The 255863-nt window shown below is 40.3% G+C and overlaps 4 protein-coding genes, 1 non-coding gene and 1 pseudogene across 9 annotated transcripts; 4 read left to right on the top strand and 2 right to left on the bottom strand.

Moving 5' to 3' along the window:
* Positions 1–38883: 38883 nt before the first annotated feature.
* LEO1 (LEO1 component of Paf1/RNA polymerase II complex) lies at positions 38884–73545 on the top strand. Its single transcript, XM_055436492.2, has 12 exons — positions 38884–39016; positions 47726–48490; positions 50406–50510; positions 53238–53332; positions 54334–54479; positions 55209–55293; positions 59165–59259; positions 59811–59945; positions 61182–61317; positions 62502–62688; positions 66997–67094; positions 73283–73545. Exons 1-12 carry the CDS (start codon positions 38959–38961, stop codon positions 73385–73387), a joined length of 2010 nt encoding a protein of 669 aa, XP_055292467.1. The 5' UTR covers positions 38884–38958; the 3' UTR covers positions 73388–73545.
* Positions 73546–78753: 5208 nt separating this feature from the next.
* On the top strand, positions 78754–86959 carry LOC129563550 (RNA polymerase-associated protein LEO1-like). The gene is made up of 10 exons (XM_088839611.1): positions 78754–78849; positions 79458–79603; positions 80482–80566; positions 81797–81891; positions 83404–83538; positions 84018–84153; positions 85087–85231; positions 85791–85888; positions 86115–86117; positions 86903–86959. The coding sequence occupies exons 1-10, from the start codon at positions 78766–78768 to the stop codon at positions 86957–86959; spliced, it is 984 nt and encodes a 327-aa protein (XP_088695737.1). The 5' UTR covers positions 78754–78765.
* Positions 84902–181457, bottom strand: TMOD3 (tropomodulin 3). Of its 5 annotated transcripts, XM_055437378.2 has the most exons (12): positions 181299–181457; positions 138986–139181; positions 132282–132438; positions 110448–110570; positions 109105–109194; positions 107016–107146; positions 105198–105305; positions 100837–100980; positions 99143–99287; positions 94054–94084; positions 90947–91013; positions 86286–90486 (listed from the first exon to the last, which is right to left on the bottom strand). In XM_055437378.2, exons 2-12 carry the CDS (start codon positions 139109–139111, stop codon positions 90472–90474), a joined length of 1137 nt encoding a protein of 378 aa, XP_055293353.1. In that variant the 5' UTR covers positions 139112–139181; positions 181299–181457; the 3' UTR covers positions 86286–90471. The 5 variants fall into 5 exon arrangements, with proteins under 5 accessions (XP_088695734.1, XP_055293353.1, XP_055293352.1 ...); XM_088839608.1 differs by lacking the exons at positions 86286–90486; positions 90947–91013 and adding an exon at positions 84902–84986; XM_055437377.2 differs by having other exon boundaries at positions 86286–91013.
* TRNAR-ACG (transfer RNA arginine (anticodon ACG)) lies at positions 128451–128522 on the top strand. The gene has a single exon. It is a non-coding gene; the product is annotated as a tRNA-Arg (tRNA).
* An 8648-nt stretch (positions 181458–190105) lies between the features above and the next one.
* TMOD2 (tropomodulin 2) lies at positions 190106–251699 on the bottom strand. The gene is made up of 10 exons (XM_055436449.2): positions 251573–251699; positions 235126–235320; positions 233470–233626; positions 229539–229661; positions 226764–226850; positions 220110–220240; positions 218011–218118; positions 211163–211306; positions 204805–204949; positions 190106–197888 (listed from the first exon to the last, which is right to left on the bottom strand). Exons 2-10 carry the CDS (start codon positions 235249–235251, stop codon positions 197854–197856), a joined length of 1056 nt encoding a protein of 351 aa, XP_055292424.2. The 5' UTR covers positions 235252–235320; positions 251573–251699; the 3' UTR covers positions 190106–197853.
* LOC148776443 (uncharacterized) lies at positions 243194–251918 on the top strand (annotated as a pseudogene).
* The last annotated feature ends 3945 nt before the right edge of the window (positions 251919–255863 follow it).

Raw genomic sequence — 255863 nt, 5'->3', positions numbered from 1 at the left:
AGGGGGTGGCGGCTGTTCCTGCGGAGGGAACAGAATGAGCAGTGACATGGAGGAGGGGAGCACCTGGCTTGTTGCAGGAACTGGGACTAAGCCAGTCTGAGGGAAGCGTAGAATTTGGACAAGAGTGTACGGTGAGATAAGTGGGAAATGTAGATTGGTACCTTCTTGGGCCCACTAGGACAAAAAAAGCAAGCTTATTTATTTATTTAAGTGTGGCTGATTGAATCCAGGAAGCCTTCCAGTATTTATGTGAAATGTAGTAGGTATTTATTAGAGACGCAAGTCAGCATATTTTTTCAGTGACCGAATCACCATTCCTGGTGAGAACCAAACGTTTGGCAACCCTTTATCCATTATTATGCGCATCCTCAAGCTTCAAGCTGGAGGCAAAGACCACTTCAAAGCTCACGTACTAGCTTGAAGTTAAGTGAGTGGGATGGAGTTTGAATGGTTTATATTTTTTTATATTTAAAATAATACCATCTGAATAGAAGGGGTGAAGAGGACACAGTGAGGAGATAAAACCAAGAAAAAGGAAAGGGTTGTCCTAACCACAGGATTTCTTATTTGTGAATGCCCCTTTTCTGCAACAAGAGCTCCTCTTTGACCACTGTACATCCCTGCTATGCCTGCCTGAGCTTCCCTGAAATTCATAAGACACCTTTCCCCCACCATCCATCAGTGTTTGAACACCAGGAGGAGAGGGTTCAGTTCAGTTCAGTTCAGTCGCTCAGTCGTGTCCGACATTTTGCGACCCCATGAACCGCAGCACGCCAGGCCACCCTGTCCATCACCAGCTCCCGGAGTCCACCCAAACCCATGTCCATTGTGGCGGTAATGGCATCCAACCATCTCATCCTACCATCTCATCCTCTGTCATCCCCTTCTCCTCCTGCCCTCAATCTTTCCCAGCATCAGGGTCTTTTCAAATGAGTCAGCTCTCCGCATCAGGTGGCCAAAGTATTGGAGTTTTAGCTTTAGCATCAGTCCTTCCAATGAACACCCAGGACTGATCTCCTTTAGGATGGACTGGTTGGATCTCCTTGCAGTCCAAGGGGCTCTCAAGAGTCTTCTCCAGCACCACAGTTCAAAAGCATCAATTCTTCGACGCTCAGCTTTCTTTATAGTCCCAACTCTCACATCCATACATGACTACTGGAAAACCACAGCCTTCACTAGACGGACCTTGGTTGGCAAAGTTATGTCTCTGATTTTTAATATGCTGTCTAGGTTGGTCATAACTTTCCTTCCAAGGAGTAAGCGTCTTTTAATTTCATGGCTGCAATCACCATCCTCAGTGATGAGGAAAGGGTAGAGAATAAGTAAGAAGCACTGTGCTTTCAAAGACGCTTGCTCCTTGGAAGGAAAGTTATGACCAACCTTGATAGTATATTAAAAAGCAGAGACATTACTTTGCCAACCAAGGTCCGTCTAGTCAAGGCAATGGTTTTTCCCATGGTCATGTATGGATGTGAGAGTTGGACTGTGAAGAAAGCTGATCGCCGAAGAATCGATGCTTTTGAACTGTGGTGTTGGAGAAGACTCTTAAGAGTCCCTTATACTGCAAGGAGATCCAACCAGTCCATTCTAAAGGAGATCAATCCTGGGTGTTCATTGGAGGGACTGATGCTAAAGCTGAAACTGCAATACTTTGGCCACCCCATGCGACGAGTTGACTCACTAGAAAAGACTCTGATGCTGGGAAAGGTTGGGGGCGGGAGGAGAAGGGGACGAGAGAGAATGAGATGGCTGGATGGCATCACCGACTCTGTGGACATGAGTTTGAGTGAACTCCGGGAGTTGGTGATGGACAGGGAGGCCTGGCGTGCTGTGATTCATGGGGTCGCGGAGAGTCGGACACGACTGAGAGACTGAACTGAACTGAACTGTGCTTTCCCTTAGGGAGCTTATAATGTGTCAGAGACCACCGAAATAACCTGTTGATCAAGCAAAGCCAAATTTGTTGACAGATTTAGTAGCATCTTAGAGAAGGAGGTCAAGGGTAGCGGCTTCAGAGAATTAGAGTTAAAAACAGGTCTTTCAATGAAAGCATGTTTGAGATAGGATTAAATTTTGTGATATAATATTTGAACTATAAGAAGATCAAACCAGTTAATCCTAAAGGAAATCAACTCTGAATATTCATTGGAAGGACTAAGGCTAAAGCTGAAACTCCAATACTTTGGTCACCTGATTTGAAGAACTGACTCATTAGAAAAGACCCTGATGCTGGGAAACATTGAAGGCAGGAGGAGAAGGGGACGACAGAGGATGATATGGTTGGATGGCATCACCAACTCAGTGGACATGAATTTGAGCAAACTCCCAGAGATGCTGAAGGACAGGGAAATCTGGCATGCTGCAGTCCGTGGGTTTGCAAAGAGTCAGACAAGACTGAGTGACTGAACAACAAACCACAAATCTTTGGATTAGTAAACCTAGGGAAAAGTTTTGAAGCAAACCTTAAAAAGTCAACAGTTATTTGATAAACCCAAGAGTAATCTTATGGAGGAGTGGCTGTTTACCTTGATGAGGGCTAGGTCTTTTTGTTGTTCAGTTAAATGGACTTTGAGGAAGGTCTTGAAACTGCAATAGTGTTTGCAACTTCATCTTTTTGGGCAGAAATTTCTTGAAATTAAAATAATGTTTAAGCATATGTTGGGGTTGTAGAGTCATTAATGTAGTCAGTTTTAGTTCTTAACTCTACTGTATGACTGTAAAGAGTTTAAGTTCTCAGTAGTTTTTCAAACTGCCATACATAGTGAAGTCATTTTGATGGATTAAGATCTGCATTTTTTTCTTAATGAAATAGAAAAAAACTAGAGAGCATAGCCTATAGCAAAGGGTAAAAACATTGTTTTGTGAAACTTGTGTTTTGGTTATGTATCTTATTCCAACAAATCTAAAATGTCATCAATTAGGATGGAGGTTCATGACATTGTACAGGAGACGGGGATCAGGACCATCCCCATGGAAAAGAAATGCAAAAGAGCGAAATGGCTGTCTGAGGAGGCCTTACAAATAGCTGGGAAAATAAGAGAAGCGAAAAGCAAAGGAGAAAAGGAAAGATATTCCCATCTGAATGCAGAGTTCCAAAAAATAGCAAGGAGAGATAAGAAAGCCTTCCTCAACGATCAATGCAAAGAAATAGAGGAAAACAACAGAATGGGAAAGAAAGACTAGAGATCTCTTCAAGAAAATTAGAGATACCAAGGGAACATTTCATGCAAAGATGGGCTTGATAAAGGACAGAAATGGTATGGACCTAACAGAAGCAGAAGATATTAAGAAGAGGTGGCAAGAATACACGGAAGAACTGTACAAAAAAGATCTTCACTACCTAGATAATCACGATGGTGTGATCACCTAGAGCCAGACATCCTGGAATGGGAAGTCAAGTGGGCCTTAGAAAACATCACTACGAACAAAGCTAGTGGAGGTGATGGAATTCCAGTTGAGCTATTTCAAATCCTGAAAGATGATGCTGTGAAAGTGCTGCACTCAATATGCCAGCAGATTTGGAACACTCAGCAGTAGCCACAGGACTGGAAATGATCAGTCTTTGTTCCAATCTCAAAGAAAGGCAATGCCAAAGAATGCTCAAACTACCGCACAATTGCACTCATCTCACACGCTAGTAAAGTCATACTCAAAATTCTCCAAGCCAGGCTTCAGCAATACGTGAACTGTGAACTTCCAGATGTTCAAGCTGGTTTTAGAAGAGGCAGAGGAATCAGAGATCAAATTGCCAACATGCACTGGATCATGGAAAAAGCAAGAGAGTTCCAGAAAAACATCTATTTCTGCTTCATTGACTATGCCAAAGCCTTTGACTGTGTGGATCACAATAAACTGTGGAAAATTCTGAAAGAGATAGGAATACCAGAACACCTGACTTGCCTCTTGAGAAACCTGTATGCAGGTCAGGAAGCAACAGTTAGAATTGGACATGGAACAACAGACTGGTTCCAAATAGGAAAAGGAGTACGTCAAGGCTGTATATTGTCACCTTGCTTATTTAACTTATATGCAGAGTACATCATGAGGAATGCTGGGCTGGAAGAAGCACAAGCTGGAATCAAGATTACTGGGAGAAATATCAATAACCTCAGATATGCAGATGACACCACCCTTATGGCAGAAAGTGAATAGGAACTCAAAAGCCTCTTGATGAAAGTGAAAGAGGAAAGTGAAAAGGTTGGCTTGAAGCTCAACATTCAGAAAACTAAGATCATGGCATCTGGTCCCATCACTTCATGGGAAATAGATGGAGAGACAGTGGAAACAGTGTCAGACTATTTTTTTGGGCTCCAAAATCACTGCAGATGCTGATTGCAGCCATGAAATTAAAAGACGCTTACTCCTTGGAAGGAAAATTATGACCAACCTAGATAGCATATTAAAAAGCAGAGACATTACTTTGCCAACAAAGGTCCATCTAGGGAGGACCTGGCCTGTTGCAGTTCATGGGGTCGCAAAGAGTCAGATATGACTAAGCGACTGAACTGATGACACCAATATTTTATGTAGTATTAAGAAAGCAAAAACTATCCAAATAATGATACCCTATTGCTACATCCTAATCGCAGAGATGTTAAAATAGAGGAAGTACTTCTTAGTATTGATGAACTAATTGTAGGGTATCTATAAAAATGCTAATTGGATCACAGTAGCACTTCCCTGGTGGTTCAGCTGGTGAAGAATCTACCTGCAATGTGGGAGACCTAGGTTCGATCCCTAGGTTGGGAAGATCACCTGGAGAAGGCAACGGCTGCCCACTCCAGTATTCTGGCCTGGAGAAGTCCATGGACTATATAGTCCATGGGGTCCCAAAGAATCAGACACAACTGAGTGAATTACATTTAGCACTACTTATTGCTCATTATTACTTTGAGCTGTGTTATTGCTATGAGTTTGAAAGCCACTGTTGTAGTGGAAGAATGTAGGAAAGAAGCAGGTAAGTCCACCATAAAGCAGCTTGAAATGAGCACCTCCTGAGCAGAAATGCAAAGTACCTGCTATTACTGGAAGGAACAAGTGATGAGGTCTGGAGATACTAGGAAAGATTTTAATACCCCACTTACATCTATGGATAGATCAACTAAACAGAAAATTAACAAGGAAACACAAACTTTAAATGATACAATAGACCAGTTAGACCTAATAGATATCTACAGGACATTTCACCCCAAAACAATGAATTTCACCTTTTTCTCAAGCGCACACGGAACCTTTTCCAGGATAGATCACATCCTGGACCATAAATCTAGCCTTGGAAAATTCAAAAAAGTTGAAATCATTCCATGCATCTTTTCTGACCACAATGCAGTAAGATTAGATCTCAATTACAAGAGAAAAACTATTAAAAATGCCAACATATGGAGGCTGAACAACACGCTGCTGAATAATGAACAAATCATAGAAGAAATCAAAAGAGACATCAAAATATGCATAGAAATGAATGAAAATGAAAACACAACAACCCAAAACCTCTGGGACACTGTAAAAGCAGTGCTAAGGGGGAAGTTCATAGCAATACAGGCACACATCAAGAAACAAGAAAAAAGTCAACTAAATAACCTAACTCTACATCTAAAGCAACTAGAAAAGGAAGAAATGAAGAACCCCAGGGTCAGTAGAAGGAAAGAAATTGTAAAAATTAGGGCAGAGATAAATGCAAAAGAAACAAAAGAGACCATAGCAAAAATCAACAAAGCCAAAAGCTGGTTCTTTGAGAAAGTAAATAAAATTGACAAACCGCTAGCCAGACTTATCAAGAAACAAAGGGAGAAGAACCAAATCAATAAAATTAGAAATGAAAATGGAGAGATCACAACTGACAACACAGAAATACAAAGGATTATTAGAGAATACTATCAGCAATTATATGGCAATAAAATGAATAACCTGGAAGAAATGGACAAATTCCTAGAAAAGTACAACTTTCCAAAACTGAACCAGGAAGAAATAGAAAATCTGAACAGACCCATCACAAGCATGGAACTAGAGGCTGTAATCAGGAATCTTCCAGCAAACAAAAGCCCAGGTCCAGACGGCTTCACAGCCGAATTCTACCAAAAATTTAGAGAAGAGCTAACACCTATTCTACTCAAACTCTTCCAGAAAATTGCTGAGGAAGGGAAACTTCCAAACTCATTCTATGAGGCCACCATCACCCTAATCCCAAAACCTGGTAAAGACCCCACAAAAAAAGAAAACTACAGGCCAATATCACTGATGAACATAGATGCAAAAATCCTTAACAAAATTCTAGCAATCAGAATCCAACAACATATTAAGAAGATCATACATCATGACCAAGTGGGCTTTATCCCAGGAATGCAAGGATTCTTCAATATCCGCAAATCAATCAACGTAATACACCACATTAACAAACTGAAAAATAAAAATCATATGATTATCTCAATAGATGCAGAGAAAGCCTTTGACAAAATTCAACATCCATTTATGATAAAAATTCTCCAGAAAGTGGGAATAGAAGGGACATACCTCAACATAATAAAAGCTATATATGACAAACCCACAGCAAACATTATCCTCAATGGTGAAAAACTGAAAGCATTTCCCCTAAAGTCAGGAACAAGACAAGGGTGCCCACTCTCACCACTACTATTCAACATAGTTCTGGAAGTTTTGGCCACAGCAATCAGAGCAGAAAAAGACATAAAAGGAATCCAAATTGGAAAAGAAGAAGTAAAACTTTCACTGTTCGCTGATGACATGATCCTCTACACAGAAAACCCTAGAGACTCTACCAGAAAACTACTAGAGCTAATCAATGATTACAGTAATGTTGCAGGATATAAAATCAACACACAGAAATCCCTTGCATTCCTATACACTAATAATGAGAAAATAGAGAAATTAAGGAAACTATTCCATTCACTGTTGCAACGAAAAGAATTAAATACTTAGGAATATATCTACCTAAGGAAACAAAAGACTTGTACATAGAAAACTATAAAACACTATTGAAAGCAATCAAAGAGGACACTAATAGATGGCGAAATATACCATGCTCATGGATTGGAAGAATAAATATTGTAAAAATGAGTATACTACCCAAAGTAATTTATACATTCAATGCAATCCCTATCAAGCTACCAACAATATTTTTCACAGAACTAGAACAAATAATCTCACAATTTGTATGGAAATACAAAAAACCTCGAATAGCCAAAGCAATCTTGAGGAAGAAAAATGGAACTGGGGGAATTAACCTGCCGGACTTCAGGCTCTACTACAAAGCCACAGTCATCAAGACAGTATGGTACTGGCATAAAGACAGAAATATAGATCAATGGAACCAAATAGAAAGCCCAGAGATAAATCCACGCACCTATGGACACCTCATCTTTGACAAAGGAGGCAAGAATATAAAATGGAGAAAAGACAGTCTCTTTAACAAGTGGTGCTGGGAAAACTGGTCAGCCACTTGTAAAAGAATGAAACTAGAACACTTCCTAACACCATACACAAAAATAAACTCAAAATGGATTAGAGAGCTAAATGTAAGACCAGAAACTATAAAACTCCTAGAGGAGAACGTAGGCAAAACACTCTCCGACATAAATCACAGCAGGATCCTCCATGACCCACCTCCCAGAATATTGGAAATAAAAAAAAAAAAAAGAAAGTTTCAACCCAAAGAGCGTTTGAGCTGGGCTTGATTCCATCAGCAATGTATGAGGAAAAAGACATGTCAAGATGAGAGGGCAGAATGTACAAAAGCATGAATGTGCTGGACACGCTTTGGAAAAAAGTCTGACAGGACTGGGGAAATGAAGGCAAGTTAGTACCCAATTGAGAAGGCCTTGCTTGGATGCCAGAACTTTTGGATTTATGCTAAAGGCAGAAGGAGAGGAATTTAGATGATTCAACTAATATTTAAGAACACTAATTCTGGAATGAATGGAAAGGGTAGATTAGGTGAACAAGAAGTTGGCAACAGGAAGAAGGCAGAAGAATTCATCTACATTGTTGTTTTCTGCTATGCATCCAGTCTATCTTAACTCTGGTGACAATACTCTGATGTCCTTTAAAGAGCCACCCAGAATTCTTTTTGTTACAGTGACAGAAAACCCAGTTCAAATTGTGTTTTAAGCATGAGAGAAGGAGGGCGGAGATGGAAGAGAAAGGAAATGTGTTTCTATTGGGCATAGAAAGGGGAAGTTAATACAAGTGATATTTGAAGCCAAATCAGCTGGCCTTGTTGAGTCACCCAGGTCTGGGTCCCATTTTTCCTGTTTGAGTTTAGATTCCCTCATTCGGCTACTTGTTTGATCTTTTTCCAATTCACTTACTATCTTCCTATGAAAATACACTGTCAGTATCTTGATTTTAAAGATGGAGGGTAAGGCAGATTTTAGACATATAGACCACTAAGCTTGATGCCAATTCCTGGAAATTTTCTAATGTAAATCATTAAACATATGTTTGGGGAAATGTAACAGTTAATAGGAGTCACCATAGATTCTTTTCAAGTAAATAATGACAAATACCACTTCCTTTCTTGATAGGATTATCACATTACTAAACAATGGGTAGTGTAGTCTTGGTCATCTCAAAAAGTCAAAGCATTTTTGTGGATAAGATTGAGAAATATGGGTTTAGATAATTGTAGAGACTGAACTGAATTGTAGAGAAAGTTTGATTCAAAGAGTGCCAATTACTGGAGAGACATTAATCTTGAGGCTTCCAGTCTCAAGAAAAGCGATACAGGTTTGTCCTCCTTTGTCAAGACTTGGGCAATATTTTTATCAATGTTTTGAGTTAAGATTTAAGGAAAATACAGAACTCAGATCAGAATATGCTGACAGAATAGTTACTCAAAATCATTTTTTTTTAAAAAAGATGACATCTGGTTGCAGTAAATACAAAGCATAGTATCTTTGTTCAAGAAATCATTTGAAAGGGGCCAGGATTTGGGAGACTTGACCAGATAGTGTGACTATAAGTTGAAGATATGCATACAGTGTGAGCTGCTACCAAAAAAAACTAACAAAATGTAGACTGTATTAATGCAAAACAGTGTTCAAGTCACAGGGGCACTAGACCTATGCTATTCAGTTCAGAATTTCTGAACTCATGTGTTCAAATATAGATACAACGTTAAAAGAGCTCCTTGCATAACAAATCAGAATTCTTTAGAAGGAGATACCCAGGTAGAGTATGGAAACCATTTTTTCTCTAAAGAAAAGATGAGGGAATTGGGTCTGTGATTCATGGGGTCGTGGAGAGTCGGACATGACTGAGCGACTGAACTGAACTGAACTGAATCTGCAGAAAAACAATTTGCTAAAGGGTTGTTATGCAGAGAGTAGATTTATTCCATATTGCACTGAGTTCAGATATAAGACCATCAGGAGGGCTATTATGGAGAGGAAGATTTGGGCTCAGCATAAGAAAGGACAGTTTTGGATACTGGAATTGAGCCCGGTGGTCAGGACCTCCTGGTGAAGTGAGTTCTACATCACTGGAAGCATTCAATCAGAAAACAATGGCCACCTGTCAGGGATGCTATTAAAGGAATTTCGGAGGGTGGGGGGGTGGGGAGGGGCCTATAGAGAGGTGATAACATCCAAGGTCTTTAATTGGAAGCTTCCATGTGTCAGTATTTATACTATTAATTTAAAATGATTGCTTTTCTAGACATGGTTTCTAAAAGAATATGTTGTAATTTTCTTTGTAAATAAAACGACTTTCCACTGAAGAAATTCATTGCCAAGTCCAGCTGATTCTTGTTCTTTGTGGTAGTTATGTTCTGTAAGGTTGCTTTGAACACTGAACTAGTGACTGCTGAACCATTGCTTTTAAGGGGAATACAGGATTAATTTCCTTTATTTATTATTTATTGTTATTTTCCTGGTAATAGCCTTTATCAAGTAACCCCTTTCAGATAAACACTTTATAAACATTATTTCATTCTCTTAGGCTATGATAAATAGGATTCTGGAGAAAAGCTGCAATGCCATAAGCTACTTACATTTTTTAGACAAAACCTAGCTTTCTTTGCAACAAAATCTCAATCTGTACACTTTTTGAATAATGGTTATGTAACTAACCACTTAAATATACTAGGAAATACCTATTCAGATAATTTTACAAGAACAACAAATAATCAAAGGATCCTCCCTGTGATTTATCTGCCTTGGAAGTCAGTATTTTCTGGAAGTGGGATAAATTTGCAGAAATGGTGGAATTAAATGACAAATACGATAGTGTAGCTCCTGTGGCAACATACGCACACCCACCCTTTTTAAGAGGGAGCAAAGCTATGGTGACACTCTTGGCTTTAGAGAAATCTGGTCTGAGGATTTTCTTGTTTACACTGTCCATCCTCTTCCTATCTTGAGAGCCCTGTTAGCCTGAGGAGAAGAGATGCTCCTGAGTTCTGGAGATAGTCCACATTTTTGAAATGAGCTCTTGAGACCACAAAGTCTTCTATAGCCATCCTCAGTTTCTGAGAACAATCTGGGCCTCCAGCACATGATCAATGCAAATTAAAGTAAGATTCAACAAACTGTTCCTTAGCCCATGCACTGAGTGATAAATATTTTGAATTGTGGGGACAAAGCAGCTTTCAGTACACAAGGTCAGTCCCCTCTTTTTTGCACTCCAAATTGTTGAGCTATCTGCCATTTGGGGAAGAAGGTAATCACTGTGTGTAACTCTAAGGAAACATGCTGAAGATGTGTTTACATTGGTCATTCTGAGTGCTCAAGTTATCAACTGGTATATAATATTGTTCAGTAGGTCTACCTGCCACAGTCCCATCTCCTATTTGACATATTTTGCCAGCTGTCAGTTACCACCGTTGGAACAACCTTCCCTGAAGATGTCATCCCCAGAGGCCAGTACCCATCTCTGAGACCTGACTGAAGCCTTCACTGTTTCCAGTGAAGAGTACCCTAGAAGTGGTATTCTGAAAGGAAATGGCCAGACCCTCAGGAGGCTTAAAAGATCCATCTGCCCATCCTGGGAAGCTCTATCCTGTGAATTCCCACCCCAGGCTATCTTCCCATCTTTGACCCTCACCCCATATCCAGGGCATTACATAGGACCCAAGCTCAGAAAGACCCCATGATTGGTTTAATACTCTCCTCTCACCATCTTGAAATCCCTAGTAAGTTTATCTTTGAACTCATGTTTTATAGGGCAGTTGGATGGAACAATTGAGCATCCATGTGAGCAGGAGAGACAAAGCAAGGAAGTACAAGGTGTGACACATTTACAAATGAATAAGTGGGGGTGCCGACAGCTCTGAGAGGCCATGTTTCCGTTGGAACCAGAACTTGCTTCAAATGCAGAAAGAAGACATACTAGGAAACACAAAAGATCAAGGAACCCTATCATGTCCTTTCTTGTGTTGCTGCTGCTGCTAAGTCACGTCAGTCGTGTCCGACTCTGTGTGACCCCATAGACAGCAGCCCACCAGGCTCCCCTGTCCCTGGGATTCTCCAGGCAAGAACACTGGAGTGGCTTGCCATTTCCTTCCAGTCTGAAAATATTTTTTTCCTTTCAGCCATTTCTTATACCTCAGTAAGTCAAAGGTAGAGAGTGTTGGTCAAATGTGTGTATCAAGAAGTGAAAAAATAATGGTTAAGTTAGTTTTTTACTGCTAATGGTTAGTTGTTTTCCACTGTTCTGGTGAGATCAAAACACATGCTCATAAGAGCTGCAACACAGAAATTGGGTCATTTTAGTGATTTCACATAGGATGTAAACACTCATATTTGTATTTCAAACTATATTTGCATCTTACAATAAAAAGTATAAATTTCATGCAGACTTGTTTTTAATTTTTCCTTACTTAGAATATTTGTTATAATTATTGACTGTCTAAATTAAACACTGTAAGTCAAGAGAGACCAGAAAGAAAGGGGAAAAGGTTTATATACCTTTCTTTTTTCCTACTCTTTGAATAAGAGGCCTCAGAAATTATGTAGCCAACTTTGAACCCCCTAGCCCACAGAAGAGTCCCAATAGCCTTACTCTGGAGAAAGTGGGTCTGGAAAAGACACTACACCTGCCTGCATCCTGTTCATTGACGACGGGGTTAAGGCAGGAGAGGTGAGAGAGTACCTCTGCTCTGTGGATCAGGCGTCCAAGGCTGCTGCAGCACCCAGCTGCCCACTCTCAGGAGCTGCATGTCCTGTAGTAAACACAGTGGCTTCTACTCATGGAGGTGGGAAGTGGGGGTGGAAGGAAGTCCTTGTCCCGCTGTAGAGCACATTTTCCCATGGAAACAATGTTGTAGGTCACAGTTCTCATCCTCTTGTAGTCCAGCTGCTTGCAGGCTAAATGGGATTCTAAGAGTTGGCTTGAGAACCTAACCAATATTTGTCACATTCTCTGGGAAAAATGCATTTTCAGTTTCAAACAACTAAATTAGAAATCGAAGTTTGGGAACATAACTTTCATTCAGGGACTATCTGTATTTTGCGAACTCAGAAGAAATGCTGAGATCTTAGAGAAGGATGGTGTGTGTAAGACCCAGATAAACAACTAAACATTAATGAGAAAGGTTATTAATTGTAATAACTTCACTGTATCCTCCACATGGTATGAAGAGTCCAGTCCTTCAGACTTGCTGCTTGAAGAACTTGTGTGCAAGTTCACCACGGTTGATTGGTCTCTGGCAACCAACACATACCAACCAAACCCAAGAGATTTCACTGTAAACTCGATGCCAATTCGTAAAGAACACAAGAAAAGCTGTGCTGAGTTGGACTAAAGATTCATCCAGCCTGTTATTCTCTGACAATGATTGTGAACGTCTACATTTTATTCACTCTAAACGCTAGTGCAGGGCATAGTATCTGAATATAGTGTCCTCTCAATAAAATGTTTGTTGAAAATGAAATGTTTTTGAATATCACAATTGCCCCCATGACGTTAACTTCAAAAGGTAAATAAGAATTTCCTCCAAATATCCACTTATTTACTCCTAGTTTTAAAGCAACTGTCTTCTTTGGAAATCTTTGATTGTTTTAGTTGCTCTTTTCTCTGACCTGGTATATAGACTAGGCTCTTTTTTAAGGTTTTGAGGCAGAATTAGATGCTTTACACTAGGTTTAGCCTCATTACCATTTTGTCAAATGTAGAACAAAAGAGTGCTCTCAGTTTTGTTTTCCACATTCTTAGCAAAGAGGCTAAGAACTTGGAAATTATTGTTATATGACTTTAGGAAACAGCAATAACTCATGGTTATTGAGTTAATTAATAACTTTCTTGAAATAAAATGGAATTCCAAGCTCGTCTTCTTACAAGTGTCTTTCAGACTAACCACCTAAAAGGATTATCAAAAATCAGTACATGATGAAATTCATTTGCCATACTTCTATCCACTCACATGCTGCTGCTGCTGCTAAGTCACTTCAGTCGTGTCCGACTCTGTGTGACCCCATAGACAGAAGCCCACCAGGCTCCCCCGTCCCTGGGATTCTCCAGGCAAGAACACTGGAGTGTGTTGCCATTTCCTTCTCCAATGTGTGAAAATGAAAAGTGAAAGTGAAGTCGCTCAGTCGTGTCCGACCCTTAGCGACCCCACGGACTACAGCCTGCCAGGCTGCTCCATCCATGGGATTTTTTAGGCAAGAGTACTGGAGTGGCTTGCCATTGCCTTCTCCAATCCACTCACATAGCTTTGTGCAATTTATCTTTACTTCAATTTAGATTGGTCTGCTTGTGTTCACTACTCTGGAGAGTTTAAGGACATCTCAGTCTAGTGAATTTTTTTGTATGAGCCCACTTTCTAACAGTCTATGAAATTTTTTAAGTTAGTCCCCTAGTAATCCTTGAGGAGTCCACCCTGAAATCAGAAAAATCCATCCAATATTCTGGCACCAACAGTAGTCAGCAGACCTTGGTAATGGCCCCAGTTCCGCCACTTAATAGTTGTTAGAGTCCAGACATTTAATCTTATCGTTAAAATGCCTCACTCCCTTGCAGGCTTGTTCCAAGGATCTCAGGAGATAAATGTGTGTGAAAGCACTCCGAAAATGCTAAACGACTATATAAATAAGGGGTGCTATTAATATCTCCACCCAGAAGCTTGCCTGTTTAAACCATGGTTTCCTGAAGTTAAGCCAGCTCTCTCTCCTCTCACTCAATTCATTTCACAGATATTCCTTTTAAGTGCCTGCTTTACCCAAGGTAGAACTTTCTCCCTATTTTTTGAGTTACTTAGCTGGGTAGGGCTTTTCTTCAACGTTTAATGTGTAAATTGGTTAAAAAAAAAAAGTTTTGAAGAATGTAGCTTTCACTGCTTCCATGCTTATTTATCCCTCAAAGAATTGTGATCAAATAGTAAAGAATGAGACATGCTGGAGCATGCTGCAAAGATAGAAGGCCAGAAGACTCTGCCTGCATCTCCCACAGAAAACAGGAGTGTTTTCTCTGCAGCCCAGGAGAGACAAAGGAAAGTTCAGACAGGTACAGCTGATGGCACAGTGAGAGGGGATGAAGAGAAACTGTAAAATCTCTATAGGCCCCAACAGTCAGAATTAGCAGAAAAAAAGTTTTACTTACATGAAAGCAACTTACAGAAGCCTTTAATTTAGCTGGTGGTCCATTCAGCAAAGAAAATTTTCTTCCAGTTTTAGAAGCTTCTGAGGGTTTATAAATACTGTTTCCAAAGGAAAAATAAAAGGCAAATGATTCTTGGGGAAGAGGGAAAAAGATTTTTAAAAATGATTTAGCTGTACAGCAGATTATGAAGGAGGGAAGAGATTAAAATGATTCTTTCCCTCCTCGCTCTGTGACTCAGAGATTAATTTTAAAAATAATCTTCATCCCAGTATGAGAAGCTGAGCAAAGACATGCATCTTCACATTTCAAGTTCCGTGATGGGCTTGGAGAGGAAAGGAACAAAAGAAAGAGGGAGATAAGAAACAGTAACCATAAACAATAATCTGAAAAAGATTTCACCTACTCAGAAGAGGTGAGGTGAAATTAAAGGCAGGTCTAGTTGTGATCAAATAGGCACTTCCTGTTATTATCCTATTCTGAAGTATGTTGTATCAGCAAGGATGAAGCCTCAACTTGCCTTTTCAGTCTTACCTCCCACTGACTTTTCTGGTGATCCATATTTTACTCATTCAAACGAGTTTTCATCTTTCAACACCATTCTTCTTTCTTTGTATCGGCAACAGAAGGCTCTTCTAGGTGTTTCCATAGTCACATTTAATTTATGTTAGCATGTTCATATTTTTTGTTTTGAATTGAAAGTATTCAAGCTTACAAAAAAAGTTGCACACGTAGAATAATTAACTTTTTTCTTTTTTAGAATAATTAACTTTTTTTTAACCTGAATAGTTCGAGAGTAGGTTGCTGGCATGACACCTGTGGAGGACATTCAGATGCATTGACCAGATGCCCGTCAAGGAAGGATCTTTTGCCCAGTCATGAGGACTGTGGTTGACACGCATCTGTCAGTGGTCATTTCCTTCAGGTTTGGACTCACCTTCAAAGAGCCACCTTGCCCAAGGAGATGCCCCTTTCCCAAGTGGCCCAAATCCAAGGACTGATCAAGGGAAGGATAGAGAAGCCTGGCTATATTGGCCCTGTGCAGGACAACTGCAATGGGCCATTTCTGCTAAAGACCTCCCAGTGGGGTTAGTTGAGCTTACCCAGTCTGCATCTCAGATCAGTATCTCTGTCTGCCCAGTCTTGTTTCCTTCCCCTCCAATCCATAGATACTGATCCCAAGAGCCCTTCTTCATCATTATCCTGAACACTAAAGCCTGTCTTAGTCTGCTTCCTGGAAAACCCAAACTGGCACAGCTGGAGCAAGGAGAGACCTGAGAAAGCAGATGATAAGATGGGAATTTGGAGTTGGATCACCACCTGACTTGTAGGAGGACCTCATCACTGGTGATGAATGGAGCACAGGTAGCCCCTGGCATCACGTAGCAGTCTTGTTACTTACACTTCCACCAGTGGTGAATTGGAACAGCATACTCGTGAAAGAGAATGTATGAATTAGTTGGTGCAATATATGGAGAGAGTAGTAACTATAAGGACAGTGGAATTGTATGGTTATTGCTTAGCTCTTCTGAAGCTCTAGGAGAAGAAAACAAAAAGCTAATCGAGTGGATAGCAGGCAGTTGGAAGCCAACTGTGAAAGCCAGGGTCTCTTTGGCAAAGAGACTTTAATAACCAGCAGAGGGAGCACAGAGAAAGATAAGGACCAGACAACACTAACTCATCAATGTGGCCAAGCTCCAAAGAAGGTTAAACTACTAACTAGACTAGGTCTCCCAGTCCAAGGACAGGGCTTTTGTTGGGGAAGGAGACCCTGACACATACATTCCCAGGTTTCTTTTCATCCTCTGAGCCTGAAAAAGTGAGCCACCCTTTTCTATCAAGAGTCATCCACTCCCCTTGCTTGAGACAATGCCAAGGACTCTTCCTACAGTACAAAATGTGTCTCCTCAGGATCTTCCCCCTTTACCCTTCTGTCCACAAAGTCTATACACAGGGTTAAGTGGCAGCATAACTCAGCTGGGGACATGCTAGGTCTGATAAGGAAGGAGAGAAACCGTATCCCAAGGGAGTAACAAGATTTAACTGACATGGATTGAAGTGAATTTGACCAGATGTGTACACTGAAAACTTCAAAACTTTGTTGAAGAAAGTTAAAGAAGACCTAAATTAATGGAAAGATAGTCCACGTTCATTTATCGGAAGACATAATATTGTTAAGATGGCAATATGCTCCAAATTGATCAATAGATTGAATGTAATCCCTATCAAAATCTCACTTGGTTCTTCTGCAGAACTTAACAAACTGATCCTAAAATTCATATGGAAATGTAGGGGACCCCAACTAGCCAAAACATTCTTGAAAAAGAGCAAAGCTGAAAGATTCAATTCCCAGTTTCAAAACTTACTACAAAGCTATTGTAGTACTGGCATAAGGATAGACATGTAGATCAAGGAAAAAAAGTTGAGAGTCCAGAAATAAACCTTCACATTTATGGGGCAGTGGATTTTCAAGAATACCAAAAAAATATTCTGTGAAGAAAGAATAGTTTTTTTTTTTTTTTCAATAAATGGTGCTATCCACATCCAAAAGAAAGAATTTGGGCCCTTATCTCACAAAAATACACAAAACTTAAGTCAGAATGAATCATAGTGTTAAATGTAAGAGCTAACACTATAAATCTCTTAGGAAAAAAGTATAAATTTTAGTGACTTTGTATTAGGCAATGGTTTCTTAGACATGATACAAAACAGAGTCAACCAAAGTTTAGACAATCAAAATTAAAATCTTTTCTTTTAATTAAAATCTTTTTTGCTTCAGGGAACACTACCAAGAAAGTCAAAAGACAGCCTACAGAATAGGGGAAAATATTTGCAAATCATATATCTGATATCAGTCTAATATCCAGAATGTGTATATAGAGGAGCCTGGCAGGCTACAGTCCATAGGGTCACACAAAGTCAGACACGACTGAAGTGACTTTATATATATATATATATATATGAACTTAACTCAATAGAAATAAGACAAATAACCCAATTTTAAAATAGACCAAATATTTGAATAGACATTTCAATAAGAAAGATATACAAATGGATAAAAAAGCATATGAAAATATGTTCAATATCAGTGATTTTTACAGAAATATAAATCAAAACCACAATAAGATACCACTTCACACCAATAGAGTGACTATAATAAAAAGAAAGAGGGCTTCCCTGGTGGCTAAGTGATAATCTGCCTGTCATTGCAGGAGACACGGGTTCGATCCCTAATCTGGGAAGATCCCACATGCTTCAGAGCAACTAAACCTGTGTGCCACAACTATTGAGCCTGTGCTCTAGAGCCTGGGAGTTGCAACTACTGAGCTCATGTGATGCAATTACTGAAGCCCGCAAGCCCTAGAGCCTGTGCTCTGTAACAAGAGAAGCCTACGCAATGAGAAGCCAGCACACTGCAACTAGAGAATAACTTCTGCTCGCTGAAACTAGAGAAAAGCTCACGCAGCAACAAAGAACCAGCACAACTGAAAATAAATAAATAAAAGTATAATTTAAACAATAAGAAAATGAAGTGTTGGTGAGGTTGTGGGAAAATTGGAACCCTCATACACTGCTGGTGGGAATGTAAAATGGTGCAGCCAGTTTGAAAAACAGTGTGATAACTGCTAAAAACATTAAACATAAAATTACCATTTGACCCAGCAATTCCACTTCTACATGTATTCTCAAGAGAACTGAAAACATAATGTCCACACAAAAATTTGTACACAAATATTTATAGTAGTATGATTCATAATAGCCCAAAAGGGAAAACAACTCAAATGTTCATCAAACGATGACTGGATAAATGAAATTTGCTCTATCCATAAAGTGGAATACTATTCAGTTGTAAGAAGGAATGAGAGGAGTCTGATATATGCTATGATATGGGTGAACCTTGAAAACATTAAGCTAAGTGAAAGAAAGCAGGCATAAAAGGCTACATATTGTGTGCATCCACTTAATGACATGTCCAGAGTAGGCAAATTCTAAGAGACAAAAAGTAAATTAGTGGTTGCCAGGAGCTGTCAGGGAGAATAGGGAGTGAACTGCTAACTGGCACAGGGTTACATTTTAGGGTGATGAAATTACTCTAAAATACAGTGTGGTGATGGTTGCCCAACCTTGTGAACATACTGAAAAACACTGAGCTGTACACTTCAAAATGGTGAATTTTATGTATAATGTTATCTCTGCTTTAAAAAAGACTCAGGGACGTGAGCATGCTGGTATCTATATGCTATGAAAGACCAGAAACCCCACCAGATGACTGTCCCATGGGAGGACGGGGAGGATACACCACCTACAAAAGCGATAAAGTAGGCGTTGGTGAAAACGTACCAGCCTGGCTATGAAGTTCAGTGGCGACTCTTTTGCAGGCTGGACTGATGGTAAGCTATGTTGTTGTAAAACTGACTTCCTTATTAGCAATGGACTTAACACAATCCAGAAATAATTAAACCAGATGGCATCACACAAGTGTCAGAAACCATGAGGGTACAATTATGATAATAAGCGGTAAAATCAGAGTGGCAACCAGGGGGACTTGACCAGCTGAGAGTTATGGAGATAATTAATGAAACCTGGTGTCACTTGCTAAAAAAATAGATGGGTAGCCAATAAGGTTACTACTCAGTTTGTACAAGCAAAAGAAAGTAAAAAGGGTGTAGGGCAGGGGGCCCCAACCTCCAAGGTCTAATAGCCTGATGATCTGAGATGGAGCTGATGTAATAATAATAGAAATAAAGTGCACAATAAATGCAATGCGCTTGAACCAATCTGAAACCAACACCTCCCTGCCAGTCCCTGGGAAAACTGTCTTCCATGAAACTGGTCCCTGGTGCCAAAAAGGTTGGGGAACACTGCTGTAGGGAATGGAATTATTTGAGAGCAAAGTTTTTGAATACTATTGAAATTAAATTGGTACTGACTGGAACAACATTGCTATACATTAAGGTATTAATCATAATCCCCAGGGCAACCACTAAGAAAATAACTCAAATATATACAACAAGGGAATTAAAAATGTTACGTTGGAAAATATTCTTTAACACGAAGGATGGCAAAATAGGAATAGAGGAGTAAAAAAGCCATGGCACATGGAAAAGGCAAAATGGCAGCTGTAAATCCTTTAATATAAAATGACTCAGCCAGTTGACTCCACCTTTGGACTCCACCTGTGGACTCCACTGACCACACCATTGCTGGTGCAATGGATACTTGAATAAAGTGGCCATGCAGCAGAGATTGAGGCTATTTTGGCCCATAAGTATGGGTTCCCGCTTATTAAAGCTGATCTAGTTATTGCCACTGCCAAATGTCCAATTTGACAGCAAAAGAGGTCAATGCTGAGCTCCTGATATGGCACTGTTCCTCAAGGTCAACCAACCAGTTGGTGGCAAGTCGATTTCTTTGAGACTCTTCTACCCTGAAAGGTAGACTGTTTCATTCTGACAGGAATGGACATATATTCTAGGTTTAAAAGTCTTACCTTCAGGCCTCACTCTGGACTTAATGTTTGATCCACCAGCAGGAGCTTCATATAACTTTGTAACAAACTGGGGAACCCAATTTACCCCAAAAAATACGTGAGAGTGGACCCATGACAATGGTATCAGCTGGTATATTGCTTACTGAAACACTGTGAAGCTCCTGGCCTGACAGAGCATCGGCGTGCCATGCTGAAGGCACAGCTGAAGTATTAGCTGAAATGCAGCACTCTGAGAGCCATCCCCCTGGAAGCATTAAACACATTGAACCGAAGATCTTTATATGGTTCTGTGTCCCCAACATGAAGAATACATGAGTCTGAGAAGCAAACTATGGAAGTAGGAATAGACCTGCTTATCATTACTCCCAATGACCCCTTGGGGAATTTATGCTTCCTGTTCTTTCAATTCAGAACTCTGCAGGGTCAGAGGATCTCATTTCTAAAAGGGGAATATTTCCCACCAGAGGATACAGCAGAAGTCCCTTTGACTTACTAGCTAAAACTTCTGCTGGGCACTTTGGGCTCCTAGTATTGAGGGATGAGTGGGAAGGAAGTAGAGGAACCATCTTAGGGGTTTTAACCCTAATCTTCAGAAGGATTTAGGTCTGTTGTTATACAGTAAGGGTAGAGAAGAATGTTTCAGCACCCAGACAATCTGCTTGGGTGCTTCTTGTTATGCCTTGCCCAGGTGAAATAGTCAATGTATAGAGCACTAAGGATATGGTGACCAGGAACCTCTCTGGGATGTAAATATAGATCATGCTCCCAGGTAAGTCACTGAGGCCAAGAGAAGCGTTAGCTGAGAATGAGAAAATTTAGAAAAGATGGTTGAGAAAGGAGGCTGTAAGTTTCAGTGTCAGCCCCAAGACCAGCGGCAGCAGAGACCTGTCATTTGTCCTACAAGCCTTCCTCCTCTAAGTTTCCGTACCAGGAGAGGCTCATCAGAAACCCGAAGAAGCTATTTCTCAACACATATGAAGAAGTAGAGCCAGGAGCATCACAGGGATGAAGGTGGAGATGACCCACCAGGATTTCCCCTTTGCAGAGGGACTTCTTGTCCCAGCTAGTCTGTCAGCAGACAGTCTTTAGGCTTTAGGCAGCAGAGAGATGACTTATCAGAGCTCATACCCCTTTGGAGACAACTTACATCCATTAGGGATTCCCTTGTGGCTCAGCTGATAAAGAATCCTCCTGCAATGTAGGAGACCCTGGTATGATTCTTGGGTTGGGAAGATTCCCTGGAGAAGGGATAGGCTACCCACTGCAGTATTCTGGCCTGGAGAATTCCCTGGACTGTATGGCCCATGGGGTCACAAAGAGTCGGACACTACTGAGCGACTTTCACTTTACATCCATTAACTAATCAAGGCATGGTTTTAAAGCTTAGTCATTTCAGCCTGGTTTGGGACAACACTAAATGGCTGTTCCATCTCCAAAGCTCTGCGTGGGGTTAGTTCAGGCTACTGGGCTTTCCTCATATGCAGCTTGCTTTTCCTTCCAGCTAAGCCTGCTTCCTTCTCTTCCCTTCCACAGGTGTCGATCCCAAAGGCACTCCAGATAAACATCCTGAACATTAAACTCTGACTCAGCCTTCTTCCTGCAGAGTCTGAACTGTAAAAATGCCCCATCATCACAAATACTTTAGTATATTATTTTTTACTAGTGAATATTCATCTAGATAACCCCAGTACACTATCAAAATCAGGAACTTAACTTTGATATGTTACTATCTAATCCTCAGACCTCATTCACATTTTGTCAGTGGTCCCAGTAATGTCCTTGTACAGTAAAAGGATCCTGCTCAGAAATTATGCATTGTATTTGGTTGTCTTTTCTGCCTTCTTCAATCTTGAATGGTTCCCTAATCTTTGCTTTACTTTCGTGACCTTGATACTCTTTAAGATTGGTTGTCATGCATGCCCAGTCATGTCTGACTCTTAGCAACCCCATGGACTCCTATGCAGCCAGGAGTAGCCCACCAGGCTCCTCTGTCCTTGGGATTTCCCAGGCAAGAATACTGGATTGGGTTGCCATTTCCTCCTCCAGGGGATCTTCCCGACTCAGGGATCAAACTCACCTCTCCGTCTCCTGCATTGGCAGGCGGATTCCACTGAGCCAGCGGGGAAGCCCACTCTTCAAGATTATGGACCACTTATTTATTAAAAAACCTCTTGATGAAAGTGAAAGAGGAGAGTGAAAAGGTTGGCTTGAAGCTCAACATTCAGAAAACAAAGATCATGGCATCTGGTCCCATCACTTCATGGGAAATAGATGGAAAAACAGTGGAAACAGTGTCAGACTTTATTTTTTGGGGCTCCAAAATCACTGCGGATGCTGATTGCAGCCATGAAATCAAAAGACGCTTACTCCTTGGAAGGAAAGTTATGACCAACCTTGATATTTTATTAAAAAGCAGAGACATTACTTTGCCAACAAAGGTCCGTCTAGTCAAGGCTATGGTTTTTCCAGTGGTCATGTATGGATGTGAGAGTTGGACTGTGAAGAAAGCTGAGCACCGAAGAATTGATGCTTTTGAACTGTGGTGCTGGAGAAGACTCTTGAGAGTCCCTTGGACTGCAAGGAGATCCAACCAGTCCATTCTAAAGGAGATCAATTCTGGGTGTTCATTGGAAGGACTGATGCTAAAGCTGAAACTGCAATACTTTGGCCACCTCATGCGACGAGTTGACTCACTGGAAAAGACTCTGATGCTGGGAAGGATTGGGGGCGGGAGGAGAAGGGGACGACCAAGAATGAGATGGCTGGATGGCATCACTGACTCTGTGGACATGGGTTTGAGTGAACTCTGGGAGTTGGTGATGGACAGGGAGGCCTGTGCTGTGATTCATGGGGTTGCGGAGAGTCAGACACGACTGAGCGACTGAACTGAACTGAACTGATTTATGCAGAATGTCCCTCCATCAGAGTTTGTGAGAGGGTTTGTCATGATTAAATACAGGTTATGCATCTTCGGTGGAACGGTTAGAGAAGTGGCGCCACGTTCTCACTGCATCCTGCCAGGTGGCACATGACTTCAACCTGTCACCTTAATCAAGTTAGTATCTGCCTTGTAACTAAGTATTTTGTGAGGAATTAGTTTAAGGCTATGCAGATATCCCATTCTTCATCAAATTTCCTATTTATTATTTTTAAAATTTATATCCATATTGGCCAAGGAATTCCTACTTTATTCAATGGACTATGATCCATTACTGTCATTATTTCAACACCCAGACTGTTCCACATTTGGTGAGTGGAAGCTCAAGTTGGCTTCTTTATCCTTTGAACAAATCTCCATCATTCTTTTGCACTCCCTTGCTTGCTGCACATGATTGTCCAAGTTTATTTTGTACTTTTCCTGCCCCAACTCTGGAATCAGCCATTTCTCCAAGGAGCTCTCGTTCCTTTTGATGGAGAATGGCATTCAGAAACTAAGATCCCAGTGCTAAGCATGCTCATTGCTATTGAGGTGTCACCATTCTTAAGCCTTTCAGTGGACAGATCTAGGGACTATATGAAATAAATATGTGTATATTTATTTATGTATATAAATTTACATTTATGTTTACCACATTTTACTGCTATATTTCTATATATGTTCAAAATCATGAGTTCACGCTGATACCTACAATTTCAATCCAACATCAACTAGTTCATTCTAGTTTTTTCACTATTCATATATATAATTACCATCTCTACCAGTGACAAATGTAACTCCCATTATCCTTAGTATGACTATCATATTTCATCACTCTTTCTGTGTGTAAACAATCTCCTATGATTGACCCTCCCCACCACCTCGTGTGGACATCTCCCTACACTGCACTGGACGGCTGCTCTGCCCATATACCTTCTGTATCTCCGTGCCCTGCACAGTCACCTTCCTCGCCTTGGTCTGACTGACACCCTGTGCCAGCTGGCCTTCCTTCAATGGATGGCCTCCTCACCCAGTTTGATCTCTGCACCCATACTCAGCCTCCTTTCCTCCTCTCCGCCCTGCCCCGCCCATGTTGATAGTGATCTTACCTTCATTGGGTTCCAACACCTGGCAACCACAGGTTGTCCCTCTGCAGGGACACCAATCTCACTCTGCTCAGGGTACCACGCTAGTATCCTCTCCTGGGGGAAGGGGGAGGGACACCCTCTTCCTCTCAGTCAGGCCACCGTCTACCAGATACTCTTCTCACTGGTCTTGGGCTTTGACATCTGCACCTGCCTGACCCCTTACCCCGATGCCCTCTTCATACATCTCAGCCACCGCAGTCCCACAACCTCACCATGGACATCCACCTTGCTTGGGCTCCATGTATTGGCTTTTGATTTGTACAGAAAAGCAAAAGAAGAGTATGGGAAGATAGAGGAGGAAGTAGCAGACCATTAATTCATTCTTTACAATTCATTTTTAATTTTTAGCCATACTGCACAGCTTGTGAGATTTTAATTCCCTGACCGGGGATTGAACCCATGCCCCCAGCAGTGAAACTTCAGAGTCCTAACCATGCCAGGGAATTCCCTAAAGTTCATTTTTAATAGAATCATTTTTCTGAGATTCACTTCCATTTTGCTTTATGGTAGATCTAGTTCTTTTTTTTTTTTTTTTACTAGATTTATTTCTGATATCATGTCTGTTATATTTATTTTTTGCCAAAAAAGTCCAAGCTGCCTGTCAGCCCATTCCTTATCTGTGATGGCCACCATCTCCTCTATCAGAACCAGATGGTTCACATAGGTCAGTAGACAACAGGTTGCTCAACTAAAAAGTTCCCCTGTCACCATTCTTTTCAGTAGGGTTTTTAGGATAATATGGATATGGGTGTGCGTATTTAGAAAAAGTGCATCTTGCTTTAACACTTCCAATTTCTTTTCTCTGTTTCCTTTTCTCTTCCTATCAGAAGTTTGTTAATCTTGCTAGGTTAGTTGAAATAGGATCTCAGTTGCCTCTAACTTTCTGCTAGACATTTTCCCATAGTAAGATACTTCAAAGGTATCCTCAGATCCCAATAAGAATGGATTATTCCCTACTCTTCTCCAAGCTGTTCTATGTGTCTTTATTCATGCTGGTACCTCTGCCTGGTCTGTCCTCTCACTGATTCTCCAGAGATCAAAGCCTTACATCCTGAAAAGTACACTTTGCATGCTACCTCCCACCAAAGTCTACAAATATCCCCAGCTATGAACCTCAATAGAACTCTGTATGTACTTATGACATAAATCCTGTTCTTATGGTATCATTGCTGCTGCTGCTAAGTCACTTCAGTCGTGTCCGACTCTGTGTGACCCCATAGACGGAAGCCCACCAGGCTCCCCCGTCCCTGGGATTCTCCAGGCACGAACACTGGAGTGGGTTGCCATTTCCTTCTCCAATGTGTGAAAGTGAAAAGTGAAGTCGCTCAGTCGTGTCTGACCCTTAGCGACCCCACGAGACAGGAAACTAGTTCCTTGGTTATATGTACCATTTCTTTTCTCCCTGGAGGCCTTGCACATAGCAGAGACTCTATACATTTGCTGAACTGACACATAATAAAGGTTTCTATCTTTTATATTAATTTTTCTTTTTACATAGTATACTCTTCAAAACAGTTACACTTCCAAGTTTGTTTTTTTTCTGGCAAGAGAGAGACCTACATTTTCTCCCTCATAGAAGAGAAAGATGTTTATTTTTATCATCTAAAGGAAAAGAAAGTGAATATATTTATCTGTGTTCAACTAGATGCAATAGGTTGTCTTAGTATACCAAGAAGCAAAATCTAATCTCAAAGTAAATTCATATTTGCCTAGGCAAGCCTATATTTTTATCCTGCCCAAATGGCATACTATTTTGACTTTTGAAGTTATTAAATGTTGACATTGTCCCAGAACATATGCATTACTTTGCATAGTGAACAAAATCATATTTTCACCTGCAGAGAGATGGCCCCAATTCCTCACTCCCCATAGGAATTATGTAACTACAGTAGGAGACCGACCTGCTTCTTTTGTGTTGGTCTTAGCCTGGATTCTCATAATCTGTTCCCAAGTAGGGCATTATCAAAAACCTAGGCTGCTTTGCCATGTTTTTTTCTCCATTTAACTGTTTATTGCAAGGGCAATCATTAGGTTGTAAACTCTTTGACTCGTGAGTGTCTTCCAAGTCTTTTGTATCCTTCTTTTGTAGCTGATAATAGCACACTGTAGATGCATGATGAATGATTTTACCAAATTAGTCTTAGAGCACTTCACTTCCCTGGGCTCTCACTACTAAACTTTCTGTGTTCAGAAGCCAAAATTAAGGATGTTTAGTGTTCTCCTGCAGGCTTTTACTGTTTTTGGACCTCTCTTTATGCCTAGTGGCCTGATAGCTATTGCATCAAATTTTAGACTTAGCAGTTTAAAGAATTTTATCTTTTTTGTTTGTTTTGGCTGTGCCTCAAGCCTTGCAGGATCTTGCAGGGATTCAACTTGAGCCCTCACCCTTGGCAGTGGAAACACGGAGTCCTGACTGCTGGCCTGCCCAGTAATTCCATTAAGCTTCTTTCTATGCCACTCCTTGAAATTGGAAGAACTGGTAGAGAAAGAAATGTTGGGCACCATAAAGAGATTTCCCATTTAGTAATAGAATTCCTTCTGACAGGTATCTGTAGTAGGCTGTTATGGCTCCCCCAAAATGTCCATATCTTAATCCCTGGACCCTGTGGATATTACTTTGTATGGTAAAAAGGAAAAAAAGACTTTGTAGGTATGATTCAGAATTGTAAGATGGGGAGATGATTCTGGATTATCAGTTCAGTTCAGTCGCTCCGTCCTGTCCAACTCTTTGTGATCCCATGGAGTGCAGCATGCCAGGCCTCCCTGTCCATCACCAACTCCCAGAACTTATTCAATCTCATGTCCATTGAGTTGGTGATGCCATCCAACCATCTCATCCTCTGTCGTCCCCTTCTCCCATCTTCAATCTGTCCCAGCATTCTTTACAAATGAGTCAGTTCTTCGCATCAGGTGGCCAATGTATTGGAGTTTCAGCTTCAATATCAGTCCTTTCAATGAATATTCAGAACTGATTTCCTTTAGGATGGACTGGTTGGATCTTCTTGCAGTCCAAGAGACTCTCAAGAGTCTTCTCCAACACCATAGTTCAAAGGCATTAATTCTTTACCATTCAGTTTTCTTTATGGTCCAACTCTCACATCCATACATGACTACTGGAAAAACTGTAGCTTTGACCAGATGGACCTTTGTTGGCAAAGTAATGTCTCTGCTTTTTAATATGCTGTGTAGGTTGGTCATAACTTTTCTTCCAAGGAGCAAGCATCTTTTAATTTCATGGCTGCAGTCACCATCTGCAGTGATTTTGGAGCCCCCCAAAATAGTCTGTCACTATTTTCATTGTTTTGTCATCTATTTGCCATGAAGTGATGGGACCAGATGCCATGATCTTAGTTTTCTGAATGTTGAGCTTCAAGCCAACTTTTTCACTCTCCTCTTTCACTTTCATCAAGAGACTCTTTAGTTCTTCTTCACTTTTGCCATAAGGGTGGTGTCATCTGCATATCTGAGGTTATTGATATTTCTCCCCGCAATCTTGATTGCAGCTGTGCTTCATCCAGCTTAGCATTTCTCATGATGTACTCTGCATATAAGTTAAATAAGCAGGGTGACAATATACAGTCTTGACGTACTCCTTTTCCTATTTATAACCAGTCTGCTGTTCCACGTACAGTTCTAACTGTTGCTTCTTGACCTGCATACAGGTTTCTCAGCAGGCAGGTCAGGTGGTCTGGTATTCCCATCTCTTGAAGAATTTTCCACAGTTTGTTGTGATCCACACAGTCAAAGGCTCAGTCATAGTCAATAAAGCAGAAGTAGATGTTTTTCTGGAACTATCTCACTTTTTTGACAATACAACAGATGTTGGCAATTTGATCTCCGGTTCCTCTGCCTTTTCTAAATCCAGCTTGAACATGTGGAAGTTCGTGGTTCACATACTGTTGAAGCCTGGCTTGGAGAATTTTGAGTATTACTTTGCTAGTGTGTGAGATGAGTGCAATTGTGCAGTAGTTAGATCATTCTTTGGCATTGCCTTTCTTTGGGATTGGAATGAAAATTGACCTTTTCCAGTCCTGTGGCCACTGCTGAGTTTTCCAAATTTGCTGGCATGTTGACTGCAGCACTTTCACAGCATCATCTTTCAGGATTTGAAATAGCTCACTGGAATTCCATCACCTCCATAGCTTTGTTCATAGTGATGCTTCTTAAGGCCCACTTGACTTCACATTCCAGGATGTCTGGCTCTAGGTGAGTGATCACACTATCATGATTATGTGGGTCATGAAGATATTTTTTGTATAGTTCTTCTGTGTATTCTTGCCCCCTCTTCTTAATATCTTCTGCTTCTGTTAGGTCCGTAATATTTCTGTCCTTGCAACCTAAATGCAATTTCGTGCATCCTTAGACTAGGAAGATAGTGGAGATTTGACACATAGAAGAGAAGCCAATATGACTATAAAGGCAGAGATTGGAGTGATGTGGCCACAGGCCGAGTGTCAACAGCCACTAGAAGCTGAAATAGGGAAGAAACAGATTGTTCTACTATCTCTGGAGGGAGCAGAGCCCTGCTGACACCTTTACTCAGCCCAGTGAGGCTGATGAACTGCTGGTCTCCAGGAATGTTTTCTGTTGTTTTAAGCCATCAACTGTGTGGTAATATGTTATAGCAGCCAAGGGAAACTAATACAGTATTTTATATTCCAAATGTTTCTATACTTTCTTTTTACTGTTCCCCTTCTTTAGCCTGGGGACTTTTCAGGTGGCTCAGATGGTAAAGAATCTGCCTGCAATGCAGGAGACCCACGTTCAACCTCTGGTGGGGAAGATTCCCTGGAGAAGGGAAGGACTACCCACTCCAGTAATCTTTCCTGGAGAATCCTATGGATAGAGGAGCCTGGCGGGCTATATAATCCGTGGGGTTGCAAAGAGTTGGACACGATTGAGTGACTTACACTTCACTTTTTTTTAGCCTATGTATATATATATATATACTTTCTTTTTTAAACTCCCATTTATTCTTTTTTTCCTAATAGATTTTTCCTGTGGGTGTCCCTAAGAAAACAACTTTTCATATCTTTTTCAGTACTTAGATGTTGGGTTTCAAAACAATTTAAGAAACATTTGGAGAACAGTCACTGAACCTCTAGCATTGTTTAGAAACTCTGGGGGGACAGAAAGGATAAACATAAATTCCATCCTTAAGTATCTCCATCCTTAATTAATTAATAAAGTTTATATAATGTTATGACACAACATGTGATAAAGTGCAAAGATAAACACCAAAGACAGGAAGTGCTGTAGAAATTCAGAAAAGTGAGTAGTCTGCGAGAGGTATAGAGTAAATTGGGTGGGTTTTATTGAACAGGTGGATTTTGAAGTCAGGCATTTGGACAAAAGAAGAGTTAAGATTTCATCCTCTGGGCAGTGATTTTTCATCAAGAATTTCATCCTCACTGTTATTTCTTTTTACAGTATGAAAGTAGTCTAGACTTTTAAAAATATATTTTAGAGATACAAAAATCAGAATGTAAAAATTTCCACATAATTCCACTACTCCTGGAGAAATGCTTTGCTATCAACTTGACATATATTCATCCAGATTTTTTTCTGTACATAATATAATGCTGCTTATATACTTATTACAGAAATGGATTATGCTGTAACTATCTGTTTGCCACCTGCCATTAAAGACAAGCAAAGGAAAAGGAGAATCATATTGTAGGATGCTTAATCTTTTGGCAACATATATGTAGATCTCTTGCATGTACATTTCCTGCATCTGTTCTAATTACAGTACAGACTGCACTTAGGGGAGAAATGGAAACAAAGGGGAGACACTATGCCTGATAAAACAATCTGGGCAAAAATATTAGGGCAATGGCTATGGCACTAACTGACAAAGTAAGAGATTGGGGAATTTTTCTATTAAGAGTTAGGAAATATGTTTACATATTTATAGATCTAGGGCCACATAAATAAAAACTAACTTCTCCTTTTAGCTTTGAGAGAGGAAAAAAGATGAAAGATTCCATTTATCCACATTTTAAGTTAGTCATATGCTCTGATTGTAGTAATAGCAGCCCCATAGGGAAGAAATTGCTTTGTAAGCAGTGACAGCAGGGTTAAGTATTTCATGTATAATGATGTCTTTTCTGATTATGAAAGCATTACATAATTACAAAAGCATTTGTAGAAAACATGGAAAATACTGAAAGGTAAAACAAAAAATAAAATCATCCAGAATCCCATCACTCGGCTATAAGCACTATGTATGTTTTGTCATATCTCCTCTCAGACATTTTCCCGTGCAAAGGAATGCACATAAATGAAACTGAGATAAGAAGATACTTCAAGACATACAATTTTTACTTGACAATGTGTCATAAGCATCCTCCCATGTATTTAAATATTTTTAAAAAAATCTTTGTTTTGTTAAATTGGCGTTTTTATTCTTTTGGTGGATTACAACAGTGGTGAAATTTTGTTGTAAAAAAATGGAAATGAATACAGAAGTATACAGGTAAGACATGAAAGTCTCATAATCTCACCTCCAAGAGGTACAGAGACCTCTGTACAGTGTGCTGGAGTCTGCTCACACTGGCTCGTTGAGCTAATTGTGTGCATCTTTCTGTGACTGATTTCACTTGCATAATACCCTCAAGTTTCATCCATGTTGTTTGTAGCAGGATTTCCTTCTTTTTATGGCTAAATAATATCCCACTGTGTATTTTTACCATATTTTCTTTATCCATTCATCCACTGATGAATACTTAGGCTGTTTCCACGTCTTGACTATTGTAAATAATCTTGCAATGAATATGAGGGTCCAGATATCTCTTTGAAATGGTGATTTCACTTCCTTCCCCAGAAGTGGAATTGCTGGATCATATAGTAGTCTAATTTTAATTTTTTTGAGGCACCTCCATACTGTATAAAATATCCACTTTTTCTAGCTGGCTTTGGCAGCCCAACAATATATTATGCTCCTCTACTTCAATATACATTCATCAACCTAATCCTTGCTTCTTAGCATTTTACTCCGTGACTGCACTATAATTTATTCGAACAATTCTACATTGATGGGTACTTTCATTGGTTCCAGTTTCTGGCTATCATATACAAAGTTTCAATGACTATTTTGTACGTATATATCTGCATGTGTTCTTCCCAGGATGCCTACAGCTGAAAAATATTTCCTTAATGTTTGCTAGTCTTAAATGTACTGCTTTTTAAAATTTGGGATAAAGAAAACAAGTGGACAAATATTTCTAAGTTTTTAAATGTGTTTTTAATGTTGATTACTATGTAAAGTTAGTTTTTCAAATCTCTCCTTCACATCCCACTGCCCATTTCCCCCAGTCAATTTTTTGCTAAATGAAAAACTGGTGAAGGGGATGGGTATGGGTGGTGTGTGTGTGCATGTCATTTTGCGGAAGACGGAGGTATGCGTGTCTCATTTTGCAAAAGATGGAGGTGTGTGCGTGTCATTTTGCAGAAGACTCAGGGTTTCTTCAGGGTATACCATCACCATCTTGTGGCCTTTTGCCATATTACTGTTAATTAACACCATAATGCTTTTCTTTTCTTTTTTGTGCAATTGCAAGCATGAAATACAGTGTATCTTCTTCTGGTAATCCTTCTCTGGATTAGATGAAATAAACTGAGGGCCAGAAACTGCCTGCATGCAGAGTTTCCACCCTATGGTGAAATGGTATCTCTGCATTTATGTTGTATTCTCACATGATGCTGAAACAACCGGCTGAATAAGGAAATCCAATGAAGAGATGTAGTTTTACTGTAAACTGAAATGTTGTTATCTTTTGTATCTTGTGTGTGCCAAATCTGTTTTAATGATTCCTTCTGATCTGTAAAAATATTGGTTGTCATGGGAACCTATAAATCTTTCCCCTCTCTCTGGTTATACTGCCAGAGTATTTTCTCATTTTTGTTTCAGTATTCCCCCACTTTAGTACTATTTTATTATTATTTAAAATTTTTTTCATCCTTTTCTCTTGCAGATGCTGCTTCTATTCTTTTTGTCTCGTTAATATATTTTCCCTTCTTTTCTCTCCTTCCTCATCCTCACTTTCAGTTTCTTTGGTATCCCTGTAGCAGATCGCTTGACTTATTCTGTGGCTTGTACTAACATCTGCACCCATGGTGTCCCCACCCTCTGTTCTGTATCCTTTCTTTGTTCCTTCTAACTCCTTCCCCCAGTAGCTGATGTTCCAGCTTTTCTAGTGTGGAGAGCACTGACCTCATCTGATCTGCGGTTTAGGTCTTTTAAGGACACAGCTTCCTGGTAACCCTTAAACTCACAGGAAGAATATAAATCCTACCTCTTCAAGGAAGCCACTCCCTAAATTTAACCCTAGATTCAAGAGAAAAGGTTTCAAAAAGACAATCTTAGCTCAGTTCTAAGAAATAACTGATTCGTTATCTTACTTCTGTTCTTTTTTAACAACACAAGTCAAGTTTTCAGAGGAAGTGTACCAGGATGTTTTCCAAACTCATATTTGCATGTCCAAACTCTCGTTTGCATAGGGAACAATTATTTACTAGTGCTTTGGAGTTGACATTTGTCTTGGAAAAGTGAGTTAATGATAGAAGGAAAAGATTTGGCCAAAGGACTTGCTGTCATTTTGGAAAACAGCTGAAACTGTATTGTGAGATGTATATTTCTGTCTTTTCTTGTCTCATCTTGTCTCAAAATGCTAGCTTCTAAGAACAGACACTTGTTCTATTTTGCTCTGTTGTATCTCCAGTGCCTAGAATAGTTTCTGGCACAGAGAAGGCACTTAAATCCTTACTGGATGAATGTATCAGGTATTTTATTAGTTTTGTTTCCTTCACAGTCTGTTCATCCTGCCCTCTCACGGAGCATTCTGTCCTCTTGTTCCAGTCTGGACCAGCATCCTTCTAGGCCTGCAGGCCTAACTTTAATCTCTGCCTCGGTGCAGTCTTAAGTTTCCTGCTTCTCAAGTTTTTCTCTTCCTTGGTTTAGTCCATCTTTTTTGGTGGGCCACATTCATCAACGGTACAGTTTTTAAGTAACTCTTTCAATTGCTATTGTTGTGTGACAGACCACTTCAATATTTAGTGGCCTCATGTCACAACATTCACTTATTATCTCCTGGTTTCTGTGAGACAGATATGCAAGAAAGGCTCAACTAAGCACTGGTGGCCTAAAGACTGGAGCTGGAACTGCAGTGGGTGCTCGGAAGCTGAGGGCTTGCCATACATTTCTATGGAGTTCCTCTGCGTGGGCCAGTTGGGTTTCTTCACAGCATGGCAGTCTCAGGACTGCTGACATATAGGCTGGTTTCCACTAAATCTTACTGTTCTTCCCGTGCACCAAATGTTAGTTTGTCAAGTATAAAAGTCTAGAATGGATTATTTTCCTTCAGGACTTCAAAAGCAATTCTCCATTGTTTCATAACTTTCAGAATTGTTGAACAGTTTAGTGTTATTTCAATTCCAAGATACTTTGAAGGTCAGCTGATTTTTCTCTCTAGAAGTTTTTAGAATAATCCCTTTATCCTCAGTGTGCCAGAACTTCATGAAAATCAAGGAATAGATTTGATAAACTAACTGAAGTTTTGCTTGATTGAATTTAAGTTCCACTCAATTTTATATCCTGATAACCGGGTTTCCTCCCATTTCTCCCTTATTCTAGCTTGAATCATCCTGTCTGTCTTAAGTCTGTTCTCATTATTATAACAAGATACCACAGACTGGGCAGCTTATATATAAATAACAGAAATTTATTTCTCACAGCTCTAGAGCTGCGAGGTCCAAGGTCAAATTGCCAACATGGTTGCATTCTGGTAAGAGCAGTCTTCATGGTACATAGAAAAAGACTTCTCACTGTGTCCTGACGTGGTAGAAAGGGCTAATGAATTCCATTCTGTGGGGTCTTTTAAAAATAAGAGTACTAATCCTTTTAAAACGACCTAATCACCTCCTCAAGGCCCTACCTTCTAACATCATCACTTAAGCACTATGATTTCAACATGAACTTTGTGGGGACACAAACATTCAGACCACTGTACTAAGAAACTTTTTTCAACTAACTCTTAGGGATATTAATAATTTTCTGGCTCCCCATTCTTCAGCACTTGAATATAATGTCAACTACACTGACTGCACTAAACCCTTTGACTGTGTGGATCATAACGAACTGTGGAAAATTCTTAGAGCAATAGGAATACCAGACCACTTTACCTGCCTCCTGAGAAACATGTGTGTGGGTCAAGAAGCAACAGTTAGAACCAGACACGTAACAACGGACTGGCTCAAAATTGGGAAAGAAGTAGCACAGGCTGTATATGCTGGGAAAGGTTGGGGGCGGGAGGAGAAGGGGACGACTGAGAATGAGATGGCTGGATGGCATCACTGACTCTGTGGACATGAGTTTGAGTGTACTCCGGGAGTTGGTGATGGACAGGGAGGCCTGGCGTGCTGTGATTCATGGGGTCGCGGAGAGTCGGACACGACTGAGCGACTGAACTGAACTGAACTGAACTTCTACGCAGAGTACATCATACGAAATGGTGGGCTGGAATCAAGATTGCTGGGAGAAATATCAACAACTTCGGATATGCAGATGATACCACTCTAATGGCAGAAATGAAGAGGAACTAAAGAGCCTCTTGATAAGAGTGAAAGAGGAGAATGAAAAAGCTGGTTTAAAACTCAACATTCAAAAAACTGAGATCCTGGCGTTCAGTCCCATCATGGCATGGCAAATAGAAGAGGTAAAAGTGGAAACAGTGACAGGTTTTATTTTCTTGGGGTCCAAAATCACTGGAAGGCTTCCCTGGAGTCTCAGCAGTAAATAATCAGCCTGCTATGCAGGAGATGCAGAAGACACCCATTTGATTCCTGGGTCAGCAAGATCCCCTGGAGGATGGCATGGCAACCAACTTTGGTATTCCTGCCAGGAAAATCCTGTGGACAGATGAGCCTGACAGGCTATGGCCCATGGGGTCACAGAGTCAGACATGACTGAACAACTGAGCACATAAGATCACCACTGATGGTAACTGCAGCCATGAATTTAAAAGACACTCCTTGGAAGGAAAGCTTTGACAAACCTAGACGAGATATTAAAAAGCAGAGGCATCACTTTGCCGACAAAGGTCCATATAGTAAAAGCTATGGTTTTTCCACTAGTCATGTACGAATGTGACAGCTGGACTATATATAAGACTGAGTGTTGAGGAACTGATGCTTTCAAACTGGGGTGTTGGAGAAGACTCCTGAGAGTCCCTTGGACTGCAAGGAGAACAAATCAGTCAATCTTAAAGGAAATCAATATTGGTTTCCTTTAAGAAATCAAAGTTGAACTGGAATGGTCATTGGAAGAACTGATGCTAAAGCTGAAGCTCCAATATTTTGGCCATCTGATGGGAAGAGCCAACTCATTGGAAAAGACCCTAATGCTGGGAAAGATCGAAGGCTAAAGGACAAGGGGGTGGCAGAGGATGACATGGTTAGACAGCATTACTGACTGAATGGACAAGTATTTGTGCACCCTCCAGGATATGGATGTGGAAGACAGAGGAGCCTGGTGTGCTACAGTCCGTAGGGTCACAAAGAATCAGACATGACTCAGTAACTGAACAACAAACTGGCACTTGCCACTTACTTCTACAAAAATTAAATTATGTGCTGCTGCAACTGCTGAATTTCAACACTCCCTGAAAGGAGCTCAGGATGCAGAGCAGAAATGAGGCACCCTGTGCTGGGAGTAGGGGAACTGGCAAAACATGTTTTCAGATAACAAGATATTTTCAGGAGTCAATTTATGAGTGCAATTCTTGTATCACTTCATATCTAGAAAAGCACCAAAATCCTTCATGGTGGTGATTCTCTTTCATGCATAGCAGAAGCTTCTGGAAAAATATGTGCTTGACTACATGTACTCTCCCTTCACCAAAATCACATAGACTGTTCTTCCCCCTCTACCTCTTCAGAGCAGTTTTTCAGAGCTATCTGAGGCTCTGTCTCCTAGGCTGCAGTCTTCATTTTGCCCCAAATAAAGCTTAACTTGCAACTCTCATGTTGTGTGTTTTTTTTAAGTTGACAGTAGTTCAAAGCGCTTCTATATATATGAAAAACTCATCTTTGCTCTTATTTTCACATCTGCATAGCACCCGTTGCAGGGACTCAATTCAGTAAGAAATCTAATATAGGCAGATGATAAGTGAATGCTCTGTGTTTTCCAAGAAATGAGCTGCCCCATTGTTCATTCGGGGCTTCCCAGGTGGCACAGTGGTATAGAATCCATCTGCCAATGCAGGAGACTCAAAAGAAGTGGGTGCGGTTCCTGAGTAGGGAAAATTCCCTGGAGTAGAAAATGGCAATTCACTCCAGTATTTTGCCTGGAAAATTCCACGGACAGAGGAGGCTGACGGGCTACAGTCCATGGGGTCGTAGGACTGATCACAAGCACAAGCACACACTGTTCATTTACTGCTGGAGAGACTTTGGAAATTCCCCTTCTCTTTAGTTCAGATCAATCTGTGCTTTCTAAAGGCTAACTCCATTCACAAAGTACTCAGAAATGAGCCACATGATCCTCCCATGGGGTGGCAGTTTACCATAAATAGAGTGAATTTGCAGTAAATATAATGTTTAATCAAACTGTCGCTTTCCCGCTAAGTCTTTCAGATGTTATACAAACTTTATAACACATATTTCTGTTTTGCAACTTGATGCAAGCATAGGTTTTTATCAATTTTAAAGATAGACACCTTATAGAAGTATTTGCAATGATACACGAATTGTGTCATGTTATTTGTGTTGTGTTCGCCAACCTAGTTTAATCTTTATTCTTTGAGTAGGGGGTATTGGTTACTATTTTGAGGATCTTATGAAGGCAGAACATGGGAAAAAGACTCATGGGAAAATTTTTTTCAGTTTCTCAAAAACTGAAAAAAAATGATAAAGCTATCCTGGAGACGTTTTATCCAGTTACTCACCTAACATATGAAATTCTCCATTGCTGGAGCAAAAGAAGAGATTATCTTCATACCCAAAGTTAAATTAGTAAAACACAAACCCAATAGGATAAACCTGTTCAGCTCTGCTAGTAAATGAAAAGGTTATTTGAACACTGTAAATATCAATGATAGTGATTTGGGTGTAACTTCAGGCAAGCACTATCTGTGACTGATTAAGCTGAAATCTAATTAAATGTATTAGATCCTGTTTGAAGAAAGACAACTTGAATAGAAGAGCAATGATCAGCACAAAGTATAGCAAAAACAAACAAAAAACAAATCAAGGAACCAGAAGTTATTTATTTTGCACTATTCATATGAGATAAACACATTAATTCTGCTAGTCAAGGTAGGTAGGGTGATTCAGCAGGCCTCAGTGTAATTCAATTTAAGATTTAATCAATGCTCTTTTCAAGGATAGTATTCCAAATGAAAATGAAACTGACTCACAATCACATAGAATACTTGTTTTTCCAGCATTCCAGAAAGTTTTAAAGTGATCTCATCTACTTACTCTTATATTATCTATTTTATACACAATAGCTCTAGGATAACATACTCAGTCCCACTTCCTGTCCATTTTAACCCTATCAGGCACTCCTATTTACAACAAAAATATACCTCATAAATCTACTGTTGCCTGTCCAAGATCAAAGCCCCCATATTGGGCTAATCAAATAATATCTTAACACTGGATGTACATTTCTGAAAATTCAAAATTCCTAGAAAGGACCTAGTTGTTTAACATATCCAAGTCACTTCATTTTTTGAGCTTCTGTAAAGCAAAAGGGTTTATCTAGCACTGACCTATTAAAAAATTCTATTACTGCCTGATTTTATAATGTGCAATTATTTAGCCACATTCCCCAGCAAAATTTTTTCCTGAAAAAATAAGTCAATGGAATCGGAATAGTGTTTTTCTAGCTGCAGGCTGCAAGCCATTATATAAATCACGAAATCAATAGTAGATCCACTGCCTGTCAGCATAAAACAAAACAAGCTTAAACAGAATAAAAGAGAATAGGAAATCTCAGGTTGCATCTTAGTAGTCAGTACTATTTTGTGATTATTTGTTTCAATTTTATATAAAAGTGTGTACCGGGTTAGGATGGCACATTTTTGATGTCTGACATACACTACTCTAAAGTTGTGGGTCAGACTGGTCCGAAGATGACCCTTTTAGGGGTATGAGATCCTTCCTCTGCCAATCACACACACATGTGTGTGTGAGGACAGATTTTCTTCACAAGCTTCAACCAAAACCTTTCTCAAGATTGAATGCAGAAGCAGGTTTGAGAATGCGGAAGCTGTTTTCATTTGAGGCAGATACCAAAGACGCTTTCAAAACTGTAAATAATTCTATTCTTCAATTTTCAGAAATGAGTCACTTAAAATCTTAAAATGCTATTTTATGTTAACTTGTTTATTATTGTACAACGAATTTTTAAAATTTCTGCCTTAATTACTATTACAGTAAATATCAATACATACAAGCCACATAAATAAAAGCATTTTTGAGTCCGCAACAATTTGAGAACGGCTGATCCGTATAAAACAAAAGGACTGCAGGCCTGACTCCAGGCAGGTTTAACACGGTCACCGGCCCTTCCTGGGAGCCCCCAAATACCACCCCCTCCACTGACACTCAGACCTGATGTACCCAGGTGCGAATCCTCGCGAATAAGAACAGATATTGACGAAGGGCGGGGCTCCTGGACGTAAGAGCGTGGGCAAGTGCCGGTTCAAAGTGCAGGCGACAACAAGCTTCCAGTAGAAAAGGAGACTTTTTAGCAAATCTTTGCGACACTGTCGCGTTTCGTTGGTTCCGTGCCGTAAACGCAGTCGGGGAGCCGCTCCCGGTTAAGACCGCGGCGGACGTGCGCTGCAATGGCGGATATGGAGGACCTGTTCGGGAGCGACGCCGACAGCGATCCTGAGCGTAAAGGTGGGGTCCGCAGGGCTTCGGTGGAGGCGAGAGTGGCGGGCCTTCTCCGGCGGGAGCCCTACAGCGACCCGATTCCGGGTCTGCGAACGCTCTGGTGCCGCTGGCGGATGGTGCTTCCTCTACTCCTGCCTCAGCGCCCCCTGCCCTCCCAGCAGTGCCAGCCTTTTCCCGAGGGAGGGGATAAAGGGACAGATGCAGAGTGTGTGCCTCGAGGTTCTTGGTGTCCATCGAGCAAGCCGAGCCTAGGAGCACGGGGAGCGAAGGGGCGCGGGGCAGGAATGGAGGCCGGTGAGCCGGCGCAGCGAGAGGAGGAAGCCTAGAGTCCTGCTCTGTCCTGCCTTGCACATGGACTGTTGTGAATGAATGGAAGTTACGGGTTCAGGAACATGGGTATGGGCTGGACGAATTTGCAGAGGGGCTCTGATTGTCCTTTTGAATGAAACCAGAACGTGGCGTGATGGAAAGTTTAAAATGCCTGGGTGAGAAGACTGGGAAGGTTACCGGGGTAGGGCTGCATATAGGTGTTACGCGCTGGAGATAATATGTCCTCCGAGAACCTGTGCAAACACTCTAGATCTTGAGTCGGTGGTATTAGATTGGGAAGCATATGAAGTCTGTGTTTGGAGAGAAGGGATGAAGGATTTGGTGATGCAATGAATTAATAAATGTTATGTTCATGATGCAGGGGAGCACCAAGTGGAATCTAGTGTGAGGGCTCTACCAGGATGGATGTCCTGAAGGTTCTGGTCAGGATAGGTCTGGCAGTATATAGTCCTCATACTAACTCTTGTTCCACTTACTTTGCTAGTGTTTTCATTACCCCATCATCTGTATTTGTCCTTATCCCATTCACCCTTCAAGGAACTAGAGCCATGTGAATCCTCGCATCACTCACTTCCATGAAGTTCATTCATTCATCATTTATAGATCCCCTATCATGTTATAGCTACTTTGCTAAGTGTAGGGGTTATAATGATGCAAAGATCATCACCCTCCCTCAGTTAAGTTCATTGCTTAATACATAAATAATTGAATAGGTGGAAGCAATAATGAGTGTTTGAAGGTCTCCTGCTGAGGTGAGGGTTGGAAGTGGCCTGCCGCAGGGACTGGGGCACTGGCTGGTGCAGTCCTGGGAGGCGTGTGTTGACATAAGTCCTTTTGGGAGGTCTCCGCTAGCCCTAACATAGAGCCTGTAGAGTCCAAGACTGGGTTGCCTCAGTTATTAGTGTTAGTCGCTCCGTCGTGTCCAGCTGTTTGTGACTCTATGAACTGTAGCCCGCCAGGCTCCTCTGTCCGTGCAATTCTCCAGGCAAGAATACTGGAGTGGGTTGCCATTCCCTTCTCCAGGGGATCCTTCTGACCCAGGGATTGAACCCAGGTCACCTGCATAGACTTCCCTGGTGGCTCAGCTGGCAAAGAATCCGCCTGCAATGTAGGAGACCTGGGTTTGATCCCTGGGTCAGGAAGATCCCCTGGAGAAGAAAATGACAACCCATTCCAGTACTCTTGCCTGGAAAATCCCGTGGACAGAAGAGCCTGGTGGGCTACAGTTCATGGGGTTGCAGAGAGTTGGACACGACTGAGCAACTTCACTTCACCTGCATTGCTACATTCTTAACCATCTGAGAGTTGTTAGGCCAAACAACTAACAGGAGGGAGAACAGCCCAACCCATTAGCAGACAATTGGATTAAAGATTTACTGAGCAAAGCCCTGAGGTCCCTGAGCAGGACCCAGTTTTCCCCACAGCCAGTCCCTCCCATCAGGAAACTTACACAGTCCTCTTATCCTCATCCATTAGACAGCAGACAGAAGCAAGAACTTAATAATCCCACAGCTTTCAGAAAGAAAACCAGGATCACAGAAATCTAACCAAAATGATCACATATGAAACTATGAGCCATGCCGTGCAGGGCCACTCAGAATGGTCAGGTCATGGTGGAGAGTTCTGACAAAACGTGTGTGGCCTGTGGTATCTTAGTTCCCCAATCAGGGGTTGAACTTGGGCCATGGCAGTGAAAGCTCTGAGTTCTAACTACTAGACCAAAAAAGAATTCCCAAGATTTTCTTCTTTTTTATGGTTGAATAATATTCCTTTGTATATATGCCATATTTATAGTGGCATGGATAATATTTTGTTGTTTATATGCACCAGATTCTGTTTGTCCATAGATGGACATTTAGGTTGTTTCCATATTTTGATAATGCTGCAGTGAACTTAGGTGTGCATATATTTTTTCAACTTAATGTTTTTGTGTCCTTTGGATAAATACCCAGAAGTGGACTAGCTGGATCATATAGTAGTTCTGTTCTTTTTCTGAAACATTTCCATACTGTTTTCCATAGTGACTGAACCTCTACAATCCTACCATTGGTGTACAAATGTTCCCTTTTCTCCATATTCTCTCCAACACTTGTTATTTTTTATCTTTTTGATAATAGTCATTCCAACTGTGGTTTTGATTTTCATTTCTCTTTCGATTAGTGATGTTGAGCATCTTTTCATGTACCTGTTGGAATGTCTTTTTTGGAAAAATGTCTATTGAGGTCTTCTCCCCATTTATGTATATATGAACTCTTTATATATTTTTGGTATTAATCCTTTATCAGATATATGATTTGTGAATATTTTATCCTATTCAATAGATTACCTTTTCATTTTGTTGATGGTTTCCTTTGCTGTGTAGAAGTGTTTAGTTTGATATGTCACACTTGTTTATTTTTGCTTTAATTGTCATTGCTTTTGGTGTCAAATCCAAAAAATGATAACCAAGGCCAATGTCAAGGAGCTTACTGCCTATGTTTTCTTCCAGAAATTTTATGGTTTCAGGTCTAATCCATTTAGAGTTAAATTTTGTGTATGGTGTAATAAGATAGTGGCCCAGTTTCATTCTTTTACATATTGCTATCCAGCTTTCTCAACACCATTTATTGTTCTTTCCTCATTGTGTATTCTTGGCACGCTCCTTTGTTGTAAATTAATTGACCATAATATATGTGTGGCTTTATTTCTGAGTTTTTTATTCTGTTGCATTGATTTATGTGTCTGTATTGCAGTTTGAAATCAAGGGCATGATGCCTCCAGCTTTATTCATTTTTTCTCAAGATTGCTTTGGCTGTATGGGTTTGTGTGTATGTGTGGTTTCACACAAATTTTAGAGTTCTTTGTCCTATTTCTATAAAAAATGCCATTAGAATTTTGATAGGGATTGTGTTCAAAATGTAGATTACTTTGGTTAGTGTGGATATTTTAACAATATCTATTCTTCCAATCCATGTGCGATCTTTCCATTTATTTGTGTGTTCAGTTCTTTCACTGTACAGGTCTTTTACCTTTTTTGGTGAAATTTATTCCTAAGTATTTTATTCTTTTTGTTGCAGTTATAAGCGGGATTATTTTCTTAATTTCTCTGTTAGCTTATTATTTATGTATAGAAACACAAATGTGTATTGATTTTATATTCTGCAACTTTACTAAATTTATTTATTAGTCCTAACAGTTTTCTGGTGGAGTCTGTAGGATTTTCTATATATAAAATGTCGTCTGCAAATAGTGACAGTTTTGGTTCTTTTCAGTTTGGTTGCTGAATATGCCATTTGTATTCACTCTATGTATATATCCCAGTTTGTTTATCTGTTTAGCCACTGTTGAACATTGGGTTGTTTCCATCTTTTGGCTATTTAAATAGTGATGCTGTGAACATTTATTTACAAGTATTTGTGTAAGTGCTTGTTTTCAGTTCTCTTGAGGTGGAATTGTATATATATATATGTAGGGGTGGAACTGCTGAGTCATATGATTCTTTGTTTTACTTTCTGAGGCGCAACCAAACCATTTTTGGACCAGCAAACCATTTTTGTAACCATTTTACATTAGCACCAGCAATGTTTTGAGGGTTCTATTTCTTCACATCTTTGCCAATACCTATTTTACGTATTTTTTAACCCCTTTTTAAAATATAGCCATCACTGTTGGTGTGAAGTGATATTTCATTGTGGTTTCGATTTGTATTTCCTAATGGTCGGGAAGATCCCCTGGAGAAGGAAATGGTAACCCACTCCAGTATTCTTACCTGGAGGATCCCATGGACGGAGAAGTCTGGTAGGCTACAGTCCACGGGGTCGCAAAGAGTCGGACACGACTGAGCGACTGAACGGAATGGTCAATGATGTTGAACATCTTTTCATGTACTTGTTTCATGTTTGTGTAACCGTGGAGAAATGTATATTCAAGTTAAATGTCCATTTTTAAAACGGGTATTTTTTGTTGTTGTTGTAAACATTCTTTATATATTCCAGATTGTTGTGGTTCAGTTGCTCAGTCCCGTTCAACTCTTTGTGACCCCGTGGACTGCAGCATGCCAGGCTTCAGTGTCCTTCATCATCTCCTGGAGCTTGCTCAAACTCCTGTCCATTGAGTCAGTGATGCCATCCAATCATCTCATCCTCTGTCATCCCCTTCTTCTGTCTTCAATCTTTCCCAGCCTTGGGGTCTTTTCTAATGATTCAGCTCTGAGCATCAGGTGGCCAAAGTATTGGAGCTTCAGCTTCAGCATCAGTCCTTCCAACGAACATTTAGGGTTGATTTCCTTTAGGATTGATTGGTTTGATCTTGCAGTCCAAGGGACTCTCCAGGCTTTTCCAACACCACAGTTCAAAAGCATCAGTTCTTCAGTGCTCAGCTTTCTTATGGTTCAGCTCTCACATCCGTATATGACTACTGGAAAAATCATAGCTTTGACTAGACGGACCTTTGTCAGCAAAGTATTGTCTCTGCTTTTTAATAAGTTGTCTAGATTTGTCATAACTTTTCTTCCAAGGAGCAAGCGTCTTTAAATTCCATGGCTGCAGTCACCATCTGGAGAAGGCAATGGCAAGCCACTCCAGTACTATTGCCTAGAAAATCCCATGGATGGAGGAGCCTGGTAGGCTGCAGTCCATGGGGTCGCTAAGGGTCGGACATGACTGAGCGACTTCACTTGCACTTTTCACTTTCACACATTGGAGAAGGAAATGGCAACCCACTCCAGTGTTCTTGCCTGGAGAATCCCAGGGACGGGGGAGCCTGGTGGGCTTCCGTCTATGGGGTCACACAGAGTCGGATACGACTGAAGTGACTTAGCAGCAGCAGCAGTCACCATCTGCAGTGATTTTGGAGCCCAAGAAAATAAAGTCTGTCACTGTTTCCATTACATATGTGTCAGATATATGGTTTGCAGATATTTTCTCCCATTCTATAAGTTGTTTTTTCACTTTCTCGATAATATCCTTTCTTGCACAAAAGCTTTTCATTTTGAGGAAGTCCAGTTTATCTTTTGTTGTTGTTTATAATTCTTTCATTTTTGAAGAATAGTTTTTGCTGAATATAGAGTTCTTGATTGACTGTTTCAGTACTTTGAATATTTCAACCCATTGCCTCCTGGTTTTTATGGTTTCTGATGAGAAATCAGCAGTTATCCTTATCGATGATCTCTTTGTATGGGATAAGTTGTTTCTTTTTTGCTGCTTTTAGGATTTTTGTCTTAGACGGTTTGATAATGATGCGCTTGGGTGCTGTCTCTTTAACTTTATCCTTCTTGGTATTTGTTAAACAGCTTCGATGTGTATGTTCATGTCTTTCATCAGATTTGGGAAGTTTTTGGCTGTTCTGTCTTCAAATGTATTTCCTGTCCCTTTCTCTTTTTTCTCTTCTTCTGGAAGCCCCATTATGCATAGATTGGTACACTTGCTGTGTTCTTACAAGTATTTTAGACTCTTCATTTTCTTGATGCTTTTCTCTTTTTGTTCACCAGACTGGATAATCTCAGTTATGTATCTTAAAAGTTTCCTGATTCTTTGTTCTTCTCACTCACGTCTGTTGTTTACCTCTTTAATGAATTTTTCATTTCAGTTATTATACTTTTCAACTCCAGATTTTCTGTTCAGTTTTTTGAAAAATAATATGTCTTTTTGTAGATATTCTGTATTTGATAAGATATCATTTTCATTGTCTGGGCTTCTTTAGGGACACACTGTAACTTTTGTTTCACATGTATGGGCCATATTTCATTGTTTCTTTGCAGGCTTTATAATTTTTTGTTGATAATTGGACACTTTGAAGTTATATGGTGGCAACTCAGGACAGTACACTCCCTTCCCCACCCCCACCCCCATCCCCACCCCCAGCATTTATTGTTACTATTTGCTGTAGTAGTTATTGTTGATTCTTTTGAACTAATTTTGTGAAGTCTGCAATTTTTGTTGTATGTGACCACTAAAGTTTCTGCTCCATTAGCTTAGTGGTTAGCTAGTGATTGGACAGATGTTTCCTTATATGCAAAAAAGAAACAACAGCAATCATGGTAAAACTTCCAGACTTCACAGGTTGTCTCTCTGTGTGTGTTGAGGCATGCTTTCAGCACTCCACTAAGTGGTTTACACCCTGTCTTTGCTTTCATTTCTTGCTTTCACGGAGCCTGGAGGTCAGCCAGAAGTAGGTCTTAGGGCCCTCTTGGTTCTTTCTTGGGCATGCACACAGCCCTGGGGAAGTGCATGGCTTTCCAGATTGCTAAGAATATATGGGAGGGTTTTATTTGTTTGTTTGTTTCATTTATGGTGGTAGGTTTTTTTTTTCTCTATGACAAACTTTTGATTTTGTATTATGATATAGCCCATTAACAATGTTGTGTTTGTTTCAGGAGAACAGTGAAGGGACTCAGCCATGCATATACATGTATTCATTCTTCCCCAAACCCCTCTCTCATCCAGGCTGCCAAATAAAGTTGAGCAGAGTTCCATGTGCTATACAGTCGGTCTTTGTTGGTTATCTATTTTGAATATTGCAGCATGTACATGATCTTCCCAAAGTCCTTAACTATCCCTTCCCCCCAGCAACTATAAGTTTGTTTTCTAAGTCTATGAGTCTCTTTCTGTTTTGTAAGTAAGTTCATTTGTACTGTTCCTTTTTAGATTCCACATATAAGGGATGTTATACAATGTTTCTCTTTCTCTGTCTGACTTAAATTTCACTCAGTATGACACTCCTCTCGGTCCATCCATATTGCTGCAAATGGCATTATTTCATTATTTTGTAATGGCCGAGTAATATTCCATTGTATATATGTACCACGTCTTAATCCATTCCTCTCTGGACATTTAGGTTGCTTCCTTGTCTTGACTATTGTAAACAGTGCTGCAATGAGCATTGGGGTGCGTGTATCCTTTCAGATCATGTTTCTCTCTGGATGTATGCCCAGGAGTGGGATTGCAGGGTCATATGGTAGCTCTATTTTTAGTTTTGTAAGGAGCCTCCATACTGTTCTCCATAGTGGCTGTACCAACTGACATTCCCACCCACAGTGTTGGAGGCTTCCCTTCTCTCTACACCTTCTCCAGCATTTGTTGTTTGCGGATTTTTTGATGATAACCATTTTGACCTGTGTGAGGTGGTACCTCACTGTAGTTTTGACTTGCGTTTCTCTAATGATTAGCTATGTCACACATCTCTTCATGTGTTTGTTGGTCATCTGTAACATGTCCCCTTTGGAGAAACATCTATTTGGATCTTCTGTCCGTTTTTTGAGTGGGTTATTGGTTTTGATGCTGTTAAGTGTCATAAGCTGTTTGTAAATTTTGGAGACTAATCCCTTATTGGTCATATCATTTGTAAATGTTTTCTCCCAGTCTGTGGATTGTCTTTTCATTTTGCTTATTGTTTCCTTTGTTATACAAAAGCTTTTGAGTTTAAATAGGTACCATTGTTTCGGAGGAGCCTGGTAGGCTGCAGTCCATGGGGTTGCTGAGAGTTGGACACGACTGAGTGACTTCCCTTTCACCTTTCACTTTCACGCACTGGAGAAGGAAATGGCAACCCACTCTAGTACTTTTGCCTGGAGAATCCCAGGGACGGCGGAGCCTGATGGGCTTACGTCTGTGAGGTCGCGCAGAGTCGGACACGACTGAAGTGACTTAGCAGCAGCAGCAGCAGCTTAGCAGCAGCATTGTTTATTTGGGAAATGGATTGAAAGAAATGGATTGAAAGAGCTCTTGCTGTGATTTATGTGAGAGTGTTCTGCCTGTGTTTTCCTCTAGAAGTTTTATCATCCTTTTAAAGTCCTTACTCCCCATATTATGTCATTCCTCAGCCTTTTCAACCAAGCTTTTTAGTTAGTCTGTTGTTTGCCCTAACTGTTATTCATTGTCCCAAGCAGACACAACTAATATATCTACCTTTAAAATGTTTTGAGTAGCCACCTTAGCAACAAGAGAGTTCCAGGTTAGGTGAAATAAAGTCAAGTCCTTTGAGCCAGTCCCTTCAGTGATCCACCAGACAGATCAGAACTAACAACCATGATTCTTTGCAAATGAGGTGCCGTCTGCTCCCTCCATTAGTGGCACATGCGCCAGAAATTCAGGGTATTATATTATCTTCAAGGCACTATTAGTCAAGGGGTGGGTTGGGGGCAGTGGGGGTTGGGGGTGGGGACCAGAGTATGTTAGAAGATCCCTAAGTTCTGTTTTTTTTTTTTACTGAGATTCAGCTTTTTTGGGGGGCGCATTAAACATTCCCCTGGTTGATGCAACTTTTAGTTTCCATAATCTGAGAAGATCGATTCTAACAGCTTTTAAGAAGTTTTTTCCTTGCTTTTATGTTGGGATGGACTTCTAGTGTTCCTTATTCTGCTTTTTTTTTTTTTTGCTTACATCACCCTGTGTTTATATGATCCCATAGATTCTGACTCTGGATCGGGCTCGGATTCTGATCAAGAGAATGTTGCTTCTGGCAGTAACGCCTCTGGGAGTGAAAGTGATCAAGATGAAAGAGATGACGCAGGAAAACCAAGTAATAAGGAACTGTTTGGAGATGACAGTGAGGATGAGGGAGCCTCTCATCATAGCGGGAGTGATAATCACTCTGAAGGATCAGATAATAGATCAGAAGCTTCTGAGCATTCTGACCATGAAGAAGACAATGATCCCTCAGATGTAGATCAGCACAGTGGATCAGAAACCCGAAATGATAATGATGATGAAGATGAGGGTCATAGATCAGATGGAGGGAGTCATCACTCGGAAGCAGAAGGTTCTGAAAAAGCACACTCAGATGATGAAAAATGGGGCAGGGAAGATAAAAGTGATCAGTCAGATGATGAAAAGATACAAAATTCTGATGATGAGGAGAGGGCACAAGGGTCTGATGAAGATAAACTGCAGAATTCTGATGATGATGAAAAAATGCAGAACACAGATGATGAGGAGAGGCCCCAGCTTTCAGAGGATGAGCGACAACAGCTGTCTGAGGAGGAGAAGGCTAATTCTGATGATGAACGGCCAGCAGCTTCTGATAATGATGATGAGAAACAGAACTCGGATGATGAAGAGCGGCCACAGATATCTGATGAAGAGAAAATGCAAAATTCTGATGATGAAAGGCCACAGCCCTCGGATGAAGAACACAGGCATTCAGATGATGAAGAGGAACAGGACCATAAATCAGGTAATACACTTATGAGAACCAAAGTGGTTTTGTAGAAGCACTGAGGTACAGCGGGGGCTCATTGATTGTTTTTACAGTACTTTAGTACTCTGGGTTTTCTCTTCTGTTCCTCTATTTCAACCTTTTCTAACTCTATACATTTTACTTGTAAACATTTTCCTAATCCGTGTATTATTTCTGTCTATTCCCCTTCCATTTCATTGATGATAGATCAGGAAGAAAAAAATTTGAAGAGGAAAGTCTTAGAGCAAGGTGTATAGTGCTAAAGTAGCTAAATACCGAATAGAGTTAGTTCCATTTTTGTGGGTAACTGAAGAGCATGCCCCAGATGAGAATAGATGTGCCTGGGAGGAAAAAACCCCAGTGCCATTGAAATGCCCAGTTTCGAGTTCAGTTTATTAGAGATCCAAAATTTCATCCTCCAGAGGTAATCAGGCTTCAAGGAGTTTACTCAGACTAACCACAGGAAGTTATAAAAATTCAATTGCAGAATTGTTTCAAGAGCAGCAGTTATTTTTCTCTTATCACTGTATCCTTTGGGGGGGAAATCTGCATTGGATACCAAATTGTAACAGTCAGGAGGTTGCCTGAGGAGCATAATATCCAGAATGACTACACAGGCTGGATGATCTCAGTGAGTTACAATAGCCCGACACATGCATCCTCATCCTGGGGAGATATGCTTGGATCAGAACATTCATTCCCTGAAGACAGCAGGAAATATAGAGTGGAACTTTGGCTTTTGGATCCCCTTTCATAGTAGCCACCTACACTGTTTTCTTGAAGTTAACACGTTCTTCATATAGAGTATTAAAACAGTTAACCATCTGATTTCTTTGTGTTATATAAAAGTCACTTTGATTAAATTGGAAGTCTTCCTGTAGTGATATCTGGGTTGCTTCATTTTTATAAGTAATTGATTATAATTATATATTGGTTCTGTTTTCTTAGAGAGCTGCAGTATGGGGAGTGGGAGGTCTTTTCTCCTGAAATACATACCTCAGGATAGCTTTCGAGATAGCATTTTAACATTATTTAGGAGAGGAGGTCAAAAAGTTTCCAGAGATGGATATAGGTCTGTATAGACTATAGGACTGCAGTAAGTATTCAATTAACTAATTCTGGGTAGAGTTATTTGTACTGGGAATACCCAGAATCATTCAGGCTTATGCACTACTTCCCAAATACTAGCAGACTAACATAAAACTAAGAGTAGGAGTCTTGTCACTGGTCATCCTGCTTAACTAGTTCTACAGTGGTTGGGTTTGAAGTTTAAAATTACGTGAACAGTTGTACCATCCAGAAATGATATATTTGTGTCTTCCATTACAGTATATTTACTTCTGTTTTGTCTTCTGTATTGAATGATATATAAATTTAAAGTTTCAGAACTGCTTTTCTCATTCTCCCAAGTTTTTCTGCTTACGAAAACCAGTATTCCTTAATTTTATTTCAAAATTAACCACAGTAAGTTGATTTTTGTGTGTGTTTGTAGAGTTCTCTTAACATTAATGCATGTATAGATTTTTGTAGCCATCACCACAGTCATGATACAGACTGGTTCTCTCAGCCCTAAAAAACTCCCTCACACTGTCTCTTTTGTAGTCACATACTTCCCCCCCGGGACCCTCACCAACTCCTGCTCTGTTCTGTCACTGTAGTTTTGTCTTTTTGAGAATTTTATAAATGAAATCAGACAGTAGCGCTGCCTTTTTTCTTTCACTTACTGTAATGCATTTGAGATTCATCCAAATCGTTACTTGTATCAGTAGTTCGTTCTTAGTTATTACTGAGTAATTTTCCATTGTATGGGTGGTCCATAGTTTGTTTATCTCCAGTGTTGTTTTTCAAACACAAAAAATCAAAGTGATGATATGACTATGATTATGCGGAACTTCTGATTCTACTCTTACAGAATCTGCAAGAGGCAGTGATAGTGAGGATGAAGTTTTACGAATGAAACGCAAGAATGCAATTGCATCGGATTCAGAAGCAGAGAGTGACACAGAGGTACCAAAAGGTACTCTACTTACTTCTTTTATATAGCTCTATTTCCATTCCTCTCCCTGCGTTTAACTATGGTACATTCGCAACCCTGGGCGTTTACCCCAGACTGCAGGACTCACAGAAAAGATTGTGGATACATTTAGTGTACCCAGGGAAGTTGTACAGATATGAGAAACTGCTCACACTTAAGTAGTTGAAGAACCTGCTTCATTTGTAGTCTGAGTGAGTTTGCTGTTAGGGGCCCGAGGCTCTGTTGAGGAGGACGTGGCATTGCCTCTTCTTCAGGTTGAATAGTGACAGTTCCAGGACAGCTTGTTAGCTTGTTCTTAGGTTCTTAATAGGTTAATATTAGATGAAGAAGCTGATTCTTCAAGCTATTTTAGATGAAGAGTTCGTAAAAACCCAGTGTTAGATAAGGTAGATTTTTTGTAAGGATATAAGATCTACCTGGACTTCCCTGGTAGCTCAGCTGGTAAAGAATCTGCCTGCAGTATGAGAGACCTGGGTTTGATCCCTGGGTTGGAAAGAGCCCCTGGAGAAGAGAATGGCTACATACTCCAGTAGAATAGTATGGAGAATTCCATGGACAGAAGAACTTGGTGGCTATAGTCCATGGGGTTGCAAAGAGTCAGACATGACTGAGTGACTTTGAGGGGGTTCCCTGAAGCTCAGACGGTAAAGAATCTGCCTTTGATGCAGGAGACCAGGGTTCGATCCCTGGATTGGGAAGTTCCTCTGGAGAAGGGAATGGCAATCCACTCCAGAATTCTTGCCTGGAGAATTCCATGGACAGAGAAGCCTGGAGGGCTACACTCTGTGGGGTCGCAAAGAGTCAGACACGACTGAGCAACTAACACACACACACACACACACAAGATCTACCTGTTTATCTCTGTGTATGACTTCACTTCAAATGGCAAATTGCTATACGATAAAGATGTTAGTATAAAAGTTACAGTAAACATAATTTTGATAATTTGCACAGCCATTTTTGTGCTGAATGGTGAAAGTGAAGTGAAGTTGCTCAGTCGTGTCCGACTCTTTGCAACCCCATGGACTGTAGCCTACCAGGCTCCTCAGTCTGTGGGATTTTCCAGGCAAGAATACTGGAGTGGGTTGCCATTTCCTTCTCCAGGGGATCTTCCCGACCCAGGGATTGAACCCAGGTCTTCCGCATTGTAGGCAGATGCTTAATAGTTTATATAAATTATCACAAGTAACAGTATAACTAAAGCAAACATTTAGCAGGTCAACTAGAGAGAAAAGAGACAGCTGGACAGAACACAAGTTCTGGGATTTACTTAAAGATCTTTGGGTCTATAACTCCTAGTTATGTACATGGACTTTGGAATCATATAACCCAAGTTAGAATCTTTGTAGTTCTACTTTCCAACTGTATGATTTTGGTCAAATTAATTACTTACTAAATTTCAGTTTCTGATCTGTAAGAGAGAGATGATGCTATCACCTTGTAGTGTTGTGAGAATCAGATATATGAATTACTTTATTTTGTTCACATTTATTGAGAATCTGCTTTGTACTAGTACTGTTCTGTGCACTCGGAATGTAGCAGTAATCAAAGACATCTCCCTGTAGAACCCACATTCTGTTGGGGTCAGGGTAGGGTAGAGAGACTGATGATAACACAGTAAGTAAATGAAATATATAGCGTGTTAGACAGTGATGAAACCTAAGAAGAAAATAATCAGGTGGGCACATGAACATAGTCTGGAACCAAACCTGAGATATCTCCAAGGTATTCCTGTATTCCATGGTCTGGATATATCAGTTTATCCATTTACGAACTGAAAGACATCTTGGTTGCTTCTAAATTTCGGCAATAATGAGTAAAGCTATAGACATTTGTGTGCAGGTTTTTATGTTGATACAAGTGTGTAGATCCTTTGGGTAAATACCAAGGAGCACAATTTCTGGGGCATCTAGTAAGAATATGTTTAGTTTGGTAAGAAACTGCCAGACTGTCTTCCAAAGTGGGTATGCCGTTTTGCATTCCTACCTGAATCAGTGAATTAGAGTTCCTGTTACTCCACGTTTTTGCCAGCATTTGATGTTGTCAGGATTCTGAATTTTGACCATGTTAGTAGGTTTCCTTCTCTTTTTCAGGGGTCTGTCCTTTACCGTGTCTTAGTGACTCGCTGTCATGATTTTACTCTAGACCATGTCGTTACCGAAATTGTAACTCTTCTATAATTTCAGTTTCAAGCAGTCTACCTTTTGACCACCCTTCTATCTTCCTGTCATCTCTTTTACTACTCCACTTTGGTTTATTACAGATTATAGTTGATATTGTTGTTTTGCCTGTACTTGGGTGAAGTTCTTCCTGAGAGGAAGGGAGCCTGGGTAGACATGACCTGTAATTTTAAAACTTGAAGGATAACGTGGAGAATAGGCCTGTGTGGTGTACTTAAGCCCCAAAATTGAGTATCTGGACTATAGGAGGATATTTGGGCTCCTGAGGAATAAAGGAAAGTGGAAAAACAAGGATGCAGTAAGTAAAGGAGGAAAGAAGTGCCTCCTGTGCCCTGTGCCTTTCACTGGACTTGCCCTCTTCCCTCTGCACAGACACTCTAGTTAGATCTGTGAGTGCCAGGCTCAGAGTTGTGTTTGGGTGGTTTCCAGGTGCCAGGTCTAGGAACTTTAGGAATATGTTGAAGTGATAGCTTTGAAGAATCGTTGTTACAGGTATTAAACACTGTGCCTTTTTCCTCTTGCATTGAAGATAATAGTGGAACCATGGATCTCTTTGGAGGTGCAGATGATATATCTTCAGGGAGTGATGGGGAAGATAAACCACCCACTCCAGGACAGCCTGTTGTAAGTAAATTTACCAATGAGAACTGGAAGAGAGAACTAGGTGTCTCTTTTATGCCAGGAAGAGGAAGTTCGGTAACTGAATTGCAGTATGGAAATACAGTGAACATGTGGCTTCCTCATTTATGTAGAGAACTCCTGGTTATAAGGAGGAGTAGAAAAAACTGTCTTGAAACGTTCTTCCGTGGAATACCACTGGGCAATAAAAAGGATTTATAGTTGGAGCAACTTGGATAAAGTTTACTGATACATGAAATTTACTGATATATTCAGCAACTTGGATGAAGTTCCAGGGAAATATGCTGAGTGAGAAACAGCCAGTCCGAAAAGGTTAAGACTGTGTAAGTCCACTCCTATAACAGTCTTGAAATGACCGAATTATAGAAATGGAGACAAGATTAATGTAAATTACAGCAGAGGGATGAGGGCAATGGACACTGGCTGTAAAAGGGCAGCGTGAATCCTTGTGGCAATGGGAATGTCCTATATCTGCCTGGGTCAGGTCAGTCTCCTGGTTGTGATATTGTACTGTAGGTTTTGCAAGATGTTGTCACTGCGGGAAAGAAGATAGAAAGAAAGAACTGCCCAGTGTGAGGTGGGCCCACACCTTTAGAGACTAGACTGCATGGACCTGTGAATTGAATAACATTTATTTGAAGGTTTTTCTTGTTCATGTCAGCAAGTGTGTTTTGTTGATAATTTTCTCTAATTTTAATTGATAAAGTGACTTCATATTCAAGTGTCTGTTAATTTCACATTTTTGTTGCTGAGTATGTGGAAGATAGATTTTTCATAAAAGAGATGTTTTCTTACTTTGATGCTTCTAAACCAATCTTGTTTTTCTGTGAGGGTTTTGGGGGGTTGGTTGGTAGGTATGGATAATAGCCCTGAAGTCATGTCTCATTATATACTTCTTACGTGCCTAAACAATACAAGTGTGGAAATGGAGTTGGACCATCTCTAAAGTCCCATCAAGCTCTAAAAATCTGTGACTCTTTTACTAGGATGAAAATGGATTGCCTCAAGATCAACAGGAGGAGGAGCCAATTCCTGAGACCAGAATAGAAGTAGAAATACCCAAAGTAAACACTGATTTAGGAAATGACTTATATTTTGTTAAGCTGCCCAACTTTCTCAGTGTAGAACCCAGGTAAGGGGATCAGTTGATGGTTTTTTAATGTTGGATAGGATTATATAGAATGTTGATATTTGTCTCACTTTGTATGAATTGACTAGTCACAAAATGGAAAACTGGTTATGTATCGCTGAAAAACTAAAAACCAAATGTGTCCTTTTATGGAAAAAGTATGGACTATTGGTAAAGGAGATTTATAATGCTTGTAATTGTTTTTAGCAGTCTGTTACTTTCTTATGAATTAACAGGTGTCACTAGTCTTGGAAGTTTCTCACTAATGAAGCCCTGAAGAAACTGAAATTGAGAGTAGTGAAATTTGCTAGAGAAACTGCAGGTGTCCTCTACAGCAGCCATTGTGGGTCCAGAAAAACTAATGGTTTGGACTGTGGAACAGCATTGATGGAAATTATTCACTACGTGACATGCATGCTCTTTGTGCTATTTAAAAATTTTTTCCTAAGCAAAATGTGGAAAACTAGGGTATACGTGGCCTACTTGTTCAGAGACTTACATAAGAATTAAGAGTACTTGAATATTTAGCCTTGGTTGTTCTTTATTTCAAGCTATATGTGTTAATACCAAATTTCAAGAAGCTGCAGTAATTTGAATACATCCTTATAGTTGAACATGAAGATATTTGACTATTATGATTTTTAGTAATTATGATTTTTTAAAGTTGCTTTACATAGCAGGAATATTTCTTACAAAATATGACTAATAGTTTATTTTAAAAACAATTTGTAGACCATTTGATCCTCAGTATTATGAAGATGAATTTGAAGATGAAGAAATGCTGGATGAAGAAGGTCGAACCAGGTTAAAATTAAAGGTACCATTCTGTGCTTTACCCTTTTCTTTTTTTCTTTTATAAAGTTAAACTTGGGGTTACTAACTTGAGACTTAAGCTTTTGAAAATGATCTTGTTTGTTTCCTGTGTCATCAACAAATGAATTGTCTACCTTTTCAGAATAGTTTTTAGAAAGAAAATAGCATAGCTTTTTTCTGTAAAGGCGTCACTTTTTTTTTTTTTTTGCTATATTACATCTTTTGGTGCTTTAAAAAAATTATTAGCTACTTTCTTCAGAATAAGTTGTACTGTGGTTTGTGTTTAGAACAGCTCCCTCCATATTTGTTGTGGGTTAAGTTCTAGCAACTTCCTGCAAGGGGAAATTATCTTCAGGCTCTTTGATCTATAAATGAACAAATCATATACAGAAGAATAATTTATTACTGGTACCTAACACCTCACCACATGGCTGTCTTTGTATTTTTCCAGTTGTTTGGGTTCACTATTAGGAGAGATTTTCATTGTGCTAAATTCCTATTAATGCTTTTCTTTGAGATCTTGTACTGTCTGGTTACTCTGTCCACGGAGGTCCTCTAATCTTCCTTTAATCAAGGAGGTTGTACGTTTAAGTAAATGGTTTAGAGCTGAGTTGTAGCACAGTAACAAGAAACTCATGATACTGACACTAGTGCTATGCGTTTTAAATTCTTAAATCTGAAGATTTCCTGTAAATACTTTTTTTTTCCAGTAGATATTGTACATGGTATTAAAATATTAAGACGTGAGAGTCCCGCCTTCTTAGAATTCAGGGGCTGAACTTTTAGAATAATGAGTTTAATGGATCCATAAGTACCTAAAGAACCTTGATATAAAATAGTTTCTCTAAAATGCGTGAGCTTCCAAAGCTTTTCAGTGAAATTTCATTACTCCTCCCACTTAATGGAAATGTAAATCAGATGAGAAAATGGAGATAAACAGGCACCATTAACTTGGTCAAGGTCACACCATCAATATATAGTACTTAGGCTTTTTTTTGCTCTTTTTCTTACTTCCCCTCCATGTTAGGTTCTCTCTCAGTGTTTCCCTTGGAACATGTGTATATCTGTTATAGATTTAAGGTTAGCACTGTTAATTTTTTATGACTGTTTAGAACCTCTGGAGTTAACTCTGTTGCTTATATTTCTCATCATTTATATAAATTAATGTGATAGTTCCTTATTCACTTATTTTTACTGATTTTTACCTTTTCCTTTTATCTTCTATCATGGTATATCGACTAGTGTCAATGTGTCTATGTTTTAAGGTCACATAATACCAGACTCTTAATATCAGCATTAATGTCTAGAAATAAATGTTTTACTCTGAAACCTTAGTGTGTAGACTAACAAAATGTCAGTGTATAGCAGACTGTTGTTTTTTAAAACCTTGATGGGTGATGGAAAATAACCTTGGATCCTTGACTTTTTTGAATGATGCTCTTGAGATAAGTCCTACCATTCTTAAAGAATCAGTTGGTGGTATGATTAATTCTTTAATGAACAAAGAACCAGGTACAGTTTATGTACCTCTCTGAGGTTCTGTGTTTTTAGAAGTACTTTAATGTGTCTTTCATCCCAATAGGGTAAGACCTAGCAGAGTAGTCTACCATAGCATCATTATTATTTGAATCACCTTATATAATAGGAAGCATTTTTCAAAGTGGCTTCACAGTTAATAATGGCCCATGTGTTTTCATATTTGTACGTGGCTAACCAATGTTTTATGCTTCCCTTGTGGCTCAGCTTGTAAAAAGCCTGCCTGCAATGTGGGAGACCTCTGTTTGATCCCCGGGTTGGGAAGATCCCCTGGAGAAGGGAATGGCTACCCACTCCAGTATTCTGGCCTGGAGAATTCCATGGACTGTATAGTCCATGGGCTTGCAAAGAGTCAGACATGACTGAGTCACTTTCACTCACTCACTTAACCTATTTTATAGGGCTTCTCTGGTGACTCAGTGGTAAAGAGCCTACCTGCTAGTGCAGGAGACATGGGTTCTATCCCTGGTTTGGGATGTTTCCCCTGGAGAAGGAAATGGCAGCCCACTCCAGTATTCTTGCCTAGAGAACCCCATGAACAGAGGAGCTTGGTGTACTACAGTCCATGGGGTTGTAAAGAGTTAGATACAACTTAGCGACTGAACAACAATAACAACAAACCTATTTTATTTGAGAGGGAAGGCAGGGATAATGACAGATCATTTTGTTTAGCTTCTTTTATTAAGAAAAATTTCAAACATAAACAGAAATAGCAAGAAAAGTATAGTAAACTCTCACGTACCCATCATTCATTTAAGTGGTTGTCAGGTTGGACATCTTATTTCATCTGTATTCCTCACCCTATCTTACCCAGACTGTTTGGAAACAAATCTCAGATATGACATCATATTTAATATTGAAAGTGAAAGTCGCTCAGTCATGTCCGACTCTTTGTTACTCCATGAACTATATATAGTCCATGGAATTCTCTAGGCCAGAATCCTGGGGTGGGTAGCCTTCCCCTTCTTCAGGGGATCTTCCCAACCCAGGGATCGAACCCAGGTCTCCCACACTGCAGGCAGGTGCTTTACTGTCTGAGCCACAAGGGAAGCCCAAGAATACTGGAGTGGGTAGCCTGTCCCTTCTCCAGTGGATCTTGCCAACCCGGGAATTGAACTGGAACCTCCTGCATTGCAGGCGGATTCTTTACCAACTGAGCTATTGCACTCTTAACCAGGCAGCTTCATGCAAAGAGTTGACTCACTGGAGAAGACACTGATGCTGGGAGGGATTGGGGGCAGGAGGAGAAGGGGACGACAGAGAATGAGATGGTTGGATGGCATCACCGACTCTGTGGACATAAGTTTGAGTGAACTCCGGGAGTTGGTAATGGACAGGGAGGCCTGGCGTGCTGTGATTTGTGGGGTCGCAAAGAGTCGGACACGACTGAGCAACTGAACTGAACTGAAGTGAAAGAAGGACAGGGGGAAACTAGAAAGAAATCATTAGGACGAAGTTGTAAAGGCAGTTAGTTAACAGAGGAGATCCAGAAAATCTAGCTGGGAGTGGCTACTGTTAGGTAGATGGTAGGGGCTGAGGCAGGGGTTGCTTAGGCTTCAGTCTGTTGGTTTTCAAAATGCTGGCTTTTCTTTGATGCCATCTTAGTTCACATTCTCTTTCTCCTTGTGAGTGTATTCTTTTTCAATTCTTTACTGTCATTTTAGTGAATTTCCAGGATGTGGCATGGATAAACTACATGCATTTAGTGTGCTATATTTTCCTGGAAATCCCATTGAATTTTTAATTTCAATAACAGTGGTTTTCATTTTAGGAAGGCTTTGAATATTTTGCAAATCTGCCTGTTATTCCCCTTCCCCATAAAGTTAGACTCTAAACCTGCTCAAACTTGGGGTTTTTATTTTCATAAGGTGCTGTTTTTTCCTTACCTATATGTGGGGGTTTCCTTATCTTCCTAAGCCAGTAGGCAGAGTTTTTTAGTCCCACATTTATTGGGTTTTTAGTTCTATGAGAAAACCTGCTTTATATAGGAGTCTCAATCCTAAATTGCTATTTCATATGGCCTCAAACCTTATTTCTTGTCTTGCTAGCTCTTCTTGTGTCTTATAACTTCTGGAGGTTACTACAGATTTAGCACCTGTTCAGATGCTATCTGGCACTGAGCTCTCTCTGTAGTTTCAGCATGGGAGTAGAAATTCACATAGGCATATTTTCTTTCCTGTTGTTATTTTATCTAATGTCTCTCGGTGATTAAAACAAGAAGGTTTCAATGACCTCTTTTCTGTCACTGTCTGTCCATTCTTATTCTGTTATTATGTGTCTCTTGAGGAGAGAAGACGCAAAAATGACAGTGTTTTAAGGCACTTGTGTTTTTAAAACAGGTAGAAAATACCATAAGGTGGAGGATACGCCGGGATGAAGAAGGAAATGAAATTAAAGAAAGCAATGCTCGAATAGTCAAGTGGTCCGATGGGAGGTGAGCACAGATGCCTGAAGAGTGTGGAAACATACAGAATGTGGCTGGGAGGGATGACGTTTTGGAATAAGACCTTATTTGGGGTATACCTCTTATTAAAGGATTTCTGTTATTTAGTCTCTGGCATTGTATAGAAAACCTCAGAAATAAGTAAGCAGTTGAGGGTCATACAGACTGGTGGGAGGCTTGTTAAAAGTATTCTTGGAAATGTGATCATCCTCTGGCTATAGCACCGTAGTCAGGAAAATTAGACCAGCTCCCCTGCCCGTTGCGTCCTACTCCCTAGAAGTTGACACTTTAGTAAAGCTGCCCTTCACTGGGAAGGTGGTAGGGGCTGAGTGAATGTCACAGCATGTTTTGCTTCCTAAACATGAACACACAGTGTTCTTTACTTCTGTGTAAGTCTTTTTTCACATCATGCCTTTTTATTCTTCCCTTGCTTCTGAATTCTGTGTTAGGAGAGAAAACGGTCATTGAATCACATTCAAAGTAAAGTAAAATGAGCGAGTGAAAGCTTTCTGACTAACATGTGACGTGTTCCTTCTTTTCAGCATGTCCCTGCACTTAGGCAATGAGGTATTTGATGTTTACAAGGCTCCACTGCAGGGCGATCACAACCATCTTTTTATAAGACAAGGTACCGGTCTACAGGGACAAGCCGTCTTTAAAACCAAACTCACGTTCAGGTAATTCCTGTCATCAACGTTCAGTTCAGTTCAGTTCAGTCGCTCAGTCGTGTCCAACTCATCAACGTACTATTTGTTAAACAGTAAAAGTTAAACAGGTGTTGTTCAAAGTGCCTGACTCCTGATTGGCATAACCTCACAGTATAGTTCCCCAAGGACCAAGATTTGGTTCTCAGCTCTGAAGGTTCAAAGGCTCTTTTGTCAAGTGCTCTGAAAGTTGCTGCTTCACAGGGAGCCAGGTCATGCTAACCAGAGCTCCAGGAGACTGTATGTAAACCAGAACGTCAATGTATTAATTCTAGAGATTACTATAGCTACCAGGAGGCCTGAGAGTACTAATTGGGCAGTGTGTCTTTCTTTTTAGTAAAATTTACCTGTGAGACTGATAGTTAGAGGTTCTTAGTGGGCATGCAATCAGAGGAAAGGCAGTGAGTTGGTGGGTATGAAGGCCAAGGTCATCTGTTTAGGCCCCTGCATCCATTACCTCTTCCAGCAGTCCTGCACACTTGGGTCAGCTGGCAAGCACATTCCCCTTGTCGAGACAGGACAGGCAGTACAGTGAAATGTTCATGTTTTTCTTTCCTTGATTCTAAGCAGATCATCCTCCTTGGGTAATGCTTACCTTTAGAGACGGCACAGTATTCTTGGTTGTGAATTACATTTTCACAATCGTAATGGTCAAAATTATAGGCTTTGGAATCAAATAGACCTGTATCTGAGTCTCACTTCCACATACATGACCTTGTGCAACTTTTCTCAATTTTTCCTTGCCTCAGTTTCCTAATATATAAAATGTAATAATTATCTCATAGAGGAGCTATGACAGTGAATTCATGTAATATATAAAACACAAGAGTACAGTACTTCGCACTCAGTATTCAATGAATGCTTCTTAGTTTTTGTTTTTTCTTTTTTTGTTTGTTTTCTTTTTTTCTGTTTTTATTTTTTAATGAATGCTGCGTGAGCCCATCAATTTACTGCTTCTAGAGGGTGATCATGCTATGGAAGCCTTTTTTACTCAAGCTTTCCGTATTTTACTTCACTTGTGGAGGTGAGAATGGTTTAGTAAGCTGCAGAATGAAGAAAAGTTAGAATCCCTATCTAGTATATCGTTTTGTGTCTCTGCCTATTTTTTCTTGAGAATGGGAAAAGCTCACTGACCTCCTCTGATGTTGGTATGGCTGGCTCACAAATGTATTTGCAAAATAGTGAGGTATTTTTATTCATTTCCTGCAGACCTCACTCTACAGACAGTGCCACACATAGAAAGATGACCCTGTCACTTGCAGATAGATGTTCAAAGACACAGAAGATTAGAATCTTACCAATGGCTGGTCGTGATCCTGAGTGCCAGCGCACAGAGATGATCAAGGTATGTTGGCTGACCTTTATCCTAGAATTTTGATATAGTAAGAAAAGCATTTCCCAAAGTGTTGTTCATCATCTCTTATTGACCCACCTTTCATCCTTCCAGCTGGCATGAACAGGGAGCTGGTTTCCATTTCCTAAACATTTGGCAAATAAGGGTGATGTGGTGAGGGTCCTAAAACAGACCCTGGCTTGGTTTCTCTCCCACCAAGAGCAACCTATTGACTAAAAGAATCTGAACCTTCACAGAGAATTTCAAGGATGATTAACTAAGTCATCCGTGGCTGATTTGGCATCCATGTTAAAAATCAGTGGAAATGCTCGAGAATTAGTCTAGATAGAATATAAAGTTTCCGCCCTTTTCCGCTAAAGGTAGCGGGGCTGAAGGACCTGCAGACTCCAGGACCACGTTGAGAGATGCCCAAGCCCTCTTTTACTTCCCCAACTTCTGTGGAAATGCACAAGGAATCCGCTAGATTGTTTTTAATCCCTGTTCTGTTGACAGTGATTTTTATAGGATTTGAGTTGTATGCAGTAATAAAGCAATTAAACAAGGAATCAAGGGAATGCCAGAACATCCCTGACCTCTCATAGCCTGGCCCTGCCTGGTGAACCCCAAGATGTGGAAGCCAGGCGGATAGAAGAGAATGAAGGGTCTATTTTGGGGCTCAGGGCCTCTCTCCACCAGCACCCCCTCATCCTGCTGTTAGCTGTGGGGAGTGCCCTGTGTTGAGGGGCCCAGGCAGGAATATCTGGGCGCCATGGTAGTTTGGTGGAGCCTGGGCAACTCAGGTATGTTTCTCAGGGTGAAGAGAACCTGCCTCCCTCAGGCATCCGCTGGGCATGGACGAGGTTCCTCAGGCTGGTCGTGCCCTCTGGACTGTTTCTGGCAGCAGAGGGGACGCTGCAGCTCCCAAGGCCAAGGCCGTGCCCGTGCCAGTTGCGATGGGGCGGTTGGTGTGAGGGAGCCTTCTGCTTCACCCTGTGGTGTCTTCACACCTTAGAACGGAACACGACGATGACCGTGTGAGGTAGCAGAGATGTGAAATGGAGAGAACTCACCCTGAGGACGTAGGAGCTGGTGTTGTCCCGGGCAAGGCATTTTCATGTTTTTTAGAGTGAAGTGGTTTCAAGTGGGCGTTAAGTGAGTTCATCTATTTTAAAGTTCACTAATTTGCTTCTTTACAGAAAGAAGAAGAACGTTTGAGGGCTTCTATTCGTAGGGAGTCTCAGCAGCGCCGCATGAGGGAGAAACAGCACCAGCGGGGACTGAGTGCTAGTTATCTAGAACCTGATCGATACGACGAGGAGGAGGAAGGCGAGGAGTCCATCAGCTTGGCTGCCATTAAAAACCGATACAAAGGGGGCATTCGAGGTGAGTATGAGCAGAAATGAAATTTCGTCATTTCAGGGTCCTGGAATTCATCTTAGCATTCAGTATACTGTGAATGCCAAGTCATTGGGCATTTTATTTTTAAGGAATAAAATGAGCGAGACGTTTCAAGGTCTCAAGAGCTGGTCACTGTGAAATTCTTTTGGGTCAGCCTAAAAGAGTAGAAGCCGCTTCTACTCCTCGTCTCTTGAGCTTCTGCTCTCTGGTTTGAAAGTCTGCCAACTGTGTATCTTGGAACTTTTCTCAACTTTTAAAATTACTAATTAGGAATCAGGAAGTTCAGTTTTTCAGAGAATACATGTGTTTTCTTTCAAACTTCTCCATTGTATATTCTATTCTCTCACAAGTACCAGTAATTTATAATGGTCATTCAGCACATACTGAGTTCCAGGCAGACACTCAAACATGGATCCTGTTTGGTCCTCATAACAATGTTATGACCTGGTTACTATTATTGTCTTGTTCTTTTTTTGATTTTTTTTAAATTGACTATTACACTAATTGCATTAGTTTCAGGGGTACAGTCTAACGATTCGATACTTGTATGTATTGTGAAATGATCACTAAAATAAGTCTAGTTAATAACTTCTGCCACCAAAGACAGTTGTAGAATTCTTTTTCCTGTGATGGGAACTTTTAATATCTGCTCTCAGCAACTTTAAAATATGCAGGGCATTATTATTAACTTTAGTCACCACGCTGTACATTATATCTCCAGGATTTATTTATCTTACAACTGGAATTTGTACCATTTGACTCCCTTTGCCCCCACCCTCCACACCACGCCTCAGGCGGCCGCTAACCTGGCTTCTGTGTCTGTGAGCTTGGTTCTTTGTTTTCCGTCTTCTTCACATCCCACATACAAGTGAGACCATACGGTGGTTCTCTTTCCCTGTGTGACTTATTTCACTTAGGATAATGCCTCAGGGTCCATTTTTGTCTCACCTTTATTGAGGAAACTGAGACTTTGAGAGGTTGAGTGGCTTGCACAGAGACGTACATAGCTGGTACACAAAGAGTTCGAGACTCAGGCGGCCTGACTTCTGAGGCATCTGTCTCAGCCACAGTACTGCCTCCAGAAGTTTCCCCACAGCCAGCAAGTGAGATGTCGTGCTGAAAAGTAAACTGAACCCGAAGGTGGAAGACCAGGCTGGACACCCTGATTCTGCCTGCTCTGATCTTAGCCCTGCCACTTTTTAGCTGGATGACTTTTGGAAAGTTACAGTACCTCTTTTCTGAAGTTACAGTACCTCTTTTCTGTGACCTTATCAAGAAAAAAGCTGCTTATTAGTAAGTGTTTACACCATGGTTGTTTTGAAAATTGATTGACATGCTGCATATTAAATACTGTATCCAGTGCCCGGCATATAACAAGTACTAAATAAATGTCACACAAAACTATCATCGTTGTACTTACCACTCATCAGCTTCAGATATGTCCACATCTCTGAATATACCACATTCCCCATCGGTAAAATGAGGATCTAATCTTCTCCAGGTGAGCTTTAATAGAGCTTTGGGAATCACTGTACAAAACCTTGGGTCACCGTGTTAATGGTTTTGCTCTGTTAGAATGATAAATTTTAAGAACACCCAAATTTCACTTTTTCTGACCATCCCATGACATGCCTTGCTCCTTTTTTTTTTTTTTTTTAACAGCAACTGCATTTGTTCTGGTGGACTTTTTATACCCTTCCTACCTGCCTATTATTATTTTGGGGGACTACAGTATAAAGACCTTTTATTTTTTTGTTAGTGCTAATTTCCTCCAGAAAAGATTAATTGTAGAAATACATGCCATATAAACTAAATAAAAACACAAAAAATTGAGGATGTCTTTAGGAGAGAGTTATATAATATTCAGCTCCCCAGTGATTACAGTCCTAACAGGCAAGTTTATTAGCAGTCAGTTCTGTCCGGTAGGCAGGGGGTAGGGAGAAAGGGAGGGCTTTGGGCTATGAAGTGAGGCGGTTGGTCTAATATCAGCTGTTCTTATTTCACCCGTGCTTCACCTGAGCTGGGGCATCAGCACAGACTTATTCGTTTGCATCTCCCTTTGAAATGTCTGCCTGGCAATAGGTGGTCTTTACAGGTCCTGGAAACCACCTCCTGTTTTATCTCCAAAGCTTGAGTTAACTGTTACCTCTATGAAAGAATGACTCAGGCTATTTTGGAAGAATAGTGATATCTGTCTCTTTAATCATCTTGTACACAAACCTTAAAAAAAATTTTTTTTAATCAGTCTCATATTTGAGAGGACAAGTACTTTGTTTCAACAGATCTCAATTTACATTTATGTTTAAATTTTAAAAGTATTTATTTTTTAATTTTTGGCTGTGCTGGATCTCCATTGTTGCATGCAGGCTTTCTCTAGTCGGAGCAAGCAGGGGCTGCTCTGTTGTGCACAGACGTCATTGCAGTGGCTTCTCCTGTTGTGGAGCATGGGCTCTAGAAGCACAGGCTTCAGTACTTGTGGCACATGGGCTTAGTTGTGGCATGTGGAATTTCTCCTGGACCAGGGATTGGATCTGTATCCCCTCCATTGGCAGGTGGATGCTTATCCACTGTACCACCAGGGAAATCTGAAATTTTAAAAGTTTTTACAAGTGGCTGACCAGTTTTCCCAGCACCACTTGTTAAAGAGACTGTCTTTTGTCCATTTTATATTCTTGCCTCCTTTGTCAAAGATAAGGTGTCCATAGGTGCGTGGGTTTATCTCTGGGCTTTCTATTTTGTTCCATTGATCTATATTTCTGTCTTTATGCCAGTACCATACTGTCTTGATGACTGTGGCTTTGTAGTAGAGCCTGAAGTCTGGCAGGTTAATTCCTCCAGTTCCATTTTTCTTCTTCAAGATTGCTTTGGCTCTTCGAGGTTTTTTGTATTTCCATACAAATTGTGAGATTATTTGTTCTAGTTCTGTGAAAAATATCGTTGGTAGCTTGATAGGGATTGCATTGAATGTATAAATTACTTTGGGTAGTATACTCATTTTCACAATATTTATTCTTCCAGTCCACGAACACGGTATATTTCTCCCATCTATTAGTGTCCTCTTTGATTACTTTCACTAGTGTTTTATAGTTTTCTATGTACAAGTCTTTTGTTTCCTTAGGTAGATATATTCCTAAGTATTTAATTCTTTTCGTTGCAACAGTGAATGGAATAGTTTCCTTAATTTCTCTTTCTATTTTCTCATTATTAGTGTATAGGAATGCAAGGGATTTCTGTGTGTTGATTTTATATCCTGCAACTTTACTGTATTCATTGATTAGCTCTAGTAGTTTTCTGGTAGAGTCTTTAGGGTTTTCTGTGTAGAGGATCATGTCATCAGCGAACATCTGCAGATGAATGGATAAGAAAGCTTTGGTACATGTACACAATGGAGTATTTTTCAGCCATCAAAAAGAATGCATTTGAATCAGTTTTAATGAGGTGGATGAAATTGGAGCCAATTATACAGAGTGAAGTAAGCCAGAAAGAAAAACATCAATACAGTATACTAACACATATATATGGAATTTAGAAAGATGGTAACCTGAACCCTGTATGCTACTGCTGCTAAGTCACTCCAGTCGTGTCCGACTCTGTGTGACCCCTTAGACGGAAGCCCACCAGGCTCCCCCGTCCCTGGGATTCTCCAGGCAAGAACACTGGAGTGGGTTGCCATTTCCTTCTCCAATGTGTGAAAGTGAAAGTGAAGTCGGTCAGTCGTGTCCGACCTTTAGCGACCCCACGGACTGCAGCCTACCAGGCTCCTCCATCCATGGGATTTTCTAGGCAAGAGTACTGGAGTGGCTTGCCATTGCCTTCTCCGAACCCTGTATACGAGACTGCAAAAGAGACATAGGCATATAGAACAGTCTTTGGGACTCTGTGGGAGAGGGTGAAGGTGGGATGATTGGGGAGAACGGCATTGTAGCATGTATATTATCATAAGTGACCAGTCCAGGTTCGACGCATGATACAGGATGCTTGGGGCTGGTGCACGGGGATGACATGGAGGGAGGATATGGGGAGGAGGGAGGTGGGAGGGGGGTTCGGGAGGGAGAGCACATGTACACCCGGGGCGGATTCATGTTAATGTATGGCAAAACCAACCAATATATTAATGTAAGGTAATTTGCCTCCAATAAAATAAATTAAAAAAAAATGAGAAAAAAAAAAGTTTTAAATTATTTGCTTCTCTGTAAACCATATACAGAAGGAACTGAAGGTATACATCAGAAGAAAGATCCAGGAATGGATTATCTTTGAAAGTCACTCACAAATCTTACTCTTCGCTTTCAGAGGAACGAGCTAGAATCTATTCGTCAGACAGTGATGAGGGATCAGAAGAAGATAAGGCTCAAAGGTTACTCAAAGCGAAGAAACTCACCAGTGATGAGGTAAAACGAAATTTATTCAATACTAGAGGTTTATGCTGTACCCACATGTTAATGCCTGGAATGAGGAGGAGCTCACAGCCTAGGAGCACAGACATATGTCTACACACTTCACTGAAGCTCAGTGAGATAAATCCAGAAACAGGCTGGAAGTGGCCCAGAGAGCATCTGATACCTCTGCTTAGAGAAGGACACCTCTTGATATGTTGAAGGAAGAATGCTAGCACAGGGCACACCAGCCAGGATGGGCATGCCAGGTAGATGGAGAAGCCTGGGGGAAGACATGCCCTGAGATAGCCAGGCTTTACTGGAGAACTATTTTAGGAATCATTTAGTGTGGGTAGACAGTGTGTGCATCTCTTCTTTCTTTTGCTCTTTTTTTAAAATTTTCAATGTGTTTTTAAAATTACAGAAATAATTCTTATGGTAGAAAAATCTGTTTTCTTTTTATGTAGATGAACTAGTATTTGAAATAGTGTTGAGTAATTCAATAAAATAAATTTCCATGTGTTACTGAAATAATAAAATTTCAAAGGAATTTTAACTTATATTTTTAACAGTATCCTTTTCAAATTATGAGAATTCAGGTACTGAGAAATTTTAAGTCTTTTTTTCAAGATATATGTAACTTGATACCTGATATATGACATGTAACTTTATATAACATTATATTCAGGTATACAACATAATGATTTGATTGATACATGTATATATTGCAAAGTGATTACCACGGTAAGTCTAGTTAACACCCATCACCACAATAGTTATGTATGTTTTTTTCTTGTGATGAGAACTTTTAAAACTTAGCAACTTTAAGTTGTACAGTAGAGTATTATTAGCTACAGTCACTATGCTGTGCATCACATACCCAGGACTTACTTATTTCATTTAAGTCTTTATAGAGTATTGTTATTTTTAACTGTTATCAACAGTTCTTGAACTGTTCTGTGGTATCCTACTTTGAATTTCTTTTAATTTCTCTGATTGGGATCTGTCAGACTTTCTAAATTTATAGATTGATATCTTTCACTGGTTCTGAAAATTTCTCAGCCATTGATTCTTCAGATATTACTTCGTACCATTCTTTTTCCTGTCTTCATGAAACTCTGATTAGATGCATGTTATTCCTTCTCACTTTATCCTCCGTGACTCTCAAGCTGTCCTTCATATTTTCCATGTCTTTTTCTCTTTGCATTCTTGGACAGCTTCTTCTAGTTCACTGTTTCTTTCCTTAGCTGTCTAACACATTGTTGATCTCTTTTACTCAGTTTTTTATTGTTTCAGTTTTTTGATCTGTAGAGGTTTAGGTTTTCAAGTTGGTCATTTAAAAAAATCCTGCTCCTAATTTGTATTTTTCAGTTTCTCCTTTATGTCTTTAAGTATTTTAAACCTACCGGTATGGTCTTTTATATCTGATAATTCTGAAGTCTTTACATACGTGGTTTTACTTCTTATTATTTCTGAAAACTGTTTCATGATGACTTATTTCTCCATGTGTTCTGTGATTAAATGATTGATTTACTCAGATTAGTGGACATTTTTATAGCCTAGATTGATGGATTCCTCTGAAGATGATATATATTTGCTTCTGCCGGGTACCTTGGGACTACTTTAAATTATATTCTTGGAACAGATCATTTTAGTTTTATTGGACATATGCGTTCTGACTTGTTGTTATGAATTTTCCTAGAAATATTTAAATTTTTTCTTAATCCCCTCTGAATTAGTTCAAATGTTAGAGACTGGAAATTACCCTTGCAGGCATTTGAAAGAGGGGTTGGCAAACTACATCCCGCTGACTAATCTAGCCTGCCACCTGTTTTTTTTCAAATAAACTTTTTTCAGAATCTACCCATATTTAGTCATTTATGTATTGTCTCTGGATGTTTTCCTTCTGTGGTGACAGAGTTGATTAGTTGCAATAGAAACCGTATGTCTTGTAAAGCCCAAGACATTTAGCCTCAGTCCTTTTACCGGAATGATTTGCTGACCCCTGCCTCAGAGAAAGGGGCCTGGGCTTATCTCTAGTTCACCTGAACAGTAAAGATACAGTCCCTTGGGATCTGTTGTTAATCTGCTGCACTTGTCCTTTCTGTCCTGTCCTCAGCACCCTGCAAGGCATAAAAGCAAAGCTTGTGTTCATACAGTTTGGTAACTGTCTTCGAGGAGAAAGCCTGTGTTAGTGCTCTGCTTGTCTCTGTGGGTTCTTGGTTTTGTTTCATTTTTGGCCTGTGATTATACCTTATTTTCTTGCCATCACTTGGGTTTGTTTATAGTTTTTCATCATTGTTATTTTCAGAGAGAGGGTTATTCAAAGGACTGTTCTGCCGTATTGTGAGAACATTGTTGTGTTCCTGTTATACATGATTTTAATGTACTTTGATCATTTTGGCCTTCTGTGAACTGTGAACTTGCATGAGCTCTTTTCTCATGTGAAACGGAATTTTGTCCTTGTGTTATTGTTTGTTAATCACAACATTTAGTATTTCCGAGTCTTCCTTGGAAGTGGTATGCTATGGAAGATAAATAGACAAAATTGTTAAATTATTCTGCTACATATTTGTTTTAAATTAGATAGGAGATGTCTTAATGATGCATTTACAGTGTGTTGAACTGTTGGCAAACAGCAGCCATCATCTAAGCAGATGCCATTTTATTTATTGGCAAGCATAAACTGAATAAAAATTGAAAAGTGTCATGGGACTTCTCTTTATTCCTAGAATTCTCAGAAATGAGATTTCTACATGTGATCCATCAGATAGCCTTCTTTGAGGCCGGGCAATTACAAACTTGTAACTCGTGACTTAAAAATATCTCTTGCGAGTGCCTCCTGGCTGTCTGTTACAGGAGCTGCCCGCTACCTCCCTCACCCGAATACTCGCTGTTAAGTCTTCCTGTCCCCCCCGCCCCCACCCCCCTGCTTCTCCTTTCCTGACAACAGAGACTTTGCTTTTACCTGGACCTCCCAACCTCCTCACTACCCCAGTTCAAGTCCTGGAATGGGTTACAGTGGGAGAGCGGGGAAAGGGGAACCTACTCTAGGCCTCTCTCCTTATTTGCACACTAAGCTCCACCCACACGCTATGAATCTAGGTATTCCTCTGAGATTAAGCCAGTTTTCAAACCTTAAGTTCCTGCACCAGAGAATGACCATTGTCACGAGAGCATTCCTTGATATGGAGAAAAGGACAGGGCTCTGGATTGCTGAATCTTGGGGCTAGCCTCTACCTCTTGTATTGGCTTGAGCAAGTCATCTCAAATTTCCAAGTCTGTTTCCTTACCTGTTCTATGGGACTTATGCTGTCTGGCTTATAAAGTTGTATTCTAGTTAATAACAGATATGAAAGTAGGTGTCACAGTGAATGTTCATTACCCTTCCCCAATAGCGACTAAGTTTCAAAAAAGAAAAACAGAGCTTTTTATCCTCCCTTATTTTTGTAAGCAGAGAAAATTTTAGAAAACCTAAATTACTACCAAAGTGAAAGGTTGGTAGTAGTAGAAGAAACTGTGGAAAAGGGAAAGATCCCCGTGGAAAGGAACATGCAGACAATGGGAAGAAGGGGTGGCATGTTTAGGCCTCAGCTTTCTTGAGTGAAAGAGGCGACCTGCTGAGACTGCCTCGAATGTGGTGCTGGGGGTCTGCTTCCTCTGTGTCTCTCTCCTCCCCCAGCTCTGCCTCATAGAACCTCCATGCCCCCCTTGGCAGCTTTGCCTTTTCTGTTAGAGGCCCCTGTTTTTCTGGAGCCGTCAGCAACTTGGAACAACTGTAGCTCCAGCTTCCCCTCCAGTGTGAGGCTTTCCCAAGGTCGAGGTTCAGAGTATGTTTCCCTGGAAGCCTGGGCTCTCTAGTTGTTGGTTTCTTGTACTTTAAGATACCTTAATTGGTATATATTCTTCGGTATATTTTGGGTTAAGTAAACGAAGACAGTTCCTGTATAATTGTGGGTTGCCTGTTCCTTTGTCTTTAGGGACCTGCATTCATGACTATGATGCTTCCCAGGTGGTGCTAGTGGTAAAGAACCCACCTGCCAGTTCAGAAGACGTAAAAGGCTTGGGTTCGATCCTTGGGTCGGGAAGATCCCCTGGAGGAGGGCACGGCAACCTACTCTGGTATTCTTGCCTGGAGAATCCCATGGACAAAGGAGTCTGGCAGGCTACAGTCCATAGGGTTGCAGAGAGCCAGACATGACTGAAGCGACTTAGCATGCAGAAACTCATTCATGACTATATTAGGGAGCTTTGTGTTCATCTAATGTATTTTTGTCATGTGTTGTATTTACATGGCACAGGGGTTTATTCCAGCTCAGTTTGAGGCAGAATCCCACACTCCTAATTTCTCAAAATGAGATCTCCTGAAGGGTGCCACTAACTTTCTAAATCCTGAGAGTAGCAGGCCTGCATGCCTTTGCTGGACTTCACTGTGCTTCTCTTGTAGCTTCTCTGACCAGGGCAGTCAGTCCTGGAAGGGTTTTCGGAGCTGAATTCTGGCGCATCTTACCCCAGATAGAGGATTAGAACTAGTGCTGGTTAGACCTCTTTGGGAGAGCTTTGACCTGGCTCCTGCCCTCCCAGCTTATGGGCATTATCTAAGACCCTTCAGGACAGTTGCTCCCACCTTTTAGAAAGCTGTGTTTTTATTCATCCAAACCCATTAAAAATTTTTAGAGCTGAAGAGATCATACACACTGAAATTTACTTGGGCAAGGTTGCCACAGACTTCCATGTAAAGTGTTTAAGATAAGATTCATCAGCTGAAAATAAATGAAAAATAGTGGTAGTATTCAGTGTTCTCCTTGCTTTTGCCCATGTGGGGTTGGGAGAGAAGTGTCTGGGTTTGCCCGAGGCCGGGAAGGAGACAGGAGGCTAGTCAGAGCCTGGGGGCAGGATCCATCTTCCAGGCTTGCTGTTGGGGTAACTTTACTGCCTCCTGCTGGGAAGTAAGTGCAGGGGGACCTCTGGATCTCTTCCTGTGGATTCATAACTGTCCTGTTTGAATTATATGACTTCAGATCTGTGGGGATGCATTTGGGATAATAAGGCAGGAAACAAGTATGAGGTACGATCATGCTTCTCAGAGGCCAGGCATGGGGACCATCAGAAAAAATGGCCATGCCTGCTTGGATGCTACATCTAGAAGCAGTCCTTTGGACAGGGTAGTAAGAGACCTGGCCTTCCCCAGCTTCAGCCTTAAACTGTTCACCTTATTTTTGTTGAAGAGTTTCATTAAGGTAATTCTGGAGTATCATATTTAGTATCATTTCATTTTAATCAATATTTGATATTATTCAGTGTTGATCTGTTTGAATTCTATCTGTAAAAATTGTTTTAACTTCCTGAGTTTTTGTTTCTTGTTAGAACACTGTGCAGCATGATTTTTAAGCTTTGGAAACTTGTGTATGAAGGCCTTTAATTTCTTCAAAAATTGTTTAAAAATTAAAAAAAAAACATACTTGGCTGCGTCAGATTTTTGTTGCATCATATGGGATCTTTCATTGCGGCACACAGGCTTGCTAGTTGTGGCAAGCCGGTTTAGTTGCTTTGTGGTATGTGGCATCTTAGTTCCCAGATCAGGGACCGAACCCACGTTCCCCGCATTGCCAGGCGGGCTCCTAAACAGGACCACCAGGGAACTCCTTCAAATATTTTTTTTTTTAAATCTTTATGAGTTTTTAGTACATCCAAAACAAGAAATTATTTTTTAAAATTGACAGTCTTTAAAATTTTTTTTACATAGTGAAGAGTTGGAGTCTGAGGAAGTGGAGAAAAAGAGTTTAAGTAAAATATTCAGCAGGACAAGTGGTTAATAGGCTAACCTCTTTGGGAGAGTGCTAGCCCTTCCCAGGACAAAGCCCGTTTCCACTTTCCTGCAGCCCTTCTCCATGTACAACAGCTTCTTCCCTCTGTGAGACTGGGTCACGACTGCTTATCACTTCACCCTTGTGGTCCTGAAGTTGGGTTTTAGGATTAGTTTTGTAATTACTCTGGAGTCATTTTGAACACCTCTAGTACTTGTAGATTTGGAAACTACCACGACCTAAACCACTGGTTTTACAGCTGGTAAACATTCTTATTAAAACAGTTATGTTATTTTGGATTTTCCAAGGGTTATTCGGCTCAGAGCTACTTTTGATAAACCTTTCTAGAAATATTCTCTGTGAACTTTTAGACTTTAAAGATTTTTATCTGTTTAGGAGGGTGAGCCTTCTGGAAAAAGAAAAGCAGAAGATGATGATAAAGTGAACAAAAAGCACAAGAAGTATGTGATCAGTGATGAAGAGGAAGAAGATGATGATTGAAGCACAAAATGTGAAAACTTATATATTTTACTGTACAGTTTGTTTTATAAATATGATGTAAACATGAGTTATTTTGATCGAAAGAAATCAATTTGCTTTTGACTAATTTTAATTGTAATAAAAAATTTAAGAAAACAAGTCTCTGTTCAAGAAATGGACTTCTTCCGTAGCAGGTTGATTTTGTTCATGCTTTATACTAAATCTTAGGTTTTAGGGCATTCCTCCCAGGCCCTACAAAGAACCTGGCCAAGGCCCAGTGAAGCAAGTCAGGCGTTTTTCTGGGGTGCAGAGTTTTTAAAAATTGGCACAGAAAGCTTCCATAATTGTATTCGTTTGCTAGGGCTGCTATAACAAAGTACCACAAACTGGGAGACTTCAAACCATAGAAACATATCCTCTCATAGTTCTGAAGCCTAAAGTCCTAAATCAAGGTGTCAGCAGAGCCCTGCGCCCTCTGAAGGCTCTAGGGAAGACTCCTCCCCTGCGTTGTCTTAGCTTCTGGAGGCTTCCAGTGTTCCTTGGCTTGTAGCAGCGTAATTCTGATCTCCCCTCTATCTTCACATGGCTTGTTTTGCTGTGTGTCTGCTCTGTGTTGCCAGATCCCACTCTCCTTTAAGGACATGCATTGGTAGGTTTAGGGTCAGCCCTAGTCCTGTGTCCACTCATCTTAATAATTATATCTGCAAATATCCTATTGCTAAATAAAATTACATTCTGAGGTTCTGGTTGGATATGAATTTGGAAGGGTCCCTATTCAGCCCACTACAGTAATCAAGTTAAATAATACTGTGATACAGCATTTTTAAAAATTAAAATTAATGCAAAAATATGATGGACAAAATGTCAAAAATTCACATAAAGATGATCTAGCAGGTCTGGGATTAGGGTAAGGCAAGTGATGGGAGTTGTACAAGTACAGAAATCCATGGATCATCTCTATATAAAATTTTGATGTTTTGTTCAATGGGATTTTTGTGGTTTAAAATTTATTGCAATATTATTTATCTTGATCACTGAGATTTTGGCACCCCTTGTAGTGAGTGTCTCATTTGTTGTATCCTAGGCATGGCCCTGCTTTCTCACAGATGGTGATAGGCTTCAACAGTGAGCACCTCAAGAGAGCTGTTTCACCTTTTCTTGAGAGTACCTTTTATGGCTAGCACTGAAAGTCACATCAGAATCTACCACATTCTGTTCATTGGCAGTGAATCACTAATGTGAGTCCATATTCAGAGGGAGGGAAATTTGACTCCCCTTGATAGTAGAAATGGCTGAGTTAGCAGATATATTTTAAATCTGTAAGACACATATTTGTATTTTCTACAGTGCTCTTCTACACAGACTAATCTTTCCATTATGGACTAGGGCTGTTAATACAATCCAGGAATGGTGGCTATCTGTGAGAGGCTCTCCCTGAAGCCTGGTTATAGAGAAGTGACACTGAAAGAGAAGAAGGCCCTAACTCACCTTTGTGTCACTTTCCTAACTCACAAACCTGTAGCCCCTTTGCTGTTGGCTTATCAAGTTGAAACTGATGTCTGGCCCTTGAGAGCCTTCATTTTTGACTCTGTCCTTTCTAGGACAACATAGTTACTGTTTTTTTACTAGTAGACACTATGTGACAGTGACTGAGCTCTTGGAGTCTCTCATTTCCACACCTGCCCCTTCTATGCAGAGTTTGGCGGTGAAGGGTCAAGCCTCTGCAAGCACATGTCTGCTTTGCCAGCTGCCCCCTGTTAGGGGGCGCTGGAGAAGACTGGGAGCCTGGATAACAAAGAATAGATTGCTCCTTCCTGTTTGCTTATAGAACTTTGTGGGGGCTTCCTGTTGAAGGGAGCCAACCAGGACTTGTTCACTTCAGCTGAGGCAGTTTATTCCCACAGCTGCTCAGTCCAGTTTGCAGTTTTACGAAGACTTGAAGAGCCAACTTCATTGTACTCCTGAGAGACATCAGTACCAGCTGGACACTTCTCTTCCTCAGGTATGAGTTTCAGCTCCAAGGGACTCTGTTATAAGTTTTTAAGTTTTAGGAATAATCCTCCATTTTCCCTTTGTTCCCTTATCTCTAGGGTTGGAAGTGGCTCTCTGAATTTGCTACTTTTGTCATCCCTTAGGAATTCTCTTTGTATTTCTTATAACCAAAATCAACAACCTAATTGTGATTTTTAAAAAATACTAAAATGTATCTGTGTAAACAACTGGTATGTTTTCTGTGGCCCAACTTGGACCTGAGTGGTAGTCCAGGAAGCAAATCCTCGAAGATGAGGTGCACAGGTTGGTTTGGGTTTGAATGCAGGTCTGAGTTCCTCACCAAAGGGAAATGGTGATACCTTGGCATCATGATGAATCCGATTATCCCCTGTGGTTGAGGGCGCAAGTGGCTGCTACACATGGTAGGGAGTCCTGATGACTAAGGACTGGAATGGGATGGGATGCATACCTCTGCGTGCCCCGGAGCACTTAGAGAAAGTTTCCAAGCTTAGGTTGGCTTTTTTTTTTAACTGAAGAATTGATTTACAGTGTTAATTTCTTTTGTATGGCAAAGTATTTCAGTTATACGTATATGTTCTTTTTTATATTCTTATTCATTATGATTTGTCACAGGATGGGAATACCTGTTTGGATTCAGACAAAGTGGAAAAACTGCCTGTGAGAAGTAGTTTGCCTCCCTAGGTCTGAGGAAACTATTAATAGTTTTTTTTTTTTAATATACATAGTTGATTTAGTTTCAGGTGTACAAAAATAGTGATTCGAATATTTTTTATAGATTATACTCCATTTAAAGTTATGAAATATTGGCTATGTTTTGTGTGCTGTACACTGTATCCTTGTAATCTATTATTTTATACATAGTAGTTTGTACCTCTTAATTCCCTACACCTATTATGTCCCTCCCGGCTTCCCTCTCCCACTGGTAACCACTAGTTTGTTTTCTGTATCTGTGAGTCTGTTTTGTTATAGTCACTGGTTTATTTTTCAGATTCCACATATAAGTGATAACATACTGTATCTGTCATTATCTGACTTATTTCACTAATAAGCATAGTACCCTCTAGGTCCATCAATGTTGTTGCAAGTGACAGAATTTCATTCCTTTTTAATGGCTGAGTAATATTTCATTATATATATTCACACCATATCTTTTTTTTAAAATCCATTTATCTGTTGATGGACTGGTTGCTTTGATATCTTGGCTATTGTAAATATTGCTGCTATGAACATTGAGGTACATGTATCTTTTTAAATTAGAGTTTCTGTTTTTTTCAGATATAAACCAAGGAGTAAAATTACAAGATGGTAGTTTTATTTTTAGTTTTTTTAAAAAATTACTTATTTTTGGCTGTGCTGGGTCTTCATTGCCATGTGGGCTTTTTTCTCTAGTTGAGGTGAGTAGGGGCTGCTCTCCATTGTGGTGCATGGGCTTCTCAGTGTGGTAGCTTCTCTTCTTGTACAGCACGGGCTCTAGGGTGTGTGGGCTCAGTAGTTGCAACTTGTGGGCTCCAGAGCACAGGCTCAGTATTTGTGGCACATGGGCTTGGTTGCTCTGCAGCCTGTAGCATCTTCCTGGATCAGGAATTGAAACCATGTCTCCTGCATTGGCAGGCAGATTCATCACCACTGAGCCACCAGGGATGCCCCACTTTTAGTTTTTTGAGCAACCGCCATACTATTTTTCATAGTGACTGCACCAGTTTACATTCCCCACAACAGCATACAAAGGTCTCTTTTTCTCCACATTCTCACTGATACTTGCTATCTATAGACTTTTTGATGGTAGCTATTCAGTGAGGTGATATCTTACTGTGGTTTTGATTTCTATTTCTTTAAATGATTAGCAATGTTGAGCATCTTTTCATGTGCCCATTGAACATCTCTATGTCTTCTTTGCAAAAATGTCTACTAAGAATGAGATGGCTGGATGGCATCACCGACTCTGTGGGCATGAGTTTGAGTGAACTCCGGGAGTTGGTGATGGACAGGGAGGCCTGGCTTGCTGTGATTCATGGGGTCGCGGAGAGTTGGACACGACTGAGCAACTGAACTGAACTGAACTGAATGTCTTCTGCCCATTAATCAGATTTTTTAAATATTGAGTTGGATGACCTGTTTATATATTTTGGATATTAACCTTTTATTGGTCATATCATTTGCAAATATTTTCTCCCATTCTAGGTTGTGAAACTAGTCTTCTTGCTTGAAAATCCTGTAATAACATCACTTGGGTCAGTTTTCATTCTCCTCAAGAACCACTCAGCTGAGTGCTGTCTTACCCAATTTTTACCAATAGATACATCACTAGGATCTTATACACTGGCAAAGAAAGTGTAAACTTCAACTGAAGAAGAAATAGCTTATACATCAAAACAATTGCAAGGTTTTGCTAATATATATGGGCAAAAGCCTGGGGAATATGTGGGAAAGTGGATTCTAAGAATGTGAGATGAAGGAAAAACACTTGACTACCTTGGGCCGAATTTAGTGATATGGGTGCACTTATCATATATTCTGGACATGGCTCTGTACTTGATTGGTTAACAAAAAACACCCAGTGGTGGCCTACATTTAATGAAGTTGAGATACCAAAGCTTCCCTGGCATTGTGCAGAGGGAATCCAAAAACAGGGAGACATGTCGAAGTAGACATGTCTTGTATGACCTGCACACCACCCCTCACCTTCCCCAGCTACATTCCCTGAGAAGGCCAGCTTAAAATAACAAACATTTCATATATCTCACAGTCCTAAGGGTCAGGAGTGGTGTCGCCCTGGCCCAGGGTCTCTCACAAGGCTTTAGTCAGGATGTTGGCTCATCCAGGATTGCGTCAGGATGTTACCTCAGGCTGAAGGATCTGTTTCCAGGATGGCTTGCTCTCGTGGTGCTTGGGCGGGGGGCTGTTTCTCACATGAGCCTCTCCATGGCGGTTTATGTGTCTTCACACTGTGGTAGCTGGCTTCCTCTGGAGCAAGTGACCCAAGGGAGAAGGAGTGAGGCAGAAAGGCCCTGATGTCATGCTGAGCCTCGGAAGTGAAGCTGTATTCTGTTGATCACATAAACCAACCATGATGCCTGTTGGAGGGGACTGCACAAGGGCAAGAATACCAGAGGCAGGAATCCCTGGGCCCCACCTCGAAAGCTGGCCATCACAGCAACTTGACTTCCACCAACTAACTGCCATTTTCCTTCTCTGTAGTCACTCTTGCTTGTTAGGCTTCTGAGGCCCAGGCTGAGGGAGCCAGCCAGTTTTAGGATGGCTAGAGATTTGGTTTATGAATCTTGGAAATACAGTGAAATGATAGGCCGAGAACTATGTGAAGAACTTCAGTCAAGAGAAATTAATACTATGCATTCTTTCCCAACACTGAAGATTATAGTGGGACAATGGATCTGTTTGGAGACATACATGACATTTCTTCAGACAGTGATGGGGATAATCAACCACCCATTCAAAGACAGCCTGTTACAGTAAGTACAAATCTCAGCTGAGCCCACTGTTCAAAGCTAAGAAAAAAGTTTCAGAGACTGATGGGCCTGACTCTCTCATATAGAGAGAGTCTGGAACATCTGATGAATAGGTGACTTTCTTAGCTATGTTGGGAATTTCTGGATATTAAAGGGCATAGAAGGAATTGCTCAGGATGAATTTGATGCCAAACTTTAGGGGCTAGACTATGAGGACTCATAATTTGAAAACCTTTGATTCAAAAGGTTTTCTTACTCAAACTTGTGCCGAGAAGTGTGTATTATTTGACATTTTTCTCTGATTTTACTTAGTATTGAAGGGTTGTATAATATCACACTTGTGTTGCTAAATATCTTATGAAAACTAAGTATGTCAACATTTTTTTCTGGTAATGCAAGCTGACAGGTCTGGTTTTGCATGGTGGTTTTTGGGGAGTAGGATAGAAAGAGGATGAAATTTTGAGATGAGGCTGGAGGGGCTGCTGACTACTTTATCTCTAAAGTGGTTTCTAAATTTATTTCCTGTCAAACCTGCATCTGCCTGTTGCGGAAGGACAGCTAGAGCATTTCTAATGTCACCTCAAGCTCTCACATTCTGATTCCTTTTTTAGGATGGATGTGGAGTGCCTCAGAACCAGCAGGAGGAAGAGCCAATTTCTGAAGCCAAAATAGAAGTAGAAATTCCTAACATCAACTCTGATTTAGGAAATGAATTGTACTTTGTTAAACTACCCAAATTTCTCAGCATAGAATCCAAGTAAGAGGACTGATTTAAAGTTTTATTTTTCCTGCAAGATATTGAGTAAAAGTATGTGGACTGTAAATGTTGTTTGTCATGCGTTGGCTAATCACAAAGGTGGGAGATTTTTCATGTAATTCTGAAAAAATAAATTTAGGGTGTGCTATGGTAGAAAATGGAGAAGGCAATGGCAACCCACTCCAGTGTTCTTGCCTGGAGAATCCCAAGGACGGGGGAGCCTGGTGGGCTGCCGTCTATGGGGTCGCACAGAGTCGGACACGACTGAAGCGATTTAGCAGCAGCAGCATGGTAGAAAATGATGAATTTACTGGTGTGAGAAAGCTTTACTGCTAATTCTTTTAGCATTTTGGCACTTTCTTATCAATGAGCAGATATCATATCTGATGAAGATGTTTTTTATTTTCATAAAGCTGAAAAATTGGAAAACGAAGGTGAGAAAGTTTGCTGGAAAAATCACAAAAGTTCAATGCAAAAGCCATTGTGAATCTAGAAAAGATGATATTTGAAAACAAAATAGTGTGGATGGTTATCATGATGGTTCACAAGTGCAAGCTCTTGTGCAATTAAACACCTTTCTTAAAAAATATGAAAAGGTAGATCATGTGTCACCTATACTTTAGAAGACTATTTCACCAAACAAGAAAACAATTTAAAATTTTTGAATTATTAGTCACATTTGGATTTTTTTCAGGCAAAAAAAAAAATTAAATAAAATTTTAAGAAAAAACAGTAATTTGCATACTTTGAAGTTTTACTTGAAGTTATTTGTCTACTGTGATTTTTTTTAACATATTGGTACATGTTCTAAAGACTTATTTTATAGTATTATATTCATACTAAAGATGGCTAATACAACATTAAAAAACAATTTTTAGGCCTTTTGAGCCTCAGTATTATGAAGATGAATTTGAAAATAAGAAAATGCTTGATGAAGAAGAGAGAACCAGGTTAAAATTAAAGGTACCATTCCATACTTTATTCCTTTTTTTTTTTTTAAGCTTTTTATAAAATAAAACACAGGGATAACAGTTTGAGATGAACTTACAAATGATCTTTATGTTTATTTTTTGATCAATAAATACCTGTTTAGAATGAGGAATTAAATGTCTTTTCAGAATATTTTTAGGAGAGAAGGTACATATCCTTTTTTAAAAATTGTAGAATTATCGCTTTTCTAACCTTTCTTTGGCAGTTGTAATTTTTTGACAGCAGTCAAGATAAGAATTCTTGAAAATTGTTAGTTACTTCCTTCAGGATAAATAATAATATAGCTAGATGTACAGAACTGCCCCTCCAATTTTTATCATGGATAGATCTGAGCTGCTTCCTATAGTAAAAATATCTCAGACTCTTTAAGGAAATTCAGCTTATGCACAGAGAAAAGGTCTTGTCATTAGGGGGTCCCCCTTGAGAAGACCCGGAAAGCAAAACCCTACCATTGCTCTCATAGGAATGGCATTGTCTTTAACTGCGTATGGAATGAGCGTCTGCCAGAGGCCATGGTGGTAGCAGTGGCAGGAACCATTCTTATCCTCCTTTTGTAATTTGGAGTTCCTCACCATATGGGTAGAGTAAAGCAAAAGTCTCAGGTTTTAATTTACTATTACTTAATTACATTTTTAAAAAAATTAATGCTCAGAGCTTTCTTTCCTACTGGGCCCTTCTTTAGTCCTTTCACTGGGTTCCTAACCCTTCAAGTCGGGCTGCAATAGAAATCTCAGTTATAACCTCCTACCTCATATGGGCCCTAAGTTTTTGCTTCCACTGCCATGAGGTGAAGCTCAGAAAAGATTAAAACAGAACGTCTGGTGAGTTTAACTAGTGTCTCTAGGTATCTGTAGTAGGAGGGCTTCCGTGTTGCCTAATCATCTATTTTTCAGTGAACTTATGTTCTCACCACCAATTCTTGGCATGTGATTATAAATCACTTGAGAAGAAAAGAACATGCAGTCAGTAACACTGGTTTTGTATGTGAAAGTGTTAGTTGATCAATCATGTCTCTTTGTGATCCCATGAACTGTAACCCACCAGGCTCCTCTGTCCATGGGATTCTCCAGGCAAGAATACTGGAGTGGGTTGCCACACCCTTCTCCAGGGTATCTTCCCGACCCAAGCATCGAATCCAGGTCTCCTGCACAGCAGGCAGGTTCTTTACCAACTGGTTTTGTATACTTTTGTGTTTTAAATCAGATAGAAAATACTATACGATGGAGGATGCACCGGGATAAAGATGGAAATAAAATTAAAGAAAGCAATGCTCGGATAGTCAAGTGGTCGGATGGAAGGTGAGCACAGACCTGAGGAGTATGGAAACACCCAGAGGGAGGCCTGGGATGAATGAAGTTTTCTGTGCAGGACCATATTTGGGGATCTTTATTTCATTACAGAATTAACAAAATCTAGGCCTCTTCCGTTCCGTTCCGTCGCTCAGTCGTGTCCAACTCTTTGCGACCCCATGGACTGTAGCCTACCAGGCTTCTCCGTCCATGGGATTCTCCAGGCAAGAATACTGGAGTGGGTTACCGTTTCCTTCTCCAGGGGATCTTCCCGACCCGGGGATTGAACCCGGGTCTCCCACATTGGAGGCAGACTCTTTAACCTCTGAGCCACCAGGGAAGCCTCTAGGCCTCTTAGACCGCATATTAAAAAGCAGAGATATTACTTTGCCAACAAAGATCCGTCTAGTCAAACCTTTGCTTTTTCCAGTAGTCATATATGGATGTGAGAGTTGAACTATAAAGAAAACTAAGTGCCAAAGAATTGATGCTTTTGAACTGTGGTGTTGGAGAAGACTCTTGAGAGTCCCTTGGATAGCAAGGAGATCCAACCAGTCCACCCTAAAGGGAATCAGTCCTGAATATTCATTGGAAGGATTGATGCTGAAGCTGAACCTCCAATACTTTAGCCACCTGATGCGAAGAACTGACTTATTTGAAAAGACCCTGATGTTGGGAAAGACTGAAGGTGGGAGGAGAAGGGGACGACAGAGGATGAGATGGTTGGATGGCATCACCGACTCAATGGGCATGAGTGTGAATAAGTTCCAGGAGCTGGTGATGGACAGGGAGGTGTGGCGTGCTGCAGTCCATGGGGTCGCAAAATTGGACACGACTGAGTGACTGAACTGAACTGAGGCTCCTGGTATTATCTGGGAAACCTGGGAGAAATAAACAGGGTTGAGGTCACAGTGCTGTGCTGGGAGACTCTAGACATAGACCCAAGAAGTAATCAAATTCACAGTATCTACCTTATTGAGATGAAAACCTAATGTCAGCGCCCATATGTGACCATTAGACATTATAGATTGGTATGTTTGAAAAAACGATTTGTTTTGCTAATGAAGTTGTAGAGATTGGGAAATGATAAAACAATTAGATTTCAAGTTGAAAGGAAAATGGATTTTACCACTTTTACTTTGAAAGGAGGTAGGTTAGTTGTTTTTAGTATCTTTTGTCTGTCTTAAATCTTCAGTATGGGACAGGATCCTGCAGTTCCACAGCATTTTAAGAATTGCTAACAGGGTAGAGGAGACTTCCCTGGTAGGTCATGATAAAGAACCCACCTGCCAATGCAGGAGATGCAGGTTTGATCCCTGGGTTGGGAAGATCCCCTTTAGAAGGGAATGGCAACCCACTCCAGTATTCTTGCCTGGAGAATCCCATGGACAAAGGAGACTGGCAGGCTACAGTCCATGGGGTTGCAAAGAGTCAAACACAACTTAGTGGCAAAACAACATGACAGAATGGAAGCTATAGGATTTGGTAACTATCCATCCTAATAACTATTTCTGTTTCCAGCCTGTCCCTACATTTAGGCAACGAGGTGTTTGATGTCTACAAGGCCCCAATGCAGGCCAATCACAACCACCTATTCATCAGGGAAGACACTGGTCTGCAGGGACAAGCCGTCTTTAAGTCCAAACTCACCTTCAGGTAACTATTCATAATGAGCTATTGCTGCTTGGCAGTTTGAGCAACAGGTTAGAGGCTGAATGTGCAAAGAGCCTGACCGACGTGATGTTGAGGTGCAGCTCCCCAAGGCCCATGGTCTGGCTCCAATGCCATTTTTCACCTTTGCAACAAGTTCCTGTCTCTCAGGGAGCCAGTTCATTTCTTGGAAACCAACACAAGGCTGCTGTCTAAACCAGAAGACCAGTTATTAACTCACATTGATCAGTACACCTGGTAAGAGGCCTGAACTGTCTGTGCCACTCTGCTGGTCAGCATGTCCCTTCTCTTCAGGGACTTTCACCTGGGAAGCTGGCTGATTGCAAGCATGCTCTTGGTGTGTGCATGAGCCAGAGGAAAGGGCTGCGGGTGCTGATGTTACTGTCCGCTGCTGTTTGCTGTTGGTGTGATTGCCTGCAAATGTTCTTAGTAAACAGTGAGTCATTTTTGTCTGTTTCCTGCAGACCTCATGCTACGGACTATGCCACACATAAAAAGGTGACCCTGCCACTTGCTAGCAGATGCTCAAGGTTGCAGACGATTAGAATCTTACCAGTGGCGGGTCCTGATCCTGAATGCCAGCGTGTAGGGTTGATTAAGGTATGTTGGCTGAGCTTTATCCTAGGATTGTTTGGGGGGCATTAAGAGCTGTGCTTTTCAGAATATTAAATCATCTTAATTGTTACAGTCATTTTATTTCTTGTAGTTATCAGGGAGCCAGCTTAAGCTTCCAAGTGTGTGGTTAACCATAGAAATGGTCATAGTCAATGGGTCAGTGGTGAGACACAGCAATCCAGACACTCAGGTGTTCTCTCTCCAATCTATGAGCTCTCAGTTTCCCAGAGGGAAACTGACAGTTTTTAAAAAAACGTAACCTTTGACACATACCATTAAACTGTGTTAGCCAGAGGGGAGGTGATGTAGGAAGGTCAGAAGGACAGTCCTAAAAAATAAAAGGACATTCCTGACTCAGTCAACACTGGCTCTACCCATGGAACCCAACATGTGGAAGCCAGGTGGATGGAAGGGAACAAGGGCTCTACTTTGGGACTCAGGGACCCTCCCCACCAGCACCCCCTTCATCCTGCCATCAGCAGCTGTGGGGAGTGCCCTGGGTTGAGGGCCCCAGGCAGGAATATCTGGGCGCCATGGTAGTTTGGTGGAGCCTGGGCAAATCAGGTGAAGAGAACCTGCCTCCCTCAGGCATCCGCTGGGCATGGACGAGGTTCCTCAGGCTGGTCGTGCCCTCTGGACTGTTCCTGGCAGCAGAGGGGACGCTGCAGCTCCCAAGGCCGTGCCCATGCCAGTTGCGATGGGGCGGCTGGTGTGAGGGAGCCTTCTGCTTCTTCACCCTGTGGTGTCTTCACGCCTGAGAACGGAACACGACGATGACCGTGTGTGGTAGCAGAGACGTGAAATGGAGAGAACTCACCCTGAGGACATAGGAGCTGGTGTTATCCCGGGCAAGGCATTTGCATGTTCTTTAGTTTCAAGCCGGCACTAAGTGAATTCGTTTTTTTAAAATCTTTACAGAAAGAAGAAGCACGTTTGAGGGCTTCTGCTCACCAGGAGACAATCCGTCTGCAGAACCAGGGGAGGCCAAGTGCCCCCTACCAGGACCCCGACAGTGACAAGGAGGGTGAGGCCGTCAAAAACCACGACCAAGGGGAACGCGGAGGTGAGTCTGGTGAGGAGGTCGCACTTCTATCACCTCAGGGCCATGGGGCCACTTATGCTCTGGTGACCACTGGGTGTCTGTCCTGCTGTTATTCACTGAGGACAATAAAAGGCCTTTTCTTCTGTTTTTGTTAGGACCACTTTCTCACATGAAAAGTTGGCTGGGAAAATAAGGCACCCCCATAATTAAGAAAATCAACTAAATAATTTATGTCCTTATGGTAAAAAATATGTAATAGGCAGTTTGCCTGATTGTATAGGTAAGGACCCAGTGTTAAACTTTGTAGTTTTAAAAAATGTATGTGTGCAGCCCTTTGGGTATTTAAAAGTGATCAGTCTCTCTGAGGGGAAAAAAAACTTCTCCAATATAAGTCATTTAAGCATGTTTGAAAGCTGTATGTATCCCTCCATGAAAACTTAAAAAGCTTGGCGTCTCAACAAAGGGAAATGTACAGTGTAAGTAACAACATTCAACAGTAAAAAAAAATTTTTTCAGGAATAAATGGGTCTTCATCTTTGAAGGTTAGTCCCATATCTAAAGTCCCCTAATTTGCTTTCAGAGGAAGAGGCCAGAATCTGTTCTCCAGAGAGTGATGAGGGACCAGATGAAGATGGGGCTCAAAGATCACTGACAGCAAAGAAACTCACCACTGATGAGGTAAAACCAAATTTATTCAATCGGAAGGGGTTTGCTCTGTAGCCACAAGCCGACTCCCGGCATGAGGAGCTCACAGCCCAGGAGCACAGACAGGTGTCTACACACCTCCCTACAACTCAGTGAGGTGAATGCAGTAACAAGCCTAGGCGTGGCCCAGAGGAACGCCTGACACCTGTGTGCAGTGGGAGGCAGCCCAGAATAGTCACCGTCTCGTTGGGTGTTGAAGGAAGTGTTAGGGTGGGTGTGCCAGTGGACAGAAAGGCCTATGAGAAAAGACATGTGGCTGAGACACCAGGGGCCAACTAGAGAACTAGAAGTAGTTCAGTGAAATAATGGATCAAGGGGCCTCTCACGATCACCATGAGCATAATAATAGTGCAGGGTTATTTCATTCCCATGTTATTAAAATTATCTACTTTATTTCCTTTTCCACTTAAAGATCACAAGAAATTTTAAGTCTTAATTACACAAGTGAATCACTCTGTTGTTGCCATTGTACCATATTCATTTATCCAGTGTTTTCTGAACACATAACACACTCCACTATGAGTCTTGAGTTACAGGTCAGAGGAAACATCTCAGTAACAGAAATGGCTCTTACTATGTAAAAGAAGCACTCATTTTTCATGAGAAAAAATCTATTTAAAACTCGGAAACCATACTGAAAAAAGCACATAAAACACAAGCAGTCCTTTAAAAAAATCAACAGGCTTTAAAATAGTGAATTTTAGATAGAGAAAGTGAAGTACTGAGGAAGCAGAGGAACATATTTCAAGTAGTAATGAGGAGAATCCACACCAGAATAGAGTGACATGTCCCTTGGCCCTGACCGCTGGAAGTCCAGCTCCCCTTGCCTGACCTGTAGAGACAGTGTCTGTGGACAAGGTCATTTGCTGGGGGGTCGAGTTCTAACTTGAAGGGCTGGCTCCTCCATCAGCTCAGAACTACTTTAGACAGAATTTCCAGAAACATTCAGTATTGAATTTTATACCTTCTCTCTTATTATGTGTTCAGATGAACCCTCCAGAAAGAAAGCAGGGGGTGAAGAGGAAGAGGATGACTGAAGCATGAAACGTGTACTCACTATAAATATGGTTTTCAGCTGCTTGCTTTAAAACAATGATAAAATGACTTGGGACTGAAGTGAGGAACTGAGTTCCTTTTGCATAATCCTAGTTGTGGTTTTAAAATGTTTGGAAGCAAGTGTGTGACTTTAGAAAATCCATTGTTGCCAGGTGAGACCATTTTGGTAACAGTTTGCGCTGTGTCTTGGGGTTTTTTTGTCAGAGCAGGCTTAGCACGAGAGAGCTCACTGGAGACTCAATGCTTTTAGTTACGTGCTGTATGGGCCTTACCAGTTCTAACCCTCAGAACAACTCAAAGGGCTGCTGCTGTTGTTCTCATATTACAGATGTGGAAGCTAAGTTGGAACTTAAGACTTCTATCCAAAACTTTTTCTTCTCAAGTTAAAAAAAAAACATTTTTGAGACAAGGATCAGGAACTTATCTGCACAGCCATCACACTGCTGAGCAGGTCTATTACTGACCTTAGGGAGAAAGATATTCAAAATACCGGAGAGAAATGGTCACCAGAAGTTTAGAGGAAAAAAAGAGCACTGGGAAACAAAATACTAGATTTGACTTCTAGCTTTTTGACTAGTGCAGTAGCTAGAACATAATAAGTACATAAAAGTTTTTTTTGTTGACTGTACAAACCAATGATGTTACCTTGGGCAAGTTAACTTCTCTGAAGTCAGTTTGCTCAACTTGGTGGGGTTTGGACTTGACCATTGTGAATCTTTCATGATTTAATGTTTATATTCCTCTACTTCTGAGAAGTGAAAAATTAGATATGTTCGGTTTTTTTTAGAGTCTTATTGTTAAATAGAAAATGTCAAAGAAAAATGGCCCACTTACCATGCAGAAAACCTGGATATACATTATAATTCCCTCCCTTTTATATATTTAAAGTGTAATTTCATGTAGTAAACACAGCCATAATTAGCACCAGCTCCAGAAAGGCCATTTAGAGACTCATCTAAAATGCTGAGAGGTACTATCACAGTTCAGTCAAAAGGTTGACTATTCTTTACAATTTTATTGAAGTATAGTTGATTTACAGTGTTATTCTAATTTCTCTGGTACAGCAAAGTGACTCAATTATACACACATAAATATGCTTTTTCATACTTTTCCATTATGGTTTGTCAGAGGATATAGTCCCCTGTGTTACATATAGTAGGACCTTGTTGTTCATCCATCCTGTATATACTAGGATGTCTGTTTTTGTGCCAGGACCACACTGTTTTGGTCACTATAGCCTTGTAGTTTTACCTCAAGTCTGGGAGGGTTATTCCTCCTGCTTTGTTCTTTTCCCTCAAGACTGCTTTGACAGTTCTGGGTCTTTTATAGTTCTATATAAATATTAGGATTATTTGTCTTAGTTCTGTGAAAAATGAAATGTGTTAATTTGATGGGGATCACATTAGATCTATAGGTTAGGTTGGCTATTCTTTATAGAGGTGGCCTTGAGTCTCTGCTACTTTAGCAACAGGCTGGGGCTAAAGCTGGGCTGAGCCTAGAGGCCACCAACCCTTGCAGACATGCTGGAAAGCTTAATATTTGGTACCTAAAGGAGTGAGGTGCCATTGGCTGAGCAAGAAGGCACTCTCCCCACGGCTACAGCTCCTGTCTCCACGGCCACTCAGAGGAGGAGCTGAAGTTATTTGACAACTGAAGCACCCAAGCCTCTGACTCACCAAAGGGGACAGGCATCAAGGCTTCCCACATGTGAACGTAAGCCCAACAGCCATTCTTGGAAAGCCAGCCAGTACTAAAGATTCAAGAGAAATTTCTTTATTCCTTAAGTTTCAAAGTTGAATGATTTGATATTTATCCCTAAAAGTTTCCTCAAATCCATTACACGTTTCACTGATTTTCTCTTTTGGTTGGTGGACTTAGGTGGACTGATAAGCAGTATCTTTACTTTACCTTATAAATAATCTCTAATAGCAGGATTGGCTCCCCTCAGGCCCAGAACGCACTGTATCATAGGCCTCTCTATTTGTCAACTCAGTTTAAAAAAAAAAACAAAACAAAACTCAATTTGATGTTATGGACAGACCAGACTGAGTACTGATGGTATGAGACCGAACCATATGAACTTACTACTTTATGGGTATAAATGGTCAAGTATTGACAGTTTCGGAATAACTCAGGGAAATTAATAAACTTGTTCTTAAAAGGTATGTAAGGAGTGAACTTTAGAACATAGGAATTAAAGGGATTTTCTAAACAGTCTAAGTCTACAGTATATTTTATAGACTTTATTGAAATTATTTGTTCCAATATGAAATGGTAAATTCTAAATGCCTGTAATCCATATTCTTCAAAAGAAAATTCACTGTGCTATTATGAACCAGTATTATTAATATGACTATTCTGTAATAGTTTTTTTAAAATTGAAAAAGTAAGCATTTACAGCATTTTTATATTTTAGCATTAAAAAAGGTATTTAAATGCCCAATTTCATGTGACAAAGAATGCACTGTTACAAAAGTAATTTTCAAGGTTTTAAACGTACCTGAAACCAAATACAATTCATCCAAAAGACTAAAAAAAAATGTGGGCACTTTCTCAAAATTACATTGGTTTTTATATACTCTGCGTGTGTGCATGCACATGTATGCATGCATAATTTTCTTTACAATTTATCCTTTTTACAATTCTTAAGCAGACAAATCTAAAAAGTTTAAACAGCTGAATCAAATTGTTTTCCTTTTGACTTAAGGTGAAATTAAACTAAAAATTTGCTTTACATACCCAGGAACAAGCACCCAGAATTTGTTTTTAAACCTTACTCTCTTACAATATCTGACAGAAAAATTTTAGACCTATTAATTGCTTTGAAGCATTTAAAACATACTGATTGTAGAAAAGGAAGTTAAGCCTTACTCATTTATGTGTACTCTAAGAGAGTTTGATTATCTTAAAAGTGTACGAACTTGAACAATAGTGCTAAATACAAAACATGGCTGGTGGTGTTTCACAGTGTTACAATCTATTATCTAGCTACCAGAGCAGATATCCTAAGTAAAAGTCCTTATATATCAGTGAAGCCTGTCTAAAATGCTTGGTAGGGGTTTAAAGACTGGCTTCTCTGAATGATCAGGCTGCATGTTAGAGTTTAGCATTAACACACTTGTAAATGTTTTATTATAAAAAATTTCCAATGTGTTCAGTTTTTGTAGGGAAAGACATACAGAACTAAATTATAACATACAAGAAATATGACATAAGAAAGAATGACCAAATTAAAATGACATAATATAAATTCTTTGCTGACTGTAAATACAATTTTCTCAGTTTAAAACTTGGTGAAGAGTTCCTTTGAGTGAGAAGTAGCTAGAAACATGAATATTCAGTGAGAAGTGATGGAAAAAAGGGTTCCGTGGATGTTTAGACTGGAGAACTCACGCCCCTTGATAGGAGTTGCTCTGACACATCCAGTGTGTTTGGGTCTTGTGGGTGCTGTGTCTTCAGTTAATGCTATATGAAAGTGGAGTGGCCTTGAGGGCATTATGTTAAGTGAAACAAATCTGAAAGGAAGACAAATACTATATGATCTCATGTATTAGAATCTAAACAGACTAAATCCATTGATACAGCGAACAGACTGGGGGTTGCCAGAGTTGGGGTGTGGAGAGTGGGTGAAATGGATGGAGGTGAGTAAATGGTATAGACTTCCAGTTATAAGAAAAATAAGTCCTAGGAATGTAATGTCAGCATAGTGATGACAGTTAATAATACTGTATTATTACATATTTGAAAGTTACTTAAAAGTTCTCATCACAAGGAAAAACATTTTTAAAAACTATGTGAAGTGATAGATGGTAACTAAACTTACTGTAGTAACCATTTTGCAAGTATGTGCATATATCAAATCATTACGTTTTATACCTTAAACTATGTTATATGTCAACTATCTCAATAAAACTAAAAAAAATTTTAAGTGACGTGACATTGTAATGGAGGAAAACTAGACAGTACTGAACTTACAGAGAATGGAAACTGCTGTAGATTCCAGAAAAACAATGATCCTTTTTTCTGCCAGGAATGGTGATTCCTGATTTTATAAGGAAAAAGTTAGAAGTTCTAGGACAACAGAGCCAAAATTTTACAATTTTATGAAACCTCATGAATTGTTTAATCTTATTTTAATGGTAGCAAGGGTTAAAATAAAGTACAACAGAACATAACTTTTTATCAAAACATGTTTTCTTTTATAATTTTCTTTATACCATGGATTCCCCTTTTTAAATGAAAAAACATCAGATACTGTCAATGGAAAAAAGAATTTACAAAGCTCTATACCTGTTAACTTTTTGAGGGAGTACCTACTGCACAAAGCAAGTATGTGGGTTATTTCATTCAAATCTGCAGTTTAACAATCAAGGTAATTCTCCTTAGAATTTATAACAGTCTAATTTTTTTAAACACAAAATGTTTATTTGGTCTTTTAAATGACAGGCACCCTTAGAGAATGTATTCCACCCATTCTTTAGACTTCTACTAGGCTTTAGCTACAAGTATATAGCACCAAAATCCATTTTAATAATATCATTAATATTGATTTTAATACATATAATTTCATGTAGACAAACTGGAAAAACCAGAACTTCTGACAGATATGAATATAAAATTTTATAAAATGTGAAATTAAAAGCTTTTTAAAAAACAGCAATTTAAAAATGCAAAGAACAGTCTTTGCTTGGATAACGAGATAAGTCTATACTGGTTACACTACAAAAACTTAAATGTCTTAGAAGATCTTTGGTTTAAAAATCAAGACTATTTCACAATTCTATTATAAAATTTTAGCGCAATATAGAAATATTGAAAGTTACTAAAAGGATAAGAGGTGCCAGATTTTTTTGGGGGGGGGGTGTGCCAGATTTTTAAAGATCAAAGTAAATATCCGTTTTCTCCCTTCTGTTACAATTTGTGAAAGATTTTCTGTATTCAGATAGATGAATGTTCACCTTTAGTTATTTATTAACAAATCTTTTCTTCCATTATAAAATGAACTGTTGTAGCTCAGAACTGGAATGGTAAAGCAAAACACTCAACTTCTTCATACTTTGATAAATAATAAATGAAAAGATATTACCCATAAGTATAATACAGAATTCTAGGTGGGGCCCTACCTACCTATATTTAAAAAAAAAAAAAGACTTTTGCAAAGCCAGGGTAACATACTTATCAATTCATTGACTTACAGGACAGGGCAGAAAAGGAAGCCTTGCTAAAAGTGTACTGGCAGTTCTGTACTCTTGTTCATGCCAACTCCCCCCTCTGTTGGAACTGTGCAGTCTCTAAAAGTCAAGTACATTCCCAAAGTCATTTATGAAAAAGGAGAGAGGGAAAGAGCCAGTGAAAGTGAGCCTGACTTGCTAACTTGAAAAAAAAAAAAAAATCTCCAGCACCCTATAACCAAAAGGGAATAGTGGAACAGTGCAGAATCAATCTTTGGCCTCTTTCAAACACTGGATACTGATTCCAAAGAAACTCACACTCAGTCCTTATGAGGAAAGCTTTCACCTGTGCAGAAGGCTTATACCTATAGCATATAGGGAGCCATCTAGCTCAAGACAAACTGACTAGTCCAAGACAAAGGAGCAGACATTTTATAATTTGGTTTCAAGAAGTTTAAAAAAAAAATTAAGAACACATTTCTCCCCTATTCTGGAAAGAGATTCCTCCCTTTAGAAAAATCTCCCTGTAAGTGACACAGCCAGGCCTGAATTGTTCAGATTCCTTTGTGCCCTGTCCTCTGTAGCTGTATGGCCTCTGCCACCTCCTGCTCCCGGGACTGCCCTGGAACCTGGCATGAATACAGGTCCACATTTTCTATCACACTACTTGATCTGGAGTGGCCTGCCCACCACACTACACTGTTCAACCACTCACTTTAATACTTTGAGTGACAGGAAGACATCTTGTTATGAAAAACTACTTATACAATATGGACCAAAAAGTTCAAGATGAAAGGAAACAGTTAATAAAAATTAGATCTATCAAGAACAGTCATTTTCCTTATTGGTTGGAAAATCTGTAGTAAGGGGTGATTGTATACCATCTAGACAACTCTGCACTGCATATAGGAACATCTCACTATCCTGTGTAAACTCAATTTACACGCAGGTCAGCTTCTAATTAACTTTACAGTAGCCATCAATTTAAAGGACCGTTCTGCATGCTCCTGAGACTTAATCTCCAGCATTTAATAAGTCTGATTTCATTGATTTCATTTGTTTAACAACAACTCTTTTTTTTTTTTCCCCTAAATAACAGAGTTAGCTGTATGCCTTTTACAGGGAAGAAAATAGCTTTCCTACTCATTATTTTTTTTTACTATGAACCTTCACAAAAATTTAATAATGCCCACATTATTAAAATGAAATCCTGTAATGAATTTAGACATAACTACTTTTTAAACAAAGTGTGTAACCTAGCCAAGCTGATGAGTTTGTTTAAAAACAGTGTAGGTGCTGAGACACCTCAGACAGGCGCAGTGTGGGGGAGGCACAGGAGACCGCTTCCTCTCGCCTGGAAATCTGCTTTGACTCTTAAGACCGGTGACCAAGTTTTAAGTCATCTATTTTAAGATGTTGGCATTTTGCTTTTTCAAGAAAAAAGTATGTGTGTTCTAGAAAACATGGAAAAGTCTCCATGCCATGGAATGAGGAAAGCTTTGAAGTGCCTTGTACCTAAGAAGTACGACAGCAGTTCTGACATCAGCAATGTCCCTTTTTGACTTAAAAAATTATTGGTCCTTAAAATGCTCATATTATTCTATATAAATGACTTCCTAAACTTTTTTACAACTGTATTTTTTTTAACCCAACTCATCACAAAACATTTAGGCTAAATTAAAATCAATTTTAGCAGAAATAATGCTTTAGTATATAAAATATCACCTACGATTGATTTTACAGTTTGAAACTGGTAACAACCTTAAACTAGAAAAAAGATACATGTAATTAAAAAAAAAAAAAAGATTTCCAGTCTTTTCCCTTCTACCCAGGAAAATTTTACATCTGGTATCACAAGAACCCTCGGTGACCTTTCAATGTCTTCCAAATATGACAGGTTGGCAGACTTACTGGTGGTCTCCTTCAACTCGTCTCTTGCGAACTATGAGAAAAATAAAGAACATTAGAAATCCCTGTTAGTTCGTACAATGTTGATTTGCTTGTGACAAACAAGTTTCTGTGCAATCCAGTTAAGAGTTGTAAAAAAATGGATTGTCCATTTGCAGTTCACACAGCCATTAAAAAACTAGTATCCTTTACTCTGTTCACTTACCTGCTGAGAACTGAGGAGCTAAGCTCCCCTGTGCTTATACAATAGCAACATCAGAAATCTACAGTAGAATGGTCAGCAGTCACCTTCAACTCACTGTGCCTGTCTCATCCGTGTATTAAAAAAATTTATACCTTCATTAAAAATGGTAACTTACCATGTTAAATTTTGAAATAACACACAGGCAGCTGGGATTAGAAAGTATTAAAGGTAATTTGCAAGCCCTTCTGGTTATTTCCTTAGTTTGTGAAAGAACATACCAAAAATACTTTTGAAAGTTTCAAAGGTAAGTGACTTGCTACTACTGCTCTCCAAATTTTCCTTCTCTTATCTCCTACAAAATGAGCCAGTTTGGGGCTCTGAGAATACAACAAATGCAAAGTAATGAAGATCTTAGACCCTAGTAATATGGTGATGTCACCTCTGGCTACCATCAACTCGGAAAGTCAAAGTGGTTGACCCACAGTTAGCAGAGTAAACAGAGGTGCACATTTGAGGATGCCCAGCCTAGGCACGGGCTGGAGACCCTGAACTGTGAGGCTGTGCTTGTTGGCAGCAGGGTGAAGTTTTCAGTCAGGATCTTGCTACTTTCTCTCTCACCTGTCAGCCACCAGAGAACATTTGCTGAGAGACGGCAGCTCAGGGCTCCTCAGCATTGGGCCAGCTCCTATTGCTGATTCCATCAAATCAGCAACAGAATGGGAACCTGCTGCTTATTGTAGTGTGCTCTTTGGCAAGCAAGGCAACCTCTCTGAGCCTCAACTCATCCTCTGTAACAGGAGAATAGTGACACCTGAACCTCATGGCTGTGCAATTCAAGGCTGCTTGAAAGTCACGTCCGACTCTTTGCGACCCCACGGACTGTAGCCCACCAGGCTTCTCCATCCATGGGATTTTCCAGGCAAGAGTACCAGAGTGGGTTGCCATTTCCTTCTCCCGACTCAGGGATCGAACCCAGGTCTCCTGCACTGCAGGCAGATGCTTTACCCTCTGAGCCACCAGGGAAGTCCCAAGGCTGCTTAGTATTGTGTTAATATAGAAAGCATTCAGTGGGGTCGAGGAATGGTCCTGATTGGGGTGAAGAAAGTCAACTTAGCCTTTATAAAGTTAGAGGATCTGCATGTACATATAATTGGTTTTGATACTCTTACCAGTAAGTTAAGTTCCTCTGTTTAAGTTACATGGTTGGTTTGTTAATTTCTATACTCTCTTCTGTGGAAGCAAGCAGGAAGGCACCTGCCTTTGTTCAGCCTGAACTGGCTGTTTTAACAGAGGAATGAAGTGCACAGGCCTCCTGGCCAGGCTACGGGTCTTGCTCTCATGTCATTCTGACTGCTGGCTTCTGTTCACTGGCCTTTAAGAGATGATACTGAACAATCAAGTGATGTGCATAAAAACCTGTCCAGCTATTGGCTGGGTGCTGGCTAGAAAATAAAAACCAGGAGGGCTGCAGTTTCAGGTTCCCATGAACATTTATATACTTAACTGTGTGTACCTCAACTCTAATTTTAGCTCATGTTAATGAAGAACAAGTTTACTGAAATATTAGGGGAAGAAATCACATGGAGAACTGAGTCTGTAAATATAAACTTGCTTCATGTATATAGATATCTGAACCACATGGATATATCTGAAAGGCAAATCATATCATTCTTTAAAGTAGAACATTTCCAAGAAAATTGCAGTAGAGTTTGGATGTTATTGGCAGACCATTTCAGATGTTAAAATGCATGTTATTTTAAAAATGCACATTAAAAACAAGATCGATAGGACAGATAGAACAAAGTATAGAAAACTGATTATGTAGTTAGTGTGTGTCAAGACAGGAACATAAGACAGAGTTCAATCGAATGTTGCACATTCACCATATAACCTCTTTGCTGTTATAGCCGTGATACTTCTTAGCTGGAGAGATGGCGAGTAGGTAGGATTATTTCAGTGAAAAGCTGAGACTAAGAAAACAATAAGAGAGGGAGACATTATCAAAATTGGGACACTAAAGCTAGGATACAGCCCCATTTGCATGGTGAAGGAAAATTATATGCCCCAGAGATGCTGTACAAGTTGTTAAGTCTTGTACTCTGATATCTCTGTCCAGTTACCACATACTAGAATGCTTGTAAGAAAACAGTCTTTAGGCTTGCCATCTTGATCTACAGGCAGAAATCAAAGCGCAGGGTAAAAAGTAAAACCAGCTGAGGGTGGACGGAAGGTAGGTTGCTGTTGCTGTGAGCACAGGACAGCAGAGGAAGACAGGCAGAGAGCCACTTCTGACCCCTGTTCCTCACTGGTGCCCACGTGTTAGCTCAGCAATTCCTCAGTTCAGCCTATGGATGAAAGACTAATAAATTTGGCCCTATTCACAATTCTTTAGCAATTTCTTTCCAAAACCTATTCCACTAACATAAGTTCTCCATACTTCATGATTAGTCAATTGCCAGTAAACCCTAACTGATCTCATTTCTTCTCCATCTCTAGAAGAGTAGTAAGAATCGTGTTTTTGAAGTATCATTTTAATCATGCACTCATTGAGTGCCCTAAAATGGCTCTCAAAATACCTCCACATTAATTCCAAAGAAATCTAAGTTCCTGACCATGTAACTTTAGTGCCTCCTATCAGTATTCCCTCTTAATCTGCTGGGAGCATTTTATTTTCATTCTCTTAGCTTCAAATAGCAAGTACTTGTGCAAAGTTTATTCTGGATGCTACATCCTGTTATGAGAGTCAATTCTCAAAATCTTCAGGCTGTCTTCAGCATACAAATAACTTGCTTAGTCCCAAATCTGAGTTTCTGTCCATGCAATTCCTCACTTCAGGAATGTCCTTATTCTCATTTCATGCTTGAGACCCGTGCCTGAAGCTCTGGTTTGGACCAGAATGAAACAGCGTGGGGAGGGCAGGCGGTTTGCCTAGAGAGCTACCAGCACAAAGCCGTTTGCCCTCAGCTCTGTGTCCGACCACATGGCCTCTTCATCCTCTTACACACGCCTATGCACAACTCCTTAACTTCTCAGTGTTGACAGAAGGCAGCCCAGGAAATTATTTTCATCTGTTCCCTGCATCTTCCATTTGCCAAAAGTCTTTCTTGCTCTGATATCAGGCCTGCCTTTCTGAGAGAGATATGGACAAAGCACCTGCCACAATATGCATGCAGAAGAGCACAACTGCTGAGCCTTGAGAGGCTGGCACCCCTTCCACGTGCAGGGTTTATATGTACAGGCCCTTGCTCTGCTGCTCCTGCCAGATGCTGATGGTACCTTTTCTAGAAGGGACATAGGTGACAGATGGCTAAGGCTACAAGGATGCTGGTGGGATCCCAGGAAAGCTAAGGTGGTTTCAGAGGAGAGGACGAACGGAGATACTCTCTCCATTCTTCCTTTCTGCTCTCTCCCATTCTGGGAAAGTGTCCCAGGAAAGCTGCTTAGTTACGAGAAAATTCAACTTTGAGCAGGATTCAAATTCTACCACTTTTTCACTTAATAAATCTTTATTAAGTACCTACTACTGTCAGACGTGGTTTTAAATAAAGCTGTGGATTCAAAAGATACACATGGCCCTCAAACTTCAAAAGTTTAAAGTCTTAGACAATAGATTATTAGAATGAAGTATAACCTAGTAAGTAAAAAACTTTTTAGAGCCAATAAGGTATATGTTCTTAAAGTTTTCTAACTGTGAAGTTCAGTTAGACCTGAGAAACACTGCCGTAAAAGGCAAAATTTAAATTCCTGAAGTGTAAAAAACAGAAGCTAACTAATGAAGAAATACTAAATAATCAGCATACTTTCCAAACTGCATCTAAAATAAACAACACACAGCAAATTTCCCTTAAAAAAAAAAAGAGGCTAAAATCTGCTATGAGAAACTACAGTCATCAAAGAACAGAAAGTCTGAACTAATATTTTTCACGGTGATCTGGATTAAAGGTTTTTCTGCTCCAGAAATCTTTAAAAATGCAAACAGCAAATATGGCTGAAGCCTAAAAGAACTGCATCACAGTGGAATGTGACTCCCTTTAAATAGACTGCCAGTCAGGTTCTATGCATGAGACAGGGTGCTCAGGGCTGGTGCACTGGGACACTGAGGGATGGGATGGGGAGGGAGGTGGGAGGGGGGTTCAGGATGGGGGACACATGTACACCCATGGCTGATTCATGTGAATGTATGGCAAAAACCAATACAATACTGTAAAGTAATTAGCCTCCAACTAAAATAAATAAATAAAATTTAAAAAAGAAAGTATTTTAATTATCTGCATGCATTTAAAAATATATTTCAATGAGAAGTGTTAGTCGTTTAGTCGTGTCTGATTCTTTGCGACTCCATGGGCCTCTGTTCATGGAATTCTCCAGGAAATAATACTGGAGTGGGTTGCCATTCCCTTCTCCAGGGGATCTTCCCAACCCAGGGATCGAACCTGGGTCTCCCATCTTGTAGCAGATGGTCTGAGCTACCACGGAAGCCCCTTCAATAAGAAACACCAAACTTAAAATTCAAAAACTACAACCATTTTATATATCACCGCATGAAACTGAATTTCTAAAAGGGTGAAACTTTCTGATTTGATCAAAAGGGCAAAATTTTCCTATAATGTTGAAATCTTTGTTTTAATAGCTCCAAGAGCTAACTTATAACTGAGAACAAAATATCTGTTGTGGAAAACTATTTCATATTTCACTAAAAGCTACGAAGTAGGTTCTCACCCACTAACCTAATAATCACTACAACTTCACTTAAACTGAACTCTAATTCAGTCAGTATTAACAGAACTGCAAATTTCAGAAACAAAGGCCAAGTAATATTCCTGTTTAAAAACTTACTAAAAACAAAGTTCCTCCAATACATTAGCTTAACTTGTTCAGAATTTTGATTTCATACTAAGTATGTCTTACCTAAGTCATTGTTTTTTGTTATTGCATTAGCTGCCCTGGTTCGGGGTCCTTGCTGAGTAAACTGATATCCAAATTTAAGGATATTGGTATTTTCCTCAAGCATGTTGGCCATTTCCAATTCTACAGCTGTCCCCAGCTGTTGCCTCTGGAATAATCAGAAATAAAGAATAGTATTAATAAGCTAGTTCAAAATATAAGTCAAGTCTAAGGCATTCATGTACATGCTGATTCTTTAAAAATATTTTCCCAATTCTTACAACATATAAGAGAAAAAAAAATAAGTTTAGTGTATGATCATATAGACATCAAAAAAATGTGGATTATTATAATGCGATACCACTTCATACTCACTAGGATGATTATAATCAAAAAGATGGACAATAATAAGTATTGGCAAGATATATGGAAAAATTCAGAGCCTCAGGCAGGCTGGCAAGAATGTAAAATGGTGCAGCTATTACGAAAAACAAATTGGCTATTCCTCAAAAAGTTAAGTGCAGGGTTACCATGTAACCTAGCAATTATACTCCTAGGTATATACCCATGAGAAATGAAAACATATTCATAAGAATTTGCATCTGAATGTTCATAGTAACATATTTCTACAATCCAAAAAGTGGAAACTATCCAAGTATAATAGATTCTTCAACCATAAAAAAGAATAGATACTGATAACATACTACCACATGAATAAACCTCCAGAACATTTTGCTAAGTGAAAGAAGGCCACTGCGTATTACATAACTCCACTTACATAACTGTCCAAAATAGGCAAATGCATAGAGACAGAAAGTAGATCAGTGGCTACCAGAGGCTGGAGGGAGAGGTGAATAGGAATTGACTGCTAGTGGGTTTGAATCTCTTTTTGGGGTGATGGAAGTGTTCTGGAGTTAGGCAGTGGTGATGGTTATACAACTCTATGAATGTACTAAAAACCATTTCATTGTATACTTTAAACAAGTAAATTATATGGTATGTGAATTAAATCTCAATAAAAGATTAGAAACATTGATTAAATAGCATTCTGGTTAAATTTGAAGATATAATTCTGTCTTCATAATCTACAAAATTTATTTATGTTGAAGAATTGAGGGAGTCATTTACCACATATTTTGAAAAATAACTGAAGTCACTTTTCAAATAAAATAAACTGAAGTATTTCAGTCAAATGTGTATGTTGTTTTATTTTTAGTTAACTACACTCTGGATGGAAACATTTCTAACATGTGTTTCTCTACTTCTCTAAAGAAAAGTGCATATGGCTCTGGGTGATCCAGCAATATCTTAGGGGGTCAGCACCCAGTATGGCTGGACAGGAGCTGTGCCCTCAGGGTACCCTGGATACCGGAGTTTTCTGTTTTTCATGAATTATTCTGTTCACCTCATGTCTGGGACTGACATGTTATAGCCACAAAAAGGTTATACTTTGAGGCTGGACTGGTCACCTTTAAGAATCCTTCTAGTTCAAAACCACTAGCCATCTCAATCCTCTACAGACCAACCAGGGAGAGCTGCTTGTATACCTTTCTATACAATGAGATTCTGGATGCCCCAAAAGTTCTCATCCCTTTTCAGGCCTTTGCCTTCCTAAGGGCTCCCTGGAAAGTCTTTCTTTTGCCTGCCTCCTGAGTCCCCAAGCCCTGCATGGAGTGTGGGCTGCAGCTTCTTCAAAGCTGCTGCTGTAGACCACCGACCTGGTTGTCAATTTTCAGCTCCATCAGGGTTTCGTTCTCTTTCAAAGCATCAATCAGTGCTAGAATCCCAACTCCTGTAATAAAGTTGGATTCCATATTTAAGCTCTTCAAATTTTTGTTCACTCTTAGCATATCTGCAAAAGCCTGGAAATTACAGAAAATAGTTGGAGATTAGTTTGACAGCACCTGGTAAATAAACACTGAACAAGCCTGAAGAAACAGACAAATCAATACAGCTGCCTTAATGTTTCTTATTAGATTGTTTAAGCCTGACAGGCCACCTCACAGATCCCACATGTATCTACTTTCCACATGCACTTGGTCAGAAACTTTAAATTTGTTGTCATGTGTAATTCTCTATTGGTAACACTCTACTGCTATTCATTCATGCTGCTGCTTCTTGCTTCTTTCTCCCATGTTTCTCCGACTTTCTCTCAGTTTCTATGTAGGAATAGCTTCATCAATGTCTCTTTGGAACAAGTTTTCTTACTTGGGTCCTGCTGCAGCTAGGTTACAGTGAAGCCCAAATAAGGGGAAATTATGAACTAATTTCCAAAGCAAGAACCGAAAGGACACAAATATCTAGAACTGCTAGAACACAAGAACTATGGAAAAGAAGGGCCTGACTAAATATTCACCACCTCAGAGAAGAGTGTCTTCCATCGGCTTGCATTACAATTTCTCACGGGATGTGGCAGTGCTAGGCATTTGACCCAGAGCTTAATAAACACTATACTGAATAATTAACAAAGCCCGTAAGTGAGCAGAGGGGAAAGAGACGGGCTGGGGAGGCGGGTAACGGAAGAATATGAATGTGAGTTTATTAATACAGCCCTGCAGAGGGGTCAAAAGAAAGGCCAAACTCCAGAGAACATGGGGTAAGATCAAACTTAAAGCTGCTGAAGGCAACAGGGGCAGCCACACTATAAAGACCTTGGGGCAGGTACCTACACTCCTGAACTTCCTATTGGCAACAACTGGCCATGGGACCTGAGGTAAATTCCTTATCCATCCATCCATACCCACTTTTATTAAAATGTTACCAATGGCCCATTTTTGATAGGCACTGTTCTATAGATTCTGAAGTAAAACACACAAGTCTCTACCTCATGGAACTTACATTTTAGTGGGGGGCCCAGATAATATATAAGAAAGCAGAACATAATGTCAAATGGTAAAAAGGGCTACAGAGGAGGGAAAAAAGGCAAAGCAGGCTAGATGGGGAGTGTTGGGGGAAGAGCTGGCTCGCTATCTTATATTCAGGGCTCAGGAAAGGCTTCCCCTGGAGGGTGACATCTGAACAAGGATTCAAATAATTTAGGTGATGAAGTGAAACTATGTGGAGCATCTTTAGGGAGACAGGAGCAAGGAGGCTGTACAGCTGGAATAAAATGAAAGACACAGCAAGAAAGGAGGTGAATCTCCTCAGCTAAGGCCTTACTAGGCCACTGAAAGAATCTGATTTTTACTTAGTGAGACAGGGATCTGCTGGAGGCTTCTGAGTACAGGAATGAAATCATTTAAGTTTGAAGAGTCAGTTGTGATATTGATTCATGGGGTCGCAAGGAGTCGGACACGACTGAGCGACTGAACTGAACTGTGATGCTGTATGAAGAGCTGGCTTTGGGGTGGGTAAGATGGAAACATGCAGTTAAGTTAGGAGGCCACTGCAATAATCCAGATGAGAGAAGACAGTGGCTTGGACCAGGGTGGTGTTGGTGAAGATGGTGAGAAGTGGCTGGATATAAAGGAAATATCTGAAGACAGAGTGGGATATACATTTAAGGCTGTGAAAAAGGGAAGTCACTCCGTTATTATTATCTTGACTTGAGCAAATGAAAGAATGACGTTTCCATTTAGTGAGACAGGGAAGAGTGTGAGAGAGGCAGGTATGGGATGGAAGTCAGGAGTTTGATTTGGGATTTCGGTCTGAGACATCTGTTAGACATCTAAGTAAAGCTGTTAAGCAGAAGCTGAACATGGGTTTGGAGTTCAGGGGAGAGGTATGAACTGGAGATAAAAATGTTGGGAGTCACTGGAATACATGGATAATATACAGCAGTGAAGCAGAATGAGATCACCCGGCAAGTGAGTGTAGACGAAGAAAAGAACAGGGACTAGGGCCAAGCTCTGAGCCGTTTAGAGGTTCAGACGCTGGGGAGATGAGAAGGAACCAGTTTAGGGACCAGAGGAAGAATGTCCAAGCAGGTAGGAGGAGAATGAAATGGACTGATAACCTCAAAGTCAAGAAGAAAAGGGTTTATATCACGGTCAAATGAGACTCCACCCAGAAATGCAAACTTGATCTAACATACAAAAATTAAGCAATGTAATATATATATATAAACTGAATAAAGGACAAAAACCACATGATCACTTCAGACACATAAAAAGCATCGATAAAAACCCAACACTGTAGATCCATAAATGGAACCCTCTACAGGTTTAAAAGAATGATGTCGAACTTCAAATGCTGATATGAAAAGACCTCTAAGATATATTAAAGTGAAAAATTTAGTTGCAGAACAGCTTACACTGCATGACTCCATTCATGTTTTAAAATTTTCAAAGAAGGGAAATACATGGAAAAAATAAATATAAAAGGATAGTAAATAACGTATTGTCTAATAGTGAGTAATCAGAAATTGAAAGAAAGTATAACAATTTTTTCAAACTGATACTTGCTTTTATTGACTGCTGAACATCATGGTTACTAACAGTAAGTAGCTCTTAGAACACAGAATTTTTTAAACTACACTAAAATTATTTATTTTTAAATTTATTTTTTATTGAAGTATAGCTGAATTTTAAAAAGTACATCTTTTCATAAAACCAGTTTAATCACCTTTGTAACATACCCTGGTATTCAGTTCAGTTCAGTTCAGTCGCTCAGTCGTGTCCGACTCTCCGCGACCCCATGAATCACAGCACGCCAGGCCCCCCTGTCCATCACCAACTCCCGGAGTACACTCAAACTCATGTCCACAGAATCGGTGATGCCATCCAGCCATCTCATTCTCCGTCGTCCCCTTCTCCTCCCGCCCCCAACCTTTCCCAGCATCAGAGTCTTTTCCAGTGAGTCAACTCGTCGCATGAGGTGGCCAAAGTATTGGAGTTTCAGCTTTAGCATCAGTCCCTCCAATGAACATCCAGGATTGATCTCCTTTAGAATGGACTGGTTGGATCTCCTTGCAGTACAAGGGACTCTCAAGAGTCTTCTCCAACACCACAGTTCAAAAGCATCGATTCTTCGGCGATCAGCTTTCTTCACAGTCCAACTCTCACATCCATACATGACCACGGGAAAAACCATTGCCTTGACTAGACGGACCTTGGTCGGCAAAGTAATGTCTCTGCTTTTTAATATACTATCAAGGTTGGTCATAACCTTCCTTCCAAGGAGCAAGCGTCTTTTAATTTCATGGCTGCAATCAGCATCTGCAGTGATTTTGGAGCCCAAAAAAACAAAGTCTGACACTGTTTCCACTGTTTTTCCATCTATTTCCCATGAAGTGATGGGACCAGATGCCATGATCTTTGTTTTCTGAATGTTGAGCTTCAAGCCAACCTTTTCACTCTCCTCTTTCACTTTCATCAAGAGGCTTTTGAGTTCCTCTTCACTTTCTGCCATAAGGGTGGTGTCATCTGCATATCTGAGGTTATTGATATTTCTCCCAGCAATCTTGATTCCAGCTTGTGCTTCTTCCAGCCCAGCGTTCCTCATGATGTACTCTGCATATAAGTTAAATAAGCAAGGTGACAATATACAACCTTGACGTACACCTTTTCCTATTTGGAACCAGTCTGTTGTTCCATGACCGGTTCTAACTGTTGCTTCCTGACCTGCATACAGGTTTCTCAAGAGGCAGGTCAGGTGGTCTGGGATTCCCATCTCTTTCAGAATGTTCCACAGTTTATTGTGATCCACACAGTCAAAGGCTTTGGCATAGTCAATGAAGCAGAAATAGATGTTTTTCTGAAACTCTCTTGCTTTCTCCATGATCCAGCGGATGTTGGCAATTTGATCTCTGGTGCCTCTGCCTTTTCTAAAACCTGCTTGAACATCTGGGAGTTCACGGTTTACATACTGCTGAAGCCTGGCTTGGAGAATTTTGAGCATGACTTTACTAGCGTGTGAGATGAGTGCAATTGTGCGGTAGTTTGAGCATTCTTTGGCATTGCCTTTCTTTGGGATTGGAATGAAGACTGACCTCTTCCAGTCCTGTGGCCACTGCTGAGTTTTCCAAATCTGCTGGCATATTGAGTGCAGCACTTTCACAGCATCATCTTTCAAGACTTGAAATAGCTCAACTGGTATTACACAGTCATAATTTCAATATTATTAGTCACAGCTTACTTACAAGAGCAACAGGGTCATTGCTTCGGGTGGCTGCAAGACTGAAGTATTTCACATGTGTGTTGGTTTCCAAAGCCTTCGCAAAATCTTTTAGGGTTGGAATTGGGATATTCTTGAAAGACAAAAATGTGAAACATTATTACTTTTTAGTTTTCAGTAAATTCAGTCCAATAATCAAAGACATCTCTACTTTCTCTTTCGCTTAAAATGTACTCAGAAATTATGTAACATATAACCCCTGGCCTACAAATGAAAACTAACAACTCAGCCACCTCATTTCTTTGACTTGTCTAGTACAGTATATGTGCACAAACTGTTGGCACAGAGCAAAGCATACATCACTGCTTTTCTAGCACGAGGTTAAAGAAAATTCTCACTATTCTCTTTTTAATTATTTGTATTATGAGTATTTAAAATGGTTCCATTTTTCTACAGAGAGAAAGATGTGGGAATCTACTTATAGTGATTTCTGAGGCAGATGACATACTGTTCTCAGTCACAAGCTATAAAGTGTTAAGAGAGATTAACTTGAAGAAAGAGTTTTAGGAGACATCTGTTTTTCCTCTTAGTATCAACACTTCAACTTCCTGTAGCCTGGTTATTTTCCAATCATTACTATTGATTTAGAGACCAAGATACATGAGAACTAAATTAAAAAAAAAGATTAGTGATCAACTAGGCACATTAGCTTTTTCCAAGGCTTTCTTGCCTCCACTCACAGGAAGGAACACCCACAGAAAGAGCACAGAGGTCTTATTCCCAAGGTTCCTGTAATTTCCAGATGTTCTCTCTGCCTTCAATTCAGATAAATTAACATTTAAAATGAGGAATCTGTAACAAGGCTATTATACAATGGCTAATAATACCTAAGAGATCATCTGCGTTTACTCTTTGGTAATTAATTATCCCTACACTCTCCTAACTCATTTCTTCTTTCTTTACTTCATGCAAGAGTTGCACTTAAAAAACCCCAGTAAGATCCCATAAAGCCCACTTCTGGGTGTGTAATCAAGAGAAATGAAAACATATACTCACACAAAAACCTGTAAGTGAATGTGTATAGTGGTTTTATTTATAATTATCCCAAACTGGAAGCAACTCTAAAGTCTCTTAAGTCTACCAGCTGGTGAATGGAAACACAAACCGTGGCACATCCAAAGAAATACTGCTCAGCAACACAAAACAGCAAACCACTGAGACAGGCAACAGCACGGATGACTGTCACAAGCATTGTGCTAAGTGAAGAAACCAGACTCAATGGCTACACACTATACAACTCCATTTGTACGAAATTCTGGAGAAAGCAAAATGATAATGGAAAGAAAACAGATCCATGGTTGTCAGGGGCTGGAGTTGGTGGCAGGGAATGATGACAAAGGGGTGTGACATGTTCTACATCTGACAGTGGTGGTGGTGGTGCAATTGTATGCATTTGCTTTAACTCATAGAAGTGCACACTAGACAGGGAGAATTTTACAACATCTACATTATATATCAAGGGACCTGATTAAAAAGAAAAAACGGAAGACTAAAATGCTCTTATAAGAGGGCAGTACGTCGGAAGCCCAAGAGATATACTGACATCTGCAGAGTTTACATTTCCATTAATATATGACAGACAGCCTTTAAAAAGTAAATCAGAAAATACTGTTATACCTTAACTTCTAAAATTGAAGAAATCTCTGTTAGCATATTACTAGAAGTAAAAACTTTACCGTTAAGTAGAAGGGATCAGCCTATATCAAAACTACCCAGCTCTCGGCCTAGATTCAACTGAGTCAAAGCAACTCAAAATAGCTTTCTGCCTGCTTATCACGCCTACCTTTATATTATTCAAATTAATTTCAACAAGACAAGCATCATTTTCTTTAATCCTCTTTAAACTTTCTTCAACGTTGGTTGGATTTGGGGGCTCCTCGAATACTGGAAGAATCTTTTCCCCTTTCACCACATCTGCAGTAACAAATGGGAAGAGCAAGCATGTCACTGATTGACACTATTATAGTGAGAGCACATACTAACTTGGAAACACACAGCACAAACACACACACACACTCAGTAGAACTAATTTATAAGTTTCTTTCTCCAAATTTCTAAAAGCTTATTTATGTGCTGACACACAAAGCACTGAAATAAAATTTTATTGAATATAAGTACCAAACATAATTCAACATTTAATTTGTTTGCAATGTATCAGCCTTCAAAAATGAGTATTTTCACTGCCTCTTGCCTCCTGGTGTATTTACAAGATATCTTTATCACAAAAATATATTTGCTGATACAAGCTGACACAAATGGTGATCCTATTTACTTTTAGCAACGTTCAAGACAAAGTTCTAATATGATAAAATCTCATAATTCAAAGTTCTATATGACAAAATCTTAACAACTGTTAAGAAATTAAGAAGAACTAAAAAAAAAAAAAAAAAAAGACAAAAAAATGCAATGTGTGACCCTTCTGGATCCTGATTTGAACAAACCAGCTGTGCAATGACATTTTTGAGAGAATACGGAAAATCTGAACATGGACTGGTTATCAGATGACATGAAAGAATTACTCATAAACTTTAAGTTTGATAATGGCATTGTGGTTATGTTACAAGAAGAGCCTTTGTGAGAGACACATATGGAAATGGGTGAAGTAATATAAACAAACAGGATTTGCTTTAAAATATTTCAGGAACAAAGTAGAACGGATGGGAGTGAGGCAGTCGGTGGATGAAACAGAGCTGGCAAGATGTGAAAAACAGTTGAAGCTGGATAATGGATATGTTATTCCTCTTCTATTATGTATGCTTGAACATTTCCGCAATAAAGAGCAAAAAAAAAAAAACAAACCAGGAGAATGGCCAATTATAGAACATTCATAAAATGGAATGTTATAAAGATGTTTGAATGAGGTAAATCTATATGCACTCACTAGGAAATGTTATATGTTGCTAAGCAATATATAGCATAGATTAAAATCCTCACCACCGAGATCGTGGGATATTAAAGCTAGTTTCATCATTCTAAAACTTCAGCTCCTTCATGGGCAAATTAGAGATGATAATACTTATTTCATAGAATTGTTGTGAGAATTGAGAACAATTTACATTTAAGAGCTGTGCACAGAAGAACATGGCCCATGGTTAGCATTCAAAAAAAAAAATTAGCCAGTAGTATTATTACTGAAAACTTAAGTAACAAAAAATACCTCTTGTATGATCCCATTTTTGTAAAAAAAAAAAAAAAAAAAAAGATTATTTATAACATGTATACATATATAAGTTTATATAAGCATAACACGAAGTCGGGAAGGATACATTCCAAATCATTAATAGTCATGGCTGAGGGCGGGTGGTGGTGCAGGAAGTAGAAGGCAGGATGGCTGTGAATAGAGACATTTACTTCTTGTGCACTTAAGTCACGTTTTAATTTACTACACAATATGCATTATTTTGGTAGTTTTAAAATGTCTTATACATAAATTTTTAAAAAAGCTTTGCTTTAGTCTCTCTAACATTGAGTCAGACAAAAAGGTTTAGGGTCTGAAGAATTCTTTGCTTTCTCCTGAATCTGATCTTATAATATAGTTTCTTTGTCAGCACTGTTGTAGATTTCCTAAAAATTAGGAACACCGAAAACAAAATGTCAATTAAAGCCAAGTTTGACTGGTTTTTATAGCATTTACCATTAGCATTATTTAGTAAGGTGACAGTGGTTCCTATTATGTCTGTTGACACATTAAGCATACAATATTTAATATTCTATTTTCAATGATTTTCTATTGTCAATACCATATAAGTGGAAGCTCAGGATTCTACTACACATACGTAACATCTGGCATGCAAATACTGAAGTTATTACATGAAGGAAACAAAACATAATTAACAAAAAATTAGAATTCACAAAGCATTGTAAGTTCTTACTTGAAAAATGTTCTTGGTCGACACCATTACTACTTCCCACTATGTTGCAGAACTGTGTATTTGTTATCAAATTGTGCATCCCAAGAATAGCTATAAATACAGAAAAAGAACATTATTTTATACCCCCAAATTTCTATCAACAATTTTAATATTCTCTGGACATTTTCATATTCAATTAAACACACATTTTGTAGCCCAAAAAAGGAGACAACATGATTAAAAAAATCTCCTACAATCTCTTTCTTATCAATACCCTTGCACTTTCTCCCCACTTCTGAATTTAGACTCAGCTGGAGCCAGCTTGACCCTAAATGTAAACCTGTGCTTAGCTCCATCTGGTGGCCAAGAGAGAAAATGGTAATTATATACTGCTACCCATCACCCTTCTCACAATGTTTCTCCAAACAGAATGCGATAAAAAACAGATTTTTCAACTTAACCTTGACTCTTATATTAATTTACATTTGTACTTCAGCTGAGAGCAGAGTACTAAAAAGTACAGTTGAATTCTCATATTTAAAGATTAAAATCACATCCCTTAGGACTAGAAATAAATTTGGTTTTGTTTTTGCTGCCCTTTTGTACAAATGAGGCAGAAGTTACTACTGTACTGGCCCATTCCATTCTGATGAATGTACTATTTACAAATTCATTAGTCCTCAGCCCCCCAGGGAATAAGATACCTGCTCCAGGTGTGGTACCACACCCTGACTGTCCTTCTCTTGTTAATTCTTGGGATTATTTGGTACTAAGATCTTCCCATGCATCATATTTTTCTATCTAGGAAAATGGGTGAGGGTGGAGGTAGCTGGGGGCAGACATTGATCCAGATAAGAAATGGGTAATGAAAAATCACAGGGAGGTTTGGAGTTCCATCTAACTTCAGAAAAGTTAGGAAAGTGGGATTATAGCTCAGGACTGACTATTTTATCTAATTTCCAGTTACCCATTTCTGGGTCTTCTGATAAAATGGGATACCAGTTGACCTTGGAGACAGCTTTTAGCTGAGCACCGGCTTTTCAAAGTCTTTTATAAAGACTTTTATTTAAAAAAAAAGTTTTTTATAAAGTCTTTTATAAAGACTTTCAAAGATGGCAAGAAGGGGGAAAAAGAATCCAATAATCAATAAATTCCATTAACATTAAAATTTGATCATTAAGAGAATTTAAAGAAACAAAATCCTTTATGTCAGATTTATAGTGTTAAAAACAAAGCCAAATATATGGTTACATATTCAGGAGCACTTCGCTAGGCAAAGCCAGCATTTGTATAGTGAATACAGGTGTGTGTTGGCATTTTCCATCTCTATTCTCACTCACAAATTAATTTATTTTAGGAGATACCTGCGAGGTCACACAATTCTGTATCAGAAGCACTTGTCAAAGCTTCTTCTAGTTCTGGATCAAGAGATACTTTTTCTTCTGTAAAAGTCTGTACAGGTTTCTGTTTGGGGATAAATATTTTCCCTGTAAAATAAAGCAGTTTGTTAATTTCACTATTACTGCTAGTAACTCATTACCATTTTGTTCTAACAGAAATTATTAGAAGTATGTACAACTGAAGTTGAAATAAAAAATCAAGATTAACATCTACAACATATGTATGTATGGCTGAGTCCCTCTGCTGTTCAACTGAAGCTATTACAGTATTTTTAATTGGTGATACCCCCCAAAATAAATACAATTAATTATTAAGAACTCTTAAAAAAATAAGGAAACAAAAAAAAATAATACCTACAATAATTCTGTTTCATCTTCAGTATGTATTTATAAGTTTACAATACAATATTCTGGCCATAAGAGTCAGAACCAAAAAAAAAAAAGAGAACTGAGAAATCTTCCTATTTGTGAAAGTAAAATAGGCTCTTTTTGGAGTAATAATGAGCTATTCTACAAATATAAAAAAAACTAAATCATAAAAAATCTATAAACAGATTAAGGAAATAAAATAATTCACTTTCTTATTCTTAAGCCAAGAACTGCTACAGTCCCTTGGGGGATGGCAGAGGCAATTCAACTTCCAGAAATTTGGACTTCCCTGGTGCTGCAGTGGTTAAGAATCTGCCTGGAAATGCAGAGAACACGTGTTCAGTGTTGGGGAAGATGCCACGTGGCAGAGAGCAGCTAAGCCTATACACCACAACTACTGAAGCCCTTGAGCCCTAGAGCCTGGGCTCTGCAACAAGAGAAGCCACCGCAACGAGAAGCCTGTGCACCACAAGGAAGAGTAGCCCCACTTGCCCAACTAGGGAAAGCCCTTGCACAGTAACGAAGATCCAATGCAGCCAAAAATAAAATAAATACATTTTTAAAAACTTCCAAAAATTTAAGTTCTAATTGAAAAGAGATTTCTGTATATACTTAGTGGTCATCTGAAACCTTCTGGCACTGTTCTTCTAAGCCTTGATGGACAGTAACAAGGTTACTTAAGAAAACAGTTCTTCTAGAAACCCATAGTTCTTGGTATGTGAAAATTTGATATTTTATTACCGTATGTTCAATGAAAAGCTGAAAATGTGAAGGGAATGGAAAATGATAATGATGTAACTGCAGCACAAGCTGACCAAACAAGATATACTCACACACAGTGGGACCAAGTTACCAAGACTGCCTCTTCTTTACTTCCAGAGAGAGGTAAAAATTGTAACTAAGTAATCTAGGAAGGGAGGAGAAGGGGACGACCGACAATGAGATGGCTGGATGGCATCACTGACTCTGTGGACATGAGTTTGAGTGAACTCCGGGAGTTGGTGATGGACAGGGAGGCCTGGCGTGCTGTGGATCATGGGGTCGTGGAGAGTCGGACACGACTGAGCGACTGAACTGAATTGAACTGAATCTAGGAAGGCCTTCACAGGTGTGTCTTCACAGAAGTTCAATTACTTTCTTTTCTATCAGAAAATTACCAGGAAAATATGAGGCCATGTGGCCTGGTAAATGTATTCAGTGTTCTATCAAAAGAAATGTTTGTGGGCTTAATAATCAGGGCAGTGAGTGCTGTATAATTCTTGTTCAAGGTAAACAGGAATCAGTGTAACTCACAAGGAAACCGCCCACCATGCACACTGCTCCCAGGAATCTGGCTGAAGCTTGTCAGGTAGTTTCAGCTAAGCCCATCTAAAATATCTTAATTTCTGACATTATGTTTCTTATTTTTTAGTATTTCTGTTTCTTATTTTTTTAAAAAACAGAACAGTTTCCATGTTTCTGCTGAAATTTCTCATCTGTTCATACATGCGGCGCACCTTGTCCACCAGATCTGGTATTTCTGTCGCAAAGTTTCTGACTCATAACACCAATATTTGGATCACCTCTGGGTCTTCTATTGACTGTCTTCTTGATTATGGGCCACACGTGTCTTAAGATCTTTGATTTTGTATTGGGTATTTTTGTAGAAAAGTATAGCAGAGACTAAAGGAAATGATATTTGCTCCCAGAAAGGGGCATGCCCCTCAGGTCAAGACTGAAGCTATATGCTTTACAGTTGAGCTGAACTTGGGTTTTTTGTTGCAACTTTAGTTTGATTCATTTCCTCACTTGAGGAAAGATCAGGACTTAATCTTCAGCAAGGCCTGGGATTAGAGCTCTGGTGAGATTTTGAGAGCTCTGAGATGCCTGCTTCTTTCAGCCCTACTCTCGTGTTGTCTGTGCTACACCTTGTGAACGTGGAGGTGGACTGAAAGCGATTTCTCTCAGTTCTCTCTCTTTCTCTCAATCTCCTGAGCTAAAACCATGCCTCAGGAATTTTCTCTCAGCTTTGCTTCACTGCCTTGGTTCTTAGAGTAGGATCCCTAACACTAAATGAAGACCTAAAGGGCAGTGCAGTCTCACTCTGTCTCATGCAACGCACTGTCCAATATGGTAGCCACTGGCCATATGTGACTAGGTTTAAATTAATTAAAATTAAAAATTCAGCTTCTCAGTCACACTAGCTACATGTGGCCAGTAGCTACAGCACTGGTTAGCACAGACACTGAACACTTCCATCATGGCAGAAAGTTCTAGTGGACAGAACTTTATAAACTATTTAGTTACATATACTATAACTTAACTGGTTTATACTCTATCATGTTAGCCCACACACAGCCATTAAAAGTTTAAAAGTTAGGCTGACTTCTCCTTATTCATCTCTTTGGTGGTTTCTGCTTTTTCCCTATATTTCAGTCAGGAAAGAAGGCAGAGGGTCACTTCTCTTACGGAAGACTTACCACTTTCTGGAGTCACTAAGATTTGTGTCTTCAAGCTCTCTGGTATTTTTTTTTTTTAAACTGTGATTATGTAGTTTATATTGGTTGTTTTGGTGAGAATAAGAAGTTTCTTGCAACTTCCTACACCTGAATTAGAAATCTTTTTTAGTTCAGTTAAGTCGCTCAGTCGTGTCCGACTCTTTGCGACCCCATGAATCCCAGCACGCCAGGCCTCCCTGTCCATCACCAACTCCTGGAGTTCACTCAAACTCATGTCCATCAAGTCGGTGATGCCATCCAGCCATCTCATTCTCTGTTGTCCCCGTCTCCTCCCACCCCCAATCCTTCCTAGCATCAGACTCTTTTCCAGTGAGTCAACTTGTCGCATGAGGTGGCCAAAGTATTGGAGTTTCAGCTTTAGCATCAGTCCTTCCAATGAACACCCAGGATTGATCTCCTTTAGAATGGACTGGTTTTAGCAAACTATAATACACTTATATTAGTAAGGAAGCTTTCAACTGCATATAACAGAATACCCAATTCAAAGTGGTTTAAAATGGTGCTTCTCAAGCTTTAAATAGTGATCTTATTAAAGTGCAGACTCATGTAGTAGGTCTGACGCAAGCACTAAGAATCTGTATTTCTAACCAGACTCCCAGATGGCCAATGATCTACAGATCACTCTCAAAGCACCAAGGGTTCGAACAGTAAGTATTTTTATATCATTTAATAACTCCACAGGGAGGTGGCTGAAGGTTTAGTTCAGTAGCTCAATGTTGACATAAAAAATTTAGGTTATATTTTCTCTTTGACTATAACTAGCATGGAGGCCTTTGTTCTCAGGCCATTAGACTCAAGATGATCTTTGTAACACTCACTACTTATCACATTCCCATGACAGGAAGGAAGGGAACTTTCTCAACTGCTAACTTTTGTTAAAGAAAACTGTCTGACAGATTCCTCCTCTGACCAGCACTGGGGCCATGCCCCCCTGCAAGGGTAGCTAGAAAAGCAACATCTGGCCTTTTCAGTCTATTTCAGAGATGGATTCTGCCAGCAAGGAAGAAAGGATTTGTGAATGGTTGTTAAACATTAAACTATCACATTTGTCCCAATACTGAACTAGATGAAGTACTGTGCTCCCTTAATTCCCTGAACATTTCGCTATAGCTACACTTATACATTTGGCATGTTTGTCTGTCCTCTGCGAGCTTTTCAATGTTCTGTTCCATCCCCACATTCTTGCCTTGCTCACAACATGTAATTCAATTTACTGAATAAATAATTTGGTGATTGCCTCCAGCTCAGTTACCTCATTGTATAAACTATAACCTAAATACCCTGGTTCAAAGTTACACAGCAGAGTGAGCACAAGAACACAGGTTCCCCAAACTCTCAACACAGTAACTTTTCCAATAAACTGTGGTTTATCAAACTTAACCCTTTAGCAGTGGACATTTCAACTCAAATCCCTATCTATATGGTAGAACATAATTAATCTTTTTAGCATCAAATTTTGGAATTTTGGTGACTATTAGATAATCTTTTATCATTAGTTCACAGGCAAAGGCAAATCCAAACCATACATCCTGATAATTCCATAATACTTTTCACAGTGGCTGATGTAACAAAGTGGTATGCCTTTAATTGCCATTTCAGGATAACTATATTTTCCTGAGCAAAATCTTATCGGGACTTTCAAATGTCTATCACCATGGCTAATGCTGGCTGCACAGTGGATTCACCTGGACAATTTTGATCAATTCTGATGTCCAAGTCCCAACACCCTACCCCACCCACTGAGATTCTGATTTAATTGGTCTGATGTGCCGTATGGGACATCTGGATTTTCAAAAGCTCTCTAGGAATTCTAACGCATAGCAGCCAATGTCAAGAACCACTGGATTATGGTATTCACTTGGTAAACAGAACTACATAAACTATCAAATAGCTGCCTACATCTTATTCTAGGGACCAATAGAATCTAAAGCGTTACAAAACTCTGTTAATTTTTGTAATCCTTACCTACAGGCCATAAAGGCATTATTCATATCTAATTTTTCTCCCAAAACCTTTGCTGCTGCTGCTGTGTCACTTCAGTTGTTTCAAACTCTGTATGACCCCATAGACGGCAGCCAACCAGGCTCCCCCGTCCCTGGGATTCTCCAGGCAAGAACACTGGAGTGGGCTGCCATTTCCTTCTCCAATGCATGAAAGCGAAAAGTGAAAGTGAAGTCGCTCAGTCGTGTCCTAGTGACCCCATGGATTGCAGCCTACCAGGCTCCTCCATCCATGGGATTTTCCAGGAAATAGTACTGGAGTGGGGTGCCATTGCCTTCTCCAAAAACCTTTGCTAATACTTACAAATACAAAATGAATCTCATCAGAAAAAACAACAAAGCAAAACAAAATTTCCAAGGATTTAGGGAAATTCTGTGACAGAATTTTGCTTAATTTATACAGCTGTGAAATAATTTGATGCCTCCTCTGATACTCCTCTACATAATTCCTCTGCATGTAGAGATTTTTGCTGTAGCAGTCAGTATTTATACAGTTTTTTGCTTTTAACAATACAAAAAATAATCACTTCATATTTTTTCATGATTAGTTTAACATGAATACACTGTAAGAATTATACTTTAATGAATATGTATAAAATCTTATAGAAAACTAAAAGAAAATATTTCTAAAAAAGGATAAAACAGGCAGAACTTAAGTTTAGTATTATGAATACAAAACCTGAGGGGTTCTCCCCAAATTGATTTACAGACTTAAACAATCCTTGAACAAATCTCAGCTATTTGCAGAAAGTGACAAGGTGACACTAAAATTCATGTGGAAATCCAAGGAACCCAGAATAGCAAAATAATCTTGAAAAAGAAGAACAAAGCTGAAGGATTCACACTTCCCAATTGAAAAACTTAATACAGAGTTATTGTAATTAAATAGCGTTTTGATGTACAAGGAAAGACATTTACATCAATGAAACAGGGTTCAGAACCCAGAAATAAATTAGTATATTTATGGTCAATTGAATTTCTATCAATACAAGGATATCAAGACAATTCAATTGAGCAAGAGTTGTCTTTTCAACAAATGGTGCTGGGACAATAGCAAAAGAACAAAGTTGGACCCTTATATCTTATACCTTACAAAAATAATAATTCAAGATCTAAATATCAGAGCTAAAACACTAAAAACAAACAAACATAAGAGTAAATCTCCATGACCTTGAATGAGGCGATGATTTTTTAGATATAACACAAAACTACAAGCAACAGAAGAAAAAATAAATTGGACTATATAAAAATCTAAAACTTTTGCAGGGTAATTGACACCACCAAGAATGCGAAAAGACAAGCTCTGGAATGAGAGAAACCAATTTCAAATCACATATTTGATAAAAAATCTAGAATATACAAAGAATGCTGCTGCTGCTAAGTCACTTCAGTAGTGTCCGACTCTGTGTGACCCCATAGACAGAAGCCCACCAGGCTACCCCATCCCTGGGATTCTCCAGGCAAGAACACTGGAGTGGGTTGCCATTTCCTTCTCCAATACAAAGAATATTTATCAATAATAAATCAAATATATATTGACTGACAGAAATCAGCAATAAAAAGACATCGATTTAAAAATAGGCAAAGGATTTGAAGAAACATTTATCTAAAGAAGATATCAGATGTCTATGAGCACATGAAAAAATGCTCAATACCATTAGTCATTCAGTTCAGTTCAGTTCAGTTCAGTCGTTAGGATAATGCAAATCAAAACCACAATGAGTGTTATCACTTCACAGCTACAAAGACGGCTATAATCAAAAAGACAAGAGTTGACCAGGATGCAGAGAAATTAGAACCCTAATACTGGCTCACTGGAAAAGACTCTGATGCTGGGAAAGGTTGGGGGCGGGAGGAGAAGGGGACGACAGAGAATGAGATGGCTGGATGGCATCACCGACTCTGTGGACATGAGTTTGAGTGAACTCCGGGAGTTGGTGATGGACAGGGAGGCCTGGCGTGCTGTGATTCATGGGGTCACGGAGAGTCGGACACAACTGAGCGACTGAACTGAACTGAACTGGTGGTGGGAATGTAAAATGGCACAGCCACTTTAGAAAACAATTTGGCAGTTCTTCACATTGCTAAAAAACAGTCGCCATATGACCCAGCGATTTCACTAGTAGGTAAAAACAGCAATTTGTACACAGGAGAACAGAAAGCAGGTTGTGTGCTCAGTCGCTCAGATGTGTCCGACTCTGTGACCACATGGTTTTCTCAGCAAGAATACTGGAGTGGATTGTCATTTCCTCCTCCAGGGGATCTTCCCACCCCAGAGATGGAGCCCACAGAATTGGCAGGGGTATTCTTTACCACTGAGCCACCTGGGAATCACAAATGTTCACAGCAGCATCATTCCTAATAGCTAAAAAGTTGAAACAATTCAAACGTTCATCAAGTGATGAACAGATAAACAAAGTGTGTGTTTCCATACAATGAAATATTATTGATCCATATAAAAAGGAATGAATCACTGATACCACTAAAACACAGATGAAATTCCCAACCCAAACATCAGGCTAAGTGAAGGAAATCAGTCGGAAACACATATTGTATGATTGCATTTATTTGAAACGTTCAGAACAGGCAAATTTAGAGAAAAAGTTGATGAGTGGTCTCCTAGGGCTGGAGCGTTTCAGTGAGGAGTACAGATTGGCTGCTCATGGTTTAAGGTATCTTTCAGGGATAATAAAAACGTTCTAAACTTAAGACTGTGCTGATTGTGGCACAACTCTGTGAATGTACTAAAAACCATTGAGTTGTACAGTTTACATGGGTAAATTTTATTATATGGGTTGCATCTTAATAAAGATGTTTTTTGAAAAAACACTAAGGGACTGCAAGGAGATCCAACCAGTCCATCCTAAAGGAGATCAGTCCTGGGTGAACTCCAATACTTTGGCCACCTGATGCGAAGAACTGACTCATTTGAAAAGACCCTGATGCTGGGAAAGATTGAGGGCATGAGGAGAAGGGGACGACAGAGGATGAGATGGTTGGATGGCATCACCGTCTCAATGGACATGGGTTTCAATGGACTCTGGGAGTTGGTGATGGACAGGGAGGCCCTGTGTGCTGCGGTTTATGGGGTTGCAAAGAGTTGGACATGACTGAGCGACTGAACTGAACTGAAGGGGCTGATGTATTAAATAAGGGCTCTTTTTTTTTTTTTGGTCTTTTTTGAGTAAATTATAAAGATTTTTAAAAAAGGTAATTTTCTGAGACACATTCCGCCAGACAGTGTGTGTGTCAAAATCAGCTGTTTTCTGAGAAGTACACAGTTAACAAACTGCTTGATCAATTCCATATTAATAGAAAATGCCTTTGTAAACATGGGTGTTAATTTAGTCTCATATAAATGAGATTTAAGTTACAAATCTTAATTGCTAAGAGATGCTGATAAATAGATCTCCATTATAATAATTAATGTGATATGTGCCCTCAACATCTTACAGGATGAGTGAAATGCTCAGCTTTTATTCGATGTACACTTATTATGTAGGGGTGTAGAGGGTGTGTGTGTGTGTGTGTGTGTGTTTGCAGTGGGTAGGAAAATGCATAATTTGATACTACTTTTATCCAAAACCATCTAACAAACTTCATTAGTGTACTATTTTTATTATGATCATCTTCCTTCTGATGTGTTTTTTCAAATCATGGATTCTCAATCTCAGTCTGATAAAATGATTTAACACATATAAAGCAACTGGTATATAGTAAACACAATAGACCCATGTTAATCCTTTATTCTTATTTTCTCTGGAATTTCTTGCATGTGTATGTGAGAGAGATGGACAGTCCTGGAGTACCGAAAATCATTAAGTCCCAAGTGTCTATATCCATGATTCTTTAATCATGGATATTTTTGAAAATGCTCCCTATATGGTTCTCATTTTTACCTACTCATGTTGATTAAGTGGTAATCCATATGATTACAGCTCTTAAAAGATTAGGATGAGTAACCTGTACTAATTTTACTTTTTCTCTCCTTGAAACATAGTCAGAAAGCCCTGACTTCTAACTTTTAATATTTGTATTTATTTGAAATAGTACAATGTCTAAAAAAATGGCTATTCACTTCTATTCTTCAGTACACAGCATTCTATCTAATGACTTTAATTTCCTTATTTAACAAAGCAATGTCTAAAGCGGATTTTTTTAAAAACTGAAATTAGAGTTCTTTACACTGTAGCAAAATGTGAAAATAAGGAATGATAAGATCATAAAAAATCTTTGGCCACTCCCAAATACAATAAAACAAAAGCAGGGTTATGACTCTTGGTTGCTAAGAATGTTAAAATAGCTCAGTAATGTTTCTGCAACTATAAAATGGCAGTTAAGGAAATAGAAGAAACCAAGATAAAATTTATATAATAGTAGTTGAAATATAGGCATTTATCCAGACTGTGTTTGTGCCAAGAGGAGAAAAGAAAAAAAAAGGAATATTTTGCCAAGACCCTTGTTATTGTTCCAAAAAATCAGTAAAATATTACGAACCATATTAACAATTTTATTGCCAGGACCTTTCTTCAAAAGCCCTCATCTCTTCTGCTCTGATATTAAGTTACAACTACCAGAATGTTAAGTATTGTCTTTGTCATGGTCCTATCCTTGCTCAGTATAAAAAGTACAATAAACAGAAACAGAGTCGTCTCTTAGTTATTTCATTTAAATAGAGAAAGACTCTAGCTAATTTTACTACATGTATGTTTATAAGCTACACTGTTCCAGAAAAGATTTAAGGGAACTCGGCCACTATAATGTCCATAGGGGATTTAGGGACAGTTTTATGATAGGAAGTGTACAAACCTGAAATCAAACAAACCAAAGGACCAGGGGGCAGACTCTGGAGAGGAATTTTTGTTTTGATCCAGTAGCACCCATGACACCTGCTCAATATTATAATATGATCACCAATATATGCCTCGTTTTTTGGTCATTTAAAAAAATTTATTTATTTAATTTCCGGCTGTACTGGGCCCAGTGCACAGACTTCTCATGTGGCAGCTCCTCCTGTTGCAGCGTGCAGGCTCTAGGGCGTGCGGGGTCAGTAGTTGTGCTGCACAGACTTAGCTGCTCGGCAGCGTGAGGGATCTTCCTGGACCAGGGATCAAACTCACGTCCCCTGCACTGGCAGGCAGATTTCCAACCACTGGATCACCAGAAAAGTCCCAATAAATGCCTCTTTATTCAACAAATGCTTAGTGAGCTTGTATAGTCTAGATAATGAGCCAGAAAGACAGCATATGGAAAATAAGAGGTTCTTTTCTTGGAGGAGCTTATACTCCAGTTGAGGAAATCACGCATCTATAGTATGTGATCCTGGAGTCTTCCATTTCTGGCCAACATGGAGGAATCGGGTCAGGATTTACCCGTGATTGCATGCCAAAAAGGGCAAAATATAAGGAAGAGGTTTTGAAGACACTGATCATCAGGCAAAAGAGAACAGTGATCCCTAAGGGGTGAGAAACAGAGTGAGCGCCATGACTGCCCAGGTTACTGTCTGGAGAAGAGAACCCAGGCTGCAGCACAGGGAACAACCCAGGTAGAGCCTGGGGAACTTTCTGAACCAAGGAGACGCAGCTGAAGCCCAGAAAGACAAGGGCAGTCAGTGTTTATAGGACAGAGCATCAGAGAGGGAAGAGTTACACAGAGAGCACACTCTGGAGAACTGCAGAGGGCTGCCTCTAACATTCAGCAGAGTACAGATCAGCACATGCGAATGATGAAACTACCTTGGGAAAGAACCACTGAAAAGATTAGAAATAACAGTGCACAGGCTCGTGCAGGGCTGGGCATAGAACGTTCTCCCACTGACCTGCCTGGAAAACCTCATAATTCACAGGGAACTGGGTTCAGTTCAGTCGCTCAGTCATGTCTGACGCTTTAGGACCCCATGGACTGCAGCATGCCAGGCCTCCCTGTCCATCACCAACTCCTGGAGTTTACGCAAACTCATGTCCGTTGAGTCGATGATGCCAACCAACTATCTCATCCTCTGTCGTCCCCTTCTCTTCCCGCCTTCAATCTTTCCCTGCATCAGGGTCTTTTCAAATGAGTCAGTTCTTCACATCAGGTGGCCAAAGTATTGGAGTTTCAGCTTCAGCATAAGTCCTTCCAATGCATATTCAGGACTGACTTCCTTTAGGACAGACTGGTTGGATCTCTGTGCTGTCCAAGGGACTCTTTAGAGTCTTTTCCAATACCACAGTTCAAAAGTATTATTTCTTCTGCGCAGTGGGTAGGGAACTTAGAAGGGTCTCTCTTGCCTCAGTAGTGGAGAAAAGATGAGCCCTAAACTGAACACAGCTCTAGTCCCACCTAACAAATCTTAAAAAGCAAGACCCCAAAGGATCAAATTGTTTCCAAGTAACCTAGTCATGTTTCAGAATGAAACTCAAGAACTATTTGTAAGTCAAATATCCTGCAGTCAAAAACTTAAAATTCATAATGTCTGGCATTCAAATTACCAGCATGCAAAGTAGGGGAATTCAATCCATAAGGAAGAGAAAAAAAAAATCAATGTATTAAAACTGACTTGGCAATATGTTTCATATGTTCAAAAGGTTATGTAGAGACATTGAAAATATGAAACAAAAAAAAAAAGAGGAAAAGGAACAAAGAACTGACAGGACAAATAGAAAAGGATACACTATGCTAACACTAATCAAAAGAAAGCAATATTGGTTATATTAATATCAGATAAAGTAGATTTCAGAGTGAGAACATTACCAGGGATAAAGAAGGTCACTTAATAATGACAAAATGGGTAATTCATCAAGAGAATATAACAAGCTTAAATCAATTAAAATGAAAAACCTAATATTAGAGCCTCACAGTGCAAGATTCTGGAACAACAAAAATCAAAATTCTGCAGTAAGTAAATTATATACAGACACCTTGGAGAGAAAGGAATATCCAGAGCAGGTATGTTTATTCAGGGAAAGTTTTCCATAAAACATGAACAGTCCATTGGGCTAACTCCTCACTCCAAAGGAGTAGCAAGTGAAATCATTCAAAAGATACAATGACCACTCTGCAAAGGGGATGCCTGCATCTGCATGACTAAGTAGCCCAGTCTACTGGGCTGAGAATACCATTTTCTAGAGGTATATAAATGACATTTACAACTCACGAAATTTGAGCATAAAAATAGGCTCAGTCTTTATTCTGAAGTTAGTGGAAAACAACTGCCCACTGCCAGTTACATAATCCTGCTGATTGATTTAGGCAGTTTATAATTATGATCTTCTGGTTTAACTAAAGAATCAGATCTGCCTTTTCTCCACAAGGAAATCATGTACTCAGCAAGATGACAGAAGCATCTTTCAGAAAAGAGTGACTATAGTCAGTTTTCTGGAAGGCTAAGGTAACTGTGAATAAAGAATCTGAAAAGTTTATGAGAAACCCTTGTTTAAGGCAATCGGTTAAATTCACCTTTAGTAAGTTAAGCAGAGCAGGGCGTAGGAGTCTTGAGAAGAAAACCCAAGGGAATTCCTTTATCAGGAGAGGAAGGGAAAGCACCAGAAAGAAGAGATGTCCACCCTAAGGGCCAACTTAGAGTACAGGTGTGCTCTTCAAGGAGGGGAGGAACCCAAACTGGTGGGCATCAGTGGCTTGAATGGAGGCATTTTTGATGGTGCACTGGAGTGAGCGTACAAGGTACAACAGGCGTCAGTCTATGAAATAAGAGAAAATGAGGGGAAAAAAGTCTTAGGCTAGGTTAGGTAAGGGGGAAGTGTGATATTAGAAGTGGGGAGGAAGACTCCTGGCAAAGCAAAATGAAGTGAGAGTCAGTAAAAAATATTGAAAACTGGGTTCAAATATCCCTCTAAGTGTTAAATCCATGGCCAGGCTCTAAGCCTTATCTATCCTGGAGACAGAATACTCAATGTATATAAAAAGAAGATGAGAAATAACCACCAGTCAAAACTCTGAGTTTCCAACATTCTCAAAAGTGAGAAAAGAGCTGGATGAATATTCTCCTTCGCCCTTGGTCTATGCCTCAGTTACATCTTTTGTGACATTTCAAGGAGAAAGAGGTAAAAAGCTTCCCAACATTTTAACATGTACCGTCAAGTAAAAGGAGCATTATATTACAATTATGCTGTTTTAATTTTCTTAAATATTTAGTTTCTCAACATTCTGAACATAGTAGGCTCATAAGAAAGATATTTCCATTAATCTTTACCAAGATTACTTGATACCATGATACCATTCCTACCTCAAGCTGGTTAGATTTCAATTAGGCAGTTCAGTCACTCAGTAGTGTCCGATCCCATGGACTGCAGCATGTCAGGCCTCCCTGTCCATCACCAACTCCTGGAGCTTGCTCAAACTCATGTTCATCGAGTCGGTGATGCCATCTAACCATCTCATACTCTGTTATCCCCTTCTCCTCCTGCCTCCAATCTCTCCCAGCATTAGGGTCTGTTTCAATGAGTCAGTTCCTTGTATCAGGTGACCAAAGTACTGGAGTTTCAGCATCAGTCCTTCAAATGGATATTCAGGACTGATTTCCTTTAGGATGGACTGGTTGGATCTACTTGCTGTCCAAAGGACGCTCAAGAGTCTTCTCCAATTGCTTCAAAAGCAGCAATTCTTCAGCACTTAGCTTTCTTTATAGTTCAACTCTTACATCCATACATGACTACTGGAAAAACCACAGCCTTGACTAGACGGACCTTTGTTGGCAAAGCAATGTCTCTGCTTTTCAATATGCTGTCTAGGTTGCTTTTCTTCCAAGGGGCAAGCGTCTTTTAATTTCATGGCTGCAGTCACCACCTGCAGTGATTTTGGAGCCCCCAAATATAAAGGCTGTCACTGTTTCCCATCTATTTGCCATGAAAAGTGGTGGGACCAGATGCCATGATCTTAGTTCTCTTAATGTTGAGTTTTCAGCCAACTTTTTCACTTTCCTCTTTCACTTTCATGAAGAGGCTCTTTAGTCCTTTGCTTTCTGCCATAAGGTTGGTGTCATCTGCATATCTGAGGTTTTATATTTTCCCCAGGAATCTTGATTCCAGCTTGTGCTTCGTCCAGTCTCGCATTTTGCATGACGTACTCTGCATATAAGTTAAATTAGCAGGGTGACAATATACAGCCTCGACATACTCCTTTCCCAATTTGGAACCAGTCCATTGTTCCATGTCTGGTTCTAACTGTTGCTTCTTGACCTGCATTCAGATTTCTCAGGAGGCAGGTCAGGTGGTCTGGTATTCCCATCTCTTGAAGAATTTTCCACAGTTTGTTATGATCCACACAGGCTTTGGCATAAGTCAATAAAGCAGATGTTTTTCTGGAACTCTCTAGCTTTTTCTATGATCCAGATGTTGGCAATCTGATTTCTGGTCCTCTGCCTTTCCTAAATCCAGCTTGAAATCTGGAAATTCTCGGTTCATGTACCGTTGAAGCCTAGCTTGGAGAATTTTGAGCATTACTTTGCTAGCATGTAAGATGAGTGCAATTGTGTGGCAGTTTGAACATTCTTTGGCATTGCCTTTCTTTGGGACTGGAATGAAAACTGACCCTTCCCAGTCCTGTGGCCACTGCTGAGTTTTCCAAATTTGCTAGCATATTGAGTGCAGCACTTTCACAGCTTCATCTTTTAGGATTTGAAATAGCTCAACTGGAATTCCATCACCTCCACTAGCTTTGTTTGCAGTGATGCTTCCTAAGGCTCATTTGACTTCGCTTTCCAGGATCAGCACAAGATGGTTAGATTTAGATGACCTTAATATATGTGTATTGTGGATTCTAATGTAAACAATGCACTTAAAAACAATCTTGAATGTATCTTTTGACAGCTGTGCCTTATTGGCTGCCTAATACCTTCTTCTTGCTGTCAAAAAAACTAAAATTATTAAAAGCAGAACATTTATTAGTGTAGGACAAAACATTCTTCAAATGCATTGAAGATATAATGCCTTAAAATTCACCTAATTAGGATTAACTCCTCCTTCTCAGATTTTGACCTATGCTTTTAATTCCATAAAATGTACAACTATAATTATTTCAAAAATCATAAATTGAAATTACTAATTTATTTCCATATAACAGCCCTTAAGTATTCTTACTCTGTAGGTCTTTTCAAGGCATTTTGAGATCATCCAGAAAGATGAAATCTGGCATGAGTATACAGTTTTTGTTCATGGTCAAAAATCATGAAATGTCTAATTTTCAATTTTATGGGGATTCACTTTCGTCACACTAGTTCTGTATAATTTTTGCTCCAGAAAGACAGTGTGCCTTTAAGTGAAAAAGTAACAAGTATAATTAATCATCATCTAGTCTCGGAATATGAAAAAGTAGTTGGATAACTATTCCTTTTAGCAGTTTCCAATTTTTTTCTTTAAAAAAGAATTGAGTCACCTGATTGATCTTTTAAAATAATTTACAATGAAAGATTCCTATGAGATTTTAGAAAGAGCTGGAAGGAGCTCAAGAAACTGAGTGAATTGCTATAACATTCCCTGGCACAGAAAGCTAATTCTGCCAGTGGGGACTGAACTCTGAGACCAGTCATCTTAGTAAGAAAAATGACTTAGAGACTAATGGCACATTTTATGGATTCTTATCTAGTGTGAGCACAGCAAAAAAGTAAGATGTTTTTATTTCTTAATAGGTTTGCAAAATTGTTTTAAGAAGAACCAGGAGACCTCTTCTGTCTAGGAAGACACCTTTCATCTGAAAGTCTATCTCCTGTGAAATAAGGCATTAAGAAACCTGGGACTCAACCCAGGTGTTCAGGTAACAGGTCACTGGAGAGGCAGCTTAAAAAAACAAACTTCTGAATTTCCAGAGCTAAGGAGCGGATTCACATTTAGCTTGATTGAAAGGTATGCTAATGCGATGTAGATAATTTATTCTGAATGTGACCAAGATCTTGGGGATGAGACCCAAAGAAAGAAAGGCAGATTAGTGACTATGGATAACCAAGGCCAACTAACTTAAGGATGAGATCCAGGGTGGCTTTAAAAAGCCTAGAGCCATCTTTTAGCTGTATTTCAAAACAGAGCTCTATAACCAAAGTTCACCAATTGACGAAGATAAACTTGTCCTTTCTTAGGTCTATGACACTTGTAACACGGTTTTTAAGGCTTGGCTCCATCAAGTGTGGGTGGTAGTGTTTTCTTCCATCAGATAGAGTATTGAAACTATTATCTCTGGGTTTCCCTGATGGTCCAATGGTTAAGAATCCACCTTATAATGCATGGGACACCAGTTTGATTCCTAGTTTGGGAAGATGCCACATACTGTGGAGCAATTAAGCCCATGCACTCAAAACTACTGAGTCCGAGCTCTAGAGCCCATACGCTGTAACTACTGAGCCCAGGTGCCTCAGAGCTTATGCTCTGCAACAAAAGAAGTCACTGCAATGAGAAGTCCACTCAACTCAACTAGAGAGGCGCCCCCATTTGCTGCAATCAGAGAAAGCCTGCATCAGCAATGGAAATCCACCACAGCCAAAATATAAAATAAATCAATAAATCTTTAAAAACATAAACACAGACTCTTATGTTTACGGCTCTGAACCACTCCTCCATGACAGAGAATGGAAATCTCTTATTTGGTAACAACTCCATATGATCCTGTACAATGATTACACTATAAAAGATTTTTAACACTGATTTCACTATATTCATGAACAAATTTGATCCTCTCAAAAACTATATGAAGTACGCAGGGCAGATATGCAGGCTATATGATTCCATCTACACAAATGTCACAATAAGCAGAACTAATGACTGTATTAAAAGTTACGATGGTGGTTACCTTTGGGAAGAAGAAAGACAAGTGACTGGGAGGAAGCATGAAGGGACCTTCTGGAGGTGCTGATGTCTTGACCTGGCTGGTGATTACATGGGTGTGCTCACTATATAGTTCATTGATTTGTATCCTCCTTATGTGGGCATATTCTGTAACCATGTTACACTTCAATAAAAAGTTTATTATTTTTTAAAATGATGTGGTGCTAATCACTGCATCATAGCTGCCTGTAAATAGTACTGAATAGACATACATGGTGAAAGAAGCAGTAAAAATACTGAATGTATTATAAAATGAAAACCACTAATTGTGAATGCAAAATTATCTTTTAATTCAGCCAGTTCCATTTATTTCACACCCATTTACAATGCAAAGTTAAAAATAAGAAAAAAGATTATATATAAAAGGAAACAAAAACTATTATAGTTAAGGATATAATATTTTTTTTTATCGTCACCATTCCCCACCTCTATCATTTCTCCCTTTTGATATATTCTTATTTCCCACAATTCTCCCCCTTCTTTCCTATCTCCTCTAACTCTCCAAGATCTTTTTCGAGATAACTGGAGATGATGAAACAAGAACATGCTGGGGAGCTTCCTGGGTCAGCTGAGGACAAATGCAGCTCTTTCACATCTTATTTTCTCTTCTTGTCCTCAAATTCCATATTCTTCCCAGCATATCTTTCTCACATCTCTCCTTTTGTTTCTTACATCTGTTCTTCTTTCTCATTATACACCCTGAGTCCACATGAAAAGCACATAATTGTAAAAAACAGTCTTGTAAAATTATGTTCCTCTATATAAATAGGACTGAAGCTTTAAATAGTGTTACAGGTATGGCTGTACGTATGAAAATATAGGCAGCAGTCTTTTCTTTGACAAATGCAAAGAAATTGATGCTTTTTCTGTCTTTGTGATTTTCCACATTTCAAAACTAGGCATTGGCATTGGTTTTCAATGCCTTTTCTGGCCCTCAAACACCTGAGGAACATGACATATCCAGCACTAACAGCAGTGTGATGGTTAATTTTATATGCCAATTTGGCTGAGCATGGTGCCCAGCTATTGGGTCAAATATTATTCTAGAAGTTTCTGTGAAAGCATTTTTTTGGATGAGATTAACATTGAAACCAGTAGTCTTTGAGAAAGCAATAATGTGGTGGGTCTTACTATCAGTTAATGGCCTTAACAGAACAAAGGCTGATCTTCTCTGAGAGCAAGAAGGAATTTTGACAGAAGACTGCCTTTGGGCTAGAACTGTAACTTTTCCCTGGGTCCAGCCTGCCAGCCTATTTGGCAGATTTTAGACTTACTAAGCCTCCATAGATTTCCCTGGTGGCTCAGACGGTACAGCATCTGCCTACGATGCAGGAGACCCGGGTTCGATTCCTGGGTGGGGAAGATGCCCTGGAGAAGGAAATGGCAACCAACTCCAGTACTCTCGCCTGGAAAATCCCATGGATGGAGGAGCCTGGTGGGATACAGTCCATGGGGTCACAAAGAGTTGGCCATGACTGGGCGACTTAATCACATGAGCTCAATTTCTTATAATAAATCTATTTTCACTGAGGAAGCAACCTCTTATACAGCTGCATCAAAGAATAAAATACTTAGGAACAAACCTGCCTAAGGAGGTAATAGACCTGTACTCAGAAAACTTTAAGACAATGAGGAAAGATACTGAAGACAACACAAACAGCTGGGATGACATACTATGTTCATGAATTCAAATAATTAATATTGTTAAAATGACCATACTCCCCAAGGCTATCGACAGATTCAATACAATCCCTATCAAAATATCAAAGGCATTTTTTCTTTTTTACAGAATTACAACAAATAATTTTAAAATTTATACGGAAACACAAAAGACCCCCTAACAGCTAAAACAATCTTGAGAAAGAAAAATTAAGCTGGAGGAATCAGGCTCCCTTGACCTCAGACTATACTACAAAGCCACAGGCATCAAAACAGTATGGTGTTGGCACAAAAAGAGAAACATAGATCAAATCAAAAGAATAGAGCCCATAAATAAACCCACGCACTTAAGGTCAACTCTTCTGTGATAAAAGAGGCAAGAATATGCAACAGAGAAAAGACAGTCTCTTCAGTAAGTGGTGCTGGGGAAACTAGACAGTTACCTGTAAAATAATGTAATTACAACATTCTCTAATACCATATACAAAAATAAACTCAAAATGGATTAAAGACCTAAATGTATGACTAGAAACCATAAAAATTCCCAGAAGAAAACATACACAGAACACTCTTTGATATAAATCCTAGCAGTCCTTTTTTGGATCTGTCCCCTAAGGCAAAGGAAAAGCAAAAATAAACAAAAGGATGCAATTAAACTTAAAAGCTTTTTGCACAGCAAAGGAAATCACCAACTAGATGAAAAGACAATCTACTGAATGGGAAAAATTATCTGCAAATAATATGACTGATAAAGGGTTACTACCCAAAATACATAAATAGCTCATAAAACACAACATCAAAAAAAAAATTAAAAATGGACAAAAGGCCTAAAGAGACATTTTTCCAAAGAAGACAAACAGATGGCCAACAGGCACATCTCAACATCATTAATCATCAGAGAAATGCAAATTAAAATCATAATGAGATATCACATCACACTTGTCAGAATGACTACCATCAAAAAGAATACAAATAACAAAAGTTGGTGAGGATATAGAGAAAAGGGAACCCTTGGTGAGAATGTAAATTTGGGTAGCCACTGTGGAAAATAGTATGGAGGTTCCTCAAAAAACTGCAAACAGAATTCCACTATATGATCCAGCAATTCCACTCCTGGGTATATATCTGAAAAAAATAAAAACGCTAATCCAAAAAGATATATGCACTCAGTATTCACAGCAGCATTATTTTATAAAACAACAGCCAAGATATGGAAGCAACCTAAGTGTTCATCAACAAATGAACGGAATACTACTCAGCTGAAAAAAAAAAAAGAATGAAATCTTGCCATCTGAAACAAAACGGATAAACTTGGATGGTATTATGCTTAGTGAAAATAAGTCAGACAGACAAAGACAAATACTGTATGTTATCACTTACATGTAGAATCTAAAAAATAGAGAATACACTAGTGAATATAACAAAAAAGAAGCAGACTCACAGATACAGAAGACAAACTAGTAGTTACCAGCAGGAGAAGACAGGGGGAGGGGAAAAATAGGACAGGGTATTAACAGGCATAAACTACTATGTGTGGGCTTCCCAGGTAGCACAGTGGTAAAGAATCTGCCTGCCAATGCAGGAGATTCAAGAGACATGGGTTTGATTCCTGGGTCAGGAAGATCCCCTGGAGCAGGAAATGGCAACCCATTCCGGTATTCTTGCCTGAAAAATTTTATAGACAGAGGAGTCTGGTGTGCTACAATCCATGGGGTTGCAAAGAGGCAGATACAAATGAACACACAGACACACACATTAGGTATAAAATAAACAGGTTACAAGGATATACTGTACAGCACAGGGAATATAGTTAATACTTTTAATAACCAAATGAAGCATCGCCTTTAAAAATGTGAATCAACTGAGGCCTTAAATGTAGTAGACTTTACATAAAAAGGAAAAGCAATGAGTATACAAGTGACAGCCAGTTTAAGAAGTTAGCAAGATAAACAGAATAATCATAAATAAAAGAAAGCACCTAATATATACCAGGTATTAATGCACTAAAAATAAAGATAAAATTGAGTGCATAATGTTTTCCATATCCTGTAGGTAATAAGACTTTGTATTTTTGTTATCTTTCTGTAATGATGTTGTTTTTAAATGCCATGTACTCAGTGAGTGATATAAACACATTGTAAATTTCAGTTTTCAAATAAAATTTACCAAAAAATAGATAAATAAATAAAAATGTGAATCACTGTGTTGTATACCTGAAACTTATATTTCGTATATCAACTATACCTCAATTTTCACAAAAAGGAATGAATGAACAAATGAATAAATAAATTTGTCTCTACACACAGACATACACATCTTTTTGGTTCTCTTTCTCTGTAGAACACTGACAAATATAAGTATATAAGTAATGTACTGATTCTCAACTAGAGATGAGGGAGATGTAAGGTTGATAGAAAGAGCAAAGGAGTTGGGGATAATAGATAATTGTGAAAAGGCCTGATGCAGACTTTGTGAATACTGATTCAAACGCCATTCACAACGTTTATCTATTACAGAGATGAACATGTTAAAATGAATTTTCTACCTTTGCCTGAAGCTAAGAGGTAACCCTGTGACAGAGTTGTGGCCATATTCTTGAGAATGGCTTTCTTCCTGAATAAAAAGCTAAAGCCTCACTAGGCGAAAGCACCATGCTCTAACCATTCTCCCTGCCTGGTCTACTAAGGATTCAGATGTAAAAAAAGTGCCTGGAAGAACTGAAGATCAGCTCTACTGCTGCCACCATTCCCCAGTGTTCCATGTACAGTATTCTCAACACAAGAGCAAACAGAATCTGGCTTCTCAGGCCAACCTGTATTGAAAGCTGAGAAACTTAACCTATTTCATGTTAAATATTATTATATAGAGAGCTTTAAAAAACATAGTTGTACTCGTTCTCCACTGAGGCTAGCTAAGGTCAAAATCTTCAGTGGGAAGGACCTGGTCTTGAAGAATTTCCCAAAAATAATAATTATGAAGCACTGATAATTAAAATTATAATGGTTATGAATCATTGAATTAATAAAGAAGGCTATAGGATCTTAAAAAGAGTCTTTGAAAATATGACCTGAATTTTTTTTAATGGCATTCCACTTTAAACTAAGAGTTAGGATTGAGTGGCACTTTGACATCACTGCATTATATAATGTAGTATTGCATTTAAAATTTTACCTCAGTTAACTTTTAGTATTTGTTACAATTGAGAATTAAAGAGTTCCTCAGAGAACTAAAAATCACTATGTAATAAAACCTCACTAAAAAATCATTAACAAGGAACTTATGGGCCAAGTTATTGAACGTAAGAGAAATGCCCAAATTACCTAATAATTTTTAAAGTCAACAGTATTAATCTTTGAGGCTATCCATGATGCAGCTTTAAAAACATTTTCTCCAATTCTACCTATAAGAAAAAAAATAAATTGCTATTGAATCATGTTTTGTGCTTCAAAGTTTTGTACTTACCTTTTTTTTCTCCAGTGTAGGGCACATAGTCTTCCCTGTCCTTATGCTCCAAAGCTTCCTTCTCCAGATATGAAAGGAGGTGTTCTCGATCAAACGGCCCTGTGGCAGACTTTGATGTCTGGTTCTTCTGCCGGAACCCTGCAGGCAGAAGGGCGTTCTGCCAAAGAGAATGAATCAGCCATTATGACCAGCAAGAACGCTAACGCTGTATGCGTCCAGATGTTACCCATCTAAGAAAGAATTATAGACTAGAATGAGATGTAGGCATTAAAGACTTCATTACAGAGTTTGAGGGCAGCAACATAAAAGTATTCCAAATGAAGCTTTTTAAAATTAGGTAAAATTAACTTACACTATTATTTAAATAGGCACATTCGTCTCTTCTTCAGAGAGTATTCTACTAGTAGGAAACACCCTTTATTTTTTAAGCGTCCTGGGACAGTAATAAAAAATAGTTTGTGATGCTTAATAACAGCTCAACATATATGTACACACAAAAAATATTGTAACATTCATTGCAAAAGAATTATAATGACTACATACATCATAGTCCTTCATAATGTCTATTTCATCGTAAAGATTTTTTTTCATAAGAAAAATATGTATACACACAGTATATCTATATAGGATATCAGGCAATTAACACTTACTTGTGTTTAAACACAATATGTTCAACTTCTATGTGTACGTATGTGTGCATACATTGGCACTAGGATGTACTTGCAGCAACCACTGTCATTGGCTACTCATGCACTAAGACACTCAGAGATTCTTACGGCAAGAGTTATATTCTTAGGTTTCCACATGGGTACAGCCTTTTTGAGTGCACGGAGCAACTGACAGTTGGGGGAGAGGTGGGAGGCGATGAACTAAAGTTGTCTCTTTTAGGTCCTACATTGTATTTTCACTAAGCCCGAGAATAACAAGCAGTGACTAGATAATGTGAGGGACACCCTTCTGCTTGTCAAAAACCAAAGAGGTGATATTACCTTGTCTCACAGTCCTTAAGTATTCTTTGCTTTGAAAATGGGAGGCAGACAAAAAGTCACATAAAAGGGCCAACTCTGTTCCAAAGTACCTCCCAATATCCGTGAGGATGTTTAATCTCCTGGCTGTTATAAGATCATTTTTCATTGGGGTAATTTTATATGGATAATGATAAAAATAAATTTTCATTATATAACTAAAAATATGGTCAGTCAGTCAGTCAGTCAGTTTAGTCGCTCAATCGTGTCCGACTCTTTGCAACCCCATGAATCACAGCACACCAGGTCTCCCTGTCTATCACCAACTCCCGGAGTTCACTCAAACTCATATCCATCAAGTCGGTGATGCCATCCAGCCATCTCATTCTCTGTCGTCCCCGTCTCCTCCCGCCCCTAATCCCTCCCAGGATCAGAATCTATTCCAGTGAGTCAACTCTTCGCATGAGGTGGCCAAAGTATTGCAGTTTCAGCTATTGCAGTTTCAGTATTGCATCAGGCACTTCAACTCTGGCCATTTGCTGAAATCCATAATAATTTTCATAAAATTCATCTTTTGTGTTTTCCTCATGTAATATTGCATGTATTACACAGAAAGTTCGTCTTTCAAGATGAAATACAAAAGAGATCTGTTCCTAAGCACGCACAAAAAATGTTTCTACAACACAAAACTGTCTATAAGAACAAAAAAAAAGAAACACAAGGTTTCTACCCTCTGGCTTTGAAATCAAGGCAAGAGCTTCACATGAGGAATCCATTCCCAACCAACCATCCTACCATTTTTACTTCCTAAAGAACTGTCTAACTTTCCTCCGTCTCTAGCACAATTACTCTGGTCTAAATATCAATAACTTCAGATATGCAGATGATACCACCCTTATGGCAGAAAGTGAAGAGGACCTAAAAAGCCTCTTGATGAAAGTGAAAGAAAAGAGTGAAAAAGTTGGCTTAAAGCTCAACATTCAGAAAACTAAGATCATGGCATCTGGTCCCATCACTTCATGGAAAATAGATGGGGAAACAGTGTCAGACTTCATTTTTTTGGGCTCCAAAATCACTGCGGATGCTGATTGCAGCCATGAAATTAAAAGACGCTTACTCCTTGGAAGGAAAGTTATGACCAACCTAGACAGCATATTAAAAAGCAGAGACATTACTTTGCCAACAAAGGTCCATCTAGTCAAGGCTATGGTTTTTCCCGTGGTCATGTATGGATGTGAGGGTTGGACTGTGAAGAAAGCTGATCGCCGAAGAATTGATGCTTTTGAACTGTGGTGTTGGAGAAGACTCTTGAGAGTCCCTTGGACTGCAAGCAGATCCAACCAGTCCATCCTAAAGGAGATCTGTCCTGGGTGTTCATTGGAAGGACTGATGCTAAAGCTGAAACTCCAATACTTTGGCCACCTCATAAGAAGAGTTGACTCACTGGAAAAGAGTCTGATGCTGGGAAGGATTGGGGGTGGGAGGAGAAGGGGACAACAGAGAATGAGATGGCTGGATGGCATCACCGACTCGATGGACATGAGTTTGGGTAAACTCCGGGAGTTGGTGATGGACAGGGAGGCCTGGCGTGCTGCGATTCATGGGGTCGCAAAGAGTTGGACACGACTGAGCGACTGAACTGAACTGAACACTATGATCCAAGCTGGGATGGAAAATTGCATAGGCCTCTCAACTGGTCTCCCTGGATTCGTTGCCAAATACTCTTCAACCTTCACTCCCACTCCATCCCCCCATCCTAGAGGTTATCCCAGCCTCACCTCACACACCCTACCCTCTCCATTCTAGCTACATCAGCCCTTGTTCCTCCCTTTTACCTGCCATATACTTCCTTCCCTGGGATGCTCTGTCCATCCTTTTCTGTTATTCATTTTTCAGAATGCAGCTTCATCCCTCCACGGAAAGCTTTTCCTAACCTCCCATTATATACTCTTGTATGGCATGATTATTTGATTAATGTCTAATTCCCCCTACTCCTACCAGCCTGTCTTCTGAGGGCAAAGACCACACTTGTTTAGATCACTCTTGCATCCCTAAGCCTAGCATAGTATCTGAGATATATAGGTTGCTTCCCACCCCCAATAATTATTGAATAAAGACTTTAAAAATACATTTATTTTATTTATTCATTTAGCTGTACCAGGTCCCAGTTACAGCACTCAGCATCTTCGTTGCGGCATATGGGATCTTTAGTTGTGGCATGAGGGATATTTAGCTGCCCCATGTGGGACCTAGTTTCCTGACCAGGGATTGAACCTGTGCCCCTTGCATTGAGAGCATGGAGTCTTAGCCACTGGACCACCAGGGAAGTCCCTGAATAAAGATTTGAGAATACTTTTTAAAAAAAGATTGTTTTGATGTTGACCATTTCAAAGTCTTTACTGAATTTGTTACAGCACTGCTTCTGTTTTATATTCTGATTCTTTTGGGCTCAAAGCATGTGGGATCTTACCTATTGGACAAAGTCCCAAGGATATTTTTAAAGAAAAATGCTCATTAAGGCAAATTAATACAAGCTATTTCCCTTCACCATCAATAAGACCCTTATACATATACTGCTATTTCATGGTGGTAGCAATAGAGTTGCAGTGTTCCATCTGCCTATTCAAGCCCGTACAGGTTTTAAATGATATATTAGCTGGAATCCTGGCTCCTTAAATACAGTCTTTGACCACAAAATAAATGAGCACTATCTGGCTTTGGAGGCCAAAAGCTAAAGCTTTATTAGAAGTACACTTTAATCTAGTAAGTTAATAGATCATAATTGCTTAACAGATAAAAATCTATTTTATCTATTAATAAATAGATAAAAATCTCATTAAAATGACATGCTTCTCCCTTACAGTGAAATGCTATTGTAATAATTAATTTCCAGTTTAGAATTGAAAAAATAGCTTTTGCCTAGACTGATTGGCTGTCTTTTGGAGACAGAAGTTTCAAAAAAAACAGATAAGTTAGCAAATAAGTAAACTGAATGTAGCATAAGGAAAGTAAAATAGCCAGCCCTCCAAAATATTTATAATGAGATATTATATTCACATTGCATCAAGCTGTCAATAAACATCACTGTTCTTCTAATCTCAACCAATAGTACCAGGGGTGGGGGAGTCATAACTAGGATTGGGGAGTTTACAAAATACATCCAAAAGTTAGAACTCAAGTCTCTCCATACAAGAAGCAGGCCATGGATTTCCAAATAAGAAAATAAAAGCCATCAGCTTTTAGACCTACAGCATAAGGCACAAATTAAAGGGGACTCACTGGCATTTAACAGAAAGACCACTAGACTCTACCAGGCATCAATCAGATAGTGAAGGATCTAGTCTCAGGTCTTTCCATAATTGTAAAACTGAAGCAAGTCACCTAACTTTTTGTTTTCTATCTGTGAAACAGAGGACAAGAGCTAGATCAATTTTTCTCAACTAAGGGTGTTTTTGTTCCCCAAGGGATGACTGGCAATATCTGGAAATATTTTTGATTGTCACAACTGGTAGGAAAGCATGTTAACCATATTTTAAATTTTCTGTATTTTATGATGCTTTGACATAGTGGGGGCCTTGCTAATCCTGGAAAGACCGCCCTTCGCAGGGCTAAGCAGTTCCTAGGGATAGCAAACAACTCTGTCTGTCATCAGTGTGTCTTTCATACGAAAACCATAGACTATATCCCCAACCACCTCTTTTACCTCTCCCACATGAAGCCAATACTTGCTGTGCCCTAAATTGGCCCAGGACCAGATATCAGATAACTAGAAGCCACTCCTGTAGCCCAGAGACACTGAAATTATTCAAACTGCCCAATCCTAAGCTTGCCCACACTTGCTTACTCTGTCTCACCTGTTTTTTCCCCTGGAAAGCACAATAAAATTCTAGGCCATACTTGCTCCTCATTCCTTCTGACTCCTGGCCAACCCATTGCTTCCCCTGGTGGCCCTGTGCAGCTTGGTGTGCCTCCTGCTGTTGGGAACTGTAAGTAATAAACTCTTCTTTCACGTAAGTTCTTTTTACATGTCATCTTACCAGACCTGATTAAAACAAAATCCCAGGTACATTTTAAAACAGGAGGGTGTGCTATTAGTATGTAGTGAGCAGAGGTCTAGGATGCTGCTAAACATCCCATAATGCCTCAGACAGCCCACAGCAAAGAATTCAGTTCAGTGGCTCAGTCGTGTCCGACTCTCCGTGACCCCATGAATCACAGCACGCCAGGCCTCCCTGTCCATCACCAACTCCCGGAGTTCACTCAAACTCATGTCCACAGAGTCGGTGATGCCATCCAGCCATCTCATTCTCTGTCGTCCCCTTCTCCTCCCGCCCCCAACCTTTCCCAGCATCAGAGTCTTTTCCAGTGAGTCAACTCGTCGCATGAGGTGGCCAAAGTATTGCAGTTTCAAGTGCCAAGGTTGAGAAACTCTGGACTAGATGAAAGCTTATGTTCCTACTGTTTGATTCAAATAGGTCTGACAGGTTGAAATGCCTGGGGAAGATTCTGCTGTGACGTGCAAAAGAGCACTGTTATTCTGAGTTATCCTACAGTCTTGGATGTACTAAAAAATCTTCCTTACAATAACAATTATGGTTAAGGGATCTGATCTGTATGCGACGAGTTGACTCACTGGAAAAGACTCTGATGCTGGGAGGGTTTGGGGGTGGGAGGAGACGGGGACGACAGAGAATGAGATGGCTGGATGGCATCACCGACTCGATGGACAAGAGTTTGAGTGAACTCTGGGAGTTGGTGATGGACAAGGAGGCCTGGCGTGCTGTGATTCATGGGGTTGCAAAGAGTCGGACATGACTGAGCGACTGAACTGAACAGACACATTAACCAAGTGCTGAAGTAATGCTGAGAATAGGAGTGTAAGGTGCAATAAAAATTAAAAAATATTCTAGCAGAAAATAAATGTGTGGTAGTGAAAAGAACACTTTCATAAAACAAACTCTACCACAATCCATAAAAGGCACTAAAAATCAACGTTTTGGCATAATAAAATATGGTAAAGAAAAGAAGCCCAGCAAATAGTCATTACCTTCAGATTAGGGAGCCATAAACTCAGTGTTCTCCCCTCACTGCCACTTACCTTCACCCCCCCAACAGCTGCTGCCCCCTGAAACATACCAGGGATTAATAATTCAAGGATCAAGGGTCTCTACCTTATCCTTAAGTAATGTACAAGATAAACAACATCCATTTTGCAAAACAAAACATATATTCAGGTCTGCTTTACATGGATTGTAGTACTGCCCAGAGTCTACTGAGATCTATCCTACCAATGACTGGAAACTGTGATCCAGTTTGTTCAGCATCTTTCAGAAAGGTAAGCATTAGATTTAAGGTCATGAAGAACCTTCTAGAGACACTTTCTACACTGCAACCATTCTGGTATAGAAGCCCTGAAGAGGCACAGAGGCTGGCATATGCTGTATTCTACCCAAAACATTATTCCCTGCCCAGAGAGAGAAGATTTCTTAAAAGGGAGAAAATTTTGGGATATGTTTGAAAATACAAACGTTGTAAAAAATGCTTAGACGAGTTATGTTATTAGAGATACAAGGCAAAAGTGGGGGAACTGGGAAGGAGGCAAAAGTTCATTTGGATAAAGAGGAGGAGTAGGAGGGCAGTATCAGGGAAGTCATGAAAAAGATAAGTGCTTGAAGGCAGCTACTTAGTATCAAAGGGTTTGAAAAATTATTTCATTTCTCTTTATGATGTAGCACCTACCTCAGGGTCAAGATCATCCAGAACAGTTTCCAGTTGTTTCAGTTCTATTTCTGATAGATTCTCAAGGAGCTCATCTTCATCCAGGTCCTTGTATTTTTCTAAGTCCTTCCGGAAAGACAGTGCCATGGTTTGCAGTAGAGGAAGTCACTTAATTTTTGCTATCCAGTACAGTGAGAAGTGATTTTTTTTCTCAAAACTATGAAGAGAAAACAAAAACATTTAAAATGTTATGTCATGTCCACCTTACTTCAATCTATTCTAGGTTAAATTAAATGTAATTTCCATGTGTCATAAATTCTTTGACCATATATCATGCACTACCCTCCTCTATGAATCATTAAATACCTTTACCTTTTGCCTTTTGTTGACAAAAAGCAACCAAAAGAAAACAGAAAGCCATAACTAGGAAGAAAGAGGTGAAGGAGTGAATAAAATTCAAATCCATTAAAACAGCTTCTTGATAGTACTTAGATTTCCGGATAACTGAGTTTTAGGGGGGAAGAACTTATGTATCAAAATATAATTTTTTCCATCAATGGTTTTCAAATGATTGCTACCAGAGTACTTTGTTTAAGTACAGTATGTTTGAGGTATGCTTGTTTTGTTGTAAACTGCTTAGAAGAACATTATTTTCTGACTCAATGTAGAGAGGATATTAATATAGTCTCCACAGGAGAAGTGGCCATTGGAAAAAAATGAGAAGGTGCGTTTAAAAAATATTTTTGATAAGGTATTTTTTCCTTCTAATTATATTTTGCTGCATAATGAAAATAATACATTTATTTGGCAAGGTAATCTAGGTTCCAAGTTGAAATAAAATTCTGAAGAAAGTGTACTGATTATTTTTAAAATGTGAAATATTATATATATTCTAAACAATACACACTAACATTTTTATTAGGAAAAGGCATCTTTAAAGGAAAATAAAAAACAACATAGCATTCTGAAAATGCTTTAGTAAAACACAATACTATGCTGTGATATGTCATCCACTGACCGGAAAGATTGGTCAGGTGGGTCTGGTGATAGGAAAGGATCTCCACCATTTCCTCACCATGTCCATCACTCCCAAACATCATCTTTCCAGATACAGCAGGACTGTACCACAGGAAAAACAATACTTAAAATAAGTACCACAAAAAGTGTGAAATAAAAATGAAGTATTTCTATAATGAAGTATTTCTAGCCACATATGTGGATCATTTGTCTCACAAATGTTTCTGTGTGATTAAGAAATAATCCTGAGACTTAGTGATGTGGCTAAATTTTTCTCAGTTGTAAAACGCCCAGTACTTCAAAGCTGGGATACACTTCCTACTCCCTTCTCCCAATTTTTCCTAACTTAATACTTTTACTAATACATTTTCCTCCTCAAACTAGTAACATTTTATGAATCCTTTTATGTGTTTTCATCTCCTACGAAGAAAGGAAGGTTCACTACAGGGGTCTGTCAGCTAGCAAACATCTGGGTCCAATAACAAGCAAATAAATGGAGCTGTACTTACGCAGATGTTAGATTAGAGGCATTTTGTATAACAGCCCTAGACGGGTCTGGCTTACACCTGTTCTGCTGGCACCTCATCTGGTTTAGCAGCAACCCTGGATTATTTTTCACTTCTCTGAACACCTAATTATTATCGTCATTACTAAGCTTGGTAAACCTCCTCTGTACTTCCAATTTGAAGAATACATGTATCCAGGGAATGTATCTTCTCAATTAAAAACAATAAAGTTTGTGGAGACTATGCAATAGAAGGTATCAGCACTTTCAAATACATTAACCATAAAATGCAATTTTAAAGAAGGTGGCAGGTAATTACAGGGGAAAAAATTAGAAACATTTTGAAAAAATACTTCCTTCATTAAAATATCAGTGATATGGTATTTGAGACAGATAAGGGTAAGAAACGGATAAAAGTACATGAATGTGTACTAAGAGTAATCAGCTTTCGCTATTCTTTTAATGTTTGAACAGTCAATTCAAAAAGTCTTTAATGTAGTTTAACATATTTTTGAGATTTATCAGTTCAGTTCAGTTGCTCAGTCATATCTGACTTTGCGACCCCATGGACTGCAGCATGCCAGGATTCCTGGTCCATCGCCAACTCCCAGAGTTTACTTAAACTCATGTCCATCAAGTCGATGCCATCCAACCAGTTCATCCTCTGTCCTCCCCTTCTTCTCCTGCCTTCAATCTTTCCCAGCATCAGGGTCTTTTCCAATGAGTCAGTTCTTCGCATCAGGTGGCCAAAGTATTGGAGTTTCAGCTTCAGCATCAGTCCTTCCAATGAATATTCAGGACTGATTTCCTTTACAATGGACTGGTTGAATCTCCGTGCAGTCCAAGGGACTCTCAAGAGTCTTCTCTAATACCGCAGTTCAAAAGCATCAATTCTTCGATGCTCAGCTTTCTTTATAGTTCAACTCTCACATCCATACATGACCACAGGAAAAACCATAGCCTTGACTAGACAGACCTTGGTTGGCAAAGTAATGTCTCTGCTTTTTAATATGCTATCTAGGTTGGTCATAACTTTCCTTCCAAGGAGTAAGTGTCTTTTAATTTCATGGCTGCAATCAGCATCTGCAGTGATTTTGGAGCCCAAAAAAATAAAGTCTGACACTGTTTCCATTGTTTCCCCATCTATTTCCCATGAAGTGATGGGACTCCAAAGTAAAATCTGTCACACAAAGCACTGAATAGTATTGCTTAAAGATTAATAAAATGAACACCGTGAGAACATACAACCCAGCCTCAGAAAGAGAATATTACTAGTTCTCTCATGTTCCCCTTCCCATCTCTTCCTCTGGAAGTAGTAGCCAGTAGAAGTACTGAATTTTGAATTAAACATTCTCTCACTTTCTTTACAGTTTTACCTCAAATGTACATATCTTTTAAACAGTTTTAGTTTTGCTATTTTTGGTACATATACATATGTGGACTTATACATTATGTTTCCTAGCTTTTTCCTGATGTATTTATTTAAAATTTTCTTACAATGCTGTGTTGGTTTCTGCCATACAACAATGCAAATCAGCCATGATTATACAAACATTCCCTCCCTACATCCCATCCCCCCAGGTCATCACAGAGCACAAGACTGGGCTCCCTGTGCTACACAGCAACTTCTCACCAGCTATCCATCCTACATGTAGTGTATACATGTTGATGCTTTCTTCATTCATCTCACTCTCCCTCCCCACACTGTGTCCACAAGTATGCCTTGCTTTTTATACTCAACATTGTTTTGAGTTCATATTTAGAGCTGAAATTCTTTCCTTTTTCATTTCTATATAACATTCTACTGTATAAATGAACATCTGAAGACCTGCAGTCTTTCCTGCTCTATTTTTCTGCTGTGAAATAGGCTATTTGTTGCCTATTTTCCTGGTATACATGTGCAAGAGTTTCTCCAAGTTGTCCAAAGCTAGGAATGGAATTGCTGGGACAAGGGTATGGTATTACCAACTTTACTAGGTAATGTTAAACTATTTTCAAATTGGTTGTACCAATTTAGATTCCTGGAAGATTCAGTGCATGACAATTCATGTTGTTCATCCTTGCTAACTACTGATATTATCAGAGGTGGGGTATTTTTACCCACTCTGGTGGATATGAAATGATATTTCATTGTGGTTTTAATTTGCATTTTGCTGAGTTGTGATGAGGCTGTGCATCTTTTTATGTTCTTGGCCTTCGTCACTTAGACACAGTGGTGTTCCTTAGTCTATGAAGAACCTCTGCCCATTTTTATATTGTGTTATCTTTAAAAAAACAGGAGAGATGCTCTTTACCATATTCTGGATACTAATCTTTGTCAGTTATACATTTCAAATCTCTTCTTCCATTTTAACTCTTGCTAATTTATTAAGGTATTTCTTGGGGGAAACATATCAAAGCGTTTTTCAATTATCTAAGGAATTTACTTCCTTGGCTTGTTTTTTCCTTTTCAAAGCAATGCAAAGGCATTTCCTTTATGTTCAGACCATGAAATTTTGCCAAGAGACAAGAACTTCCAGGTAGTTCATCCTACCGAACGTTGCTCAAAACTCAAGTGTTCAGATTCCTAACCTGATTGTACCGCTCATCCTTCACTGAGGATTAGCTGTGTAGTGACAATATGCCAAGCATTAGCAAGAGAAGCTTCAAACTTCTTAGGAAGGGAAGCTCTGGAAGCTGTGCTTAGCTCTGCTTTGTGTCCATGGATAACATGTCCTCTCTTGCTTGCCCTTTGACATCTGTGTATTGGAAGGAGAACAAATGCTAAATGGTTTCAACCAGTGTCCTAGAGAAGTATCTTAAATCTACACTGAGTCTACAGGAACTTCTTTTAATCGCCAAGCTAACGTAAAATCCATTTCATAAAAATACACTTCATAATTTACACAATATAGGAATAGATCTTTTTTTAACATAACGGTCTCATAGTCATTTTTTTTTAAAGGTTGTATATAAGCAAAAGTTAGTTTTGCCAATTAGGTAAACTTTCAGGCAGAAGTAGAAAATTTTTAAACTTGAAATTCTGGTATGATCAGACTCTTTAATTCTCTATCCTTGACTCATTTTTTGGAGCAAAGCAGCAGTTTTCAAGTTTTAGAGTGAATCAGAACCCCCTGGAGGGCTTGTTAGAATGTCACCCTGAGGCCCCACCCCAAGTTTCCTGATTGAGTAGGTCGAGGGATAGGGCTGAAAAGCTGCCTTTTTAACAAGCTGCCAGCTGGTGCCGATGCAGTCAGTCTGGAACCAGGCTTTGAGAGTCACCCCTCTACTCTAGAGGCATCAACTATATAAATTCTGACAGCCAGATCTCTCATCCTCCTGGCAGTCTATCTTGTCCTACTCAAAGGCTGAAGAACTTTGTTAGAACAGTCCACAAAGTCTAGAGGAACTGTTGCCAGGATGCGGTTTCCTTTTCACTCTGCCACTGCTCCACTGGATTTTAGTTAGTGGAAGCAATACCAAGGAACGGAGGGAAACTCCTGGAATATTCTGGGCCAAAAGCCTTCATTCCATTAACCTACTTCTTTTCAGTTATTACATGTCTCTAGAATCCTTCTTTTTCACACATGACTTCCAGATGGATTGTTAGCCATCTCATTTGACAGATGTTTTAAATTTTAGCTTTCTATTTAGATTTTTTTTAAAAAATAGCTATATTCTAGATCTTTGGGATCACTTTAAATGAAGCACTATTGTGAGATTCAGGATGCCATATTTACATTTATATTTATCATTGCATCAGCACCAGGTAGAACTGCTTTAATTGTTCTTGTGGAAAATTCTTAAAGAGAAGGGAAAACCAGACCACCTGACCTGCCTCCTGAGAAATCTGTATGCAGGTCAAGAAGCAACAATTAGAACTGGACATGGAACAACAGACTGGTTCCAAACTGGGAAAGGAGTACATCAAGGCTGTATATTGTCACCCTGCTTATTTAACTTATATTCAGAGTTAGTCAGTTCAGTTCAGTCGCTCAGTTGTGTCCGACTCTCCGCGACCCCATGAATCACAGCACGCCAGGCCTCCCTGTCCATCACCAACTCCCGGAGTTCACTCAAACATGTCCACAGAGTCGGTGATGCCATCCAGCCATCTCATTCTCTGTCGTCCCCTTCTCCTCCCGCCCCCAACCTTTCCCAGCATCAGAGTCTTTTCCAGTGAGTCAATTCGTTGCATGAGGTGGCCAAAGTATTGCAGTTTCAGCTTTAGCATCAGTCCTTCCAGTGAACACCCAGGATCGATCTCCCTTAGAATGGATTGGTTGGATCTCCTTGCGGTACAAGGGACTCTGAAGAGTCTTCTCCAACACCACAGTTCAAAAGCATCAATTCTTCAGCGATCAGCTTTCTTCACAGTCCAACTCTCACATCCATACACGACCACGGGAAAAACCATAGCCTTGACTACACGGACCTTCGTTGGCAAAGTAATGTCTCTGCTTTTTAATATATTATCAAGGTTGGTCATAACTTTCCTTCCAAGGAGCAAGCGTCTTTTAATTTCATGGCTGCAATCAGCATCTGCAGTGATTTTGGAGCCCCAAAAAATAAAGTCTGACAGTTTCCACTGTTTTTCCATCTATTTGCCATGAAGTGATGGGACCAGATGCCATGATCTTTGTTTTATGAATGTTGAGCTTCAAGCCGACCTTCTCACTCTCCTCTTTCACTTTCATCAAGAGGCTTTTGAGTTCCTCTTCACATTCTGCCATAAGGGTAGTGTCATCTGCATATCTGAGATTATTGATATTTCTCCCAGCAATCTTGATTCCAGCTTGTGCTTCTTCCAGCCCAGCGTTCCTCATGATGGACTCTGCATAAAAGTTAAATAAGCAAGGTGACAATATACAGCCTTGACGCACTCCTTTTCCTATTTGGAACCAGTCTGTTGTTCCATGTACAGTTCTGACTGTTGCTTCCTGACCTGCATACAGGTTTCTCAAGAGGCAGGTCAGGTGGTCTGGGATTCCCATCTCTTTTAGAATTTTCCACAGTTTATTGTGATCCACACAGTCAGAGGCTTTGGCATAGTCAATGAAGCAGAAATAGATGTTTTTCTGGCACTCTCTTGCTTTCTCCATGATCCAGCAGATGTTGGCAATGTGATCTCTGGTGCCTCTGCCTTTTCTAAAACCTGCTTGAACATCTGGGAGTTCACGGTTCACATATTGCTGAAGCCTGGCTTGGAGAATTTTGAGCATGACTTTACTAGCGTGTGAGATGAGTGCAATTGTGCGGTAGTTTGAGCATTCTTTGGCATTCCCGAGTACATCATGAGAAATACAAGCTGGAATCAAGATTGCCAGGAGAAATATCAATAACCTCAGATATGCAGATGACACCACACTTAGAGCAGAAAGCAAAGAACTAAAGAGCCTCTTGATGAAAGTGAAAGAGGAGAGTGATGGTTGGCTTAAAACTCAACATTCAGAAAACTAAGATCATGGCATCGGGTCCCATCACTTCATGGCAAATACATGGGGAAACAATGGAAACTGTGACAGACTTTACTTTGCTGGGCTCCAAAATCACTGCAGATGGTGACTGCAGCCATGAAATTAAAAGATGTGGCTCCTTGGAAGAAAAGTTATGACCAATCTACAGAGCATATTAAAAAGCAGAGACATTATTTTGCCAACAAAGGTCCATCTAGTCAAAGCGATGGTTTTTCCCATAGTTATGTAAGGATGTGAGAGTTTGACTATAAAGAAAGCTGAGCGCCGAAGAATTGATGCTTTTGAACTGCGGTGTTGGAGAAGACTCTCTGAGAGTCCCTTGGACTGCAAGGAGATCCAACCAGTCCATCCTAAAGGAAATCAGTCCTGAATATTCATTGGAAGGACTGATGTTGAAGCTGAAACTTCAATACTTTGGCCGCTTCACGCAATGAGTTGACTCATTGGAAAATACCCTGATGCTGGGAAAGATTGAAGGTGGGAGAAGAAGGGGAGGACAGAGGATGAGATGGTTGGATGGCACCACCGACTTGATGGACATGAGTTTGAGTAACCTCTGGGAGTTGGTGATGGACAGGGAGGCCTGGTGTGCTGCAGTCCATGGGGTTGCAAAGTATTGGACACAACTGAACAACTGAACTGAATACACAGGCAGTTTTAATACCTAAATGATGCATTTGCACAAAATGGAGACAAAGTACTATGTAACCAAAGGATTCTCTGAGGTTCAAATACAGAAAAATAGTAGGAAGAATTACGTTCGCACACTGCAGAAGGTCGGACAGGCATAATGAATACAGAACTTGATTCCCATTGACGGCAATTTAGTTTTTTGCAAAAATAATCAATCAACACTAGGATCCACAATAATTTAAGAGAAATACCTCTCTACTTAACCAGTCTCCACTTATTCTCCTTTAGTTTCACTTTTAAAAAAAAAAAATAGAGTTAGATCTTGACACTATTTAAAAAACAACTGGTATACAATGGGCAAAGATAGCCTCTTCAAACTGGACAACTACATGTAAAAGAATGAAATTAGAATACTTCCTAACACCACACACAAAGATAAACTCAAAATGGATTAAAGACCTAAATATAAGACCAGAAACTATATAAAACTCTTAGAGGAAAAGATAGGCAGACTACTCGATGACTAAATCAAAGCAAGATCCTCTATGACCTACCTCGTCTATGACTTACCTCCTAGAGTAAGGGAAACAAAAATAAACAAGTGGAACCTCAGTTCAGTTCAGTTGCTCAGTTGTATCTGACTCTTTTCAACCCCATGAACTGCAGCACGCCAGACTTCCCTGTCCATCACCAACTCACAGAGTTTACTCAAGCTCATGTCCATTGATTTGGTGATGCCATCCAACCATCTCATCTTCTGTCTTCCCCTTCTCCTCCTGCCTTCAATCTTTCCCAGCATTAGGGTCTTTTCTAAGCAGTCAGTTCGGATCAGGTGGCCAAAGTATTGGGAGTTTCAGCTTCAGCATCAGTCCTTCCAATGAATATTCAGGACTGATTTCCTTTAGGATGGACTGGCTTGATTTCCTTGTAGTCCAAGGGACTGCAACACCACATTAAGTGGGACCTTATTATTTTTTTTATTTTATTTTTTTATTGGAGGCAAATTATTTTACAATATTATATTGGTTGGTTTTGCTATACATTGACATGAATTCGCCCCGGGTTTACATAAGTTCCCCCTCCTGAACCCCCCCTCCCACCTCCCTCCTCCCTTTATCCTCCCTCTGGGTCATCCCCGCATGCCAGCCCCGAGCATCCTATAGCATGCATTGACCCTGAACTAGTGATTCGTTTCACATATGACAACATACGTGTTTCAATGCCATTCTCTAAGTGGGACCTTATTAAACTTAAAAGCTTTTGTCTTGAGGTTTGACAGAAAGCAACAAAATTCTGTAAAGCAATTATCCTTCAATTAAAAAATAAATGAATTTTTTTAAAAAAGGCTTTTGTACAGCAAAGGAAACCACAAACAAGGTGAAAAGACAACCCACAGAATGGAAGAAAATAACAGCAAATTAAACAACTGACAAAGGATTAACTCCCAAAATATACAAGTGGCTCATACAAGTCAATACCAGAAAAACAAACAACTCAATCAAAAAGTGGGAAAAAGACCTAAACAGACATTTCTCCAAAGAACACATAGAGACGGTAACAAACACATGAAAAGATGCTCAACATCACTCATTAGAGAAATGCAAATCAAAACCACAATGAGATATTACTTCACACCAGTCAGAATGGCCATCATCAAAAAGTCTATAAACAATAAACGGTGGAGAGGGTATGGAGAAAAGGGAACCCTCTTGCACTGTTGGTGGGAATGTAAATTGATACAGCCACTAAGGAAGACGGTATGGAGATTCCTTAAAAAACTAGGAATAAAACCACCATATGACCCAGCAATCCTACTTCTAGGCATATACCCTTAGAAAACCAAAATTCAAGAAGAAACATGTTCACCACAGCACTATTTACAGCAGCTAGAACATGGAAGCAAACTAGATGTCCATTGACAGATGAATGGATAAAGAAGCTGTGGTACATATATATGAAATATTACTCACCAATAAAAAGGAACACATTTGAGTCAGTTCTAATGAGGTGGATGAACCTAGAGCCTATTATACAAAGTGAAGTACGTTGGAAAGAGAAAGACAAATATCATATACTAACACATATACATGGAATCTAGAAAGACGATACTGATGAAATTATTTGCAGGGCAGCAGTGGAGACAGACACAGAGAACAGACCTGTGGATGTGGTAGGGGGAGGGGAAGGAAGGAGAGGGTGAGATGTGAGGGGAGAGTAACACGGAAACTTACACGACCATATGTAAAACAAACAGCCAACGGGAATTTGCCATACAACTCAGAGAACTCAAACAGGGGCTCTGTAACAACCTAGAGAGGTGGTATGGGGAGGGAGGTGGGAGGGAGATTCAAGAGAGAGGGGATATACGTGCACCTATGGCTGATTCACGTTGATGTTTGGCAGAAACCAACAAAATTCTGCAAAGTAATTATCTTTCAATTAAAATATAAATTAATTTAAAAAAATTCTTCGAGTAAAAAAAAAAAAAAAGACAACCCCCCACAAGTGGAATTACATGATTCAGAGTTACATTCTTTCAATATATGAGGAGTTAACCCTCATTTCATCACTATTTCAACAGGGCAGGCTCTGGGTTCAGCCTCTTATCTTTTCTCTCTTTAATGCACACATGTGGTCATGCGCTCTGGTTCAAAAATCTAAGTCTCACAGTACCTTCAATGGGATAAGGAAAAGTACAGTGTCACTTGGCCTGCTGCCTATTTTTGTAAGTAACGCTTTATTGGAATATACTCACAGTCACTCTCTTATGTATTGTCTGTGGTTGCTCTTGTGCTACAACGGCAAAGTTGAGTAAATGCAACAGAGACCCATATGGTGTGTCAAACCTCAAGTATTTATTATCTGGTCCTTCAAAGAAAACATTTATCAACTCCTGACCTACCAGATAAAATCCAAACTCCTCAACATGAGATACGAAGTTTACAAACGGATCCCAGCTAGCTTTCCAACATTATCTCTGGCTGCTGACCATCACATAGCCTATATGCCAAATAGACCCTAAAGTTTTAGATCTCTATGCCTTTGCTTATTTCCCTCTCCCCACAATGAAAGCACTCTTTCTCATCTTCCTCTGTTCTCAAATCCTTACATATTCTTTAAGACCTAAGTAAACGTCATACATATCATCCTGGACATTTTCTCTGCTCTCCATTCCCACCCCCAGGAAAGATCGGTATCTTCAACTGACAAGATCAACATATGAGGATGAAAAGAGAATGTTTCCCAAAAAAGTAGAACAAATGACTCTAGAATGGTAGCAACATAACCACAGAAAGAAGGAGTTGCCATGCAGATATAAGAAAATGGGGTTCATTAAGCAAGATTCGTTTGTGTTCATTCAGCACAAGGGAAGCTCGGTATCCTGATCAGCAGATGTGGTTGGCTAGTTCCCTCTGCACTTATATGCCTTGTACAAAGCAGCTCAGATCGCCAATGCCTAATGTCATTCAACATTTACTCAGTTCCCCTTATTCTTTGTCGTGCTCATCAAGTAATCTAATTAAAATTTGGCTATTCACATAGCTTTCCTCACTGTAAATTAATAAACTGATGTTTTGACTGAAGCACCAATCTTTTATGAGCGTGGTTAGTATGGGGCATTTTTTAAGAAATCAGGCAACTACTGATGGATTGAAATCAGGTCTCTGCAAAAACAAAGCTGAGGACCACCACATGAAATTCTATCCCAGGGTTGGCTGGCCAACTACTTATAAAGACACCCGCTATTTCAAAGCAACAATAACAGTGTATTCAGTCACTGTCTGTCTGTCTTGCTGGACACTGTGAGTCCCTCGCAGAAGAGATTCTCTCCCAGAGCTCATTTCTTACTGGGACGCCATCAAGAGGCACAATACTTGGTTATTCATAGGTAAGACAATTTTGATTTAACTGGATCATGTATCACTCTCCCCTTTCCTTTTTTTGGTAGTCCCTCTACCTGCCCCTTTCCATACTGTTCACAGGGTTCTCGAGGCAAGAATACTGAAGTGGTTTGAGATTCCCTTCTCCAATGGACCACATTTTGTCAGAACTCTCCCATGACCCATCTGTCTTAGGAGGTGGCCCTGCACAGCATGGTTCATAGCTTCACTGAGTTACACAAGGCTGTGATCCACTGACGTGAAGAGTCAACACAGTGGAAAAGACTTTGATGCTGGGAAAGACTGAGGGCAGGAGAGGAAGGGGGGACAGAGAATGAGATGGTTGGATGACATCACCTAATCAATGGACATGAGTTTGAGCAAACTCTGGGAGACAGTAAAAGACAGAGAATCCCGGCATGCTGCAGTCCATGGGATCCCAAAGAGTCAGACACAATTTAGTGACTGAACAACAACTAACAACTACCTGTCCCAGATATCTACAATCTCCTTGTTCCCAAATTGGGAAAGGAATACAACAAGACTGTGTATCGTCACCCTGCTTGTTTAACTTATATGCAGAGTACATCACGTGAAATGCCAGGCTGGATGAATCACAAGCTGCAATCAAGATTGCCGGGAGAAATATCATCCACCTCAGACTATGCAGATGATACCATGCTAATGGCAGAAAATAAAGAACTAAAGAGCGTCTTGATGAGGGTGGAAGAGTAAAGTGAAAAAGCTGGCTTGAAACTCAATATTTAAAAAACTAAGAACATGGCATTCAGTCCCATCACTTCATGACAAATAGAAGGGAAATATGTGGAAACAGTGACAGATTTTATTTTATTGGACTTCAAAAACACTGTGGATGGTGACTGCAGTCATGAAATTAAAAGACAACTGCTTCTTGGCAGGAAAGCTATGACAAACCTAGACAGTGTTAAAAAGCAAAGACATCACTTTGCCAGCAAAGGTCCACTATAGTCAATGCTATGGTTTTTCCAGTAGTCATGTACAGATACGAGAACTGGACCATAAAGAAGGCTGAGCACTGAAGAACTGATGCTTTTTGAACTGTGGCACTGGAGAAGACTCTTAAGAGTCCCTTGGACTGCATGGCGATCAAATCAGTCAATTTCATTTCCTAAAGGAAATCAACCCTGAATATTAATTGGAAGGATTAATGCTGAAGCTATGGTTTTTCCAGTGGTCATATTTGGATGTGAGAGTTGGACTGTGAAGAAAGCTGATCACCGAAGAATTGATGCTTTTGAACTGTGGTGTTGGAGAAGACTCTTGAGAGTCCCTTGGACTGCAAGGAGATCCAACCAGTCCATCCTAAAGGAGATCAATCCTGGGTGTTCATTGGAACGACTGATGCTAAAGCTGAAACTCCAATACTTTGTCCACCTCATGCGACGAGTTGACTCACTGGAAAAGACTCTGATGCTGGGAGGGATTGGGGGCAGGAGGAGAAGGGGACGACAGAGAATGAGATGGCTGGATGGCATCATCGACTTGATGGTCATGAGTTTGAGTAAACTCCGGGAGTTGGTGATGGACAGGGAGGCCTGGCGTGCTGTGATTCATGGGGTCGCAAAGAGTCGGACACGACTGAGAGACTGAACTGAACTGAATGCTGAAGCTAAAGTTCCAATACTTTGGCCACTTGATGAGAAGAGCTGACTCATTGGAAAAGACCCTGATCTGGGAAAGATTGAAGGCAGAAGGAGAAGGAGGCAACAGAGGATGAGACGGTTAGATAGCATTACTGACTCAATGGACATGAATCTGAGCAAATTCCAGGAGATAGTGGAAGACAGAGGAGCCTAGTGTACTGCAACCCATGGGGTCACAAAGAGTTGGACACGACTCAGCTACTGAACAACAACAATCAGTCTTTCCATACTTCTGCTAATTCTTTACAGCCTCTGCATTAATCATCTTTTCTTCCTTTAGTATCAAACTGTTCAGAATTCTCTGCTGTCTAATCTTCCCCAGTTAAAACAAAAGAAAAAACGTCTGTTTATCAGTCACCAGACCTCTGAAATGAAACACATGCCCTGATGAAGATTTGATTTTCTTTTGAGTAAAGAAATGAATTTCCTCCTTGCGGAATACCAAGCCTCACTCTTCAGATGTGCTGGGCTCTAGACTGTGTGTCTTTTCCTACTGGCTTCTCCTAGGACCCAATGGTACTGAACTAACCTGGCCCACCAGATTCAGTTCAGTTCAGTCGCTCAGTCGTGTCCAACTCTCCGCGACCCCATGAATCACAGCACGCCAGGCCTCCCTGTCCATCACCAACTCCCGGAGTTCGCTCAAACTCATGTCCATCAAGTCGGTGATGCCATCCAGCCATCTCATTCTCTGTCGTCCCCTTCTCCTCCCACCCCCAACCTTTCCCAGCATCAGAGTCTTTTCCAGTGAGTCAACTCGTCGCATGAGGTCGCCAAAGTACTGCAGTTTCAGTTTTAGCATCAGTCCTTCCAATGAACACCCAGGATTGATCTCCTTTAGAATGGACTGGTTGGATCTCCTTGCAGTCCAAGGGACTCTCAAGAGTCTTCTCCAACACCACAGTTCAAAAGCATCAATTCTTCGGCGATCAGACTTCTTCACAGTCCAACTCTCACATCCATACATGACCACGGGAAAAACCATAGCCTTGACTAGACGGACCTTTTGTTGTCAAAGTAATGTCTCTGCTTTTGAATATGCTATCAAGGTTGGTCATAACTTTCCTTCCAAGGAGTAAGCGCCTTTTAAATTCATGGCTGCAATCAGATTAGAAACTTTTTTTTTTCTGTCTCAAGATTCCCAGATGATTATTTGCTTTCCAATATATTTACATTCAGCAAATATTTTTGAACATCTTCTGCACCAGAAATTGACTTGTTCCAGACAATAGGCAGGAGTAGTATACAAGACAGCCAAGTTCCTTGCTCCAATTTAGTAAAGGTGGCAGAAAGACAAAAACAATGAACAAAAGACCCAAGGTAATAACACATATGATAAGAAAAACCTAGGACAATGCTATAGGTGACGTGAGGGTCAGGAAAGTTACTTTAAGTGGTTCTGATGACTGTTCTGAAAGGTGACTTTTCAGCCAAGATCTAAAAGTCTCTTGCAACTTTCTCAACCTAGGACTCTCCTAACAGCAGTAATCTAGGTGAGAAGCAGTGATGGCTTTGCTTGAATTTATAGCTATGAAGACAGAAGTGGAAAAAAAACATGTAATGCATTTTAGAAGCAAAGTTAAAAGGAGTTGTTCATAGACCGGCTATAAGGAGATAAGGACAAGAGATGCCTGAAGGGCTGACCCCTGTGCAAATTTCAGTTTGTATTTAATAAATTTTTTGTTGTTCTATATCTATTTTGTTGTTCTATACCTATTTTTCCTGAAGAGCTGAACATGGCCCTTTTTTTTTTTTTTAATATTTCTAGGTCTTAAAAGGTTTTTGGTTAATAGCTTCATAATGGTTTGTTTTGAGATCTACATTGTAAGCTGTTTTAATAAATTTTCAACAAACTAATAATAATAATAAACAACTAACTACCAAAATAAACCAGTTAAAAATTACTAAATAAAACTGTTGGCTATGGCTTGGTGGCCTAGTGATTAGGATTCTGGGCTTTCCCTGCTGTGGCCCAGGTTCAATCCCTGGTCCAGAAAATGAGATCCTTGCATGGCTCCTCCAAACCTGCCCCTCCCCCCAAAAAAGGGCATGACTTTGTTAATACAATTTTTGGCATCACCTTTCGAAAAGAGCTCAGTCTAAAAAAGTGAAATAAGCAAACATCTGCCATGATTTAGAAAAAAAACTACACAACTACTGTTCCTAACTTACTTTCTCTCCAATATTTTTGGCAATTATCGTCAAACTGCTGAGGAAGAGGTGATCATGAATTTGGCACATAGTAATCACTGTGATTTCAAGGTCCACACAGCTGACTCTTCCAACATCCAGTCTCTGAGTTCCTTGACTTTCTTCTGAGGGTCTGGTCCTCTGCCCTATATTAGCTCTACAGGCCCATGGCTGTAACCTAATGCTAACCATTACCTATAATTATATCCCTCCATAACTCAATTTCTTTGATCTTCTCTCTCTCTCAGGAACTCTTTTAGCAAAACCCCAATCCTGGTTAAAACGCTCTTCCTACCCCTCACCTGTACGAGACTGGAAGATAAAGCATGAAAAAAACACACAAACTAACTAGACATATTTAATATTTATCACCCCACTAACATCAAACTAGTGGGTAATCCCATTGTATTTTCCTGGTCCAGTCACTCTCTCACAATCTAATATGACTATTTTACTTTTTATTTTCTTTACTTTCTTATTTTCCCTCAAACTTTTAATATTTCTTACCTGTCACTCTCAGATGAAGATTCCACCTTAATATATCTATCAGTAAGAATACTGAAGCAATCATAAAAGGATATGTAAGTTCCCACTGCTACGTTTACCAACTGACCTGAATGTGTACCCGTAAGTCTACTTTCCTTATTTTCATAGGCTGTTCAGACTCTTATTTAAGGCCAATTCCATAGTCCATGACAAGATCCCATTCATGCTCATATATACATTATTACTCCAATAAGTTGGCCCTTTTTCGACAGGATCATGCCCATCAGCACACAGATAGGAACATACCTTCCCAAATTAAAAACAAGCAATCCTTTGACTTTACATCCCCCTCCAGACACTTCACATCTCCCTCTCAACTATTTCTTGACTCTTTATAGCAAAATTCCTCAAAAGAACTATTTGGTTTTGGTACCCCAAGTTCCCTCCCTCATATTCTACCCTCTTCAATCTGGTGTTCATTCCTAGCACTTACTCCACTCAAACTAATCTTGTCAGCAATGACCTCCAAGATGCCAAATCCAACTGTCAATTCTTGAAGCAGCATCTGATAAGAGATCACGCTTTTCATCCCAAAAACACTTTTCTCACTTGGCTATGGGTCCATTATCTTCTTTTGGTCTCCTCGTATCTCTTGGCTGCCTCACCTCATTCTCCTTTGCTAGTTCCTCCTCGTCTTCCCTACCTTTAAACAAGGAAGCATCCCTAGGACTTAAATCTTTGGATAGCCTCTCTTCTATACTTAACTCCCCAGGTGACTTCATATACTGACAACTCCTGGATTTATATCTTCAATTTGGACCTCTCTCCCAAACTCCTTAAAATTTTCTACCTATGTGACATCTCTACTTGGATAGCTTACAGATATCTCAAACACAAATATACAAACAGACTCTAAATCCCCACCCCCAGACCTACTACTCCCACCATGTTTTTACCATTTAATAAACAGCAACTCCATTCTTTTAGTTGCTCAGTCCACAGTCATGGAGTTACCTTGGACTTCTCTCACATGCCACATCTGATCCATCAAACATTTGGCTCTATCTTTAAAACATCATGGACTTACCATCTCCACTGCTTCCACTTTGGTCCAAGTCATCATCATCTGTTTCCTGGGCTATTGCAATCCCCTCTTAACTGGGGCTCCTATAGGCCCATATAGCCTGTAGTCTATTTTCAGCAAAGGTACCAGAGGTACCTTATTCTTTTTAATTGAAGTTTTGAGATATTTATAGATTCACATGCAGTTGCAAGAAGCAACACAGAGGGACCCCTTGAACATGTTGTCCAGTTTTGTCTGACAGTAATATTTAACTTATATGTAGAGTATATCATGAGAAATGCTGGGCTGGAGGAAGCACAACCTGGAATCGAGATTGCTGTGAGAAATACCAATAACCTCAGATATGCAGGTGACACCACCCTTATGGCAGAAAGTGAAGAGGAACTAAAGAGACTCTTGATGAAAGTGAAAGAGGAGAGTGAAAGAGTTGGCTTAAAGCTCAACATTCAGAAAACTAAGATCATGGCATCCGGTACCATCACTTCATGGGAAATAGATGGGGAAACAGGGGAAACAGTGTCAGACTTTATTTTTCTGGGCTCCAAAATCACTGCAGATGGTGATTGCAGCCATGTAATTAAAAGACGCTTACTCCTTGGAAAAAAAGTTATGACCAACCTAGACAGCATGTTAAAAAACAGAGACATTACTTTGCCAACAAAGGTCCGTCTAGTCAAGGCTATGGTTTTTCCAGTGGTCATGTATGGATGTGAGAGTTGGACTATAAAGAAAGCTGAGCATCAAAGAATTGCTGCTTTTGAACTGTGGTGTTGGAGAAGACTCTTGAGAGTCCCTTGGACAGCAAAGAGATCCAACCAGTCCATCCTAAAGGAGATCAGTCCTGGGTGTTCATTGGAAGGACTGATGTTGAAACTGAAGCTCCAATACTTTGGCCACCTGATGCAAAGAGCTGACTCATTTGAAAAGACCCTGATGCTGGGAAAGACTGAGGGCAGGAGGAGAAGAGGACAACAGAGGATGAGATGGTTGGATGGCATCACCGACTCAATGAACATGGGTTTGGGTGAACTCTGGGAGGTGGTGATAGACAGGGAGGCCTGGTGTGCTGAGGTTCATGGGGTCACAGAGTTGGACATGACTGAGCAACTGAACTGAACTGAACATTTTGCAAAACTACAGTATATCACAATGAACATACTGACATTGACATAGTCTACTGATCTTAGTCTGATTTCCCAGTTTTACTTATACTCATATTTGTGTATATGTATACAGTATGTTCCATACAATTCTATTATCTTTTAGGTTTGTGTCTCCACCACTAGAGTCAAGATAGTGAATAGTTTCAGCATCACAAAGATTCCCCATGTTGTCCTTTTAAAACCACACCCATCTCCTTCTGTAGCCCTATCAAACAACATTTGATGCCCTCCATTTCTAAAATTAAGAAATGCCCTCCATTTCTATAATTAAGTCATTTAAAAAAAGGTTATATACATAGAATCACACAATATGTAACCTTAGGGATCTGGCTTTTTCCTAAAGATTCATCCAAGATACTCTGTATCAATAGTTCACTTTAAAAGTTATATTCCACGGTATGTGTTTTCTGCAGTTTAACCATTCAGATGTTGAAAGACAGTTCTTGATTACAAATAAAGGATCTATGAACATTTGTGTATAGGTTCTTGTGTGAACTGGCCGGAATCCCATTAACTCTGCTGCTCACATCTTCTAATGTCATCTCATCTCAATCAGAATAAAAACCAAGTGGCTTTCCAGTGGTCCACACAGCTGGACAACATCCCAGCTCCCCCAACCCAAGCCACAACACATCTCCAACCATTCTTCACTTTGTTCACAGCACTTCAGCAACATTTATCTTCTTATTCTTCCTCCAACAAACCAGGCGTACTCCTGTCTGAGGGCTTTTCCACTTGATGTTCCTTCTACCTGGAAAAATCTTCCTTAAAATGGCTAAATGACCTGTTGTTTTACTTCTTTAAGATCTCTGCTTAACAAGCAACAAAAGTTTACTGTACTGCACAGGGAACTATATAGTCAATATCTTGTAATAACCTATAATGGAAAATAATCTGAAAAATAATATATGTGTATATGTGTAACTGAATCACCTTGCTGTGTACCTGAAACACTGTAAGTCAACTATACTTCAATAAAATAAATATGTTAAGAAAAAAAAATCTCTGCTTAAATATCAACTGATTTGAGAGGAGTTCTCTGTCCACTGCATATAAAATAACAACTTCCACAGGCTCTTCCACTACTGTACTAGGCATTTTCTACTTTCTTACCCTATATTTCTCTCTATATTATCATCTAACATGCTATGTATTATCTATATGTTGTCACTAAAACCTAAACTATATTCCATCAAGGACTTTGCTTTGTTTAGTGCTACATCCTCATCAGAGAATACATCATGGCACAGGCCACAACTGAAAAATAGCAAACATATCTAATCTTAAGACTAAGGGTAAATTTACGAAAGTCATGTTAAGTCAACCTGGAGTCATTCAGGATTACTGAAACACTAACCTCTTACCTTTAAATGACAGCAGCTTTGTTTAGGATGTTTCTTCCTAGATCAAATATAAGTTAAGAAGTTGTTTAAGAAATAAATCAAGGCTTATTTACTAAGAAGCAAATAAATTAAGCTAAAAATTAATAGGAAAATTAACATTTGATTGAACTAACTCTGTATTTTCAGCTTTTTTTCCTTCAAAATTTGCCTTTTAAAAAAATACAAATACCTACAAGCATAGCTAAAACAAAAAAGAATGACAATACCAAGTACTGTCAAGAACGATAATATCAAATATTGGCAAGGGTGTGGAGCAACTGATATGCATAATTTGCTAACAGAAGGCAAATTGAGTCAACCAGTTTAGAATACTCATGCCACAAAGGTGTAGCAATTGCCAGTCCCATAATTCCACTCTTCTCAAAAACCATATATAAGAAATTGGTCTCCTCTGCTCAGAGACACTATGTTTAGCTAGTACAGCTCTCTCTCTAATTACAGTAGGTATTAAATTCAGGTTTGTCTTCTTGTTTCAGGTATTGACTATTGGCTGGTAGTCTTATCCTTTTCTGCTAAAGAAAATTTAATGACTACACATTTCTGTTTAACCAATAAAAGTATTTCAATGTTGATACATATTAGATAACAGTACTTAGGATCAAAATATTCTCTCTGGATACATATCTATTAGTCTTTTGAACTGAATGTGGTTCACCATCCAAAACTTGTTAAGTATCTGATTCAATATGTTTTGGTTAAAAAGTTCAAATCAACATTCCTTTTTCTTTCTTGTTTGGGCCTGGCTTCAGAAATAACCTGGAAACAATTTTAAAATAAGCTATCTCTAACATTTAAAGCATCCAAATGTTGTCCTATTTAGTGTCAGCCCTGAGTTTCAACTCTGCTGGTTTGAGGAACATTCCCTTTGATGGAGAAGGCTGGAGTAAAGAAAGTCCTCTATTCCTGGCATTTCCTAAAGCACAGGAATATCTGTCAGGAATACTGTACAGCAGATTCCTCAACCTCAAGAGTTTAGAAGTCTCATAGGTCATTTCCTTTTTATGAGCTTATGATTCTAGATAACACAGTATAACCAAAAAATGTCCTTTGGACACCACTGTGTCCAAAATACTATGCACACCATATTTACTGTCTTAAAAATAAAAACCATTTTAGGTGGGGTGGGAGAAGGGGATGACAGAGAATGAGATGACTGGATGGCATCACTGACTCGATGGACATGAGTTTGAGTGAACTCCTGGAGTTGGTGACGGACAGGGAGGCCTGGCGTGCTGTGATTCATGAGGTCGCAAAGAGTCGGACACGACTGAGCGACTGAACTGAACTGAATGTATATTACTTTTGTAGTAAATAAGACATTTTTTAAGGGAAATAATTGGATGTTAAATCTTTCTGTTCTGTTCATTGCCTCTTCTATACCATAAAGCATAAAAGGCAGGGCGTTAAACAATGATTTCTGTGGCATTCGTAGGATGCTACAGTTGACCCAGATGTGGGTACATCTGAGGAAGTTGCTCAGCACACAGAAGTTTGAGAAAATGGTAGTTGATTATTCTGTGTAAAAGTTCAACGGAAACTTAGCAACCTTCACTAAGTATGAGATTAGTTAAGCAGCTCTGTCTTTCTTGCCATTTTAACTGATGTTATCTTGATTTTTTTATTTTAATGAGGTCTATAGACCTACCCCAAAAGCACAAGAAAAGAATATAAAGTCTGGAGACTGAGGGCAGTCCAGAAAAACTTGTTAGGGTCAGAACAAAAAAGAGATTTAACTGGAAGCAGGTTACCCAATGTGACCTTAAGGGCAAAAGCAACCAGGTCATTTCTGTGACTATTAGGAGAAATACTTCATAGGTTATTCATACCACTTCAAAAACAATCTTTCAACAAGACTCTACTGAGGGACCCTGGGGCTACCATGGAAGCACCCCCACTTCCTTTTCTGGTTCAAAGGAGCCAAGCCAGCTCCCAGTCATAGCCCACCTCCTCTCTGTTTATTTTTGGTGTAGTTGCAGCATCAGAGATCCAGGGCAAGGTCAGAGAAGAACCCACTCTATTTGGATGAATGCCACATCAACCATGCCCTTAGCAAACCCAGTGTATAAGTACCAAATGTTTTTTCATTCTTCTTTTTGGTTTGTTTAATAGACTGGGTAAACGAGGAAGTGTTCAAGCTTTTCTAAAAGTGACTGCAAACTCAAAAATACCTTAAAATAGAAATGACATCATAAACAAGTCTCTCAGGGTATTAAGGTTACAGAGCTCTTTATCTCTGTTGGTTAACTTAAAAGATCCTTCTACCAGTCACACTGTGGACAAAACCAAATATGAGGAGACTTGCAGGAAAAGCTTATCAGTGCTCAACCATCAATCAAAATGCTGTATCCACTCCAAGTATACAATGGAGAGACTGAGTTTTCTCTCTCTCTCTCTCCCAAGGGAAGTATTGCTATGACTCATTCTTCCTCTTGCAATAATGTTCTTAATACACCGAGTTAGTAAGCAATGAACTAGATACAAAATCCTAAAATAAACTAGGCTAGATCTAAAAGAAATCATGCTGAGATCAAGTTGAGTTTTATGCAGTGAGCAAAAGGTGAATAGCAACATCTTTCCTCAGTCTCACCCTTTTGAATTTCCTGGGCTTCAGACCAGATTCTTCCCTTCATTCTGAAAAACTCCTTTTCAGCCTTACCAATTTCCGTATCTTTAAATCAGTAAATGTATTTATATATATGGACATCAGTTTGAGTGAACTCCGGGAGTTGGTGATGGACAGGAAGGCCTGGCATGCTGTGATTCATGGGGTCGCAAAGAGTTGGACACGACTGAGCGACTGAACTGAACTGATTAAGTGCCAATTACATTTAATGTGCTGTCCGGGAGAAGGGAGACACTGGACGTAAGTGGGTAGGATATATATAGAGAGGAAAAGGACCATGAGAATGAAAGGAAAAGAATTTCAGATAATTCCATAAACAGACTGCTATTCTCTCTCCCCATTTTATGTTTCTCAAACTGGAATTTTTTAAAATTAATTATTTTAATTGGAGGCTAATTACTTTACAATATTGTGGTGGTTTTTGCCATCCATTGACATGAATCAGCCACAGGTGTACATGTGTCCCCACCCCGAACCCCTCTCCCACCTCCTCCCCATCCCATCCCTCTGGGTTGTCCCAGTGCACCAGCTTTGAGCTCCCTACATCCATCAAACTTGGACTGGTGATCTATTTCACATATGGTAATATACATCCTTGAATACTATTCTCAAATCATCCCACCCTTGACTTCTCCCACACAGTCCAAAAGTCTGTTCTTTACATCTGTGTCTCTTTTGCTATCTCACATATAGTGTCTTCATTATCATCTTTCTAAATTACATATATATGCGCTAATATACTGTATTGATGTTTTTCTTTCTGACTTATTACTTTACTCTGTATAATAGGCTCTAGTTTCATCCATCTCACTAGAACTGATTCAAATGTGTTCTTAATAGTTGAGAACTATACATACTCCACTGTGTATATGTACCAAAGCTTTCTTATCCATTCGTCCGCTGATGGACATCAAGGTTGCTTCCATGTCCTAGCTATTGTAAACAGTGCTGTGATGAATATTGGGCTACACATGTCAATTCTGGTTTCCTTGGTGTGAATGGCCAGCAGTGTGATTGCTGGGTCGTATAGCAGTCTATTCCCAGTTTTTTAAGGAATCTCCACACTGTTCTCCATAGTGGCTGTATTAGTTTACATTCCCACCAACAGTGTAAGAGGGTTCCCTTTTCTCCACACCCTCTCCAGCATTTATTGCTTGTAGACTTTTTGATAGCAGCCATTCTGACTGGAGGGAGATGGTACCTCACTGTGGCTTTGATTTGCATTTCTCTGATAAGTGATGTTGAGCATCTTTTCATGTGTTTGTTAGTCATCTGTATGTCTTCTTTGGAGAAATGTCTAGTTCTTTGGCCCATTTTTTGATTGGGTCATTTATTTTTCTGGTATTGAGATGCATGAGCTGCTTGTATATCAAACTGGATTTTTTAAAAATTTTATTATTGGAGTATAATTGCTTTACAATGTAGTGCCAGTTTCTGATGTACAACAAAGTGAATCAGCGCTATGTATACATATATCTCCTCCCTCTTGAGCCTCCCTCCCACCCCACCCCACATCCCACCTTGCTAGGTCATCACAGAGCACTGAGTTGAGCTCCCTGTGCTATACAACATCTTCCCACTAGCTAGCTATTTCATACATGTGTATATATGTCAATGCTAATCTCCCAATTTGCCCTACCCTTTCCTTCCCCTGCTGTGTCCACATATCTTTTCTTCACTTCTGCGTCTCCATTCCTGCCCTGCAAATAGGTTCATCTGTACCATTTTTCTAGATTCCATGTATATGAGTTAATATATAATATTTGTCAAACTGAAATCTAAAGATCATAAGAATCAAAGATGTGGCAAAAAGAGGGCACAGAGACCATAATATTCAACTGAAGATTTAATGATAAATGCAGATTCAAACTCAACACTGTAAAGTTTTCTTCAGATACACTGCTGAACTCTCTCAATATGCCAATGTGGGGACCAGCAAGTGGGGCACACAGTGAAAGAAAATCTGATTCTCCCTCAAACCCTCTCTTGCCACTTTCCATCCTACGAGTACAGCCCAGGTGGTGTATTAGAAAGAACCCATCACTGGGATGTCTCTTCACTTCTCCTCCTCCACTCCCTTTTAACATCCACGGCTATGTACAACCCTATCCTACAGCAATGCTATGTATCAGTAATTGTGCCACAGAAAAGGATTAAGAAGTGCATCATTCATTGTTCATCCGAAAATGTGTGTCTATAGAAAAATATATCTCCAAATGAGGAAACTATCCTGGGAGAAATCCACTATTCTCAACAAAATGTGACTATATGAAGATGTAAGTGTTGCTGGCAATACTTGCAGACCTGCTGATTAATATTTTTAATAAGGCATCAAAATACTTTGTGTGAAGGCTGTCCCAGCATTTGCGAGACTTAAAAAAGTGAAGGTTTTGGTAAAACATGGGACAAAATGCTCTAAGGAATTATTAGAACTAATCTAGAGACAGACATCTTGGAATGTGAGGTCAAGTGGGCCTTAGAAAGCATCACTACGAACAAAGCTAGAGGAGGTGATGGAATTCCAGTTGAGCTATTTCAAATCCTGAAAGATGATGCTGTGAAAGTGCTGCACTTAATATGCCAGCAAATTTGGAAACCTCAGCAGTGGCCACAGGACTGGAAAAGGTCAGTTTTCATTCCAATCCCAAAGAAAGGCAATGCCAAAGAATGCTCAAACTACCACACAATTTTGCACTCATCTCACACGATAGTAAAGTCATGCACAAAATTCTCCAAGTCAGGCTTCAGCAATACGCGAACCGTGAACTTCCAGATGTTCAAGCTGGTTTTAGAAAAGGCAGAGGAACCAGAGATCAAATTGCCAACATCTGCTGGATCGTGGAAAAAACAAGAGTTCCAGAAAAACATCTATTTCTGCTTTATTGACTATGCCAAAGCCTTTGACTGTGTGGATCACAATAAACTGGAAAATTCTGAAAGAGATGGGAATACCAGACCACCTGACCCACCTCTTGAGAAACCTATATGCAGGTCAGGAAGCAACAGTCAGAACTGGACATGGAACCATAGACTGGTTCCAAGTAGGAAAAGGAATACGTCAAGGCTGTATATTGTCACCCTGCTTATTTAACTTATATGCAGTGTACATTATGAGGAACACTGGGCTGGAAGAAGCACAAGCTGGAATCAAGATTACCGGGAGAAATATCCATAACCTCAGATATGCAGATGACACCACCCTTATGGCACAAAGTGAAGAGGAACTCAAAAGCCTCTTGATGAAAGTGAAAGAGGAGAGTGAAAAGGTTGGCTTAAAGCTCAACATTCAGAAAACTAAGATCATGGCATCTGGTCCCATCACTTCATGGGAAATAGATGGAGAAACAGTGGAAACAGTGTCAGACTTTATATTTTTGGGCTCCAAGATCACTGCGGATGCTGATTGCAGCCATGAAATTAAAAGACGCTTACTCCTTGGAAGAAAAGTTATGATCAACCCAGACAGCATATTAAAAAGCAGAGACATTACTTTGCCAACCAAGGTCCGTCTAGTCAAGGCTACGGTTTTTCCAGTGGTCATGTATGGGTGTGAGAGTTGGACTGTGAAGAAAGCTGATCGCCGAAGAATTGGTGCTTTTGAACTGTGGTGTTGGAGAAGACTCTTGAGAGTCCCTTGGACTGCAAGGAGATCCAACCAGTCCATTTTAAAGGAGATCAGCCCTGGGTGTTCATTGGAAGGACTGATGCTAAAGCTGAAACTGCAATACTTTGGCCACCTCATGCGAAGAGTTGACTCACTGGAAAAGACTGATGCGGGGAGGGGTTGGGCGCAGGAGGAGAAGGGGACGACAGAGAATGAGATGGCTGGATGGCATCACCGACTTGATGGACATGAGTCTGAGTGAACTCCAGGAGTTGGTGATGGACAGGGAGGCCTGGCGTGCTGTAATTCATGGGGTTGCAAAGAGTCGGACACGACTGAGCAATTGGACTGAACTGAAGCCATCAAAATAAGCCCATACCCATAACATACACACAGAATATAGCTACTATTGTTATTTGTGTTGTGTACTGTGATACTTGTATCTGTAATTACAAAATAATGCACAATCTTGCCCAAATTGTCAACTAGTACAGATGATAAATCTGCTAGTGTTTTAATCCTTCCAGACCAGATTTTGTTTTGAACCAACAATCTCTAATAAAATTCATTCTTTCTAATAAAATTCTACTTTCCCCCGCCTTTTTTGAAGGGTAGGTCTGGTTGGATTGTAATGAGGATAAGATAGCAAGTTGTAAAAGTTTAATAGGAAAACTTTTCAGTCTTAAAAATAAGTGAAAAGAAAGTTCTCAGTTTTAGCTAGACTATAACTCAAGTCCCCTTTCTTTGCTAGAAAGAGAAAAATTTTATTACTAAACTATCTAATAAAAACTTCTGAGTCTTTCCTGAAGATACAACAGACTATGACAAATTGAAGTATTGGGTTGGCAAAAAAGTTCTTTGGGTTTTTAAGTAAAAATAAAAGTTACATTTTTCATTTTCACCAAGAACCTCATTGAACAATATATTCACCATTTTGTTTCACTACCTTCTGTCATTTTTCAAGCAACTTCATAATTTCATCTTTCCAAAACATTTTATCTTTTTGAGCAAAGAACTGTTCCAGGTACTTTTTAGAGTCTTCCAGAGAACTGAAATTTTTTCCATTTAGAGAACATGGTAAAGACCAAAATAAATGGAATCTGAAGGTACAATGTCTTGTGAACAGAACAAATGAATCAGAATTTCCCAGCCAAGCTGTAACAGTGTTTGCCTAGTCATCAAAGAAACATACAATCTTGTGTTATCTTGACAGAAGATTTTGGGTTTTCTGTTGACTAATCCTGGACACTTCTCAGAGTGCTGCTTTCAGTTGGTCTAACTGGGAGTAGTACTTGTTGGAATGAATTGTTTGGTTTTTCAGAAGGAGCTCATAATAGAGGACTCCCTTCCAATTCCACCACGTACACAATATCAACTTGTTTAGATGAAGACCGGTCTTTGGTGTGGTTGGTGGTGGTTCACTGCACTTCCCCACAATCTGTCTGTTCCACATTATTGTACAGTATCCAGTTTTCATCGCCATCACAATTTGTTTTAAAAGCAGAACATGCTCATTATGTTTTAGAAAATCACATGCCAAAATACAATCAAGGTTTTTCACTTAACTTATGTGAAAACCATTAACATAACCAAGCTGGGGCAAATGATTCTCAATGGTTGATTTGGATGATTTGAGTATGCTGGCTATCTCCCATATAGTATAATGCTGACTGTTCTATTTGATCACTATCAATGTCAATTGGTCTACCTGACTAGAGCACTGTTCAGTGAGAAATTCCACCAGGGAACTTCGCAACCACTTTTGACATGTTCAGTCTCAGTCACAATACTTTCCTCATATGCTGCACAAATCTTTTTTTGCATTTCAATTATGTTTTTACCTTTCTTGAAATAATATACCATAATATGCTGAAAATGCTGCTTTTTTCTTTCCATCTTCAATATTAAAATGGCTACATAAAAACTGATCTATTTTGTTTTTTTTTTTTAATGCCACAAAAATTTTAATGCTTACAAAACTGTCTTGAATGAAGTTAAAGACAACTGAGCACAACTAGAGCCCTGGTATGGAAAAACATAAGCAAACTTTTTGGCCAACCCAATACTTAATAGAATTCACTTATCCCTCAAGGAGAAAAACACAGACACAAACCAAAAAATACAGAAAGAAATCCAGAATTCTTGTGGAGAAAAAAGCCTAGCATTTAGTTCCAAACTCTGGGGGTCAGTAAATCCATGGACTTAAGGACTCTGTGATTTTAAGCAAGTTACTTCCCTTCTCTGTTTTTCAGGCTAGATGAGGAATAACCAAGATATGTCTTAGTTCTGGCCATAGACTCCTCCAGATCCAGACACAGCAAATCAAACAGCCTTCTCCCAGTCAGCGTAAACTCTGCCTCAGTCTTCAGGCAGCCACCACCAACAGGTGAGAAGTGGCAAAGGGATGAAGCCTATTCACTTCATTCCCAACTCCAATGTCCTCAGGTCTCTTCTAGCTGTAATGTCTGTGATCTTAAAGAAACACTAACCCAAACTTGGGGGAAAAAATAGTAACTTGCCTTTATCGCTGTCAAGATGAACAATGTATAAGTAGAAAGGGAAAATATGAGCGCTGAATCATGCTGGGTAAGCTCAAAAACCATAAAGTGAAACACTTTAGGAAAGTGACTTGGAAAACAAGAACAGATTAAACAACAAAAAAAGTAAATAAAGAAGTCAAACATGGGCCTATGTTGTTATGCACTAGAGAAGAAGTTAAAGTGGAATGACCATATTAATAAATGCTTTCTTGGAAAGTTGCCAAATAAAGCAAATTTCTACAGATCATTTCCTATTTTCCCATAATAAAATTAGAAATGTTTCTATGAAAACATGAATTCCCAATACACAATAAATCATAAGAATGAATGCAAAAGAATTTTAAACAAAATTAAATACAAATTTTATTAATATAGTAAAAATGCTGAAGTATAAAGCAGCACATTCACTTCTGCCTTGTTATTTCATTTTTTCTTTTTAAAATAAATTTACAAGTAACTTCTATTTCAATTAAAATTTAAAACCAAGCCACTCAAAAATAGGACAGTACTAGAAGATATTAGGGAAAAGACTTTAGAACAAGGAAAATAGATTGGAAAACAGATTTAGAATCTAGGAAAGAGGCATTTGGGAAACAGGCTTCATAAACGCTTTAGTTTCAGAAGGTGACAGTCTAAGAAATTTTAGAGGAGTCACTCAACCCCATTAATTCACCCATGTCCATTCCTCAAATCTGGCACTTTTCTCTGTTACCACAAAAAATACTAATGGTAAACAAATGATCCCTATGGTCTTTCTAAAAGTGTAGGATCACTCAAGTTTTAAAAATAAGGGCCTTGGGACCAACTCTAGAAGGGCTCATAAGACCCCAAAGGCAGCTTTGACTCTGTTGAGCCTCTCAATTTTATCTTTATTTTTATTGCATTAATACCTGGTATGTATTAGGTGCTTTCTTTTCTTTATGATTATTGTTTATCTTGCTAACTTCTTAAACTGGCTGTATACTTGTATACTCATTGCTTTTCCTTTTTATGTAAAGTCTACTACATTTAAGGCCTCAGTGGATAATGTTTTCCATATCCCGTAGGTATTAAGACTTTGTATTTTTGTTATCTTTCTGTAACGATGTTGTTTTTAAATGCCATGCACTCAGTGAGTGATATAAACACATTGTAAATTTCAGTTTTCTAATAAAATTTATAAAAAAATAAATAACAAATAAATCATTCATTATACTTTGCAGTTGTGTATGAAAAAGTGACAAATATTGCCTCTGAGTTTATGCATGCCATAACAAAAAGTTTCATTAAAGAGTACTATTAAAAAGAATTTCAGAACATTAAGGGGAAAACCTAACAATTTATGAGACCAATAGTAAAAATCATTTAAAGAGATATATAATTGTCAATTCTCCAAAGCTCCAGAAGCTTGGGACCAAAGGTCCTGTATAATTAAAACTCAAACTGGGAAGGGGTCGGTTTTGGGGTGTTTTTCTCTAAGGAAACATCAAAAGAAATCACTTTAGCTTTTCCAAAGTTCTGTGCAGGCCTTTAAAGACTTCTGTTTCTGGACTCTGCCTCTTCCCAGGAATGGTTCCAGTACCTAGGAAAATTTCTGGAGTCTCATAAAAAGAGGAAGTGAAAACAATGCTTTACCAAGCCCTCTTTCCTAGGGACAAATGAACTCCTTGCCTGACGGAAGCTTTTGCTTTCCTGCTCTAACGATCTTGATCATTGTCACCCAACTACGCTTCCTGAAACAGTGCTTCTACATTACACTTGTTTGCTTAGAATTCACTTTTATTTGTTAACGGTTTGTATTTTGACAGTTTCTTGGGTGATTTTGCTAAAACTCCACCTTTCTACTTTTTAACTAAGGGTTATTAGGAATCTTCAGCTCTAATCAAGCTGGCTCAAGGTCACACAAATATCCTAAAGTTCACCTTTACATCTGTGTCTCATTTGTTGCCCCAAATGGACTGCACTTCTCTTCAACAATCCTCCCTACCCCAGGCCAGATTTTACTTTTCCATCCTATCCAAATTTGCATACCCTTCAAAGATTAGCTCAAGTCCATGTTCCTCAAAGCCTTTCCTAGCTCCTCCCGGCCTACCTGGCCTCTTTTCCACTCTGAAGGTTAACAACACTCAAGATGCACCACACCATTTAGCCCCAGCACTTTCACTAATTCAGGTGTCTGGTGCCCTGCCTGCTATGAATGAATGCCCCCCGTGGACTGTGCCTTACTCCTACATGGTGAAGTATTTCATACATAACATTGGAGAACTAGCCCAAGTGTGACTTTTAGGGATACCACTCATTTTACCCTAATCAATTTCAGGAGACCAGGGACACACCAAGCTTTGCCATAGCAATTAATTTTCAGACTAACATGGAAAAGCAGTTATGTTTGGAGAGGCACATGCCTACAATTTACATAACATGTCTTGATGTCTCAAGGGGTAGGAATTAGGGTATAATTCTCATCAGGTGAAGAATACCTAACAGGAAAGAATGAGTTCCCTTGCTTAATGCCAAAAAGGAGCCATTCTTCAAGAAAACAGCACTATCCCAACACTTTGTGTCCCCAGCATAGAGAACGTCACTGTTAATGAGATTCCATGGTATCCCAAGTGAATAACTGAAGCAAGGACCAACAGAAGGAGACATGTAAGTAACCACTCGGCAACCAGGAGCAAGATCACACAGCCCACCACAAGTGATCTCAGGAACAAAAAAGGAGAAGGCCAAGATGACTATCCTCCTATAGACTAAAGACATCACTCAATATTTTTTGAGAAGAGAAAGTTATTTGCTGTTACTGAACTGTACACTTAAAGCGGACAAATTTTATGATACATAAATTATGCTTCAGTAAAACTGTTTAAAAAACTTTGGGGTGATTTGAGCTAGAGTACTTGCTTGTGGTGAAGCATCTAACAGTCCTGTAAGGAGAGGGTACCACGGGTTTTTACTGGAATTTCAAGACAGAACGCACAAAACCTCTGGTGCAAAAGCCGAAAACTGTCATCATATTACGATAGTAGAGCTTCCAATAAATAATAAAAATTATAAAAATATAGTCTTTGAGAAATACATACACATACAATAAAAACCAAAGCATATAAAACTAATGACATAGAACTGTTCAGCTAATGGGGATAGTTTTGGAGAAAGGAGAAATGGAAGGGGTGGGGTGGAAAGAAAAACTAATATTTAAGACTGTTGATAGCTGGAAAAAAGCAGAAATGATGAAAGAAAGGAAATCTGAGAAATCATTGCTGTTGGTCAAGAAGCTTGGTTTACTGTCCCCACGGTCATAATGTCCGCCGTGAAATACGTTCTTTTAGAAAGGGCTAAGGGACATTTTTCCTTTAACAAGAAACAAAAGAAATCAAGAAAGCCATATAGAAAGGAGTAAAGGCAACTTAATTTAATGCCAAGAAGGGGAGGAGGTTGCTAAGAGCTTAGTATAAGATCCAAAACAGGAGTTTAGGATAATATTCAAATGGACACTTATGATGCCAACTATAAACTAAAATTTTTAAGTGTTAGAATAAGATTGTCTATATCTTTCTTACATTTTAGAAACAAATTTCTTTAATTAATCTGAGTTCTCAGGTTAACAGAGGCCGTATGTCATACTCCAACATAATGAGAAAAATAAAGGAATGATTTTTATTTGCATACCTGTTATGTGTCAGCTACTTTAGCAAATACATCTCCTCATAGCAAAATATTTAAAATATCGCTTTCCCCATTTCATAGATGATGAAACTAACGCTCAGGATAAAGAGCCTGCCCAAGGATACGTAACTTCTTTCTCAACAATGGATGTGAGATTTGAACCTGACCCTAAAATCCGTGTTTTTTACACTCTATCATGCTGCCTCTATAAAATACTTTCTATCATGTTTTTACTTTTATGTTACTACACACCACATACTAACAGAAGCAAGTTGCTGAAACTGCAGTAATTGGCAACAAGAAGCCACAGCTGGAGGCAAAGAGAAGAAAAAACCATAAAATAACACAAAAGTGTGGGACAATTTAATATAATTACCCCAAAACTGCCAACAACCTCAGAAGGCAAATCAGTAGCACAGAATAATACCTGATGCACAAGTGTATGCATGTTCAGCTGAACACAATGAACTCTGAATTCTATATCCTCCAAATCATCTTAAAAGAATTTGAGACCAAGAAGAGCTTTATAATGTATTTTACCAAAAATGACACTTAAAATAGATTTTTAAAAAGATCTTAGTCTTCTTACTGATAGTTCACTTTGCAAACTTGTGCCAGCTAATGAGTGACCTTTTGTCTCTGTTTTCTCATCTGTAAAATGAGAATAGTAACAGTACCTATCTCAGGCAGCTGATCTATTAATTCATCAAATGAATACATATAAATCAAAATAGTTCTTGACATAGAGTAAATGTTCGAAAAATTTTGGCTAAGAAAGTCATTATCTTCAAAGTTCATTTTAAAGGAATACCTTCATTAGTTCATGCTAGGCAAATGAGATATCATACTGAGATCCACATAATCCAAGTAATTAATTGAAAATTCTGGGTGAGAGCAATGAAGGCTAAGAAAAGATTATAAAAAAGTGAGAGATGACAAATGTACAAAGAAAGCAGTACAAGAGAGATGCTAAGTCACCACTTTGCCTACACTTCTATCAACATTTATCTCATAATATAATCAGTTGCTTAATATCTATTTTCTTCATAGGCCAAGAGTCTTTTAAGGGCAGGCACTTATTTTTATATTATCAGCTCAGTACAGGGCTTGCAGCATAGCAGATACTAAATGTATAACAATATTAGAAGGGGGGGGGACTCAGTAAGATTTAAGATCAATGATGGGAGTACCTGATTTTACCAGTCCTAACAGGCCTGGGGGCAGAGTCAGTAAAAACTGTATCGCTTTTTATTTAATTGATTATCAATATTCTACTCCTCTATTCCTTCTGAACTAGGAAATGCATTTCAAAAATGTTTAAAAAATAGTTAATTTGCTCTGAAATGAGAAATCTTTCAAGTGATGATAAAACAAACTTTGGTAATTTATTTTTAACATTAAAAATATTGCTCTGATTTGCCTGTTATGAACCAGTTAATTCTAATGGTCAGAAAGTGGAAAGTGAAGTCACTCAGTCGTGTCCAACTGTTTGTAAGCCCATGGACTGTAGCGTACCAGGTTCCTCCGTCCGTGGGATTTTTCAGGCCAGAAGTCACAGCAATAAACTGATACTAGAGAGACACATCTACTTTTTAGTTGTCAATCTGCCAGATGAAGGGCAGATGCAAAAACACAATGACCTCTGGTACCAAAGTAAGCATGGCTGGGGATGACCAACCCTAAACCCCCTTGTCTGAGACCTCCCTTAACTCAGGCCTATGAAGCACACAGCCGTAACAATGCCCCCTTCCTCACAGATGTGCAGTACAGGGAGTACCCCTAGCCTAAGACAGACAGATCAAATACATCTTCAGGAATCTGAGAAGCTTAGAAACAAAACCTAAGTTGAGAGATCATATATCATCCAGTCTAGTCTGGAGGCAGCCTCATAGCAAGCCAAAGTCACAAATAAAGCTGAAGCTAAGGGGGAAGCAGAAACCAAAGGAAAACAGAGAAAGTCGGGAGAGGATGGGGCAGGGCTGGGACATTTGCCACAGGTGTAAGATTTAAGAGGGCACCAAGAAACTCAGTTACAAATACAGACAATATTTTTAAAAATCCAAATTACTGTTCTGGAGTGGAGTGGAGGCACAGAAAGAAGCTGAAGAGAGCCCATGCAAAGTGTTCAGAGGGAGGAAGGACAGGGGCTTTCCAAGTGTCTGCTCTGGGTTCCAGCTGTAGTTTGGTGCAAGGAGCTCAGGTGCCTTAACTGGGTAACACCCACTATAACTCCCAGCCCTTCTGCCATAAGTTCCAGTAAGCTAGCTTAAGCGGGTAGTGTTCTGAGACCTAAGAACTCTGATTAATAAACTCTATTTTGGGAAAAAGAGACAGGCACATAAAGCTTGTGTGTGTGTGTATTTTGTTTTTTAAATCAAAGCAATATATAAATAACTTACAAAAGAATGGTCCCAGCAATTAGTGCTACAGAAGTTCAGAAATCACTGTGTGTGATCAGGGAAGGATCTTGTAGCCAGATAGCAGGGTGGAGCTATATTCGAAGCTAGAAGATCAAAGTACACGTTAAAAAGGGATGGGAGGAGGATGAGAAGGAAGCCAGGGAAAGGAGAGGAAGAAACTTAAAGGGGAAGGTGTGATCCTCATATACTCTGTATTACAGCAACGAAGTAAACATGGTTCCCTGCTCTTCTGCCTCCAGCCCTCAGATAACACTGCTAATTACACCTGAAATGTCCTTTCACCTTCTGCTCATGTTGAGATCCGTTCTTTCAAGGACCGGTCCAAACATTTCTTTGAAGAGGCTCCCTTAGTATCTGACTCAAAAGGAGTTATAAGCCAGAACTCCTATTTGGCAGTGGAAAAGATAGACAAGAGGAAATGGTAGATGGGAAGGCTAACGAAGAAGCTGAATGCAGTGATGAGAACTGCACCCTGGTGGAGAGCAAATGACGTCTCAGAGGAGAATAGGAAGTGAGACTCTTTGACAAGGAGGACCAACGGGCTCAAAAGTGGCAGAGCAAAAGCAGGTGCAGCTGCACAGAGGGCTTGGCAGAGATAAAAATGTGTAAATCTGCCAAGGTCCATTTCTGTGTATGGTTCTACGATCTTCTCCAAGATACTGCAGTTCTTTAGGACAAACAAATGGAGGGCGTTGACTTTTAAATAATCCTTTACTGATTTTTCCTAATCATAATAATCTTTCTTCCCTACCTCCCCACTCCCCCATCCCAACCACCCCTCCAATCCCACCTTCAAGCCAAGCAAAGTAGCCCAGAGGCCCTTATGACAAGTGGAGGTGGGTGTGGAGAGGAACAGTTCCTTAAGAATACTAACTTGGGTTAATAATCACCCACCATGAACAAAAAACAAATCCTGGGGTTATATCAAATCTAAGCTAACTACAACAATCTTACCTACAGGTCTATATATTGGTACATATTAAATAATACAAACATCAGACAACTGCTACTGATTTAACAGATTTGAAGTTTCAGGAAGTGTTTTAACACCAGGAGGATACACTTGAAATAAACTCAACTTGCCATCAGTTCTGAGTCACTCTTGTCCACGCATGCCTCATTTCCTCCAGGCTTACCGTATTTTCACCCGTTTTCTCACATGCGCTTCACCAACTATGTTCACACGTGCATGCTTTTAGTGCTATTAGCGCTGAGATGTGCCCAGATATTAAACTGTTATTTTTAAAGAGTAATCTCCGTGTATCAATTAGCTTAGATTTTAAGTCTGTCTTGGTGTGTGTTCCTCCCTCAGACAGTAGCTCTAAGTGTTTGAGCACACATACCCGAGGGAGTGGCTCTCTCTACAGGTCAAAAAGGGTGCATGCCTGTGGAGGAACCTAGCCTGTGGTACAATTCTCAACGTGAATTATTAAAAGGGTGAAATAATAAATAGAAAACAAGCAAAAAGAGGAAAAAAAAGACAGAGTATAAGGGCAAAAGAGGTCCGTCACAAAAGACGATGTATTGTATGATTCCATTTATATGAAATGTCCAGAACAGGCAAATTCACAGACAGAAAGTACAACAGTTACCTATGGCTAGGGGGGTTGGGAGAAGTGGGTAGTGACTACTAACGGGCAAGGGGTTAATTTTTGATGTGATGAGAATGTTCTAAAATGAATTGTGGTGATGGTTACCCAATTCTATGAATATACTGAAAATCCATTGTCTTTTACACTTTAAATGAGTGAACTGTATGCTGTTGTTCAGTTGCTCAGTCGTGTCTGACTCTTTTCGACCTCGTGGCCTGCAGCACACCAGGCTTCCCTGTCCTTCACTATCTCCCGGAGTTTGCCCAAACTCAAGTCCATTGAATTAGTGATGCCATCCAACCCATCACATCCTGTCATCCCCTTCTGCCTTCAATCTTTCCTATCTTCAGGTTCTTTTCCTGTAAGTCCGCTCTTTGCATCAGGTGAACTGTATATGTGAATCATATTTCAATAAAGTTGTTATACATTAAAAAGAAAGAGAATAAGGAAGCTAAAGTTGTCCTGCATTTCCATGGAAGGGTAACTCTATCTTTAAAAATCTCAACTGTCTTCTACTTCAATTTCAATCAAGCTTTAGTTTCAAGATTTCCCACTGCTAAGTCCCCTAGTGCTCTCATCTCCATTTGTCTTTACTAACAAGGGTGACCCACATACAGAACATGGTGTCCACTGGTTACCACAGAAAAGTACATGTACACTATGATTTCAACCATACAAAAATATGTATGTGGATGAACAAAGCCTGGAAGGAAATGAGAAAAAACAAAATAGTTATATTAGAGTAATATGGTTAAGGTGATACTCTTTTTAAAATGTTACTGTATTATCAGTCAATAAAATCTGATAACCTGATAACCAACCTTAGAAATTGTTTCAAGACAAATTCAGGAATTGTGTGTCAAAAAGGACTAGACTGAAGTAGTGTAGAAGAAAGATGAAAACTAAAATGCATGGGTTTTATATATATATGTGTGTATGTGTACATATATGTGTCAGTTGCTCAGCTGTGTCTGACTCTTAGCGACCCCATGGACTGTAACCCACCAGGGTCCTCTATCCATGGGAATTTCCAGGCAAGAATAATGGAGTGGGTTGCCATTCCCTTCCCCAGGGGATCTTCCCGACCAAGGGATTGAACCTGGGTCTCCTGCATTGCAGGCAGATTCTTTACCATCTGAGCCACTAGGGAATCCTTATGTGTGTGTGTGTGTGTGTGTGTGTGTGTGTGTGCACGGGCGTGTGCTGAACAAAGGCAGGTGCCTTCCTGCTTGCTTCCACAGAAGAGAGTATAGAAATTAACAGACCAACCATGTGACTTAAACAGGGGAACTTACTGGTAAGAGTATCAAAACTGATTATGTGTACATGCAAATCCTCTAACTTTATAAAAGCTAAACTGGCTTTCCTCACCCTGAAAAGATGGCTGGCCTCAGGACCATTCCTTGACCCCACCGAATGCTTTCTGTATTAATACAATACTAAGCAGCCTTGGGGCTTCCCTGGTGGCTCAGAGGGTAAAGCATCTGCCTGCAATGCGAGAGACCCGGCTTCAATCCCTGGGTCAGGAAGATCCCCTGGAGGAGGAAATGGTAACCCATTCTAGTATTCTTGCCTGGGAAATCCCATGGACAGAGGAGCCTGGTGGGTAAGTCCAGGGGATGGCAAAGAATCAGACACACTGAGCATGCAAAGCACTCAACATCCTTAATCATCAAAAAAACAAATTAAAACCATAGTGAGGTACCATTTTATATCATTTCACTTCAGTTCAGTTACTCAGTCGTGTCTGACTCTTTGTGACCCCATTTATCACAGCACGCCAGGCCTCCCTGTCCATCACCAACTCCCGGAGTTCACTCAAACTCATGTCCATCGAGTTGGTGATGCCATCCAGCCACCTCATTCTCTGTCATCCCCTTCTCCTCCCGCCCCCAATCCCTCCCAGCATCAGAGTCTTTTCCAGTGAGTCGACTCTTTTCATGAGGTGGCCAAAGTATTGGAGTTTCAGCTTTAGCATCAATCCTTCCAATGAACACCCAGGATTGATCTTTAGAATGGACTGGTTGGATCTCCTTGCAGTCCAAGGGACTCTCTAGAGTATTCTCCAATACCACAGTTCAAAAGCATCAATTTTTCGGTGCTCAGCTTTCTTCATAGTCCAACTCTCACATCCATACACGACCACTGGAAAAACCATAGGCTTGACTAGACGGAACTTTGTTGGCAAAGTAATGTCTCTGCTTTTTAATATGCTATCTAGGTTCGTCATAACTTTCCTTCCAAGGAGTAAGCGTCTTTTAATTTCATGGCTTCAATCACCTTTACTATGACTAAAATATAAAGGGCTGATGGCACTAAAATTTGGCAACATTAAAAATAAAAATTTGGCAACATTTAAAATAAAAATTTGGCAACTAGAACTCACATAAACTACTCTGGAGACCTGTTTGGCAACTTTTTAATAAAATTAAACATACATATTACCCTATGATTCAGTAAATCCACTCTTAGGAACTTATAAAGAGAAATAAAAGACTTATCCACACAAGACTCATAAAATGTTCATAACAACTTTATTCCTAACAATTCAAATCTAAGCCCAAATATCCATCAAGAGGAAATGAGATACACAAATTGGAGTATATTCATACAGTGGAATACTATCCATCAGTAAAAGAGAAACCACTGATACAACATACCACTGATACACAAAACACTGATGAATCTCAGAAACAGTATGTTACCATTTATGTCAAGTCCAAGACTAGGCAAAACAAACCGATGGTGTCAGAAATAGGGAGTAAGAGATGGCTTTTGGAGAATGTGTAAAGGAAACGGCTGGAAAGGGGCATGAGGATACTTTCTATGGTGATAAAAATATGTTCTATCTTGATAGTAGAAGTTACAGTGTATAAAATGGACAGAACTCCTTGAACTGGATATTGAAGATGTGTGCATTCCATGGAATGTGAATTATACCTCAGTAAAAAAAAAAAATACAATGTAGTACTCTGTTTCAAGATAGCAGTTAATGATTTTGTTTCAAATAAAATTTTAGAATACCACACACATGTTCAATTACTTGCTATTCACCTCTCTATTCCTTCGTTACTGTAAACCACCTAATGGATTACAGATGCCTACTGAGTGACTGAACTTAACCGAACTAATAGGTATATAGATCAAAAGTATATGTGTTCATGTTCAGGTTTCATTGTCAAATCAACTTTGACCATTCACAAATTTCAATACATGCCTAATGGACTGTGAGAAGTTCAGTAAAATTTTGTTTTCTAATAGGATTTTATAGTTGTCATTTTTAGAGAGTCTGAAATAAAACTGAGAAAGGAAAAGGCAGCTAAATCGGACGTCAGCAAGGACGGAAGATAGTATTTTGGCAACTATTACAACCCAAAGAATAAGGCTCTCAACTACTTCAATCAAGACAGAGTCATGTATGTTTAAATTTAAGGACAACTGAAAAGCATCAAGAATAATTTGCCAGGTAATTTGATCTTTAAAAGATAACATATCCTAAATAACAACAGCAGTGTGCATCACACAGACACCTAAAACTCACTGAGACCGTTTCTACTGTTAGCGCTGAGTCCTCCTCCGTGCTTCTATCCTGGTCTGTTTCCATCTTCACCACCTCCTACCCTCCACAGGACAGTGCTCAGATCGAACTGATTTTCATAAAGCCACCTCACTCCAGGTTCCAAATAAATAAACTTAAGAAGTTTCACTCTATTCTATGTAGATATATCACAAATACATTCAAACAGTATAGAGAGTATAGCCTAGGGGAATGCAGATAATCACTTAGTGGGAAAAAGATGACTTCATTTGTTACCTACTCCCATGACTGTTGAAGATCTCTCCCCCTGAACTCCTACAGCATGTTTTTATTCCCTACAGACAAGATTACAGTGCTCTGAACTATAAACAAGTACACATGCCTAATCTCAGAGACAGCAGACTCTCAGACAAAAAAAAAAAAAATATCTTCTATGTCTGTATTCACCAGGAGCATAAGACAGGGTCTTGTACAGGTGGGGGCAAAACACATGTTGAATCAGTGAATTACCAAATTAATGTGAGTGAAAACATGTGAGGGTGAAAGAAGAGGAGAGGTGGAAAAAAAAAGATGAGAGCATACAACAAAGAGAAAGGAGAAGGGAAGGAGCAAAAGAGAAAAAAGAAAGGGATAAAACTTGTGAAGGAAATTATTTTTGTTAGAGAGAAGGATTATTATTATTTTTTAATAATGAAAGAAGAGTTGGAAAAAGCCATTGCTATACTATGCATGTCATATCACAGCTATCAGCACTGGTCTTTAAACTGTCATTATAAACACTCTGAAACATCTCTCAGCTCTTCAAAGTGTCACTTCCCAAAGAAACTACAGTATTCCCTATCTGACCAGAAAATACAAAGGCCCCACTTCAAACCTACCAGACACTGGGTAATTGATGGTGAGAAGCACCACTCTAACCCATTCAAGTCCTTTCTGTTGTGATGAATCTGTGTTTCATTTAAATAAACCAGCAGTTGAAAGTTGAAAAATCTGATTAGAGGAACCTGAGCACTGTAACTGGATTTGACCTGTAAGTATTTAACTTTAGGTGAAGTTATTTATTGCAGAGTAATTTGACCTGGAAGATATACCACAAAACTTTGGAGTTAGTCATAACAACACACACACAAATTGAGCACTGGGTCAGTGACATCCTAAAGAACTATTTTTGTTACTTCATGCCTAGTACAAGGGCTTGGAATGACAGGTGTGCCCAATGTTTCCTGAATGAGTAAAATGAACTTTTAAAGTCAGATATTTAGGGCTGATAATCTTGGGATCATCTGGCCAAACAATCTCATTTTAAAGATGAGCAAGCTAGAAATCCTGAGAGCTTTGAAAGCAAGCAAGCTAAACAAGCCAAAATATACTGCATCTGACGTTTTCTCTTTTTCTTCCTTTCCTAGAAATGTGTTAAGTGATTTTAAGTATTCTAATAAAATAATTGTGGCTCTTAAAGAAGTGAGAGGGTTAAAAAAAAAAAAAAGGTGCCAAAGGACTTCCCTGGTGATACAGTGGTTGAGAGTCCCTCTCCCAAGGAAGGGGGACACGGGTTCGATCCCTGATAGGGGAAGATTCCATAGGCGGTGTGCAACTAAACCTGAGAGCCACAAATACTGAGCCTGTGTGCTGCAACTACTAAAGTCGCTTGGCCTTTAACCTGTGTCATCGAAATGAGAAGTCCCCGCACCCAAGGAAGAATAACACCCGCCACCCCCAGCCCCGGTTTGCCATAACTAGAGAAAGCTTGCCTGAGGCAATGAAGATCCAGAACAATCAAATCAATAAAACTTTTAAAAGGTGCCTAGGACAAGGAAGGAGAGACTAGCGAAGGTAAATGAGGTTGAAGAAAATTATTTTTCTAAGTCTAATATATTTTTGGACAGGCCAATTAATTAATCAACTTAATCTGAAAAATTAATCTGAAGGAATTCTCAGAAAAAAGAAACAAGAGGTGCATGAAAATGTTACAAACCAAGGGAGACCGCACAGAACCAGCTTAAATCTCCACAGGCTTATTTCCTGTACGACCTCCCGGGATTACGTTTACTGCAATGTTCATTACCAGATGACTTTTGGTTTTAAGAGAAGCCAAGGGCAAGTTGGAAATGAGATTCTTAACTAAACATAATCCCCCCCCAAATCAAAACAAACAAAAAAAAGCCCCTATGTCTGTTCTAATTTGTTTGTAATCAGAATGCAGGCTTGCAGAGGTAACACCCCGATTTCTGTAAGCAAAAATATAACGACCCAGTCACGTCCTCAAAACAAACCAACAGACAAACTTCACAGCCGGATCCAGCTGTGCTGCATGGGAGCCAGGAACTTATTCTAAGAGCAAATAGATCAAAACGGGGAACGCAAGACAAGCCAGATTTCAATCAAAAAGGAAAGGGTGTGCCCTGCTTATTTTTTTCTTTCCAACTTTCACCAAGCAGAAATCTTTGAAGGAGTCTTGGTGAAAAAAACCTTTAGACGCTAGTCCCCCGAGCTACACCCCGGCGAGGGGGAAGGGGCAGGCACCTCGAGCTCTCACGACAGCGGCCCGCGCGAGCTCCAGCCCGGAGGGGAAGGGGCCGGTCCCGAACCCCGCGAGGCCGGGCCCCCGAGTGATTCATCAGCAACTCGGGGTTCGCGCGCCTCCACCGCGGGCGACGCCCCAGCACGTCCCACGGCTGCTACCCCGGCCCGTCCGCTCTGAGGCAGCCCCCAGCGTCCCCTCGCTCCCCCAGTGGGATCGGTAGGGAAGGAGATCGCAAGCCGGGCGGCTGGAAAGCAGCAACCTCTCCCGCCTCAGCCACCATGGCCGGTGCGACTCCCTGCCCGCGCCCGCAGACGGACTTCCTGGAAAGCACCGGGCTGGGCTTACCTGACTGGCGGCCGCTGCGGCCACCGAACTCCTTCACAAACCTGCGGGGACTGCCTGCCGCTCGGTTCCCAGTACCCGCCCGTACGCCGGCGTCCGCCTCCCAGGGAGTGGTCGGATCCACCCGCCGGCGTTCCCCCAACTCGACGGCGCTGGTTCCCACTCCGCCCCCAGACGCGCGTGCGCACTCCCAGGTCGGGGGGCATCCTGGGAGTTGTAGTCCCAGCGAGGAGGTCGCGACGAGGCGAAACCCTGGTATTTTCTATTTGGTGGACGTCGAAAGAGGGTGCGAATACCAAAACTTAACACCAGCTCAGATGGTAAAGCGTCTGCCCCCAATGCGGGAGACCCAGGTTCGATCCCTGGGTTGGGGCGATCTCCTGGAGAAGGAAACGGCACCCCACTCAAGGACTCTTGCCTGGAGAATCCCACGGACCGAGGAGCCTGGTAGGCTACAGTCCATGGGGTCGCAGAGTCGGACACGACTGAGCGACTTCACTTTCAACACCAGCCCGAGGAAACGACCTCTGCTCGTGGAATTATCTACCTTGGCCCCTTTGGGAGCTATAAACAGTAGCTAAAGGCTCATTAGTATAGATTTCCTTTTTTACTTTTAGTCAAGAGGGACTCACGGCGATTTATATGCTTGGTTGCTAATGTGAGGACATGACTTTGAGTCCTCTCAATTTTTCGTGAAAAACTGATAGAAAAGGAGACAAAGGCCAAGGCACGAGAGAGACATAAATAAGGAGATGTCACCTCAAGGGTACTGTGATCCTAGTGAGTTCCTTAGGTATGAAACCAGGGACAATGTTGCAGAGATCAGTTGCAGCCGCACCCCAACCTCGCATTTTAGCTACAAGCTGTACACCAGGCAGTGGAACTGAACTGTTGTAAGTGGGAGGAAAAAATAGAAGAGCTGCTTAGCGGGGAGCTGGGGCAGGTGGACACTCTGGAGGCTGGAATACTTTAGAAGACAGCTCTACAGTGGCCTATGAAATGGCTGCCTTTTGTCCTGTGCTCTGAGGAGAGGAAACAGCCATGACCTTGCATTCATTAATCACTCGCTGGTGATTTTCCTGGTCTGCCCTTTGGGAATAAACCATTCCTTGGAGAAAGCTCCACTTTGATACGCGTTCTTCAAAAAAAACAACAACAACAAAAAACAAACCAAAAAATGCCAGATAGAAGAATGAAGCGCCTGCTTGAGATACATTCCAACTACACCCAGTGTCAGTTCAGTTCGGTCGTTCAGTCGTGTCCGACTCTTTGCGACCCCTTGAACCGCAGCACGCCAGGCCTCCCTGTCCATCACCAACTGCCGGAGTCTATCCAAACCCATGTCCATTGAGTCGGTGATGCCATCCAACCATCCCATCCTCTGTCGTCCCCTTCTCCTCCTGCCCTCAGTCTTTTCCAGAATCAGGGTCTTTTCAAATGAGTCAGCTCTTCGAATCAGGTGGCCAAAGTATTGGAATTTCAGCTTCAACATCAGTCCTTCCAATGAACATTCAGGAATGATTTCCTTTAGGATGGACTGATTGGATCTCCTTGCAGTGACCACATCTAAGGTACATTAAAAGATTTTCTAATACAGTCCAGGAAGATGGTGCTCTTACTGGATGAGCTGAATATCTGGATTCATTTGATATTTCTATATTTCATTATAAGTTAATATATAGGTATTGTGGCTAATCAGAAAGTCTCTTGTGAGTTCATGCTACACCTCAGGAGAAACTGACAAACCAGAGTGTCTGAAAAAGCAAGGAAGCAGGGTTGTCCAGATATGGTTTATTTTAAGGACTTTGCAGTAATAGGGCTTCTTCTGCTTTACCCTTTAGGCAGAGAGGGCTTTTAATTCAGTATCTGACTGATTTAAATATGACACGTTTCCTCCCTGACCTTCCAATACGGGGTATTAGGCATTCACTAAATATATTTTCTTTTTTAGCTCTTTAACTTGTCCCTAACAAATGCCTTCATCTTTTGAAAATAAAGTGATTTGGTGATGGATTCTTTTCCTTTCTTCAGACAAGTGTTATCATATTATAATGACAAGGCTGACAAATATGAATATCCTAAACCCACATACATTAAATACCACAAATGGGGCCAGAGGCATTAAGAATAACATTTGAGTATTGGATAAAACTGTAAAAGCAAAACAAAACCCAGAATCTTCCTCACTGTTTTCCCTCTCTAACTATAATCTATTTCTCTATACAAATGCCAGAATGGGTCTTTTTAAAACAAATCAGATCATGTCAACCCCTGCTCCAAACCACTTAGGGCTTCCCAAAATATTTCCAATACAATCCAAAGATACTATCCCCACCAATCCTTACGTGATTATTTTATTTCCTACCACACACACACTCTTTCTGCTCCAGTCACTTCAAGTTCTTTCCAGTATACTGGAGAATGCATTCCTCCCAAATACTCCTGGCTCATGCCCTCATTTTCATGAAGGTTCTGTTCAAATGTCACCTCTGAAATGTCTTCTCTGATCATCTTACCCTTTCTCCCCTTTACTTTGTCTTCTTAGCACCCTGTTGCTATCTAACATCTTGCTTGTTATACTAATGTATAACTCCAGGAGTTCACATCATTTACCCTTCTCTCCCCAGCATCTGCAACAATGCCTAACATGCAGTAGGTATTCAATAAATATGTGAAATAAATAACCTTCCCTCCCTCTCCTGCACATGAATGGGACACAGAACCACAGGGTTCATGGTAAAGACCAGTCAAGGTTCTGATGCAGCCATAAACACCAGCTGTGAGAGGATTTGACTCCACAGGCAAGATCCAGTGAAACTCATCCTGAAATGGAGACAGAGCTCTCTTTTTAAAGGACTACGCTTTATGAGTTGCCATTATTAGCTTACAGTTAGAAAAGCACAATTGTGGAAGAGGAAAAAAAAAAGGCAAAACCTGAAAATTATATTTACACAATTAAGTGGAAAGGGTAATCTAACTAAAAGGTTAATCTGACTAAATAATCTAACTAAATGGCGGATTTCAATATTGTTCCCAATTATTTGCTCTCCTGTAAAGACTGCTTTACCCACTTATATGATTTGGAGTGCCTCCCTGTATATATTTTCAAGTTTCTTTTCCTTCTTTCTTCACACAAATGTTGTCGTATCATCATCGCAAAACTTATAAACATGAATTTGCTTTGGCCAGTAAAATGAGTGGAAGTGACGATAAGACATCTTTGGGTGGAGGCTTTAAGAGTGCTATTTCCACCCATGTGCTTACTCTTTCCTTCTACCAGGAGAATGGCATGTCCCAGATCGAGTCTCGTCCTTCTGCCTGGGTTTTAGAATAGGTCACATGGAATCAGAGCTGTGACCAAAAGCAGGTGCTGACATGTAACACGAGCAAGAAGTAAACTGGGAGTTAGGTTTGTTTGTTACTATAGACTGACCTAGCTAAGCTGACTACTGCAGTGCCTATTCCATGAAAGGTGAGCCTCTGAAACAGAAGTAGTATGGCACCCCTCCCCCAAGCATTTAGCCCCACTTCAAGTAATTGAAGTAACTTTCATTAAGCTTAACCTACAGAAGAGAACAAATCTGAGGCTGTTAGGTAAAATATTTGAGTAAGGAACAGAGTACACTTCCCGTTTTCTGGGTTTAGTGAGAGTGAAAGTGATTGATAAAGTGACACAGTAACTTTACTTAATGTATTACAAGCCTAATTAGTGTTATCTTTAAATTTCCAGCCAGAATAACTCATAAAGCCTGTTGCACTGAATCATCATTTGCAAATTAATGCCAGTGGCAATTTTTCTTGTTATCAAAAGTTTCCTTTAGGAAATAGTTTCCTTGATATACTTATTTTTTTTAATGTATTTTATAGGCAAGCAGAGAAAACTTAAGCTGAAGACATCAAGTTGTAACAAAAAAGGTAAAGATTTCATTCCTGGGAGCTTGGAGTTGGTTAAAGCAGTGGGAGGTAGGAATCAGAGAAGACAGACACCAGAGCTGGTGTGTATGATTTTAAAGGAAGGATTTAAGCAAACGCCTTTAGCTTGAAATATCCTTCCTTAGCACCTCCATGTCTACTTATTACAAGCGTCCTCATGTTTCACTGTCCATCTCAAATGCCTGTTTCTCACTCAAACTTCCCCTAATGCCATCAGCTGGAATTAATTTTGTCATTCCTCATATTTTCATATCCTATTGTGCCTCCACTGGAGGTGCACTAAATATACCCACCTTTCAGCCAGATGACAAAGGGCTAATTCAAATTTTCAGCCAAAGCCAAAGTTGCTCACAAATGTCACTATCAAAAAAGAAATTTCTAGGATACACAAATAAACCTAAAAACTGATGCCAAAATCTAACTTACTGTTTTAATATTATTTAAAGTATTAGTGCTTAAATAGTAAAGCTTAACATAGCACAGGAATAATAATTTCCAAGCTCTGTGAGCTGTAAGACTCCTATAGTCACTGGAGACAATCATATTTCAGCTGAGGTGAGTAGATGAACAAGAGCCATGTCCTAAATGTAACTAAGTAAGAATTAAATTCTGGTTTTAAATTATATGTTCTAGGTACACCAAAGATTTCCACAAAGAATAGAGTTATGATACAATATCTTCTTATCCTTCCTTGTATTATTACTTAAAGTTTTAAAAACATTTATTGAATAAAAAAGATATACTTGTTATTCCTAAGGTATCTAGCTAATTCAGTCCATATTTGTAGTACCTGTCAACCTATTTCTCTACTTAGCTGCTTGAAAGTTCTTAATAATTTTTGAGTTGGTTTCTTTTTAATTGATGTTGAACACAAAATGAAGGAATTACTACAGATTTTACTTAGCCAATCAGCAATATAATTTAATATAATTGGTAGAATTGCAACAAATAACAGAGATTTTTCACTAGATTAAATCTAGAATACCTGCCTATATCTAAAACTGAACACTCATAAAATAATAGCAAATCTAAATGACATACTTTGTTCTTATCAGTGACACTGTTGACTGATTAGATATAAGAATAACCTTTAAAAACATATAAACGCGAATCATGACAAAGTTCAAGGATGATGGAAATAATAGTGAAGTAGGCAATTAAAAGACGCTTGCTTCTTGGAAGGAAAGTTATGACCAACCTTGATAGTATATTAAAAAGCAGAGACATTACTTTGCCAACCAAGGTCCGTCTAGTCAAGGCAATGGTTTTTCCCGTGGTCATGTATGGATGTGAGAGTTGGACTGTGAAGAAAGCTGATTGCCAAAGAATCGATGCTTTTGAACTGTGGTGCTGGAGAAGACTCTTGAGAGTCCCTTATACTGCAAGGAGATCCAACCAGTCCATTCTAAAGGAGATCAATCCTGGATGTTCATTGGAGGGACTGATGCTAAAGCTGAAACTCCAATACTTTGGCCACCTCATGCGACGAGTTGACTCACTGGAAAAGACTCTGATGCTGGGAAAGGTTGGGGGCGGGAGGAGAAGGGGACGACAGAGAATGAGATGGCTGGATGGCATCACCGACTTGATGGACATGAGTTTGAGTGTACTCCGGGAGTTGGTGATGGACAGGGAGGCCTGGTGTGCTGTGATTCATGGGGTCGCGGAGAGTCGGACACGACTGAGCAACTGAACTGAACTGAACTAAACTGAGGCATTCCAAAAGCTGAGGCCCAAAGCCCAGGACAAATTGCAGATTCTTGGCCAAATATCAGGACTCCTTGTCTAGTCACTTAAGTTAGAGTTAACTTTTAGGCAGGCACATTCTACTTCTTGCTCACAGTTAAGATTTTAGTCAACATTAAAGTCTTTATCCAGGGCTTCCCTGGTGGCTCAGAGGTTAAAGCATCTGCCTCCAATGTGGGAGACCCGGGTCTGATCCCTGGGTCGGGAAGATCCCCTGGAGAAGGAAACTGTAACCCACTCCAGTATTCTTGCCTGGAGAATCCCATGGACGGAGAAGCCTGGTAGGCTACAGTCCACGGGGTCGCATAGAGTCGGACACGACTGAGCGACAGAAGGGAACGGAAAGTCTTTATCCACACAGATGGTAATTAAGTCACATTTTTTCCATTCTATCTTTTGTAGTTGGTTTTTGGATTAAGAGTAGAAAACTGTACTGTTGTTTCTATTCAATATTATCTGTTTCGATACAGGCATAGATTTTGGCCTGTCCAGATAGTTTTGAACCTGTCAAAGTATTCTTTGTCTATCCTGGAGCCCATGAGGTAAAGATTCAATCTATAGTCTATGAGTATCACATCCAAATTACTGATGAACTGCTAACTAAAACTCACCAAGGAAATAGCTGTGTAGTGGCTAAGCCCTTCTGGTTGAAATTCTTCCATTCATCAGCCTTTACTTATGATCATGAATTAAAAAGACTGTTTAAACCAGCCATTTAATTACTTTGATGAATTGTTGTGCAGCCCATATTTTTCAAGGATATGTGAGACTTTCTCAAATGTCTCAATGAAATCTAAACACTGTATGTTCTTTGGACAGTACTCTCATGATTTCCTACCATTTATTCTACGTGAACCTATGCTGCCTCTTAGAGATCACTGCTTCACTTCTAAGTGCTTACAAACCACTAAAGTGGATAATACACTTTTCTAAAATGTTGCTCAGGACCAGTAAGTTCAGTGGTCCACAGTTTGGAGAACTCTCCCATCTCTGCCCAGCTTCCACCTCCACCACCACACCTTTTGAGTCATGCATTGATTCTCCGACAGCATCTCATTTCTTAGGTTGGTTGGGCCCAAAGTGTAGCCCACCTCACTAAAGCACACATACACCTAGTTCCTATGAAGGCCCTGTGATTGTGGGACACTTGCAGGACGCTGTGGGCATCTGATTATGTTCCCTGACTGGTAGGACTGAGAAGCTAGTTGGAAGCAGGGCAGAGACGGTGTGGGGCACCACTTCCTACAGCCCCAGAGAAAGGTTGTATGATCAAACCAAGAGAAGGTGGTCCATAACAAAACCAAGCATAACATACGACTGACCCGAAATCAAGGAGTCACTCCTGAGGCCAGACTGCCAAATCCAAAGAAGGGCACCCAGAAAGCAGGGCAAATGCAAGCAAGGTGAAATGTCAGGGGATTCATGAAAAGCTAAGTGAGGTGGTGGGTCAGGAGTAACTCCTGAGTCTGCTCTATCTTATTCATATTTGATTCATGGAGTGATGGGGGAGGGCCTATCTGACAGAAACGGGATGGATGATGAAAACACAAAAACTAGTAAGATTCAGTCCTTCTTAGATTCCTAACACTGTCAGCATAAAATGGAGAACTTTGTTGTTGTTAATATCCATGGATACTTATTTAGGTTAGAATTTTTCTGATATCTAAGTGCCTTCTATATGCCAGGGACTGCTCTAAATGTTTACATGTGCATCCACATGATAGCCCTAATGGGAAGCTGGGTTGTGATTCTTATTTTAGAAGTGAAGAAACTGAGGCTGGGCAATTTGCAGAAACTCACACAACAAACTGAAGTCACATTCTGATCCCAAAATGCACACCTGTAACGCTTATTCATTGCAGTCTCATAGACTGAAAGATAATTCTTCAGATAATTACAATACCTCCTTGACCATGAAAAGGTATGAGACAGCAAATACAGAAACTCAACACAGGCCTTCTATGCTTTTTCTTGGACTTTGTCATCAGTCCAAGTGACAAAGAGTTTGAGCACAGTTCAACAGGGCAGCAGAAAGAATAGGTTTTCCTGTTTTTCCAGGACAAGCCTTTACAATGTAACTTTATTATTTTTAGTGTTCCCTGTTTTGAATTCCAGCATACTTTACAAAGAAAGCAATTCCAAAGTTAATATAAAAAATTCAAGGTAAAACACTTAACCTCTTTGAGTTACCTGTGTTCTTGTTCCCATTTATTGTAACAAATGTGAACTGTTTAGCTGAATGTTGTGTGTGTGTATTTTTTCATTTTGATAATAACTCCTCTGGCTACTTCTGGTTGTCTACTTCTTCAGTTGAGTTCAGTCGCTCAGTCGTGTCCGACTCTTTGCGACCCCATGAATCACAGCATGCCAGGCCTTCCTGTCCATCACCAACTCCTGGAGTTCTTCATAATAGGGACACTCTTTTGGGCTCCAAAATCACTGCGGATGCTGATTGCATCCATGAAATTAAAAGACGCTTACTACTTGGGAGGAAAGTTATGACCAACCTAGATAGTATATTAAAAAGCAGAGATCACTTTGCCAACAAAGGTCTGTCTAGTCAAGGCTATGGTTTTTCCAGTGGTCATGTATGGATGTGAGAGTTGGACTGTGAAGAAAGCTGATCATCAAAGAATTGATGCTTTTGAACTGTGGTGCTGGAGAAGACTCTTGAGAGTCCCTTGGACTGCAAGGAGATCCAACCAGTCCATTCTAAAGGAGATCAATCCTGGGTGTTCATTCGAAGGACTGATGCTAAAGCTGAAACTCCAATACTTTGGCCACCTCATGCGACGAGTTGACTCACTGGAAAAGACTCTGATGCTGGGAGGGATTGGGGGCGGGAGGAGAAGGGGACAACAGAGGATGAAATGACTGGATGGCATCACCGACTCTGTGGACATGAGTTGGAGTTCACTCCGGGAGTTGGTGATGGACAGGGCGTGCTGTGATTCATGGGGTTGCAAAGAGTCGGACATGACTGAGCAACTGAACTGAACTGTCCTTTCTAGCAAATGTACTTTTCTAATATGAGAACATGGTGCCAACCATTTATTTTAAAAAGACCAGATGTCTTAAAATTATCCAGATTAAATCAGTCCTTGCTTTCATTTTTAAAAAGAAAAGTTTATTAATTCCTAGTGTTCTGTACATTTTACTTGGAAATTTCATTCCAGACACAAATGAATACATTATTATCTTTAAAAGCAGAAATATATTGATTAATTAAAACAGTATACATTTACCTTAGCATTAGATCAGGCTGGCAAATTCCAAACAGTCAAACACTGCATCTATTTATGCCACCTGGGATCCTTATTAATTATCACGGGAAAAGTACTTTACGCTTCATACATTTTGCTTTTTCACATGTTTCCCTCAAAATGTTCACTTTCACATTTAAAAGGCAAATTAGTCTTCAATTCCCTAATGAATATAATCAATATCTACCTTTGATTGGAAAGTTTCAAAGTGAAAAACAAAACTATGTGCATTTTCCAATAATGACTTAGCCAAATAAATATTGCCATTATAAGTTTAAACAGCTTACAAAGTATTATTTCCTTTGTTCTTTTCAAAATAATACAGGGACACATAAAGTCACACATTACAAGCATCTGAACTGGTAAAGTATTACACACTGGTGGCATGCAAGTATTTTACATTTTTTAATACAATGAAAAATGCTCTTGTTTTCTTTAAACAGATGAAACAGAATTAAGATAAAGTTTTAATTAAAATATAAATATTATTCCATGAATATAATGGGTTTTTTTAAAAAGCAAAGTGGCAGAGATGAGAATTTTAGTTCCACAGAATTTCTTTCTTAACTAAAGATTGTCACTGGCAAAATTTGGTACTAAAATAAAATGTCCTTAAAAAGTACACCTTCTATCCATCTCACCATATGGCCAATTCTTATCTATCCACATTTAGATTATCCATGGGAAAGTTTTAATCCTGGACAAGCTTCTCTCAGTCGCACAGTGTACTGTGCAATTGGCTTCAATTAGCCAGTCAATATGTGCTCAGACTCTCTCCGTCTTTAAATAAAAATCTATGAAAAACATGCCATGTTTACTGTGCTCAGTTTCTTTACATTTCCTTCTTTCTTTCTCTACTAGTTTTGAGGAGAAAATATATTTTAAAATGTCCTTTTTGAAAAGGCTGCTCCTCTAGAACTACTCTGAAGACAGTAAAAATCGCTGAAGAGGAACAAATAGCTCTGTGGAATGTTCAGACCCCTTCCTCTAAACAAAGCCTAGGGAGGAGAGAAGGAGCCGCAAGGGAGGGAAAGAGCACCCACATTCACAGGTGATGGAAACATTGAGAATCACAGGATTGTAACATTTGGGAGCTGGAAGGGACCTAGAGAGCATCTAATCCACTCACTCATTTTAAAAAGGAAGTGAAGATTAGATGAAAGACCTGCCCAAAGTCAGACACTGAAAAAAGTGAGAGTGTTAGCTGCTCAACTGTCTCACTCTTTGTGACCCCATGGACTATAGCCTGCCAGGCTCCTCTGTCCATGGAATTCTCCAGGCAAGAATAATGGAATGGGCAGCCATTCCCTTCTCCGGGGATCTTCCCCACCCAGGGATCAAACCCAGGTCTCCTGCTTGGCAGGCAGGTTCTTTGCTGCCTGAGCCACTAGGGAAGCCACACAGAGCAGACATCGAAATCAGTATTATTTTCCAAAAGTATCACATGGTGGCAAATAGAGCATGATTCTTGCGGGGCTGGAGGACATTTCAATTCAAGCAACATTTATTAAGCACCTATTATGTACAAGGCACCTTACTAGATGCTACTGAAGATGCAAAGATTCATGAGACAGTCCCTGCCTCCCAGTGCTTATGAAAGTCCCTTGAGGCTATCTTTCAATATCTTTCTTAGCAGAAAATAATACTGATCAGGGCTAAGGTTGCTGGTGATAACAAAGCAGCTGATGCCTGGGAGAGCTGACCTCACAAGTGATACTTTCTCCCCTTTCCTATCAGGGCTCAAGCCTGTTACATAGCTGCTGGGGCCATCATGACAGTCTTCTTTCCTAGGCCTCCAATCACACCTCAAGCCTTAGCCGAACCCACCCTCTTAGTAGTGACAGAGCTGACTGGAGAGCAGAGGTGCTCCAGACCCTCCCCTCAATTCTTAATTATTCTTTGTTTCCCACTGTGTCCAGCCTTAGGCTCTCTGCAAGGGTCCTGACCACATCCCAGGGTCAAAATGGCCCAGGAAAATGCCCACACACACACACGTCACTGGTATGTCTAACACCCACAGAACCTCTCTACCATTTCTCCTACTTCTATGTTGAAAGTGAAATAACTCCAGTCCCCGACATCATACCCATGCTTCAATTCCCCATATTCAGAAAGACGTGAAAGATATAATTGTTGCTTAGAAGAAAAGAAAGCAGATTCAAGAGGCAGTGGAAAACAGTAGTGAATAGATAATAAAAAATGATCTCCCACTTTTGTATAGCCCTTTCCAGGATAGTGTTTTCATCCCAATAGCTGATTATATTCTTACCACAACTCTGTGAGGTAGTTAGTGAAGATTATCCCCATTATAGTATAACTGAAGAACCTTAGGTTTGAGAGACTGAGTGGCTTGCCCCATAGTCTCCCAGCTAAGAAAGTATGGAGCCAAGTGTCCAAGTGTCTTGACTCCAAATCCAGTGCTCTTCCCCCTATATAGTCTATAATTGTCAGGCAATTGAATGAATTGCCCATGATCATATACCTGCTAAGTGTTGGTGATGGGATTAGGAGTCAGTCTCCAAATCTGTTAGTATGGTGCCCTTCCACCATACCAACTAGCAGAGCCAATGTGCTCAGAATGACTACCATGGAAGATGTCAGAGAAAAGTCTAGCCTCCTTCACCCTCCTCCAAGTCAACGATGCATCACAGAACTGGGAAAACCTCTGATATGTGTACAACCTTTCTAGAATAGGCAGGTTATCAATTCAAACCTTGCCACTCCTCCTCCATCCATCTTCTGAATGTTTAATCATAGCTGTTATGAAAAACATTACTTTCCATCTTCCTTCTCCACAGCACCTAGCCCCTCCACACTACTAAACTCCTGAACCAGAAAACAAAATTTGATCTGACCTAGAGTTGGGAGCAAGAACAGTGACTACATCCTTGAAGTTCTGGGTACTTTTCTCTCTCCAGCTTATTACCAGGGGCCTGATCATGTGATTTTCATCCAGAGGGCACGCCTGATGCTCCCAAGCATTCTCACACCTTTCCTTTGCATGTGTCTCCATCCTTGAGTACTGAGGATGGCACAGTGAGTGGCAGGGATGTTTTAAGTTAGGAGCGATAAGGGGAAACTGTTGCTGTTACTGGAAGGCAAAGTTAAAATATTTCTTAGTTCTCTGTTCATTACAGTGAATATAGCTATCATTGCTTCATTAGTGGAAGAGAATAAGGAAGCTACAGAATCATGATTTCAAACCCAACTCCAGAAACAGTTCTCCTGGGGATAGGTAACACAGCACAGAATCCAGTGTTCACAGCTCCCTGATCCCTGCTAGTTTTTGCATATGCAATCCATACTTGAGCTAAAAAATGGTATCTACTTTCCAAAAGGGCACTCTACCCCAAAACCCAGAAGCACAGGTCAAATTATAATAATCTTACACTTCCTGTCTCCTTCACAGTGCCTAGAAGAGGGCTAAGTACATCATGACCACAAAAAAAGGAAAATATCCTCAAACTCTTGGAACTTTTAAAGGGCTATCTTACATTTAAAGCATGTCGATGCTTAAATCGGTTTCAGGTTTGACTGAAATGTTCTCATGGCAGTTATTCAGAACACACTGGTTTCCTTAATGCTGGTGCCCTGCCTGGGGCCACATTTCTGTCTGGAAGGGAAGCAGCCACTCTTTTGATTTGATGTGCCAGGCTTCCCTTAGGGAAATTGTTTTGAGGAGTATAGGCATTGGGATGCTTTGTGAGTTTTTAAATGGAGATGGGCTTGTATTGTAAGATGAACTGCGTGCTTTAAGATGGGTGAGTTGCAGGAGCCCCTCCAGGTCAGCGATTCTCTACCTAACCTAGGCCCGTATCAACTCAGAGAGGAGAGGGGAGAGGGACTGGGAGACAGCATCTCCCTTCAATCAGGAGTCCAGCTTTGGCCAAATACTTTCTTTATAGTATTTGGCAATCTTTAATGTACAAAATATTTATATACAATATATCCTACAAAAATGGAAGGAAGGGGCCTAAGCATGTTGATGGAGATGAAAGCACTTTCACTCATACACTTTAGGCATATGGAGAGATTTTGGTGCTGGAACAATGAAATGATCTCCAGGCTTCCCTAAGAGTTATCTTCCATAGTGCTATGAAATTTGGTGGTTGGTGACCTAAGCTGCAATTTCTAGGCAGTGATTTCACATTTAACCTGGGCCTAAAGCAGCTCTAAAAAGAACAAGGGAAATGGGGCTGGGGAGAGAGTATCTCCCTTCAATCAGTGGTCCAGATGCAGCCAAATACCCAGGTAGATATTTGGCAACACACACACATTCACACGACATTTATATACATTATGCCCTACTAAGATGAAAGGCAGGTATTTAATCGTGCTGATGTGGATAAAGCAGCTTTCATTACACACTTCTGGCAGATGGGGAGATGTGCTGGACTAATGACATGATCTCTCTAGACTTCCAGAATGTATCTCCTAAAAGTTATCTTCCACATATGCTGGGATGCGTGTCGGTGACAGGAGCCTGCAAGTCCAGGTGAATGATTTTACACTTAGGGTGGGCCTGTACAAGTCTAACAGGGGAAAGGAGGTGGTCTGGGGAAAGATGACCTCCCTTCAATCAATTGTCCAGATGCTGCCAAATATCTTGACATAATATTTGACAAAATGCATATGTATAAAGATATTGTATATATATTATGCCCCACCATGACGGATGGTAAGGGATTAACCATGTTCAGGATCACGAAGGAACTTCTACTTACATACACTGCGGAGACAGGGAAATGAAGTCCTAGGTTAATTAAATGATATATAGGCCCTCCACATTTAAGTTTATCTTCTAATAGTTACTCATGGAAATGCCACCTTTAAAGCTACTTCAAAAGCACAGGTAATGATAAGTTGATTAATAATAAATGTTTGATTTAATAGATTCTATATACATTTGACCTAACTATTTTATAAGCTAAAAACAGTGCTAAATTTTGACAATATCCCATTATTCTGTTTTAATACTATCAACAAGTGCAGCACAGTCACTACCAAGTCCTGTCCTTTTTCCTTCTTCCTCCCAGGGTTTAGCAAGAACTGCTTCAGCCCTGGTCCACAGTATCTTGGGGCTGCAGGGAACACTCTGTGTAGGATCCAAGATTTCTTAGGGGAGAAAGCAAGAAAGGGTAAATGACAGCAGAAAGGAGAAAGCCTTTAGTGGGGCATGTCAGGGACTCTGCCCTTGAATATATTCGCAACAAATCTAAAGGGAAAGGAGAAAGACAACTAAGACACAGAAGTGTTCTTCCCTTTGGCAGCATGGTAACCAAAACATGTATACAAAAAAAGAAGAAGAAAAACTGTATACATTCTACCCAGTGCTATGCTGATGGTAGATGCATGAACCAGCAACCTGGGGATAGGTGAGACAGGGAAAAGTCTTGATTTATAACATTTATCAATTTCCATGCCATGATCAGTTTCAAACTACCAACAAGAAGTACGGAACTTCTTAGTCGGGAAGAACTAGTGACTTGGAGAGAGATGTATAATAGCACACCACGATATAGTATTTCTGCCAAAAAAAAATCTGTGCCAAAAACACAATAGGTGCAAATAATCTCAAGAGTATGAAAATGGCAAAATGTATTTTTGACTATTACTTTTGTTTTTTTGATATAATTATTTAATGCTAAGTGCATGCCACTTAATTTTTAATAATGGTTGTACTTAGCAACCAGTTTGCAAGATTCTTGATAATTTAATAATGGTGAAACCTGTATGAGTTGGCTCCAACATACCACACCTAAATGAGTAAAAGGGAAAGAAAAAAATCAAATAGTAGTCACTACTTATTTTTTTTTGATAGGGAAATCTAGCAGAAAACTAAAGAATCTTTGTGATTTCCAAAATTCAATATGCTCTGCTCATTATTCCCTCAAAAAGTATAATAAAATATTCTTATATCTTAAAGGATTTTATTTTGTTTTCTTTTTTTTTTCTTTTTTCAAAAGATTTTAGAACTAGAGATGTGGGCACTTACAAGTATATATCTAATTTTATTGGGTTGGTCAAAAAGTTCATTAAAAGGTCAAAAAAGTTGGTCGAAAAGATATTACAGAAAAACCCGACAGACTTTTGTGGCTAATGAAAGGACTTTCTCTCCAGTTTCTGTGTGTTTTATAAACTAACTAGAATAATGTATGAGTTGTTTTCCCATTTATTTGTTTTATTGCTATCAAGCAACTCAGGAACACCCAATTACTTAGTGAATTCTTCTGCCTGAGTCAGCAACTCCTTTAGCTCCAGGTATCATCAAGACAAAGGACATCATCTTACAAGGCTCAGAATTACAGAGAAGAAAGAGAATGAATTGGAAGGAAAGGAGGGGGAAGAGGAGGGAGAGGAGCCTAAGGCAATGTCAGAGGGCCATTAATTCTAGCCTTAGGCACTGACAGTTATCAAAGAGCTGGTGCCAAAGGCTTCAGTCACAAATTTCCTTAGCTTAACATGACACTATTGGCTGCTGGATGAAAAGATTCAAGCATCTATCTATCAGGCAGTCATCTCAGTTGTACTTTTACAGGCTTTGTCCTTGAAATGACAAACTGGATAAATAATAATTCACATTTTTTTCCTGATGTTTGCAAATGTCTGGATGGATCATGCCATGTGGACAAAATCTACATAATTATCTTGAACGTTCATATTTCATCCTGTGATCTTGTTGCCCTAAGACAAAGCAATAAATGCTTCTAAAATCTGCCAAAATAATGTAATCATGTGTAATAGACAACCTTAAGGTGCAATTATTACTGTTTTATTTAGGAATGTACTATTTGAAAAGCTTTCCTCTTAACTAAAATTTAAAAATTTCCCATCATGGCTGGAAAACTTTAAAACAGTTTTGTAAAATGTTATCCATAGAGTGATGTTAAAGATCATGTATGTGGAATAATCAGTAAAAGTAGCTAATTCATTTTGCTACCCATGAGTCTGGCTTAAAGCTATATTTGTGGGTGAATAAATATTTCATACTTATTTGCTAAAGCTGTGTTTATATATCATAATGCTGTCTTCTTTTTATGAGGATGACACCACTGATCTTCAACCATCAGGGCATTTGCATTTAGTGACTTTTCTGGAACTAAGGGAGAATTTGTGCTAAGCTGGTCACATTTTCTTATTCAGTGAAAGATTGGCAATACTAACTTCTCATGTGGTCAGCAGAACACTTCTGATGTATTCAGCCTAACTCAAAGCTATGCATGTAAACAGAGATAGGCCTCTATCTTAATCACAGTTACAAACACATTTATATATTAAGTTCCTTTCAATGGTTAAAAAAATAAAGTTCACATAAGAAAGCAAGACAACCCAATATGAAAATGGTTAAATAATTTTTGATTGCTGTCACCAATTAAGATCTGCATAAATCCATTGGTACAAGTCACCAGAGGTGTCCAGGGGCAAATAAAGCAGTTGCATATGTTAAAAAAATCCAAGACAAATATGTAGCACTAAAAAAGAATAACAATTAAATTATTAGTTGCTTGGTTAATGGAAATGAACAACCTTTGATAAAATGGTCCCAGTGAAGAAGGAGAAGAGCTTCTGTTTTTAAATTGCTGCCATGGGGAAACTTCGCCTCTTCTTGTGGAAGTTTACCTTCGGTCTCCTTCAACTCGCTTTTTACGAACTAGATGAGAAAGAAAAAAAGGTTTGAAAAGACAAAATGAAGGAGAGGGAATATTTCTTAAATTTCAGACAAACAACAATAATCACACAGAATAGCAATCCCACACGCTTGAGGACAGTTATCAAAAATTTCAATAATTATCCATAGCAACACATGGAAATGATAGAATAGCCCAGTGCGTTGTGGAATTTACATTTAAATAAAGCTATGTCTGATTGTTGGGAACTTGAATCTTAGAGCTTTCCAATTTCAACAGAGTAGAAGTCTGAAACAAACCCAGAGACAGTGACCCGCTCATGTTTACTTATCCACAGCACGTCTTCTCAGCTTCTGTGTAACTCAGTCACCAGCTGGCTAAAACTAATTCCGTAGGATGATACATTTACAATTCTGATTTTGAACTGAAGACCGCGAGGAGCTGCACACAGAAGTTTAGCGTTTCTAAACCTGTTTTAAATGGAAACTTCAAAATAGCAACCTCCAAGGAGGGTGTGCTAAAGAAGGGAATGGTTACCCACTCCAATATTCTTCCCTGGAGAATTCCACGGACAGAGGAGCCTGGCAGGCTACAGTCCATGGGGTCGCAAAAAGTTGGACACAACTGAGCGAAACAACAAGAAGGAAGGTGTTATTCAGGTGTCTAGCAAACTCAGAGATTAAGGTTCATTTAATCCGGTGTGAGTGTGTGAGTGCTCAAGTCGCTTTAGCCTCTTTGCAACCCCATAGACTGTAGCCCACCAGGTTCCTCCAGTCTCCTCTGTCCATGGGATTCTCCAGGCAAGAATATTGGATTGGATTGCCATGCCTTCCTCCAGGGGATCTTTTCAATCCAGGGAACGAACCCACATCTCCTGCGTCACAGACAGATTCTTTACCCACTTAGCCCCCTGGGAAGCCCCCCTGTAATCTGATATTTACTATCAAAGGAGCTAGCCTGACTGCCTTTCCCAACTTCTATAACCTTCTTCTTCCCCCTTTCACATCCCTACCTGCAGGCTCCACTGGTGGACAGGAAGAGGACTGCTCTAATCTTTCTGGATTTGGCAAAAAAAAAAAAAGTGCCCTGGCCTGTGGCCCTATCTCATCTCCTCACTTTACATAACCCAGACTGCTCCTGCCTCAGATGCAGAAACTCTGACAAAAGCTACTCCCATGACAGCTGCCCTTGGGCTCAGGATCGCCTCTCCATTTGCTCTAAACCTCCAGTCTTGCCTGTTTTCCTTTTTTCAGATGAGGACCTACGAGTTTTCCCAGGTATCTTCTGACGGCTGCTCTAATCATTCCCACTTGCTGCCCACTGCGCCCCACCCTTTGCACCTTGAAGGCAAACATTGCTGTATGCCCAGCCAGCCTCTGGGTGCCATTCACTGCACCTTGGCTGGGCTTCAGGGTTGTGGGTAAGCACGTGTGGGCAGGGAACTCAGTCAGTTCAGTTCAGTCGCTCAGTCGTATCTGACTCTCCGCGACCCCATGAATCACAGCACGCCAGGCCTCCCTGTCCATCACCAACTCCCGGAGTTCACTCAAACTCATGTCCACAGAGTCGGTGATGCCATCCAGCCATCTCATTCTCTGTCGTCCCCTTCTCCTCCCGCCCCCAACCTTTCCCAGCATCAGAGTCTTTTCCAGTGAGTCAACTCGTCACATGAGGTGGCCAAAGTATTGCAGTTTCAGCTTTAGCATCAGTCCTTCCAATGAACACCCAGGATCAATCTCCCTCAGAATGGACTGGTTGGATCTCCTTGCAGTACAAGGGACTCTCAAGAGTCTTCTCCAACACCACAGTTCAAAAGCACCAATTCTTCGGCAATCAGCTTTCTTCACAGTCCAACTCTCACATCCATACATGACCATGGGAAAAACCATAGCCTTGACTAGACGGACCTTTGTTGGCAAAGTAATGTCTCTGCTTTTTAATATATTATCAAGGTTGGTCATAACTTTCTTTCCAAGGGGTAAGCGTCTTTTAATTTCATGGCTGCAATCAGCATCTGCAGTGATTTTGGAGCCCAAAAAAATAAAGTCTGACACTGTTTCCACTGTTTTTCCATCTATTTCCCATGAAGTGATGGGACCAGATGCCATGATCTTCGTTTTCTGAATGTTGAGCTTCAAGCCAACCTTTTCACTCTCCTCTTTCACTTTCATCAAGAGGCTTTTGAGTTCCTCTTCACTTTCTGCCGTAAGGGTAGTATCATCAGCATATCTGAGATTATTGATATTTCTCCCGGAAATCTTGATTCCAGCTTGTGCTTCTTCCAGCCCAGCATTCCTCATGATGTACTCTGCATATAAGTTAAATAAGCAAGGTGACAATATACAGCCTTGACGCACTCCTTTTCCTATTTGGAACCAGTCTGTTGTTCCATGTACAGTTCTGACTGTTGCTTCCTGACCTGCATACAGGTTTCTCAAGAGGCAGGTCAGGTGGTCTGGTGTTCCCATCTCTTTCAGAATTTTCCACAGTTTATTGTGATCCACACAGTCAAAGGCTTTGGCATAGTCAATGAAGCAGAAATAGATGTTCTTCTGGAACTCTCTTGCTTTCTCCATGATCCAGCGGATGTTGGCAATTTGATATCTGGTGCCTCTGCCTCTTCTAAAATCTGCTTGAACATCTGGAAGTTCACGGTTCACATATTGCTGAAGCCTGGCTTGGAGAATTTTGAGCATGACTTTACTAGCGTGTGAGATGAGTGCAATTGTGCGGTAGTTTGAGCATTCTTTGGCATTCCCTTTCTTTGGGATTGGAATGAAGACTGACCTTTTCCAGTCCTGTGGCCACTGCTGAGTTTTCCAAATTTGCTGGCATATTGAGTGCAGCACTTTCACAGCATCATCTTTCAAGATTTGAAATAGCTCAACTGGAATTCTATCACCACCACTAGCTTTGTTCGTAGTGATGCTTTCTAAGGCCCACTTGACTTCACATTCCAAGATGTCTGGCTCTAGGTCAATGATCACGTTATCGTGACTATCTTGGTTGTGAAGATCTTTTTTGTACAGTTCTTCTGTGTATTCCTGCCACCTCTTCTTAATATCTTCTGCTTCTGTTAGGTCCATACCATTTCTGTCCTTTATCGAGCCCAAATTTGCATGAAATGTTCCCTTGGAATCTCTAATTTTCTTGAAGAGATCTCTTGTTTTTCCTTTTCTGTTGTTTTCCTCTATTTCTTTGCATTGATTACTGAGGAAGGCTTTCTTATCTCTCCTTGCTATTCTTTGGAACTCTGCATTCAGATGCTTATATCTTTCCTTTTCTCCTTTGCTTTTCGCTTCTCTTCTTTTCACAGCTATTTGTAAGGCCTCCTCAGACAGCCATTTTGCTTTTTTGCATTTCTTTTCCATGGGGATGGTCTTGGTCCCTGTCTCCTTTACAATGTCACGAACCTCCGTCCAGAGTTCATCAGGCACTCTATCTATCAGATCCAGTCCCTTAAATCTATTTCTTACTTCCACTGTATAATCATAAGGGATTTTATTTAGGTCATATCTGAATGGTCTAGTGGTTTTCCCTACTTTCTTCAATTTAAGTCTGAATTTGGCAATAAGGAGTTCATGATCTGAGCCACAGTCAGCTCCTGGTCTTGTTTTTGCTAACTGTATAGAGCTTCTCCATCTTTGGCTGCAAAGAATATAATCAATCTGATTTTGGTGTTGACCGTCTGGTGATGTCCATGTGTAGAGTCTTCTCTTGTGTTGTTGGAAGAGGGTGTTTGCTATGACCAGTGCATTCTCTTGACAAAACTCTATTAGCCTTTGCCCTGCCTCATTCCGTGCTCCAAGGCCAATTTTGCCTGTTATTCCAGGTGTTTCTTGACTTCCTACTTTTGCATTCCAGTCCCCTATAATGAAAAGGACATCTTTTTTGGGTGTTAGTTCTAAAAGGTCTTGTAGGTCTTCATAGAACCGATTAACTTCGGCTTCTTCAGCGCTACTGGTTGGGGCATAGGCCTGGATTACTGTAATATTGAATGGTTTGCCTTGGAAACGAACAGAAATCATTCTGTCGTTTTTAAGATTGCATCCAAGTACTGCATTTCGGACTCTTGTTGACCATGATGGCTACTCCATTTCTTCTAAGGGATTCCTGCCCACAGTAGTAGATATAATAGTCATCTGAGTTAAATTCACCCATTCCAGTCCATTTTAGTTCACTGATTCCTAGAATGTCTATGTTCACTCTTGCCAACTCCTGTTTGACCACTTCCAATTTGCCTTGATTCATGGACCTAACATTCCAGGTTCCTATGCAATATTGCTCTTTACAGCACCGGACCTTGCTTCTATCACTGGTCACATCCACAACTGGGTATTGGTTTCGCTTTTGCTCCATCCCTTTATTCCTTCTAGAGTTATTTCTCCACTGATCTCCAGTAGCATACTGGGCATCTACTGACCTGGGGAATTCCTCATTCAGTATCCTATCATTTTGCCCTTTGATACTGTTCATGGGGTTCTCAAGGCAAGTATACTGAAGTGGTTTGCCATTTCCTTCTCCAGTGGACCACATTCGGCTGTGGTCCATGTGATCAGATCACAGTTTCCTGTGATTATGATTTCAGTGTGTCTGCCCTCTGATGCCCCCTCGCAATACCTACCGTCTTAGTTGGGTTTCTCTTACATTCACCTGCCTTCTTACAGTTCTAACCCTTAGCTTCCATTCTGTCTACCCTCTGAACCCTCCCCAAGGTCAGTACTTGGTGGGACACCTTGTCTAGTTTCTCTAAGGTCTGGAGGACTGAAGCCTATTATTGGCAGGCTACTTGCCAAGTGGACTCTTGGTACTGGATAGTCATTTTCCCATACTGTTTCAGGTGGCTAGGATGTCCCCAGATCAAGCCTTCCCAATCGATGCCATTCTTTTTCATTGTGGTTGACCAGGACATCCCCCACCTCATTCTAACATAAGTTGCAAAAGAGTGGGTAGCAGGAAAGATGAAAGAGGGATTAACTGAAAAAGCTACTTCTGAGTTTAACCATTAAAAAACATAGCTCTATTAGGTCATTTCATATGTAACTCACCAAGGTATCAGACATAACCATACTTAAATCCAAGTACAAAAGCACAGTTGGGAGTCAAACATAAGTGAACTGGAAATTTCCATGTCACTGTGTTCACCTTCCGGTGTAGATTAACAACAGAGGGTGATTACGCATAAGAAGTAAGTAAAGCAGAAGCTAGTGGTGGTGATGGAATTCCAGTTGAGCTATTTCAAGTCTTGAAAGATGATGCTGTGAAAGTGCTGCACTCAATATGCCAGCAGATTTGGAAAACTCAGCAGTGGCCACAGGACTGGAAGAGGTCAGTCTTCATTCCAATCCCAAAGAAAGGCAATGCCAAAGAATGCTCAAACTACCGCACAATTGCACTCATCTCACACGCTAGTAAAGTCATGCTCAAAATTCTCCAAGCCAGGCTTCAGCAGTATGTAAACCGTGAACTCCCAGATGTTCAAGCAGGTTTTAGAAAAGGCAGAGGCACCAGAGATCAAATTGCCAACATCCGCTGGATCATGGAGAAAGCAAGAGAGTTTCAGAAAAACATCTATTTCTGCTTCATTGACTATGCCAAAGCCTTTGACTGTGTGGATCACAATAAACTGTGGAACATTCTGAAAGAGATGGGAATCCCAGACCACCTGACCTGCCTCTTGAGAAACCTGTATGCAGGTCAGGAAGCAACAGTTAGAACCGGTCATGGAACAACAGACTGGTTCCAAATAGGAAAAGGAGTGCGTCAAGGTTGTATATTGTCACCTTGCTTATTTAACTTATATGCAGAGTACATCATGAGGAACGCTGGGCTGGAAGAAGCACAAGCTGGAATCAAGATTGCTGGGAGAAATATCAATAACCTCAGATATGCAGATGACACTACCCTTATGGCAGAAAGTGAAGAGGAACTCAAAAGCCTCTTGATGAAAGTGAAAGAGGAGAGTGAAAAGGTTGGCTTGAAGCTCAACATTCAGAAAACAAAGATCATGGCATCTGGTCCCATCACTTCATGGGAAATAGATGGAAAAACAGTGGAAACAGTGTCAGACTTTGTTTTTTTGGGCTCCAAAATCACTGCAGATGCTGATTGCAGCCATGAAATTAAAAGACGCTTGCTCCTTGGAAGGAAAGTTATGACCAACCTTGATAGTATAGTAAAAAGCAGAGACATTACTTTGCCGACCAAGGTCCGTCTAGTCAAGGCAATGGTTTTTCCCGTGGTCATGTATGGATGTGAGAGTTGGACTGTGAAGAAAGCTGATCGCCGAAGAATCGATGCTTTTGAACTGTGGTGTTGGAGAAGACTCTTGAGAGTCCCTTATACTGCAAGGAGATCCAACCAGTCCATTCTAAAGGAGATCAATCCTGGATGTTCATTGGAGGGACTGATGCTAAAGCTGAAACTCCAATACTTTGGCCACCTCATGAGACGAGTTGACTCACTGGAAAAGACTCTGATGCTGGGAAAGGTTGGGGGCGGGAGGAGAAGGGGACGACGGAGAATGAGATGGCTGGATGGCATCACCGACTCTGTGGACATGAGTTTGAGTGTACTCCGGGAGTTGGTGATGGACAGGGAGGCCTGGCGTGCTGTGATTCATGGGGTCGCGGAGAGTCGGACACGACTGAGCGACTGAACTGAACTGAACTGAACTAAAGCAGAAGTAAATACACAAAGGAAACCAAACAAAAATCAAAGGCTGCTTAGGAAAAAAAATTTCTCTTGAAAGAATGCCACGATAAAAACACTGTAAAGATGATGTGGATTCCTATGACCATGTAATAATATACTTCTGATGAAGGGCTCACACCAAAGGTCAGTGGAATGGTTATCTGTGAGATGTTATATCTGAAGTGGAGAAATGAATGGTTATCCTGCTCTTGTAATTACTAACAGCACATATTATGCCTGCATTACCCAGGTCATTATTCTTTGTGATGGCAGCTGCCACTCTTGTTCGTGGTCCTTGCTTGGTAAACTGATATCCAAACTTGAGGATCCTGGAATTCTCCTCCAGCATCTGGGCAATTTCCATCTCCACAGCTGTTCCCAACTGCTGTCTCTGATTGCAGATGTGGACACAAACAGAGGATGGCCAAGAAAGAAGAGGAAATAGTTACTCACATTAACTATTCACGGAAAGATGTACAGCTATTTGTTGGACAAAAAGGCAAAAGTCTCAATTTGAAACAAAGTCACTTGAGATATTTTCTCTCATATACCTGTTCCTTGTTTAAAAGCAAAATCCAAGAGGCAGCTGAATCTGCTGGCATGTTAAATTGAAAAGACTAGGCAAATTATTTACGAAGGAAATGACAATTCCAGATATAAAATTAAAGCAAAACTAAAACGTGGTGTTTCCACTTTACCCCAGTATCTGTTGTTTAAACAAAGGATTTTTTTTTATATAGTGACACAGTCTTATAGCAATCAATCCAGTTACAAAATCTTCTATTCTGGGATCCATATCCAAAGATATTTGAAGATCATAAACTAGATGGGTGGCCATTCTCTCAGAACATAGTCTCACTAGGAGATCCTCAAGAGGTTTTATTAGTGTGGTTTGAACCATGGCCAGGTGAATTATCAAACACTAAATGGGTTATTGGGCTACAGAAAATTCCCTGTTTTCTTAAGTTGTCGAAAGAGTATTTTTGCTTTTTTTTGCTTGTTTTTTGAGAAATAGAACAATAATTTTAAAAGTAGGGTTAAAAATGGGGGCATGTAAATATAGGAATCCACAGATAAATTTAAGGAACATAGTATATTTTTTCCATACTCTATTCATTAATTTTTTAAAAAACTACAAAGAAAAGACAAAAAAGTATATAAAATAAAAAGCTCCCTTCCTCCAGACTCCCATTTCCCATGAAGAAGGTCAGTTTGGCATGTAGTCTTTGAAACATTTTCTGTGCAATCATGTCCATGTAATCACATGTAATATCTATGTTTTCTTCACATAAATGGACTACAGTAGAATATTATTCTGGGTTTCCCTGGTGGCTCAGACGGTAAAGATTCAGCCTTTAATGTGGGAGACGTGGGTTCAGTCCCTGGGTTGGGAAGGTCCCCTGGAGAAAGGAATGGCTACCCACTCCAGTATTCTGGCCTAGAGAATTCCACAGACAGAAGAACCTGGCAGGCAACCCACAAAGTAAGACTCGACTGAGTGAATTTCACTTTCAGCATATTATTCTAGGGGTTTTCATTTTTCATTTAACATTAAGAACATCATTTCATGTAGGTAAATATATGTTTCCCTTATCCTTGTGAACAACTGCATAGCATTCCACTGTAGTAAGTGATCATATTTGATTTAGCTACATCCTACTGACTGTTATACTGCTTTCCACTCCTACAATTCCAAACAAGGCTGTGGTGAACTTCCCTTGTACACATATCAATATGTCCTGGGGTATTTCTGCCAGTGTGCCTGTAGGGTACATGATAGTTGGCTCCAAGAGGAAGCATTTTTCAAATTTTGATAAATGATTGACTTACCCTCAAAGGTTATGACAATTTGTACTCCTGCTGATAGGGTCAGAAAGTTAGTTTTCCCTACTCTAGCCAACATGCGGAGAAGGCAATGGCAAGCCACTCCAGTGTTCTTGCCTGGAGAATCCCGGGGACGGGGGAGCCTGGTGGGCTTCCGTCTATGGGGTCGCACAGAGTCGGACACGACTGAAGTGACTTAGTAGTAGTAGTAGTAGTAGCCAAGATGGGATATTATGAATCTTTTTCATCTTTTTCAATCCAAGGGGTAAAAATGTATTTCACTTATATTTTCTTATGCATTTGTATTTCTTTGGAAACTACCAACCTGTCATTTGTATATTTTTCTACCAGCTTGTAGTTCCTGTTTTTAAAATTTATACATTAGGAAATTAGCTTTTTGTCAAAAATGATGAAAAAATTTTCCTTAGCTTGTCTTTTGACTTTCCTTTTGATTACTATACAAGACCATTTTTCATTTTCACATGGTCAAATTTGTGCCTCTTAGATTCTATGTCATGCTGAGAAAATCTCTCACTTCCGGTTTCTCTCATTTATGATTTCATATATTTTAATATTTAAATCTTCATTTTACCTGGAATGAATTTTAGTAGAAAAATTAACATATAGCCCCAATGTAATTTTGTTCCAAAATGCTGGAGAGTCACGTTGTACATCAACTATACTCCAATAAAATTTTTTTTTAAATGCTAGTGAATAGTCCCACCATCTTTTACTTCATTTGTTCCCCTACTGAGTTAAAATGCTACCTTGCTGCAAAATTCTCAGGTGTACTAGGCTGTGTTTCTGGACCCTATAGTTCTGCCAAGTCTATATTTGTGCCTGACTCATGCAATTTTGATTAAATATATTAAATTACATGTCAGTTAAATATATTAAATTATATATTATTATAATACCTTTTAAATATAATACATATATTGAAATATATATTTTAATATAGATACCTTTTAAATTTGGAAAATTTAAGTACTGAGTACATGAGGAAGAAAACTTAGTGAAGGAATTTTTGTGTCCTAGGCAAGTTCTAAGGCTTAACTCTGCTCCTCTTCTTTCTTTTCATCCAGCAACCTGTCAAACAAGTCTTTCCTCAAGAAAAGAACAAAATGTGACATTTCCAGTCAGACAATAACAATTCTGGATATCCACAGCACAGAGATTAGTGTGCTCAGCAATTAGCAATGTAAGGTTATGGAAGGGAGAGGCAGCAAAAATATTAGAGATACTGACCTCAACGCTTCATGAGCAACTTTAGCTCATGACACGACCCCATGAACTGTAGCCCACCAGGCTCCTCTGTCCATGGGATTCTCTGGGAAAGAATACTGGAGCCAGTTGCCACACCCTCCTCCAGGGGATCTTCCCAACCCAGGGATCGAAGACCCAGGTCTCCCGCGTTATACAGGAGGATTATTTACCATCTGAGCCACCAGGGAAACCCACACTTTGGAAAAGCAGGACTGGACTAGGAGTTGAGACCTGAGCTAAGGTCAGGGATGCTGTAGTTATGACTTATGTCCCCGGGGTGTGCCACAGGTGCTCTCTAAGGGTGGAGGTAGCTGACCAAGGGGGGGTGACATAAAGTCCCTCTATTTCCTTTCACAAAGCTTAGGTATCTGGAGTCCTAGATTTGAGTAACACACAGGTTGGGTATGTGATGGTGGATATAAAGGACATAAGATTTGAAGACAATTATCTTGGGAAAAGGGCATATAAAAGAAGGGGAGGAAGTCATACAGCATAGAGCGTCTTTCTTAGCCTGAGTCTTTTTTTTTTTTTCTTTTCTTTTTTGAGGTGTTTTGTGTTGTATAAACCTAGGGCAATAAATGGGCACCAAAATTTCTTATAATTTGGATATATTTCTCTTTTAAGTCACTAAATACAAAGGAAAAGAAACAAAATTTAAGCATGTGGTTCTTCAGATCACCTTTTTTGAAGTGACCACTTTTCTCTACACAGATTCATTCAGCAGTTACCCATCTGTTTCACTAATACTCATCACTGATTGTTCTTCTCACAGGGGCACTTGATGCAGTCACAGCTTGTTTACCTGGAGCCTAGCCACAGCAGCCACCCCACTGCAGGATTCTCTGCAGGCCTTAGCTTTGGTGCAGGTGCCTGCTGCAATGGTGCTAAATTGGTCTCAGCTGCTGCTCCTGCCTGAGACACTGTCTTAGAGATAATTTTATTTCAGACCCTTCATTGTACAGATAAGGAAACTGAGGTCTGCTTCTAACAGTCTATGAGTCAACAACAAAATTTGGATGGAAGACAGGTTTTGACTCTGAATTTCCTCCTTCTGGGAATAAAGCAAATAATTTTTCCAGTTGCTCTAGAACTTAATCCTCTTGTCACAAGTGAAGAGAAGCCATTTCAGAGGTAAATTAGGGAATGAAAGTTGAAAAAGACACAAATCCCTTCAGAGCTGACTAAGGAGGAAGAGGAGGTTGATGCTTCAGTGCAAGTTTGGACATTGTATTTCAGGGTCTTCTTCACATGCATTAAAAAAAACCCTTTTATTTATGTATTTATTCTGGCTGTGCTGGGTCTTTGTTGATGTGGGCTTTTTTCTAGTTGTGGTGAGTAGAGAGGGGCTATTCTCTAATTGTGGTGCGTAGGCTTCTCATTGCAGTGGCTTCTCTTGTGGAGCACTCTAGAGTGGCTCTAGAGTGTTCAGGCTTCAGCAGCTGTGGCACATGGCCTCAGCAGTTGTGGCTTGCAGGCTCCAGAGCACAGGGTCAGTAGCTGTGGCGTACGGGCTTAGTTTTTTCATGGCAATTGGGCTCTTCCTGGACTCGGGATCGAATCCATGTCTCCTGCATTGTCAGGCGGATTCTTTACCACTGAGCCACCAGGGAAGCCCCCACATGCATTCTTAAAAGGTACTCTAGTCTAAATTTTCAGGATTTCAGCTCATTTACTAGGTATAAAGTTTCTAGATTTAGCAAATAAAAATACAGGACAAGTGGTTAAATTTGAATTTCATAAAATAACAATTTTTCAGTATGAGTACATCCCAAATATTTCATGGGACACACTTGTATTAAAAACTCTTCATTGTTTATCTGAAATTCCAATTTAACTATATTTTATCTGGCAACCCTAACTAAGTAGTATTAAATATCTTAAGAGGAACTAGAAACAGAGTATCTGGGGCATTATTTCAAATGAGGGGTTTCACAATGGCCTAAACCAACCCAGAAAGTTAAACCTGCTTTGGAACAAGGTCTTAGCTCTCCTGGAAACATTTACCTGGAGTTCTCTTAACTTCTTCCTGATACTAGTCTATTTGCTATACATCCCTGAACCATCACTCCTTTTTACTCCCTTCCTATTTCCCTCTAGCTTGTTTTCCTCCTCTCCACTCCTTCATGCTTCCCTCTTAATTGCCGAGCAGCTGGACACACATATCAGGATACAAGGAGTGAGCTTCCTGAGTGGGTACAGACACATGTGCACATTCCTAAGGACTCACTCCACATCTCTGCATGGGAAAGCTGTTTTGATGATGCAGCCCTCTGGGGAGGGTGAGACTGAAAGGGTGCCTGTCTCCTGGTGGGGCTCCCCTGCTCCCCTGGCAACAAGCCTCAGGAGGAGTCTAGGAATAGATTAACCTAACTCTAATTAATTAATTCAAATTAAATTTGAATTTCAACTAGACAATGAATAATTTTTAGTACAAGTATGTTTCAAGAAATATTTGGGATGTACTCATATAGCACTGAAACAGCCCATGTGTCCTGGAGCCAAATAAAGGAGAGAAGAGCTATTCATGGATCTGCTGTGGCTTTCCAGGCTTAGGTGATAGTTTAGGGTGGGGTCTAGACCAGGGATTTTCCCAGACATGCAGGGGACACTCCCCCCACTGGCCTTCCCATCACCCCACAGAGGGGATGCTTGAAGCATCCTTGTTTGCTCTTTCTAGTCCATTCCAGTTCTTTATTCCAACTATACTGTGTCTAGACCTTTCAGATTTCCTGAATCCCCTGGCAGACACGTCTCTGCAGCCAAAGGGACAGGGTACGACATCATGCTGAGAACGGAGAGTTGTTGCTTGCAGGCAGGAGCCAGCTGAAGCTGGTAGAGCAACTCCAGAGATTCCGTAGGCTGAGGCTGGGAAAAGAGGTCTTCAGGGTACAGGAGGGGGTGTCTCCAGGGAAAAGCAGCTTGCTTTGGCTGCTGGGACCCCAAGAAGTGCTGCATCAGAGCTGAGATTGTGATCACACTGTGGGTGTGGCCTGTTACTCTAAACCAGACCATCTTCTAGAATCCCAACTCCTTTAAATAGGCTCTATGGTCAGCACCAACAGGAGGAGCCTGGGATTGCTGCCTGGCTCTGACAGCCTCCAACCCAGGGCAGGGAGGCTGTTTCTGGGGATGGCAACTCTGCTTTTTTTCCATAGTCCCAGTAAGAGGCAACAGCAAGACTGGGGCAGGACTGTGCCAAGGTTCCTACTAACAGGCAAGGATGATGAAGGCCGAGCACAGCTGCTGTCAACACCTCTGCTCGTCTCCTCTCTTTTTCCTCTGGTGCCTGACCAGCCCAGGGCTGGGGGAGGGCTGGCTCTTTCTGTCTCAGGCTGCCCCACTAGACATTGTTTAATTATTAAAACGTTCTCCCACTCACCCTCCACAGGCCAGAAGCTGTCCTAATTACCAGGAAGCCAGAATATCAAATTAAACTTTTTCACAGAACTTTGTCTTTTAACTCCCTCCATTATGGTACTCCTCCCTTTCACATGTACCCTGTGAGTTAACTCACCTGGTTGTCGATCTTGATCTCGATCAAGGTGTCATTTTCCTTTAGTGCCTCTACCAGGGCCAGGATCCCAGCACCAGTGATGAAATTGGATTCTATGTTTAGACTTTTCAAGGTCTTGTTTACTTTTAGCATATCTGCAAAGGCCTTATGATGTGAAAAAGAAATAACCATGAGGATTTCTAAAGATTTATTTACCAAACTTCTCACCACCACATTAAATATTTTTTTACAGTACTTAAAGAAAATCTTAGTTAAATCATACCTTCACCTTCAAGTAACAAAGATAATAATTTAAAAATGCAATAAAAATAGTTTGGTTCAGCAGCTCAGATTTATAAATTCCACATACTTGCAAAATTAAAAAAAAAACAAAGATTATTGTTGTTTAGTTGCTAAGTTGTGTCCAACTATTTTCGACCCCATAGACTGTAGCCCTCCAGGTTCCTCTGTCGATGGGATTTTCCAGGCAAGAATACTGGACTGGGTTGCCATTTCCTTCTCCAGGGGAGCTTTCCAACCCAGGAATCGAACCTGAGTCTCCTGCATTGGCAGGCGAGTTCTTTACCACTGAGTCACTAAGGAAGCCCCCCTAAAAAGACACTGACATAGAATTAGCAACTTTGTTTTATTAAGTAGGACATTAAAAAAAACCCACAACCATCTGTTATCATTGTCATTTTTTTTTTTGAGAAAAGGCATTTTAACATTAGGAAAAAAATTGTAGAAAGGAGTTATCTCAGAATTATTTCATTTTTCTCCTTTTACTATGAATGGATAAAGATTTTGATCATTGACTAGCATTTGGGCACTACTAATTTAGTCATATTATTTCAGGTCATCTGTAAATCAGGATTTTTCAAAGATAACTTTTGGAACAAAATCACCGTTCAGAGTGGCAGAACCACTGAAGACTCCCAGATCAAGACAGTAGATGGCACACTTGCATCTGTTTGTTCCCTTTATTCCCAAAGTTTCCCGCTGTCATAAAGAAAAGCTATAATTTTTAAGTGGCTGGGACTCCCACAGTGCAAGAAAACAAAAACAGAGGGCCATTATCTTGAAGAGTTTCTAAAATACAGAAAACAGAAAGATTGGTGGAGAATGACCGCAAAATTGCCTGAGATGCCCGAGGTAAGTTCCACCAGTGTGCGTGTGTGCTAAGTTGTTTCAGTCGTGTCCAACTCTTTGCAACCCTATGGACTGTAGCCCTCCAAATGCCTCTGTCCATGGAATTCTCCAGGCAAGAATACTGGAGAGGGTTGCCATGCCCTCCTCCAGGAGATCTTCCCGATTCAGGGATCGAACCCACATCTCTTAAGTCTCCTGCACTGGCAAATGGGTTCTTTGGCACCCCAATTAGGGCGTCTCACTACAAAGCTGCCTTAGGAACAGGTGGATCAGCGAGAGCAGGTGGAGAGCATATCAGCTCTTCCTGAGGCATCCCTGAAAAAGAGCAACTGCCTGCACAGCCATCAGTGAGAAATCTCCCAGGAAGAGGCTCTATGAGGGTGCTGGGTCCCGAGAGTGAAGCAGTGCAGGAACGGAGGCACCCCCAGATCTTCCATCAGATACAGAGTGGGAGAAGGGACAGGAGAGGTGGCAATGCCCAGGATGGAAATGCTCTGAACCGTGTCCCTCCCAGAGGGAAGCCCTCCCACCTTGAGCAGTTGCCGAGGACTCCCCAGTTGCCTGCTAGCTTCCCATACACACACTACAGAGAAGGCTGCTCATCAACTCATCTGCCTGCTTACAAAAACACTCACTCATTCATTCATTTAGTCACTCATCCACTTAGAAAAGATAATGTGTCAGACTTTTCTGCTTTGTGCTAGCTGTACAGAAAACAAAATCCCTGTTTTAGGGAGCTTATATTTCAGAAGGAGAGGCAGAGTCGATAATTACTAAATAAAATGTATGGCCTGCCAGATGGTAACAAATGGAGAAATATAAAGGGGCTTCCCTTTTAAGGGATAGGTCTTTTGGTGAACCAGATCTACATAACTGCAGAGGAAACAGTCCCAGTTTACACAAATCAATTTTGTTCTCTATTTGGAACTATGAACAGGCAAACAATGACTGCTAGACCTAACAGGAAAACCAACATCAGGAGAGAAAAGTTGAGTTCACGAAGCAAGCCAGCATGCTATGCAGGGAACACAGAATAGTCAGAGAACAGAAATACGTAAAACTTCTAAATGTTACCAACTCTCTCCACCTTGCCCCACTTCAAAAAAAGAAAAAAAGAAATAGGGAAAGAAAAAACACTGTAATCTACTCACAGAGAAATAAGAGTCAGACTGCCATTAGTCACTAGACTTTAAGGCCCACAGAACAGAGGCTATATATTTATACAGCCAGATAATTGTAAATGCTGGTGATAAGTTCTAACTTTTTTGGTGTCAATCTATACACCTAACTGAATATAATGAGATAAAATGTATAAAGCTCAAATGTGTGAAACAATAACTATAATTCAGAGCTAGAAAAGGAAGATGAAGTAGAAAGAAGAGAGAGTACAGAGTTGCCCAATCTTTTCTAATAGAGAATCAAAAATTATCTGAGATAATAAATAAAAAATAAAAGTGCATATGTATTAGTGCATTTCTAACTGGTTGCACACTAGAATGACCTGGATGCTTTAAAAAATATACCAGTGCTTGGGCCCCACTCCAGATGAATTAAATCAGAATCTCAGACTGTGGCCTGGACAGCTGCTTTGTTTGTTTTGGTTTTTATTATTGAAGTATATAGTTGATTTATGACTGTATTTTTTAAAAGCTCTTCAGTGACTAATGTTCAGCCAGGATTCAAAATTACTTTATTTGAAATCATATAGACAACAACGAAAGGAATGAAAAACAAACTGCTAACAGTGATTGCTCTCGGGAAGAGAACAAGGAACTTCTGAACTCTTGTTTTTATGGCAGAAAGGACAAGAAGGAAGAGGAGAAGGATTTCAACATGGGACAAGAACAGGTTTTCCAACCTCTAGACTATCGACATCTGAGGCTGGAGAATTCTTTGTTGTGGGAGATATCCTGTGTCTTGTGAGAGGTTTAGCAGCCTCTGAGACCCACAAAATGTCAACAGTAACCTCCCAGTCATGACAACCAAAAATATCTCCAGCCACTGCCAAATGTTCCCTGGAGGGCAGAATCACCCTGAGTTAAGAACCACTGGACTAGAAGAATAATCCTGTGTATTAGTCAAGCATTTGCTTGAACTACAAGGAAAGCCCAAGGGTTTGCACCAATGTTATTGTACACCATGTAAATTAAAGTGTATTTATTCAGTGCTAGGTCTTTAATTAGAATTAAATGTACACATTTCAATTAGAGCCCCAAAAGGGAATGCATCAGGCCTTTCCTTATGGATTCTCCAAGCTTTGGGGTTTACTTCTGCTATTAGAATAACAAAATGTCAGAGCAATTAGGCCTTTATAAAAAACCTGCAGGACCTACTGGCAAGTAGCCACAATCTTGCCAATTTCTTTTAAACTGGAGAAAACACTTTTCTTATACCGAACAAAACAGGGAAGAGAGACCCAGCCAAACACAACCCTGGGCTCCAGGCCCAGGTTCACTGCAATTCAGCAAATATTTGAGCATCTATTACATGTGCTGGGGATAATAACGTTAGTGAAACCAAGACTAGATTTCTTAAAGGTTATATAAATAGTGTAGAAATACATTTTTAAAGAGAAGGTTTTGCTTTCTGTACTTCACAGTGTTGTATGGAAACTGCAGTTTCCTGCACTGTCTGACGGGGAAGGCAATGGCAAGCCACTCCAGTACTATTGCCTAGAAAATCCCATGGATGGAGGAGCCTGGTAGGCTGCAGTCCATGGGGTTGCTAAGGGTTGGACACGACTACGCAACTTCACTTTCACTTTTCACTTTCACATTGGAGAAGGAAATGGCAACCCACTCCAGTTTCTTGCCTGGAGAATCCCAGGGACGGGGGAGCCTGATGGGCTGCCGTCTATGGGGTCACACAGAGTCGGACACGACTGAAGTGACTTAGCAGCACCAGCAGCAGCAGCACTGTCTGAACTTGTACCCTCGCAGAGGTAACCACAGGACTCATGTGGCTATGGAGGCCTTGAAAAGTGCCTCTTATGAACTGAGATGTGCTGTAAATATAAAAATGCATTGGATTTCAAAGATGTAGTATGGAAAAAATACTGCAAAAGACCTCATTACATATACATTTTGAAATGATGGTATTTTGGATATGGTGGTTTAAATAAAATATATTATTAAATTTAATTCCACCCATTTTTTTAATGTGGTTGCTGGAAAATTTAAAGGTCCATGTGTAGCTTACATTTATGGTTCTCATTTTATTTTTACTTGATAGTGCTGTCCTAAACTTCTGATTTTTATGTGGCATCCCTATTAATAACAGCATTAAAAAAAACCATATTTGGGCCTTTTCTCTACATTGGCATTCATTAGTGTGGCAAGTTTCATTAACACTCCCTGCTATAGGTATGATGATATGGAAGTACTTGGAGCATGGTAAACTGAATTTGATTACAGATCATTTAAATTTGCTTCCTGGCTTGGTCACAAGCTGGGTAAACTTAGTTAAGATACTCAAACTCTGAGCCACAGTTGCCACATCTGTAAAATGGGGATAACGTCATCTCACATCCACACAGCTTGTCTATATTCACTATAATCCCACAAGTATTTTGTAGAGTCTATTTCTGAACCTTACATAGAAAAGAGTCTCCAAGCTCTTGCTTTAATGCTGATCTGTAATTCTCAACAGTGAGTTGTTCAGCCATAATCACAGTCTGAATATCTCTGATGCCTGTGGAATAATCAACCAATCTTCAACCTATAGAAAAGTTCTTTCCTGATGATAGCATAGCTGAAAGGGGAACCATCAGGGGTCAGCCAGGTGAGGGCTGGACCATGTGAAGCCATCCAGGCATAAGGCTGAAAGAGGCTTTTCTTTTCACTCTAAAGGATAACAGTTATTCCTTGTAGTTGTATGGTGTGCTTGTCACAAGGTGTACATTCAATACATTGCTGTTGGATTGAAAACTATATCAGGCTGATTATTATATTTGATATAATAGTATATATCTTAATATATTATTAATACATCTGGGGCTATATTATATAATAATAATAATATAAATATATTATAGATATAATGTGTGTTAATGTATATTATGAACATATTGGGCTGTGTAATGGATATATATATTATATTAGTCTATTTAGCAAATTATCCATTTGACTTAGAGCAGAAGTTAGATTATTTACTAATTATTTAGTAGTGCTGACAGTAACTATGAACTAGTTGCATCCCTGCCATTTTACTGTAAATATTATATTAAACAGAAATTACAAATCATTTCTTTATTTATCCCTTTAGTTATTTACATACAAAATGCACTGTGAATATTTTTGCTTAACTGAAAACAAATCTAGTAAAGGGCAGAGATTATACACAAAATCATACACAGATAAGAACCCTTAAATTGCTAACTTCACCTCACCAATGATCTAGTTCTGTTCTTTTTCAATGATAGGCTTCAAATTCAAAACTGCTTTCAACCTACAAATTTAGACATGTAATAATTGCTGGTGAAAACATCAGTTCTGTAGCTTAGCCCCTCTCTTACATGAGTGCTTACTTCACATTTGCTGTCATCATCATGGAAATTTTGCCTATTGCTCAGAGGTTAGAGGGCACATCCATTCATTCATTTAACAAATATTTTTCAATACTTGTTTTTCAACATCTACTCTGTACCAGCACCGTGGTGGGTAGCATTACTTTCTTGCTGTCCCTTTTTAATGCTGTTTTAAATCTTCCAAAAGACATGTTACTTTAAATCACATCATCAAATCAAGAAACTTTTTTCAACTGCTGAGCATCAGATCCTATAGAACCATTGATGTGGCCTGATGTTCAGGGCTGACAACTGGCACAGTTTAGCAAACATACAACAGTGAGGTAATGTATTTAAATATAGCATAGCTGTGTGGTTAGGCATTTTGATTGTGCAACCAGGACCTGGTGGTGAATCCCGGCTCTGTCCTTTGCTGATTGGGTGACTTTGGAAAAGTAACCTTTCTGAGCCTCACACTGCTCATTTGTTAGAGGAACTAATAACAGTATACACCTCATTGTGTGTGCTGAGGATTCAGTGAGATGATCTAGCAAAGGACAGGGATCAGAGCTGGCAGTTACTAATTGCTCAAGAAATGTGAGCTATTAATAGGAGGAATAACACTGATGATGGCAATGGTGGTAGTATTTACTTGGCTCAGGGGTTTCCTTATTTACCTGAATCAACTAACGTGCATAGAAGGAATAGACCTTTTTTTTCTTTCATCTTCTGGTTAACAATATCAAACAAAAATGTTTTAAGATTTGGTTGTTTAAAATATTTTTGAGACATATGATCCACTTAAAAGATTAAAATGAAATACATGTTAACATTTTTTCTATGTGCTGAGTTCCTGTAGGCTTTCATGGGGGAGGTGTCTCATAGCCATTTATTGTGATGGAATGCTACTGCAGGTGCAAACCTTTCAGAAAATTTGTACTAAGAATAGAACAAAATCTAAATATTTATTTAGCTAAATGCCTAATCTAATCTTATATCTTTCTCCTAAAAGTGTAGTGTTAACAAAATTCTAGTCAATTCAAAGTGCCTGACTTGTGGGTTCTTGTTTCACCGTCTCATTATAACTAATTTTGTTTATTAATTATACAGAAAATAAATTGACCAGATCTGAACATTGTTAATTGATAAAGCAAATTAAAAATAGCTTCTACTGAATTAAATATCTGAGGGCTGTATTTCTAAGGATTTTACTCACAATTGCCACAGGGTCATTGCTGCGGGTTGCGGCCAGACTGAAATTTTTCACGTGAGTGTTGGTCTCCAGAGCCTTTGCAAATTCCTTCAGGGTTGGGATTGGAATGTTCTATGAGAAAGACACAGATTGTTGATGAATCCTTCTATAGCACCTTCACCCTAAGCTCAGGACCCACAGTGTTTACATACAGCAGGTCCCCGACCTATGCATGAGTTTCGTTCTGAGAGCACATTCCTAGGTCCAATGTGTACGTAACTCCAACAAAGTTAGCCTACGTACCCAACTAACACAATCAGCTAGATAATACTGTACTGTAACAGGTGTATAATACTTTTCACACAAATAATACACATATAAAAAACAAACACAAAAAACAAACATTTAAAATCTTACAGTACGGTACCTTGAAAGTACAATAGTACAGTACAATAGCTAGCATACAGGAGCTGGCACGTATGTTTGCATCTTTGAAAGTTCACAATTTGAAGGTTCGTATTTTGGTGACTTAGATGTACCTTAGATTTTATCCTCTCTAAAAGACATTCATTGTCCATCTCTAGCAACCAACCTATCCAGAGCCAATAGCACCACTTAGTGTCCAATAAGGGAATCTAACACAATGTGACACTGGCATCACTTCTGTTTACCCTCCGAATTATGCACATACCACCCTTCCCTCTTTTTCTCTTTCATTCTCTATATTCTAGCCAGACTAGAATTAAACTAGCTCTAATTCCTACTCATCTTTCAAGACCCAGCAGAAAGATCACCTCCTTTGCTTACTGGTTCTCTTAGGCAGAATCAACTTCCCTTACCTGCAATTCCACAGCATTTGGGGGCTTACCACATCATGTTATAATTATCTGCTTAGTGTTTTTCTCCTAATTTAAGTTCTTCAGAATCGAGACTGAATGAATCTTACTCCCCCTCCCATAGCACTTAGCACAGTACTAAGCACCGGAGAGGCAGACAATACGGGGCACAGCTAGAGGCTAACATGAGTTCATGGAGTACTACCGGCCAGCTCTGTGACTGTGGGCAACTGAATCTTTTAAAGTCCCAGTAAGGACAAAGGGAGATAATGAATTTCAAGTATTTAGCAAAGTATATGGCACATAACTAGTACTCAATAAAAATCAGTTGATATTATTAAATGCTAGAAACTGGCCTAATAAGAAGGAACAAAAAAGGTGTCAGGTAGTGTCTTCTCTTTCCTCTCATTCTTTCTTCCTCTCTCACACACAACACAATTTCTCCTCCCTTTGAGAGTGCTAAGACATCGTCAAAGCAGAAGTGACTTCAGAGAATAGGTCATAAAAGACATTGTGGCTTTCAGTTTACTCTCTTTTTCTCTTGGGTCATTTGCTCTGGGGGAAGCAAGTTGTCATGACGTGAATATATGTTGGTGGCCCTATTAAGAGGTCCATGTGCTAAGGAAACTGAGGCCCCCTGCCAAGAGTCACATGAGTGCGCCATCTTGCAAATGGAGCCCCACGCCCTGGTCAAGCCTTGAGATGACTGCAGCTCTGGCTGACAGCTTTACTACAGCCTCATCTGAGACCCTGAGCCACAACGACCCAGCCAAGTCACTCTCAGATTCCTAACACTCAGAAATTATGTGAAATAATAAACTGTTTGTTGTTTTAAGCCTCTAAGTTTTGGGGTAATTTGTTACTCAGTAGTAGATAACTAATAACACTTGTTTAACACAAGTTCTGTAATTCTTTTCAAAGAATTCTAGAAATAACTCCTTTTTTAAAATCTACTTCTTTAATGTATTTAAAACATTTATTTTAATTTTTTATTTTATATATTAGAGAATAGCCAATTAACAATGTTGTGATAGTTTCAGGTGGACAGCAAAGGGACTAAGCAATACATACACATGTATTCATTCTCCCCCAAACTCCCTTCCCATCCAGGATGCCACACAGCATTGAGAAAATAAATCCACTTCCTCTGAATAGAATATTTTGCCTCAAAATCAGCGACTATAAAGGATTTAGAACATGTGTAAAGGCAGGCAGTCATCTCCATCTCCAGTAAGCTTTCTAACTGAACGATAAATCAAGTGACTGACAACAATCATAATGAAATACCTTAATATTGTTGAGGTTGACCTCTTGCAAGTTGGGATCATTGGCTTTCATCTGCTGTAGACTTACTTCCACATTTGTGGGATTGGGTGGTTCCTCAAATACTGGCTTGACCTTTTCACCTTTGACCACATCTAAGACACAAGTTTTAATTTAAAAAATAAAACCTAAGGTCTCTCCCATAAAAATCAGAGACAACTCCCCCCCAAATGACCTTCTTTTCATTATTGATTCCAATAATATTCTAATATCAGTGACAGCAAGCTTATTCTCAACTCAGCAAGCAGAGGAATGGTGTGGCTCTGAGTTACAGCCTCCCAGGTTGGTGTTTTCAGCTGCAATGAGAAGTCTCAGTGGTTGATGCTCCATGGAGCCAAAAGTACAGGAGGCTCTACAGCAAACTCAAACTTCTAAAGGAATATCCACAGGTAGTTATAGCTGCTCCATATGGACCTCTTTCAAACTATAATAACCAAACCAAAGAATCTAAGATGCACAAAAATGAGTTCCTTTATTTCCCAAACCTTAATTCTTCCCTGGCCCATCTTCTGATTTCCATCTTGGAGCTTTAACTTTGAGGATGATATAGGAAGAGACAGGAATAGAAAAGAAGAAGTGGAAGAATTCTCAAAAGCAGTTAAGAAAATGCAATGTATGTAACACACAAAGGGTTCATATCTCAATATACACAGAGCTTCTACAAGGCAGTAAGATAACCCAGTGGAAAATGAACAGCTAATGATCAGAGCAATCTCTATCAGTCAACCAAAAAAAAAATATAAAAAGTAATTAAATTCTGAGAAATTTAAAAATGAGATACCATTTGATTTGCCAAAAAATGTAAAAAGATAATATTCAGAGTCAGCAACAATGTGGAGGAAAAAGCATCTTCATATATTGCTGGTGGGAAGGAGAGATATTCCATGTACAGAAATATTCAGTGTTGTCAAGATGTCAGTTCTTCCCAAATGCAATGCAATCCCAATCAAAATCTCAGAAGTTTATTTTTCAGATGTTAAAAAAATGATTATAAAGTTTATATAAAGAGGAAAAATACACAGAATAGCCAAAACAATATTGAAAGAGAAAAACAAATCCAGCAATTCAACTTAAAGAAGACTTAAAGCTATAGGAAGGAAGATAGTGATATTGGTGAAAATATACAAATAGATCAGTGGAACAGAATAGAGAGCCCACAAATAGACCCACATAAATACAATCAATTGATCTTTGACAAAGCAGCAAAGGTAATATAGTGAAGAAAAAAGTAGTCCTTTCAACAAACAGTGCTGGAACAACTGGACATCTACATGAAAGAAAAAATAAAAGAATCTAGATACAGACCTTATGGGCTTCCCAGATGGTGTTAGTGGTAAAGAAACAACCTGCTAATGCAGATGTAAGAGCTGGTTCAATCAATGGGTTGGGAAGATCCCCTGGAGGAAGGCATGGCAACCCACTCCAGTATTCTTGCTGGAGAATTCCATGGACAGAGAAGACTGGCAGGCTACCATACATAGGGTTGCAAAGAGTTGGACACGACTGAAGTGACTTAGTACACACACACTTTTTTTTTTTTTGTGACCTTACACTCTTCACAAAAATTAACTCAAAACAGATCACAGACCTAAATTTAAATGCAAAACTTTAGAACTCCTAGGAGATAACATAGGATAAAATCTAGATGACCTTGGGTTTGAAGATGAAGTTTTAGATACAGCCCTAAAGGCATAATCCTTAAAAGGAAGAACTGATTAACTGACATGCATTAAAATTAAACATTTATACTCTGCAGAAAATACTCTCAAGAGCAATGGGGAGATAAAGCACAGACTAGGAGAAAATATTTGCAAAAGATACATCTGATAGACTCATAGATATAGAGAAACAACTAGTGGTTACTAGTGGGGAGAAGGAGGAGGGGAGGGATACTATATGGGTATAGTGAAAAAAAGGGTTGTTATGGGATTATTTGAAATCATGTGTGTGAGTACATCAAGGCTGTATATTGTCTCCCTGTTTATTTAACTTATATGCAGAGTACATCATGTGGAATTCCGGGCTGGATGAGGCACAAGCTGGAATCAAGACTGCCAGCAGAAACATCAATAACTTCAGATATGCAGATGATACCACCCTTATGGCAGAAAGCGAAGAGGAACTAAAGAGCCTCTTGATGAAAGTGAAAGAGGAGGGTGGAAAAGTTGGCTTAAAACTCAACATTCAAAAAACTAAGATCGTGGCATCTGGTCCCATCATTTCATGGCAAATAGATGGGAAAACAATGGAAACAGTGACAACTTGATTTTTTTGGGTTCCCAAATCACTGCAGATGGTGACTGAAGCCATGAAATTAAAATATGCTTGCTCTTCAGAAGAAAAGCTATGACCAACCTAGACAGCATACTAAAAAGCAGAGACATTATTTTGCCGGCAAAGGTCCATCTAGTCAAAGCTATTGTTTTTCCAGTAGTCATGTATGAATGTGAGAGTTGGACTATAAAGAAAGCTGAGCGGCAAAGAATTGATGTTTTTGAACTGTGGTGTTGGAGAAGACTCTTGAGAGTCCCTTGGGCCGCAAGGAGATCAAACCAGTCAATCCTAAAGGAAATCAATCCTGAATATTCATTGGAAGGACCGATGTTAGCTGAAGTTCCAATACTTTGACCACCTGATGCAAAGAAGTTACTTATTGGGAAAGACCCTGATGCTGGGAAAGATTGAGGGCAGGAGGAGAAGGGGACGACAGAGGATGAGATGGTTGGATGGCATTACCAACTCAATGGACATGAGTTTGAGCAAGGTCTGGGAGTTTGGTGATGGACAGGGAAGCCTGGCATGCTGCAGTCCATGGGCTTGCAAAAAGTTGGACATCACTGAGTGACTGAATTGAACTGTGTGAAACTTTTGCAATTTGTAAAACATTATATAATTTTAAAAATCTTTGATTCATTTAAAAAAATCAGAAAAAAGACACATATGATAAAGCACTTACCCAACATATACAAAGAACTCTTAAAACTCAATAAGGAAACAGCATGATTTTAAAAATAAGCCAAAAAAGTTAAGAGATATTTCACCAAAGAAGATATATGAATGAAAAATAAGCATATGAAAAGATTCTCCACATCATATGTTATCAGGGAAATGCAAATTAAAATAGTGACACACCTATTAGAATGACCAAATTCTGGAACACTGACAAAACCAAATGCTGGTGAGGATGTGGAGCAACAGAAATTCTCCTTCATCGCTCATGGAATTCAAAACTAAACATCTTACCATAACATTCAGCAATCGTGCTCTTTTATGTTTACCCAAAGGAGTTTAAAATTTTTGTCCAAAATCTGAATACGGATATTTGTAGCAGCTTTATTCTTAATTTCCAAAATTTGGAAGCAACTAAGATGCGACAAGTTGACTCACTGGAAAAGACTCTGATGCTGGGAAGGATTGGGGGCGGGAGGAGAAAGGGACAACAGAGAATGAGATGGTTGGATGGCATTACCAACTCAATGGACATGAGTATGAGCAAGCTCTGGGAGTTTGGTGATGGACAGGGAAGCCTGGCATGCTGCAGTCCATGGGAGGAGAAGGTGACGACAGGGAATGAGATGGTTGGATGGCGTCACCAACTCGATGGACATGAGTTTGAGTGAACTCCAGGAGTTGGTGATGGACAGGGAGGCCTGGCGTGCTGTGATTCATGGGGTCACAAAGAGTTGGACACGACTGAGCGACTGAACTGAACTGAAGATGTCCTTTAGTAGGTGATCTGATAAACTGTGGTATATCCAAATAACGGAACATTATTCAGTGTTAAAAAGAAATGATCTATCACTGCCACATGATTTAGCAATTCCACTCCTGGGCATATGTCTAAAATAAGCAAAAACACTAATTTGAAAAGACACATGCATCTCCATGTTCACAGAAGTATTATTTACAATTGCCAAGATATGGAAGCAGCCTAAACATATATCAACAGATGAATGGATAATATATACACATATGTACAAACAAATATGGGCTACTACTCAACCATGATAAAGAATGAAATTTTACCATTTACAACAACATGGATTAACTTGGAAGGTAGTATGCTAAGTGAAATAAGTCAGATAGAGAAAGACAACTACTATAAGATGTCACTTTTTTTGTGAATCTTAAAAAAACAAATTAGTGAATATAACAAAAAGGAAATAAACTCACAGATACAGAGAACAAACTGGTGGTTACCAGTGGGGAGAGGAAACGGGGGGGAGCAAGACAGAGAATTAAGAATTCTCTTAATAGAGAATTAAGAAGTACCAATTCTTATGAATAAAATAAACTATAGGGATATATTATATAACATAGGGAATATAGCCAACTCCATAATAATATATAATAACTATTAATGAAGTATAACCTTTAAAAACTGTGAATCACTATGCTGTATACCTATAACATATAATATTGTACATCAACTGTTACTCTCAATAAAAAAAAGAAAGGCTCTATCAAATCTTGAAAAGACACAGAGGAACCTTAAATGCATATTACTAAGTGAAAGAAACCAGTCTGAATAGGCTACATACTATATGATTCCAATTATATGACATTCTGGAAAAGGCATAATGGAGACAGTTAAAAGATCAGCAGTTGCCAGAGGTTAGTGGGGAAGGAGAGATGAACAGGCAGAGCAGAGAGAAGTTTCAGGACAGTGAAACCACTCTGCCTGATACTGTAGTGGTGGAAACATGTCACTGTACATTTGTGCAAACCCACAGAATGCACAAACCCAGGAGTGAGCCCTGTGGTAAACTTTGGGCTCAGAGTGATAATGATGTGTCAGTGCAGGTTCATTAACTGTAACAAATGCACCACTCTGGGCAGGATATAGCTAAGTGGAGAGGCTGTGATATGGAACGGCATATCTCTGTACCTTTCTCTCAATTTTGCAGTGAACACAAAACTGCTCTAAAAAATAATATTTTAAAAAGTTAATGATATGTGTGTATGTGTATGTATAGAAGCCCAGTAGGCTATGCGCCAGACTTTTTTTCCATAACAAACATGTTGTCAGAATGTTACATTTTGGTATTGAGATTAAAAGGATGAATATTTTCCATTTGTATGCATAAGAAACCAGAAGGAAAATAAAAGGAATATTGCTCACTGTCTGGGTAAATTACCCAGTACAAATGGTGGTTGACAAGACACATTGCTGATATGAGAAAGCATTGCCAAAGTTACCATCAGAGAGAATAAAATATAATTTTATTAATAAAAGCTGTGATCTTCTGTGAGTTTTCATAACAGCTGAATCACACTGTACTGAAATTATCTGATTATTGATCTGTCCCTCCCACAGATAGATAAGTTCCTTTGGGCAGGCACCATCTTTTTTACCTTTGTACCCAAGCCTAGAACGTTCCTGACACAGTAAATATTTGGTAAACGACTGATGAATGAGTAAGTGAGCGAGGCTAATGAAGGGTGCATTTCTCCAGAAAATGGTGACAAAGAAGAGCGTGGTCTGGAATGTTCTGTGGCAAATCCACACCAGTGTGTCTTTCATGCTCTCTAGTGGAAGTAGGCACTCAAATTCTAATGACAAACATCCATTATTGAGACAAAGAGGCACTCAAATAGAGAAGGAAATTTATCTAAAATAGTACAGAAAATCAACCCTGAATATTCTTTGGAAGGACTGATGCCGAAGCTCCAATACTTTGACCACCTGATATGAAGAGCTGACTCATTGGAAAAGACCCTGATGTGGGGAAAGATTGAGGGCAAGAAGAAAAGAGGGCAACAGAGGATGAAAAGATTGGATGGCATTGGCGACTCAATGGACATGAGCTTGAGCAAACTCTGGAAGACAAGGAAGCCTGGCGTGCTGCAGTCCATGGACTCGCAAAGAGTCAGACACAACTTGGTGACTGAACAACAGCAACAATCACAAACATCCATAATTAAGACAAAAAAGATGTTTCTTGAATAGAGAAGGAAAACTTAGCTAAGATACTATAGCTAATTAAAGCATTGTTATGACATAAAACTCTCCTTTCTGTGCTGACTAAGCAAACCTTTTTATCTGTCCTTTCCTCCTTTGACTGAACCTATCAGGACAGAATTTGCCTGCAATGCAGGAGATTCCAGTTTGATTTCTGGTGTTGGGAAGATCCCCTACAGAAGGGATAGGCTACCCACTCCAGTGTTCTTGGGCTTCCCTTGTGGCTCAGCTGGTAAAGAATCTGCCTGCAATGTGGGAGACCTGGATTCAATCCCTGGGTTGGGAAGACCCCCTAGAGAAGGGAAAGGCTACCCACTCCAGTATTCTGGCCTAGAGAATTCCATGGACTGTGTAGTCCATGGAGTTGCAAAGAGTCGGACATGACTGAGTGACTTTCACTTTCACCAGGAGTGTGTTCTGGGCAACACACACTGATTGGTACTAGTCACACTGCCAGACAGAGCTCCCAGTGCTGGCCACTCTATTCTGATCTGATTGCTCACAGCCCAGTGATCCTTGGTGAACTGACAAAATCCACCTTCAAAGAATAAAAGAAATCCAGACTCCCCAGGGGACCAGTCAACAAGCATCTCTCCTATCAGCAACACCCGGAGGCTCCCAGGTTTCATAAAACCACAGATTTCACGTCAACTTACTTCTCACAGGCCCTTTGCCGCCTTTTGTGTTGGTTGTTTCTTCATCAAACTTGGGATTGTTGAGCAAATTGTGTACTCCAAGAACAGCTGAAAAGCAAAAATAATCTATGAATAAAACTTAAGTTTGAGAAAGCTTGTTAAGATGTCCACATTGTTAATTTTCCCTTTGCAGAACAATTCTTCATACCATAAAGGTAAGTCTCTTGACCTCACTTGCCTTGAGAAGTATGGGACACATGTATAGTATTAAATAAGCTTTTTTTTTTTAAATCCCTCCTCCTAAGATCACTAGCATTCTTCACATCTTTCTACATCTATATATGTGGTATCATGTAGGATCTGAGGGGCAATGGTCTCGTTGTCTCCAAATTGAAAATCTGCTTAGATCTCCTAGTTAAGTAGATTCATCCCTTAGGTTTTCTCATCTGTAAAATTTGAACGTATAATGATATTTTAAGCTCTAACATTATATAGACTATAGTATGTAGTTTTTCTGGAGACAAAGGGCTGAAAGATCATGGTCCTCTTTCAGTGTAAGCCTCCCCATTGCTTTCATATCTCAGTACTGAAAAGAGTGGTTTTTTTCCCCTTCTAGAGCATCCCAGGGTGAGAAATAAGAGACGGCAGCAATAAAAGGTCCCGTAAGCAGGCTGAAGGAAATGGCAACCCACTCCAGTGTTCTTGCCTGGAGAATCCCAGGGTCGGGGGAGCCTGATGGGCTGCCGTCTATGGGGTGGCACAGAGTCGGACACGACTGAAGTGACTTAGCAGCAGCAGCAGCAGCAAGCAGGCTGAAATTTTGAGTCTCCTGTACTACATAGAAGTTGCACCAGAGGGCAGTACAGTATGCAGGAGACAGCACTGGCCATAACTGATCGCGGAGCAGGCACTAACTGCCACTGCCCACCCAGCTTTCCCTTTGTTAGTGAAACTCCAGGTGAGGAATTCCAGGAGGCCTACTGGGGAAGGATCCCAGAATAATTTGCCAATGGTGGTAGGGGCTCACCCCTGAGCTCCTCATTCGCTGTAAACTATACTCTAGAAGGACAGCCCGTATAAGCAACAAAGGGTAAATGTTCAGAGCCAGCAAGTGCAGGGTCAGGAATAGTCAGCCTGAGTTTACATCCTGACTCTGCTACGTACTATCTGTATGGCTTGAGAAGTTGTTAAATGCCGCTGAGCCTCAGTTTCCCGATCTGTAAAACAGGGATAATCATTCAGTTCAGTTCAGTTCAGTCGCTTAGTTGTGTCCAACTCTTTGTGACCCCATGAATCACAGCACGCCAGGCTGTCCATCACCAACTCCCGGAGTTCACTCAAACTCATGTCCATTGAGTCGGTGATGCCATCCAGCCATCTCATTCTCTGTCTTCCCCGTCTCCTCCCACCCCCAATCCCTCATCATTACACTTTACCTATTACAAGGGTTAAATGACTTCCTATGTGTTACGCACTGTTCTACGTGCTTTACAAATTCTTGTTAAATAAGAATTTTTCACTGTGTTTTTGGCATTGTCTAGGGAGAATAAACACAGGACACTGAGATTATCCAACAAGCATATCTTGCTTTGGCCCCATATTCACTAAGCAACTTATCATTATAATTTCACTCCCCTTGTCAAGTTTTAATTTTAGAATAAGGCAGAGTTGGTTCTCCCGGGAGGAAGGTGATTATTGTTACTCATGTCTTCCAATGGAATAACAATGTGAAAACTCTTGCCAAAGCTGTGGACTGTTTTTCAAAGCACCTCTATCCTGTGGGGACCTAATGACCCTAATAATGTAAATTTCCATCCAATTAGTACACAAATACGCTGGTATACACATGGAATCTTTTTCAAAGGAAATACAAGAAACGGGAGGAAGCTTATATAATTAATTACATATTATTTTGTACTATTTGGGTTTTTTATTTAAAAAAAAAACTTTTTACTTTATATTGGATTATAGCCAATTAACAATGTTGTGATAGTTTCAGATGCACAGCAGAGTGACTTAGCCACACATATACATATATCCATTCTCCCCCCAAACTCCTCTCCCATTCAGACTGCCACATAACATTGAGTAGACTTCCCTGTGCTATACAGTAGGTCCCTTGTTGATTATCCATTTTAAATATAGCAATGTGTACATTTGATCCCAAATTCCCTAACTATCCCTTCCCTGGGTTTTTTCTATCTGTATGTATAACCAATTCACAATTCACATATAATAATTATTATTATACTGTTGCTATTGTTAAGAAAACAAGAAAAAATGAGCAGACTGGGCTGAATATGGATCTACTTTACTGGGGAAATATAACAGTAAAATGGGTTCTGCTCCATGGTTAGGTTAACAGAACTCTAAGTGGGAATCAAAAACAGTGACTGTGGGAAAGAACAAGAAATTTTGTGATTATAGAATGCCAAATGTGAAGCTCTTTTGAAGGCATAAGGTCTGTTATTTTATTGTTTAAATTCTCAACACTCCTTCATATTTCTTCTCTTTGATTTCTCACAGTAACTCTTGGATTTTGTAGGATAGGCATTACTATGGGTACTTTACAACTGAAATATGATTTTACATTTTATAGCTGAGATACAGTGAAATGTTTGCTCAGAGAGCTTAGGTGACCTGCCTCCAGCCTCTCAGCTGCCTAATGCCTGAAATCAACTTGATATCATAGTAAAAATCAACAGTGACACAGGGGCTCAGAGGCTGCTTCCAGGGAGTCAGTGCATGTCTGGAGGTCACGGAGCTAGACAAAAACCTTCAGAGCTGAGGACTAACCTGCAAGGTCATAGAGTTCAGTGTCGGAGGCGCTGGCCAAAGCTTCTTCCAGTTCTGGGTCCAGGGTCACCTTTTCTTCTTTATGAGTTTCCACGGGCTTTTCTTTGGGGATAAAGACTCTCCCTTTAAATCAGAAGAAAAACAAAAACATTGTGTGCTGCTGCCTTGTTATAGGGGAAGTGAACTAACCAGAGAATGTACAGCTCTGCTCATTAAAAGCTGAAGCATTAAACCAATGCAGGTCTAACCAGGATTAGTGGATTTGTGACATTGGCATCATCTCAGAAATTAAGGAATCCTAGTTAGACATGCTCCTGGGTCACTGGTGGTCTTCCTGGGACCCTGTGTACACCTCACTCTGATCCTTCCACTCTTTCTGGAAACCTTGCTCTCTGCTCCTTTAACCCAATCATGTGGCTTCTCCTAAGCTCCCCTGAGCAGCTGTCCAGCCCGTCTGGACCCCTATTTATTACTCTGACTGCTCCTAGATGCCTAACGCCCTAAGAACCATCTGCAGATTAATCTGGATCAGAGCTAATTCACCATAGCTGCTCCCCAGACCTCTCCTCCGAGAACAGAGGACAACAGCTTTCCTCTTGTTATTCTCTCACTACCCTAATTCTGCAAGTTAATTGGCCTTTTATTGAAGAGTTGACATTACAATTTATTTTTTCCTTCACAATTAGTCTAACAATAACCATGCTGCCATAGAAACAGCTCCATGTTTCTACTGCAAACCTTGGTTATTTGCCCAATTTGTCACTGCCCAACCTTACTTTCTTAATAAAATGACATCATCAGTGGTTCACGAGCTGTTGGATGCACATAGTTCAGAGCAGCCATGACGCTGCATAGGGAAGGCAGCAGCCAAGGAGCTGGTACTCCTGCTACCGTGGCCACAGCACAGAAGCTCAGAGATGGCATTCATTCTAATCCACGTTGTCCAATGCCTGCCCCATGCCAGTTTCTGTGCCAGGATGCAAGAGAGACACAGTTCCACTGTGGATCTCAGATTCATGTGTCAAACATACAAAACTGGAAGTAAGTAAACAAAAGGATGAATGCTGTCACAGTGCTAGGAGAGCAATAAATGGATGTCATGCTAGAAGGAGTGTGTTTTAGACAGAGAGGTCAGGGAAAGCTAGAGGCCTTGACATTTAAGCTGGGACTCTCAGGAGGTAAAAAACGGGGAGGCAGGTCAGAGAGAAGAAGACCTTGGTATGGGAAAAGAACTTGGCAGGTTTGGGGAATGGAGTGAGGACAGTGGGGCTGAGCTTAGTGAGGGGAGGAGAGATGCAGTCAGAGAGGTGGGCCAGATGAGCTCTCCATGACTCTGAGCATCATGGAAATGGTTTGAGACATTAAGCAGGGAAAGACATGATCAGATCTGTGTTTTAAAAAGACAATGGATGCCACGAAGTTATCAGCAATTCCAGTCGTATTTTGGGGACCAAGTCACTGTTTACAGCTGAGGAACCTGGATAGGGGATTGGTAGCCACTTTTCCTCCAAAGGGGAGCTCAGGGTGGGGAGCTAGGAAGGAGGATTTTCCTGTCTTAGTTCAGAGCTCACTCCCTGCTGAAGGAACATCCTCAGACCCCTTCCAGGTCTATCAGAATGTTTCTCACTAGACCACATGCTCCCTGAGGGCAGGGCAGGGTTTGCCCTGTGGTCCCAGCACCTGGCACAGGGCTCTGAAGCCAGGAAGTGGCTGGTAGATTCTAGATGAGCAGATAATTAACTGCACTGGCCTCCAGCGGAAGCATCTAACACAACAGAGGCAGACCTGGGGTAGACACCAGGAACTGGGACAGTCCCCAGTCAAGAGGAACATGCCCATGCTTGATGCTGCTTTACACTTCCAACTGCTTCTTTGGGGCTTAAATTTTTTTTTTTTTAATGAAATGAATTTGAATACCATTACACTCTAAGTATTCATTTTGGACTTCCCAGGTGGTGCTAGTGGTAAAGAACCCACCTGCCAATGCAGGAGACCTAAGGGATGTGGGTTCGATCCCTGGGTGGGGAAGATCCCCTGGAGGAGGGCATGGCAACCCACTCCAGTATCCTTGCCTGGAGAATTCTATGGACAGAGGAGCCTAGTGGGCTACTGTCTATAGTGTTGCAAAGAGTCAGACACGACTGAAGCAATTTAGCACAGCACAGCACATTCAATTAATTAGCCTATGGGTTCCTTTTTCTGCCCCCTTACTCAAGCAGATTATTACTTTTTTGGGCTAAGCAGATTTTTTTTTTTTTATAAATTATGGTTACCTGTGTGGGATTCAGAAGCCAGATTCACACTTTTCTAATGACAATATTCTTTCTTTTGAACTGGCAGCTTCTTTTGTTGTTCTTGCTGTTCAGATCTTTAATTTCTTTGCACATTAGTCTGTATTTTTTAAAATTTTATTGAAGTATAATCAATTTACAATATTATATCAGTTTTAGGTATACAACAGAGTGATTCAATATTTTATAAATTATATTTAAAGTTATCACAAACGAATGCTTATATTTTCCTGTGCTGTACAGTACATCCTTGTTACTTACTAACTTTACACATAGTAGTTTGTGTTTCTTAGTCCCATACCTCTGTCTCACCCTTCCTTTCCTTTCTTTCCTTTCTGGTAGCCACTAGTCTGTTCTCTGTAGCCTACATCTTCTGCCATGGTTCTTTTTTTTTTTTAATTAATAGACTTCATTTTTTGGAGCAGCTTTAGGTTAGCATTGGAAAGTACAGACAGTTCCCATGTCTGCCCTGTCCCTAATTCACAACCTTCCCTCTAATGACAGCACACAGCACAGTGTGTACTTGTTACAACTGCTGAACCTACACTGACATCATTGTTACCCCACATCTATAGTTTATATTGGTGTTCACTCTTTTTTTAAAAAATTGGGGTATAGTTGCTTTACAACATTGTACAACAAAGTGAATTAGCTATATGTAGTCGGGAAGATCCCCTGGAGAAGGAAACGGTAACCCATTCCAGTATTCTTGCCTGGAGAATCCCATGGACGGAGAAGCCTGGTAGGCTACAGTCCACGGGGTCGCAAAGAGTTGGACACGACTGAGCGACAGAACGGAACGGATACATATATATGGGAAAGACTCTGATGCTGGGAGGGATTGGGGGCAGGAGGAGAAGGGGATGACAGAGAATGAGATGTGGATAGTATCACCGACTCAATGGACATGAGTTTGAGTGAACTCCGGGAGTTGGTGATGGACAGGGAGGCCTGGTGTGTTGTGATTCATGGGGTCGCAAAGAGTCGACAGGACTGAGCGACTGAACTGAACTGAACTGATACATATATATATCTCCTTCCTCTTTGCTCTTCCTCTAACCTGTCCCTCATCCTACCCATCTAAGTCCCCACAGAGCTCCGAGCTAAGCTCCCTGTACTGTGCAGCAGGTTCCCACTGGCTATCTCTTTACACATGGCAGTGCACACAACCCCAATACCCCGATTGATCCCACCTCCCTCCCGGGCCAGGCCCATATGTCCATTCTCTATGTCTGTCTCTATTCCTGCTCTGCAAACAGGTTCATTTGTACCAGTTTTCTATATATGTATTAACATATGATACTTGTTTTTCTCTTTCTGACTTACTTCACTCCACCTCAATATCCATCAACAGATGAATAAATAAAGAAGATGTGGACTATACACAATGGAATATTACTCAGCCATAAAAAGGAACAAAATTGGGTCATGTAGAGACATGGAGGGCTCACCCTTGGTGGTGTACGGTCTGTGGGTCTGGACATGTGTATACACACATATGTCCACCAGCCATGATGCTTTTTAACCCTGCTGAATCCAGTTCAGGCTTAGTTCCCACTCTCAGGCCAGTTTCCTCACCTGACCCTCCACAACAATACACTGGGGTATTTATGTTATCAGACTCCACCTGTGGTCCTTACCTTTCTTTTCTCCAGTGAAGGGCACAAAGTCTTCCCTGTCTTTCTGTTCCAAAGCCTCCTTCTCCAGATACATAAGGAGATGCTCGCGGTCAAACGGGCCTGTGGCTGCTTTCTGTGTCTGGTCTTTCTGTCGAAATCCAGCTGGCAGCAGTGCACTCTGATGAGACAGAGGAACGAACAGGAAAGGGGGTGTCTGATATGTTTCCCCTCCCTGACCCCTGCTGTGCAGGGGGAGCTTGGGCACAGCACAGCTGGCAGAGATGAGGGCTGGAGTTCTGGCATATCTTTGAGGCCCTATTCACCCTAACATTCTGTGCTGATGGGGGTTGTTTCCAAAGAGCTCAGGCAGAACTCGGGTGGCTGAAACAGCCTCAGACTGCCACACATGCTTTCCAGAACATGGTAGCAAAAGGCCAGCCACCCTTCACAGCCTCTTTCCTTACAGATCCCACTTAGGTCTGTCCAGCAGTGCTCCCAGGCATGCATATGGAAAAGCCAATGTGGCCACACTCTCTTATTTCTTTTTTTTTATTTTAAAAAAGCTTTTTTTTGGCTGTGTTGGGTCTTCATTGTCTCGTGGGCTTCTCTAGGTGTGGCACTTGGGTTTAGTTCTTCTGAGTCATGTGGGATCTTAAGTTTCCCATCCAGGGATCGAACCCATCTCCCTTGCATTGGGAGGTGGATTCTTAACCACTGGACCACAAGGGAAGTCCCCACACTCATTTCTAATCTCTCCTGGGAAACATCCAAGCTGATAAGTGAACATTATGATAGCTATTGATATCTGCTTGATTAAACATAGAGGTATTTAAGTTTAAAAAGTAAAAAAAGATACTTGCATTGTTTTAAGTAAAAACAATATCCAAATTATCTGGCATTATAGAATATCATATAAATATTTTAGTGGATGTTTTTATTTACAGTAAAATCACTATTTTAGATGTCTCTGCCTCTAAGTTTGAGATAATACTAGCAGGGCTGAAGAAAGTGCTTGCTAAACAAATATTGTAACAAGCTATTTACCTTTGTAAGAGCTCATAAAAACATGAGATACTCCAGTTAAATGTTTGATATTACTGTTACAGTTATTCTAATCTATCCATTATTGTGAGATCACCAATATTTTAACTTGTTTATCTATGCTAAAAAAATGAGATATTTAAAATGTCTGCTTTGGGGGTTAAAGATTTGGTTTAAATACCATCTCTGACATTTACCAGGTTACCAGTATGGGATCTTATGTAAATTACTTTTCCTGGTCTGTCCCCTTATTTATGAAATGGGGATAATATAATTTAAGTCAAGGACTTCTGGGCCCAGCAGAATACATGACTCAGAATAAACTTGGTCGTGTTTGTTTCCTTTCTTTTTCCTTCCTTTTTCCATCAGTCAGTCTAGTCCTTCTTGGAGTCAATGGAAAGTATTTTCTGGCATTTACATTAAACTGGTTTTTGAGAAATGCAATTGCCACATCAAATATGTGGCTACTGAGGTTCTCCATGGTTTATAAAAAAGTAAGTGATTCAGAACCAATTAGGGAAGAACACAGAATCTGCATTTGGAGCTCAGGGATTCCTACACTATTGCTTAGGACATGCTACATCATTCATCCCACCTTATCACACTAACCACCTGCTTCAGTTCCAGGTCACTAACCTCGGGATCTAGGTCATCAAGAACATTTTCCAACTGTTTCAGTTCCTCTTCTGAGAGTTTGCCAAGAAGCTCATCTTCATCAATGTTCTTGTATTTCTCCAGCTCTTTTTGAAAAGGGAGTGCCATGGTTTCTTATATGCCTTTCTCATGGGCCATGAACATTTAACTGGGCCAGCTTCCTGAGACTTCAGAATACTAATAAGAAGAAAGAAAGACTGTTACCTCCTTTTGATAAATAGGACTTATTAGCAGGAGACAGAGCTATGCTATATGCTATGGAGTCTTTCCACTGGACGAAATAGTCAACAAAATAAGTAGTATCATTTTCATCTATAGAGCAGCCTGTCTGCTTACAAAGTATTTTCATACATATTATCTCCATTATTTAGATTTTTACAATGACCTGGAAAGGAAGCCCACAGAGATATACATATCACATTTTACAGATGAATATTCTGAGGCCCAAGTGAAACATGAGGCAAGGGGGCAGGGCACAACTTTTAAAAGAATGACATAGCCATAGGACATGACAAAAATTGGTTAGAACCAACAAGGTCCAAGGTGGCAGAAGATGTGACTTCCAGTAGACATTGAGCCTTATTATATGCTCACTGTAACACATTAGCATCTAAATGACACATCCACAGGAGCCATGATAATTCTGAGGTCAACAAGCAAAGGCCAAAAAGTGGGCAGTGGCCCATTTCCTGGAAATCTCCATCCTTTTCCCCAAATAGCTGGAATACTCCTCCCCCTCATTCAGTTTCAGTTCAGTCGCTCAGTTGTGTCTGACTCTTTGTGACCCCATGGACTGCAGCATGCCAGGCTTCTCTGTACTTCACAATGTCCTGGAGTTTGATCAAGCTCATGTCCATTGAGTCAGTGATGCCATCCAACCATCTTATCTTCTGTCGTCCCCTTCTCCTCCCGCCTTCAATCTTTCCCAGCATCAGGGTCTTTTCCAATGAGTCAACTCTTCGCATCAGGTGGCCAAAGTATTGGAGTTTCAGCTTCAACATCAGTCCTTCCAATGAACACCCAGGACTGATCTCCTTTAGGATGAACTGGTTGGATCTCCTTGCAGTCCCAGGGACTCTCAAGAATCTTCTCCAACACCACAGTTCAAAAGCATCAATTCTTCGGCGCTCAGCTTTCTTTAATGTCCAACTCTCACATCCATACATGACTAACGGAAAAACCATAGCTTTGACTAGATGGACCTTTGATGGCAAAGTAATGTCTCTGCTTTTTAATATGCTCTCTAGGTTGGTCATAACTTTTCTTCCAAGGAGTAAGCGTCTTTTAATTTCATGGCTGCAATCAGCATCTGCAGTGATTTTGGAGCCCAAATAAATAAAGTCTGACACTGTTTACACTGTTTCCCCATCTATTTTCCATGAAGTAATGGGACCAGATGCCATGATCTTAGTTTTCTGAATGTTGAGTTTTAAGCCAATTTTTTCACTCTCCTCTTTCATCAAGAGGCTTTTTAGTTCCTCTTCACTTTCTGCCATAAGGGTGGTGTCATCTGCATATCTGAGGTTATTGATATTTCTCCTGGCAATCTTGATTCCAGCTTGTGCTTCATCCAAACCAGTGGTTCTTGTGATATACTCTGTATATAAGTTAAATAAGCAGGGTGACAATATACAGCTTGACGTACTCCTTTCCCAATTTGGAACCAGTCTGTTGTTCCATGTCCAGTTCTAACTGTTGCTTCTTGACCTGCACACAGATTTCTTAGGAGGCAGGACAGGTGGTTTGGTATTCTCATCTGTTTAAGAATTTTCCACAGTTTGTTGTGATCCACACTGTCAAAGGCTTTGGCATAGTCAATATAGCAGAAGTAGATGTTTTTCTGGAACTCTCTTGCTTTTTCGATGATCTAGTGACATGTTGGCAATTTGATCTCTGGCTCCTCTGCCTTTTCTAAATTCAGCCTGAACATCTGGAATTTCACAGTTTACGAAATTTCACAGTTGAAGCCTGGCTTGGAAAATTTTGAGCATTACTTTGCTAGCATGTGAGATGAGTGCAATTGTCCAGTAGTTTGAGCATTCTTTGGCATTGCCTTTCTTTGGGATTGGAATGAAAACTGACCTTTTCCAGTCCTGTGGCCACTGCTGAGTTTTCCAAATTTGCTGGCATATTGAGTACAGCACTTTCACAGCATCATCTTTTAGGATTTGAAATAGCTCAACTGGAATTCCATCACCTCCACTGGCTTTGCTCATAGTGATGCTTCCTAAGGCCCACTTGCCCCCTCCCCCTCATTAGCCTATGAAATTACCCATTGCTATAAAAACTGACAACCCCATACACTGGTGCTGCTCTAGCCTCCCAGGATGGCCCACACTCTGTGAAGTGTGTTTCTAAATAAATCTACTTAGTACCTATAAATTTGGAGAAGGCAATGGCACCCCACTCCAGTACTCTTGCCTGGAAAATGCCATGGACGGAGAAGCCTGGTAGGCTGCAGTCCATGGGGTCGCTAAGAGTCAGACATGACTGAGTGACTTAGCAGCAGCAGCAGCAGCAACCTATAACTTTGTGTCTCACTGAATTTGTTCTGCAATGAGACATTAAGAACCCAAGCTTCATTAAGTCCTGAGACCAGGTGTGTGCTCTCAGTTAAAAGATTGCAGGTTCAAACCCCAATCAGAGTTGCATGGTTTACACAAGCGACTGAGCGCCTTGCTAGAGGTCTCAGAGCTGGGATGTGCCAGGCCTGCAGAGTCCCCGTGGAGTGAATGCCTTCCCACCAGATTACTCTGCCTCCTTCAGCTTTCCACAGAGAACAACAATGCACTAATTGTAAGGCAGTTGTAAGGAGCAGACTTGTGTCTTTTCAGAGGGAGAGTGATGTGAAGAATACAAAATGGGTCTCATTCAGGAAAGAGAGTTTGAACTATCCGTGTGAGGAAGCATTGTCAATAAACTCCCCTGCAAGTAAACTAAGGCAGAGTCTAAAATTCTGGCTACTCTCTCCACTCTTCTCCCTTCTTTTCTTCTTTCTCCACCTCCCATTCTCTTTCTAGTCTCATTTTCTTTTTGTTTCTCCCTAATTCTTTGTGCATGCTAAGTCACTCCAGTCATGCCCGATTCTTTGCGACCCCATGGACCGTAGCCCACCAGGCTCCTCTCTCCATGGGATTCTCCAGGCAAGAATACTGGAGTGGGTTGCCATGTCCTCCTCCAGGGGATCTTTTCGACCCAGGGAATAAACCCACATCTCTTATATCTCCTGCATTGGCAAGCTGGTTTTTTACCACCTGGTGCCACCTGGGAAGCTGTAGTTCTCTGTGCCCCTATTTTTTTTTCAACTTTCTCTTTTTATACTACCTCCCTCCTAAACTTCCACTCAAAATGAAAATTTTCTCCAATCCCTTTTTTCTGGCAGAGGGACTTTACCAATCTTCTCTAGAAAGATAATACTGCATTCAGGAAATAGCAATGTGCTTAACTGACTGTGTTTCTCCTTTGGCAGTATTAATATCAAGCAGATATTTCAAGGCAATAAATACTTGCGTAAACCTACTGTTTGCCAGGCATGGTTCTAAAAAACAGGAATACACAGATAAATAAGATATGACCCCTTCCCCAAGGAGATCACAGCTCAGTGATATATACATATGTGTGTGTGTATACGTATATATATGTACATATGTATAGGATGTCTTCCCTATACGTCTTGCCAAAGAACCAGGGCTTTATTCTGTTCCAGATGGGGAGTTACTATACATTTTTCAGTAGATATATAACCTTTGATATATAGGCTGCAAAGCATGTTACAGCCCTCAGCCACTGCAGCCAGCCCAACGGTGCACCCTGAGGGGACTCAGGATAGGAAAGAACAGAATACTGGCTCCAGATAAGGTGTATATCAAAGGAGTGATTTCAGTGAGCCCAGTCTTTTGCAGCTCCCCACACATAAAGTGCTAAATTCGTTAACTTGAGATGTTTGGTTTTCATTAATTAATAGTAATCTTTTGATGGTCTGATTCCCTGGTTTTTGTAGCGAAAACCCCTATATATACAGGTTCCTAGCATACCTCTTGGAGAAGGAAATGGCAACCCACTCCAGTGTTCTTGCCAGGAGAATCCCAGGGATGGCAGAGCCTGGAGGGCTGCTGTCTATGGGATCGCACAGAGTTGGACACGACTGAAGCGATTTAGCAGCAGCAGCAGCATACCTCTCAGAGTTATCTGAGAGACTTCTGACCAAGTTTGAGTTCTCAGAAAGCCCACTGAATAAAACACAATTCTCAGCTTTGAGGTTGTGCATTTGTTTTCAGTCGACAAGTGTTATAACAGAAGTCATGCACACAGTAGGATGGGGTAGGGGAGTTGAGCAGAAACTGTGAAAAAATTTGTGTTTGAGTCTTGAAGGAAAGGGTCATAAGGTGGATGATGTATGCAGGGAAAGGCAACAGCATGAACAAAGGTACAGGATAAGGAAGTACATGAGGGACTCCCCCAGGGGTTCAGTGGTTAAGACCTTGCACTTTGACTGCTGGGGACTCTGGTTCAATAGCTGGTTGGGAAACAAAGATCCCATATGTTGCACAGTGTGGCCAAAAAACAAAAATAAAACAAAGACAAAAAACAAAGTACATGATGTTTGGTTAATGGCTGGTGTGGCTAGAGGGGAGGAGCAGGTGGGAGAGGAAACAACAAAAGACGAGGTGGGGCCACCTGTGAAGGGCCTTCCCTACACATCTTGCCCAAATCTGGGCTTTATTCTGTTCTAGACGGGGACTCACTACACAGTTTTCAAGTACAGGAGTTGGTCTGAGAAAACTTGTTTTCAATAAGGTAATTCAACTAGTAAGAATGAAAAACAAGTTGTTATAGAAAGAGACTGGATGTGGGTGCGCCACTTAAGAGCTGTCGGAATATTGTTCCTCTCTCCTTATTCTACTGTTTACCATGTACTAGTTTGTGGTTTTCTATTTTGGTGTCTTTTCCATATACAATGTAACTCTCTTTCCCTTCTGTCACCCTCCCTTCTTTTAAACTTCAATTGCAATATTCCAGTAAAAAAAAAACCAAAACCAAAACAAGCCAGAAAAAACCCTATCCTACTAAAATCAGAGAAACCAACTGGACTGTATATACTATTTTCTGGTCCCAACTACAACTAATTTATTATGTGAGTCTGGACAAGAATCTCAGCCTGCCACACTCTTAGCTATCAAATGAAATGGTTGAACTACCCTATCGAATAGATTCTAAGACATACAGTTTCTCACATTTAACACTTGGAAACTGAGGACTATCCCACACTGATGGTCCTATAATTACTTGTGACCTAGCAGTGGTCATATCTGCCATGCCTATACATATATAAATATGAAAAGCAACAGCTTTGAAACTAGCAAAAGGGGTGTCAGGGGTTTGCAAAATGTCCCAGGGACTTTTTAAAAGAGTGAAACACTCTTTTAAAACTTATCATAAGGTTTAAGAGCCAATATCAAAGGCTTTTAGATCTTCTACAGGTTTTTTAAAATTTAATTTAAATAATTTACCATTTATTTAAATTAAAAAAAATTACCACTCTTCATGGCACAGAGGAGATATTGTGTGAAAAAGACCAGTGATTCAGAAAGTTGGAATCTGAACATGAAGAAGCTTTAAGACTATTAACCAATTCATTCCCATTTTCCCTTTTTATGTATGCACAGAGGTGATATGTGATTTTTTTTAAACCATGCGCATTCATAGAAGTTTTATTTGTAATAGCCAAAGCTGTAAACAACCTGAATGATCATTAGTAGGTGAGTAGATAAACAAATTGGGGTACACCCACCTAATGGAACTGAGAAGGAGGATATTTCCTGCCATATCAGTAAACAAAGGATCTCACAGTCATCAGTGATTGCAGCCACCATCAATGCTGAGCCCCGAAGGAACTCAGGAAGGAAAGAATACCTGCCATCTAGCAGCCATCAGCCACAGTCATGCTCTACAGTAAGCCTTGAGGAAAGTCAGGATGTGAAAACAGGATACTGGCCCCAGAGAGGTGAGGAATATATCAAAGGAATGATTTCAGTGAGCCCAGACTCCTGCATTTTCCCATATATAGAAAAACACTAAGTTCCTTAATTTGAGATATCTGGTTTCCCTTTAATTAACAATAATCTTTTGATGTTCAGACTACTTGCCCTTTGTTGCAAAACTTCTATATAACCTGCCACCCCCATTTGCCTCCTCAAAGTGGTCTCTCAGGATTACTTGAGATGCTGTCTCCCAGGCTTGACATCCTAAAAAATCCCACTGAATATAACATAACTCTCAACTTTTAGGTTGTGAATATTTTTTAAGTCAACAGAATCTACTCAGAAATAAAAAGTAATGAACTATTGATACACACAACAACAGAGATGAATCTCAAACAATTATACTGAATGAAAGAAGCCACACCAAAAAGAATATATGTGGCATAGTTCCATTTGTCTAAAATTCTAGAAAATGTAAACTGATCTATATGACAGCAAGCATATCAGTAGTTGCTTAGGGATGGAAGAGAGGTAGGGAGGGGAAGAGGAATATGAAGGGGCATGAGGAAATTTGGTGGGTTTGTCATAATCGCTTCACAGGTGTATGCATTTGTCAAAACTCATCAAACTTTTGCTTCAAATATATGCATTTTTTGAATGTCATATCAAACTATGTGTAAATCTAAAACAGCTCTTCAATAAAGTAAAAAATACATTTTAAGAAGGGTCACTTTTCTTCTTGGTAATGCTGCGTGCCTTTCAGGATCTTAGTTCCCTGGCCAGGGACTGAACCCAGGCCCCGACAGTTAAAGAACCAAGTCCTAACTACTGGACTACCAGGGAATTTCCAAGAAGGGTCACATTTTAATTGGTAGTGTGGGCACTTCCCTAGTGGTCCAGTGGTTAAGACTTCATGTTTCCAATGCAGGGCGTGCCAGTTTGATCCCTGACGGGGGGTGGGGTGGAGGGAAAAAGATCCCACATGCTGTGTGATGCAGACAAATGATGAAAAAAATAAAGACAATAATTGGCAGAATTTTTCTTCACAGTGTTATGTAAAATATTGGTATATTTTATCACTGATGGTATCTTAGATAAGATTCTATTTGTAGTTCTAGTCCAAAATTCTACTTGTATACCCCAACTTCTTGTCTCCCCTGAAACAGATTAGTTCTGGTTTTCTTGATCATACCATTAATTTACCAATCATGTGTACATGTTCGTGTGCATGCTCAATCGTTCAGTTGTGTCTGACTCTTTGTGACCCTATGGACTACAGTCTGCCAGGCTCCTCTGTCAATGGGATTCTCCAGGCAAGAATACTGGAGTGGGTTGTCACTTCCTCCTTTAGGGGATCTTCCCGACCCAGGGATTGAACCCCCATCTCCTTCATCTCCTGCACTGGCAGGCAGATTCTTTACCACGGAGCCACTGGGGAAGCTGAATCTACCAGTCACTTCCAAACTCTGATCAGCTGAATTTCCTCCCTTTCCACCCTTGTCTCAATGGTTAGCACTTCCACTGGATTCTTACTGCATGATACTTTTCAGATCATCCTTTTCTCTCAATCTTGTTTTAGATCTTTGTTCCTCTGGACTTGGACTACCCTCATTGCATTTTTAAAGGATTCTATTCTTCCTTCTAAGCCACCAGAGTACCACAGTTAGATCATCTTTCTTCACACTGCAAACAAGCCACTTCCCTGATTAAGGACTTACAATGGCTCCCTTTTGTCTACAGAATGAAATTTACACAACCGAGCATCCCAAGCTCCCATTATTTGGCTTTGATCTGCACTTTGTGTTTTTTGTCTTCACAACTTTCCTAAGGGAGCCCTCCAATCCGGACAAAATGGTTTATTCACTCTCTGTGGTAGGCAGAATAATGGTGCCCTAAAGATGCCCACATGCTAATCCCCAGAATCTGGGATCACCGTAGGACTGGGTGTGATTAAATCAAGGATCGTAAACTAGGGAGACTATCCTGGATTATCTGGGTGGGCCCACTGTAATCACAAAGGCTCTTAAAAGATGGGAGAGGAAGGTAGAAGAGTCAGAGAATGAGATGTGATGACAGAAGCAGAGGGACAGAGTGATGCAATTGCTGGCTTTGAAGATAGAGGAAGGGGCCAAGAGCCAAGAAATATGTGCGGTCTCCAGAAGCTGGAAAAAGGTCTGGGAATGAATTCTCTCCAGAGTCTTCAGAAAGAAATGCAGCCCTGTTGACATGCTGATCTTAACCCAGTGAAACCTGCTTTGGGCTTCCCACCTCCTAAGCAATGCCATAATAAATTTGTGCTGTTTTATGCTCCTGCATTTGTGACAGCAGCAATCGGAAATTAATATACTCCCTTATTCATGGACTTCCATTTTCCCAGATAATTTTTCTGGACATCTTGCTTGCCCCTCCCCTCCCCATTCACTCCCGACACTGCTCTGTGCCCCAGGAAGATGATATATTTACACAGCATCATCAGGCTTCTTGCTCTCTGACTCGTTTGGCCAACAGGAGGCACTAGCAGGAAACTGGAGGGAGGTTGGTGCTGAAGGCAACATGGCCCACTAGTAAGCCTTCTCTGCAGGGCTGCCGCCACCCCTGTCTTGCTGACTTGAGGCCTGGGGGTGATGAAGGGTCCCTGTGTGGCTGGTGCCAGATTTCTGCCTTGTTGGACTCCTTATACCCTCCCTGCAACTCTGTAAATAGAATCTTTATTTAAATTCCCTCAAATTACTCAGTTGAGTGTGTCCTCTGTTTCTTGTTGGGAGCTTGGCTGATACTGTAATGTCGCTTGGAGTGCTGTTCTCTGTTCTCATGGCCTATCCATGTGCTCTGCTTTGGAGACCTGGCTCAGGTCCCAGCTCTGCGGACCACAGAATGTCAGGGCTGAGTGAGGCCTGAAAGGTCATCTAGTCCAGCAACATAGATGGTTTTTCTCCTACTTCTCTGACCACTTCTTCTTGGTCTCCTCTGGCAATTCTTCCTCTGTCTTAAGTACTGGCATGTTACAAGATCCTGTCTACCATTTCTTTTCTTACACTGTACATTCTCCCTGGGAGAAACTTGTCCCCTCCAAAACTCTCATTATAATCCACATCCTGAGGACCCTCAAATCTTTGATTAAGACTTTGTTCCTTTAGGACTAGATCCATGTATTCCCACTGCTAAACCAACATCTCCACTTCACTGAATCAGGCATCTCAAATGGTAGAAGTACTTGCATCATCTGTCCTGCCAAATAGCTTCTCCTCCTCTGGAATTTCCAGTTTCAGAAATTTGGCCAAGAAAGCGGGGAACCATCCTTGACATCTCCTCTTCCTTGTCTCCTCCCCATTCATCAATCCAGTCCTTACCTAAACATGTCGAGGATCCATCTGCTTCACTCATCTGCACTTCCACATCCAGTCTTAGTCCATTTTGATCAATTCTTCATACAAATGGCCAAAGTGATCTTTTTAAAGAACTCTGCCCTAGTTCGGAGAAGGCAATGGCAAGCCACTCCAGTACTCTTGCCTAGAAAATCCCATGGATGGAGGAGCCTGGTAGGCTGCAGCCCGTGGGATCGCTAAGGGTCGGACACGACTGAGCGACTTCACTTTCACTTTTCACTTTCACACATTGGAGAAGGAGATGGCAACCCACTCCAGTGTTCTTGCCTGGAGAATCCCAGGGACGGGGGAGCCTGGTGGGCTGCCGCCTATGGGGTCACACACAGTTAGACATGACTGAAGTGACTTAGCAGCAGCAGCAGCCCTAGTTACTTAAAATCCTCCTGTGGCTTCCCTTTGCCTTGAGGATAAGGTTCAGATCCACAGTCTGACCTCTGTCATCCTCATCAGCCTCATCCTGTACTGCACCCCCCAGCTTCCCCTGGCTCCAGCCTCCTGGACTGCTTCCAACTCCTGGATCACGCCTTATGTTGTTTCCTCTGCTCAGAGCACTCTTATCCCTTCTTCCTCTGGCTGCCTGCTAGCCAGCTCAGCTCAGCTCAGTCTCAATGTAAGCTTCACTCAGTTTGGTGCTCTGTAATAACCCAGAGGGGTGGGATGAGGGGGTGAGTGGGAGGGAGGCTCAACAGGGAGGCAAGGTGATACATGTATACATATCGCTGATTCACACTGTTGTACAGCAGAAACTAACATGGCACTGTAAAGCAATTATATTCCAATTAAAAAATAAACATGAATGTAAGCTTCAATTCCTCAAAGTTGCCTTGTTTGTAATCCCAGGCAGGTCTGAGTCATTCCCCACCCCAAGGCACATCCCTCGTTCAGAGCTCTTCTTGACTTTATTACAACTGCTTGTTTTATCTCTGTCTTTCTTGCTAGCTCTGTGAGCGTGGGGACTGTATCTGTTTTAGTCACTGTTATGGTCCTGGCTCTCAGCACAGGTCTTGACCCAGGATAGGCATCCAACAAATATCAAATGAAGGAAATGAGCTCAGAAAGGTGAAGTGACCTGTTGGTTCAAAACTCATTCCACCATATCCATAGCCTCCACTTTTTGTCATGGAACTTTCTGAAGCCACCTAAGCACAGAACAGTTGCTCTGCTCCCTAAATTCAACTACACCGCCAAATCCTAGAGGAGAGGGATGATGTCATGATTCTTTCTATTCCTGGGCCTCTTGTAGACTCATTCAACAAATATCTACCGACAGCCCACCTTTTTTCACTGCTGGGACAAGAGCAGTGAAAAAAACAGATGATATCTTGTACTGGAGCTGAGCTTACAGTTTGGCAGTAGGAGAGACATTGATTAATTAGTTACAATAACATGTTAACACTATGTAACAGTCCCTGTTAAAACAAACTACATACGTTGCACTAGTGCATCAGGAGGGTGAGAAAGCCAGAGGAGAAAAAAAAAAAGCACCCTCCTGAAGCACAACTTTGAAGATCTGGGGGAAAGCTGGTTTTATTTTTAATAACAAATATAGATGTATGTGGACATATTATTCACACAGCTTTTAAAGTCAAATCACAGATTTCTGGGTCAAGGATGGCCTGCTTTAGCCCCTACGCAGGGCCCCGAGTGTTCACACTTGCCCTCTCCTCCTGTTAGTGACGCCGCAGTGGAAAGTTTCCAAACATCACTGCAGTCTCACCTCTGGCAGAGTGCTTGTCCCATGGCGAGCTCTCAACATGCAACAAGAGACTAATATGCACACTGGAGCGAAGCAAGTGCCAAGCAGTGCTTTCAGGAGCCCAGGAGCACATGCAAACCAAGAAGGTTGGAAAACAGAAAATAGGAGCCAGGACCGGAGCTGAAGGAGGGATGACTTGGACCCTCCGATAGCTCTTCCTATCAGAGACACGAGCCCTGAGGAGGAAAACAAGGAGCGTGGCTTTCTTTACCTCTTCCTCCACTACCTTGCTTGTATATGTATTTCATAACTGGTACGAAAGAGGAAAATCAGAAACAACGCAAAGTGCCCAAACTTTGGTCTCACCTCCATGCAGACTTGGAATCAAACCCAAAACATTCCGCCCTATTTAATAAGCCTGATCCAAACCAAAGACCCATTTTTACAGAACAGTAACAAAAAATACTTGCAAAACCTAGCGAAAAGTTTTTTAAATGGGTAAAACTGCCATGAACTGCTTAGGGGTACACACGTATCTGGGAAAGCTACAAAGGACAACACATGGAAAGGAGAGATATCTCAGAAGGAGGGGCAGGGGATATGATTGGGAAAGGACAACCTGACCTTCCACCTCACTGATGATGATTTCATCCCAAGAGGGGAAGTCAGTATGTGAAAAGTTATTATTCTTTATTAGGTATCTTCAATATTTTATAATAATCTTTAAACAATGGGTGAACCAGTTTGCACAAGAGAGTCAAATCTACATTTTTGAAAACTAGTAAATTAGAAAAAAAATTAGCTTATCAATATAGCCTCCAACCAAACAAAACAGGAATTTTTAAATTGGAGTATAATTGCTTTACAATTTGTGTTCGTTTCTGTTGTACAACAAAATGAATCAGCTGCATGCACACATATATCCCCTTCTTCACCGCCTCCATCCCACCTCACTAGGTCATCACAGAGCACCGAGCTAAGCTCCCTGTGTTATAAAGTAGCTCCCCACTAGGTATAAACACAGAAAGTAATCCTATATATTTAATTTCTTTCTAGCTGCAGGCAAATACAAAGATGTGTACAAAACACATAGCCTGTGTTTTGAAATCTAGCTATTTCAAGATGGCTCTTTCAAGTCTTTTTTTTTTTTTAATAACCAAGTGGCTCCTGCCATATCCTCAGAAATCTGTGCAGGAGATGCAGGACAGAGAATGGGGTGTGATAAGGAGGAATTTCAGGTGAAAAATATGAGAAAGCAATTGGAAGGGGCAAGCTGAATGGAGAATGAGGAATAGATCTTACCAGAATGAAAAGCTGTCCTATCTCACAGCACAAATGTGGCCATAGCTTAAACTGCTCAAAACAGTCTCATTTTAAAACAGTGTGCCCACCAGTAACCATTCCCTCCAGGTTCAGAAGAGAACAGAAGACAAAAAGCGTCTCATCCTCGGTAAAACAGGCAGAGCAGTACTTATCTCAGAGGGCGGAGGTGATGTTTAATGTGGTGACGTATCTACCAGGAACAGCTGCTAGCACATGTGAGCCCTCAGTCAAAGCCATTTCTCTTTTGTCCTTGGGTGCAGTCTTCTACGTGGGCTATTTGTTTCCTCCATTATCCTTGTCAGGATCTGTTGAACGTGGAGAGGCAGCACCCTATAGGAACCCTGGGTCAGCACTGCCAAGTATAGTGAGCTGCCATGGGGAGGCTGGCCAAAGTATGAGATAGGTTTCCACCTGGGCAGGAAGTTGCCAAGAAGCTTCCTGGCTGGGCAGAAGGGCTCTAGCATGGAAATCTCACTGTCTGCTCAGACCACCATCTGGTTTCTAATTCTCTTGGCAGGTCCTACTCCCCGTTGCTGCCCTATCCCTTTGTCTGGCCCTATTCTCTGCTTTCTAAGGAGTTCCTGTTTCTGGACTTCTGCATACCTGCTTGCCTTCCACTTGGGTGTCTGGGTCTCCAGCTGTCTTTTGGTTCTAGCTATGTTCCCTCATCTTGGCTTTGGGAAGTTATGGGTGTCTCACTTCCTGACTGGCACCAAGGATTCTCTACTGTTTGTTGACAAAAGCTGGCTTCTGTCTGCTTATGAATCTTTGACTCACCTATCTTCTCTCCCTTTCTGGCATCTGTCTCCCAGTTTGGTTTTGATCAAAGCTTTGTTAAGGGTTACAAGTGCTATGTGCCCTTTGACTCGTGACTGCTTATCAAGATGATATACAAAATATTTAATAACTGGTGTGAAATGGGCATTGGCCATCAGAATGGATGTCGGCTATAAACAAGAGGGATGGCTGACCCTGCATATATTGGCTGAACAGCAGCCCAGCTCCCTAGACTCTGGACCCCTCCCTCTGCTCTGACAAGAGGCCTCCTGGTTCTTTCACTGGACTGAAACCTCAGATTTGCTCCTTACTCCTCACATCCTGGCTTGCTGCAGCTGGTCGTGTGCCTTGTTTCATGAACTCCTATTACCTACAGTTCTAGGGCTGACGTTCTCATTCCCTCAGCTAACACCAGGGAAACCCAGGAATACTGATGACACACATGAAAGAGATGGGATAGTCTTGGTGCCAAACCAGGGGGGCAAAACATAAAAGCATATGAGTGTGTGTAGGAAAAAATCCTTGTAGCAAAAGATTCAGCATAAAATGAAAGTGTTATATCTTAAGAATTGTTTCTGTTTTCTTAGTCTGGTAATAGGAAATCTCTTCTGCACCTACCTTCTATGAGCTCCTTTGATCCGCTTATATTCTATAAGGAAACATTTGGTTATATGTGATTCACAAATAAAGTGAACAAGAGGAAATCTGTGAACTTCTGTCAGAAAGCTGGGTCTGTTTTTCCTCCAACGTTTCCCTGCTGCTGCTGCTGCTGCTGCTAAGTCACTTCAGTCGTGTCCGACTCTGTGAACCAGCCCCTAGAACTTTCTGCTTATAGAGGCGCAGATCTTGAACTCAGAGAGAAAAGGGATAGCGCTTTCAGGATGGTTTGTGGGGAGGGCTAGAAATTCTAAGGTATGGGAATTTCAGAATTTGAGGTTGGAATTAGGGGATGAGGTGTCTTAAGAATGAACGATTGATAGTAGTTAAGACAAAGCAAGAAAGAGAACTTCCCCTGACCCCACTCACTCCTCCAACAGGACTGAAATCTTGAGTGAGTGTAGTGAGACACAGACTCACTGTGAGTTCCCTGCAGATTCACTGCAGATGTCCACACTGTCCTCGGTAATCCTTTCCCTTTGTTTGCTTATCTAGAATACCTATATACCATTCTCTTTGATTCGCTGTCATCATTTTGCTACATTCTCCAGCTTCCTCCCCAACCCTTTTACTCCCCCCTACCCTGAACCAGCTGAAAGTTGCAGATGTCATGCTGTTTTGCCTCTAATACCTACATCTCAAAAGAAAATGACAGTGTCCTCCATGACCACCGTACCATCGATGCACCTAAGAAAATGAAAAGTAATTCCATGATATTTATCTAATATGTAGTCCATATTCAAATCTCTCCAATTGTCTCCAACTCATCAATCATAGCTATTTTTTTTTCTGATTTGGGATCCAAAGTTCACACATTCCAATTTATTGTTAAATCAGTTGAATATTTTAATCTACAATACCCTGGCGCCACCATCTTTTTGGCAGGAACATTACACAGGTGACGTTATGATCATCTTACTGCATAACCCAACAGGAGATTCATGGTACGTGTTGGTATGCTTGATCATTCAGCGGAGGTGATGACTTTCTCATCTCTCTATTGTAAGGACACATTTTCCCTAGGTATTATGTGGCAAGATACTTTGAAATAATGTCAAAATCCTCTTCCCCAACAACCTCTGGCTCAAAGGTTTTGTCATCTGTGGATGAATCCTTGCCTGAATCAGTTACATTAGAGTTGCAGAGCGCTGGTTTTCTGATTCTCTCATTCCTTCTATTATGTATTTATTATTCAAACAATGACCCATCAGTACCCATCCTCTCTGTCCTCAGTGTCTGTACTCTCTGGTTACTTTGGCTGTGGTTCCTCCCCTTCTCCTCGCTCACCACCTCTGAGGGCTCCTGCCTAGCCCTGCGGAGACATTTACATCTCCCTTTACCTGATGATCCCATTAGGTCACTTTCAGCCAATTAAAAACAAACACAGAAAATCCACAGCATGTTGTTGTCTACGTATTTATAGTAATTCACAAAAATTAAAACAGTCGTAATGCATATTTATTGGATTAGACTGCAGAGAGTAGAGAAAACCAGTTCTATTTTTTTTTAAATCAAGTTGCCTAAATCCTGAAAAATCTATCTTCCTCACTAGGTAAAACCTCCTATTCTGTCACAGTCAGGCTTTCTATAATGGTGTTGAACAGAAGCACCCTCCTCTCCTTAGTTTCTTGATATGAGAGCCTTGGAAGAACAGAGGTTTAGAAATCATTTAGGCGGAATACCCCGTTTTACATGGAGAAAGAGGTTTAAAGAGGTGAAAAGACTTGCCCAGGGTCCCTCAGCTCCTTAATGGCAGAGCTGGGGAAATGGGTTTTTATGATACTTGCTCCGACGTTCTTTTCATTCCCTTCCCAAGGACCTCGTGATCCCGATGTTTAATAGGCAAGAGGAAGCCCGTAGCATTCACAGCCTTCGTTGCTAATTCGCATTTTGCCTGCATCACCTTCCCATCTTTGAATACTTCAAAAATTCCCATTAGGAGCCATTATTGTTATTGTTATTATTAAAAACCAATTTTCACTCCTGCAGGTCAACAAGGAAAATTTAGGAAGACTCAAGGGAGCACATGCTAACATTACTTAAACCAGGGGGAAAAAAAAATAGAGTCTCACGACCTGCATCAGGCCGCTCTCGGAACGCTGCTTTTTCGGAGGCTGAAACACCCTGCGGGTGACAGCTCCAGCCGGAGTCCACCCTTCCCCGCCGCCCGATCTAACGCTGCAGTGACAGGCGTTAGGCTCCAGGAGCTTGTCAAACGTTCACAGGAGAGAAGTGGTGAACAAAGCCCAGCGTGGAATCACCCGGCCCCGCAGCTCAGGGAGGACGGACACCGCGCCCTCACTGCGGCGGCCGGGGGATGCAGAGGCTGCGGAGGCGCAGTGCAGCGCGTGGGACCCACGCCCGCTGGGCGCCTCCCTCCCGCGCAGCCCTCCACCGCGCCTTCCTCCGCGCAGCCTGCCGAGCCGAGGAGGCCAGAGGCGGTGCCGGCTCCGCGCGCCCTCCCGGTTGAGCGCCGACCCCGCAGAGCATCCTCCCACAGGCAGGGAGGGCGCGGCCGCCCCGCGCTGCTGGCCCGGGGGCTGCAGACGGCACCTCTCCCGGGAGGGCCCCCACCCGGGAGGGCCCCCACCCACCCCCGGCGCGCTCACCCGTGCTTGCGCCCATCCCGGAGCCGGCGGTGCGGGCCGTCAGTGCGTCTGCCCCGAAGAGCGGGGCCGGCGAGCAGGGCGGCGCCGTGGCCCCGGCGAGCGCGGCGATCAACAGGCGGCTCCCGGCCGGGCGCGGCGCCGGGGCGCGCGGCTGCCTCGGAGCAGGCTGGGAAGCGTAGTTCGGCGCGGCGAGCGGCGGCCGCGCGGAGGCTGGACCCCCTGCCCCCTGGCTGTCACCCCGGGCTCCCCCACCCTCCGCTGCAGGTGTCCTCGCCCGGAATCTGAGCCCCGACCCTGTCAGCTCTGTGCGCGCGAACAGGACCTCAGCCTTGGGACCAGGCTGTGAAGGGCTCTCTTGAGAAGCCCGGGGCCATGGGTAGGGTGGGTGGCAAAGGCTCTCCAGGCTTGTGAGGATAGCTGGGTGAGTGAGCACCGTTACTTCGAAGCCCTGAGAACACCGGCTTGGACACAGACGAGGCCTGTCCTGGGTTTTCCTGGCTTTACGCCGGCCTCGGGCGGAGTGGCTGGGGCACATGCCTGGGGGTAGGGAGGTGGGGTGTGGCGAGGCTGATCTAGAGTTTGTGGGTGAGGATGTTAGCCAGCCCACGCACACGCGGTGGCTTCACTGAGGAGAGCCTCAGCATCCTCATCTGTAAAGTATAAACTTAAAGCCTGAAGGTAAGTTGTGAGGACTAAATGCATTTTAGGTGCGTATGCGAAAGCCCCTCTTGTCAGGCCCTTAGCACATACTCAATAACGTTCATCAGGAGTTACAGGGAGACCCGGGCACACTTCCGATCTTGAAAGCCCATAGTTGGCCTCGTTGGTCTGGATAAATAAATGTTAAAGCCCACCGGGTTTGCTGTTGTCAGCTATTTAGCCGTCTCACTTCACCCGGAATATGTACTGTGATGTGTCCTCTATGCCAGGTTCTTGGGAGCTACAAAGACAGAAAATACTGTCTGGTCTGTGAAGCATGGAAGCGGGGGTAGGCGGTGGAGGCGGGGGGTGGTGCGCCCTAGGACAAAGATGAAAATTATGAAAATACATGGCATAATTGGGTTACCTTCCAAAAGCATTTTCTACTACATGCGACATCTCTTCTTTTTGAACTCTTGCTGCATACTTTCAACGCAATATTTCACATTATGGTGGGATTTGCATTTTCCAGATGTGGTGGAAGGAAAATGAACCAAAGGGATGGATGCAGCATTGCTGGCATAATTTCTGAAACAGGCAGAGTGAATGGATGTGAAACAGCATCATAATCTGTCAATGACCTGTGCAGTGATCATGTGACCAAAAAAAATGCTGCAGAGAAAATTCCATGTTTGAAAATAGTAGCATCACTTTTCATTTGCGGAAGTACATTCCTATCCATGTTCTCATTTGACTTTTCCAACAACCTTGTGAGATGCAGGGTGAGGATTTTCTTCAGTCAGAGTTCCAAGAGACACAGAGAAGTGATATGAGTTATTCAAGGTCATCCAACTGGTCACTGAGCCTTCTTCTCTCCTTCTGTCCTGGTCTTGTCTGAAGAGGCACTCTGAGTGCTGTCTTTCATTTGTACATTTCAAAACAGGGCCATGCTTTCCCCAGGAAGAGGGCTGAATCAGAAAATAAAGTTAATTCTTAAAGGCTCTTGGAACTATAAGCTAGAACAATGGCATCCGGTACCTGCTGACCGAGAGACCAGTGTTGTGTCCCCTAGCAGCACTGTAGTGATGGATTACAGCTTCTTTCACTACACTGTAGTGATGGACTACAGATGCTGGTGAACCTCCTCACCAGAATTGCAAGTTGGCAAGAGAAGGAGTGAAATGAAAGGGAAGTGTGACCACGTCAATTTAAACCATATTCCCATGTTTTCCTGTATTTTTTTTATTCCAAATATCCTATGTAACAGACCAGATGCCTTTGACTTTTTTTATGTTGTACATTTGTCACAAATTATAGATTTCTGTTAAATAAGAATAGGACTGCTTACAGATCAAGCTAGTATCTTCCCCAGAGAAAGCTGGTGGTAGACATAAGCTGAAAATAACAAAGTAATTTTATTCAGATTGTAAGAAAGGGTGAAAGTGAAAGTGAAGTAGCTCAGTCGTGTCCGACTCTTTGCGACCCCTGTGAACTGTAGCCTACCCTCCATCCATGGGATTCTCCAGGCAAGGATACTAGAGTGGGTTGCCATTTCCTTTTCCAGGGATCTTCCTGACCCAGGGATTGAACCCAGGTCTCCGGCACTGCAGGCAGACGCTTTACCGTCTGAGCCACCAGGGAAGCCCATAAGAAAGGGTAGCAAATGTTTAATATAGCAAAGATACTTTGTTGTTGTTCAGTCACTAAGTCATGTCCAGCTGTTTGCAACCCCATGAACTGCAGCACACCAGGCTTCTCTGTCCTTCACTATCTCCCTGAGTTTGCTCAAACTCAGAGTAGTCAGTGATTCTATCCAATCATCTTATCCTCTGTTGTCCCCTTCTCTTCTTGCCCTCAATCTTTCCCAGCATCAGAGTGTTTTCCAGTGAGTCAGCTCTCCATATCAGGTGGCCAAAGTATTGGAGCTTCAGCTTCAGCATCAGTCTTTCCTATGAATATTCAGAGTTAATTTCCTTTAGGATTGACTGGTTTGATTTCCTTGCTGTCCAAGGGACTCTCAAGGGTCTTCTCCAACACCACAGTTCAAAAACGTCAATTCTTCAGTGCTCAGCCTTCTTTATGGTCCAACTCTCACATCTGTACATGACTACTGGAAAAACCATAGCTTTGACTAGACAGACCTTTGTTGGCAAAGTTGTCTCTGCTTTTTAGTACACTGTTTAGGTTTGTCATAGCTACTCTCCCAAGGAGCAAGCGTCTTTTAATTTCATGGCTGCAGTCACCATCCGCATTGATTTTGGAGCCCAAGAAAATGAAATCTGACACTGTTTCCACATTTTCCCCATCTATTTGCCATGAAGTAATAGGACCGGGTGTCATGATCTTAGTTTTTTGAATGTTGAGTTTTAAGCCAGGTTTTTCAATCCACTCTTTCACCTTCATCAAGAGGATCTTTAGTTCCTCTTCACTTTATGCCATTGAAGTGGTATTATCTGCATATCTGAGGTGGTTGATATTTCTCCCAGCAATCTTGATTCCAGTTTGTGATTCATCCAGCTCTGCATTTTGCATGATGTGCTCTGCATATAAGTTAAATAAACAGGGTGACAGTATACGGTCTTGACATACTCCTTTCTCAATTTTGAACCAGTCCATTGTTCTATGTCCAGTTCTAACTGTTGCTTCTTGTCCTGCATACAGGTTTCTCAGGAGGCAGGTAATGTAGTCAGGTATTCCCATCTCATTAAGACTATTCCATAGTTTGTTGTAATCCACACAGTCAAAGGCTTTAGCATTGTCAGTGAGGCAAAAGTAGATGTTTTTTTGGAATTCCCTTGCTTTTTCTATGATCCAGTGTTTGTTGGCAATTTGATCTCTGGTTTCTCTGCCTTTTCTAAATCCAGCTTAAACATCTGGAACTTCTTGGTTCATGTACTGCTGAAACCTAGCTTGAAGGATTTTGAGCATAATCTTGCTGGCATGTGAAATAAGTGCAATTGTATGGCCTTTTTGGGATTGGAATGAAAACTGACCTTTTCCAGTCCTGTGGCCTTTCTTAGTCCTGCTGTTTTCTGAATTAGCTGGCATTAATGAGTGCAGCACTTTAACAGAATCACCTAAGATTTGAAATAGCTCATCTGGAATTCCATCACCTCCACTAGTTTTGTTCATAGTAATGCTTCCTAAGGCCCACTTGACTTCACACTCCAGGATATCTGTCTCTAAGTGACCACATCATTATTGTTATCTGGGTCATTAAGGGCTTTTTGTACAATTCGGTGTACTCCCTCACTGGTTTCCTTGTGTTTTCCCACAAGGAAAATGTCTGCATGTGATGAGATGAATGAAGCACTGTTTCAGTTGAAGATTGTGAAAGGAAGCTGGCAAACAAATGATTTAGTAGGTTAAAGTCATAGTTGGCAGTCAAAGCCGAGATACAAGAGCTATCCAGCAGTCCAAGCCCCATTTATATGAAAATGCAAAATTGAAACACAACTCCTAGAGCTGGAAGGGACCTTACAGATCATCTTGTCTCGTCTCTTCTTCAAGCAGTGAGGAAGCTGATACAGCAACAGTAGATTCTCAATGGAACATAAAGCATACATCGCTGAGAACACACAGAAGATACTGTTGCTTGCCTACTCATCATCCATTCCCCTTTCTACCTTCTTTACAGAAGCCTGTTCAGATG

The sequence above is a fragment of the Moschus berezovskii genome, chromosome 9 (genome assembly GCF_049115385.1).
Source record: "Moschus berezovskii isolate FMDL1 chromosome 9, NW_MosBer_1.0, whole genome shotgun sequence".
Lineage (NCBI taxonomy): Eukaryota > Metazoa > Chordata > Mammalia > Artiodactyla > Moschidae > Moschus > Moschus berezovskii.
Note: the sequence above shows the minus strand (reverse complement) of the source record. Positions and strands in the feature narration are given on the sequence as shown.

Excerpts from the sequence above, each read along its gene's own strand:
- LEO1 (XM_055436492.2), top strand. The coding sequence starts at position 38,959 with ATGGCGGATATGGAGGACCTGTTCGGGAGCGACGCCGACAGCGATCCT. Across the intron at positions 61,318-62,501 it reads AGCGCACAGAGATGATCAAG|AAAGAAGAAGAACGTTTGAG; the intron begins GTATGTTGGCTG and ends GCTTCTTTACAG. Across the intron at positions 67,095-73,282 it reads AGAAACTCACCAGTGATGAG|GAGGGTGAGCCTTCTGGAAA; the intron begins GTAAAACGAAAT and ends TTATCTGTTTAG.
- LOC129563550 (XM_088839611.1), top strand. The coding sequence starts at position 78,766 with ATGGATCTGTTTGGAGACATACATGACATTTCTTCAGACAGTGATGGG. Across the intron at positions 80,567-81,796 it reads GAACCAGGTTAAAATTAAAG|ATAGAAAATACTATACGATG; the intron begins GTACCATTCCAT and ends GTTTTAAATCAG. Across the intron at positions 83,539-84,017 it reads AAGTCCAAACTCACCTTCAG|ACCTCATGCTACGGACTATG; the intron begins GTAACTATTCAT and ends TGTTTCCTGCAG.
- TMOD3 (XM_055437377.2), bottom strand. The coding sequence starts at position 139,111 with ATGGCACTGTCTTTCCGGAAGGACTTAGAAAAATACAAGGACCTGGAT. Across the intron at positions 105,306-107,015 it reads TTAATTTGAATAATATAAAG|AATATCCCAATTCCAACCCT; the intron begins GTAGGCGTGATA and ends TTGTCTTTCAAG. Across the intron at positions 94,085-99,142 it reads AACAAAAAACAATGACTTAG|TTCGCAAGAGACGAGTTGAA; the intron begins GTAAGACATACT and ends TTTTTCTCATAG.
- TMOD2 (XM_055436449.2), bottom strand. The coding sequence starts at position 235,251 with ATGGCACTCCCTTTTCAAAAAGAGCTGGAGAAATACAAGAACATTGAT. Across the intron at positions 233,627-235,125 it reads TTGATGACCTAGATCCCGAG|AGTGCACTGCTGCCAGCTGG; the intron begins GTTAGTGACCTG and ends CTGTCTCATCAG. Across the intron at positions 211,307-218,010 it reads GCAATGACCCTGTGGCAATT|GCCTTTGCAGATATGCTAAA; the intron begins GTGAGTAAAATC and ends TCACATCATAAG.